Source organism: Tinamus guttatus, unplaced genomic scaffold, assembly GCF_059628265.1.
Source record: "Tinamus guttatus ecotype Peru unplaced genomic scaffold, ASM5962826v1 Tinamus_guttatus_pri_ptg000327l, whole genome shotgun sequence".
NCBI classification, from domain to species: domain Eukaryota; kingdom Metazoa; phylum Chordata; class Aves; order Tinamiformes; family Tinamidae; genus Tinamus; species Tinamus guttatus.
The window spans coordinates 3,916,043-4,204,400 of record NW_028288861.1 but is presented as its reverse complement, the minus strand read 5'-3'; the positions used below and the strand labels follow the sequence as shown (position 1 = coordinate 4,204,400).

At 36.4% G+C, this 288,358-nt stretch overlaps 1 protein-coding gene across 1 annotated transcript; it reads left to right on the top strand.

Moving 5' to 3' along the window:
• Positions 1-119,824: 119,824 nt before the first annotated feature.
• Positions 119,825-233,950, top strand: PRKD1 (protein kinase D1). The gene is made up of 18 exons (XM_088529200.1): positions 119,825-120,119; positions 180,543-180,681; positions 192,254-192,385; positions 193,064-193,224; positions 203,992-204,202; positions 206,096-206,173; positions 209,847-210,051; positions 212,218-212,341; positions 213,451-213,528; positions 214,009-214,288; positions 216,578-216,630; positions 217,786-217,858; positions 218,376-218,482; positions 219,655-219,816; positions 221,103-221,201; positions 222,382-222,649; positions 231,318-231,403; positions 233,426-233,950. The coding sequence occupies exons 1-18, from the start codon at positions 119,928-119,930 to the stop codon at positions 233,642-233,644; spliced, it is 2,667 nt and encodes an 888-aa protein (XP_088385326.1). The 5' UTR covers positions 119,825-119,927; the 3' UTR covers positions 233,645-233,950.
• The last annotated feature ends 54,408 nt before the right edge of the window (positions 233,951-288,358 follow it).

Here is a 288,358-nt window from a genome sequence, read left to right as displayed (position 1 = left end):
ATGGGTTACTGATGCCATCCACCAGTTAACTGTATTCCATGCCCTCAGCCCTATCGAGCATGACAGTCTGCTATTTCAGTCAGTTACTCCATTGGTTTAAGCAGCCAAGTCCTAGCAGAGGATCTAGAATGAGAGAGCCAACTTGATTCCTGAAGATCTAATTTACTTGAATGGCAAGCACCATAAAGTGTAACAGAAATCGTTGTGCTATAAACACAGAAATTGTTCCATAAAACACAGTTGAAGATGAGTCTCTCAGATTTGGGACTCAAATTGGAAGACAGATTTCCCTTTACTGTCTGCCTGTCTCAGCTTCCCACTTCACCACACATTGAACAATGAACAAAAAATAAAGTCTGAAAAATGCTCATTAAGGAAGTATTGTGCATCCTCTGCAGGGAAGGTGACAAGGGTCCTGTGAAAAACAGTGTTTGTGGTACTTTAATTAAACATTGTATTATAATGGTATGTAAGAAAGATAGTGAAGAATTAAGTTTGTGAAGGCACCTTTAAATCATCCCCATCGAAAGCTTTGAATGCTTGAATCTTCAAATTTTTAATGTAATTTTTATAGCTTAGTATAAAGGGGTATTCATTTACAAGACAATATATGGTGTAAAGTTGCTTTAAAAAGCAGAGTTCTATTTTGAGTTAAAATACATGTTTTGCATAATTGTATATGTATTCTGTTGTTTGTATACTGTTAGATTTAGTAAGATTGGCAAGCATCAATAACAAAGAGATTTTGTTTCCTAAAGGCTCTGAGTTTTAGAGGCTTTTAGAATGCCAGGAAAACCACACGCACTGTGGCTGCTTCCAGCTTAATTTCCTGAATATCTATTGCAGCTCATCTTTCTGCCCTCTTTTAAGCTGTCAACACATGTGATACCTGACCTACTTTTGGGAACTTTCCATGACACAGAACCCTTTAAATCTCACAAAATAATTAAAAGCTCAAACTCTAATATAATCACAAAAATAAAAGAAATGTCAATAAAATAAATTATTCTAATCTCTTCTGGCTTTGAAAAGGAGCTGCAGACTGGGGCAAGAAATAGCATTGGTCTGCACAAAACCATCTGTTCAGCATTCACATTACTTGGCATTTATTATGTGTACACTACTGCAGATGCACTGACCTGGAGGTTTGTGTATAGCACAGGGAAATGAAAAAAATGAAATATCTCTACAGAGAAGCAATTATAGGGCAACTGGAATATTACATGCAACGCTAGCTGCTTGCTTGTATTGTTAACACAATGACTGGAATGTGATAATTTAGCAGTACTTAAAAATTATAATAGAGAAAATGACTCATCCACATATGCCAGTGATATTAGCACTATTGCTGATTGCATGTAAAGGAGCAATAACTCAAATAGTTTGAGAATAATTGGTCTTTCATTTCAGGTGTTCCAGATGTTGCTTATTGTTTAATTTCCACAAATACGCTTGCTTAATTTTAGGCATATTCTCTGACAGTTTATACAAGTATTCTATATTAAATTGTAAACAGGTATTTGATCCACTAATGACCTGGGTAAATAGTAGAATATTGAATATATGCACTTCTTATTTATACTGGACAAAACTGAATTGATGCATCACGTTGTATGATGCATTAAAGGGATAATTACATAGCGTGAAAGGACTGACCATATATTTGAATAAAGAACAATCACTCTTATTTGTCAGGACACATATTTAAAATAAAGGTGTATCAATTCTACCAGAATTAGCCCATCTTTAACTCAGAAAACAAAATACCCTAATGAATAAATGTATCAAATTTGGGATGTTTGGGATTTCTTGCACTCTCTGTCAAGCATCTGTTACTAGCCATTACAGGAAACAGGATACTGAACCAGATGGACCATCAGTCTGTTTTTAGGAAATTGGTATCTGATGCCATACCAACACTCCAAGTAAGTATACCAGCACAAATTTACCCACAAGGCCCAAAAGGGTTATAACAAAACATAATTCAATCAAACTGAAGTATGTACTTAACATCCAGAAGAGAATGGAGGCACAGAGTCAGTTCTAAAGGCAGACAGAAAACGAGAAATAAAAGCTTGCATACAGGGTAGTTTTTTTCTCGGTTGTTGCCAAATGAATTGTACCTCTACTACAAAAGAAAGATATGAAAACAATTACTTGAAATGTCTTTTTTTTTGAAGAAATAACAGCCCAGATTAAAATTTAGCTTTGTTTCCATAGTCTTGCAATGTTTATGAGAAAAATTCTGCAGAATTGAGCTTTACTCATACCAGACATGATCTCTGTGTGGTTCTTCAGGTGAAATCTTGGCCATTTGAGGCCTAAGTTATTCAGTTTATTGCAAGACTGATATCGTAAAATAAATAATGTAGACAAATTAAAATAAAAATGTAGAAAAGTGCATATGATTTAGGAGGAGAATATCTCATACGACTTGGACTATTAGTGCCCTGAGTCTCCCTTTTTAGGAGTTTTAGGTCTCTGCACTCAAGGTCAACTTGCTTGTATAACTGTTAGGACAGAAAAGCTGTGAGGAGGCCCCCTGCCAAACCTGTACTCCTCCTTTCTTCAGGAGATGCTTTTAAAGGGAGGCTTGCGCTCCTGGTCCCCACTTGAACTCTGCAGTGGTGCTGCAGCCATTGCTCTGCCTGTCCAGGTACCCCACTGAGCCAGATCATGAACTTTGTCTGACTTCTTAGCTTGACCTCAGAACTGTCTCCCCACTGTGGACTTGTCTGGAGATCACAGGACTCGGTGACAGTAACCACTGACTTGGTTACTGCCTTTTGACCTGATCACGACCCTTGCTGACTCTTTTCCCACCTTGACCTTGAACCTGCTTCATCACCAAAGACTTAACTGGTGTTTTGACCCTTGTCTGACCCTGATTACCATCACCAGACCTGCTCTGCTCGGGTACTATGGGGCTGGACTCTTGCCAGCATGGCTGCTGCCTGCCTTATCATTATGTGCTGTTCCTGGCTCCCCTTCCCTGCAAGGCAGCCTGCTCTTGCTGGTCCCGGACATGGACTCTCTATAACAAACACCTCAATGGAATCCAGAGAGATGGAACCAATGTTAAATTTAATTGAAGCCTGATCCTTCACCTGGAATGGATAGAATCTCCTAGACAACTGGACAAAGAGGAAAGTGTAATCTATGAACAGTATATTGTTATATGTGGGGACAGCTTTTGCAGAGAAACTGAAGCTCACTCTATTCACAGTGCTCTAGCCAGATGTGAGCCTCCTACTATCAAAAAGCTATGCAGCCACATTGCTTCAGCCCTGTGTTCGAGCCAAAAAGCTCAAAGTGAAGTGCACTTCCTTCAGCACGGTGCCATGCTAAGACATATAGACTCATAGGAGACAAGAGAAAGATGTGACCTCTCTGCAAAAGAATATGTAAACATGCAAAAATCTTGAACCACAGGCTTAAATCTGATGAAGCAGTGAAAACTCTGGTTACAAATTCTACAGAGACACTGTTTTCTGCCAATAGGATTTAGCTTTCACTGGCTTGTGTTCAGCTTCAGCTACCTGTTTGGTTTTCGTTTGAACCCTGGATCATGCAGGGGTCAGGGAGCACACGTGATGTGACATGCTGCAAGCAAAGCTGTATGTCATTTCCATGTCAAGCTTCTTTGCACCTAATGCCTACATGACTGTTTTGACAGTCCTGGGGAAAGAACTGATCCCTGTGAGACTCCACAGGAAAAAGCGTGAGACAGAATTTCATGTTACTGGAGAAATTCTAGGGAAACAAGCATGTTAGTGACACTATTAGTGGAGGATATGAAGTTTACGCCTGAAAAACCTTTTGAAAAATAAAAGTAGTGTTTTTTTTTCCTGAAGTTTCCATAAAAGAACCTCAAATTTGATCTGAATACCACCACGAATCTTGCCATCAGCTGATTTCTAATCTTTTAAAAACAAACTGGATCACACAATAACTACTTTCAATAAAATACATCTAATCTCTAATGTAATTTTTATGCACCTCCTCATCATAACCAGTAATTCATTATCAGAACATTGCTAACATCTGCCTAGATGTCAGGTTCTCCATAATTTCTAAACCACACATTTTATTGTATTAGCTTGAATTTCAAAATTGTATTAAGATAAATGGCAATCTAAAGAAGCCCTGCAGATACTGGTGTGTAAATGACCTGCTTTTCTAAACATGCCTTTTTCTTAACTTATGGCACTCATCCTGGATTTTTGAATGAATTCAGTAATTTACTATATTGTTTAGCTGATAATGAACCTTTCATTCATCTTTCAAGGATAAAGTTATACTATTCAATGCATCTATTACAGTTACAGCTGATTATTGATATCAAGTTAATATTCACAGACAGAAGTCTTGAAATATGATCCCATAGGAATGCAAGCTATGGTAAGTTCATTTTCCTTAGATTTGCCATTTTCCAAATACTAATTGAAGTCCATGGCATTTATTGCAAGACATTCTTTTGGGTATATTTCAGAAAAATGGGATATTTATTTACCTTGTGTTGTTTTCCTAGGCCCCAAATTTTCTCCATTCTTTCCCTTTGATGATCTTCTATCATCTATCAATGATTTTATGTATATATATATAGCTAATTATGCAATTAGAATCTTCCATGCTGGGAAAAAAACAAAAGTATGCTATAATGTATCTCTTTGTGGTGTTCACCACCTAAAGTGAAGAGTTTTCTGTTTTGGTATTTTCTGAGGATCAGTCCGAATTGCTGAGTTTCCTTCTCTTAGAAAGCAGAATTGAAGAAACAAGTCTCTGAATATTCTGACTATCAGTAATACTGATTGATGAAAATTTAGTCTAAAATTTCCATCAGTTTAGACTATCCAGTATCTGGCTTTTGATTGCCACTCTGCCCCTTCAGTTAAGAGTACTATGGAATTTCCCTACTCTACTTGCCTGGCCAGCATGATTATAGATGTGGCATATGTTATAATCCATCTTGGTCCAGCATATAAATAAACAAATAAATAAATAATCACTTTTTAGTAATTCTGTCTTTGTGTTCCCAGAGAGAAAGAAATTCCTGATTTCTCTTCACTGAATCTTAAAGAAATTGACATAGATTTCCTATCTGCCCGTTATTTGCTGCCTTTGCTTTTGGGTTTCAAGGAATAATGATCTCTCCATAAACACCATGATAAGAAAGTAAAGATTTTTCTGCTCAAAAACCCTTTCCGCATATGGTAGAAGGACAATGATTAGTCTGTCTTATAGCAGCTTATCACAATATTCCAGATGCTGCAGGAAGTGAGAGTCACAGAGCTCATTTCTAATATTCTTTCAAGTCAGGTAGTACCAAGAGCAGGGTGCTCTGCAAGGAAAGCAAAGCCAGGTGATCTGGGTGAGCACAAGGCAGGCACAGAGCTGTAACCTCAGCAACAAGGTGTGTATTACTTTAGGACCCGAGCAAAAAGTGCGGACCAGGTGTGGTGGTAGTAACCAGGGCCAGCCAGCAGCTGAGTGGCTGGTAAACAAGCCCATGATCATGAGGCAAGTCTGAGCTCAAGCCAGGAAATGAAGCTAGAATCATCGAAGTACATGACTTACCGGTAAGAGCTGAGGCAGGGAGCAAGGGCAAAGGGCCTAAGTGGGGAGGAAGGCCCCCAGTGGGGCTTCTTGCAACTTTCTCATGCTGTTCTTCCCACAGTAGTCTTGCACATGGCTATACAGCTGCATGGCATCAGATCTCACCACGAAGCCAGGAAGCTAAGTCCTTTGTGGGGTGGGGGATGGAGAGATTGCAGAGCCTTTTGGTGCACACAGTGTCCTGATGTTTCAAGATGGCAGGCTAACTCTTTGTCCTCACCAGTTCTCTGAAGGGTCAGCTATTTTTCCCTTGTTTTGCTATTTCTGTAATTTTCTTCCAAATCAATCCTCTGGCCTATCCTAATCAATTCTACAATCCTATGACAAGCTGTAAACACTCCTGGAAACAGTTATCATGCCTGATCTTCTTTCTCCCTTCCTATCCTAAAGGGGCATGAAGAATGAAAAGACTTCTGACTTGGAAAACATACTTGCCAACTGAATGTTGAGTACAGTCTTTTTACTCTACAGTAACCATTGTTTTTGAACAATGTTTCCTAAAGGAGATTATTATTTTGAAGTGTATTTCAAGTTGAATCAGATAAATTGGAGCTATTTTTAAGAAAACTATTCCAGAAGCCAATCTATTTGAAAATACTTCTGGCTAATTACATTAAATCAAACAATCATTACGGAATGATGATATCAATAAAAATATTTCTAAACAAAATTATAACCTTGCTATTGCTTAAAGAAGCAGATGCTCTTCCTACAAGTTCATGATATTTTTAGAAGCACAAAGGGAGGATTTTCTTGTTTGTTTACTGAGAGATAAAAGTGGTAGGCTTGTCACAATGAACAGAAGTACAGTGGGTAGGTTTGTATTCCATGACAACTGTGGCATCTGTGATTTTACACAGTGTTTTGGATAGCTCTGCATATAGACAAGTCAGTCTATAGATTTTATTTTTAAGCAGTTAAAAATTCTGTGTGTAGATTTGGCAAATTTTTCTTTTTTTTCCCCCTTGTAGGGTGTTAAATCAGATAGGCAGCAATGAAAAGAGAAAACACTGATATCGGTAACACCTTATTTTCATGGTGAAAAACTGAATCTGAATATATCCTGAAAAAGAACTTTTTTTTGTAGATTATCACTTCCTATCAAGTAAGGCTAAATTTCTATTGACAAACACTATACTTCTTGTGCTGTATTAGACTGAACAGTCATAATATAAGAGGGTCTATTTGCCTTATCTTCTGTGAATATAGATCTAGTTCATACATGGACTTCTAGTGTCCTTTAATTGACATCTGAGTTTAAATTTAACTGCCAGAAATCATCCCACTCATTGAATAAAATCAGCAGTGCTGCAAAAAACTGTGACCTCAGATCCTAAGTCATACGGAAATTGCCTTGGACTGTGGTTACTCATGTAAAAAATACAGCAGAAATGATTGAACTGATCACTGGCATGTACTGAGCTTAGAGATACTTCTGCATACAGATGCCTACTGAACCCTGTACTACTTTCAACAGTGGTTGTTTTTTTGCCATACTATACCTTCATCTTTACTCCTTAGATAAATAATAAAAAAGGATGAATCTGAGTAAATTTTATGACCTGAAACAAACTTCCTTTCTTATAATAAGGGAATAAAAATAAATTAATAAGTGATTTTGAAAATAAGTGATATGAACATGAAGATATGAACATGAAGATTTCAGATCTTTCTCGTACCCTCTACAGAAAAGCACAACTAAGGAGAGAGAGGAAAAAACCCCAACATTTAAAACCAAAGACCTTCCGAAAAAAAAAAATCACAGAAAACATAAAATATTTCTCAGATACAAAATAGATAATATTTCTACTGCAGCAAGAATCACATATCTGTAGACTACCAAGTACCTTTTGGAAATAAAATGGCTTAATATTGAATTATACATGAAACCTCTACTAATAAAAAGTAGTATTTTACATGCAAAATTGATGGTAAAGGAAAATAAAAGCATAGCCGTAGAAGTTAGAGGAGATGCAATTCAAAGAACATATCAATTATCTGTGTACAGTATCACTTTATACCTGAAATTTACTATGTACAGCTGCAGCATTTCATTCATCCAGTACTAATATGTACCAATTATCTCCATAGAGTTCAGCATGATCATCAGTAAAATGAGAGCTAAACCAAAGCAATATTGCCAAAGAAAATATAAAACAAACATTCTCTAGACTATACTTTCATAAAAATTGGCATAACGATAATAAATTGTGTGCATTATTTTTATTGAATGTGATGGTGTTTCTCTGCATTAGCAGGCACGTTTCCTAAAAGCAGGAAAAGGAAAAATGCTAATGTAACTGAAAAGGAGCTCCTCTCTGCAAAGTGGTTTGTGAACTGCTCAGGAGTTCTGTGAAGCTGTAATTTCATCCCTACATGTGACTGAATCATTTTTGGCTCTCCGTGTTCCTGTCAGTTTAAGATTGAGGTTTTGACACAATTTCAGTTTAAGATTTGGACTTCTGAAAGGCCTCCTCCAATGTAACTCAATTTCAACAAAAATTATTACAGTCTTCTTAGGTTTTTGGAATATATTATTGCATTTTTGAATCATCGCACTGGCACATGAACATGCAGTGCAGTTAACCCTGCCTTTTAAAGACAGTCACATCATATCAGCTGATATCAGGCAGTCAAATATTTTCCAAATTTGTTCACTGAAAAATAAATTGTTCATTATTGAATGTATAAAAATTGAAAATAATAGTAATAAAAAACAAAATCACATTCTTTTGGATTTCCTGGGACATTTACTTCTGAAAATATTATTTTTCTGAATATTTTTCACATTAAGCACTTCAATTTTACAATAAACTGAACTTAGTAGATTATATGGATTTGAAATCCATTTATATCTGATCTTTAAGACTACACAATGCTCAATGATGTTTTTTTGGTCATGTTTATTATTCTCGCCCTATTCTGTTGCCACCTTTACTGACTGTGGAGTCTGTAGCATCCCCTCACTTCTGCTGTTACCCAAAGCTCTTTTGTCTTGGAAACTCCTGAGAGCTTGAAAATTCCCTACAAAATCGAATATTCAGAAGCCTGAAATTACACAAGGCATGGCACTGGACATAACTTTGAGCAACTTACCCACTTTCTTTCGAAATCTGCTACTTCATTTTTTTTTTTTTTACAAAAATAGAGGTTTGACAGTACTCAATAAGTATTGACTTATTTTCTTCATAAAGTACTATTTTTGAGCAAGACAGGCCTATGAACCAAAGTTCATTGCATATCAAGTGGAAAATCTTAAGTAAGTACAGCAATCCTAGTGCACAGCTAAAAGGAGCTATAGTGTCTTACTTGGTCTTCGAAGGAAACAAAAACTATTTGTTAGAGACAAAAAAGTTCTTTTTTATGGACCCACTAAATCTTCAGGCTGTGCTTCCAATTTTGTCACTTGTTACAGTATTTGGAAAGTCTAAGAAGGACACTGTTAAACTTAGCTACAATACTGCTGTTTCTGATGACAGAGAATAAAGGCTGCTCTATCTGGTCCCATCCAAGACTTTCTGATGGCTTGAAGCATCAACCAATGTTGCATGGACCCAAGGGAATATCGGCAAATAATGTGAATTCAGCATTGTTTTTTTCTTTTCCTTAACATAACCCACACAAAAGTATTCAGTTCAAAATCAAGCTCCAGGTTTGAATACAATCTTAAATATTTCTAGGCTGCCATAATTGCATGCCCGAATGGGGCAAGAAATTGTCAGTGATGAGCAACCCAGTGAGAGAAACACACAGATTGTTGCAGGATGAAAGCACTCAGAAAAGATTTGCTGAAATTGTTTGCTTTGTGGCAATAGCTATAACAATGTGGGAGGTACTCATTTTCCAATTTAAATGATATTTTGTACTTAATGAGACATTCATTCAAGGAATTTAATGAATTTCAAGTGCTTCTTTTTTAGGATGCGTTTTATTTAACAAACATAAAACTAAACAACTTTGTTTATTTTTAAATATTGATGCTGTCACTATTACCACAAAACACTGAGTAAGAATTCACACATAGACAGTGATATCTGAATGTGTCAGTTTAGTATCAAAACAACTACTGTGAGAAGTATCACAGTTTGTCAGGTTAAAGGGAAAGATGTAAGAAAAATTGCCTAATGGTCTAAATACAGGCCTTGGAGCAAGGAATTGCATCTTAGCTGCAATCACAGACTCAGTGATCTCAGGGGGCTCACTGCTTCCCTCTTCTTTGCTTTCCCATGACTATAAAAGACTAATACTTCCTACTAGACCATACGGTTGTGCACACAGTTTTGTGAGTAACACTGATCCTGTGACTACACACTCTGGGCCTGTGGCTTGCCAAGCAATACAGAGCAGCAGGTTATCTAGAAACCAAACAACAACTACTTTAAGAGCTTTTGGAACAATAGTAGAAAAAACCTCATTAAGATATATTAGTCTGTCAACATCCTTAGATGCAGTAGAGAGAAAGACAGTGTTAAAGCAACTACCCTGAACCTTCAGTTGCTGGAATAGTTAAATTGTCTTTAAAATTTAAGGAGTAATAAAGCACAAATATTCTTACAGACTTAGTTTCCTTCTGCAAATTAAATTCTTCTGTTTCCCATTACCCCACATGACAGCAGATCCTACCTCACTCTTCAAAGCCCAAGGGAAATTTTTATTTTTATTTGTATGAATCCCTGAATGAATTTGAAATAGATAATCTTATTCCAGTTTCCTCTTTTCCCATGCCTTGCTGCTCTGCTATAACTTTTTTTTGACTCTTGCACCCCAACCCTGCAGAGCAAAGCAAAGCCATACGCTGCTTTTGGAGAGAGTCATGTGAGGAGCAGTGGGGCTGGTCTGTTAGGTGCAATGAGGGTTGAGCCCTTAGCAGGTAGTTTCTCTGCTCACATGTTGACAGGGTAGTATGAGCTAGATGGGAAAGACCATCAAAATAAATATGTTATTCATTATAATGGAAACAAGTTAAATAGATCTGTTCCTCTTATCTAATCTTTTTATTCTTATTAGCATTTGGAGTACACCTATCGCCCTAATACCTAAATATAGAACTGATACCTGCACAGAATGTACTCTGTAATCGGCCTTCTGTCATTACTTAATTTAGCTCCTTAATTAGTGCTATTTCTCCCAGGTTTTGCATCTAGCAGATAAAGTAGCACTGACTGAAAATTTACACAAACTTCCTGCTAAAATCATTTGAACTTTACTTTCAATGTTATTGGAATGATCTCTCCAGAAGAATAAGTTGTTTTACGTATATTAGATAGACTTTTTTGTTTGTTTCCTGTTCATAACATTTCCATACTCTTGGTATAAAGCAACCTGTACATAAAATAACATGCTGCAAATTCTTGCTTCAGGAATATCATGAGGTAATATGAGGCTTAAAATCAGTTCCTACCATAATTGATAATACCTCTTTTGTCATGTGTTTTGGCAGCATCATTTTTTTCTGGCTACTATAATAATTTGGCTAGTAATTTTGCATGCAAACTTTTTTGAGTAACTAGAAGTAGCTCAAGGAAAGTTGCTGTGCATACAAAACCTATCGCAATATCTTACTGTATTGCTTTTGTCATTCAGTCAAAAATTCAAAAGTTTGTCTCAATTTCTTCATGGAAAATTCATTCTTGTTATTGCTCATAAAGTAGCAATTGAATGATTCTTAATGTTTTTCTCTCTCATCACTGATAAACTGAAACCAGTACAAATTACGGTCACGTCTATTACAGCAGTTTTGTTTATACTACTAGAGAATTTGACATTGTAAGTTAGTTTTCCCCCTCTTCCAGGAAGGGCATACACAGAACAACAAACTGTTGGAGCGATTCAGGTCCTACAGCTATGAAACATGGGAAAGAGAAAATTCATATGACCAAAAACTTCAAAGACACCTCATAGGATTTTGGCTTAAATACCTATATAACTTCTTCTGTAAGAGCAGATTAGTCTGTTACATCTGTTCTGCTGCTCAGAGTAGATATGGGAACATTCTTGGAATTGGAACAGAATAGGTGTTAGAAATAGAATAGTCCAATATTACTTCTTCTTTTTAGAACATTTCAAAGAGGACTGTGTACTAAAATGTTGAATATAGGGATGTTAAGGAAATACTTCCACTGACTCATCAGTTAGTGTACTGCTTGCCATATGAGCTCCTGTTGTCTGTTAAGCCTACTTGCGAGATAGCTTTAGAAACCAAATTAGAAAGTTCTTTCCACTTTATTACCACAAGATTTGATCCTGACATCTACTTACCAGATGCTGGGCATGGATGTTCTGATTTCCTGACCTTTCTTCTGTTGCCTGTAGAGGTTCTGTAGATGCTCCTACTTTCTTAAATTTTTCAATTTCAGTAAAAATAGTTGTCTGCTGAAAAAAGTTCAGTGGATAGGGCATTTGTCAGCCTCTGAGACAATCAAGAACCCATTCTCCATGCTGCTAAAAAGACTGTGTGTCAGTGCTAAATTCAAAAGAGGGTACAGGTCCAGCCTTATGTGTTCAAGTTACTTGCAGAATTCAGTGTTACCAGCTCTAATTAACTGCATGTGAGTGATAAGGGCATCATTAGGAGGGGAACTAGTACCACGGTGGAGTGAGAATCTTCAGCCGTTTCCTGAATTTTAGGCAGACTTGTGAGAAAATCCTGAGAAGCTTCATGTAACATTTGCTTGTTTAGGGACATTTCATGATGAAAATGTTGAGGATCAGGTGAGAACTACAGCAATCTAACTTTACGTTTAGATGCCTAAAGATTGCTTGTATTTAGTCTGTCCATTCCTCATATCCTCTTCCTAAAAATGATGCAGATATTTTTGATTCTTTCACTTCTTCACATCTGAGGACCTGCAGAAGAAAACATTTAGATATGTATTCTCCTCCACCCAATTTTATTTCATTTTCATTTGAAGATTTTCCATCCTCAAATTGATACTTAATCTATAACTACTTTTTTATGAAATTCCTTTTTCCTTTTCAGCCTTTCATATCCACATGCAATTATTTTTATAACTAAATCCCTCTTCTTTTAACTGCTTCCTCAGTGAAAACTATAAATCTTATTCACCTCTCAGAAATTGCATCTCTCTGGACATTTATTTATTTACTTTTGTGAATTTAGGCTTTTGGTTCACTGTCTATCTTATTTACCACCTTATCATTACTCCTTAGGACAAAGTGTAATGGACCAAAACAAAGCTTCAAATTTTAATTTTGAGATTCAATATATCTCTATTTACTCCAGTTTGGAGCCCTTAAGTTTTTGATTGTTGCAAGATAGGAAACATTTGCTCCAATTCCCCAGTTTAAACAGACAAGGATGTAACTCAGGATGTAACTCAATGAAAAACAAATATTTGCCACAGATTTTCTAAACAACCGATCTTGAGTAGGGTCCATCATAGTGAGGTTTTTTGGTTTCAAGCCTCAAGAACAGACAGCATTTCCTGAGTGCTCATTCTGAAATTTTCCAAATGTCCTGTAGGGTACAAAGCAAATGAAGCACTACTGAATATAGACAGAAACTAACATAGAAAGTAATTAATCTATACACTAAACTCTTCATTTTAACATTTAAATATAAGAGATGAGTATTGCTAAGTATTTGAGTGGCACAACTACAAGTAAGTGGCAATGATAACAGCAAGCTTTTGTTACCCTGCATATACTGGACTATTTTAATACCACATATCTGTGATAATCTTAATATCAGACACAAAATACAAAGAGAAGATCAAACACTTTGAACTCTCCAAAATTTTTGAGTCAGCATTGAGTTAGAAAGTTTGTTTTCCAGATGTAATTCATATCAAAGTACAAAGAAGATGAAAGAAAGGAGCAGAGAATTAAACACCCCCATTTTCATTCTGGTGTATTTACTGGAGGCTTTTGGAGAGCAACCATCATTTTCAAATTGGTTTATTTTTATGAAGCCTCCCTTGAATCACAATTGAGGCAAAAATAAAGCATAAAACATAGTCTGACCACATGGTATATTTGTTTTCATCCAAAGACCATTTAATGCCACTGAATCCTTACACCTTGGGTATAGAAAATGTCTGTACAGAAGGGGTATGTATATTTGTGTAAAAGCTCAGCTGTAGTCTCTGTTACTATTTCTCTTGAATAAACTGTTATTATTGTAACATATGGCAGCAAGAGCAACATATTTGAGATGAAAATACTAAGGGGGACTTCTCAATTTGAAAATATTAGTGCTGTTATGTTATATTTCTAAACCTGAGCAAATGTTATATTTAGACCTAAGACACAACAGGGTATGAATTATTGCACACTAATTCACACCTAATGTGTTGCTGTGAATGAGGCTAAAGTCTGAGTGCAATCAACTCAGCTCCATCAGTACAACATTAATTCACACACTAGAAGATATTATTGCACTTATACAAATATTATTTCAAAAGGTCACAGATTCTAAAAATAAACAGTAATATAAGAAGGGTCAAGTTTCAAGAAGAATTATTATCCACCACCAGTCTGCTCAGTATCTTTTAAAAATAATTATATATATCACAAAGAATTTGCATGTGGAAAAGACAAGACTAAGCAAATTTCTGATTGCAGTAATAAACCAGCCTAAGTCTAACAAATATGGAGTTCATAGTCACACTCAGAAAATGAAAAAAAGCTAAAGGATAAGTCTACGGCTTACGTTGTCTTCAGCTTACTGCAGATTGACGCACCGCCATAATTAAAACAGAATTGGTATCCATGAAGGACACTGGGGTTATGAGTTTCCTGGGGCTGGAGAGGTTGTCTTGTCTTTCTTGCTCTGCTAAGTCCCAGGAGCAACAGTGCTGATGGAAACAGCATCTGATGATCTGCTCATTAAAATAGCATTACACTTCTATATGTTTTCAGTGCAGATGAACATAAATTTCAAGGCTAATCTAAAAACCCTTGAATTTTGAATGTTTCATTCTGAACTGAAATGATTCACTGTGACCATCTAATTTTCACTAACAAATCTGTTCCTACTGAGAACTGTTTGACAACTTTTTCTTGCACTGCAATTTTATTCAGAATATTGGGGAGATTCCATATTTTAACTGAATGTGGGAGAGAAATTGTAAATGTTAAGCAGTTTTTATAACAGAAGTTGATCTATCAACTGATCTATCTATCAGTACCAAAACCCACACTGGGTCTTCTCCTTGACCATTCATACTTGGTCATAATGTAAGAATGTAAGTGATTAATAATTTAAGAAAAACACTCTTTTAAGAGCAAGCAGTAGTGGTAGAAAATTATGATAATCAATCAGAATGCTTTTGTGATAGGTGTTCTGTACTCCTATTTGTGAAATCAAAGTTTTTAGACTGACATATAGTGTGACAGAGAAACCAGTTATCCTGCCAAGTTTAAATACATCTCAGGTAAACCCTACCTCACTCAATTCTTTCTCAAGAATGTTGCATATGCTATTTAATTGGTAGGAAAATCCTAGAAACAAAGTATAGACAACATATTCTTGGAATTACATTAACAAAAATGATCCTCTTGCTGACAAGAGAAGAGAAATGTCAGAAGATGGCAGAGCTGTGCCACATGAGTCAAAGGGCTGAAATGCTATCTAGGGGCCCATGGTGAGTTAATATCAGGTCTCTTCAAAGATGAAAAATAATAATTAAACACTGCTTGTCAATTAATGCCAACTTAAAGAAAGGTCCTACACTTAGATTAAGTGAGGAGATTGGGTTGCTTGAAAACAGCAAGAAAGGAGGAAGAAAAGGTCTGTGGAATAATGAAAGATGTAAGGTAAAAAGGGAAAATAATTAAACACACATGCACTTATGCAGAGTTGGAGCACTCATATTTCTAATTAGAATTTCAGTGCAGGAGCCCAATTTAACCTTAGGGAGTCTTTATAGTCATGTCAGTGTTGTGCATAGCACTCAATCTAGTGCTGATATACCAGGTTGAATATTCATATTACATTTAGCAGAATGCTATTATTTATACATATAACATACATTTCACTCTTAAGGACAAGGTATTGAATTGCTATAGTACCAGCTTGTGAAAGTGTGGTTTACTGTGAAGCTGAAAACTGACAGTTGATTGCTTCTTTGCATTCTTAATCCATTAATGAGTACATGCAATGGTTTCCTAAATTGCTTAAATTGACAGTGACCTCATATTTTGGATTTATTATAGTATATTGGTATCACTTTGGAGGAAAGCGTTTGTCAGTATATAACATTCAACAGAAAAAAAAGGCATAAAACTCTCAAGCAATTAATAGGTGCAGAATGCGCCAAAGCGGAATAGCTATAAATGTAGTTCAGTAACTGTGCTCCTCAGCATGTTCCAATCTCTGATGAAATCTATGAATTCCAGGAGAGCTGTTCTCTTTCGTTTGAATCCTATCTCCCACCTAAACAGATGTGTCTCAGCTTGAAAGAGCAGTCAGTACAGCAGGAAGTTAAGTTAGACAAACTAGAAGATTCTGAAAAATAATCTATTCCACCTAACATTTCCTCAGAAGCTCCATGATAAAACTTTCATTAACAGTATCCTCTTAGATACTCAATTCTCATTCCCTAAAATTCAAGTTTTCTTACAATAGTTGAGAGGAATTGAAAATGTTTGAATATAACTGAAAATGTACATTTTACAAATAGTATTTAGGTTTTATCTCCAGTTAGATTAAAAACAACCTTGTATCTCTTATGTAGTCTACATAATATCTGCAAAGCATTCCTTTTCAGCGAAACCCCTCCAGTTACTTAAACTATTTAGGCAAACCTTAGTGAAACGTCATGGATGGCAGGTAAGGAGTTGATAAAAGGATTAAATTCCATCCCCCCCACCAACAAGGCTGAATATGATTCTGCTCATGTGATGCAATAACAGCTCACAGGCTGCCCTGTCCCCTGAACAGCTGGGTCTGATCCTCAGATTAATGTGCTTAAAATACTAAAATCTTTAATCGGGAGTGACAACCCCTCTTAGGTATATCCCATAGTGCTGCTGACCAATACCTTTCATGAAAAAATACTTGCAAAGGCTCAAACAAATCGGGAAAAGTAACCAGCAAAATTCTTATTATCTGTGAATTTTATAAAAATATTTGGTTTGCAGTTTCATATATCTTTATTCTTGAAGATGAATTTTTTTTAAATTCCACTTCTTTAAGCCCCCAAATGTTTACATGGTTCTTGCATGCTAACATCTGCTAGGCCTTTTTTTTCGCTCAAGAGGAGTAATTCATGCCTCTTGAGTTTGCACACGTTTCCCATATGTCTAGAAAATTATATGCTCTCACTCTTTTCTTGTCACAGTTTTTCATTCTCCATACATTTATCGAGAAAGAAAAACTGCAAACGCACTTTATCTTCACAAGTTTTTCACCAATCACTTTACATTTTGGATCCCTATACATTTACAAGAGTGTTTCCATGGAAACCAGAAAGTAATTCTCTCTGGAATATTCTTTACCAGTGTAGACAAGTAAAAATGCAACTATTATTTCAGCAGAAAACTTCACCGGTTCAATTCTAGTCGAGATTTTTAAGACCGTGTTGTGACTGTTGTGTCAGTGGATTCGTGAGAAAACTACGGAGCTCCTCTGACAACCATGAGGAAAAATTCAGAGACCGGCATGCGCTCTGCTTGGAGTAAAGAACAGCCATGCCATGACCAGCAGGATGGTGGTAACTTCACAACCTCCAATGCTCTAGTTTGGACTATATACATTTATTTTTTGGAGGAAGTGATATCTTTTAATTAGCTACATGACTTACCTACACTGGAGCAAGGTAAAAGTTACTGTGTAGCTTGTTTGAAAGGAGAAGTTTTAGTGAACTCATGAGGGCCTCTTTACTGCTGAGAAATGAAGGCTGTAAGACATACTCGTGTACTTGGAACTTCCAAGTTCCATGCACTCAGCAAGCTACATATATTTTCTCTCTGATTTTCCAGACACTTATTTACAGAGAAATTTTAGGCAAACTGCCTGCTTGTGTCCCCAGGATTAAGAACTGTACAAGTGTAAGCTGAATCTTCCCACACTTTCTCTCCAGAAATGATACACCCTTGTTACTCTTCACATCTTCCCTCTCCTCTGTGGAACATGTATCTGTCAACATTACTATGTTTTTGTCAAATCAGTATATGAAAACAAGTATCATCCCAATATCTAACTACAGTAATCACTCTTCAAGCCTTTTCATTATCTGCTTCTAAGTAATGAGACTATGACAGTAAACAGTGAGTCACTGGCACTATCTTAGCTGAATACCAACATGTGCTATATATGCACATCTGACTGGTATCAAATTATTAACAGAATGCACCACCTTCCTCCTTCTCAGCATCACTTTTTTGTTGATGTTCTTAAAAAACAACAGGCAAGCTGAAATGGAATTATGACATTGCCATAGGAATTTAATCTTCAGTTTCCGAACACTACACAGTGTATCCCGCTGCTTTTAGAGACTAGAGCTAGTGACACTAACTGTGCTACAATGTCCTTTAAAAAGTGACTGGTCTGCTTAAATAATTGTTAGCTATTTATTAACTTCTCTCTCTTACTCCAGAAATGGCTTCAGCATAGACTTGCTGTCAAGGACACATATATACTTCACTTCTCATCCTTAGAATCAAAGATCTCATTCTGGAAGACCATCTAAATCTAGAGCCATGATAGAACGGTAATGTGCTAATATGATATTCAACAATTCAACAAGGCCAAGTTCAACAATTCAACAAGGCCAAGTGCAAGGTTCTGCACCTGGGGAGGAATAACCCCAGACACCAGTACAGGCTGGGGACTGACCTTCTGGAGAGCAGCTCTGCAGAGAAGGACCTGGGTGTCATGGTGGACGACAAGTTGACCATGACCATGTGCCCTCGTGGCCAAGAAGGCCAATGGGTTCCTGGGGTGCGTTAAGAAGAGCGTCTCCAGCAGGCCGAGGGAGGTGATCCTGCCCCTCTACCCAGCCCTGGTGAGGCCGCATCTGGAGTATTGTGTCCAGTTCTGGGCCCCCCAGTACAAGAGGGATGTGGAGCTGCTGGAGAGAGTCCAGCGCAGGGCTACAAGGATGATCAGGGGCCTGAAACATCTCCCCTATGAGGAGAGGCTGAGGGAGCTGGGCCTGTTCAGCCTGGAGAAGAGAAGGCTGAGAGGGGATCTGATCAGTGTCTATAAGTACCTCAAGGGAGGCAGTGAGGAGGATGGTGCTGGCCTCTTTTCGGTGGTGGCTACCGACAGAACTAGAGGTAATGGTCACAAACTGAAATGCCAAAAGTTCCACAGGAACTTAAGGAAAAATTTCTTAACAGTGAGGGTGACAGAGCCCTGGAACAGGCTGCCCAGAGAGGTTGTGGAGTCTCCTTCTCTGGAGATCTTCCAAACCCGCTTGGACACAGTCCTGTGCCACGTGCTCTAGGTGACCCTGTGTGTGCAGGGGGGCTGGACTAGATGGCCTCTAGAGGTCCCTTCCAACCTTAAGCGTTCTATGATTCTATTCTATGATTCTATTCTATATTGTAACCATAATGGGGACATTATAAAAGCAATATAAATGTAGTCCAGTTTAAAGGCTCCTGAAAAGCCTCTTCCTCTACATTATCCTTTTTTTTTTTTTTTTTCCCTAACAAATCTATGATTTCTCAGCTTGCAATGAGTCATGTCATTTAATTGAATGTGTCATATCCAACTATGGTATGATGAGAAACAACATAACAAAAAGTGACAAATTTAACATGTCAAGAATGAAACACTACAGTGGCAAAACACTAGTTTTCAGCAATTGGGTACATAACATTTTTAAAGGGGACAACCTAACAGTATAGCTATCGTATAATAATCACAACTCCTAACATAAAGAATTATTTGATTTTCAATGTTTCATGTTTTCAAATGTCCCAATAAAGATTATCCTTAGGTATCCAGTTTAAAGATGTATTTTTGCCTCAGTTAATGCTGAAATTCTCATGAAAATTAAAGTGACTTTAAAATACAGACAGTCATTGTAATCTGTTAAAATTGGGAAAGTGTCTTTAATCAATAATTGCAATTTACATTACAGAAATGGAGAACTGCTCAGAAGAATGATTCCACTTATTCAAATTTGCAGTGTCTGATAATGGCATATAATTGCTTTGTTATTTCAGGTAAAAGCTATTATTTTGGGAAATGTAACAAGATTCTTATTACTAGCAAAATTCCTGGAAAAACAAGAGAAGAAATATTTTGAAGTTCATCAGTAGACTGCAGTTAGAGATCATGAATTTAGACAAGAAGTGACAGGGCAAAAGTACCAGTCTGAGAGACAAGGGGCAGGGAAAAGGGCTAAACTGTGAAGGACTAAAACTGGCTAGAAACAATTAGTCACTGGCTCACTCTAGAAAAAACTAATTTTGTAAAGTCCCAAAATTTTGGCTTAAATTTCATTTTTATTTATTATTTTTACAGTGAAAATAATATTTAGTATATGCATTACAATTATTGCTGCTATGCCAAGTCATACTATGATATAATGGAAATTACTATGTGTTGTACTTTAAAATGATTAGGGATGGTTTACAGTGATCTGAGCAAACCTTTTCTGGATCAGAATATCTCCTGCTTGTTTTTTCTTTCTGAAAGAAGTTTCATTTATTACTCTCAAAGTGACAAAAATAACTCACTTTTTGCTATTGAAAAATTAATTCTTATGAAGTCCCTACCGAATGGAATGAAATATTCACTCGGTGATCTACAAATACTCTATATCATAGTTATTGCTCTTATACATGGAAGCTTCAAATCATAGACTTCCTGTAAATACAATTTTCATCCCTAGGAGGGCCATCATTGTCTTGATAGGCCGAATGTTTAGAGCTGTTTCCTAGAAGACAAATACTATATCCCGAACAGTATAGTTTGTATCAGTTATCGTTTTGGAAACATTATCAGAACCACCCCAGTATCAGAACAGAATCACTTTCAGAACAGTATCAGTTACCATTCTGGAAAAAGCTACTGAAGAGTGCCAGTGGACCTACAGAGCTTATGCTTTCGGCCTCCCTCTCCTGGACAACCACTAGTAACAAGGTGATAGCAGTTGTGGTTGCCATTAGCAAAGAGGCCTGGTGAGTCCAAGAATTACGTGAAAATGCACAAAAATCCTCAGCTTTTCAATATGCCCAAATATAAAGCATCTCGCTAAGGTTTGCCTTCCTAAGGCCTGTGATCAAGGGAGATTAGACAGAAGAGAAACATGTAGGAGTGCACCAAGCTCGCTGGCACATCCTAGAATATCTCTGAGCAGCTTGCTATACAGAAGTACCAGCTGTGCAGCTATGAGTGTTTTCAGCAGATGAATGAAGGGGGAAAAACATCCTCACTAAACAGTGAGAAAGATATCCCGTACAACCAAGGGCAGCTCATCTTAGGATGAGATAATGTAAGATAAGAAGCACCCTTAGGAGTGTAGACACGCATGGGTCAGGGACGTCCTTGATGCTGTCTTATTATTCAAAGGGGATGGGGGGGATGGGTCAGAGGCCTGTCGTATTTAACCTGCTCTAGGAAGTGTTCATATTGCATGTGCAGATAACTTACTAATTTTCCAAATTCCAACTCCAAGAATGATACTGTATAATACTATATAATAATAATAATACTGTATAATAATAATAATGTATAATAACACTGACAAGTTGAAGGACCTACCTTTTTACACAATTTTGCCTGTGCTGGGTCCAGTGTTTCATTTTACAATTTTGGAAAGGTATTTGCTTTCTTAAAATGTTAATATTTCATGTTTTCTCCTGGGGTACAAGATAAAATACTTCCTGTTTTGTGTTACCCACTCCTTCCTGCTATTATACACTAAGAAATATGAAAGCTTTCTTATTACTTCACATGCCAGCGTTATCAGTAATTGCTCCCACATTTTCAGAAACATCTATCTTTTACAACCGGACTGTCACACTTCCATGCAGCAATATTACTGTTGGCCAAAAGGCATTCAGGTCCTTTTTCCTTCAGTTTGAATTTATGTAACTAGATCATAATTTAGGATGAGAACTTCCTAGAATGAAAATCCAACTCTGTTCTGCCAGTCTGTGAGCAATGTTTAGGTCTAAAAGCGATGTTCCATTTAGCTGACATATTTGTCAAGTACTGCATAGCGCCTGCCACAGATGGGGAACTGCTGTGGCAACAGCTCTTACCAGCTACAGCTTTTGGTCTCTGCTTCCTCACCGTCACTGCCAGGATTCCCTCTGCTGACTTACTGCAGTTGTGTTGTTACTGCTTTTCAGACTCTGCGTTTGGAGCAAGAGCAAGATCAGAGCATGTATCGAGCTTTCTTCTTGAGAAAAGGTCTAGCATGTGTTGTCAGTATCTGTTCACTTCTCTCAAGTTTTCCAAAGAATTGTGGTTAGTTCTTCTCTATCTATCCATAGTGTCCTTGAGCTGCCAAGAAGTCCTTGGCAATCGCCCAGAAATATGCTTCCACAAGTTCTTCTAAGATGCTCAGAGCAGATCTGTCTACCTAGAGCAAAATATCAGGGCATGAGCTAAAACTGTACGAGTAATGTGGAAACGGTGTGCAACTGGCTCCTACGTATGGGAGAACATCACTGTTAAAAGCTGTAAAATGCAAGTCCAAGACATCTTAGCTTTTGGTCAGATTTATTTGGGAATATTTCATGACTTTGCCAAAGTTGTGCTGCTATCCAGGAAAGAATAAAAAAAATCACTTGGCGTGGACAAGAATAGAAATAGGAGTGTGGTTCTCCGAGCTAGTGAAATGCTGCTGTGGTAACAAAGTACCCGGGATTCTGGCCACAAACACTTAGGTCTCTAAAGGGGAGTTAGCAGATTACTTAAATTAATTTTGAAATGTAAAGTTTTTAAAAGTTTTGTTATTAGTGGAGACATCATAAGGAAACTTAATTCAATATCAGGTATCAGAAGAATAAACATTCCAAAAATGATGTATATTTCACAAAAGGTTTTCATTAAAAGGTATCCAGACATTTCTCACTGTCTCAGTTTTAAAATTCAGTGCAGATTATGGGAGTATAAAGCCATGAAATGGCCAGTTCCTTGCTGGGATTTTTGCATAGAGCTGTAGAATGCTCTTAATGGTTCTTGAAAAGAAAAAAATGAAGCGCTTTCAAGAGGTTTATAAGGACACTTGTTAGAAGGGCTAATTTATCATTATCTTTTCCTGTCCTGTCTTTTCCATGTGGACGGCAAGAGATCACAGAATGAGGTAAGATCTGACAAATAATACCACAGTATTGCATCAAAACCTGCTTGTTCTTTATATTCTCTCAGCCCCGTCAGTGAAAGTAAAGCAGTAATCACTAGAATTTCTCAGTTTAACCCAGTCATGAGAGATTCAGGGAGAGCACGGAATACATTTGCTGAGCCAAATCTCTTCTAAAGGCAAATTTTGTGTAGATAAGGGAGGCATAATCAGACTGCTGTATCTGTGCCCACGAAATCATCTTAAGACTGATAAATTAGAATACTTAATCACAGACTTATCAGAAATATCTATAAATGTAAAGTTACTTAGAAGAAGAAATAATGTTTCTTATAAATGGTGGTTGTTGTCTTGGTATTGAAATGCTATAAAACGTACAAATTCTCCTTAGACTCTCTTGAGAGAAGACTAGATTACTGAAGAAAATCAAAATGAACCTTAGCCATCTTAAATGTGCAAGCACTTTTGATTTATATACTTATTTATTCTTTGGTAACAAATTTGTAAAATGAGGACATAATGTGATGTTTACGACCAGTTAAAATATTCCTATTTTTGTCTAGGTTGATTTTGAGACACATAGTTATATGCACACTGTCACACTAAAAAGGAAATCAGTATTAATGATTAGTTAATGATTAAGGACTAACGATTAGTTAAACCATCAATGTATAATGGATGAGATATTGGCATTATGTCCAGTTCTTTGAGGTTCTAAAGATTAGACAGCACAGATCTATATGCCTGCTATGTCTTACATTCTTAGGCAATGTTTAGAAAAAGCGGAAGCTCTTATGGAATGGTAGTTCCAGACAGGTTATTTATTTATTTATTTATTTTATAGTTACAGGAATGCTCTTAAATAAAAAATTAATATACAAAACTTTGAACTGATTTTCTTCTGAGGTTTCCTCAGAGTGATTTAAACAACCGGGCTTGTTCTGACAAAATGCTTGAACTGGCCAAAAATAAAAAGAGTGGGACACTCAGTTCTCAGTTAAACTGAGAACTCAGTTCTGTGTTAAAGCTTTATGACATGGCACACTGTCTTTTTAAGTTGTTTTGCTTTCATCTTTATGCCATGAATTTTTTTTTGTATTCTTGCATCAGCTATTTGAACACATTCAGATAGTTCTAGGGTAGCTTGTGACTGATTTATGGTAGAGAAAAAGCCAGAAAATGCCAGCCAGAGATATTCTGTTTGCAGATACAAATGTGTATTTTCCTTGTTTTTTTCTTTTTATAGCTTGCATTAACTGTGAAACAATAACATGTATTTATGCATGTGAGCATTCTTACTAAATATGCACACATGCATAACGTGTGCATTTTTACTAAATATGTGTCAAATTAAAGCTTTATTTTCATAAACTCAATATAATCTACTCCTGTAAGAACTAAAGTGCTTTCCATTTGCTGTTTCAACTGGACTGCCTAAACAGTGTTTTATGATTATATAAACCTTGAACTTTTCTTTTTGAGTCATGCACATCTTTTTGAATCACTCACTGTAACTAACTCATGCAAAGGAAGTAACAGCTTGCTACTCGTATGAGTCAGAATCTAAATACAGCTATTTAAAAATCATTTGGAAGCTGTATTATTAGCTAATTAGCATAACTCAGTTTTAGAGAAGATATACAATCTAACGTGTTTCACTGCATCAATTCATAAACAAAAACTGCAATTAGTTATTATTTCTTATGCATTAGTATTACCACTGAGATTCTCTAGTACAGCCACGACTACCTACAACACAGTCTTGAGATCTAAACTGGTATGCTGCAATTGGGGCATATCTTTCATTTTTAACATATTACATTCCAACATTTCCTATAATTCATATGGATGATAACTGAAAGTAAATCACCAGTATGTTCCACAATGATAAGCCAGACAATAAATAAAGGAGAAAAATACCCAGGTACCAATGGGATAACATGTCTTATATGACATATATGACTTTCATCACCTCTCAGTTCTGGCCTTTGAGGGACTCTATGGAATCTCTTCCAGCCATAAGCTGGAAAACTGATATATTTGATACCAAATATATTTTCTCTTTCATGGTGCAAATAAAAGTATTTATTGATATTGAGAACAACTACACTTACTTTGTGTTCAGCTTAGAAGTCTGTTGCTTTGGTTTTCACACTTGAAGAAAGTTTTCTGTTTGAAAGCATGTTCATATAAGCATTCTTTCAACAATGCTACAATTTATTAAACTAAAAGGCATTTTACTAAAATAAAAGTTATTACTTGTAAATGGGAATCTTATGTGATTTAGATACTATTAACATTGCCAAACTTAGGTACCTGAAATCATCTAATTTAGGAAGCCAGTCTCCATGAATTTCCTTGTATAGTCAATGGAGAGTGCTTGGCCTCTGCAAGAATTCTTGACAGTGCCTAAGTTTAGAGTCTTTCTCAGTATTAAATTTGGAAAGAATTTCTCTCTACATTCTCCATGGAGACATCAAGGAGACTGCCCTACTAAAGGAGGAACTGTAAGTAGTGATTTTGGCATCAAATAGTATGGCCCACTTGCCCTCTTCCAGCTAAGTATATTCCTTAGCACTACGTTGTGGGAAAATCTCAGGCAGGGGCAATTTCTAATAATTGGCTTCATGTCACTCCTGTCTGCAACCACATCTTGGAAGAGGGTATTTGTGCCACAATTACACTCCATTGCCAGGGCATAGCTGGAACTGCTACTACTGCAGTAGCCTCTCGGGGTTCGTTACCTCCTGAGGTCAGGAAAAGCAATCTCCAGCCTCTCTGATTTGTGACCCAAGCCAGACTAGCATTGGCCCTATGGCTCTGTGTCTGTCTCATAGAGAGGCCTGTTTCTGTGTGACTACTCTCACCCTTCAGACGCTGTGTTCACTGAACTAGAGACCAGGGTCTCTAGATCAAAGTGAAGCCTTAGTGGCAGAGGGGCTGCTTTTTCAAAAACTGAGACACTAAGGTAAGAACTCCTGTTAATGTTTAAAAATTCATTCAATAAGACCTCAATTATTGTCCAGTGGAAGCCAAGTTATTTTCCACAGAGCCCTCTATCTATATGTGGTTAATGTGGTTAAGGATTTTCAAATATAGCTGGTCTCGAAGTTATTGAATCTCAGTTGACAATGACTGTTGCTTTTTGAAGATATACAAGGCTACAATTTTTTTTTACAAATGGTAACCAGTAAGAATTACAGCAATAAAAGGAATTAATAGAAATTTTGACTAAAATTATCTCTAATCTGGAAGAACTGAAGCAGTTTTGAAATTAAGGCAAGCACAAACCCTGACAAGATAATGGAACAGATGATCCTTGCCACCTGTGTGACAGGAGACAGGGGTTGCAAGGCTGAAAACACTGATACTTGATACTTAAGTATGTTTTCTAATGTGTTTGATTTCCTTTTCTGTGTTCATAAACGTTTCATTATAGAAATAGCAGAATACTTAATTTAGGACTGGGAAAGTAAGATGCAATGATGACAACCTACAAAATAATAACTAGGTTCAATCTGGCTTTTATGGGTCATAAGTAGCATGGGTGACTAACTGGTTATGGCTTTGTTGTTTCAAGCTTTGTTTATGCACTGCAGCAGGTGATTGCCATATTAAAATTTCAGTTTATTTTGAAGGGCTATCACGGAGAAGGAAAAAGCAGCAGAAATTTGGCGGTCACTGGGAAGGTGATTTCTGTGGAGATGTTCTGCAGAATCTTGCATCTCTTGGTACTCAGGAAGAAAGTTAAAATTCAGAAGCAGTTTGTTTAGCTTGTGGATTAACTCACTTGAAATCCTTCCACCAGCCTCATTCTAACTACTATCTCTGATAAGATTGAAAACTATTCTTTCAATTAACTTATGTGAGGGGTCTCAAGTTTGTTACCCAGGCTGTTTAGATGAGGAAATCCTTCTATATTCCTCTGCCAACATGGCCAAGGAACCAGCTCGTTCCTTCTAATCCAGGCATACGCAAAGGGGAGGGGGCTATTGGGAGAAGTCTGTATACACTTTCCTGATTATTCAAGAACAGTCATTTCTGGCAACTTCTAAGAGAGTAACTCCTTCACACTCCCAGCTGGCAACATTAGCAACTGCAGAGGCGGAAGGAAACTCAAAAGAATTTTTTTTTTTTTTTCAGTGGAGAAGCACCAAACCTGACATTTTTGAGGAAATGTTGTTAGCTCAAGCCTCTGATCTCAAATCTGTAGTGTTTGGGACTGTATCCAATGTTCCAAAATGAACATCCCTACCATACCTCTTCTAATTTCTCAGGGTGATCATCTGAAAAGGTAAGGGATTTTAATTATAGTTTAAAAATAAGGTATTTCAAGAAAGGAAATCTCACTGAACAATAATAGAGGCTCGGAAATGTTATTCTCTTACATATGAAGCTACAAAACTTGCTGCAGAAAATGATCCCACCATGGAAAATGATGGAAATCGTCGCTTAAGTTTAGGTTGCTTAAGTTTAGGATTTTGATGGCAAGGAGAATATAAATATTATTAAAGCCTCTATTAACTACATGCTTCTGTCTAGAAAATAACCTTAATTATCTCTGCAAATACCCAATATTTATTCCTCTCTGCTCTCTCAAGTCCAGAGTTGTTCACGGAAATCACTTCAAATGCAATTAAAATTTTGCAAAATAAATTCCCAGTGTACTAATAACTCTTATTTTTTAATGTAAGATTTTGTATGAGAGCTTTCCAGAGTTTTTAGTGACATTGGACATGTTACATTATGAACACCAATGCTTTGACAAGAAGATGAAAGCAATATCAAGTAATTATCCCTAAATTCACAAACAACTTTGTATATATTTATAATACTTGCTACCATGCATACGTAATTACACATACAGACATTGCATCTGAACCTGGAAGTGCAATGCAAGCAATAGATAAGATCTCCTCAATGGAGAGTATAATGGAGAGTGGAAAAATGAATGCAGCCTGAAGAAAAAATCGCACTACTTTAATTTTGTGTAAGATATAAATTGGGATTTAGACTATGCTCTACACATTGATGCATGATAGTCTGAACCCTAAGTTTTAAGATTTAATTTTCTGTTGCTCTTAATGAATATTACAACAGCAACTGCCCCCTGTGGCTTGGTATAAAAAGCAGTGTATATACCTACTACAACATTTGCAGACCTCCTCAGTTTTGTGTTTTTAATGTGAAGAAAAACTGTACGAGTAACAAAGGAAAAATGTCATGGTAACTAAAACATTTCCTATACATGTATTTTAGAGGGAAGCTAAATCAAAGGTCTTCAAAGAATTACTAGGGTTCTTTCTAGGAGGTTATTGACAAATATGTAGTTTGTCTTCTGAGTTTGTGCCTCTTTCACAGATTGGTGTATTTGTGATCCCACAGGCAGGAATAAGTGTCTGTAATTCATTTCTCCTTGTTAACTAGTGTGCTTTTGTGTGTGGGATGATTGACAGCAAACTCGGCTTAGTCCCAACGGATGAGCTTGTTAGCAAAACCCTAGCATCCTATCTCTAATAAAGCATATCAGCAGTACATTTTGTCCTATCTATTAGCCTCTCTGTTTCTTTTTTGTGAAAAGCTGAGTGTCCCTTTGAAGCAATGACAAATAAACCCCTGAACTGAAGTGCTAGGCTGCCTTATGGACAGCTGGATAGTAAATGTCACACCGTGTATAGAATGCCTATTATCAGAGTGAGCCATTTGTTCCATTCCTTTCAGTATCTTAATGTAATACAAAATTGCTAAATCAAGCCCCATGTCTGTGACAGAACATAATTAATGAGAAAGCAGGAGCCAATTCAACACTCTTTATTGGGACCTAATTGGCTCAGGCAACAGAGTTGTCACTCAACAAGAGACTTCCTTTAAAGCAATTTTGTTCTTGGTTGTATTACAGAGCCTATTAAATTGTCCCCTCCTTGATCAGACAAAGAAGTATCTGCATGCAATAATTAGCTTTTCCAAGGGGATTTTTTTTAACTCTTTCAATAATAGCACATTTTCAAGCACTGCTGGAGGAAACAGACAGCCCAGGGAGATGTACAGCCTCTGGACTGAATAATTGTAGCACATGCATTTTGGGAAAGCCTATGAGGAGCATACCAAAGCTACAGCTAGTGCATAATATAGTGACCTGACTTCAGAGAGGCTGGAGGTCAAGCTGGGCATCGAATATTTGCACTCTTTTTGCCAATAATTCAGTTATTGGAGCCACCGAAGATGTAGAAATACGGATTGTTTAACTTGGTGTGGCCCTCCTGCCAAAATATTAAGGACCACCATGAAGAATGAGCTATTCACCAGTGTCAGGATCTGGAACTTTCAATACCGAGATTAGCAGCAGAGCATTCTCAGTAGCACTCAGGACCCTGGAACCCTTTTCCTTTGATTTCCAACACATTTTCATGAAGTATGTGCTTTTCTTGATCAGTAGATTGTTAGTGGAGGGTAAGCCAGTAAGAGATCTCCACAGGTAACAAGAAAACTGAATTTTTTTTTTGCAAGAAAGAGAGCAAACTTTGCATTTTGATGTTATGTAATACGTAAATCATACATAAACAAGAAAGAAGCCTAGAACCTCGTTCCCTGACCTGTTTCCCTACGAGGTAGGTCTTTTACCTAGTGGTATTGTACCAAGTGGTGAAAGCCAATTTATTTAAAAACAAAATACACCACTTGTCCTTCTGAAGGTCAGAGAAACAAAGATGTTCAGATGCATTCACAAATGTCCATAGTGAGCAATATTTAACTTACTTTCCAGCAAAATTCAGCTACAGCTACAAGCCTCATATAGACTTATTTGAAAGACAGCAAATAAAATTGAGAGACTCCTGAATCAGGTGAATATCTCCATGTTTGGCAAGACTTCTTATCAAAAGTTGAATTTTTCATGTCTGTTTTGTCTAAAATTAAAGCTAGTACTGGAAGACTAGACCCACATTTTACTCAAAAGAGTGACATATTTCCTCTATTACCATTTTATGATATTTGTATAAAACTCAGACAACTCCATGTGTCTGCTGAAACTGGTTTGGGAAATACAGAAATTAACTTCATTTGTTTATTTTTCATAATCAGATATTACTTAATATTGCTGTCTTAGTGGCTATTCCTTGAGAATCATAAGAGGTTAATACACTTGATGTTTAATAGTAGATTTTACTGCTTCCCTTCTGTCTCTTCCAAAGACTAGAATGATGTGATTAATATTATGGGCAATGTGGTATAACTTAAATCATTATGTTTTTTCGGGGCTAGAAATTTCAGGAATTTCAATGGAACGAAGGGGACACAACTAAAAAGAGAAGGAAAATGCTGCATTTTTTACAGATAAGTGTTTAATGGGAGGACTGACTCTTGACATATGCTATACTGCAGTTCCATTCAGGGTCTGTGATGAGCACATTTTGATTCGTGCATCTGACCTACCTTCTTAGTGGTACAAGTTACTCATACATGCCTACAAACGATAGCATTTTTAACCTCCATCCTCCCGAACCCTCAGCTAGAACTGAATGCATAAACAAATTACAAATCCATTTTTAAGAGTATAATAAAGTGCATGACTATATTTTAAATGAAAATTTTAATCAACAGTGCCCTTCCTCAGGAGACTCATGAACACTGTGAGGGCATATATTACCAACACAGTTTTGTTAGCTTATTCTAGTAACAATAATAATGATTACAAAAACTGCCAGAATCTAATTTTCTTTAATTAACCATTTGCCATCATTATTATAAAACTAAAACTGTATGTTTTCATTAACATTGTATGGTCTGGAATTCTGAAGAATTTTAGAAGAGTAGTCATGGCACAGGTGTCTACTGCAAAGATGAGAAGATTTTTCACACTTGAAAGGTCAGATTAAAATGTTAACAAAATAAACATTTAAACTGAAATATTCCACAGATTTTTACCAAGCAAATGTTATGTGGAAAAATAGCCATTGAAAAGATATTTTAGGGCATTCAAAACAGCCCTGATTTAAATGTTTTATCAGATAAAACAGATCTCTGATATCTCAATTTTCATCCAAAAAAAACCTACTTGAATTCCTAACTGAATTGCCAAACTTCTGTGGTTTTGGCCCTCATAACTCTGTAACATGAGTTAGGAGCCATGCTGTCTGAATTTAACACAAGACCAAAAGGCTGTTTCTCCTGTTTGTTTCAGAAAACCTTGGACTCCGGGTATTAGTAACAGCCTCCTGACAACACATAGAGAAGTTACATATCCTCACGTGTCTATGCTTGCTGATGACATAAAACTGGGATCTAATCAAGAGAGAACAATGACATCACTTGGCTGTATGTTACGAACAGAATTGGAGCATGTGAGTCTGATATATAAAGTTACTAACCCTTGAGTAGCACTCTAAATTAGTTACGGATAATGTCTGTTCAATGCATAAGGACAACATCTTGCATCTAGCATGAGCAACATCTTGCCTTAGTTGACAGGGATTAGAAGCGAGACAATAATTAGACACCTGTCTTCGTGTACTACACAAACAAACAATGTTATTATCAAGCAGGAAGAACACTGCTTAGGTCTCTAGGTTCTTCCTTTTCACATATGCCAGAACTTCACATCAGATACCTCAGTAGGGCCTGATTTATGTAGCTCTTTGCCCTGTTTTCTTGTTTTCATAAGTGTCACTGATAAACAAAGTATTGTTATTATTAGTAAATCTAGCAAAAAAAAAAAAAGTCTGACTTTGAAGGAAATGAAGGAAAAACTTCCTTCATTACTTGTGTGCAATATTACCCTGTAGTAGAACCCCACAGTTTTTATCCTACAAAAACAATGGCAATTTGTTTATCATGCCTGTTTTTTTAATATTATGAAAATATCCCTTTTTTCATGTAAATACTGTCTGCTTTCTTCATCTCACATACTAATTCAACAATATGGGACCTATTAGCTTGGTCTCCAGTAGCATAATTTTATGTAGGTCACTTTATTTCAGAAACAAAAATACTGGACACTACAAGCAGTCTTGAATTTCTAGGCATTTACTCTGAGGGAGGCTGCAACCTCTGAATCTGTCATGTAACCAGACTTTCCTTCAGCACAAAGTACGATTAAAAGTAATAACACATGTCATACCACTGTGGCAATGCCAACACAGAGGATGCATTTCTACAGAACAGATGGTACTTGCAATGCTAAGAACTCTATTCTCTTCATTTTACCTCATTGTTGCTTGGCTTCTGTGCCTTCTCACACACGTCACACATTTGAAAGTGTGCACAACGTCCTCTTTCGAAAGGGCTTGTGCATGTGAACTCGTACAAACAGGATCAGAGTGCGGATCCACTTATTTAGAGCATAATTCAAAACGGACAGAGTTAAAAACAAAGAATACCATCTGATCAGGAGACTCCTACAACTATTATTTCAGAAACTGAGGAATCATTTTGGGAAGTTGGAAAAAGTGGTATTCATTTAATGTAATTCAATAACTAGCAGCAAGATGCCAGACCAAGGTTATCTATAAAGAATCAGAAGAAAACATATCATATATTAAATAATCAACACAGTAGCAGCTGAATTTTCTTCACAGATCTGTAAAACCCACATATCCCAGGTTACATGGATTTTGTGGACCACAAACTGAAACAGGAAAGCTGCAATGTGTATGGAAGGGGGCAAGCTCTCATAGTTACTGAGAGGACAATAGCTCAGTACAAATCTAGGTCCTGCTCTAATAGATACTATTCAGCCAGATTTTTTTTTTCTGTACTGCACAAGAAGTTCGTGACAGTAATGCTCTCATATGCAGAGTACTCTCATATAGTATGAGAACAAGGGGGAGTTTAAACTACTTCAGTTACCAACCAGACATTATCTGTAATGAACATGCAAAAACAAATCTATTAAGGAATAAATCCATATACAACATAATAATAAAAGATGGCTTCTCTCTAGTCAGGAGAAGGGTGAATAATGGCACTGCAAGCCAGTTTACACATGCCTTTGGCAGCCTGAAAGGACACATGCAGAACTGGGCAAAATTAGCTGCCATGGTTTAGCTGTGTGTTATCTGAAAAATTCTGACAGGCTGCTCAACCGCTCTCTGCGGCTGCCTGTGGGATCCCCTGGACTGATACATAGATGGATAACATTCAGCATGAAAAATGCAGGCATATCCAACATCTACATTTTAATGTCATCTGCAACATTCTCTTGTGAAGCAGGATTTCTGCAATCAGTCTAGTATAAAAAGATCTGTTATCATAAATTGGTCAGTGTGTTACATGCCTGCCTGCCTCTGTGGCTGGATAGAGAAGGCTGTTACTTGCATGGTATGTGATACTGTTTTCAAAATGACTGATAAAGCATGGTAACTGCCAAATTCTATAATCAATTTCCTTCGTTTTTATTTCTGTTCATTATCTTTGTTTTCTTTCTCTCTGATTCATATTCTAAGGTAGAAAACTCCTTGTTACAAATTGCTAGTCTTCACTGGATTATGTCTGGAATTTGGACAATGAGTGGAGAAGAAATTGCCCTTTGTTATCTACTCAATTAGGGGATCTTGTTAACAGTTGTGAACTTCACTGCTCTGGATACGGAATGCTGACAAAGTAGAGATTTGTATGAATATTTCAGAGAAGAAGAATCACTTTTCCTTGTTAGTCAACGATTAATTGTCCAAAACTAGAGATTGCTAGTCCTTGGAATAATTCAGAGTTTTCATTAAAGCATCAGTAATATTTTAAACTTACTTCAGTGTAGCTCTATGTTGAAATTATATATTCTGAGTTACGGCCCCTGTAAACGAAATGCATTTTGTTATGCTCTCTCAGTTGTCCTTCCTACCAGGACACCTTTAACGGACCCTGCTTTGACCTACAGCCAGATACATCAGATAAGCGGTGAGCCCTTCTTTGTCATACCTTTGCTGCTAACGTGCGGGACAAAACAGTTTTCATCTGAAGGAATAAGAACAAAACCCATCCAAAAGTGGCTCAGGGCTTGACTATGGTTTAAAGTTCTTCAGATAACTCTCCTTAAAGGGTGCAAAATGACTTAAGCAATGTACCCCTTTAAGACCTTTGGAAACAGGGTTCATAGTATGATAAACCTGACAGTCACTGTTTATTCAGGGCACACAGAGCCAACAGTTGACTACTACTTTTTGTAACAAGGAATATGAGAAAAACTGATACCTCTCCAAAAGACAAGTATTTGGAAACATCAATCTTGATGAGAAAGGAATTGTGTCGATACTAATAAGTATATGATAGTGTATCTGTTCACATATAACCTAAAGAACAGACAACTATTATTGAAGAAAAATAGTCAAATGCCAAAGATTTATAAAAGTAAAATGGCCCTGAGGCAAAAGTAAGAGTGGAAGCTTATCTGAATAGAGCAAAAAGACTGGAAAAAGACTGAGAAACACAAGCAGAGAAACAGACTCTAGTGACTTGATTCCTTCTGTGTTCGCAGAAATTACATTTGGTGAGTTATTAAAAATAACAAACAGGCTATCAAATTATTTTCTCTCCTCTAATGGAAATAATTCAAAGCTTTCTGACTGATTATTAGTTAATATCAAAATGAAGCAATTGCTATTAGATTCCTTTGTGTGGTTCCAGAGAAGCCATACATGAAACCATACTGAAAACAGCTTGGGGATAGAGCCTCAGCTGGAGCAAATCACACTTACTTCGATATTTAAAAAGGATTATTGATATATTAGTATGGAAAAATACATAACACTAATAATCCTAAGCCTCACCATATGATATTTGTTCATGCAGATTTAATAAAGTGTATGTAAAACCGCAGGCCATAAGCCAAAATAGTCACTAGGCTTTGTGGATTTAGGAGTCATTATCAGAATGATTCACATGCTGCAGAGGACAGAGTAAAGTATTTCCTGTAACCACTGATTACTGGCTAGAAAAGAACTCTGAGGGCATATTTTTAGAGGGTTTGACCTGTCTTTCTTGGAACTTACACTAAAAAAATTCTTACTTCTTGAGTAAAGAGGAATTCTCAGAAGAAAGAAGAAATATATGCCTTTGTAGAAATCAAATTAAAATATCTTTAATCACACTGATAATTTTATTCTGATATGTGGAAATGTGGTGCCTACAAAGCTACCATGATATACATGGTTATGAATTTCATTATTTTGAATTCATGACTGCTGAGGTTTATTAAGGTCATATATTTTTAAATTTAATAGACGATCATTTTGACTGAAGTTAACTATATCTAGTGTGCTAAATAAATGCCAAGATGCTACCAAATAGTGAGCTTTTCATTCAGCTCTAGCCCTTTTTGGGAGACTTCACTTGTATCTGAATTCACTTGCTTTTGAATATTGTAAATAATATACTTAAGGGATTTCAGCTTCAGGAGAAACCTGCAAAAATTGAGTCTAAGGCTTGACATTTCCATAATAACATATTTTAGATTTGTTTTCATCAAGAAACTTAAAGGCTCTTCTGTAATGAAGATTGTGGAGAGACAAAGGATTTTTTTGTGTAAAATTTTGTGCATTTCTTCCTCAGTTCTCTTGACTGTTTTCGTAGGCATTAGAAACAGGGTAGCAGCCCTTTTCAGCATCTGATACCAAAACTGGAATATGGCCACACAACTTCCAAGTGAGACTTTGGGAGATATTTGCCAATGGCAGCTCCTGAGACATCAGTCCAGTCTTCCTCATATCACTAATTTACCACAGCCAACAGTAGTAACAAGTAAACCAGCAGCCAAGAGGGAAGGGAGGTTAGCTGCTGAGACCACAAATACTCTCCTCTTAAAATTAATTAACGTGCTGACTTAACTTTGTTTTTAGGCTCCGGAAAGCCCCAATACACAATTTTTAATGAGTCTTTCAAATTCAGATTGGGGTTGCTTACAATGTGCCACATTTTCAGAAAATTCTGAAATCAGGCCCCTTAATTGCGTTTGCTAGCTGCAGATTCAATAAAGGGACCGACAGAAGAACTACCAAAGCTGTAACCCAAACTGCAGGCCTTCCGCATCGTGATTCTGCTTTCACAGTCTCTGAGTCCTTTCACTTCCTCCATTTTCATAGTCATGTTAGTGTTTTACCTGCCCCTGCTGTGAACCACGTTTTTTTGTTCTGTGTATTACCTGCTTTATTTCTATATTTCCTACTATGAAATGTGATGGCATTTCTAAACTTTGCAAACAAAAATGAAATAGGAAGTCCTATCTTTCAATTTTAATAGTAAAAACTTTAAGAGATGATAAAGGAAGTATTTTCATTACTGTTTTCACAGTGCAAGACAAATTGTCATTGGAACACTGTCCTTTTTACTGATGCATTTTGACGGGAGAACAGCCACAAAACAGCAACATCCATACTGTCTGAACTTGGAGAAAAGTATTCAATACATTTCTGCTAGTCCATAATAGCAGTATCACTTTCTAGAAAGGTTTCTGCTGGGCTGAGTTGCAGGGCTGAAAATGGGCTGTGTCTTATTCGGTTCTAGTCACCAGCATAGTCTTAACTACATACATAATTACATTTATTTGGAGGTGATTAAACATATGATCTTTACTTCCAAAATCTTTTCCATAGCAAAACTCTTTTTCAAAGCCACAACCAGTTCCTGACTCTCTTTCATGTCTGGTTTCTCAAATCTGTCATAGTCGCCACAGTACATTCAGGAATGCAATATTAGTAGTTTATCTGTGAATTATTATACACAACTGGAACTAACAGGTTCTGAGAGATACCATGCTTTATAATTTAGCACTTTGGTTTCAAAAAGAAAACAAATACTAAAATTTGGCCTTTCTGAAAGTTGATATTTAGAAAACAGGGGTCCACCAAAGCGTCTGAGGCCAAAAACTCTTTCAATAACACAAACTGGAGATTATATGTGATATAGTTCAAATTAAGTGAACTACATATCAGTGAGGAGAAGCAGACCGATCATTTTCTGTCAAGAAAAATTAGCAGTAATCTATACATCAGCTTTCACTGTGCTCATTAAAAAAAAAGATTTTATATACATGAGCTCAAATTTGGATGTGAATTTTGCCAGAATTGTACTGAACTTCTCTGCAGAATAAATCTAGATTTTTAACTGTGTTGGAGAATACTAGGTGGGCACTGTGTACTGTATACAAACAAGCTCTGGGTTGTTAGAAAATATACATTTGTAATTGGAGGTTTTTGGAAAATGAAAACCATATTCTTCAAAAAACAGAAACCAAACCTGCAGTTTGAGAGGCTGAGTCATCTCAGTAAGATACTCTTGAATTTGAATGTTAAAACGGAACCATAAGCACTTTTTAAAGCAGAAAGGAAAAATTCCTCTGTAGAGCATACTTTTTTTTAAAAAAAATCAAGCTGTCACTTAATTAGGTTAATTTAGAATTTAGCAATACATGAGGCTTGTATGGAAAATGCTAATAAAAGTAAATAAATGGTCCCATGTCATCTAATTGCTTTTACTACTACACTCCAGTAAAATGCTATCCTTATGGTAACGTGTCAGCTGTTTATACTGAGAGGAGCTAGAAGTAACTTGTTGCTGGGAGTATTAGGTAACTCCTCATTTACACAAATGAAATAAGCACGGAGAGCACAATCAAGCCTCTGTTTCTATGAATGTTTACCCACATGTAAACAAATATTTGATTTAGCTATATTTGCATTCCTGTTAGGTGAATTTTCTGTGAATATGTAGGTATTCAAGATTTACTGAACAAAAATCTCTTGAGAAAGCTTGTATCCAAAAAGAACTTTATCATTAACTCACTCTACAGTCAAGTGCACAAGACAGAAATCAGCAAAATATTTGATCTTATCCTTACAGCACTGTAAGATTACAGAATGTTATGCTCAGTCAGAAGACAAGAAAGATTACACTGACAAATTGGTGCAAAACAGCTGACCTGGCGTAGCAATCATGAACTAGGAGGAAATCCTTCACAGGAGGATTAAATTTATCATTGAATATTTTATATTATACTGATACTAAATATCACCTAAAATCTGAGCACAGAACAAGAATAAATGCTACATAAGCTCTTGATCCTTATAGAGAGCTTCTATAGAGACTATTTTCTCATAAGATGTGAGAGAAGATGTCATAAGAATCATGCATGCTCAGAACCATGAAATAATGCAGGTTGGAAGGCACTTCTGGAGGCCACCTGGCCCTACATCCTGCTCAAAGAAGAAGCCTTGAAGCCAACCCAACTTCTAAGTAACACATCCAGTGGAGTTTTTTAATATATCCAAGAATGGACATCCCTCCTCTGGCAAGTGTCCATCCAAGTTCTCGCGATTCTGATATGGCAGTTTGGCAGCTGTTTGCATGAAGAGTAATATGTAGAAATATTGAAACATATTCAGCTTTTCAGCTCAGTAAAAAGAAAGAAAATATTAAAAAAAAAAAAGAAAAAAGATGGTTCGGGGACTGCTTAGCTCTCTGGGACCAAAACCTGCATTTCTTACAAGTTATCATTTTAGAATCTGTAATCTATCCTAATGCATAGAAGATATGAATAAAATAGTTTTTGGAAACACAAAATAGAAATAATGATAAAAAATAAACTATGGTTGCTATGGCTTTCAAGCCATGTCGTATCAGGAATAGTGGTTCTTTGGTAAAATACCCATTAGGGAATCTGAAATGAGAAGACAGACTCCTTGAAAAGCACAGATTTTATCCATTCAAATTTTGCCTTACGTGTTTTATTCTCTATTCTACAGTTAATTTACATGAAAATCATATATTGGCCTTTTGCCCTTTCACTAGACCTTCTGTAAAAAGAGCTGTAACTACTTACCACCTGTGTAATACTTAATAGATGTACTCTCACAACAGAAAATTGTGCCAAAAATTTGAAAATTATGCAGTATAAACACAAAGTCAGTATTTATCTTCTTCATATTCGCTACAAATGTCTCAATGGAAGGCCTCCTACCACAAAACTACACTGAAAATGAATTCAGGCGCTATATACAGGTGTGGTAATTTCTCTTTTCCAGCCCTGGAAGGAGGCCTCTTCAGTATTGCAGGTCCGTAGGAGAAATACCAAACCGATGTTTCTGGAACTCCGCTGTGTTCCAGTAATGATATACATTGTATACATGATTTATATGGAAAACTGTACTAATACATTGCAAATATCTGTCTTAGCACTTGATAGTCTAAGACTCCTCTCCACAAGCCCTTTATAGAAAATATCCAATAATTTAAAATCGCACTGTGCCAGTATTGCCAACAAGTTAAATATCTTCGGTTTCAATTTTAAAAGTGTTGGTGACAGATTCCGAGTCATTTCTGCATAGCAGTAGAAAGAAAAGGAAAGGGAAATGAAGCAGAGATATAAACAGAAAATTCAGGAGGACCTATAGTGAAATTACTGGTTACTACTCTCAGACACCCTGTGATACTAGAATGTAAAACATCCCTTCACAGCAGGGGCAATTGAGTCAGATGAAACTGTGACTTAACAGCTATGGTCAAAACTTAGAATCAGATGAAAGTAACTCGAGGACAAAGTTAGAGGTTGCTACTACTGGCAATGGAGTGCAAAGCAGTGGCAAAGTTTAAGTTACTCCAGATTGTTGTTTTTAACCAGAAAAATAATTAAAAAGCCAAACAGAATTAATGTATTAGAAGAAAGAAAGGAAGTGTCTTACCACCAAAAAAATTCCTTCACAGCAAACTGTGAACAAATGAATTTGCCAAAATATAGTATAGCATGCAAACAAGATAAACCCAGAGCACATCTCACATGTGCACAAAACCATAAACCTCCAACAATGTTCTTACTGCTGTTTCTGTGTGTGCTTGTAAAGGGCATGTTTCTGTGATGAAAGAATGTGATTCTTAGTTCTTTATATTATATAAAAAAAAATTAGTTCATTTATTAAACCGCCTGCTAACCTATCATCAGCACGATCAGGCTCATTATACTAAGGACTGAATTTTAACATTGCTAAAATGTTATTTTTGTCTCTTCACAAGAGTCAAAGTGAAAAATGGTAGCCTAGATTTCCAGTGGAAATCTCACAGTAATACTGCCCTTATGTCCCTTCCCACTCCCAAAAACCAACACGATACAGGAACAAGCATTTTTCCTTCATTTACAAATTCTGTAGTATTTGAAAGTTAACAGACTATGATCTCATAACTCAGAGATGACTCAGAATCAAGCTGACATATTGTCGCATTGGTTAAGCCAATGTTTGAGGGAACAGAATTACAGAAATGCACATCCTTTAGACCCTGTTAGCCCTTGCTAGACAGTGAGTCCAGTGCCTGCACGACACTGTGCTGAAGCCTGGGACAGCCTATGCCTCATACAAGCAAAGAAAGCATTAAAGGGAATCTGAGCATCAAAATGACATCACCTAGTGCCTAGAGAAGGCACAACTCCAAAACAGTGTGTGAGGAGGGAAGTCGTCTCCAGAGGGAAAGAAAAAAGACAAGAACACAAAATGGCAAGGAAACAGAAATTAAATTCAGTAACGAGAAGGTTTTAGTGGCTTCGTTTATCATAACTTGTTGAAAGATATTGCTACCTTAGAAGAAGTGAGATGTTAAAGGAATTGGACTGAGAGGCCAAGTGCATGACTTTTTGGAGTATATATTTTTCAGAACAAAACCAAATAAGCTTACTCCAACAGTAAGCTTATTAGTGTCAAGCCTGAGTATTTGGTGGTAAATGAGATTTTGCAAAGATGCAGGGGGCAGTATTTTCAAAATGAATAACATCATTACCTAAAAATAATTGTAACTGTTCTTTCTCCTTAAGAGTTATCAGTAGCTGGGATCAAGGAATGCAATTGGGCTACAGTAATGTCCTCTATTCCAATTTCATGCCATGGGATATTTAAACAAAAGGGGAACAAGAGATAATGATAGATTCAGACTCTTTCAAAGGTACTAATACGCAGGTGTTTATACCATAAAATCACTACTCAGCATAACTCACTACCATAAACTCAGGAGCAAGTAACAAGAATAGCGCAAGCAGCACTGAGAAGCACGGACAGGACTGAGGGAGTCTACCTGCAAGTGATTTCAGACAGTGCTCTTCTGCAATTTCCTATCACAAAATCTCATGCAAATATCTACCACAAAGGAAATCCCATAAATCTCTGTATGCACACCAGCAAAACAAATGTGCCAATCTACTAACTATCAGAATGGCTAATCCTGATTAACAAAGGTTTTTTTCCAATCATTTTGGAAAGAAGAAAGCCTATCACCAAACTTCTAGGTAACGCTGGTTTATAAGCTAAACTAAATGGAAGGCTTTTTCTCTGGAAACCCTTTATATTACTGGCATTGTAAGAGCTTCATGTTTGGCAGAACAATCATTTTCCCCCTTGATCCTTCGTTCTGGGATCTGTAAGACCCTGCAATTTTCAGATAGCAATGGCAGAAGATCAAGGTTATTACTATTTTTTTAAGATAGCACTTTTTAACAAAATGAGAGAAGCACAGAAACAGCCAGGCAGCAGTTGCACATGTGGCATTCATGTTTTGCAATAATTTCAGTCTGAATCCTGCCAATATCACTTCATCTCAAGCCACTTGCTGGGACGCTGAGCACATCCATCCTCTCCTGTAGGCTTTATTTCTACCCAACAAAGAGACTATGCTTGGCTCCAGAAACTGTTGGTCTTCAGTTTCATGGGCACAAAAACAACTCAAAATCTAGTATGAATAGTGAATAGAAAAAAAAATGTTAGCAGTCTGTAGCAGGAACAGCATCATGGAGGGTCTTTCCTTTAGAAGAGAGCTGCGTTGTAGAAATGGTCCCTGGCAGAAACAGAACTTTTTTGATCAATCCTAATCTTTTTCAAGTGCTTATCATATATTTGGGTATCATTTACCATTTTACATAATTTCACAGGCTATCAGCAGTGCCATAATTATCAATATCAAACATTTATGGAAAGCAAGGTATTATTGCTGAGTAGGAAATGACACTGCTTCGGAGAAGGAACTACTGGTGTACTTTAAAAAGCCATGTGGTATAAAGAAATATAGATTTTCTAAAAATGATTGTACAACAAAAATGTAATTACTAGAAAGAAATTAGAGAACACAAAATATTTTGCGTAACATTTAAAATATACCTTTTACTTTATGTTTTATATGACACAGAGATCATGCAAAATAGTGCTGTTACTAGCATTGCTGCTAGTACTATTGTTGCTGTTACAACATATTTTGTGATACGGAATGTACAGGGTCTCACCACACAGAGTATTCAAAAGCTGGTGCTATAAGTCAATCATACACAGAGTCCGTCCGTCTTCCTTTTTCTTTTTTACTGATGTCACATACAATTTGAAGGTCATTGTCAGATTATGCTACAGGCATCTCTCCCAGTTCTTACGGCACACAGAGATCAGTATGTGGTGAGGTAAATACCTTTTGGAGCGTTTCTCCAGGGCAGATCGGAACAGCAGAGGCCTCTGTCAGGGCCGGAGTGCCCTACTAGGCTTTCATGGCCCTGGCAAGTCTCACCCACACCCACTGCCCATGGACCAAGGGGCTACATGAATACTCCGCCCTGAGCATTCGCTCCTTGCCTGAGCTGTGTGGTAGGAGTGTTGCTCTTCAGCCACAGCCACAGCCGTGCCTGTGCCTCGCCATGGGCCACTGATCTGAACCCGTGGCCCGACTCGCCCCACAGACCTTGGACATGCCTCGTCACTCCACTCCCACCTCGTGATCACGGCTCTAGCTACTGCTTTAGCCTGCCCTGCTTGCATTGCTTAGGCACTGTGGGGCTGGGCTCTGCCTGGAGAGGCCCCTGCTCTGCTGCCCCTGTTACTCTGCAAACAGCCCTTGTGCTCCCTGATGGCCTCGCTGCTCTTGTATCTTAGATGCGGTTAGGAAGAGATAGCACCTAAATTTCCTCCTTAGTTACTCCAGCTCATATTTCAAAGAGCTCTTTTGTTTGGCATAACTTATCAATACCAGTAACAAGATTGAGGATATCCTAGCATTTTTGTATGCAAAAGAAGAATGTGTTTTATTACAAGCAGCACCTTCAAAAAGTGAGGATGAAAAGTAAGGAAGATGTGCTCATCTGTGACTATGGTCAGAAGTATGTTCTGAAGCATAAGACCCCCCCCCCCCCCCAGAAAATGGATACAGAGAGACCTATTCTTTTAAGCAGAATGAAGCCTAAAAAGTGCAGTTGTAGTAGTTTGAGGATTCCTAGATCTTTAGAAAGAAAAAAATACTACCTGCTCCTCTAATAAATATAAGGAGCTTCCTCACAGAAACAAGAATTTCATCCATCCAATGTGAAATCTTCATAAAAGTTCTAAAGAAAAAAATTGACTTTACAAGGAGTTGCTTACAAGAGAAAGCTCAGGAAGAGGCAATATTATTCGATTTTAAGAGAAGCTTGTCTTCAGTTTAATTACACTTAAACCTTCACTGTGTTCCCAAGAGGAATATCTAGCAGAAAAACATTTCAAAATGAGAAGTCATGATATGTAGTAGTCTATGTCTACAGAACACATGATGCAGCTCATCTTATGGTCAGACTGTGCTTTGAAACGTTCTAGAAAGAATCACTTCAAGCCTCAGTATTGCATCTTTACATGTATTCAGCATACAGCAAGTTGGGAATGACGAACTTGATGTGCTTACAAGCTAGCACAGCAACAGCTATCCCAAGTATAACTCTGAGTGCAATCTGAATGCAAGTGATTAGGATAACCTCCTGCACTGTAAAAATGAAAAGGTTACATACTTGTTAAATTCATTATGAGGTCTACAATTAATATACCATCAAGCATACATTTCATCGATGTGCTTGTCCTTCTACAGAGGAAATCTTTGTAGGAAGACCCTGACAACATGCTTCTTGCAGAAGTGAAAAATCAAATTCCATCAAAAATCTGATACCTCTTTGGTGTCCAGTGATATAATGCAGCACGCCCTATAGAATAAAGGGCCAGCACCTTCTGTTTTCTCTGATTCTTTGAACTGCACATAGATACTTATGTATCTCAGTACTGTACTTACTACATCATATATATTTATATACACATAAAATACATACAGTCAAATATTTAAGAAAAGTGTGCAAACCTAAAGTGAAAAAAAAACCCACACCTGGCAAAGACACAGATATATTATTTTTCATATATAAAGAGGGTTTCTTTCTTTTACACTAATTTTCATGATCTGCTTGACTGATTATAGAAGCTTTTACTGATGTAAATGTGCATACTTTGTATGCAGACACAAAGCACTTGGATCCTAGTTAAATTACACTCCTCCTAGCTCTTACATTTCCTTCCATGCCTCACATTACCTCAAGATACCGTGTAGTTGAAAATGAACTGAATTGTCTTAGGAGTAAAGGAACACTGGATTTCTGGACCAAGACAAAACCCTCAAAGAGAGCATATTTCAAAATAAGAGGAGATTTAAAGGAAGAGTTTAATAAAGAATGTAAAATAAATTCCAAATCACCCAGTCAGCAGTCTTCTTTTATTGTATCACTGTCAAGATGTTTGGTTTGGGTATTTATTCTATGGTGTTTGGCCAGGTCCATTTCCATGTAAAACAGGAAATAAAAATGGCACACAATCTTAAAAAACACAGCTCAAGAAGATGTGGCTTTTCAAAACATGAAGGAAGAGAGCTTTCTTCTTCTGCCAGCACAGCCATTAAGAGGCATTTTTACTCCCTTTTTGGCAGAAATTAGAAGATATAGTTATCAGATAAGGATACATAAAAAATAATACATTATCCTTCATTTTAAGTTGATAACACTCCTGCAGTTTATGATGCACAAATTATAGGGAAGATTTATATATAGTCAATTCTATCTGTAAGCACTGAATATGATGATTCCTCTATTTAGAATTCCTGAGTCACTCAAGTAGACATATTTGATAGCAACGTGATCTAATTGTTTTACTGCTAAACCTGAAGCTGTTGCTATTAGGAGCAAATTAGCAAGGAACCTTTGGATAATTCTACCACTCAAATCAAAGGCTCAGTCAATTAGCCATGTTAATAAATAACAGTTCCCTAAAAAGAAGACAGAAGAAAAAAAGACTAACAAATGTCCAAAAACCCCTGTAAGATGAAAAATTAAACAATTTGCCAAAGGTCAGGAAGGAAGCCAGAATCTAAATTAGAATAAGGATTTGTTTTTTCTGCTCCTTCATCTTTAATAGGCATACTTTAAAGGTAAGTAAAAATCTATCACTTTAACACTGTCATCTTGATCACAAGCCATAGCATCAGAGCAATGGATATGTTTTGGCTGCAGGTAATCAGAGTGTTTGGAACATAGCAAATAGCATTCGTGAGAAGCAACCACGATGTGACTGGAGGCTTTTGGGGACTTTTTTTTTTATCCTTTGACTGGTTTCAAATATGTACAGAAGTGAGAATGAGTGTACTGCACAGTGGTGGTTGACTTCTCCATGATATTAGGGATTTCCTAAGTGGAAAATACGTATTCCACTATCACCCACATGCACAGATAGTCAGTCTATCTGTCTCCTGCCTTATTTTGCCTAAGCAGCTCTGTCCATTTATTTCCTGTATTGTGCTGCAGGTTTTTGATCCAGCCCAACTGACAGGCTGATAACGGAGCAAACTGACTGTACAATTCCCACAGCTCTGGTGCATGCTTGTATTCCAAATATGGACTTGGGGAGATAGGATGCTCTATATATGTTTGCTTGTACTAATTCTGTAGGGAAAGATATGTAGAATGAATAACTTGAAATAACACACCAACCTTTGTAATGCGTATTAAAAAAAGAGAAAGGAGTTGACAATACAGGACCTTACATTTTGGAACTGAATTCACATCTCTATCACATGCAGAGAAGAAACACCTTGAGCTCAAGAGGCTACTGTGTTGCTGGGGAATAATATGTTTCACACTTACATTTTTAAAACTATTAAAATACTGACTTAACTGGCAAAAATACTACCCAGTCCTACCTTTCGGGAAAATAGAACCTTTTAAATACAGATTCAACTGGAAAAATTCATGTAGTGATTTCTGATATGAATACTGGCAGTATATAGGAAATTAACTATTAACCTGATGACTTAATTCTGTTTCTATTAAAGTAAACAGCAAAACTCTTACTGCCTAAACTAGAAACTGAACTGGACTCACAATATGCTAAGGCAGCAGCACTATGCTATATAAATTAGAATGCTGCTCTCATTGATGCATATCCTGATGATAATACCTGATCATAATTCATACTTTAATATTGTTTTTACATAAATTCAAATAAAACAAAATATTAAAAAAAATCTCTGACTTAGAATGGTCTTTGAATGTGAGTGTGTAACTATTAACTATTCAACCTCTCTTACCAAATCTAAGTGCCCAGTCTTTGGTCAAAATAGTTCTGCAAATATAGAATAACATTCATAATGTATGTTACACTTACACTGCAGCATAAATAAGATATATCAAAATATTTTAAATTAAAATTCCAATTTTATATACCTTTATCAGAGCTAGTTTAAATAGAACTGCTTTAAATTTATGAAGGGCTACTTATAAGAAAGTCTGTGAATAGACTCTGTGAAAAGATCAATTTATGATATTTTGTATTACACATTCTACAGTTTCTTTATTTTTTGCTCACTTGATTGTGCTGTGAAAAAATCATGAATATTTAACTATTTAATGAAATGCAAAATTTTCATTACCATTTTATTGAAAACTTGACATCTTAAAATACCATACATACCATTAGTATTCTAGTGCATTGTCACCTTATTGAAAAATGCTGCTAAAAAACAATACCACCATTCAGAGAAAAAAAAATTGTCCGCCCAAGGCTATTAACTATAGTTCTACACATACATTAGTGACAAATAAGTGAAGCAGCCAATGCTCACAAAAGATGTCACTAAAATGCTAGGAAACAACTGTAACCATAGAAACCATCTCACACTGCAATCTGAACATCTTTTGTCAGTGTTTGACTAGAAATGAGATGCTTAAAATCATTAGGCTATCAAAAAATCTGAAGTCTCTTCATTGAAATTTACATATTTAAATATTTTGAAACCTGCAAAAACTTCAACATGATACTTTCATAAAATATTATTTCAGCTCCTAGCCCTCAACTATCACTTTAGATATAACAACAAGAATTACACAGACAATTACTGCCTCTCCGAAAATCTCCTGCTCTGGACCCTTTCTTTAGTGTACGTATACTGGAAGAATAACCTAAACATAAAGAAAACTGGGCTGAGGAGTGAGGAGAATGTACCCGATTCTCCTTAGTCCCAAATACCCACAGACTTGCCATTCACCTCGGCTTGCTGCCTTTTTTTTCCTTTTTAATACGTTCAGATTCACCACTCACTCTCCTGACAGGAGCAGAAGGATCGTAAACCTTTGCGACATTATGGATGATACTGTCTATAGACAGTAAGATACCTAAATGAGAAAATTTCTCAACTCATTTAGAAAAGCGTGAGAGCTTTTGAAGATTTAATTCCTCTCCCACTTCTGATATTAGTCAGCTGCTTATTACCTACAGTCCCTTAAAGATAAGGCCTATGAAACTTCCGGCCTGTACATTAATAGTAGCCTAGTCTTTCCATACATCAGTGTCTTGGAGGACTTTAATTTCTATGACAGTGATTGATGCTGTTCTGTAGGACTGAAGAAATAGTTAGGAACATAACCTCAATTCTTTTTGTACTGGGAATTTGTATTGCAGTAAACACTGTCAGCCAGAAAGTTTGGTATAGGATGGCAATCGAGATTGTAGCTAATTTTATATAATAAATTTTCACAGTTCAAAGGGCAGCTAATAATTTTGTTGGCATTTGCAGGGAAGACTACTTATATTTAAAAGAAACAGAACTTTAATGAAACTTGAAAATATTGGAGACGGTTTTAGTTGTTTCTGCCAAGTTGACAACATTACAAAGTCCTTTCAAAGGTTGCCATCTCTACACATTTTTTGCCTAGAGAAGCAGTACTGTGCACTTCTGCTGTGTTAAAAGTGCATTGATTTTCCATTTGTTTTTAAGAACAATCTAATAACTAAGTTAATAATTAGTCTTCACTTACGTTAAGTGACTGATCTTTTCTTCAGCCTACTGACAGGAATTGAAATCAGTGGAGCAACTTAGTGCAAACTGGCAGTGACTCTATATATGAAATTTTGAATGCAGAGAACTCAGATCTTCCCAAAACACAAAGCTTTAATCCAAAAAAAGAATTTGCAGGCAAGTCCATAAACAGATACTGACAAAACCATGTAGAGACATACAGAGTGACACTCCTACAGCAACTGTGGACGCTGGAGAGCAGAAAGAGGATGGGCTGTAGGAAGCAACGAGGCTTGCATGCTTACAGTGAGTAGCATCTTCTCTTGGTAATGCTGGAGAGGAAATACTCTTCTGGATGGCCAAACGTACTGACCCCAGCAGGGCATGTCTTGAGTATGCACCTTTTTTAATAAGTTGGAGGTCTCCTCTTTTGGCTTTTAAGACCAAATGCAAAATCCATTTACTTATTAAGTATTATTTACTTATTAAGTATGGGTTAGAGTGAACATTAGCCTGAGTTTCATAGGTCATATGAATTACATAATGAAACATTTCATGTAAAGATTAATGCCAACTTGACAGTTATATTAGGCATACAATAGCATTTCAAATATTTTGCGTGGATTCAAACTGTTCTATGTTTTGGACTTCACATTTGATACTCTCGTATCATTAAAAGACATTTCTGCCAGCCACACTGACATGAACCATGTTTTCTGGTCTTTGTCAGTGGGCCTGTCTTCACATTTAGGTTCATCACATCAGTCACACTTGTAGACACAGCTGTTAGGAAACCAGAAGAACGCAAGTACCCCTTGTTTTCTGTGATAGGAAACTTATAGAAACTACCTCGTGTATGGTTTAAGTTGCTACAATTTCTCTGCATGTCAGTCTTTTTAATTGCTGCTACTGCTCTGATCCATTCCACTACAGTCACACTTAAAAAAATATTTTGCTTTACTAGGATAGAACATGATGAATCAGACACTGCAAACATTTCAGATATGTACTCATGTATCTCCTGAAACAAGGGGAGAGGACTTGGGTAAAATCTGAGCGCAACTAAGAATATTATAAAAATGCTACATTTGCCTTCAGCAGATTTACATCTACCCATGCCAAATAATGAGTTGGATCTGTATTATTTCTTGTAATCTATTAAGTAGATATCTGCTATTAGACTAATTCAGTTTATTGCCACTTCATCCTTTGTGTGGGACTTCACTAAATAACTAAACCAGAAAAAAATGTTGAATAGCCTACACATGTTTTGGCTAAGTCTGTAACAAACTCTATGGCCAATCATCCAGAATTATATAGTCAACTGATTATCCAATATGTGTTCAGTAAGTTAAGCAGAAAATAATAACAAAAAATCCTTTATTTTTAAAATCAATCAGGTAAAATAAATGATCTCATTCCCACAATTAGTGAATAAATGATGCACCTTTTTATGCAGAACAATATTATTAATGCCAAGTCAATTCTGAAGATATGTAGGGCTCTGATTTTGCATCTATAAATGTGAAGTACTACACCTAAGTGAAGTATTATCATTAGATACAGTGCAGCATAATATCTGTGCCAAGACAGAAATGGTGTTTAGAAAATGAAAACCATCAGAAAACACATTTTTCCCTTCTGAACTTTAATAACACATGATTAGCTAATAGTTTAGGATGCATATCATATCATCCATATAGCTTGTTCTGTGCAAAAATAGCATATGTTACAGAGCAAACAAACTCCACACAGTGCACAAAATAAAACAAATTGCCATTTTTACCAGACAGTTCTTGAAACATATACAGTGAATTGCAGACAGTGGACTGAGGGGAGCTTCACAACACTGAATACTCAGCTTTCAAGCTCAAGAATATGAGAATATTTATTGTTTTTATTGCTGACACCCAACTTTCCACGGCTGGATTAAGCAAGCACAGAAACCATAATCGTAGCCTTCATTTACAAAATTATCTTGTAATTATGGTGATTGAAAAAAAAGAAATTTAAGATTTACACTTCTATTTAAACTTTAACATATAGTTACAGTAACTCTACTAACATGAAATAATTTTAAAAAGACCATGCTTAATCATTTTGCATAAACAAAGGAATATCCTGATCACCTTAATGGTTGCAATTTCTGATTTGAAACCTCAAGTGGTTTTTGCCTTCATGCTCTTTCAAATAACTTTACACCCAGATTTTTTAGTCCCTGAGCCTTGTTGGTGTCAACCTTACATAGGTTAAAGTATTTATATAATAATTCAGTATTTTAAATCCTTTCCCCAAACCAGTTCTGTAGGCAGAACGCTGATACTTGTGCTTGTAGTTTTGTAAAGAGAGAGACGGAACTTTCACCGTGAATCACAAGGCTGCCTGCACGATCATCTGAGTTGCTAAGATCAACAGATTTGAACTAAGTATGTGAAAATGATATTCCACAGTTCAGCAAACATTCTTAATACATGGAAAATATTCAGCATTTTATTCCTAATGACATGGGATTGCCTTCTGATATCAAAGTTGCATTCAGTACACCACGAGGTAGGCAAAGGTATTTAAGCGTGTCCATAAATATTAACTATAATGTTATTTCTGTCCAAGATCATGTTTATTTCCAAGCACAACAGTGGATTCAAATACTGATCACAAATATAAGATACTGAAAAATGGGTTAATAATGGGTAAAATACTGAAAAATGGGTCACCTTCATTTTTAATTTAAGTTTTTTTTCATTAAATTTTTGATCACATATAATAAGATTAAAAGATTCCTTCTAGAATGAAGTTGATTTTGCTGTGACAGATTACAATTTCTTCCAAAAAGCAAAAAAAAGTCTTGATCCACTTTAAGTATCAATATTTCTGGTTCTGTGGCAAAGCAGCAGCAGGCCTATCTCTTACATAAGCAGTGGCTACATCTCTATCGGTTATCTAAGCAATGAAGTGCTGGAGCTCTGGCATGGCCAGGTGCTCATACACACAGTCTAAATGTTGGTCAATTTTTGGCCTGGGTCAGCTACCATCCTCCTTGTCAAGGGCAGGCATAGTCCAGGGGATGGCATTTCCTAGGAACTGTTCTTGGAGGTTTCTATAGGAACAGTACAGAAAAGATCACAGAATCACAGGATCACAGAATCACAGAATGGTTGAAGTTAGGAGGTACCTCTAGAGATCATCTAGTCCAACCCCCCTGCTCCAGCAGGGTCACCTAGAACACATGGCACAGGGCGGCATCCAGGCGGGTTTTGAAGATCTCCAGAGAAGGAGACTCCATAGCCTCTCTGGGCTGTTCCAGGGCTCTGTCACGCTCACAGGAAAGAAGTTCTTCCTCACATGGAGATGGAACTTCTTGTGTTTCAACTTGTACCCATGAGCCCTTGTCCTGTCACTGGCCACCACCAAGAAGAGTTTGGCCCCATCCTCCCTACATTCTGGCCCTCAGGTACTTATACATGCATACAAGATCACCTGCTATCTAACCAGTAGCCTGCTAGAAATGCCCACCCTCTCTTTTCTGCCAACTTTCATGAACTGCTATTGCCCTGAGTAGCTAAAAAAAGGACCTCATGCCTCAACCAAAACAAAAACACCAGGATATCTGGATATAAAGGTAATGGTTTAGGTGTTCCACAGATAGGTACCCTCAGGGTTTATGTGACTTTGTGTGCATTCAGAGGAATTTATGAAATGTAGATTATTCAGGGGTAATAGAGCATGAGAAGGGTTTCTGAAGTTTTCTGTGATGCTTGAGTACTGGACCTGATGTTTTAATACATGCGGGGAGTTTCACCCTAAACATTTATACTATCAGCATAATTCAAAGAACCTCTTGGCTAGATGCCAGAAAGCTCTCAGCATTTCTTCAGCATTTTCAAAAACAGTGAGGCATAATGACAAACAGCACTGCAAATGCTGTTTCAAAGTCTGAGAGAGACCTGCAAATTGCACTAAAAACTGTTTTCAGAATATGCTTAAATTCATTACTCGGCTATCAGTGCTCTAAAAACGACCCTACTGTCACTGGTTTAAAAAGCAGTTTCTGAAATTGAAATCTAATTCCATCATTCAGGGACAGATTGTTCTAAGAAGCTGGCGTACAGCAACATCAGCATGAATTTCAAAAACTTGCATGGAGCTATAAATATAATGTGCAATATTTTGCAATATCTAATGTGTTTTGGTCTAATGTTGAACATGCCCCATTGTTAAAACCAGCTGTGTTCTTTCACTTTTCATTTCTATAAAGCCATGATAAAGGCTGTCAAAGCAAACCCTGCAGCACCAGCCTTTCTTGATAGAAGTTCTGTGTACACAGTACATAGTAATCTCAAGATGGAACTTTGTTTCAAACCAGAACAAAAATCTTCAGCTAATTATAAGTGAACTATATTAAGCACAAAAGGCAATTTCAATTTATACTGAACAAAGTTACATTTTACTCTTTTTTTTCAAAGAACATTTATCACGGTTGCTGAAACTAATTGAAAATTCATTTTGCTTAATTTTCTAAGGTTATTTCTTTTATTGCTTTTAAGTACCCTGTGTATTACTGTAACAGCTAAATCTCCCCAGAAGAAGAAGATTAGTGGGACTTTTTTTTTCTTTGTTAATTTGTATTTAAAGCTTTAGAATAAGAAATGAATCATTCTTTTCATTCCTTACTTCACATTAGTGCAGCAATCACTAAACTAACGCTCTTATTATGAACACATTCAAAGCACTTGGAGGAAAATTGCCAACAGAAGTACGCCATAAAAATAGGTCTGCTGTTTAAACAGAAGAGGATTAAAAATAAAATTGTAGCTTATAGGTGACCTGTTAACAGAAAAAGAAATCAAGTTTTATGCATTTTTGTTTGTTTTGACTTTTCTGCATATGGCTTAAAGAAAATCTGAGAAGTGATTTTGTTCTTTTTTATTCTCCAAGTTATCTTTTTAGCTATTCTTTATAGAAAATCTTTGTAGTTATCTCTTCTCCTTTTCCTCAAAGCTTTATGACCAGTGGATAATTTAAGCCTCCCTTTCATGATTAGTTACAGGACGTGACCGGACCCAGGCAAAGACCTAAGCGTGAAACTGTCCTAGATGTGTCACCTCAGCTCTGCCTCCTTGAGAACCTTTAAGTGGCCATTTGTTGTCTCAAAGAAATGAACAAAATGTTATTCAGCCCAGATTTAGAGCTTCTAGGAATAATCACACCAACAATAAGACAGGTACCCACATGGGAGGGGTACTTAGCTGACTCAACACAGCGGGGTTAGAAGCAGGACCCCACTACGCATGTGGTCTGCACCACAGTGTAGATCTGGCTGTAGATCAGCCGACAAACTGAATGGGCTAGTTAGCAATGCCTTACAGATACTGCAAGACTGGCATGTAGCTTTCTCCTAGGACACAAAAACTCACTTTCTGGTTATCCTAGCTAAAATACTGCACGGTGTGGCCACAACTCACAGTATGAGTAGTTTTCTTCTAGTCCCTTAAAAGCAGGTCTTCTAGTCCCTTAAGACTAGGACTGCTTTATAATCCCTTGCTGTGGGTACCTGCAATGCAAGAGAAACCTTTCTGCAGCCCTGTTGATGGGTAATTCGAAGGCGCAGACATTTTCTCCTGACTCTTGGATCAAAGGAAAATTTGGAAAGAAGCTTTCTGGACACTAGTAAGGAAAGAAGCAAACAAACAAACAAACAAAAAGAAGTATGGATCATGCATGCAACCCAGGGCAGGTAGGGTCCGGCTCCTCAAATGCAATGGCTACCAGTCTTTATCAGTGTTTGAACAGTTATCAGTCTTCTTTAGTCATGTTATATATTTAGTTGTAAAACAAACAGAACAATGTCATCTTTATCAAGGGATGTTGAGGGCAAACTCTAGATCTGAGACGTATGGAATTCAGACCCACTATGCAATGGTGAATTAAAGATATGAATCTGAGGTTAACTTTAGAACAGTCTACAGCACACTTACTAATACCTGTTCCAGCAGGCTGTGCAGAAAGCAGCATCCTATCAGACAGGACCTTAAATCGATATTATAATGGCATATGCTGTTAGAGTTCTGAATACATTTTCCCCAGTCTAGGAGATGCTTTGCCAACTTTAGGAAATTATCTGGCTGAGTTGTTCAAGGTCAGTTTTCTTCCTGGTAGAAGCTGTTCTGAAGAAACAGCTTCTGGTGAAGCCTCAGCCAAGGCCTGGCGCTCCCAACTTGGGAGCTGCTTTCGATCTGAAGCGCCTCTGTTTTGCACTGAGCTGCACTGCAGCGGTGCTGCAGCAACGCTGATGCCTGGCCAGGCACCGCGCGACCCAGACAGTGACCCTGCCCTGCAGATGGATTTGCTGCCCGAGCTGCCTTGTCGCTGTGGTCTTGCCTGGTGGTCACTGCACTGTATCTGATTCTGGTCATTATCTCTGTACCTAACTGTGACTCTGAATTGCTGCTCTAACTTCCTGAATTGACTTGGATGAGCTTCATTGCTACAGATTTGTTTGTTGATTAGGACTCTCAGTTGAACATGGCTGCCATCATCAGACTTGCTCTGCTTGCCTTGCTCAGCCACTGTGGGACCGGGAGGACACTTGCTCTGCCTTTTGTTATCACACTCAACGTTCAGATCCTCTTTCCTTGGGAGCAGCCAGGCATTGCTGCTCCCTAACAGGTTAAATCCAGCTGCTATTGGGCTTTGGACTGCATTTAGCAGAAAGTTGAGAGGAACAGTAAGAGAGGAACAATTATAAGTAAAGAAAAGTTATCTGATAAGGACTCTGGGAATCAACATGCAGTACCTGAACTGGGCTGTCCTTATAAGGAGTGAGTCAATAGTCAATTTATCATACTTTTTGCTGTATTTTTAGAGATCTTTTCAAATATTGTGAATAGACATGAATATCATTTTACAACGAGGTTGGAAAGTGAGGGCCAACAGAAAAGTTCTTGATCTGTTCAAAAGTCAACTCAGGATTCACAAATTTCTCAAGATTGTATGAGCCTGCTACATAAACTTGCGTATTTCAAATCAGAGGCTAGCTTAGGTGAATCCAGCCTCTGGCAGAGTTACATAATCTTAGAGCCATAATTTTGGAAGCAGGAGTGGACAGAAAAGTAGTAATCAGGTTCTTCTGCAGCCTTCTACTGTGTAATAGTCCTAGGACATTTTGTAACATTAACAGTGACCACTGCATTTGAAAAGGGTTTTTACTATGTCAGCGTGATGAATCTGCAGTACAGGACTCCTTCCCCTTCCAAAGAGTTTCACTTTGACATTCATGCTTAAGTAAGGAAGAAATATAGCTCGTTCTCTTGCTTATATCAAGAACAGAGCATTTCATTTCTGTAAGTATTTTGAATAGTGATGTGTCTATAGATGTCCAGGACAAAGTAAGCACAAACATTCCTGAGCCTATATCTTCTGGACGTTCTTGATACTGAAATTGTAATTGCTACAAAATGACCACTGTTCTGAAGTTTAACAGTACTGCTCCTGTCATTTTGTTGTATTAGCAAAAGTGATGCACAGAATCATCCATGTGAGACAAACTGTCTTTGCAAATTTCCATTTTTCTGCCTTGATCTATTGGTCTATCCGGTTGCCTCTTTGCTTCAAGTCTTCCTGAATCACTGGGCAAAACTAAGTAAAACTCTTCTGAAATAAATGTCTTTACCACGCTTAAATACATTCCTTTATTTATCTTCAAAATGATTCTAAGTTTTGACTCAGTAAGTTACGATACAGAAGCCATGTTTATTCTAACTTAGCACTAACTGGACAATTAATCATTAGCTAAATTAACATTAATTATCCATGTAGAAGATAAAGGTGCAACCACTCAAGCCCAACCTTGGACATTTCATGCAAATTTTCTATTTGCAGTTCTAGAGTTGCTCCATGAAAACTCTCTGTGATTGAATCTCTCTATATGACTGGTTGCAGCAAATCAGGTAGAGGGAAATATTTTTTGGTAGGTGCTTGCGTGCCAAGAAAACAGTTTTCCACAAAGGTTTTATTCACGGAATAGAGGATTATTTTTCCATAGTGCTTTCTTTAGTCACACTTGACAGAAAAAGCCATTTATAAATAGAATGGTATAAATATTTTTTTTTCATTTTCACTTTAGCAGTCAAATTCAGAAAAAAGCATGTAACTTGTCATTGCAGTAAAAAACAAAACAGGAAAATAGTCTCAAAAGAATGTTTGATTTCTTCATGGAATTTCTTTTATCCTTTTTGAAATCAAATTTAGCCTCAAAATGTTCCAGTCCCAAAATAATAGTGATTTTTAAATCTTCTTCAGTTTACTGAAAATGGAATTTTATACTCTAGGTTCTTTACATGTTTTTGGAAAATGTAACTATTGTTAATGTTTTCATAGCTTCCTAAGAAAAAATTTACCAAGAAGGTAAAAAATAATCATTTTCGACAGGAAAGATGCTTTACCTTTAACTGTGGATGCACTAATATTGCCATATGATAGATACACAGAAAAATGCAAATTTCTTGTATATTCCTTCACTTGAGAGAAAATACACATTTCATTTTCCTCTCCAGCTGTTTCACGTCTGTTCATGTCTTCTTTGGATATAGAGGGAAAATATCATAACTGTAGCTTCCCATTATATGTAATCTAATTTGAGCATGGTGACACATTTTATTAAGACTCCTAAATGATTGCTTAGATCTTAAAAGACATTTATATTTTTATTTAATCTGTAGAAGTCATAAATGCTAATCATCAATTCATACACCTAGTCTTCAGGCTTGGTAATGCATGTCATCTTTATATGAAAATTGCTCTATCAAATACTCCATTGCATCTTTATAGATAGTTCTAAAAGGGATGGCATTTAAGCCATATGGGTCATCTCTACCACTTTTTGAATGTAAAAGGCACCACTTTGCTATTGGAGACATAGCAAGAAAAATATATTACTAGTAAAGTTATGGTTCATGATTCAATAAGACTGCTTAAAGCTGGACATGCAATTGTCCACCCAGGTGAGAGAGCTCACATTAAAAGATGCTTCACAGAACTAATATGCACAGATGAATCTTTGACAAGAAAGGAAGCACAAAAACCCAGTATCAGTTCTGTGAAGACAAACATGCAAGGAGGAGAAAAAAAAAAGAGAAAAGAAAAGAAAAGAAAAGAAAAGAAAAGAAAAGAAAAGAAAAGAAAAGAAAAGAAAAGAAAAGAAAAGAAAAGAAAAGAAAAGAAAAGAAAAGAAAAGAAAAGAAAAGAAAAGAAAAGAAAAGAAAAGAAAAGAAACATGCCATCCATTCCAGTTTTGGCAATAGCCTTCTGTTTGTCCTCGCAGTCACCAATTTAGATGATGATCTTTGGCTTTCAATGTATATAACAAGTGGCTTGTACACATATGGAAAATACCCATTCTGTTTCCAAATGAATCAAATATATCCTCAGTGGATCAGATTTATCACACATGCACACTAAGTCCACCTATGTTTGTGCAGAACTTTTCCTAGGATGTTCCAGACATACTGTGCATTCACAAAACAGCTCCGCATATGTGCATACACATGATTCTGACTTAATATTCTTGAATCCACTAATTTTGAAGAACAGACTCATAGCCTGATCAGTTTGCTACCACAGCCTGAAGCTGCTACGCAGCACTGTCAACTAGAGGAAATCTAGATACACTCTTTCTCTTCAGTTTGTTATCTTGTGCACCACTGCAGCCACTGAATTTGTGCAGAGCAGTGCGGAATCAAAATACCCTCCCACTCATTTCTCATTTTAATCTCTACCAGCTCTAATACATTGCACATTAAGATTCATTATGTGAATGCCTCCTGTGATGCCAAGACAAAAGCACAAGCAGCACCACAGTTTCTCTGCAATTGATTATGTCTCTCAAAAATTACATTTGTCATAGGAAAACTTAAAGAGAGGTTGTGAGGAGCAAAACTGAGTATGTGGAAAACAGTATTCTCTCAGGTTCCAGTAAACTTCCAAGATTAAGACAATTTTCTGCTATGCCAATGGGACAGAGGGTCCTATAATAATCCACAGTTGAGCATTTCATTAGTGAGGAACTCAAAAATTAAGAGGCTGTATATCTCAAAAGTTCTAACTTCTGGAAGTGGAAGATATGAAGAGCAATTCTTCTCTTGTGCTGCCACTTGCAGGGTCTTTAGTCAGCAAACTGGTATGAACTTGAACAACCATAGTGTGCAGGCCACAATACAGCTAGACGGGAGATAGAATCCATGGTAAGGTAGCTAATGAGCCAAAAGAGGAGAGAAAACATTTATCCTGAGAAAAGTTTCTTGACAACATGATACAGTGGAGTCATTTCCTTAGGCTAATGATGGAAATGACATCAAAAGAGATTTTATACACTAAACTTGACAAAAAGAAATGTGCTCCAGGAAAAATCCCACACACTTCTTATGTCAAAGAAATCTGCTGAACACATTTCTATTTTTTATACTATAGTTTTGTATCAGCTTATACTATACATTTTTTTTAAAAAAAAGTATTTTATCTATAGAGGTTGAATGAAAATTATTTTATTAATGGTACAAGTTTTGTATACATACTTGATCCTCTATTTAATCAATTTTTTTCTTCTCTTTCAAACTGGAGTTCTCTATTTCTGATTCCTGTTAAATTTACCGTTTCAACACACACACAAAAAATTCTATGTTCACCTTTATTACTTGAATCTAATGTCTGAAATCTATTATAATCTGTTAAACTGCTATAATTAATAACAGCTACTTGGTGTAAAGCTTTCTTTCCCAAATAATATTCAGAGTCAATTAAAAGGAAGATCAAAGATATTACGGAACATGTGACTTGCCACTACCAAGAGGAATTATGAGGATTCAGACTGTGCTGAAAGGCATTACTACATACTGCCAGAACCAGTATCATTCTTGAATGGTTGGCTTGCTTCTTCACCCTCTTTGCTGCTTTTCATGTATATTCTTACTTGTTTGTGATTGAAAGAATCTTTTGTGTTCTATTGGAATTAAAATCTTCAGGTCTTTATGACTATCAAGTTATGGAAAGATTTATGAGACTAACTCTACAATTCATCGGTAGACTATGTACTGGAATCATAGTTCAGGAGTTCCGATGATGTCAGTAAACTGAGTTTTAAGAAAATTCCTATGGTTTCCAAATGGTGGACACCAAAAAAGATGGATGAACAAGAGTTGAAAGAATTGAACGGAGTATTTTTAAGGCATATTGCTTGTCTTTGTTCAACACTGTGGTTTCAAAGAATGTTGATCACTGGAAAATATCCATTACAGAGCTGTTCATAAAAATTAAAAGCTTTTCATTTTGCAGCGTAATATTACAGAAGCAAAATGACATTTTTTCATATTTAAAAGAAGATAAGCATGCTGAATATCAAACAATCTCTAGAGAAGCAAGAGCTCTTCTCAGAAATACATTTGAGACAAAGATGAAGTGCATATTTTTAGAACTTCACTGTATAGAAAACCAGCTACAGTAGTTTTTACTGGCATGATGATGCCTGACACTACCGGGCTTTCTTTTGGTAGATAAAGGGAAGAATTATGTCCTCATGATCCTATGAGCCCATTGCGCATTACAGTAGCTTGTGTAGTTTAGAGATTTTCACCAAGAAATTGACTTACTGTGTTTATGGTAGACAGAAGGTATAATGGAAGGGAGCAACATGGGGCTCTTCCTGCATATGAGTAATCTGCATCCTGTGAATCAGATTTATGTTTGTGTTGGTTTCTAAAAGGCTTTTTATTTTTCATCTTTTGCCAGGGGATAGCAAAGTATGGGATCCAATCCTTCTTTATGAACACAGAGTATCAAACACAGAGAAACTAAGTTAGGGCTGCTACTTAGCAATAACAATGACTTAAACCTGACATTTAGTTCAGATTGCAGATTGAATTTGTATTCATTGAGCAATTTGGGCCTAAGTATTGTTCTTATAAAAGTGATTAATATAAGAATCTTAGAAAAGTGACTATTTATTGTTAAAAAGTAATAGTAACCATATTTTATCTCAAAGGGTTATTAGAGAAGTGAAGAAATAAATATTGGACGAGATGGGGAAAGCAACACAAGAAAGAATCTTCTCAGAGAAGCTGAATGTCTACCTGGCAGTTAAATCTGGCCTGAACAACTGTCTGGTTATGCTATAGTGACACCTAAGACTCAGGACTAACAAGGAGTTCCTTCCACCTTCATCCACTGGGAGAATTGTTGCTTATGATAGAAGTTCTGGAGAATGCACATGGACCTTTTTTCCCTCAAAGAAGAGCACTGTACAGATGACCTGTTTGCTGCCGGCAGCCTCCTCCTGGGGAAGGCAATGCGAGGCAAGGCGAGGCAAGGCAAGGCAAGGCGAGGCGAGGCGAGGCGAGGCGAGGCAAGGCAAGGCAAGGCAAGGCAAGGCAAGGCAAGGGCGCGCCGAGGCGGCGGCGAGGCGGGAGGCTCCGTGCGCTCCCGGCTCCACTAGGTGTCAGTGCAGGACACGGAGAGCGGCGGGGCGCGGCGGCCCGCGGGAGCGCGCACAGCTCCAAGGCGGCCCTGCCGCTCTGCGTGCGAAGCTGCCAGAGCGGTTTGCACATTACAAATACCTATCGGCAAGCTAAATTTGAGGAATAAGGTTGCTAACAAACAGCGCGTCGGGCTGCTCTCTGAAAAATGAGCTGGAACAAAGTGCGTTCAGCCTCGGTTACTACCTGGGAGGGACTACAGGGCCTTGAAAAGAATGATTTACTTGACAGGAACAGTGAGCCTGAGATTAAAACAAACTCATTTGCAACAATTTGCTATTTGTCAGCTACAGAGGTACTAAATAACCCAAGCTGACTCAGTTTTGCCATTAATATAGAATGTGTTAATTTTCCAGAGAATCAGGAAAAGCACCAGAATATCACGGAATCACAGAATGGTTAAGGTTGGAAGGGGAAGGGAAGAGATCTAGAGCATATTTACTATGGACAAACATAATTACCTCTTTATTTGGAACTAGATAATAATAATAATAATAAACTTTCAAAATATGAAATATGCTAAAAGCTCACAGAATATGCTAGTTGAAATACTGGAATGTGTTTGGGTTGGAGAAAATATGAGAGCCTTATGTTCACAGAATTTTTTGCTTTATGGAGCATTTGTGACTTGCTCACGGTTTTTAAGACCTATTTACTTAGGAATGATCAAATGAAGACTATCAACTACTATTCATACATATTTTATTTTTCCACTCTGTATTCAGAGCTTCCAAACTGGTCATTCAGATGGGATGATTTGCCTCAGTCGTTTGCAAATATGATCAGAGAGTTTTGCATTCATAACTTGTTCATGAAAATACACATTCATTATTTAAGCAGCTGTATTCTTTCAGAAGTTATTTAAATAATTATTTTAGTAGCACTCTGCACTTTTATTGTTCTAAGTACAACATTTATTGAATAGTGCTTGAATAAAAACGTCAAATGTAGAAGTTGTAATGTTCACACAATTATTTCTGTTGTATCCTTTCACAAAGTTATGGTACATTTGTGGAACATGGATATGTTTGGGAAATGGATGGAAAAGGAATATAAAAAAATATATGAGCACTGCATGTATGTGGAGAAATAAACAGAAAACCAGCAACATTATATGTGAGGGAAAGGGAAACCAAAGCTGTTTTTCCTGGGTAAATATCTGAGGAGCAGCTGAACCCTACTTACACATTTACCTGCTCAAATAAAGTCCTGGAGTAAAAGTAACCAGTAACTGCAGGACATTATAACCCATTCAAGCAGAGAAGGATCTGCAAAATGTACTCCAATACGTGTATGTGAAAGAAGGATGTCGTGGCTATTTAATACTATCGTGTGTTCACCAGGAGAACAGTAACTGAGAAACGCATATCTTAGAAGTGAAATGCAAGAGACTGACTGAATTTACCTTTGAATTTGCCTCTCGAGGAGATGAAAAAGAAATACACAGAGGAATCATAATTCAAAGGTGCAAGAGAAATAGCCAGGTATCTTTCAAAACAAATTGTGGAGAACACCAAAGCTGGTCCTCACAGAACATTGTGTGCGGACATGAAAAGCAAAAAGGGGATCTTTTGAGTCAATGAAGGTCTTAGAGAGGTTAAATTAAAAAGAAATTCAGCCAGATAATAGTCAAATTATCAGTATGGAAAGCTGGCAGATCCTTAGAAAACCTGTGATTGTTCTTGAAACCACTCTGCTAGGTGAATTTGGACAAGTCACAAAAAGAAAGGAAGTTATGATTTCAATAGCAACTATCTTTGCAATAGTGAATAGTAAATACAATCTCTCCCTTTCCCCATTATATTTTGAAAAATAACTTTAGTATAAAGACAATGCAAACCTAAATAACATTTAAGTGATTGCCTGTAAAAATCTAGTATTTTGCTCCCATATGTAAATGCAAATAAAAAAGGAATGCTAAGTGAGGGGAGCATAGCATTTAACATTTTTGTAAAAACAATTCGTCTAATATTCTACCTATAAATGCACATAGCACTCATTAAAATTAATAGGAGTTGCACATTCATACTGAAGAGAAAAAAACCATAGTGCTTAAAGCATTTAAGCTGACTCCTTATAGGAATTTTCTAAAAGCATTTAAGCTGACTCCTTATAGGAATTTTCTAAAGAGAAAGAACATATATATATGCTATAGGCCTAATAGGAAAGCTGACATTATCAGATGTAACAGAAAAGTGCCAGACTACATTTTAACTCTGAATTAGTGTTTAATTAACTGTCCAAAACTAAAGCAGGAGTTTCAGATGTCTTCATTAACATTTTGTAGCAGCTGGGATAGTACTTCACAGCTGAATGTAGATTCATGCTAAAGTTGATGTACTGAATTTTTTTTTTTAAGAGTGAGCCCTAAATGAGACAGACATTTCCAGCCTTTCTAAAATGCCTGCTGAATATTTTTAGTGACAACAAAATACAGCATGTGGTGCAAAGTTACAGCGGAACAGGGCCTTTCACAAGGAGAGGTGTTCTCCATCTGAAAGACCATGAAAAACCATTTGGAGGGCAAGGCAACATGCGTTGGTGGGTATACTGGTAAGCCAAGTTGTTACCTGGCATTCAGATTCTTAATTTTAAGAAGTCTTTACATGAAATTGTGGACAAAATTGAGAAAATGAGTATAATTATTTATAACCAGAAATGTGGTCGGTAAAATGAGAACCTTAAGTTCCAAAATAATATGAAAAGAGAGTAGAAGAGCAGAAGACAGAGAAGTACATCCAAAAGCAAACAAACAAACTCATCTCACAAAACAAGGTGATCCACCTTTCCTACAAAGAAGGCTGAATTCCAGGATGGCATTCCCCCATGGGCTAAGTGGTTTCAATATAACTGTTTCTGCCATGCATGGGCAAAGTAGGAAGCATTAGGCTGTTGGTGTTTATTCAGTATTTCACCTGTTTCTTAGTACCTCAGAATCAAAGATAGAAATCACATGGTATCATCCTTGTTCTTAACTCCTGTTTTAAGAAAGCAAATGAAGAATATTACCACCTCAGGAGAGGGAATACACATTCCAGTTTATGTAATTCATTTATTTTTTGTTACTAGTTTTTATGATTACAAATTTCCAAATGAATGCAATATTCCATGCTGCAGATGAACAAGAACCCTCTTGAATCTCTGAATATGGGTCAATTGCAGATGACCCACCTCCATTGATACTGCACACTGAGATATTGAAATTCCCGCTCAAACGGGAGAAAAAACAAGGTATCAAAACCTGTGGACTCTTCCTTGCCATATTGTACAACAACTGGCAACTGTATGAAGTGGGTGCAGTATCCTAGGTTGTTACATGTTACTGGTGAAACAGGAAGCAAAAGCTGGAGTATATTATAGGAGTTGGAGCAGAGGTGCTGAAATAAAGAACAGACAAAAGTCTCTCAAAGAGGCTTTGGGAAGGTTGGGAGAGAAACTGCACGGAGCTGTTGTTTTCCTTATATTTCCAGCTAATTTGTACTTTCAAGCAGCTAAGCAGGTTTGCAAGGCTTACACTTCCCATATTATGTGCCATTTAACTTTAAAATTAAAGCTTTCTAAAGATGCTTGGATGACAGGAAATGAAGACATTTTCACCTGCTTTACACAGGCCAATTAACAATGTTAGAATTGTAATTCAATTTGCAGTGACTTAAAAATGTATTTCTCCTTTCAGATACCAAAGCAACTTAGTAACAGGGTGGAATTTTAAAGTTTCTCAAGGTATTTAAGAATATACTTCTAACTTCTTCAGAGAAAGGATGGCAGTGTCTTTAAAGGCTGAGAAAATGGCTCAGAGCTGACTTAGGAAAAGGAAAAAAAAGTCAAATGAAAGCCAAACTTCCTGCAGCATATTTCTGTTTCTCCATAAACATACCCTCAAGTAACTACTGAGTTGAACACTACTAAGTATCAGAGAGCTGATGGGATAGATGGGGCCATGTGCCCAATACCCTGTGATGCCCTTGCCCCCACTTCATACAGTTGCCAGTTGTTGTACAATATGGCAAGGAAGAGTCCACAGGTTTTGATACTTTGTGCAGATTTGTTTTTCTGTTTTTAGAAAAATGAATCTCATCTAGTAAGCTAAACAGCTGATTTTCTCCATCATCACTTCTTCCATGGTTTAGTTGTATCTGCAACATCTGAGTTTCGACAAAACCTCTATATTCAACAGCCTATATGCTTATGCATGACATTATACTATGTTATACACAAAACCTGTTATTCTTATTTTCTCTGGCAGCAACTCAAGTTCAGCATAAGTTTCTTTCCACACGAACAGGACATCGTGCAGTGCTATAGTATTTTACACTTTTTTTTTCATGTGTTAGTGAACTTCACTATGTTAACAACCAAGAAAGATGATCCGGATGTGTGTGAGATCACTCACAAACAATATGGAAAGGCACTTCATATTATAGTTTGATATGAGTTACACTTGAGCTAAACTTAAGAAACTTATTGTTCTACTGGTTTCTTGGTTTCAACCAAGAAAATTGTCTAAATATGTGTGAAGCTACTTCCTCATAAACCCTTGGCCAGCATAAAAATGTTTAAAGAAGATTTAAGCCTTGTCCTGGTGTTCAGTGGAACAGCAGGAGAAATACTGTAGGAGTGTGTAATCATCCAGTTTTACTCCACTCTAATACCGCCTGACTTTTGCTGACTCTCAGACAACTCAGCAAATATCCATGTTGGCTGTCTGCAGAGCTAGTTACTGAGATTATTACTCTATTATTTAACTATACCAAAACTCAGGACTTTAAGATCATAGAATCATACAAGGAGGTTGCCTACCAAGCACAAAAGGTTCTTTCATTGCCATTATTCATCTGCAGCAATGCTAGACAAGTCTTCTGAGAGAACAGACTCAGCTGGATGAATTAAGCAAAGCATCTGATACAGTATTGAACAGAAAATTATAAAGTGTATATTATGACAGAACCCGGAGATCTGTTTGGAAAACAGTATATGACTTTTTGGCCTAGCACAAGTTCTTCTCATTCTCACTAGTCCCAAGTTCTCATTGCCCTATCCATTATTTGCATAGAAATGTTTTAGACAGAAGTAATTTTTCCTGGAATGAATAATGTTCTTCCTATTTCTGGATGTGTGTGCAAAGTCATATGAGAAAATCACCTCTAAGTGAAAGCTGCTAAGCAGAGGTAATTAATTACATTCATCAGGTGGTGAAGAAAATAATGTCACATTCTCTGTCCCCATTCTCTCATCTCTTGCTGTGTTTGTGATAAACAACTAAACTTCTGACAACCCGTGTTTACAAGGCATCCTTATGCCTAATAACAGTCTTAAAAAAACAACATAGCATCTTGTTGAGTTAGATAATTACGTTTTAATGAATTATAGCAAATGAAATTCGAGCTTATTGGACTACTCACATAAAAAAAGCACAACATGATATTCACTTTGGATTACTCTGTTACCTTGATTTATATAGCAAAAAAGTGAGCATGACTGTAAGGCGCAGCCATTACATGTTGTCAATTATATCAAGTACAGCATATATATAATTTTCTCATGTCACACCAGCCTGTTATAATGTAACATTTTCAGTCTAGAGCAGAGAAGGCTTAACACTGCACCTACCTTATCTCTCCAGCACATCAGATGAATTATGTATTTCATTACTGATTTACATCTATACTAGCTTAGTGATTTCCACTATGAACATGATCAGGAAAAACTAATCTAAATTTGAAAAAGACTGTCTACACTACAAATACAGCAAAGATACATAAACAGTGTTATGTGAAGATGTTAATAAAATATTTGTAGTGCTTCACACAGTGTCACCTATAGACAAAAAAATTCTTGTTGCTTCTACAATAACAACACAATACAGCCTTAATTAAAGCATCATCTGACTTTATTTTTAATGCTATAGTTGCAAAATCCTACTGAAGAAAAAGGGTGATTACAGATGGGTTGCCAGTCCTGACAATGAAATATTGCTGCTACTCCTATTTGTCACATTTGGTGCTTTTTTTTTTTTTTTTTTCCTCCCTGCTTTAGTAGGTACAAGGAATAAGAGTTTTTATCACATTTCATTCTTGCAGTCCCTGATGAAATTCCATCCATAAATTTGCACAGCATACAGAAAATATCGAGCCATCAGCACTTCATATCATACATGCATGGGAAGAATATAACATACCAGTGGAGAGGAATTGTTCATAAATCAGTGACATAGGTGATAAAACAAGGAATTTTCCTAACAGTTAAAATATAGTATTGTCAATTTGGCATACTGGATTTTTGCACTATTACATAAATAGTTCATGGAATAGTTAATGGAATTAAAGGAGTGTCAAGGCTTGAATGAAGTTCCTTTTTCCATTGTTACCAGCAGAAGGGATACCTCCCCCAACAGTTGCCAGCATAAATAGGATTAAAAAAGACAGAGATCACATCAGACAGTGTATGTGCCTACAAACAAGTAGCAAAAGAACATTAACACGACCCATTCCCCAAAACTGAACATCAAAGTCACCTGATATAGTACTTCCTCCTTTTTCAAAGGCTTCTTGTGTAGTGTAAAGTGTAAAGATCAAAACAATAGCTGTATTTTCACACAACGAACCACCATTTTTTTTTCAGATTATTTCCAAAACAATAATTCAAGCTGAATTAATCATATTTCGTAATGATATGATACATATTTCCACTTTATCTCATTAAAATACTTATTCTAAACCCATCGTTCTGCTTTCTCGCTACTTCTGAGTCTCACTTCCACAGAAATAGTGATAATTTTATCAATGATTTCTGTAGTTAAGTGACTAGATTTTAAATGAGACATTGGAAACAGCACCCAGGAGGCACATCTAGTGCACAGTGCATGATCTGACATGCGGTCTGGGCTGGATCATGCGACAGGTTCGACCTTGTCCTGACAAGTCATGAGCTTTGAACATGGAATCACATTCTAGCCTAGGATGCAGCTCACCTTCCTTACAAGGCTCTGGTATTAGGTGACAAAGCTATTCGTTAGAAAGAGTAACAGGGAAAATCCTGTGTCACAGATGAAAGGTGCATGTAGCAGAAATGTACAAGTTAGGGTAAAATTCTCATAGGATCCCAGGATGCTAAAATGCGGGTCTAAATGCCAAGGCTGTCAGAGACAACTTGAGATTTGTCAGCTTTGTTCTGTCTCATTTTTGAGGCTCTTGTATTTAAGTTGGAATGGATACCTTCAGTGCATTATATTGGGAAGCCCCATTGTTTTTTTTATTTCCTGTGTTATAGCAGTTGTGATTTTCTTGATTATCTCCTAAGCAAGCCTCTGAATTTTAGTTTAGGGCTTCAACTTTTGCTCTTATCAGCTCTGAGAGAAGAGAACTTAGTGATAACAGTTTAAAAAAATCTATTTTAAGATGTCAGGATTCTTGGTGTGACAGATCTGATTTTTTTTTTTTGCAGAAATTTCCCTGAACACATACATATTTATTTCCCTGAACATTTCAACTCAGTGAAATTGATCTTGTTCGTGAATCTTCAGTACTCCATATTTTTTCCAATTCTGTTTTAAAAGCAATTTGTGATTTGCATATACATCTTAAAAAATTGTTAGTTCTCATATTTTTGTTCCCTACCTCAGTTGTACTCTGACCCTTGGATGTTAGTGCATTTCAGTGTTTCTCTGCCCCTATGCAGCTTGCAAACATTTTAAGGAAAGCAGTCCTGATGAGAGAAGCTCATCCAGTACACTGGCAAATGTCAAGTATTTATAACGAACAACTCAACGTCTTTGCTCCCTGACTTTAATTTGTATCAGAATTAGATCCTGGTTTATAAGCACTCTGGAGAAAAGAAAAAACAACAACAACGACGACGACAAAAAAAGCAGCATATGCCAATCTCCGAGCCTGACAGAATGCTGCTCTTGACGCTTACAGTGGCAGAACTCATTCTGCTTTGGGCTGTGTATTTTACACCTCTTCTTTTTTGTTATTGTTTTTGTTGTTTCTTTTGACATTTAGAAAGATCTACTATTTTCATATTTTAACATTAACATTAAAGGCCTCTCCTAATTTCTTATTTAATGATTGTCACCTTGCTAAATACTCTTTTAGGCTTTTATTTGAGGTCTAGTTAGCAAGGGCAGCTGTCAGTTACACGTGAACAGCTTCAGTCTTGCAGTGTGCAATAGGAAGCACCACATAAATTAGCTGTGCATCAATAAATGGTCACTTACAAAAAAATCACTGAAAACCTACAGTCTACTTTGTCACTTTATAATTAAGCACTTACCTAACACTTACGGTTACTAAACATATAAGGTTAACAGCTCCCAGAGAATTCTCAGACTGAAAGAATTATCCTTGCCAGAAATGAATGCAAACTAAAGGAATGCCTTCGAGAGACAGGAGACTGTTAATGCAGCTCCGGCTTGGTTTTGCCCCGGCGTACCTTCGGGATGCTGTTTTGGGGCCACAGAACCAGCTTGGAGCAGTAGGCTGCTCTCCACCCTCTCATGACCTTTTGCAAATCACAGAGCTTCAGAAACTCCAGGTTTTCAGTTTTGGTCACATCCTAGTTCAAGCAGGAGTTTCTTTGCTCAGAGCATGCCAGATTCTTTAGCCCTCCAAAACAGAGCTGTCGAGCCATCCATCTTAACCTTCACATGAACAGAAATAGCACCTGATTTTCTTAGCTAATCAACATTCTTCCCATTCCCCAGCAATATTGCTAACACTGATAAATGGCATTGCTATATTTATACTGTTTTTATTTGTCTTGGAGGATCATCAGTAAATAATCATATGATTACTAGATCTATCAATTGTGCATTATTGGTACTGCACACAAACGTTCCACTGAAAGTTAATGCAAATCCACATCCTTATTCTTCATCTCTTTTAGAACTCACAGCACTTGAAGTATCCTGTTGTTCATGCCAGGGCTATGTTCTTTTTTTGTATTAGGTGTGATTTATACATTATTTGCAATGAAATTAAAATTCTGTATTTCTTTTTAAAGACACTTCTAATATGCAAAAAACTTTCCTTCTTTTTCATGATGATGCTACCTTTCCCTTCTCGGAAAAAAAGGTCTTGGCACTGTGCTAAGGCTATTCAAAATACCTGTGTTTGAAATCAATTTGGAAATACGTTTTAGATATATCGATTTTCAATTTGTGTCGAAACTTAAGGGTTTAAAGATACGAATTAAACCCTTTTATTTGAAATTCTAGCGCAGTTCTTCACCAAAGTTGCTCTGAAAGTGCCTCACAGTCTCATTCTATTCTAGAAGAGCTGCTTCCCAGCTGAATGTCAGCAAGGGATTTGCTCTGATACTGTTTCAAAAAGAGCTCCCACATTTTCAAGCTTGTTATGGAGAAATTTCCTACCATACATTCAAAAAGAAACCACAGGTAGCATTTTGACATGGAAGGTATTCCTAGGTTACATCATTCCTTCTTCCTTAGAAGAATATTAGTCCTTTTTAGAAGTATGAATATCCCATCAGGATGAAAAAGTAATGAGGTCTTTCTAAATTAATCAGTCCTGCCAGGACTAAAATATCCCACCAGGACTAAAAATATCCACAGTAAATTTGCTATTTCTATAAAATCTCTGTAGAAGCAGTTCCCAAAATATGGTGTGTAACAACACAAAGCACACATTTTTCCCAAAGCAGGAGGAAAAACTGATCAAGCTCAAAGATCAAGTGGCTGCAACTACTGATGGTGTCACGTGTAAGCACGCGCACACACACACACATACACACACACAGAGCAAAAGCTTAAAATACTGCTCTGAAGTCTTTCCATTAACAATCTACCAGATTCATTACCTTGAAAAATGTTGTATTTTAAATATGAGACCATTTAGTTATTGACATAAAGTGCCAAATGAGTAACAAATGTATGAATGGGAAACTAACTGGCAATTTAGTAGAGCTCAATGATTTCTTCAGAAATTTGATAAATCTAAAGGAACTTTTCCAAAGTTTACTAAGAATATTTAATGGACACTCAACAAAAAATATTTTCCTAAGGAGGTACCACACTTCGCTCTCCAGCACCTCCCCTGCTGCACATCAGAAAAAAATGACCACATGAATTTGCTCCAGGCATTTGCATGGACAAATCAAGATGTCGAGGTGGTATCATTTCAAACAGTCATTATTCTGACAGGCTTAACTGTACTTACAGTAATCGGCCCTGAAAGTGTAGAAGCCTGAAACTGACTTGGTTGCATTTGTTTTAGCACTTAAACTGTGTATTAATTAATGATGTGACCTCTGAACACATAAAGCAGCTAACAAGCAGACTTAAAGCATCTGCTCATCAGCACTACCTTTACTTTCTACTTCCAAAATATTTCCGAGCACATTTCAATGACTTCTTGGGTGCTGAACTCTTTGTTTTTATCCCTGGAACATATAACGCATAATCAGCAGCTTCTGCCATTGATGTCAAATTCTTTGAGTTTGTAATTGTGAAGTCTTCGACACTAGTGTAAACCCATCTGGATTGAGAAGCAATAATGCTTGCAGGAACAAGTCACTGCAGGTGTACTTTATCCCAAACAGTCAAGGATTCCTTTGCATCTTCTCTTCTGCCCACACTTGCCTTGGATCATGTCTTCTACACCAGAGAGATTTTAGAATTGTTACTCTTTTTTTGTCCTTGTCTTTGCAGTTTAAGTTTTCAAACTGAAACATGGGTAAGAAGGAAAGAGAGAAAGAGGGAAAGAGAGAGAAAGAAAGAGAGCAAGAGAGCAAGAGAGCAAGAGAAAGAGAGAGAGAGAGAGAGAGAGAAAGGAAGAAAGAAAGGAAGAAAGGAAGGAAGGAAGGAAGGAAGGAAGGAAGGAAGGAAGGAAGGAAGGAAGGAAGGAAGGAAGGAAGGAAGGAAGGAAGGAAGGAAGGAAGGAAGGAAGGAAGGAAGGAAGGAAGGAAGGAAGGAAGGAAGGAAGGAAGGAAGGAAGGAAGGAAGGAAGGAAGGAAGGAAGGAAGAAAGAGACCATTGATAGTTTGTTCTATAGATATTTTAAAATATTCTTTAAACAATATTGACACTTATTATTTCTCAGAGTTACCTAATTGAATGGAGTTAATTTTATTTAAGTCACTCAGAGAGCCAGCTGAACTTTTAAGGCAGTTTGGTGTGATTTCTTAGAGAAAAACTGAGAATATTATTCAATTTCCAGGTTGCTTTTACTACTTTCTCCTGAGACATTTCAGACTGAAACAAAGCAATGTCAAAGCAATGCCAGACTGATCTCAGTCATATTCACCTGATTATGCTGGATCCTAAAGAAAAATGGAGTGTTCATGGAACGTGGAAGAAGAGTATGGAATCCAATTCAGCTTTTGCAGTTTTACAAATGTTTTCGGTCATTTTAAGAAAAATCTAGATTTTTAATGGTGAAAGACATGCTTTCCATAATACAAAAATTAATTTAGGTCAAACTGTGCTTTCTATCTGAAAGCAATGTGAAAGGAAAAATTTCAAGCAGACATTTCTGACAACCTCACTAATTACTTCTTCTGTCCTGTTTTTTGATCTTAAAGTCCCAGAAAACACCTTGCTCTGAGGTGGTTATATTTTTATTTCAATTACATTTGTAGAGTAAATTGACAAAAAGTAGGTTGACATTTTTCTTTACTGCATTATATTTAAAAACTGACTCAAACCCTTTTGGAAGGGGAAGCCTTCAGAAATACCAAGATTTAACCAACAGGCTGGTGATGCTACTCCCACGACCTGAACCGTATTAGCATCACCAATTATTTTACTGAAGAAAGAGAACTAGAAAGATCACTCAGGACAGATTAAACAAAAAAATCCTCCCAAAACAGATTTCTTATTTGGTCCCTACACAGAGGACTTTGTGAAAATCCGCTATGAAAAAAGTCATTTCTGAATACTCTTACTTAGCTTCTACTTCCTGATGTATTTTCCAGATTTTCCACCAGAAGCCCCCCCCCTTTTTTTTTTTTTATCAGACAAGATATAACCATCCCTTTTACGAAGCAACCAAAGTGTTTCCATCTGCATTGAGAGCTGCACCTGAACTCTGTGGTGGAGGTTTCATCCTGCCAACATTTACATGCTGATTACTCCTATAAAACTTGAGAGTCATTTCCCCAGCAGCACCTGGATTAATTGCAGAGTGCCTAGCAAATGAAACATGAAGGTGCTGTTAAGTCTGCCAGTCACTGCACAGCTAAGAATTCTGCAGAAATAACACGAAACATCAGACGATGACTGAGGCCCTGGTTTTGTATCACTCTTCTTTTGTTTGTTGCTGCATTTAATAAAAAAAAAACAAAAGAAAATTAAAGTGACATCCATTACAGACTCTCTTCCTTTCAGCCATTAAAATTAGGCTTTAATTATATTTAAAAAAAAATCAGTGTAAAGGATGCTAAACCCAAAAGGCTTGTTATTGAAATAGTTGAACGTTTATTGGTTTACTTTAACTTTACACTGACATTCAGATCAGCAGCCTAATGATTGTGCTTCAGTTTATGTGTTAAAAAGCAGGTAGCTGAAAACATAATGCATTTTTTAAAAACAGGGCAAAAATTCTTTTTGTATAAAACAAAAATCCTAATTGCATAAAGAATTATGGAACGTAGGCTTGATTTTATGATACAACCCCCCTCAAAAAAAAAAGGCAATGCGAGCATTATAGTAGCTTTTGCTCATCATCTGAGAGATATAAATGCTTTTGGAAGCATTTGTAAGTAGTCCCTACTTTCCTCTACGCCAACAGTTTCCTTTCTCAAAGGAGACAAAAAAAAAAAAAAAGCCACTTGATCAGTTTAAGATGTTAGTGGTTTCTGACAGATTTTAGGAAGAAACATGTCTAACAAGTCCAGGACAATCACCTGAACAGAGGTGTTTGGGCATATATATATCTTTTTCTCATCAGAAAACTGTGATTTATTGAAAATAAAAAGACTGTAACAAAATGCCACATGTCCTAAATGTCCTTTCTCCTTTTGCTATCAGTTTTCATACCACACCTAAAACACTCCTGATGCCCAACAGTCACATTCCCTACTTAGGAGCATCCAAAGGAGGATAAATCTGTAGCCACTCCTATAGAGAAACATCTGTCTTTCTAGGCAGTTCCTACTTCCCAGCAGAACAGAGGAAAGGTCACTGATCCTGCAGTTCAGGACACTTCAGGGAATGCCACGCACCACAGTTCTGGAGCTAGTTTTCCAAAACCAGAACTGCAGTTCCCCGGTGGCTCGTGGCAGCCCCTGCTTCCTCGTGGTGCAGCCCTTACGCTCCCTTGTCCTGGGCCCAGCAGAACCAGGAACGAGGCAGCCAGACGTTTGTGACGACAGAGCTGCATTAACGGCGCTTGTGTTGCGTGAAGCTCTACAAAACCTCTCTCACACATGAAAAGGGTGTTTATGTTCACAGCCATATATGTTGCTTTAGAGACTTCCTAGAAATGTTAACTGCTAATTTTTATTCTGCTACCTTGTTATTTAAAACAAACTTAAAGTTTATGAAGTATATTTTAGCTTAGGTGTTGCCTCTTCAAGATATGCCTTTTTAAGTTTCTGAGATAAACAGTATCTTTAAGCTTGCTATTTATTTTCTATCTGAATTTTTATCTCTCAGCAACACCAGTTGCCTGTGCAAAAAAAAAGGTTATAATTACGTATTTTGGCCAAACACTTCTGAGCAAGACAGGCACTAAACAGAACAAAATCTGAACTCCACTGCATGAGGAGAGCAGAAGCACAAGCTGTCTCCATATAAACTCTACGGCAACCATTTCTGTTGAGAAAGAATCGCAAAATAGAGGAGGATGAACCCAAACCAACAGGAGACATAAAACTGGAATGACTGTGTCCACAGGTGTTTACAACTTTGTATATGTGTAAGTCTGGAAGCAAGACAAGTGATGTTCATGCTTTTAGTTCCATCCTGCTGAGTCTAAAGCACACTCTCGTACCCAAAAACTCACCTGCAGGCCACTAGATAAAGGCTGTATTTGGTGCACAGGTTTGTGCCTTTGAGAACCTTGCTAAGGAAAGGACTAGTAGGAACACTGCAGTAAGTTCTATTTCCTCCGGTATTCATTTAAAATTATAGGCCAGGAGCAACCCTTACATGACTAATTTCTCCTGCTGTCTTCAATCTACTAAATCCAATTCATGTTTAAATCCTTACATACAGTACCTAACTGAAGTTTACTACTAGAACAAGAGATGAGAATGAATAACAAGGTGTCTATTTCTTTAAGCCCATTAAGTATGATATTTATGTATTTATGTTATCTGATTTAAGAAGTTGTTGTACATGGATTGCACTCCTTCTGACAGCCAATCATTCACAGATTTTTATTCTATTTTTAGCACCTCCATCTTCCAAAAAACAATCTCTCAATTAACTGCTTCAACATGATTATGAAATTCCTAACCTGATAATACTAAGAAGCACAACATTTGGTGAAGATATTTTGATACGAACGGAGCTGGTAGCAGTAAAACAGCAATAATTGCTGGCTCATTTACGGACTATTTAGCTCGTGCAGTGAACCAGATGAGAACAGCTAATGAGCACAGCTTCTTACTGTAATTAGTAGAACAGTAGTGGCTCACAGATGATTTACAGTTTGCAAGTCTGTGTATTTACTGAAAAGCTTCTGTCCTCTGAAGAGTTGTGGCCATAAGATGACTTGAGGGTGCCATGCTTTCCTCTAGCAAACCCTAAGACTGTTTTATAACAAACTCGGAACTGATGTAAATCAAATAGGTATAAAACATGGCAGGCTTATATATACTCTCTCTTCACTTGTATCCTAGGTGATCAGAACCAGGTAATATGTTTTCTTTCATTTCTGTTGTCACAGAAGTAAATAATGATTAAAAAAAGAGGTATAATTCTTGCTTACTAACACAGTAAAGGGAGTTCTCTGTTGTGGAGAACCATAGTTCAAAGAACAGAAACATGAATTTTTTAGAGCTGCAATTCAAACTGTCATATTAATTCAAATTAAGGGATAGAGGAATAGGTAATGTAGAATGTCTGCAGAAGAGTATGTGGTCAAAATTCGCACCAGCATGAAATCGATATTTATGGTACGCCTGAAAATAAAGCAAATGCCCATCTTTCTAAAAGGTTTACTTCTCTTCCTTTCCTCAGTTCATGCTCAGGTATAGACTACTTATAAATAAGACTGAATCAAAATGTCAGACTACACCTAAATGGTATTTACCAAGTCTATGAAGAAATATTAAATACTGCAATCCTTAAATGTTCAGCTCAGGGTTATAGATTCACCAAGCTTAGCCAGAACAGAGATAAAGCTCTAGAAACTTGAGATTAATCTGCACTATAACTGTTACCCATCTGAAGTGATTCTGTTCTGGAGGAACAACACTAAGAGGTTACTGAACCTGTGAAACTTCTCAGGCATAGTAAAACCACAGAAGAGACCTCCTTTACCTCAGCGCTCTACACTTGAAATGACAACTCCTTAGAGTAACCACAAATAATGTGTCTAAGAAATAACTCTACATTATGAATGGTATCAACAGCACTCAATATGAACTTTTTTCATTATAGAAAAGCATAATTTCTGGGTAAAACATACCTCTGCTTCAAAACACATTCAAGGCAATCAAGTTACTACAAATTTATTGGATAATTTCTGAGAAAGCAGAAGTGACAGCACTTAGATTCAGAAATATCACCAAAAGAACAGTGATTTAATCATTGGACACTTTAACTACCATCAGCACAATAAACCTAACAAGTAACACTTCTTATACATCTGAAAAGTAAAAGCATGAAATGTTTCCCTTCTGAGGGGAGAGCAGCATATACTTCTTCCAGATCTTTTAGGAGTTATGCTAACTGCACTATCAGATAACGCTACCATTACTTTCTCATTACAGATACCTCAAAACCAAAAAACTTTGCTTTAGAAATTCCATTTTGTAATCGACATTACATTATTAAATAAAAATATTTAATATCAATATTAAGCTATTTATGAGAATTCTATATTTAATTCTGTTGCAAACAAAGAATAATTATCTAACAAAGATCTGACTGGTTCTTTTAATGAAAAACTCCAAATTAAATTAACAATACCTAATTAAAAGTCAACCAGCTAGTTATAAGACAATGCACAAAACAAACTCAGCAAAACTATTACAAAATCCTAGATAGAAATTGAAAGTTTTTTGTTTTGGTTTGGTTTGGTTTTTTTTTGCACTGCACATTTCCTACCTTCTGTCTTTCACTGTATTTTTGTGTTTTCATTGCATTATATGCTGGAGGTAAATTCTGAAGCATGATAAAATTTCATCTAAATGCAACAACTGCAACTCTTTTCAAAACAGTAAGTTGGAAGCAATGATATCTGCAAGGTTCACTCAGACTAGGAAGACATTATCTATGCCCAAATATGCCATTACAAATCTGCTCCAAATGATTAGTGCATGTCCATTTTAGTTGAAATAGTTTTCAACAAATTTAGTAACTATTCAATGAACAGAAGTTGAATAGTTCAGGCAGTGTAAAAAAAAGGATTTAACTACAGTATGACAGAGACTTTTCCTATATTTTGATAATCTTTCACTGTTTTTATTTTCTTACCTATAGCCCTCATCCCCACTGCTCTCATTTTTACATCTTCTAATATGAGAAATGGCGTATTTTCTTATTTGCACAATTATCTCCTATTGCTATTTGGAAACTCTTGTGACTGTTTGTATAATGAAAAAATCTCTGTCACAGACAAAACTCAGAAACCCCGCTTTTAGCTGCTGAAACCAATCATTTCCATCACAAACACTATCGAAAATTTTAGCTATGGAGAGTGACTAGCTTCTCATGTCAAACCTAGTGTACTCAGATGCATTGATTATGTGCTTAAAGGTAAACGAGGGAGAGCAGCAATTTTGTATGAAAGCTGCACAGAAGCTGTTTCCTGTTTACCAGCAAGAAACCGATCTTTTCTGGGTTTGTTTTGTCAATTTTCCTTTCCTGTCATGAGTGCAAATTTACCTTCAGGAGTGTGATGAAACTGTCCAATAAGAATGCACCTAGAAAAGTCCTCCTTATATATTCAACCTTCACAAACTTTTATACGCAGAGTTTTGATGAAGGGAGATTTTCACAGATTTAGCCACAGGCTAGGCTACATTCACGTGCACATTGTGAAAGTGCATGTCTTTCAAAGCACTACCTGCCACTCTTCCCCATGATGAAAGTTTCATAAATTTAGAAGAAACTTACAACAGGATATTTCATTGGAAAGTTAAGTACTTTTACTGAACATCCAACACTGCTATTGTATACATTTTTTTGAAGTGTACAGTTACTCAAAAGAAAAAATGATATTGTAATTACTACTACTCTGAAGCATATTTTATAAATGAACCTTGAAACTTAGTCCTACTCACAGCTGCCACAGAACAAGTGGTGGTCAGAGGTGAGTAATGCAATGCACTTCAATCGTATGAGAAAAATAATATGTTTTATTGATATGGAGAGTGCTTTCAACAAGATTCAATGGTAAGGTCACTGTTATTTACTGCACAGAGGACAAGCACCTACTAAATTACCATGGAGACCATCCTGTTGAGTCAGGAGGTTCAGAATGGTCCCCCTTGCTTTCCAAAGGAGTCTGGATCCAATATTAGTGCCAGACTTGGTCAACCCTTATCGCTAAGAGTCCGTGCTCACAGAAGTAAAATGACTTTGAAATAAAGTGTAATCTATTACAAATGAAGAAATGTTTTTCCCTGGAACTGCTGATCTTATAAACAAAGATAAGTTAAAAATATTCTGGCTTTTGTCCTTTTTATTCACTGGCCCCTCTTTTACAGTTTTTTTTTTGGATCCTTTTACACTGTTACTAACATCTTTATAACCTTTCGATACTGGTAAGTTTGCACACCTGTAAATGACAAACCACACCACAACAACAAACTGCTTAGCACTCCCCTGATCAGCAAGGAGTTCCTGAAGAAGGGAAGTCTGGTAATATTTGTCTTTACCTTCTTGCTTTTCCCCAGTAATCCATTTACAGCTGCTTCCATTTTATTCCCATCTCAACTATATGGCTGTGGACTACCACTTTTTTCTGACTTATTTGGAATAAAAGAAGTTATTAATACACAGAATGGAATCTTTGGTTAAAGTTGCACTATGAGAACTTAGTTACACATAACATTTTTAAGAATGAGACATTTAAAGCTTTGATACTCAATATAATACTGAACACCACTTTTACATGTTTGTAAAATATGTTTACTAAAGACAATTAACAATTACACTTGTTCTTCTGTATTCTGATTACTTTAGAGCTTGAATTTTCCTGTTTTTACAAGTACCTGGACTTTTTTAGGGGTCTCTCTCTCATGATGTCTCATAAATTCCATGGTCCTTCTATCACATATCATCATAATCATATATCTTAGAAGAGGTGAGTACGTATAATTTCCAGCCAGAAAGGCCATGCCACCATTGAGAGGGAGTAGGACAGGCTGGAGAGATGGACAGAGGGGAACCTCATCATGTTGAACCAAGGCAAGTAGTCCTTGGTCAAGTGATCAACCAAGTCCTGCACCTAGGGAGGAATAACCCCAGGCACCAACACAGGTTGGAGGCTGAGCTGCTGGAGAGCAGCTCTGCAGAGAAGGACCTGAGAGGGTCCAGGTGAACAACAGTTTCAACACAACAAGTCAGCAGTGTGCAAAGAAGACCAAGTAGTATCCTGGGGTGCATTAAAAGAGTTGTCGCAGCCTGAGGGATCCTTTCCCTCTATTCAGCCCTGGTAAGGCCATATCTGGAGTACTGTGTCCAGTTCTGCACTCCCCAGTACATGAGGGACAGCGATAGGACAAGAGGCAACAGCCACAAACTTAAACACAGGAAGTTCCACCTGAATTTGAGGAAAAACATCTTGACTGTGAGAGTGACAGAGCCCTGAAATAGGCTGTCCAGAGAGGTCGCAGAGTCTCCTTCTCTAGAGATACTCAAATTTCGCCTGAGACCCTGTGCCATGTGCTCTAGGTGTCCTTGCCTGTGCAGGGAGGGTTGGACTCAACCATTCTGTGATTGTGTAGGCTAAATCTATTTGATATGTTTATTGGGAATAAAATGCACAATGATAAAAAAATCAGAAAACGAGACAGCATAACATATGGCACTACTGAAGGACCAGAGTTCTCTAGCTATGAGATATCAAACAGCTATTATGATTCCTCATTAGTTCTTCCTCTAGCAAACTTTCACTGAAAAGTAGGAAATGACCCAAAACAAGGAGTTTGCACAAGTAAGAAAGGACTAAGTGAAAACTGAGTAGATAACTACTCTATTATTATTCTCATGCAATAAAAAGAAAAGATGTTTGTATGTGTGTTATTCAGAAAAGAGAATCTGGCCAGAGAAAAAAACTAAGTGCAACAAGACTTCAGTTCCACAACAACGTTTGCTTTTAGACACTCAAGCATCACTACCAGAAGTCAGGCAAATTCTATACTCTTACTTAGTTTATTCCTTCAGCCTCTTTGCATTTTACAAATATATCAATTTTCCTTCTGTTTGGTCCAAAAATAAATTCTGAAGTCCATGACTGTGGACAAAGGTTCACAATGCTGCAGTATAACTGCTCTCTTCCTTTTCTTATTTCATAGCCATTTCTGTTCTCCTCCTTTTGCTGTTACTGACCTTTTTTACTAACAGACGGCCTCAGTGTTCCAATGACTACATCTGCTACCAGAACATGGTTACTGCCTTACTCTTACTTGTATTCATGGTTGTGAAAGACAATTTTCATAAACTTTGAAAAATGGCAAATATATAATGTAACTGTAACTGCATGTTATCCTTTTTGGTTCAGGTATAAGAGAAGTAGTCATAATCAAGAAAATCTAAATGTTCAGTGGTTCTCTACCAGGACTGCTGAAGATTTCCATGAAGCCTTCAGTTAGAATCTGCTAGTTTTTATTAGTGTGAGAGACTGCACACTATTATTAATTGGATCAGCTTTGATTATATGTTATGGATCAACAGCTAACTTTGGAAAGTAAACTTTGAATACCGGACAAAGTGAAGAATTTCTCTACTTGGATCACAGATGTGCCTGTATACACCTATATATGCTGTAGGAGTCAGTTTAATAAATACTATAAATCTTATGCAAATACTAGAATTGAAATTCGAGTAGAGTATTTTTTTTTTCTTCTTGGATACCTATTCTATCATTTGGACAATACTGCTATCAAGACTTTGCAGCTAGGTCCTTTTCAGAAAAGAAATATGCGGATGACTATATGACATTGAAAAATATATATATTTTTATAACTGTGTCAATAGCTGCACTTGCTGAGATGGAGGTAATCTCCTCAAAAAAAGAAAAAAAAAAAAAAAAAAAAAAAAGCTTGCCAACACTTGGATTTTTAATCTAAACTGGGATATTGCCAAACCATAAAATGAGTGACTCTGGTTTTCTTTCTTGGGTGGAAACAAAAGCAAAAGAAGCTGGCAGAACTTTAAGCGGCAGCTTTTGTGCCTCAAGTTGCAAAATAACATGCATAATGATTTCACAAATGTCACACAGTATGATCTTGGAGCATACATCAGTATATCCGACTTAAAGTCACATATGCACAGGAAAACAAATAATAAATAACGAGATCTTGAAGCCAGACTGTCACTGAGGTTGCAATTGTGTGTGTATCCTTTTTTGCTTCAGTGACTCCTTCCTTTTAGCCTGAGACACAAACAGAACAAACAATTAGTGGAATAATTGATGAGCTGTACCTTCAAAGCTTGTGGTGACCAAGGTAATACTTTATAAGTCTAATAATGAGAACTCCTTGCTTTGTGATTAGCATGTTTCCTGCTGTTCACCAATGATGCTTGAGAGGTGCATCTGTATCAGACAAAAGATTATTTTTCTGCCCTTTTAGGTTAGTGAACCTCTAATTAAGTGATCTTTCGTCTCTTGATGTTTTTAGAGTCCAGTTACACTTGCTTATGGAAATGCTGAAATGACTACAATACAGTATGTTTTCTGGATCCTAATGTTGCTTTCTGATACAGCTGAGTTGTAGCTGATCATGTTATCTAAAATAATGCTGTAGGTATTAAAAGTTCTCCTAATTTTATGTATCTTTTCTTTCATTCCTTGAGTTACTAAGTATTGAGGTTTCTTTTGAGCCAGGTTTTATAACACATTATCCATAACTAGTACAGCAAACCTCTATTTATGATGAGAAAGAGAAAGCCTTATCACTGAATCACAGAACGATCGAAGTCGAAGGGACATCTGGAGATCACCAATTACTCTGCTCAAGCAGAGTCACATAGAGCTTGCTGCACAGAATCAAGTCATCAAGTCAGGTTTTGAATATGTCCAGAGAAGAAGACTCCACAACTGCGCTGGGCAACCTGTGCTCTGTCACCCTCATAGTCAAGAAATTTTTTCTCAAATTCAGGTAGAACTTACTTTTCTTCAGTTTGTGGCTCTTGCCTCTTGTCCTGTCATTGGGCACCACTGAAAATAGTTAGGCCCTATCCTCTTGACACCCTCCCTGAAGACATATTTATGTATTGATAAGAACCCCACTCAGTCTTCTCTTCTCTAGGCTAAACAGGCCCAGCTCTCTCAGCTTTTCTTTATAGGGGAGATGCTCTATTCCCTTCATCATCTTCACTGCCCTACACCGGACTCACAGAGTGGAGGGGGGGCGTCACCTCCCTCAAGCTGCTGGAAACACTCCTTTCAATGTATCCCAGGATATCACTGGTCTTCCTGGCCACACGGGCATATCACTGTCCACCAGGACTCTTAGTTCCTTCTCCACAGCAGTGCTTGCTAGTCGATCAGCTCCCAGACTGTACTGGTGCCTAGGGGTGATTCCTGCCTCGGTGCATAACCCTGCACTTGTCTTGGTTGGGCATAGGGTTCTTTTCCGCCCATCTCTTTTATTACTCTCCACCCAGCTTTTACCACTTCTCCGCCCACCTCTTTTACCAGGGACCAGCCTGTCCTGGTCCCTCTGAATCTGCACAGCCTGCTGATGGATGAGTTGTTCCTAATAGTTTTGTATCATCAGCAAATTTTCTGAGTGTGCATTCTGTTCCTTCATCCAGGTCACTGATGAGTAAACTGAGCAATACTGAACTCAGCACTGACCCCTGGGGTGGCTAACTAGACTCTGCTACTGACCACAACCCTCTGATCTGCCATTCAGCCCACTTTCGATTCACCTCGCTCATGTAGCCCGCTCTCCCGAGCTCACCTATGAGATGTTATGGAAAGGCTTGCTGAAGTCAAGGTAGGCAACATCCACTGCTCTTTCCTTATCCCAGGCAGTCATTCCATCATAGAAGGCTTATTTTTTTTAAAGCCTGCAAAAATCAGATATCAGCACTTTTAGGATAGGGTTCTCACCAAAAAGTTTTAAGGTAGGATAAAAATAAGATAAAAGCAAGAAAAAAATCTTTTTTTTTTAAATAGTAGTCAAATTTCCTCATTGAATCCAAGTAAATTCTAAAGGGAATGCTTTATATTTAATCAAAACCATCTACACTTTCATAGTTCTATATATTTAGAAAGACAGTAGAAAATGTGAAAGACAAGAATTTGACATCTTGGAGTGCACCACTTTCAGTTCTGCAGAATTTCATCCTCATAGAAAATGTCATAGCTTTAAAATATCCTATGTACATGCTAACACTGTCAATTAAAATATTTACAGCTCTTTTAGCACCTGTGTCATTTTGTTTTGTGATATTCAGCTGGAAAAACAAAGCATTGACTTTAAAAAAAATACTAAATATTTTTCAAAACAAATATTCCCTGAGAGATATGCTTTCCTGAGTATCCTTATTGTACTAAACAGAACAACCTACAAACACATTATTCTACACACCTAGCTTCAGCATTTTTAAGAGAGGTGGCCATCTCAAACAACTGCTATTGATACTCTTATCATGGAGTATTATTTACACATAAACACACAAACACACAAGTACAAACTAAATAGATACACTCACAGTTAATAGACTTATTAATAATATATATATGCACCCACTAATGTATTTATAATACCAAAAAAGTGGTCTTTCTTTAAGGGAAAATCAGAAATTGTGTTCTTTCTTTTGAGTTTTTCTTAAATATACAGATGAAAGTTTAAGATCTTAAAAATTTAGTTTTGGAAATAAAGTAGATTTGGGGGTGAAGCCTACACAGTCAGCTGCATAATCTATGTATTTTTATACAACATTTGTAATTGAGGTCACACAGAGATAATCTTCCCAATGAAGTGAATTCGGAATACAGAATAATTTAGTAAGCTATAAATCACTTATTATCAAAGATATAATGAAAAATAAATAAATAAAAGTAGTAGTAGAAACTGTCCCATTTCCATCCCATTTCTGAGGTAACTCTTGAACAAAATCAACTGTTTTAATATCAGATCTGCATGTCTCATTCCCATTTTAAACTGAAAGTAGAGGAATATAGGCTAGGTCTGTAAAGAAATAGCTTCTCAGTAATTAACCCCAACTATGTAGTCATCAGTTGCTTTAAGGAGAGAGAGAGGGGAAAAAATATATAAAAAAAACTCAACTCGGAATATCTGCAGGGCCATCCAGACTGGAAGAATATGTCTTATGGCTCAAAAGTAAACTATAAGTGTGAAAATGACAAAAGATAACATCCCAAGCTTTCACGTAGCTATAAGATTATCACAAAAGGTACGCAAACTATGGTCTAGTTACAGGATTAAGGACATCTATGGTTTCCACATAAGGTAAAAAAAAAATACTCTGAGACACTACTTATTTTTAATTATAAAATATATATCTATTCATGCAAAAAAAGAAACACTGTTCCATATTGGGAAAAGCAGAAAACTATGATCAGTAGAGAACCTTGTGGCAGTGTATTTTCAGGGAGCATCTTTTAGGGCTCTGTTTGTGAATGTACTTAAGAAAGTTCTTCCTAAGCAGTACTGACCGCTTCTTACAATGCATTCATTTCACTTCAGTTAAACTAACAGCACTACATTTGTTTCTAACAGAATAAAGCAAACATGGAGAGGAACTCACAGTAAACATTTATGTTATGTGACAAAGAGAAACACACTTGACTGCATAAGAATCACAGCTTCCTGGGCAATGCGAAAAAAAAAAAACAAAACAACAACAACAATAAAAAACCCCCCACACACATTTACCTCATTCAGTTTTACAGTCAAAAACAAGCAGTGAATTGGACCCTGAAAGCAAGCTCAGGTCAAAGCAAGAGCCCAAAATTGTATACAATAAATGCTTGTCCTCTTCCCCTATACCTGTATTTAATTCTTCTCTGTATAATAAATACTACACACACATTAGTAGCAGAAGCTGAGGTGAAGTTAAAGGAACAGCCAATTAAATGTCAGCCACTACAACTAAGTCTGAATTTACTTGTAGTGTGTTTCTAGCATCTTTCTTTCAATTCCATTTTTCCATAATGACATGGAATTGTAAAATTTCAATCCCAGTTACTCTGTTTTAACCCACCTTTGAGCAATACTAAAAGCAACTCTTTGATTCAAAACTGGAAGTTAAATTTAAATAGATTAAATCCAGCCAAAATCTCTAAAAAAGTTTAGCTACAGGTGGTAACAGACATAAACAACTGTTATATCCCTACAAGGACAAAAAGATAGCCAGTGTTATTTAATCTATTAAAAAAATAAAAGTGTGAAAGATTCAAATTCAAGTACACAAGTTGCATACAACTGTACACTGTAATGCTGCATATATATTAGCTGTGGTATGGAGAACAGTGGTAAAACAAATAACTCAGCTTTCTGGGCAACACAGGTCGTGCTTTTACCCACAATTTGTAGTAGTAGCAAACACAGAACACCCAGTCTATATAGCTTCACATGAATCCTTGCGCTTACTCATAAAAACATACACTCATTATTAAGCTTGTAATGCATTTAGTTTAGTCTCAGAAGGTTTTGTTTCAGCAGAAGCACTTCAGTCTCATAATTTTGCAAGTTTTCTGACAATTCTGTCTATTCTTTCCATTTTGTAAGCCTTGCACAGGAGAAAAAAAAGATGACAAAAGGAAACGGAACAGATGTCAGGATATGACATTTTAAATGCTAAGAACTTTCTTAAGTACAGGAGTTTGGACAAAAGCTTCCTAATGCTACTTCAAGGCCAAAGTAAGATTTCGTACTATTCCATTGTCTGGGTTAAAGTATCCTTGAAACCCATTGGGGCTAAAGCATCTTAAACTGATTGAACTTGAACCTACTCTATTAACCTTTGACAAGAGAGAATATTCAATTGAATGGAGGTAATTTTATTGTGCTTGCTGCACAGTTACAGAAGAGCACTCAAAAAAGAAAAAAGACGGCAAACTAACTATAGCATGCAATAATAACTTTTTGTTACAAGAATTCTAGCTTCCTTAGATTTTCTAGCTCCTAAGATTTTCACATTTCATATATTTAAGAATACAATATACTTCTGTATTTTTACCGCTTTCTGGAGATTTTCCCTTAAAAACATCTTTAGACAAAAGTAAGAGTAAAATAAAAGACCAGTGAAAGTTGGCTGCAGAATGAACATGATTTACTAGGCCCTGAATTCTTATACACGGATGCTTTATGTAATTGAAGTATTTTTGGTATGTATTTAACCTGTGTAGCAAAACTCTGTACCACTGTCTACATCTTCCGTGAAAATGTTAACCTTCCTGCAATGCATATAAAACACTAAAAGACAACACAGAAGGCAACTGAGCTGTTCTGTCACCTGCTCGACCCAATAACCAGAAGTTACAAAGCCCTACTACCTGCTTACACTGCTTTTAAATGATTCCTGAGCCAGCAGACAATATTTAGTGTTCCCATCCGGGGCCTGGCTAAGCCACTAGTGCTGTTTAAGTGGAATGAGAGCAGAAGTCAAACTGGCCAGAAATGATGCAGGACCTTGAATTTTAGTAGTTTGCTTCCTGCTGATAAATATAATGCACTAATGGGAACACTATTTGCAATCCTCATTCTGCAAGCTAGCAGGTCTTCCCATGTATATGAGTATGTTCATTACTATCTTCCTGATTACATTTTTCTTTACTGAGATGGCAGAATCTTTATATTACTGGTTCTTTGCTAAACCTTTTCTCTGCTACTCATGAGCGCCTCCTTCCTAAAGGCAAGAAGCAATGAGCAACAGACATCTAGTCTTCATTATGTGGAAAAAGATTCATGCTCCTACCAGACAAAATATGGCAATCAGCCCCTACTTATCCTGAAGAAGAATCAGGGCTATTGTATAAAAATAACTGGAGAATTAATCTAAAATTATGAGGGTCTTATGGGGGGGGGAGGAAGAGGAGAATAGAAGAAAAAAAAAAACAGTTTACATCAACTGTAAGTCCTAAGAGGAAGAAACTTTTCAAACAATAAGTACTGGTGCAAAAAAAAATTATTACAATTATTTACTCAAGTCTCAAAGAGGGCTAAGTTATTTGCATTTTACAACCTGCAGTTACAATAGGAAACCTAATCCAAAGTTCCCCTCACGAGTTATTCCTAATTTTAACCTCTGAATCAGTAAGCACACACGGACACGAGGGCCGCTGGTTACTGGAAACTAGCATGGTTTCATGCCTCAATTTTGATGGAAGCTTCACATTTTACCAGCCAATCCAATGTGATGGCTACTAACTCTGAATGACTGAAAAGCAACAGACACTCATTCAGTACCAGTCTCCTGCTAAGGATCCAAGAAACTTTAAAGTAAGTTCAAAGGAGAAATGTGGTATAAATCAACTAAGAAAAAACAAAAACACCAAACCAGCCTACTTTTTTGTTATTATTTATTTATTCATTTTCTGAAGAAAATCACAATAGTGTTGAAAGCTTAATCTCTTCAGTAAAAATGCCTTTAAAACTTGCTGAACAGCAAGCAGTACCTACCTGACGTTCAGTTCCCGCCTTGTGCTCTGGCGGCTCCCCTGGAAGCTTCTGGAAAGATGGCGCCGTCGCACAATGGCAGCAGCCTCCACCTCGCCAGGACACCAAGGGCAGGAGAGCAGGTCTGTGCTGCTGTTAGTTTTTGTGTTACATCCTCTCTCTATGGCCACCCACCAGGCTTTCAGTCTCAAAAGCGTCTTTTCATATCCTAATAAAGCAGAATTCTTCTAGATTCCAAACTGATTTCACTAAATGCCTGACAGAAGATCCCGAGGATTGAGTGCCATCACAAGCTGTGCAAACGGGATCCAAATGGTGCTTTCCTCTGAAGGAAATGAATATTATACCATGCACACAACCTTTGTCATAAGTAATAGCTTATTAAGCAAATGCTAAATAGAACTTTGACCATATATCAGTAGTTTCCTACTTTCAGGGTCTTTTTCAAATAGTAGGGATAGATACGTGATTTTGTTCACACTGTTTAAAAGGCTTCAGGACTTACTTTAACTTGGGGGATGGGGAGGGGAGGGAAAAGGGGAGACTAAGGCAGGAAAGGGGTCATGACACTGTCCAAATTTCTCCTCTCTGCAATAATCATTAGTGTGACAATTTCTCATTAGATGCTTCTCAGCTAACTGTCAAAACGTGCAGGCACTGTAGCCAAAGTGTGCATGAAGTATGACTCCTTCTGAGGTATAGACTGCTTTTTTAGCAGAAATTAGAGCTTTGGTTTGATGTGGAACATATATAGAAGATGTTAGGTTAGAGTTTTTTGAGCTTCATTTGAATTATACATTATTTGCTCATACTTCATTTGAAACTAATCAATAAAAATTACTGCCAAATAATTTTCAGTTATGGTAAAGCAAATTAGTTTAGTCAGAAGTTGTTAGAAACAGATACAGTTTGTAGTTCATGTCATATGTAGGTCATATTCTTGTGCCTGCTGTTTTGCAGGAGGTGGTGTCTTCAACACAATAGTAATTTAAATTTGTTGCTGTTTGGAAACAAAAAAAAAAATGAATTGAAATTTGAAGCAAAGACTCAAATTTCCTGGTCAAACCTTTGTCATCCACCCACCCCCACAAAACACCCTAAATATAAAAGAGGAGACACTCCCTCTCACCCCACCTTGTTTTTTAAGCTTTCTTTAGTTCTGCTCAAAAGAGGATGTAATGTGGCAGCATGTTTCTCTGGAACATCCATTCAAATGAATGGAATTCCAAGATGTGACAGGTCTGTTCAGGATGCACAGGATAAAAGCATTTGATTAATACATGTGCTACATCTTTCAACATAGAAGCAATTAATAGTATTAGCATTTAAGTAATCATAATTAGAGTTCAAAGAACACCACGTTAAGATGTATGGGGGTGAGGTAAGACCTCTTGCAGTGCTATTGTTTCAGTTAGATTAGGACAAGAATGCTATATTTTTCGGAGGGGGATAGTTGAGTTCCCTGTGATCTGGGGATGAATGTAGGTTTGCTTTCAGTGCATTGCGAAATGCTTTAGGGTATTAATTGTGGAAAACAGCCTAGTGGTGAAGGAAGTTATCAAAGTTTATTTCTTGTTGTTATTGTTTTTCAGTCCCTTTGTCACATGTCACATTCAAGATCCCTGCAAGAAAAGCAGTCCTTTTAGAACTTTCTACTTTCTCTATTTCTTTTTCTTTTCTTTGTTTCTTTTGCTTTATATTTTCTCTATTCTTCCACTTTTGTTTCTTTCCTCATTTAATCCTTCCCTGTATATTTTGGTCAACGAAAAAGTCTTAATATTGTACAAGAGCTTCACCATTTTTTCTTCTATGCTACATATACTAGAAAACAAACAAAAACACACACATACACAAAAATTACTTTCCTAAGATAGTGAATTACTGTTGCTAAAAGAACATCATCAGGCTTTAGTTCTAAATATCAAAATGAGATTAATGACAGATGGGAATCTACAGTGCAGTTGCTTGTGGTATGTCTGCAAAACCAGTTTTCATTATTTCATACTTTGTTTTGAAAGAAACTTTCAAAGTATGAACAAAAACAGTTAGAAACTTTTTTTTTTTAAAGTTTAAACTCTATGAAACCTGAATATACCATTGGGTCCATAATTAACTTTAAGAACCAAATACTGTCTTGTAAGCTGGATTTCTGATCTCTCTCTGTTGAAAGCTAGAGCCAGAAATATAATATGATTTACATGGTCAGCGATAGTTCAAATTCCTTGTTTTACTGCTTTCATGTCGAATATATAACACCCCTATTTTTTCTGAAAAGTTGATGCCTTCCATCAGAAGTGGGCCTGCACTCCACTGCAAGCCCTGTCAAGGGCTCAGAATCCTCTAGGGACAGAGGTCACGTGCGAGCCTAACTGGCAGGCTGAAAGAAGGCCGATCCTCAGGGCCGCTTTTCATAGTGTAAGACTCAAAGGCATCCATGTCGCTGAGGCCTACTGTGGCATCTGCATTTTGAATCAGTCCTCAAGAGAGCCTTTATGCCATGTAGAGATGCAGAAACACAGAGCCACTCAGGCCGTTTTCATATGTATTTCCTTCTTTTTCTCTGCATTCTGTGCAGTTGAGGCAGATAGTGACTGTTTCTCCAACCTTGTCCCTGTTGTCTCAGTCCTTCCTAGCCTGGATGAGAAAGACTTCTGTCATCAGGTCACCCATGGTCTTACAGTGTGTGGCCCGCTAATGCAAGATTCTACATTTTATAATAAAAGTCAGCCTTAAGACAGCTATATCTGATGCCTTTCCACTGTCAGTAAGTATGGGGTTAAAACAAATATGCCAGTTCTTGTTAGTGTTTTGTGATATGTGATATGCCTGCACTGCTATTCAGAAAGCAATCTGTGGGACATACAAGAGTGCTCTAAACCCAACGCCAAGTAAACTTTGCAAATTTATAATAACACTGTACGCCCAGATGGATCTATTCCTTTCCAGATTTTGAGAAGAATTGCTAAAGAAGAATTCTGTACAAAATGACTTAATGGCTACTGGTGAATGCATGGATTTAAATTAGAAAACAGAACCTTGAGATCAGCACTTGCTTTTCTTTTTGGCTTTGCTGTCTCCTGTAAACTGGACTGCAGGAGAGAAGACTTATAGCAAGAACTGACGTGATTAAGAGGGAAAGAAAGAGTCAACCTGTCTCCTTTAGTAAACTGCTAAAATTTCTTCCTTGCTCAGGCTGCCAGAGTTTTGTTCTTGTAGCATTATGTTAGGAATGGGCATATGAGCTTAATACCCTTGGAGAGCTCACAAGATCTGAAAGGGTCTTTTAAGTAGAGAAGGCCAGAGTTAGCATGATTTATATTCTTGCTGCATATTGTGGGGTTAGGCATATTAACATCTATGCAATATGAACAATAGTGGATTAGGACCCTGGCATTAAACAGGGATTGTGCCAATGTGGCAGTACAAACATCGCTTTTGAGTCTGCAGTTTTCAGCAATGTTCCACATAGTTCTTCTCTTCCCATCTTGTCCAAACCAGCTTCTCTTGGCTTGAAGCCATTTTTCCATGATAATGTCAATGGCTTTAGCAATGCTAAACAGGCTGTGCCTGTTATCTTCACATCTTTTTTTTTTTTTTTTTCTAGTTTCTTCATTGTTACAGCTGCTCAGCCAAACCGTCAACAATTTATTTCCCACAAACTGAATTGAGCCAATAACATTGTAATACAGTGTAAATAGAGTAGCAATTGATTCCAATTAGGCAAAAGTTTCAGTGTTTCCAGGCTTGCAGCCAGTTTGTGGTTTATGAAATTTAACTAAGTTACAGAGCTTAATCAGCTTGTCACTAAAAAAAATTCTAGCCAAAAAAAAAAAGTAAAATAAAAGAGAAGGAGGAGCATAAGGAATGATTAATAAGATCTTAATGATGATTTAATGATGATTTTTACATGAATACTTGGTCATTGACAGTACGAAACCATAAAATAAGAACTCAACAGCTCTTCAGGTGGACAGAGAGTTATAATGTTCACCAGTGGGCATAAAAAGGTCCCAAAGAGGTCTGCTGTGCCTGTTTGATCCACAGCTATTTCAAGGCTGAAAAAAGAAGCAGGTGCTCATACAGGTATGATAAGAGGGAATCTGTGATTTTTGAAAGCTATAACAAATCCTTTAAATGCCCCCCAAAACAAGAAGTTGTTGCACTGATCATACAATCCCTGAACAAAATGCAAGAATCTTGCCGTATTAGAATCAACATGGGTGCGTATATTTAAATGGAAGCTTAGCAATAATGAAGTATGGAGAATGAAATGGTACACTGATGATACACTTGAAGAAACATATTCTAAAGTTTAAATAACCCTGACTTTTTTTTTCCAGATTATAAGACAGACAAAACTGTTAACATAATAGATTTATAACAATTAGAAACTTAGTTCATAGAAACTTCATTGTGATATCTTTTGTAATAGAGAGAAAGTGCTCTTCTATCACAGCCATTTCCCCAAATGCTGGCCCTGAAAATTTTTACAGAGAGTTACAGGGCAAGCTGTTCAAAGCTTAAAAGGATTGCACACAAATTTTGATTCTGAAATGGAACTAGACAGCTACAGTGACAATTAAAGACATTTGTAAAACACAGACGCCAAAGGTTTGGTGTCTATTTGGCTCAAATGTTGGTTGGACGTTCACTTGGCAGTCAGAAGATCTGTCAGGTCTGTCCTGTACATATGCAGCCTGCTTTCATTTATGTTGTTCCATGTCCCCAGAGAACACACGCTCACCTGATTATAGGGCATTCTGTGTCAAAGTACTTGTATAGATCCAAAAAGGAGGAAAAAGGAGAGGAAATGCGAAGATTGATATAATCTAGTGGTCCAGGTGTTCACAATGCCATGAAAAGTCAAGTGTGAATCCTTGTAAAGCCGCAAAGAGAAAACAGGAATGACTGCAAGAGCGTTATCTAAGAATGACCTGACAATGTGTCCGTGTTCCTGAGACTTGCTCTCAAATTATTCTTCCAATGAATGGAGTGGAGAGGATGGCAGAATGGAGATTTAAAAACAATCTTCCTAAATTGTTGGTATAATACAATGGATGCTTGTGTTTCCTTTTTCAGAAAATAAAGGTTTGATCTAATCACCTCACGCCAGAACAGAATTCGCATAGAATAAAATATGTACATTCTATATGCCTCATAATGTCTTTGTGGCAGCTAAGATAAGGTCCCAATTAAAATATGGCTTTTTTGAATCCAGTTCAACCAAGTAACAGGGTACTGGAAAGCTATTGGCTTCAGTTGCCTGTGTACTTCACTAGTATTGTCTTAAGTCTAATTTTCACAGATACATCTTCAAACAACTTCTAGTGGATTCTGAAGGTGTTCAGCAGTGCCAAAAGTTAGGATTAAATCTACAGGGGAAGAAATGAGAAAAACAAATGTGTTATGATGCTAAAGACATAACAGAATGAAAAATAGCAAGAAAAATATTTCTGTTATTGAAAACAAATCATGGTAATCTGGGGCAGTATTTGTAATATAGCTTGGTGAGGGTCTTATCCTCAAAAATATAATTTTGAATTACCATAAAAGTGTTTGTAAATTTATCAGATTAGCTGAAATAAATGTTCCCTTTAGATTCATACGACCGATTTTCTATTTCTTTTATTTAACAACGTGTTATATGGGGAAAAAGGGTCAAATTTCCTTTGAATGAAGAGTTCATCCTAGAGTCCTGGAGGTAAGAATGACACCATCAGCACCCTCCCTCAGTATCAAATTCATGTTTATGCCTTTAGCTAAAATGGGTAGTCTCCCAGGCAGAAAGCAGCATCAAGACGGTTGCTGGCTTGGACTGAGTAGCATGAGAGGCAAATCCCGGGTTCAGAGACCAATTTTATGCTGAAGGAGTGACAAATATTACAGTCTCTTAGCAGGTACAAACAGTATATTCATTTTTTTGTTCAGCCTTTACTCAAATCCACAATGGAGTAACAATGGGTTTAAGCTAACTTAATGCTTCTTTTATTCTTAGAAGAGAAGCTGTTGGCATATATTACTACAGTTTAGGAGCAGCTCTAATTTGCACTCAGCTGCACTTGCTACAGGAAACCTTTGGGCACAAAGAAACAACAACAGACTACATTTTAGCCCTTTTCCCATGACATTTACTTGCTTTTTGTTCACTACAGTAGAATATAATACTTGAAATATAGAACAAGTACTCTCCAACATGTTTGTGTTTTAGCTGTATAGCTGTCTCATTACACTGAAATAACAGAAGACTTTCACTATCAACAGAGATTTGAACTTCTTTTATGCAAATTTTCTCTATCTAAATCTACAGATTTGATATGAAAGAACATGGAAGAAAGGAGACTAGGCTTGTAAGAAGTACTGCTATGAATTATTAGTGTCTTCATCTCACTGAGAGACCCTGTTGACAAAGGTACTGTAAAATTGCCACGTTCAATAGGAAGCTGTACAGAAATCTTTCTAAATTATTGTAATGCAGTTATTTATCTAGTTCAAACTCGATGCCTGAGATAAGACTTGATTAATTAAGAGCTTTCTGATTCTTCCATTAAAGACCCTATAAAAGTGCTACTAAAAGAAAGCTCATGTCTGTGCTTATATAAAGTTTCTTTCTATGAATTGCTCTGAATGCCTTCAAATGTGCATCAGCAGTTTTGTGAATGCACTTTTCTGAGTACATGGTATAAATGCAAAAAGAACAGCTGTTAAATCTCTCAACAACATCTGTAACATTTCTTTTAAACACTGGAAAACCTGTTTTCTTTCATGACTAACTTTACATCTTGTTCGGTAATACTGGGTAATACTACAAAAAATAGTCCAGCTTTTGTGGAATTCTTTGTTTTCAGTAGTTATTCTCTTTCCATTTTAATTGAGAAGTTTTTGTCTGCCTTTTTTTTTTCTGTAATAACATGAACAGCGATAGCAGTGACACACACACAATTTTATTTTGCAAGAAAGTTAAAAACATACTTCAAATGTATGATTAGTCTTGTTTAGTGTTACACATGAGCATAATTATTCCAAATATTCCAGAAAGAACTGGATTACTAGTGAACGTATGGAAATAATAAGGTGATATCCGTGTGTTAATGCTACGTCTAGTAATGCTTTAGGTAAAATTACTGTTTATTTCCAAACAAAAAAACTTGTACAATGAAAAATAGAAAATTAGAGTCCTTTTTTGGCACAGTAAGTCAACACGAGAGTCAATAGCTTTGTTCTTCATTTATCAAGATCTACCTCTCAGCAGTGAATTATGAGACAATATAATAACTCTACATCAATCTGTCTTTACTTTTATACAAACTGAGTTTTACTGTGTCAGTGCTGTCAACACTGCTGAATATTAATGTGAATAAAGTTAATTGCTGGGTGGATAAAGGTCTGATGCAGTCAAAGTGAAAAGGAAGCACCTAACAGAAATCTGTCATTTATGACAAGCTGTAATTTATTTCTACTTCATGATATGTACTGACAGGTTTCAAATCTTACTCTGGTCTTTACCATAAATTGCAATTATTATAATTCACAGTGACATTTGACCCAGAGGTTGTGACCTACTCCTCCACATATAAAAGACTTCACATCTCTGGAAATTCCTTTGCAAACTCCAGGCTATATTTCTCATTTTAAATCCAATTGTTTGGACTCTACACTGAATATGGAGAGTAAATTTTATGACTTGCACTGCTTAGAAAAGAAAAAGCATATTATATTAGTTAAAACATGAAGTGTTTATGACAGAATATTTACAGATATTTATAGACTAAAATTACAATTAAATTTCAGTATTACTGTACAAAAATTAGTAAGCTTTACAATATTAGGCACTGGAGACATATTAGCCTCATGAATTTAGCTGAGTATTTTTTATAATGAATCATCTATTGTTTTAATAAGTGTTGAATTGGTACCATCAATAATGTAACTTTCCTGAATCATTTGTTTATTCCCCATATTTTTGCTCATCTGTTATCCAGTATACTTTATAAGTAAATTGTTCATGACTATTCTATTTTTGGACTCTTGCCAAATTCCCATTCTGACTGAATTTCTGGTGCATATCTCTAGCTCTACTAATCTAATGTTGAACTCTGGGTTTGTTATAAGACTTGCTACTTCTTAACTTTCATAAATACAATCTCAACATATAAAAATTTCTCTTAAAAGTTATATCAATTTAGAAAATATCACAAAGATTTTAAAGCTCATTAGATGACACAGACAATATGAGTAAAATATATTCTCTACTTCTAAAATGTCAAACTTTTCAAGACATTTAAATTCTTCAGAATAATCTGTAAAAATCACAGAAATTCTACTACTGTATGTAATTATATTTTATATTAAATTAGGACTCATCAAATTAAAATGTTTTTGATTTAATTTACTAAAGCTATTATTTTTATGGAATTGTAAAAAAATTATTGCTAAAATAAATAAGTACTACGCATTAGCATTATTTTTTTCCTGGTAATATTTCCCCTTAGAAAAAAAAAATGGACCACTCATGTCTTATTGTTATTTACCCTTTACATTCGAAATGCAGGCAGGCCTTCTACAACTTATTTTGATGTCTGTCTCTCCTGATGTCTGGTGATTTATGACTGCTGCTGAATAGAGTTCTAACTGACTGCTTTATTTGTCTTGGCTCTACCTTCTGCATGTATGGCTGTATGGACTTCTCAGGCCCATAGTTTGTCACTAAGCAACCATCAGTGTTCTTCCCTTTATGAAGTACCTTCTTTAGCTAAACATAATTATCTACATTTCCTCCAAACTTCCAAATTCCCATCGTCTTCTATAAGATCACAATTAACATTCTCCTCCTGCTTTTCTGCACAACTGAGTTAACAGTCTTAGAGATAATGTGTAGAGAATTGGAAAGAGAAGAAAGAAAACAAATACCCTAGTATGTCATTTGGAATAGCATACAGATACCTGCTTCTCTCTATAGAGGGTATTTTCGATTGCTTCTAAATGAACAACATGCTTTTCTGATAAACCAGTAAGAAGACTTCTGTGATATAATAGCAGAGAAATCATACAGGAAGCATAAGGTTAAGATGAGAAATATAGATGGTTTTTATTAGCAAGAATTTGAGCTTCATGCAGATACTTATCTTCATGGAGCACAGACTTGGAAGTTAATACTATTACCAAAGGAGTGCATAAGCTGGCAAAGAATGGAAAAAATATGAATGGAAAAAACAGGGTGTCTTCAGAGAGTGGAATGTGGACAATATCATGTACTAACGATGTGGGCTGAATATAGTGAAGAAGTTTTGATGGAACATATGCAGAAATACAGAATAGTTCACAGCTGCTTTAGATATCGTAAGACTTGTGGAATAATGGGGAGGAAATACTCATATCGTAAGACTTGTGGAAGAATGGGGAGGAAAAAACCCTAAAATGCATTATCATAAAGCTGGTGTTTTTGCCAGTCTTAAAATGGTTATTAGGCAGTACTCTTTCCATCATCCATTGCCTGTATAGATGTTCATTCTTCATTGATAAAAGCACTATGAAAAATAAATATTTTAAATGTTTAAATGTTATAAAGCTTTTAAAATATATATGAAAATATTTTTTTGATTTGTTTTTTTCCAGTCACATGATAAAAGCTACTAAGCAGCTTTTAACAAAAATACAACATTCTGCTGAAATTTATACTGCCTTTGTGGCAAACTCTTCTGTATATTTCTCCCAGAATTTTGTTTGAAAACTGACTGAAACTGTCTTGCGACAAAAGGCAATGGAATGCTTATCCCACATATTCTTTTTCTAAGTGGTGCCAGAACTATTAAGATAGATAGACAAAGTACATCTTGAAGATGTTCAAGGTTTACACTATTATTTGTAGACTTAGACAAGAAAAACAATAAGATATAATAGGAGTAAATATTGTAATAAAGACATCAGGAAAAATCTATATCTAAAAACTCAGATTCACTATGGTAGATGAACTACTTAGAATAATCAGGTATTTCGAGAAAGATTCTACATTTCGTTTTTAAAATATCCTCATTATATGCCATACAATCCATCTACATGCTTACAAAATGGACACGAAGTACTGACTTGGATAGCAATGTGAGGCAACTTATATCTAAAGGCACTTCTTGCTTCTTTAGGCTTTTTTTCTTGCAAGACTTTCCTCTTTGCTGTACTCGAGAGAGCTATATAAGCTGAGATTTTTTTTTGTAGGAGGCATCTCCTTCAACCTGAAGTGCTGAGTTTGCATTAAAGTATTGAAAAGTGGAAAATCTTCACAGAATGAAAAAGTAATCTTAAATTCAGTCTCTGGTCTCCTGAAAGATACCGTACTTGCAATTTATACCTCTAGGAAACCTCAAGTGCAAGTTATATTGTATCCTTTCTAACATATAATTTCAAGCATCCAACGTCACAAGACAAAGTTTAGCTACATGACTGAGCCTGTGTTTCCACAACCCTTTGTGAATTATTAGTGTAACCATTCCCTATGGATAAGAAGCAAATGAAGGACCACATCATGAATATATTTTACAAGTTCCTTCATTCTAAATTAATTAATTTAAACATGTATATAGGTTCAGATGTTCAGATTATGTATATTCAAATTACAGGTCCCTGAAGTACTTAGCTGAAAGTATAAAAACACCTTATTCTAGTTTAATAATTAATATGATTCAGAAACAGTTAGATAGGGACTTGTTATAAAACTTTGCCTATTAGAAGTCATTATAAAGTTAAGTGTATGGAACTCATGATCTTAGTCCACTGGCTACTGAGCACATGCCTGAAAAAAAATGGTGATAAATTGTATGTTAGTTGGAGCAATAGGTATGTGGAGGTTTGGACACATGCTCAGTGTAATCTATCCTTTGCCCTACTTGTTGGCCATTCCAACTGCGGAGATGAAACATGTTTATTGTAGTAAGTTAAAAACATCCCTCTCTTTGGCCCTGAAAAGAGTGTCATTGTGTGTAATAAATCCTATCATCAATAACTTCTTTTATTCAGAATTTCTAAACACTTAAGAAATTAAGCAAACCTCCAGTACTTGTCCATGGGATCAGATTTACTATACACAAACATCTTATAAATCTGCTAAAGGCAGCAAAATCCAGGCAGCAAAGCTTTTTTTTCCCCTAGACATATGCTATGCTTTTAATAAGGACCTAGCTTTTTTTCAGACCTATCTTTTTGTTAAGGCAGAACTGAAAGCAAAGGCCTTGAAAGTAGTTAGAAAAACAGTGTAATCACTAAGATACCATTATCCTGTCTCTTGTAGCTTTTATATTTGAGCTCTGCAAAGCTGGGGACAGCAAATTACTCATTTGATACCTGAGCTGCATAAAGAAGATTGAAATCTGGGCTATTAATGATCTTTTCACAGTGTTTGGGAGACTCTCTGTAAGAGCTCATGTGTAGCGCAGATGCTGGCTGTCTACATTATTTCTAGGCACACAACAAAATACAGAGGTGGAAAGTGTCATTTATCCTAGACAGGCTAATGCTGAAAGAAATCTTATTTCTGTGTGAAAGCAGTCCTAAAGAAGGAAATGGTTTTCTAGAAGACCAGATGCAACCTGGAGAAAAATATGATGTCCTTTTCCTGTATTTTTTTTGTAATAAGTTACCCACATTACTAGGTACCTTAAATGAATAATCATCAAAAATAAGTAATTGAAATTTTGGCTAATTAATGTGACAGTTAATTAGACTATAGAGAGATAAACTATTTATTCAAAACAAAATTGTCCAAGCAGTAATTTTATGCCTATTCTTTTCAAAATACATTTGAGTTAAATAAAATCTATTGACAAAAGTGCATCATTTTTTTATTTGACTAAAATCACAAAGCAGATTTTTAAAATTTGGGTGCCATTCCTAGATAGAAATTCTTACCACAAATTTTTCCAATAACTCTTGGGGGAATAGGAAAAATATCACCAGGTTTAATGATAAAATGCTGGTGCAAGAAAGATGAACCATTTTGCCCAAAGCCTCACAAGTGTAGGAGATCTGGAAACTCAGATTGGGCATACAGGCTTCATGCTGTAATCAAAACATAGCCGTCTTCTGTCTTCTCACTTCTCTCCTTATGCCCCCCATTTAAACGCAGCTGCTGCAGAGTACCACTGCTAGTTCCAAAGATAGTTTATAGTTTCATTTATTTTTCTAGATCCATTATCTGAGTTGGTGAAATGTGCATGGAAATAATGTCATTGCTTTCCCGTTTTTATCGTGTTGTAAATGGTACATACCAGCAAGAAGTGCAGGCCTCAGCAGGAGTGGCCCCGAAGGCCAAAGGCAAATAAAAGTTTGCATGCATTAAGTTAATGGAACTTTGTTTTGTTTTGTTTCTGGTCTGATTTTAATAAATCTAGCTGGTAGGACCATATCATTCTTGGGAACGTTTCAAATAATAGAACTCCATGAAGAAAATATTATTTAGACCTTTATGGGGCAAATTGATGGCAGAACCTTAAAGTAAAATTTGGAGAGAATCAGTTAGGTACAGACTGTGGTGAAATATTTCCTATCAGGTAGCAGAAGATGAACATCTGTGGAGAAGCCAGCACCACCAGGAAAGAGGCAGAAGTTTGTCTCTGGAACTGTCTAAAAGAGCAATTCTGGTGCGGAAATATAGAATGAGCATATGTCCGCTCCACATGGATGTTAAACTTTGGATGACATTTTCCTTAAAAAAGAAAATAATCTTCTAATATTTCTTCTTTTTCTGTGGACTATATGCTACAATATTTGTAATAATTTGCAAATCATCCTTCAGGCACCACTTAACCTATCTAAATGCAGAAAAGTGAATCTGGAATACTATCAAAACACATATTGAATCAGAAAGACCGCTCAGCTTCAACAGCAATATGAGACGCCTGTTCTTTATGGTGCCTGCGAAATGTTTAATTTAAACTGTTAATGGTGAACTATGTCTGGCCTAGAGCTATGCAGATTTAGTTTCAAAAATCCATTAACAAAAACCCCACTACCTCCCTTCATTTTTTGATTTTCCAAAACCAGAGAAAGAGAAGAAAAAGCACTCTCTAGAAAGCACAAGGATTATTAATGTAAAATTCTTTTTCCAGAATGAGAATGAGAAGTAATTTTTAGTAAAGCCTAAAGTATTGTAACTTTTGCACTTCCCACCTTCAAAGTACTTCCTAGAATAGAATATTTTTCAGCACAATTTACCGGATTTTGGGATTTATAGAATTAAATAATTATATGTATGCATCATAGGAAAATTTTACACTTGACCCTTAAAGCTATTTTGTCTTTGCTACAGCATAATGATTACATATCATGTCAAGTGTCATGTTTGTTTTGCATGACTCTCACAAAAGACAGTAGTTAGAATTAAGGGACCCTAGATAACTAGGATGTGGGCATGGCTAGAGGAATTAGAATAGTCAACAAGGAAGTGTCAGAAGTCTGGGAATATATTCGGCAAAATTTAGGCTAGAATTCAAGATGAACAGTTGTGAACTTTAAATAGCTCCCAAAATGCAAAGGTCACAGTGAAAAAGTGTCTTAGAAGGGATGTTCCTCACATCGAGCTGTTTTAAAGATTGACTATTTAGAGCATGACTTTGATTGGGTAAATTCAGATGTCTTTGAAAAAGTACACAAAGTTAAAAAAAAAAAAGGAAAAAAAAGAAAAAGAAAAGAGATGTATAGCATACAGAGAAAGGTAAAATTTTACAGTTCGTACTGAAAAGTCTGGAGGCTTTGGGGCTGCTTGTTTGGAAAATGGGAGCTACATCATAGTTGGAGCTCAGTTGGAGCTAGAGATTTTCAGGAGAGCATTATATGAAGTGTTTATTAAACAGCCATCTTAGGTATTTAGGTTTTTTTAGACAACTAGTGTGTTTTGCTAGCTTTGTGCTGGCAATCTTTTGTGTGAGGATTCCAAGATTCAGTATGAGTCCCAACTCCATCTCTCATATTTAATATTTGTTATTATTTTACATATTTTATTAATAAATGGCATTGCTAAAATATACTTATCACTCCTATGAGTAAAACCTAGTTTAATAAGCAAATAAACATTGCTCAATTTAAAGTTGTCAATAAAACTCCATTCCATGACAAGAAAAAAAAATCTTTTTCTCCATGCTTTTGGAAGTTTCAGAAATGTTGTATTTTAAGATTTGAGATTTGATCATCTAGAAAGGTGGGGAAATGCTAATGAAATTTTAAGTTGAACATTAGAGTATCCAGATATTATGTAGCTTTCTCTAATAAACCAACATACATACAGCCCAAACAAAAGGCAAAAGGCCAAGATCATCTTTGCCTAAAGTATTTATACTTTCCACAGAAAATTCCACTTTGGCCAGGGTTGCTTGTTTTTGACATGCAGATTTCAAAAGGATTCCCAGACCAATCTAGGAACCAAGAAATTAAATATGACAGCGAGAAAATGAATTTCACTGCATAATCATCTTTCCTCTACTAAAGTGGTAAAATTATGCCCTAATAAACTATAATAAACAAGTAGGGAAGAAGAAAATTGTAATTTCTTGCACATCAATAGTTCTACAAAAGGAATAACAATTTTGTTTATAAATTACTCAGACATTATGTAATAATCAGAGTGTAATTAGGGAAAGGTTGCTTAATAAATAGCATCCAATAAGCTACTAATAAAACTTTCTCAAGGCTGAAAATATTTATTTCCATGACAGTCTCTTAGGAATTCAGCTGTACTTTCTTGATGACAAGGAAGGACTTTCTTTTTCTATTAGTGCTGTCTTGGTTTGGATAACAGTAGATTTTTAAAGGACAAATAATACACATTAAATTCTTTCTATTTTTTTCCACAGTTTGCTGAATTATTTATCAAAGAATCTCAGTTAAACTTTTCATGTAATATACAGATAAGACACAGATAAGTTTCTCATTTCAAAATAGATTCTATTGGATCACACTGAAATTTAGGAATTCACATTACATTGTAGCTGTAACTAATCAGTAAATTTTATATTTTTGTTGCTAAGTATTTTGAGATTACTATAATAAACCAAGTTATAGATAAATCAGACTGCCCAAAATACAGTTGCGACATAATACTGATAGATCCATTTAGTTTGTGTGATTTTGTCTGGTTTTAAATCAGGTTAAGTGACTATACTGTAATAGAGTTACTGAGGTTTATAATACCAGAACTGGATTTCAAGAAGAGATTAAAAAAAGCAAGTCCTGACTGTACCGGCATTTTCCATTTTCCACTACCTGCAAAATGCTCCCTCACACAAAAATAAGAAAGAACCTATATATGCTTTTTATAAAACACTGTAACTTTTCTTTTCCAGAACAATACATAAATTAGTATCTGAAAATGTATTTGTACATGCACAGTTCAAATCCTACTGCAGCTGCCAGTTGGATTAATCCAAAGAAATCTGCAGAAATGCAGAATGGAGCAGAATAGGGCAGGTGTATTTCTTATATTTGATTCTTAATACTTTTTTTAGTTCTCACTGAGGGTTAATTAAAAATCTGTGACACTTCCAGTGTTAAAAATCAATGAATGAAATTGAAAGATTGTCATTAGGTAATAGAGTAACAAAGGAAGTAATTCAGGTTAAGCTACATTCCAAAAGTATCGCAGGTAAAAATCAAACAACAAAAGAGTTGGATAATAAATTAGGGGTCTGGCTAAATGTTTATCATACAACTAGAATGCACCATCCTTGTACTTCCAGTAGATGGCAGGTATTTCAAACTACTGAGCCTGCTCTCACTGATTTTCTTAGGAGCTTGCAATGGACTCATCAGTATTTAATGTCATAAATGCTAGTTTATCCTGACTGAAGTTTGTGAGTTCATGATATTACCTCTCTGTTTTAGAAATGGGAAAATTGAGATGCTCTGAGATTAAATTCAAAAGTTTTTACTAATTTGCATTGAACTTGCCTGTGTCATGGTTAGCACTATGGCATTCTAAATATGCAATACTATGTATTTACAAATATGTAAATGTGAAACTTTTAATAGTTTCCATTACAGTTAAGAATGCACAAGTTTAATACAGAAAATGAGAATTTCACAATTTGTGACAACTTCTGGGATGGATATTTCAATTAAAAAAAACTTACATCACAGAGGAACTACCATGTAAGGGCATGACAGTTAAACAAAATTATACAAACTTCATCAGTCTTCATCATGAAGCCATATCTTGAGTTCTTTCTGGTCTTCCTGCCTTATTCCAAGGCAGGAAGACCAGATCTTTCTGGTCTTCCTGCCTTATTCCAAGGCAGGAAGACCAGATAGCCCCTACTTTCCAGTCTGTTGCAGTATCCATGCTCCGTTCAGTCACAGCGCCAGAGAGAGTGGGTGGAGTCATCCTACCACTGTGTTTACCTTTTGTGATTTCTCTGCTTAAACACACTTTATGAATATTAATTATTCTACTCATTTCCCATCTGGCAGCCCACATCCCCCAAGCACCTCTCATTAAATTCCAGATGGTTTAAATTTGGCCTTAGTTAACCTTTCTGTCCTGTAACTAAAATCAGTGCCCATTAGTTTTCCATTTTGTTTTCCTCCGACCAAACCTCCTCCCTGTCTGCTTATTTCATCGTAGGTGCCAGATTATTTCATTTCTCCCTCCCCTCTCCAAGACAGGTCATGTCTTTCTAGTTGCCATCCCTGCTCTGACTTTCCCCACAAACACTACAATCAGCTCCCGTTCCAATCTACCAGCTATCCATTGTCCAGCTTCAGTGTTTCACAGTTTACACAACTGACTCCCATCTGCCTTCATTAGCTCTCCTCAGCTGAAGTGCCATGATCAATCATTTCTCCTGTCACTCTCCATCAGCCAGTTTTAAAACTTGAAAGAGGAATTTGATTTTTCTGCATTGTCTGGAAAATCACAAAGGGATGTCATGCCATGTCACGAAAAAATTGCAATATGGAATGGTAACGAATACATGATTATCTATTTCGTTCTACAGTCCGGTGCCTAATACTGAGTTCATCCCCAAATGGAAAAGTTCATACAAGGAAGTCTGACTTTTGTCAGGTACTCTAAGGTTTGTTTGCTCATTAGCTCTGTGAGGACGGGAAATATCCACTCTTGTAATAAAATGTGTGAGAGATTCAAGTTATGGTGCAGCCAGCATAGAACGTTATGAAGCATCGACTGAGTACATACAGCCTGAAGTGTTCCAAAGGCCTGTTACTTGAACAAAATTTGGTATTTTCAGGAAACGAGAAGACGTCAATAGGAAAAATAAATAAATAAATAAATAAATCCCTGCTAAACCTCGTTCCCTGATTATAAATATGGGAATAGTATTTTTTTTGATGAAAAGCACAAGAGAACTCTTTACATCATAATTTATTTTCCTCGGCTTCATTCCGGGAAGCCATGCAATTAATTTTGGTTGAATTAAAATAAAAATAATCTTATGCAGATGCCAAACATTAAGTATTTCAGCCAAATGCTTTAAATTCAACAGAGTTGTGAACAACAGAAAACAGAAAACTAACCGTAATAAAAGGCAGGAAATTTTAATGCTAGGTGATGATACCAGGTCTGCATTTGATATTTATTTATACAAAGCACATGTGGTAGCAATAGCCATATGGAAAAAAAAAAAAGATACTTTTCCTATCATTTCCAGTGATGCATTTTCATTTCGCCTATTTCCGTTATTAGTATATGTGATATTACTCCACTTTGACCATCGTACTAACAGCTTGGAACATGAGGACTGGTTTGACTGAGTCGGAAGAGGAATTTCTATTGAAGCCAACTATTTATTTAGTGCAATCTTATTTATTTATCCAAAAGTACAAAGTCCTTTGCTAAATATAGCAGGAATAAAATAGAAGATATTATCTTTGTATGTGTTGCCATGCCTCAGTTAGCAATCAGAACAAAAAATTGCTGCAAGCTTTATTCTGATGATCCTACTCCTAGTGTTTCTTTGGAATTCTGTAGCGTTTTGTTCTCTGTTGTACTTTCTGCGGCTTCCCTCTCACATGCATAGATATAACATACCATACATTCACCCACCATAAGATGCATTTATTTGATAAAATTGGGAGTTTTCCAGTAATTGTAAACATATTAAATATATATATGCATTAATTATAGATAGACTTTAGCCGGTCTCTAGCCAATCACTACTTTTTACCGTAGAAATAAGAAATATGCCACTAATAAATAAATAGCTAAAGCATTAGTGCTAATATGGCTAATACTTCAGCAGTTTTGTAAGTCAAACTTTTTTTTCAGAATTAAATGACAGAGTTTGCAGAAATCATTAAAATTCTAGCCATACAGTTTTTGCTTAAATAGTTTGCTTCATATGCCATTATGCGAAATAACAAAATGGCACTTACATACAAATGGGAAAAGGACAATTATCTTCTTAGATAAAGAATGCTTAATGCTGATGAGCAAACCTGATATTTCATTAGGACTGAGTAACACGATTAACCTCAGCTGTCTTATATAATTTTGGTCACTTCTTTTGATATGGGAAAGGTAATCTCTCCCTGACAATACAGAAAAAAAAAAAAAAAAAAAGGTTATTGGAAGCATCGAGGAAGTAGGCCAGAATAAATGATGATCACTACTTAATGTTATTGCAATACTTTGTCACCCTGATTCAATCCAGAGTCTAGAATCTATTCCCTGTGAATATATTACTGTTAAAAAAAGACATGGAAGAGATAATGGAGTTTTGACATGGCACTTTGTACTCAGTTTATTTCACAAGTGTTGAAGGCTGGTTGAGAAAGTGGAAATTTAAAAAAGATTTTCTCACATGCTCCAAATATGTCACCCGGATCTAGAACTAAAAACTCTCAATGAGTATTTATGGATAGTACTCTACAATAACTTCTTTTACACTTCTCTTGCATCATGGTATTAGCGTCTGTATCTTGAACACTCTTCCTTTATTTGATACGATACTGCGAAATGTTCTGCAGGAATTTATTTCCATAGCATGTTATTATTCCTTTTTTGCAACATTACCACACAGCAGGACCACAACATAAAATGTCTTCAGAAGGATTTTCGTAAGAAACATATCCTCAAGGTATGCTTCAAAGTATATACAGTGGCAAATTCTAAGAAAAATTTCAGAGTAAAACATGACAGAGAATAATGCAAAGGAGATGGACAGAATTATCTGAATTCAAATTAATTTATTAAATATCCTGTGTACTGCAGATTCAGTGTAGATCTCCAGCTAAATGGAATCATCAATAAAAAAGGTATTGGATTATATTAAACTTCATTCTAGTAACAAAATATTCCTGCAAAATGGAAAGAAAACCAAAATAAGATAGAAATTACCTTTTTGTGCAGGTTGTGTAGCTACAATAAATTACATTGAAAATGTGACCTGTATTACAAGCAATCTAGGAAAAAAAAAAAAAAAAAAAAAAACAGAAAAAATCTCAAAAACAAAAGCCCAAGCCCCTAAATCATGGTTGTCAGTATTTTGAATCTGTTTACTGAAAAGCCACACAAACAGTTGTACTACCTCCTTTCCTCTGGCACATTTAGTTCATTCTTCTTGTGTTTTGTCACCAGCTGAGCATAATAATAGCATTTGATTTTGCTTCAGAACAAGATTTGTTTCAACTGAAATGCTCCAGGCTGCTACATATGTGTAGGGTAAACAAGGCCTGGCCTACTCAGTTTTCATCCTTGCTCAGTGACAAATGCAAACAAAGAATATCAGCACCTCTGGTGTCTCTGCCCAGCTACAACTGTAAAGCGGCCCTGGTCTTCTTGTTTACTTGTAGATGTCAAAAGCAAGTTTCCTGTTCTCTGGATGCTTAAGCCAAAAATCTAATCGTAAACACATGTATGAAAGTGGGAGCCATTAGTCGTAGGAAATTAAGTCATGAACTATGGGGAAAAAAATGTTTGAAGTAGAGGTTTACTGGAATTTTCAAATACATTATTTGAAATACAGCAGCTAGCTTGCTCTGAAATCAAGAGTGTGACTACACTGACACAATGGTTTTGGAAACACTACTGTCAAAACTTTTTTAAAGCATGAAATCTGGCACAAATTAGCCAAATAATCAAAGCTGGGTATAGAACTGGAGAAACGTGGTTACTTCAGATCCCCAGTATAGCCAATTAAAAGAGATGAACAGTTTCAGAGGAGATTTGGTTCACACAAAACATGGAGATGTCTCTCTCACGCTCGACTTTGTAAGGAACCTCAAACGAAACATTTGTAGGGACCTCTACTAAGTAGTAGACCCAAAGGACAAGAGATTTGTTACTTCTAAGAGTCGAGAAATTTCAGGCTGCAGGATATAAAGTCCTTCAACATCAATGTGGACCAGCTACAGAATTTCTGATGAATTGTCAGCAGCACTAGAACACATCATTATCTACAGGGAGGGTTTATGATACAAAAATTTAAACAAGACAAAATAGCTTAATTTGCCAGGACTCAGCCACTTGGGATCTTATTAAACAGATTGTTTCTGAAGTTACAATCTTATTTAAAGTAAAAAATATAATTTAAAATAAAAAAGAAAAAGGAGAAAAGAAAAAAATTTCTTGGTATTATAGAGACTGGAGTTTTAAATGCAGGCATCAAATGAGAACACATTTTCTCATTGAAAGGTTGAAAGGTTTCAGTGCTCTTTCATATGAAAGAAAGAAATCTTTGAAAATAGAATAAAGAAAGGGGTATCCATTTTATATGATGACATAATAATCAGCAAGGATGATCTCGGGTGTGCATTTATTTTCTTCATACTTGCCTTAATCATCACAACACCATGGACACATTATTGTAACATAGGCCTAGATGGACATTCAAGCAAGTGACCCATGTTGTTGTGAAAAATGCATTGCATATACATGGCTCTGCTTACAAAATAAAGTTAGAGAGAGTACCGTGCTTGAAATGCTAGATTCCAGCTGATGGTAGGTAAGCCATAAGACTCTGACAGAAACCTGGAATCTGCAGGTTTTGCACATAAAGCAGTCTATTACATTTGTCTTCTCCTTGTTATGATTTATTTAATTCTCATTTTTTCCAGGATAGCTAATATCCAGTTGTCATATCTTATCTTAAAATAAGTCCATTTCTTATCTTAAAATCCATTATCCATTTCTTATCTTAATCTTAATCTTCTTCTTATCCATTTCTTATCTTAAAATAAGTCCTGTGTTGATCGAAGTCTGAAGTGTCAGAGACTGGGAATGTGACATGGTTGGATATTTCTAACAAAATGATTTGTCAGTCCATATGAATCAGGGATGATACTACGCAGATTTTATTTAGGTTTCAGATCTTGTGCAGGTCACAAGTCATATTTTTGGTTGGACTGTAAACAGAAGGAATCTTAAGAAGATTTCTGAGGCAAAGCATCCTATATATCAAACTTTTTCAAGAAACATGATGGATATTCCTGTAGGTCCAGTGAAAGCTTTGAAAACATATTTGCCAAGTGTTCGTATCCCCTCCCTATTGCTAATAGCAATCCATGGGAGGATGCTCCTGAACATCACGGGCTTCCTGTCCAGCCAAATATGTGTTATGTTATTCCTGAAAGGAACAAGGGAAGCAATCTCAGACAAGGGCAGGCTCAGACTCTTGCAATGAAACACTTCAGTTACAACAGCTGAACTCCATTCCAAGCAGAATAAACTTTTGACAAAGAGATCTGACGGAAATGTTGAACATCAATCTTAATGAATGGTATACTGGGTAAATGCTCTAAGTGATCTTATTTCAAGAAGCACTTTGTGAGTGTTAACTACAGAAATCAGAACTTAATCCAGCTTCTTACTATGTATTCAACATAAAGATTTAATTTGATCTAGTGTTATGGATGAAAATTTAAATATGCCAGAGTCAGGAAATTCAAAATGCAGGTTCTCACAGCCACTGGCATTGAGCCCCTTTGCAGAGATGTAAAATATTCTTAGAACAATGCTGTGAGTAATGCCTATGTGGCTATAATGGAGCTAAGTGACAGTTACTGTGAAAAACATAAAATTCAACTTCCTGACTGTTCACATCCTCTTGAATTAACGTAAATATTTGCAATGAATGTAATACTTGGCATTCCACATTGAATTGTTTTGGCTTTTGTAAAAACAGATGATTTTTCACTGGAAAGCATGTACGTAATCTAGCAACTACCGATTCCATTTAATGAAGTGATATATTTTAAATATACTTCAAATTTTTAAATATACTAACAGCTGATATTTCAGTTTATGATTTGCCTGTTTTGTCTATTGCAAAATGTCTAGGAAAACTATGCGCAAAACACTGAAAGCCCTGAGCGGCACTGGTTGAAATTAGAAAAAAATATTTTCAGGCCATTTGCTCCTCTGTGTCCCCTTCATGATCCTCAAAGTGGCCAACAAGCTTTTTATTTGCTCATGCTGACATACAGTATTACTGAGTGCAGAATCACATGATTTATGAAACTTAACTGAATGTATTTGACTATTCTGGTGAACGCAGAAAAGGAAGCTTATGATGAGTAACAGCTGCAAGAGCCTACAAAGCATATAGATCAATCACCCTAATATTAAAAATGTGAATCTTTGGAGTGCTGATAAATATAATTAACTATTTCCTAGACTGCATCACCTGAGACAGGTCAAAGTAATACAGACCAGCTGTTCTATGATCCCCTGACCCCAACTGTCATTACTGCAATTAATGTGAACAAGACAAACAGGACCACCTAGGATTTTAATGGGTTAAGCTTTACATAAATTCCTGCTCTTCACTAGAATTTCAAGGACTTTCACATCTCAGCATTTTAAAGAGAAGATATAAAATCACATAAAATTCAAGTAAATTCAATTTGCAAAATATTTGGAACACTTTTATCTAGATACTTATAAAGAACTATCCCTAATGACGGGTGCTCAGGTCTGAATTGAAAGATGCATTTGGAGTTTTCACCACCCAATGGACATGAATGCTCCCACAGGGCAGAGGACAAAGCCCTTCTGCCTTGGCAGGAGGCAGGTTGGAGGGGGGCAAGTGATTATTTTGCTAGTTTGACATTTGTGACACCTGGATTTAATTCCTGGCTCACCCACAGAGTAGTGTGGTGCATAATTGATGAGAATCTATCCCAGCTGTAAAGCGCAGTGGTATAAAATTAAGGTTTGAATGACTTAACGTGGATACTAGGAACAGGCTGACTGCACAGTATAAAGCTTGGATTTAGGCTAGTTTAAATCAAGGCTGGATATCTTTGTTTTCACCGAGTTTCATGAATTAGAGATGTACTTCATTCTACATTGCTGAGTAGGGACATAATAGTTTTGTTCTGTTTTGTGAAGTTGTTGTAAAATATACTTCAGAACAGTAAGCTAGTCAGATAGCTTGATGTAAACCCTAATATATATATATATATGTATATTATATATATATATATCTAAGATAAATTGTTACTATAATATTTGCAAGGTACCTGGTGAAGTCCACTGACCTGAGTGCTTAGCAAAGATCTGTGTTCAAAGTTAAAAAGCATGAAGAAAAATGTTCTTTTTTTCTAGCAGAATTAGAATAGGATCCTTACCCTGAGGCATAACTACACTGTGAAAATAATGCAGTGGCAAAGGGAAAAATAACATAAATATATATCACACAAGATGGAATAAATCCCAGAGACACGTTATCTAGCCCCATCACAGAAAATCTTGAATCTGTGTGTTCAGATTATCTCAATTAGATACTTAGAGTCCTTTTGAAAGAGAAAAAAAAAAAAAAAAAACAGTTCCAGCTGTACATTTCAGTTGTAGCAGCAGTTGCTGAATTATGCAGAGATGTGCAGGAAGTGGCTTTTCTTTACAAGTTTTGGAGCAGCTATATTGTTGAAGCTATATTGTTTTACATTAATGCATCACAAAAGTTATTGAAAAATATCATTAGTGATGATCAGAAATACAGGAAAAAAAGCTAAGTTTGTCCTGATGTTGTCTGCTTGCAAATTGGCTATAGTTTGTGAGTTGAAACACTCTTTCAAATCATATTTTCTTGTTTCAGCACAGCAGACCTCTATCTACCATAGCAACATTTCTGTGGAGCTGCAGAGTTCAGTCATGGTTTTGGTATTAGGGATGTATACTTACATTCATACTCTTGTTCATCCAATTGCATTGTCATTATTAAGTGATTTTTTTTTCAATTTTTAGGTGAATAACAAGAATTTATTTAAAGTGTACAAAACCAATTCATAATCAGGCTAAAAAAATGAACAGAGTGAAATGTGAAACCTTAAACTGAAACATTTAGCTACCTTTTCTTCATGTCTAATGTCTTAGTGCACAACTGTACTGAACTGAACTACTGAAAGAAGGAAGAGAGCAGCCTGGATCAGGGGTCAGAACTTCCTCATCATTCCTTCTGCACTCTTCTGCCTTGGTATGGAGCAGAGTCTCACCAAAGAAAACCTCTTTTTTGTCTTATCTGTTGAATCTCCAGTTGAAGATGGAGCTACTACAGCAACTGTTATAGGACGAACAATAGACCCTTCAAGGATAAATTCCATACTCAGAAAGATACTTTGGACTTGATTCATCCCAGGCAGAAGAAGCAAATTTCTTGCAAGTTTTTCTTTAAGGCCAAACACATATCTCAAAGCCAAATAGACACAGGGGTCAGTGCATGCAAAGACATCTCTGCAGCTTAGTATATATTTTACATCCTAGCAATGGCCACTCTTTTTCTGCTTTTCTCTATCTCTGTGGGTGCAGCCTGGCTCTCTGTAGCCCTATTACCCCATTCAGGAAAGGTAAAGTCATTTGGGAAAAAATAAAGGAAAGGAGTGAGGCTGAGTGAATACAAGACTGTGTTGGAACTGGTCACTGATGGACACCTGATGTTGGAGAGATGAGATGGCATCAGGTGCACAAAGTTTGTCATGGCCCCACGCTGCAGTTAGTCAATGTCATTTCGGGATAGGGTGGTAACTGTTGCCATTCAGCCATTATTGATTGGTTTTAGAACAGAGCAGTCATTCTTCTGACAGGGAAAGGTGCAGCTATCTGAAGATACCCTTTGAAATCTATCTTATTCCTGCTTTAGATGTCAAATAAAAGTACCTCTCAGACTGTGAATTCAGCTTGAGCACTCTGCTCTACCTTATTTTAAGAGTATATGGAAAAAAAAATCTATAACCTCTAGAATCTGCTTTCTATCCTTCTTTTGGTGGGAGTTGTGATCCTGGAAGCATTGGCAACTCTTGTTATATTGTACCGGGCGCTTATTCTACAACTGGTTCATTGTGCTCCACATGAGAATTCAGTAAAGTTCTTTGCTAGTCCTGTTAGCTATGCAAAATGAATTAGAGCATTGGGCTCTGTATTTTGCATATTAAGCATTCCTTTTCGTTTTTAAGAGGCAAAATGAGTAACAGGTGGGCTACAAGGATGTTGGAGATTGATACATAGAAGACACTCTTAAATGGTATATTTTTCTGTCCCAGTTTAAGAAACACTATTCTTAAGATTCTTAAGAATAGATTTTATAGACCTGTAGAAAAGAAATTTCAGACACAAATGTATTACTGTCTTACATTACAGACACGGAATATTACCCTGATACTTTCATGTTGAACCAAAAATTGTGTAAAATGTACATCTTCCAAAAAATCATCCACTCTTGTTTGGAAGACATCAATATAAGAATTCCTCCACTTCCTTTGAGAAGTTCCAAGATAATGAATAAAAAAGCGTGCCTTATTTCTGTGTCTTTGGTTTCAACTTTCAAGGTTTTTTATTTTGTCTTTTTAAAAAAAAAAAAAATCTTCATGATTTTACCAGAACTAGGATCAGGTTACTTATGATTTTGAGAATGTTCTTCTATCTCTCTGTCCATCTAGCTAATCTCACTGATCTATTATATTATCTTCTTATCCCTAAAAGACATTATACTTATGAAGTTATTTTAGAGTTCTCTTCACATGCTTCACTGTTTCAAGATCCATTAAATTTAATCAAAATTGAGTACAGTTAATCTCTTAGAAATGTCTTCCTACTGCATTTTACAATTTCCTTGTTTATATAGCCAAGAATGACAATTTTGCAGCATTGCACGGAACTTCATGTTGAGATGTTTATGCACTATGACAAGGAAAATATACACTTTTTTTTCCACTTGTAATTAAGCTTAAATTGTGTCTTAAATGAAAAGGAAGTAACTTTACATTCAGTATTCAGCAATGAAGTCTTTTGTGTGTGCAGTTATTTTTTCTATCTTGGAGTGAGGCACAGGAACAAAGCTTTTGTTTCCAATGTGTATTTAGTCCAATAAGGTTATCCTATTTAAACATATGATGCAATCTGTATAAAAGTGAACTTTTATAAGTTATTTACAAGACTTGTATGGAACAATCTGTATTGTTCACATGGTATATAGTAGAGTATGTGGTTATATGGTTTAGCTGACTTTCATGTTCTGCATGTAAAAATGAAATGATTTATTTCTTAATGAAAATTACCCACTGAAAAACTGTAAGATAAAGATAAGATTGCAAGGAAATGTAGATGAAAGGAAAATACGGTTAGATGAATTGAAAATACAGTTATAAATATCTTAAAATCTAAACTGTTGGAATATTAAGGCTGAATTAAAAATCCAAATATTAGAAAAAAATATAATTAAGCAATTCCAGTACTCCCTACAATGAAGTAAAGAGGGAAAGCATGTGATGGGTGAGCTTTTTTTTATGCTTGTTGTACCTTAAAATGTAATGCTTTGCATTCATAACTAGCTCATACAAACACTTCCTACGTGAACACCTTTCAAAGTAAGAAGACACTTTTATTGTCTGGAATCACTTTTAATTAGTTTTTAAAAGTATGATACTGTATTGAATGAGTGCTAGAAAAGAATCCAAACAGGATACTCCTGTAGGTTATTTCTAATGATGCAGACATAATTTGTAAACTAGCTATTTTAATATTAAAACATAATTTTAAGGTAGATTTACTATCATTAATATAAACAAGATAAGCCTAGACAAACCTAATAAAAAATTGGACTAGAGGGGCAGGGTCAGGCAGGTGAGTCACTGCTGTCCCTTGCTCTCCTGGGCTGTCCGTGGGAAAGAGTGAAGAAGGGCAAACAAAACTTCTCTGAGATTAGCCTAGGTGATTTCTGGAGCCAACACGTAGCAGCAATATCTGTTGGTGAGATCCTCTGCAAGGAAGACAAGAGGGAGCTCATTCCCAGGTTGGGAATGCTGCTCTGGCCTGAGAGGAGGCAGGGGGAGATACAGCACATCAGGGGCCGTGAACGGGCACCATGTCACAGGACAGCTCAGGCTGGAAGTGGCTCGAGGGGGTCTCTAATCCAACTTTGTGCCCAAAGCTGGGCTAGCTGTGAGGTGAGGTCAGACTGCTTGGGTCCTGAACACCTAGGGCTCTGCTACCAGTATCTCCCAAGCGTACCCAGAGCAGTAGGTGCAAAAGACCCAGAAGGAGCCATTCTCTTTCGGCTGATGCTTAGGCTAAATGTAAATCACTGCAGTCACTGCAGGTGGCAACAGTGGCAAGGAGCCCAACAGCGTCCTCTCTCATTGCACGTCTCATATGGCAGGTTAGGAGTGTGCTCCACAGTGGGCTAGGTGCATATACAAAGAGGTTATGGGAGAGGCTGTCTGGGCATTGAGAAGAGTCTCCGTAAAAAAAAAAAATACTGTTGTCATACAAACAGCTGCAGGAGAGCCACATCTTAGTGCTATCCTCACTGTGAAAGGGGCCTAAGCAGTGCTATGTCAGCTGTGACCAAGTATGTAGAAAAAAGACTGGCATATAAGGTAAAGGAGAGACAACAGGGTTGGGAAAAGCCTGCCCTGCCACTGCAGCTCTAAGTGGGCCAGCAGTGGCCTAGGTCACACTAAAAGGAGAGGGACATGAAGTACTGCAGGATGGTGAGATTTGGTGATGGTGCACAGATTGCACAGCACACATCATGGGCAGGAGGGCTCCCAGAAAGGGTCGTGAAACAGACTTAGAAAAGTAACAGGGGCCCAAGGTGATGACCATTTGATTATCAAATCTTACAAGTATGTAGACTTCAGAAGTAAGTAATTAAAGGGTCTTTTTTTTTTTTTCCTTTGCCTGTGTGTCTGAGCCAAACAGATTGGTGAATGTGGTTGAGCGGATGTATTTATCAGGGTATGTTAGTAAAACTGACACTACATAAAGAAACAGATGGTGTAGGTGGTAAGATAGTGAAAACACATTGACCTGCTGCAGTTCCTAGCCACAGCATAGTCATTTCAGTTGAACCAACAGGGGTCAGATGGAGTATGTCTTAAAATCTCCTTACTGTCATGAGAATCCTACAGTAGGAAACCCTTTCTCCTGTTTCTTCTCCTTTTCCATGAATCTCCTCTCTTTCCCTTTTTACCACACTCTCTCCTGTGGGTACCCTGGGATCCGCTGCAGCATTCCCTTCCTTCACTTTTTATTCCCCCATATGAAATACTCGATTCTCCCATATTGTTAATTCCAACTCTAGCTTTTCATTTTTGTGAGGTGGAATGAAAGCAGCAGCAATGACCAACTCACATAAATTGGAAAAAAAAAAAAAAAAAGACAATCTGGGTAAGAAAACAGCTTGATCCCCTGTTCTTATGGGCAGTGTCTCTTATCTCATTAAATCGCTATAACTGGAGAAACTCATTAAGGAGAAAGGAAAGGTGTTTGCTGATTGTCTTGCCTCTACTGTCTCAAAAAATCCGATTATTACCAAGTCTGTCCACAGTCTAAGTATTCATACCACAATCATTAAGAACTTACCATAATTTTACCATAGTTTATTCAAATTATATTGTACACCACATTCTGTGAATAAAAACTTAAAATCACATTGAAGTATGGCAAAACTAGTCATAGTGGTACAAACCACTGCCTGATGAGACCAGATTACATCTTTTTAAACACCACATGCAGAAAGACATTTCAGAAACATGTAGCTGATAGCTAAATCTGTAGCAGTTTTAAAATTGCCTGTAAACCTGTGTCCTTCCCATACCGTCAGACATTAGTTATATCACATATGAGACTGCCATCCTTAATTATCCTTGACTACTCTATGCCCTCTACTGTGACATGTCTCATAAACTGTGGTGACAACTGATGATGGATAGTTAGCACTTTACACCTCTTCCTTTAGGCCATATCTGCTCAAAGGACTAATATGACATCTATTCTTGGAGGTCACTGTTATGCATAAATTACTATATACGTATCTGAATCTTCATGGGCAGTTAGCAATCTAAGTCCCAGCATCAGAGCCTGGATTACATATTGAAACACTAAAGAATTTCAGATGGGATTACAAGGACTCCTGGACAGCAGCCACAAAAATATTAGTGTTAAGAATGAATATAACAGGTCCCTGAAGCGTAAAAGAAAAGTTTGTAAATAGGTAATGTTTGTATGTGTTAATAAATTAGCAGTACTTTAAAGTCAATTTACCATATTTTTCAAGAACTATGCCATAATAAAAACTGCATTTAAGTGTAACTGATTTTCAGTAAAATATGTATTTTGCTAACTGAATTATCAACCTAGTTAAGAAGAAAAAGATTGAAATGTACCAAGTACACTAGCTGCTTCTTGAAAATTATCCTCAGCGAGATTGTTAAAATAATTTTTGAAGAAGAAACAAGTATTTTACATTATTACAAAGTCTGACTATCAGGTCTAGAAATTTCAGGTCATTACAACCCAAAAATCTGTAGAATTGCATTTCAGTGATATTTGGAAGATTGTTTAGTGAAATAGTGTTATATAAGTGATAAAAAGTGTGCTTCACACTGAATACTCTATTCAGAAATCATCTGGGAAGTAGCACTGCTGAATAAATTGTGTGCTCTTGTCTTCCTTTATGGTACAATAGCTGCCTCATTTGCAGTATCTTCAGAACTGAAGTACCTCTGAAATTGCACTTTTAAGTAGCAATGACTGCCTAGTTCTAGAAGTACTGTTCTCCCGCCAGCACCAGGCAGCTAGTGAGGACAGTTTGCACAAACATGCACAAGCAGTGCCAAGATACTCAGGATAACTGGGATGCATCAGTTATTCTGTCATCAAGCCATAACATACATTTTCCAAAACATGCTTTGGGATAACTGGAGCCTGTCTTGGCCTAGAAATTTTCAAGTATACTTAGGTGATTTGGGATCCCTCCAATATTTTCTTTTTAGGAATGCTGAAACAACCATTACATCTTAAATATCATAATTGTATGTGGATCTGTGAGTGCCCAATGACCTTATGAGCTATATAATTGAATTTCACGTAGATAAGAAAAACAAGGATACATTGGTGTCAATCTTGCGAATGTGTAGCAATTTCCTGGCGCATGTGAGCTCTGTTGCTGATGACCGACCCACTCTGGCTACTGCATCTCCCCTGATTATTTTAGAGTGTCAGAAAAGCTGTAACATGGTAGCTAAGGACATGGCTGCTATCATTTTCTGCTCTTCCCCTTGAAAACCAAACTTTCATGTTGTGAAATGCTAAGTTACGTGGTCCCATAATTAAATATGGCAAGGGCAGGAAATGGGGACAGTACCCTCGAAGCCACATCTGCTTTTCTCCCTCTGAGCTACGGAGGGGGGACGCTCTGAAAGTGTCTGGTGACACTTGGCTGTGTTAGGGGTTCACCCCATCAATGAGGCAGCGCTGCAGGCTCTTCTGCTGTGTTTCTGCCAGCAACTCAGATGTGGATGGGTTTGAAACCACAGCATCCAGAAAATCCTACTTCCAGCTGCGTGAGGCCCTGGCCTTACATTGCATTTGTACTTGTGAGAGCCATTCAGGGACGGCACTTTGACTTCTTTCTGCCATAGATTCATATACAGGTAGGTCCACAGTCCTGCCATGCTCCCTGCTGTACAGAATAGCTGGCTAAGCCACAAGCTAATGAGAAGCCTTTGGAAGTTAGAAGGCCTCAAAAGTTTTAGGTCTGGGAGCATGAATGTACATACACCAAAAAGCCTGAGCACCAAAATAACCAGGACACACAGAACTGTTCGGGAACAGCCCTCACAATGGTAATCAGTATAGCTGGGGTACAGTACTGATGCCAGTATTAATGCCTAAGGAAACAGTGTAGATGACAGCAACAAGAGGTATGATTTTCAACAGCAAAACTAAGGGCATGGCTGAAAATGTTTAGTATTCCTAGCGTGATAAGAAAATATACTAAGTAAGCACCTCCATTTAGTGTGCTGAGATTTCATCTGACTTGGCATACTGCAGAAGATAGTGATTAAACATAGCAATTAAAAAAAAGAGCTGAAGAATAAACTGGTTCCAAAACTATATGGAGGTGCAAATGCCAGGTATGAAACAAGAAGACCGTAGTAAGTTGTGATCTCATAAAACAGATGATCTCAGTGAAACAATATTGTAATTATGCATTTTGTCAAAAAAAAAAAGTACTTAGTAAAAACAAAACAAAACAGTAAATGTGTGGGATCAGCCTCTACCTACAAACATGCATTTGCAACCCTCATCCTTATCGGTGCTGTATGAATAACTCAAGAATTACTCCTTTGATATCCAAGGCATTCACAGTTCCTTTTCCCAATGATTTAACAGATTTCCAGTTGTCACCTGTCATAACAGTGTTTGTGAGTATGGACAGAACTTGCACTGCTTTGACCCTAGACGCTGGGAAGATCATCCTGGGTTCAGGTGGCAGGGAGCCCCTTCTCAGCACACACTACACGAGAGAATGGGCACTGCCTGGAAAAAATACAGGTGCAAGTTCTCTTGCAGCCCGGGGCTCCCGGAGGAGGTGCCGGGCGAGAAGAAGGTGCCAGGGACGGGCAGAAGCCCCTGCTCCCACGTGGATCTCCCAGCCTCGCACGGGATGAGCTGCTGCCACCCAGCCTTGAGGAGCCCGTGGTGAGGGAAAACCCCCAGCTCCCTCAGGCTCTGCCTCCATCTGCGGCCAGGCAGGGCAAGGCAGCTCTGCAGGTACCACACAGCGCAGGGTGACGGGAGGCGGTGCCGCCGCTGGCCCGAACAACCTCTTCCCTCGCGGGCGCCGGCGAAACGGGAGGCGGCGGCGCGACCGGCGGCCGGGGGGCCATTTCAGCGCCGAGAGCGGCCGCCGCTGCCCGCCGGGTCGCGGCCGCCGCGTGGCGCCGCTGGAGCGGAGCGGGGCGGTGCTGCCCGTCGAGGGCCCGGCCCGTCCCGGCCCGGCCCGGCTCGGCTCGGCTCGTCCCGGCGGAGGGCGCGGCCCGTCCCGCCCCCGCGCACAGCGCCAGCCGCCGCAGCGGCGGCACCAGCTCGGCGGCGCTGGGCCAGGCTCCCCCCCTCGCTGCGCGCCTCTCTCGCCGCCTTTTCCTGTCTGCATCCTGCGCGCTCCTCCGCCCCCCCCTCGCCATTTTCACCGGGAGCTGCTCGGCGGGACTTCCCTGAAACTTCGCGGGCAGCTCGCCCGGTGCCGCCGCCAACTTGTGAGCGCGCTGCCCGCGCCCCGCTCGCTCCGTGGCCCGCGGCGGCCCCGGCGGGAAGCTCCCCATGAGCACCACACCGCTGCTCCGGCCGCCCAGCCCGCTGCCGCCGCCGGCGGGGACGGCTCCCGGCGGCGGCGTCGCCTTCCACCTCCAGATCGGGCTGAGCCGGGAGCCGGTGCTGCTGCTGCAGGACTCCTCGGGGGACCTGAGCCTCGCCCACGTCCGGGAAATGGCTTGTTCCATTGTCGACCAGAAGGTAGGAGAGAAACCCCCCGTGCCGAGGCCCGCCGGCACCGCCGCCGCCTCCGAACTTTCCTCTCCCCGGCTCCGGGTCTCGGGGGACCGGCCGCAACTTCGCCTTGGCCCCGGCCGTCCTCCCCTCGCCCTCCCCTTCCCCTGCACTCGCCGCCGCCCGGTGCCGGGATGCTGCCGGCGGAACTCGCGCTTTGTTTTGCTGGCCAGGGGCGCGACTAGCTCCGTCGGTAGAGAGCTGCTATTAAAAACAGCCCCCGGCCGGCTCTCTCTGCCCGCTGCTTAGTGCTTCGGGCGGGGGTGGTAGTGGTGATGGGGTGAAACCTGTCAGCTGCGATGGCAGCGCGGCGCCACGGGGCACTTTGGCACTTTGGCACTTTGTGTGTCGTCCCAGCCGCTGCCGGAGAAGTTTCCGCTAAGAAGAAGAAGAGGGAAAAAGGAAAAAAAGATCCCAACAAACACCGCCGAGGGCTCCGCGCCCTTTGCCTCTCCTCCGCGGGCAGCGCGGGGCCCCGCGGAGCGCCCCGGCCCGGGCGGCGATGCCCTCGCTGCTCCCCCGGCGGCGAGAGGCGGGTGCCCGGGGCCGCCCCTGGGCGCAGCCGCCCGCGCTGCGCTGCGCTGCGCGCTCTCCCCGCGTGTCGCGTGGGCAAGTTCGCCGCCCCGCGCGTGCTGGGCCGGGGAGCCGCGTAAAAGTATCGTCGAGGGTTTAAGGGCTGAAAAGAAGCGCTGCCAGGTACTCAGGGTGGTTAGGATGGGCGGGGGGGTGGATATGTAACTGCTTGTTTTCACTGAGGTAAGATAATTTCATACTTGATAGTTTTGCTGTAGAGTACTTTGTTTTCTTGCAACTAATACCATGTTTTCAAATTGGTATGAAATATGTATCTTTATTTTAAATTCTGTAGTTTTCTTAGTTTAAGAAAGAGTTGCTTGGCTTCATTAAGTTAAGTTCATGAAGTCAACATGCCCTCTGTTTAACACTACCGAATTTGCTTTCAAAGCTAGGCTAAAACTTCTTGAAGTCATACACAGGTTCAATAGTTTTAATAAGTATGGAAGTTGTTTATATGTATAGTTCATAATGGTTATCTGTAAGCTTATTTATATAACCATTTATAAGTTATTATCCTAGCAATAATGTAAATATGCAAGACTGTTGCATTCATTGTTTATATTTTTGTATGTAAGCAGCATATACATTTAATGGGTTTATAGTATACCCCAATCTAATTTTTCCTATTTCCTAGCAATTTTCTAATTTCCTAACAATGTATCATTGTCTAAAAAGAAGTAGAAGTGTTGCCTTGTTGTCCAAGAATCGGACTTAACTGACCGAGTCGAAACTGGCATAAAAAAATTGAACAACTTAATTTGTTGTAGTTTACCGACCGACTTATTTTGAAAGGTTTAGGTGCTTTTCTACACAGTGTGCTTGAATGAGGAGCTCTATTTTAGTCACAGTCTGTCACAGCCCAAATTACTGCTTTTTCCAAGGCCTTTTGGGAAGAAAGTGGTTCAAGAAAAGGGAAAATAGAAAGAAAGATGGGTTTATTTTCCCAAATCGTGCCCTATTTATAGATTAATTTGTATGTTGTTAATCCTGAGAAATCTTGTTGTAAACTTAAATCTCTAAGTGTTTGTGTGTGTGTGTGTGTGCGAGTGTGTGTGTGTATAGATATATAATTTCACCAATGTGCATCATTTCACTGCACATAAGTTTGTTTGCATGTGCAGAGTCACCCTATGTATTGGCAGAGATCTTTTTTAAAAATTACATGGCTATCTAGCGTTATCATGAGAGAACTCTTTTTATGTATTATGGATAAATAATTTCAGGAAAAGAGAAAAGCAACTACCGATTAGTCTTGATATTATGAGAAACACTGCTTTTACCATCTCAGTTAAGGAAGATTCTCTACAGTAGTATGATTTTTTTTTTTTTTAAACAAAATGATCATTGCAATGGTGAGGTAGATGGTACTTTATGAGTAAGTTTTGTTCCCACATCACTCTTTGGTCTGAATTGTGTAAGTAGTAAAGATAAGGTGTAATTTTGTTATTTTCTTTAGCAGTTCAAGTGTTAAAATCACCTATGTCTTTACTATGGTACTGTTAACATGGTGAGCAAGAGGGTTGCTTAAACACTTATTTTTAGGTTTGTGCTGATTGATTTTCAGTATCATTTTCAGATGATCTCTTTATAGAGCGCCTAACTGATGGTAATGTGTTTTTGTATACCTCAGTATATATGCCTGGGTGTATGATATTTATGGCCCTTATTTTGCACAGATTTATAAACCAACTTAGTGTTGCACAAAATTTGAACTAACCTTCTTACAATGTGCAGACTAGAGCACGTATGGGCCTGAGCAGGATGCTACTAGTTCTTATTTGTGTAGATGTGATATGTATTCAGGTATATGTAATATGAGTGCACATATGTAAAATCTATTTCTAGCTATAATGTAAAATATTTACGTATATTTTAGATTCTATAAAGCCCATTAATATAAATATAAAGTCAAGTTTTTTTGATTTTGGAAGAGAGCCTAGTTACAGTAATAATATGTTTTTGGCATATATAACTTATACTACATGAAAAATGGAATGAGCAAAGAGTGTGTCTTTATCCATTGTCAAAGAAAAGTGTTCTTTCATAATATCACCCTGAGATAGCTCTATGGGAAATTTCTTAGAAAGTCTGGAGATGAAACGGAACATGTCAGTGTTGGGCATAAATTCAAACACATAGAATCTGTTAAGAACTGTTCTGAGGTTGCCTGAATCTGTTTTGCTTGAGTTTGAGTTTGGTGTGCCTTTGTTAGAAGCAGCGACAGGAATACCTAAGGTTGTTCATGTGGGGTAGCTTGTTCTTCATCTGGAATGGAATTTTAGCATTTACGTTATAATGTAGAATGAGCGTCGGCTGCAAAACGCGTGTCAGTGTGTGACTTGCAGACACTTTCACAAGAGGAGTGGGAGAGTATCGTAAAATGCAGTCTTTGTTTTCTGAAGATAAATAGTCAGAATTATTGCCCTTTATGGAAAACTGCACAAAATGCATCCACTTTTGTAGCGTGAAAATAAAATGCAAAGCACACTAAGTAAAAAGCTGTATTTTGGTAACCAAAAGGCTCAGATTACCAAGACGTTTTTAATTTTACATTTTGAGAAGTTTTAATCCAAATATATTCAATTTTAATATGAAGACAAAAAATGTCATTTACATTTTCTGGTTTGTTGAAACTGCTTTTCAGAGTTAGCATCTCACATGTGATGTGCTGGGGAATGGTATTGACACTGTCAAGTTTTGCAAACTGACTCAAACCAATTCATCATGAAGTTATTTGACATGAGAATATGGATTTTGTAAAACAACCCTCACTTAAGGTCAGACATTGCCTAGGCCTTCATCATTTGAAGGCAAAGAAATTACCAGCAGTAAGACCATAGTCTCAAACTACGTTTTTAAACAAAAACAGATGAAGTAACATTTGATCCTCACTGACTTATCTTCCAACATAAGGAAGGGGCATCAGGTTGCCCTCTAAACATAGTGTTGTAGGTGGTTCCCAGTTTGGCTAGTGCTGGAATTTCATAGTCAAAAATTTTACAATAATAAGAAATAAAGTTAGGTCTTCCAAGAATGGCGAAGGATGACAAACAAAAAAAAAGTTTGATTTAAGTGGGATACTACATCTGGGAACCTGTGTCCAGATTCATTGGAGTTCTGTTATTCAGTTCTAACTGTAAGGGAATTGTCACAGATCAATCCAAGGGGCTGTTAAAGTATCCCTGTATGTAACTTCCCCCCCAAGAACTGAACTAAACATGCATAGGAGCAGGTACACTCATCTGCGTGTGTTCCTGGCTGTCTTCAGTAAATGAAAACTAACTCATTCTTAAATAAATAAATCAGGAAATGAAAAAATAAGGGCTTTATTCTGTTTTCTGAGGCTGGAATCTCTGTACCTGAAGTATTGGTGGAGAATGAAGCTTTCTGAAGGTTTGGGATGAAAATATGCTTAATTTTTTTTTCTCCAGGGTTTTAAACAACCACAGATAACATATGGGGTTTGTTTATTGGAAGAGATAAATACTCTCCTAAAATAAACAATAGACTGGTGGTAATGAAATCCTCTCCTTGAGGGAAAATAGTTTACTAAAAAGAAAGATTTTGTGTCCCTCAGAATACAAAAATAAAATGAGAGAGCATTTTGGCCCATTTTGAGTGAAACTTTTACCTTCAATTTAACACATAGATGTAGAAGTTTCATATATTCAGTACATATTTGACCATAGTCACCTCCTTCGTATGTTCTGGAAAAAATAGTAGAGATGTGCTGTTCATTGGCGAAAACTACATTCTTTAATTTGCAAACTGGTGTACACTGGTAGCAAAATGTTCAACTTTTTCATTCCATGAAATTAATCTTTCTTTGATATAATTACCCTGTCTTTATGTGTTGTGAAAATACAAAGCTCTTACATTTCATTTCAGGAATGTGGGGGTGTCTTGTCACTAGGTATGTAAATACATTTGAAATTGAGAGGGTTTTTTGTGTGTGTTTTTTTTTTTTTTTTTTTTTTGTAATCTCACTTAGATACTCAAGTGAGACTTTTGATGATTACCATTTAATCTTTTATTGACTTTACGCTTGCTGATCTCCACCCTGGAAACTGTAAGTCAGTGTATGTAACATTAGTTTGTAGGTTAAATCAAGTTATTTTAGAGACTGTGTGAGAAAACACTAGAAAAGCTTGACTTGGATGAAGTGGAGTCTGTTTGAAGAAATTGTTGGACTCTTAAAAAAAGCTGAGCTTGTTATCTATCATATCAGTGATTCAGATGGAGAAAACTAATCCAATGCAATGTTTTTATCTAGAGCATTTGAAAAATCTCTTCCAGAGATTAAAGGCTATCAAATGAATTCTCAACAGAATAAGAAATAAAATGGAGCTTTGACTAGATGACCTGCTGTAACCAAAGCAGTTGACATTTTCGACTTGAAAGGAATTACAAAGGAGTCTTGTGTTGCTCTTGCGCTAATCCTATCGCTGCTTCTCCAAGAACACCTGTAATGTCCATAATGATTTAAAGACATTTAAGATGAATAAGGCCCTCTCATGCACAAGATATATTGCCAGAGCATGGCCGGCATTTGTAAAGCTGCCACGCTTTCCAGACAGAGGTGCCTGTGTGAGCATGGGATTGGGATGTGCTCTGTGGATGTGACGTGCCCCGGATTGGGCACCTGTGGGGCACAAACTTGCTGGGCACGAGCGAATGGGCCCCATAGAGGTACCATGAGCTTGGTGCACCCTGTGGTGCAGTGGGTTTCCTGCTCACATGCCAGTGATTTATGAAAGGATTCTGTAATGAGCATGGTAACACCAGGAGGTGTCTAATATTTGTGTGGTTTTGTGCAGACTTCGCCCACATTTGCCCACATAGTCTGCATTTTTCAGTGATTTCTAGAAGATCCCCATGAAAAAATCCACAGGGAAAAAAAGATCTGTGTATGGAGAAACCTCTCTGTATGGTTAACGTGTGTGTTATACTCTGGTTATTGCAAGGAAACAAGCAGATCTCTTAAGGACTGTATATTGTTACTTTTTTAATTGTTTTTTTCTTGTATATGAAATTGTTTTCATTTTTAAAGTTTGCCAAATGTCCTTTTTTATTTTTTAAAATGATGCTTATTGATGGTACACCAGACAAGAATAAGTGTATATCAGTGGATATTCCTTAAGATACGGCTAAATGACATTAAAAAAATATATGTATAATATATATGTAATCTTGCTGTATATGCATGTCATTGTTGAGTCGCTGCAAGCTTTGGACTTGTGTTTGGCCCTTGCTGCTTGAAGGAGAACGTCTGCTTCAAATTTTCTCCTGGAGCTATAATACACTCCTCATATTACATCAAATTGTCTGTTTTGGGATAGACCTGAAATCTGCCTTAGGGTGTGTTCACATAACATGTTTGTTTCACTTTCAGTGTCAAACTCCAGTGTCTCTTACGCAGGGTTGTTTGTCGAGGGTATGTTAGAAAAGTCACTTGATTTTTGTTACTGTCTCATTAACTCTTTAAAAAAAAAAAGTATTATGTAAGAATAAACAAACTACTCTCCTTTCTCCAGAGATGTCTTTTTGCTCCTTCTTCGGCAGTGATTTTGCTTTCCCTACCTCTTCTGCTCGTCGTGCTTTACCACTTTGTGAGCGGAGCTCCTCGTGCAGTGGCCATGGCTGCTCGGCGAGGGGAAGCCCCAAGGAAGAGGCTGGAATGCCCCGTGTGAACTTCCCAGCGCTCTGCCCGCCCGCCGCCTTTGTTTACATTCTTCTGGCTTCTGGAGCCCCCTTGAATTTCCAGGGTTTTGCAAGCCAGCATAGATTTCTTTCACAGGCTTTCAATTTTACTTCCTGCCACAAGATTTCTAGTAGTGCAGAATTCTCTTTTGCTTTTTGATTTCTTTTTCTTAAATATTTTCATTCATGTAATGAACTAAAACGGTGATGTCAGTCTTCATGTTTACTTTAAAAACCCTGTGTTTAGGATTAAGATAACTTGTATACGTCCGTCTCTTAACTTTTTAAGACCTGAAATGTGAACTTGAATTGAGCTACTTCAAAAAGCAGACTTTTGCTTTTGAATTCTCTTGGAGTTTTATTTGCTAGAGAAACTTTTTTTTGAAATTAGAGATGTAATGCAGTGTATCACACTACAATCTAAAGGTAGTAGAGAGGATATCTTGGAATGATAAATACATATACCAAGAAGTTAGACATAAGTTTCAGCAGATATCACAGTTTCTCACTTTCCCTTCCTCCATGTATTTGTGGCTTTCTTCTTCTTCCTTGAAATTCTCTTCTTCAGCTAAAGAAAACTTGGTCATGGTTCAGCTTTCACTTCTTGCACTATGTAAAATGCATATTGGCATTGGGATAGCATCTCTCCAAGCCACTGTCTGCTCTCTATGCCTGCAGCCGATACCAGCTCAGAAACAGAGTAATGACATTAAAGCTAGAACACAGGTGGTTATTTTAATACATACATATACATATATATATATGTGTGTGTGTGTGTGTGTGTGTATATATATAAAAGTAAGAAAGAAAAAATGTAGCAAATGTGGAAGTACTGTATCTGACCTGGATCTGGGATGCTTTCCGAAAGAAGGAAAGATGCATTTAGAGACCTTTATTAGTGGCTGGCATAAAATGTCCTTTCCAACCTCTTTTCAAGTACAGGATGTGTGAATAGGGCGCTCATAGATTGCAACTGGCCTTGCTTTGCATCTGTCCTGTACTCTTCAAAAGCAGCATATCTGACCATGCCCTGTGCACACTGAAAGCCCATTCTATTTCTTATTAAGTTGTAAAACAAGTTGATGTTAGCATCTTGACAAGACACAGCTGTTTCTAGGAGCACCGTTATGACAGTAAGACAGTTTGTTTAAGATATTTATCCTTAAAACTGGCAAATTTAATGGTCATAGTTTTGCCTTTTTGATCACCTAATAATTTTTTTTACCTACAGATGGAAGCTGTTAATGCATCTGGACCTTACCTGGTAAATGTATACCATGGGCTCACTCTTTGTGGTTCCATAAAGCATGTAACCTGTGTCCTTCTGTAGCTTATGGATGCGAGGCTGGGGTCTGTGTTCAAACTGAGACAGTCCTGAGAGGCCCTTAAGCCTTTGTACCTCAAAGGGATGTTCGTGTTTTCTAAACTCTTTACACTGGGTTTTGATCTGTGTAATGAGTGTCTGTGGGGTGAAAGAAATATAACCCACTGCTAAGGGGGCCAATATGGGTCGTTATTGCCACTGCTGTCAGTGGCAATAGTGCTATATCTAGCTGTAATAACACTTGCATTTTGCTCTGGAGTTCAGTCATGCACTGTGTCTGTGTGAAGGGTTGTGTTACAGGTTCACTATCTATTTACATTATACGACTCTGGGTGTGCAGCTCATACTACTCACTGTTCTGAGGGCTGATCCTACCTGTTTGAGGGCTTCGAAATGTCCCCCCTCCCCAATCAAATAGCAAAATGGGAAATCCCTCCACTGACAGTATAAAACAAAGCCTTTCAGATATTTGCAGTGTGTGTGAACTTACGTATTTGTTCTGGTAGGTTTGTTATATCTATCCGTAAAAAGAAAGGATACAGCAAAATATGTAGAACGTGGGTAAAAGTATATCTAGTTCTAAAACTGCACAGTTTCCACTGTAATTTTTTTGCAGAGAGAAATTTTTACAGAGAAATCTTGCACAAAAAAATAGAATAAATAATTTTTGAATTTGAAACCGTCTGATAAATAGTTTGTGTGTGTCTTGTGGGCAGTGGGATTAAAGGAGGGTATCTCTTGATAATGGGTTATGCATTTTTATCCTAATTTCCTAAGATGAAGCTTTCTTCTCTGTCTATATGTCATTGTTCTCGTATAAGATATTATCTGCATGTATTTTTACTATGTCTGCTAGCCTGTTTGTCACAACAAATTCAGGGGGTCTGAGTTGCATTCTGATGGTGCCTTGATCTCTGTCCACACATACTTGGCTGTTATAACTTCTACATGTAAACTAAGAATTTTAAGGGGAGCTACAAAGGTGATACAGTTAAACTCTTCTATGCCGTGGCAGATCGTAGACCAAGGGACGGATGCTACCAAATACCGCTTGGGAGGTTCAGACTGGACAGTAGGAAGAAGTTTTCCAGGAGAGTAGTGCGGTGTTAAGACAGATACCCAAAGAGATTGTGGAACCTTCATCAGTTATGTTGGGTTTGGGTAAACAAAAGCTACCCCTGAACCAGGGCTAGCAACATGAGAAGTCAGACTAGTTTGCAGAGGTTCCAGCATTTCTGTGAGTTTAAAAATGATGAATTGCATATACTCAAAATAATGTTCAGAATGAAGTAGCAGCATCCCACTCAGAAAATACATCTAAAACTTCTTAAGGATTTGACCCAGCCTACATAGGGAGTTAATCAATCTATGGGATTTATTTATGCTTGTATTGTAACTATCTCTGCTTGGGATATATGAAGATTAAAAGCATAATTTATTTATACTTGTAAGAGACAAAAACAGGTGATAAGTATCTTTGAGAATGTGGCCATTAAGGAGGTGTTATATTAGTCAACATGATAAAATCACTTGATATGTTTGAAGAGGGAAACAGAGCAAGGAGAGCAGTTTTGTCTGGTGAAATATTCTTACAAAAGGCAAGCTTAAAGATTATTTTTTTAAAAGTGCTTTTGAATCTTTCTATTTAGGGGCATACATTTGTTGTGTTACTGCTGAGTATTTGTGTTATGCTATGGCTTTACTAAATGCCCAGTTGTATACAGGAAAGAAGTTCTTGCCTTCAATAGTTTCCAGTTGATTAATGCAACACATTTTGGAGCACATAAACTGCTGTTTTAATGTTGATATATCACCTTATCAGCAGTATGTTTGAAGAGGTGTGATGAGAAGTTCATTTGAGGCACTATATAGTCATGATAAAAATAGCACAAATGTTTTTCACGGAAAACTTTGTTTAGTAAAAGTCCCCAGCACTTTTGATATGAAATGGAAGTTTCAAATGTTAATGGATTAGAAATAAGAAATATGCTAGTAGCAGTAATGGCATGGGCTTGTTGGGATGGTTAAGGGTCAGCCTGTGCAGAGATGAAAAGGAGTGGTGATGAAATGTAAAAGGATCTTTGCAGCAGATGGAGTTAGAATAATGTGTGCTCTTTCAAGGAAGGAAGAGAATATTGTGCTTGAGAAGGGAACTGATGAGGGCATGCTTGATTTATCCCTCCTGACAGGGAGGACATGTGTGTGTTAGATGTTCCACAGGAAAAAGATGAATTATTTAGACCCCACCTAGTAGAGTTTAGAGACAAGGCCAAGGTGAAGGCAGTGCTAAGGTTACTGAGTACTTTAAGGAGGTGCTTTGTTGCATTATTGTGGGTTTTATTTTTTTTTCCTTCCACATAAGCTCACTTTTCCTGTGCTTCTTAACAGGCTGTTATCGCATATTCACACTACCTAATTTTAGGCACCTTAAGTTAAGGCACCACCAGTCCTGGACTGATTGAAGGCAGCTGTTGAACAAACCAAGCAAATACTTAGTCAGACTAAGTCTGAGCTAAAATTTGGTTACCGAGTGTTCAACATATATTACCAGGCCATGTCTTCAAAGATAGCACAGTTATATACAACAGATTAAAATTAAGAATATTAACACCATTTGTTAACAAGGACTGTATAAGTCATATAGTGTTTCTTATTGTGATCATATAGTTTTGTTAAATATTGATTTACCGAGAAGGAAATACTTTCAGCTATTACAAAAGGAAAAACAATTTTTGATAGTCTTACTGATGGTCTGGCAAGATTCAATTTTCTTTGAGTGTATAACCTAGCTAAGAGAACCATAAGGATTGAATTTAAAGACTGATAAGCAAAACAAGATGCCCCTGGAAAACACTTGAAAGAAGAGAGATCATCAGGAGTTTACTTAAAATACTGGATGTGTCTCGCCCATTGCTGACGAGAGAATATGCATTTTTTTTCCTTTGATTTAGGAAGCATTTTTTCCTTTTAAGAAAACAGTACTTGAATAATAATGCCACCATTTATTTTCTCTATTTAGCAGTAGGAAATAGAGAGAGGTTCTGAAAACAACCAAAATTATTATGTAACCAGAGACGCTCCACAAAGGGCAAGTCAAAGCTTAATTTCTGTTTACTGAATGAGTGCAAAAAGTCTATCACTGCTGTGGCTTGATTGTTTCTCCTTTCCTTTCCCAATGCATTTGAATCAAAAAATGAATGTTGAGAGTGTAACTTACCATGTTGATGTCATATTTACATAAGTAGACACATAGACACAATAGGACAGGAGTTTTTTTTAAATGACACCGAATTTCATGATAATTACAGTTATATTTCTAAAGATTAAGACCTACACCTACCACAGTTAATGAAAGATAGATCCTGCTATTTGATTCCAAAGTTTACATGCAATTCTTTATGGATTAGATGATCAGCCAGCCCTGCAACAAGTTAAAAATACCTGAAGCTTTAGAAAAATCTGCATTGCTATTCTCTTTCTGAAGAAGTGTAACAAATTAGATGTTTATGTAAATGTAGGATTTTAAGAAAACTTTTATTTTCTCTACACATGCAATATTTTGTCTATATTAAGGAAATGGTCCAAATATTCCCATTTTCTATGCTACAGCTGGGTCTGTATCTGTTATTATTTCTTCTGGTACGAAGACGTTGCTACTGTTACCAGTATATTGTTCATTTTTTTCCAGTTTGTAACTCTTTAGTATTCTGCACGTTAGTAAAACCCAGACAGATACACTGTGGAGAGGCCTGCTTTCTTAATCATACTGTGATAAGATAGAAAATTGTAACTAAAATGACAATGGAAAGCATATGTTAACAAAGTAGATTTTTCTTATCCCTTTGAAGAAAAAGAAAAATGAATTATTTCTTATACTGAGGAGGCATAGGTACAGTGTTACTGTTACTTCTGAGCCCCTTTTTCTTGTGGACATGTTTGTACGTGCATATACAATTTTGCGACTCAAGTGTTTTTTCTTTTTTTTTTTTTCTTTTTTTTTTTCTTTTTTATAGATGTTTTAGCACCTAATCAAGTTTTACTTTTTATGTAAATACAGTTTCATCTGATGTTACATTTTCTTTGTATAGACTGTTTTCTAATTCTTCATTTTGGTTTCTGATTTCAGGGAGAGTTTTTTCAGAGTTTTATTCAGCTGTTCGTGTATTGGAAGTTTTATAGCTTTCATATTTTAAAGAAACAAGAAATAGCTCTCATTATCACAGCACAATGTCATTGAAATTTTTGTATTGAGAAATGCAGAAGGGTCAGGATAATTAGAAACATAGGTGGCCTCTGCCTCCTTTCCTTTTTGTTCTTTGTTCTGTGAAATGTTCTTGTTTTAAAGCATATGACGGGGAATATTTTATTGAAGGCTTCATAGCCCAGAGGTTGTTTGGTTCATTAATACAAGGAGTCGTGAGTTCTCCCAGTTGTGAGAAAAATGCACTGGAAGATGAGCTTGATTATTATTTGGTTAAATGGATGTGAGTCATTGTGCATCCCTATATTCTCCTTTGTCTTCTGATTTGCCTTAGAAGACAACATTTAAGGAGCTTCTGCAGTTATATGTCAATTCCTGAATATAACTAAACTACTAGTGAACTTTCTTAATTTAGGTATTTATTCTGTTTCCTGTGTCAACGCACAGAACCTCTGAATTCTCAGAATGTGGCCTAGGACACTTCCAGGCACGTCCTTGGTGACTGAGCCATTCCAGCTAGAGTCTTTCTTGCATGAGCAACATCACCTTTCTCGTCCCTTCTCATGACAGCCTGAAGTGTTGGTATCTCTTTGTGCTGTTCCAATGATTAGTTCTTTAGACAGAACACAATTTGTGCTCCAAAACGCCCCCACCAAACAGCGAAACCAAATCCCTCAAAGTATTGTTGTCTTTGAGATGCACAACAGCAAATTTGAATGAAGCTACTATCTGTGTATCTAAACGTGACTTTTCACAGAACCAGAAATAAACAAAACCGACATTTTAAAATATTTTTTTCTGCATGCATGTATACAATCTCTCTCCTGCTCTAGAAAGATATGTTTTTTTAATATGGATTTGTAAAATTGTAGCTACATGTTGTTTTTCTAAATTTCTTCCAAACAATGAATTACATTGAAAAAAAAAGTTAGAGAACTGTTAATAATCTTTAAGCTAGGTTGCTTTTTGCATTTACATTGTGGAATTAATTATCTCTTAGCACTTGGAAAGGGGACATTTAGGTAATGGGAAAGCAGGCAGACTTAGGGCTGCGACTCTGAAAATGGAAGCTTCCAGTATTTTACAGAACACACTGTCAGGCAGAAGGATGTTCATAACGAAACGTCCGTTTCTGTTCTTTCAATTTTATGTCAAAACATTGTGGCAACTTGTGCTTTTTAAAAATCACGCAACAATGAGTAGATGAAAGACAACTCCTACAAGTAAATATTTTTCTAGAAAGTAAATACTGCAGGTTGTCATAATTGAGATTTATTGGGAAGGCTGGAAAATAAATGCAGGGCCAGCTAATGAAAAAATACCATCAGACTTATCTGTGTACATATATTTTTGTTTGGAATCCTGATAAGGACAAAAACATTGTCTGAAATATTGGCTGGAGTAGTTTTACCTACTGTGTGACACTTGCATTGATAATGAAACATGAAATTGGTGTTTGATCTCTTAAATATCTCTGTAGGTAGTTAATGTGTGACATTTCAGAATAGTCAATCCAAATTACTATTAACAATGCTTACTAAAGCATTTGATTGGGGTAAAAATATTGCATAATTAAAGATGTGCAAATACATCTCGTCAAATTCCTAAACAAAATTATCAATAACTTCCTGCTGTTCTCCTCAGTGAGGCACTAGCTGTGCTCTCTCAGTTGTTCTTTCTAATAAGTTGTTAGCTAAGTGCACATAGAAAATATTCTGGAGTACTTTGAAAGTGTTTAACTTAGAACCGACGTTATTAGTAAAAGATACATTCGAATCTATTTCCTCTATGTTAGACTTGGACTCTTCAGCTTCACATGGAGGTGAGTGCTAGGACTGCATCCTGACTTTTTCTTTTCTTTTTTTCTTTTTTTTTTTCATTTGGGCTTTTGTATTTAAAAAACCTCAATGAAATAGTTTTTAAAACTTGGGCATTCAGAATGAAACACGCTTGTGGAAGAAAATAGTTTGGTTAGTAGAATGATAGACATGAGCTCACAGAAATATCTGTTCTTTTCAAAGTATGAGTTTCCACATGAATATACTTTTGTTTTGGATGCTCATGTATGCTGATTTCCACCATAGCAACTGTCAAATGGAAATGTTCTTCTAGGGTGAGAGATAAAAAGGAGAAATTCACAGTGATGTATGGAATTGAACATTCTTTAATATTAAATAGAAAATCAGTTTTGATCATGAAAAAAATCCAACTCTGAACATTAAACACCTCATGCAAAAGGAAAAGCACTTTTTTTGTTTTGATTTTGAAATATTAAAACTTACGACCCAAACAAAATTTTACTGTGTCCTTCTCAGTGTTAAAACAAATACTTTCACAGTGTTAAAACAAATGAATGACTAGGTAACTTTGTGTGTGTGTGTGTGTGTTGTCTGTGAATGAGTTCTATGAATCTTCAAAAGGGGATTAGAATAAGAGACTTCATACAAGCTATACACTAATATATAAAACGCAATTCATTTGTATTATGTAAAGCATAAGCAATATCTTATGCTTTAGCAGAAAATCTTAGATAACAAAGTCTTAGATGTGTGAGAATCTACAAATATAATAAAAAAATGCTTTAGAAGCAAAACTTTTTGCTCACTGGTCTGTGCAAAGAAAGAACTAGGAGTTTTTCCCAACATCAGAAATGTGAAGCACTTTAATTATAGATGCAGTCTTTTTCACTGATAGTGTAGGTAGAATGTTACTTTATCCTTTTCACTTGCAAACAGATGTTCATGACAAAAAAAAAAAATTGGCTCATGTGCTGAATAACCAACATATTTTACAATGTCAGTGGGCCCTGCTACCCCACTGCTATCTCCACCCAAAGGATTCCCCAACCAACAAAATGCAGAAAATGGTAAAACTGAATGAACTGACTTTTGTAATACTCTAAGTTGGTATGGGATACTTCATAGACTTCTAAAAATATCTGTTTCCATATAAAACTCTCAACTATAACTTGGTTTTGCCAGTCTGCCATTGAGTACGGGATTAAGAGCCTTGTTAAAAGGCCTTTATGAATATGATTCTGGATAACATAATGGTTGCCCTGCAGACATGAGTCTGCATCTATTTCTTCAGTGATTTTTATAGAGGTGATGTTGTGAGGTGTCAGGAAATGGTTCTTAGAGAAGCGGTATCAGTTTTCCTACCATTATTCTTATCTTTTCAAAGCTTCTTTGTTCATTCATATTCAGCATATCATCCCTGACTCACTCTCTCTGAGCAAGTGCTACTTAACCTTTTTTTCTTCATGCTTGTTTTTCCCATACTGTGTCCCCAGTAAAGTATGTCTCCACGAATCTCCAGTTAAACTGTAAAACTTCACCTGGTTTTGAAGGCACTTCTCCATTTTTTTTTTCAATATGATTTTGAGTTCTAACCTTGCCTCTCAATACACTTTCTGGCAGTGCTTCATATCTCCTGTCTCTGCTTCATATAAACTTAGTGAGTTTTTCCCCAATATACGCTGCAGATGGTAAATGAAAGCATTGGGCCAAGTGCTTGCCATGTGGGACCTCCTCTTCTCAGCCTCCTTCAGCATGCTTACTTTGCTTTCTCACCGATCTAGTTACTCTTGGAGTCTGGCTAGTCAATCAGTTGTGGGTCCATTTTATGACAATTTCAGCTAATTGTAGTTTGTCATATTTGCCTATAAGAAATGCCATATCAACACAACATCAAAAGATGTGTCAGAATTAAAATGCAGGGAATATGTTGGTTCTCCATTAGCTCTACTGCTCATGTCATCCTATCAAATAAATGATTTAGATTGGGCTTGCAAAATTTGTTCCTGACACGTGTAGATTGTTTGCTCCCTAACTCCTTGCTGTCTTCTAGGTGCATGTAATTAAGAACCATCCATTAGGATGCTGAGCAGTCTGCAGTTCCTTGGCTCCTGTCTTTTAGTCTGATTCTTCCATTTGATAGGCTTTGTTTCATTCCAGTTCTCCCTTTACAGCCTTCATCAATGAGTTTCAAAGGCAATTGCCGAGGGTATTAAAATTGCTGTGGATTGCTTTTAAATATGCCAGATGAAATTCTTCAGGGTCAGCCTCTTTTGAGGAAGACTGCTTTGCATGAGTACTCTCAGATTTCTTCTTTTCCAGTCATCTTTGCTGGTGATTTTCGTTTTAACAAGGTCTGATGCAGAAAGGCATAGGAAGTTTAACTTTTTTGATATCTCTGATCTCTCCACAGAGTCGCCTGTCTACTCTTCCCTTGTATTTCTCTAAGTAAAGCAATATGCAGATTATTACTGTTATTACTTGCTGATACTTTTTGCTAATGCAATCTCTTTTGCCTTGTTTTGCCTAGCCTTATATACTTACAGGCCTTATATACTTACAAGCATTGCTTTGTATTCAGCCTTCTTAAGTATACGAGCTTTCCATGTTCAGAATGTTTTATTCTAGTGTTTGAGGTCAATCAAAAACATACTATTTAGCCAGTTCAATTACTTAGTCCTTTTACTGTGTTCTTGTGCCTGTTTTGTTATTTGTTTAATGGAACTGCAGGTTTGGGTTCCTTGCTTAACCACAGAAGTTTTCACAAGTCTGTCTCATTAATGTACTGTTTTCCATACTTATTTATTATGCTTGCAAAAGCAATTTTAATTTTATAAGCAGTCTTTTCAGAGACTTGTATACCCAGAAAAATGGCCAACAGAGTAAAAAGAGCAATAAGATACTGTTATTTACCGATAGAGCCTTTACAAAAACATACTCTATCTACAGAGTTCTGGATTTAGCTTCTTGATTTGTTAGAGGCACATCCATTCTATATGATTATAGTGCACAGACACCAAATGCTGTGTTTGAAAAAGCTGTCTTGTTTTAGTCTGCCTTGTTTTATGATAACAAGTGTTTATCACTTTTTTCTTGATTTAATAACTATCTAAAAAACAAGGAAGAGAGATAAAGGCAGAAAATCTACCAAATCTCACTTATTTAAAAAAAGAAAAAAAAAAAGTAAACTCTCTATGTGTATGTTGAGGTATATCAATGTTAAGGAAAGCCTTCTGTTCTACTGTTAAATTTGTGTGATTTCTTAGAATTAAGTCATATCTGTAGAAAAGGTGGTGTCCATTTCCTGAAAAATCTGCGTCTCAACTGGTGATTGTTCTCTGGTCTTTTGTCTTTGTGTAAACATTCTAGGCACCACTGAGCTGTAGTCTGAACACTTTTTTTTTATTTGTTTCCTATTAGTGTAAATTAGTATAAGTGGTCTTCATCCTAGGTGCAGGACTAGGATGGATAATAAGATCTGGTGCATTCAGACCAGTAAAGCTATAGGCAGTAATTGGATGGCAAAAAAAAAAAAAAAAAAAAGTTCTTTGGAGGCTTTCTTGACTACCTGTGTTACTAAAATTGAACAGCAGATTGGCTACTGTTGTCCAGATTTTTAGTTAATAGTCAACTAATGTTTGTAAAATACAAGATGAAAAAGCCATGAATGAATGTATGGAAGTTCATCTTTGGGAGAAAAAAAATCAGGCATGGTTGAATTTTTGTTTACAAGAAGTATGGCACTTCTGTTTTTCACACAATCCATTTGGTGCCAGTTTTTAGCACAGCCAGGTAGGTGAGCCAATAATGCTACAAAGAATAGCTACAGCTAGAAGTTGAAGGAAGAGGCACATGATTTGGAAGGGATTATTTGTCTTTCTGGGTATTTGTTTTCTTCTGACAGGGATTTTTTACCTTAAAAAAGAGGGGGGGGGAGGGGGAAAGTAAACCTCTCTTTCTAGCACTTTACCTGTATTTATTTTCACTTTCCTGCTTCCTTGTGTGCAGAGTTGCTTATGTCCTGGAGTTTCAGACTCTGTTTATCTTCCACCTACTGCTTGCTGAAACTACATTCATGTGCCTCAGCTGTCTTTGCTTCTGTCAAATACATAACTAATGACAAAATGGTGCTTTAAAAATTAATCAGACTGTTTCTGGGGGAATGAGTGATCTGCATGTAATCACTTCATCCAGAGAGGAGAAAAATATTCAACATGTAAATGAAGAATATACAAAAAAAAAAAGCATAAGACTGAGAAATGTCTATATTTGTTTTATTTTGTTAAAAGTTTTCTTATGGTTCATTAATTCATTCTCCATAGCATTTTTAAAATGGTTCACTTAAACTTAATCACTAACCTGAAGACATCTTGGGTATAGTCATGATAAAACACTCAAATATGTGTTTAAATTCATCTGTTCATATAATCACAGAATCACAGAACGGTTGAGGTTGGAAGGGACCTCTAGAGATCATCTAGTCCAATGCCCCTGCTCCAGCAGGGACACCCAGAGCACGGGGCACAGGGCGGCATCTAGGCGGATTTTGAAGAATATGCAGAGGTATTGTGTCAAAAGATGACTGCAACAGCAAATTTGACCAAGAGGCAGCAAATATGTACAGTGAACTTAAATATTCAGGTAGGTAGCATCACAAATTTCAAGTTAAGTTTTCTCCCATTTTCTACTTTTCTTGTGTAAAGATTTTTAAATTATTGTATACTTTCCTTGTTTAGCTTACTCCTAGGAGGAAGTAAATGAGTAGTCTATCGTGCATGATTTTTAATGCTGAGTATATGTTAAAAATTTCGTGTCACAAACTATCACTGTGGTTTAACCGATCCTTTTCTGAAGAAAAATAAAAAAGCTACATAATTTGTTGCAATGATAATATTTCTACATTTATTGACCGGAAAAGAGTGTAAACGATTTAAGAAAAACAGCAGTGTAATGAAGAAGTGTGAAGAAGATTATATGAACTTTTTATTAACATGAGTTTTCACTACTTGAAACTCCTATAGCCATGATTTAGGAGGTGAGGTGACCCTTCCTACCCAAAATCAGACAGTGTAAATCAATTTTGGTAACCTGTCAGTTTCTGAAGCACCTGAAGCTGGCATAGAGATTTCAGCTAATCAATAATGATCCTTGTAGGAACTGTCAATAAACAAGAGGATGGTTGTGGAACAAAACCTACTCAGCTTGACATCTGTGTCCTAAAATTGCCAAATGTGCCTTTCTGTGGTCCTAAGTGGTCTCACCTATCAGACAACATTCAGAGAAGTGGAGACATGCTTTTTAGCTATTTTTTTAATGAAGCTTTTCATGTTGAGTAAGGCTTGTTGGTTTAGAGTATAAAATTAAAGCCTCTTTCATGTCATTTGCTATAAAGTCTTTTGAACAAAATTCAGATACTCTGGAGTTGTCTTCAAATCTAGCTTTTTATTTTTGTGATATTAGTATGCATGAATGCCTGTGAAACAGAGCTGCAGCTGAAGGGGTGTGCTTTTGCTCATCATACACTAAACCTAATTTGGTCTGTCTTTGTCTCATGAAATGTGGAGAGAATCTGAAATATGGTTCTAATCATTTCTGATTGCACCCATTTTTTTTTCCTCTCCAATTATAAAAAAGAATTACAATTTGCTGTGACTTTCTTGGAGTAATAGTGAAATGGAAGCTGTCATGAAAGCTAAAAATCAGTCAGTTGAGTAAGCAATGACCAATACATTTGGAAAAGGTGACTTACAGAAAAACGTAGGGAGTTAGAAAAGAAATGCATAATAATATATTTATATTTTGGGAATATTTCTTTTTACCACTGAGATTAAGGGCTTTTTCTCCTTTTCTTTTCTTTTCTTTTCTTTTCTTTTCTTTTCTTTTCTTTTCTTTTCTTTTCTTTTCTTTTCTTTTCTTTTCTTTTCTTTTCTTTTCTTTTCTTTTCTTTTCTTTTCTTTTCTTTTCTTTTCTTTTCTTTTCTTTTCTTTTCTTTAACTAGAGAAATATAGTTATAACATAGATGTAGAATTTTGGGGCATATTGGTTTCCCAAGACTGTAAACTTTATGAAGAAGTGGCTTCTGAAAGATATCTGCAATAAAATTAAATATTCAACGTACTCCATCAATTTAGGCCAAGAGACGTAACAAAATCCAGACTGAGAAAAGGAACAAAATGTATCAATCACACTTTTATTTTTTAACTGTTTCTTAAGAGGGCATAATTTATAAACAAGTCTAAATATTAAGCTTCATGAAATGTACAAAATCTAATGAAGCTCAGAAATAGTATGCTTATAAAGGTGCAAGAAAATCCTACACACTCTTTTAGTTCAGATTTCTCAAAAATTATGTTGTGTTTTTTTAACTTTGTTCCCTTCCTCCAGAGGGAACAAATTCAGTGTAGGCTGAATTAGAAAATGCTGCACTTCTGTTTTGGTTAGAGTTTGAAACTGTAAAACTTTCTAGGGTTTGACTGCAAGTCTTAAGAATAGAATTATTTTGAAAACAGTTTTGCTGCTTCTAAATAAGTCAACTTTTTAAAGTTAATTAACGAAATGCTCTTTGTAGCTGGAATGGCTTTTCCTCACTTCTCCTAGGATGAGGAACTTACCATATTCTTTAAATAGTTAAGCAACAGCAAAATATCTCCAAGACTCGAGAAGTCAAGAAGGCAAACTTTTTAATTTGCCACGCGCTTCTGAAGTTAGGCTTTTCTGTATTTGTTTTTCCATCAACTGGATATTGTGTTTGCACATGCATGCTTCTTGCATAGCTCCCTGAATGCCAGCCAGGACTGGAGGGCACTTCAGATTGTGTATCCACAAAAGGAATCTGTTTCCTGGGGAACCTGATGTTTTTAATTTTACTGCCTTTAGCAGTATTTCCAAGGAACTCCAGCAGTTCTTTCCAAGCTGTAGAAAGTACTTAGGCAATCAGTTTTAAGAGGCACAAGCAACCTGAGAGTCAATCTTTGCTAGTCACTGGATGTGCTAACATAGCCTAAGGGACGACCAGTGGCAGAAACTAGTTTTCAGAGAGGCAGGGTTCTCCACTAATCAAACCTCTCCTTCCCCTAGCACATGATAAGCGATCAGGGTTTTCCCAGGGAAACCAAGGGAACAAGGACACAGCGGAATTTACTGACTCCAAAGTGAAGCTTAGGGTCTGAAAAGGTCTGGGCAACCCATTGCTTCTAGAGAAAAATCTTTTTAACCTAAGGGTGAGAAGTTCTGTAAAATGTACAAATTGAGATTGACCTTGACAAGAGTAGAAACCACCATTAGGGTGGAGCCACAAAACTGGCAATTTATGATTTTCTGTACAACCTCAGCGTCTGGAACCACTTAAATATTGTGCCCTTACTTACTTGCAGTGGTAGAGCAGGAAAGAGTTGTTTATACAGCTCACCCCACAACTACCTTGATGTGGTACAGCTTAGTAGATCAAAAGCAGTGGGCCTGTGCTATTTGTTGGGCTGGTAAGGGAGGCATTGCCTGTTTCTTGTCCTCTGAATAAGAGGTGAGCAAAAATGCCATTGGAAGGAACAGAGTAGGAAATACCCCAGCACTAAACCGAAACGAATCACAGCTTGAACCCAGCATAAAAATGTTTTTAAACTTTTTTAATCTGCAGTTGTGGTAATTCATTGGGATTGAATAGTGAATGATGCTGTAGCCAACATGAAATCATCTTGTTGCAAGTTTTGAAATATCTGTCCTGAATGAGACAAGAACCTGGAGGGAATGAAAGTGCAGAAAAAAGAAGTAATAAGAGTTCAATGTCATTTTGGTAGTAGTATTCATCCCTACAGCTGCTGCTAAATTCCTTTATGGTGCAAGTCAAATAATACTGAAATATTAGGGAAAAGTTATTTTCTGCATATTTTTCAGCCTCAAACCATGAGAGATGATTTGCAGAAGTGTAGGAAGTAGAAGTTTGTAGAAGTGCAGCTGCACTAAATGCTGCATTTTGAATGAACTGAGCACCGTGTAACAAACAAGCAGATTTATTTTGGGTGCAAAAAAGGTGGGAAAGGGAGGAAAGTGCTGTGACTTTTATCTCTTTGATTAGGAGTCATTGCCACTTCCTGCTAGAGTGTAACCTGCAGTGCTGTGAAAAGCTTTTTCTCATGCAGTTCATGCTGCAGCTCCAATCACAACCTTCCTTTATGTCTTTGGCTATAGAAGATGTGCCGCCTTCGTTTTCGAGTTTGAGTTATATGTAAGTGGCCCTGAGAAGTACTTTGGAAGCCCTTGCCTGCCCGCGCCAAGCAAATCCCTGTAAATTCTAATTGGGCACAGACAACAAGTACCCGCTTAATCACCCCTTGACTCATTCCTGGTAGTTTGACAGAATTAATACTATATTTTACTTCATGTGGAAGTTTCTTTATTGTAATATTTTTGTAATGTTTGGGATACCATAACAAAGAGCATCATAAAAAAGCTAGTGATAAAGTTTCAAGTTCGTTTTTTTTTTTTTTTTTTTTTAAAAAGGGCATTTTAAAATGTTCCAGGCTGTATATGAACAACCTAAAGAAAACAAACTATTGAGTCCCAAGCCAGGAGTGGTGAAGGGATCAGAAGACTATCACTATTAGACTCATGCAAAGCAATTGAAGTAGGATTGCAAAGACTTCTTTAATTTTGACATCATTGAAATTTCATATCTCTGACTTTGCAAACTTGAAAAACTTTAGTGTATGCTTATGACTATCATGTTCTAGGTTAAAAATATACAAAGGGAATGGAAACTATTTGTACCAGTGTCATTGTGCTCTATCACTATCTTGGAAACCTTAAGTCTTTATTACAGCTTTGCCAGTTGAACTAACAAAACAGATAAATGTTTAATGTTTCTGCTTTCATCTTGTAGCTTGTTATGTCACAAAATTCAGTGATGAAATACTACCGTATATTTAGAAAATATCTATAAACACTTTACATTTTCAAATACTCTTGGTTAGTGCTAAAGTATTATTAAATATTTTTGCCAGCCTGGTTTTAGTTAGGCGGCTAATGTGATCAAAGTAAGTCTTCCTGTTTCTGTTTTCTCGGGTCCTTTGTTGAACAGTGTGGCCAGAGAAAATCACTGCTAGAGCAAAGAATTCCCTTTTAGGTCGTATGGCTCTTATGAGTTATACTCTCATATTAATCAGATTCATAATCAAAAATTGTTCTAATTCGAATCCAAATTAAAAAAAATATTGTATGCTGTAGATTTAACAGTACTAATATCTTAATCAAATCCATTTTATATATGAGAACAAATTATATATGGTAACTAATGCTAATGAGCTGCCTGGTAAATTGAATTCAACCCCAGAATCTTGCATGAAGTCTATTCGTCACCCTGCCAGTCCACTGAGTTAGAACTTAATGGTGCAATTAACTTTCCTTCCTCTAGGCAACTAAATGTGCTCTCCATTCTGCAAATATTTGCAGGCCTTGAAGTTCCTTTTATTTGGATCCCCTAAGGCAAGTACAGGGCCTGTACAGGGCAGAAAGTTTGAAAAATCACGCGCTCCATAAGGAGCATGAAACGTGCATGACATTCTTCTACTTAAAACACCTGCAAAATGAATTCCTTTCTCTCTAGTTGCTACGATTTCTTTCTGTTAAATGCTGGGGGTGAAAAGTAGATTGAAGTGGTGAGAGCATTTGTAAGCATGGTCCTGAACAACTGGAGTCAGGCCTATGATTTTTCTAGGCCAGTCTTCCTGACTAGCAGAGTAGTAGGAGATGCTCTTTGGGGACATAACTCAAGCCTGGCCACTATTATGAGAGTTTATTCCCCCCATATTCCAAATCAGTGATTAGAGATTTTGGAGGACATATACCTGCTTACTCACTGTAGGATCTGTTTTGAACCTTTCTCCATAGACTTGTCTATCCCTCTTTGATTCAGTTGGTACTTTCTGCTTCCACAATCTTCTGCCACAAATTCCAGGGGAATAGTGTCTTCATATCTGCTGTGTAAGAAACTGTTTGCTTTTATCTGTTGCATCTCCTGCAGCTTTCAGTGAGTATCCTCTAACATGAATTTTACGGGATGCCTTTCCTTCTTACATGCCTTTCCTTCCCCCTTCATAATTTTGTAAACTTCAACTTTACCCCTTCTCCTGCCCCCTCAGTCTATCTCCTCCTCAAATTTCAGAAACCAGGCTTCTTAGGAACCTGTTCCATCCCTGTAGTGATTTTAGCAGTCCTTCTCTGTATTTTTTCTAGCAGTGTTGGATTAGCTGATGTTGTGGAGACTAAAATGACAATGCTCAAAGATGTCGGTGAACCAGGGTAGCAAAGCAATATCCAATTTGTAGATTTTAGCACCCTTCCTGGTGATGGCCAATACTTTGTAGGCTTTTTTTGGCTGTTCTTGCTGCACTTCAACCAGAGGTTTCAGTTGGAATATGCTAAGAGTAGAGTGTGTAACCTCCTCTGAAAACCAGGAAATTTGTCTCAGGTCTTTCAGTCATCTACTGAACCTACTGAATTCTGGGATTTTGGCAAAAGATTGTGGTACTATGGATCTGAATGAAGTGAGTGGTGAACAGGAGCAAACAAAGATGATCATGTGTAGCTGAGTATTAGGTATCACTTACTTCAACTATACTTAGGCTGATTTTGTATGAACTAAATGGAGGACGGTCATATAATCAAGCATGGTTAACTCAGTTTTGTTACTGTAACTGATCCCTGAGTGACTTTTCAGTCCATATCTACTGCAAAGTAAAACGTGTTGTTTGAACCATAATGTAAATTCATCATTTGCATACAGTAAAAAAATTAAAGTGAATATTCTATTTGATTATATTTCAGTCAAAAATTCATTTTGACTTGGGTTCTTTGGGCCTGAATTGAGAATACAGTATCCAGATTTTCCAGAAATTTTGTTAGCAGGCTTGAAATACTCTCTACTTGGAAGCCTCCTGTGTATTTACTATAACAGTTACTTATGAACAGATCAGAAGAGTCTTCATAATATTTTTGGCTACCTGCGAGTACCTGTTATATAAGAAAGGAACATTTTCCAATTCACTGCTTAGAACTTGACTTCTTGTAATGACTGAGATTATTTTAATGTATTGAACTCAGTAGTATGTTCTTTCTTTCACTCTAGTATTTCCTCTGGTTGATCCAGTGAAGATGTTTGTGGGTCTTGCAGAAAAAAGTAAATTTATTAGTATATGTAAATGACATAAGTTGCTGAGCAGGAAAAAATTTGAGATGCAACAGCGATTTACAGTGTGGTTTTATATCCTACTGAGTTTCTATGTAGCCGCATTTTTCCCTCTCACGTATCAGCAAAGGGAGTAATTTGGGCAGTTCCAGTTGTTTCAGAGGAGGAAAGACAGAATGGGTAATGTCTGCTGCAGTCATGGCCTTCGGAGGCCACAGAGGATATTGCCTACCCCTGAGGCGACTAGGATGGCAGGCACTGTTGAGGGCTTCATTGAAAATGGAAATGGGCACATGGCCAAGGGAGAATTTTTAGGCACTGCTTTCTATCCCTCTCCTCAAAAATACCACCAATATCCTCTCTTACCAGACTGACTACTCAGTACCTTGGGCATTACAAACATGGAACCACAGCTCAAAAAGACACTCTGGTCAGTTCTGTTTGTTTGTTTTGTTGTTTTTAGCTGTTTAAATACTATGCATATGAAAAAAGCTGTAAGAAAAATGGAAATAGACCATACAAATTTTCAGTATCATGAAATATAAACCATTTCTAAAAACAAACACTATTTTGAACCCCAATGCATAGTTAGAGGCTCAGTCTATACAAATAGTGAGCCATACTTTTTTTGTGTGTAGATTATATTCTTACTTAAGATATTTAATGTAGAATTAGTGTTCTTTGGTGATATTTCCTTTTTAAAATTGCTGTACACTGTGAAAAGTTCTTAGGCAGTTTCCTCAACTCTTTTCCAAAGAGCTCATTTTAATGTAAAGGGAACATCCACACACTTGTTCTGTGTGTGCGGATAATGTGTTTGAGATTGTGTCTAAAACCTGTAAAAATTTTAAAACACAAGCCATTCTTTCCTCCCTCCTTGATCCCTGTTGCTTGACATGTTGCTGTATATCGAAATGACCTTTTATATATGGACTGTGGTGTGCAATGCAGTGTGAAAGTGATGACTCTGGGCTTCTTACAAGGTTTTGCCTTTGTTGTGGAAGTTTTGTTCTTTGACGCTTTTGTACAAGTGGGCGGTTCATTACATTGCTCTGCTTTTTTTCTCGACTTAAGAAAAAGAGCTAAAGATACTTATTGTCCTTTTTAAGACTGGGTGTTTCAAAGTCAGTGGGGAGAAAAAAGGCCTGTGTAAGTACAGACAGTGTTACCGATGATAGCAATATTTAGTTATATCTTAACTCTCTTAAAACTTTATTTCCTTTCAGAATGAGTAAGTGATTAATAAAGCGGCTGGGAAGAACTAGTGCCATGAGTGCAAAGCCTATTGATAGGAAACACAGCTTTTAAAAATGTGCACTTAATCACTGCTATAGGAGTCAAGATAGTGTACTATGGTGTGCTCATCAGGAAAATAAACTTATTTTGAATTTCAGTTCAAATTGGCTGCCAAATAAAAGAGGGACTACTGTCTATTTTAACATTTCTGTGCTATAAAAATGAAGCAAAATGTCTTTTTAGACTTTAGAATGCTAATGGGTGTTTATGCGTTGTTGTACATCTATTGTTATTACAGTTTTTATACCTGACACTTTGTATTTGCACGTCTTTCAGTGAGCACATTTACTGTTTATGTAAATTCTATCTGGGGCCAATGTCACCATTTCTGCTAATTCCATATGGTGCATTGCTAAGCAACATGTGTATGAAAGACAGTGTTGTTTTCATTTTATCTCTGCTTCCTTTTCTCCCTCCAGCCTCTTCTCCCTGGTCCACAGAGTGACACGTTTAGATGAGCATTAGTTTTCACAGTCAAATGACATGTTTAGTATGGACAATATAAATGACGGAGGATTCAGGAGGTAGTAAAGATTTTGGATGATGTTCTTCAATTTTATCACTTAAATATTGTTGACATTCAGAATAATTCTAGGGGTTTTTTTTTAGTCATTTTTTTTTTGTCTTTTGAAAGCAATGGATAATTGCTATGTTTTTGTATCTCCTGGGCCACATTATTCCTTGGAAAATAGATCTGAAATACTGTTTTTCAGATATGTGTGCACACACACACACAATGGGAATTTATGAAAAGTGTCGCTTGTTTATTCACATATATTAAGGCAAATTCTGGTGAAGGTGTTTAGGTGAGAGGATGACAAAAGGGTGAGGGACTAAAAGGACAGTGCCCATGCCAGCCACTGCACCATCTTTGCTACATGACATGGGAGATGTTCTGCTGCTGTGAAACCCTCTCTTTCTAATGTCACTGTGGTTATATCCTCCCAGGGTCTATGTTGACTGTTCTGCATGTGAATGATAATATAGCAAACGCATCTTATTCCCTGGGGATGTGTGTCTTAATTAGATAACGTGTTTAAAACCCATAACTATATTTAGGAAATTACAGTCCTAGTCTCTTAATGAATTTAAACAAAGACATTACTGTAGTAATGCAGTAAATGGTCTGTTGACTTCCTTAAGCTTAAATACTTGCCACAAATGTGCAAAATGTAATTTCTGGTTAAGCTATGTGAGTAAAATGAAAGTATTATTTTGGTGTATAGGTAATCACATTAATGGGCACAGAAAACTTCGGAAACAGCTGTAATAGTCAATAAAATTTGTGTGGAAAACTGAAGTACAAGGCTTTTTTTTTGTCCCCCCCCCCGCAAAAAACCTATCAATAATGCCAAAACTCAGGAGGAGGTATGTATGCGTATTCAGTGTCATTTTACCCATTTATATTTTATTCTTTAACAATTAGATCTTGTTTTTCAATATTATTTTTAGTTTTTGTGCAGTGCAAATTACCTTTATCCTCTGTCAAGAGGTTTTCCTGGAAGTATCACTGCTGGTTTTATATGTTGTGGTGGTCCCACTCCTCCTTACATTTTCGCAAAGTTCTGTGTGTTGTCCTGCTGTGTAGACCTTTGGCTTCCCTGTTCTTTCTATTAGTTGCCCAAGTAGAAAGCTGAATTGGAGAAATTTGGGATAGGAATTGTTACTTCTCCTGTTAAATTTGGACTTGAAACTGTTGAGCACACAGTTTACTTGCAAAGTTATTGCATTTTAAATTTGTTACTGAATATCTGAATTGCTTTATCAGCTGCTTTAGGACTTAATTATGAAAATTAAAGGTGTTTTGCAGACCTCAATTTTTTGTACATTTTTAACATACTAATTTGCAACTAATATATTGCCAATAGTAATCTGTAATAAAGTCTATTTCATTTTCTCTTCTTCTGCCCATGTAAGTAGACAGGTGGTAGCCTCAATCATATGTTGCCTTTTTCTTTTTCCTCTTTCTCCATTTTTAAGGAGAAAAAGAATGTTTTTCCCACAATGTTTGATTGCAGAAAGGTGAACTCCATTATTTTCCTTGTTTGATATTCATCATTTTGCATATTAATGTTTTCAATGGAAACTAAATATGCTAATTGCGCAGCTTCTTAGCAGATTTCTTAATCATGAAGATATTCGTATATTTAAACAAATGTTGCTATAGTTTACATTTTTTAAGTATACAAATATCTTCAGTTTTCTGCTTTACTTAGAAAGAAGCTTCCAAAACTTGTGATGTTAAGCAAAATGTTAATTCTCTCAGGTGGAATAACTGAATAACGCTATTTCTTAAGTAGAATCATGCTCCTAAGGGTAATCCCGCACGCAGGGAATCGTTGTTGTAACCCGTCGACTGTCCCATTTCATAGAATCATAGAATCATAGAATCATAGAATGCTTAGGGTTGGAAGGGACCTCTAGAGGTCATCTAGTCCAACCCCCCTGCACACGCAGGGTCACCTAGAGCACGTGGCACAGGACTGCATCCAAGTATGGTGAGAATAAACTGCAGCCTCTTTGCAGAGGTAGTAGATAGTTCAGTACCTGGAACACTGCAGAAGCGGGTTAAATCAGAAATAATGATGGATAATAGTGTTATTGCTGACTTTCAAGGCCCATTATCCTCTAGTCTCTGAAGAAACTGTCTATGAAGCAGGAACTTATTCCAATTTCCTGCTGTTTAGTGATTGGTGGTGCTCTTTGGAGAACTGCCTTGGCTCTTAACTACCTGAGCTCCTGTTTACTCCCCAAGAGTTTAGAGAAAACAAAGGCTTGTCTGTCATCCAGGAAAATTTTGTGGGAATAGTGTTTTATGAGGGAAGGCAGCTGAGACTCCAAACGGTAGATTTTTTTTCTTTATATTTCTGTAAAGGGTGTACAAATATATGTATGTATGTATGTGTGTGTGTAGATACAAATACGTGCATATATATATATGCATAGATGTGCACATACTTTTTTTGATTTCTTACCTGTTGATCAAGTGTTTTTTGGTTTTCTTTTTGAAATTATCAGAAGACTTTGTTATTGTTCTGATGTCTGGCTCAGGAGCATTATAAGAAACAGAATATAATGAGCTGCTGCTGCAGAAATGTAATGACAGGTTATCCAGAAATTAAAAGATTGGTGGTTTGTGTTCATTGGCCCCTCCATCCTTTTAACCCTGGTCTATGAAATCAGTCAAGCAAACTTTCAATGAGCAAGTCAGTGACCCTTAAAATATACTTGCTATATGTTATTATTATTACTGTTATTATTAAAAGAATTAGAAGCTTGACTCTAGGCTAATAACTGGAAATTAATATTTTAGTACTCCTCAAAAGGCATCTAATTCAAATGTCACAGAGGGACATTGTTGAGTCAGACTGATGTTTTATAATCTCTTGGAGCTAAATTAATATTTAAAAATCATACTTAAAAAGTAGCTTTTAAGAGGAATAATTTAAAATTTCCGTACTTTAATTTGATGAGGCAAATGCCCTTTCCCAGACCAGATTTCAGTTAATACTAACAAAAATCGACTCTTTTTAAAAAACACATTCAGCAGAAATAAGTACAATTTGGGACATATTATATATGGTTTAAAGCCAATTCTATGAATAGATCTAAGATTGATTTTATTCTCTAATCATATGTTTAGAGGATTGACTATTTAGTAGATTTTTAGCTTTCCAGATGCTCAAACAATGCACTTTAAGTACAGTTTCCATAGATTATCCCTAGAATGCTGTAGATTAGCTATTTTAAGATTTGAATTAGGAATAAAATCTGTAGAAAAAGCAACAGCAGTTGCAAATCTGTGTTATATCAATTAGCTCATTTAGAATGCACTTGCAAGTGGGGGAGACAAAGTATGAAATGTCTGCATTAAACACTGTTACTTCATTAATAATTTTATATATGTGTATGTGTGAGAGAGTATCTATAAATAAAAGCTTTATGTGAATCCTGTCAACAAAGAGTATGTGCAGCAGAAGCCTTTTTTGGGAGGGTAAAACAAAGTGTTTTCACCAAAGACTCATTAGCAAATTTTGGACAATAATGCATATAGTTAAGTTTTAAGTAGAACTGCTTTCTGGTTTTGTTTAGATACTCAAAAACTTAATTTTGGCAGATAGGTTGTTCTATTGGCAGTTGGAAGAGTGTTTTTGATTTGCTTTAATTTAGTAATTGCAACTCTGAGATTTTTTGTTGAATTGTTTGTAATGTGCAATTGTTAATCTTTATTTTAAAGATAAAATATGTTTATTTTAATTTCAATTGCTGTCTTAACATGCTTTTCTTATGTTGCAAACTGTGCTTAGGGCATCTATATCTTATTGCATTGCTTGCTTTAGCTAACTTAAAGCACACCAAGTTCTAAGTTTAGTGCTTTTCTTTTTATAATGTATAGATTGAAGAAGTACTACAGTTTGTTAAATGAAATCTAAACGGTTCTAAACACGGGTGCAGGCTAACCAAATGCAACTTTTTTTTGTCTTGCGTCTGCGTATCTAGCAGTCCAAAATGATACTGACCTTACTTTCATTGTGGGGTCTATCTATACTGCAGTTGCCTGTGTTGCAAAATATTTTAAAATGTTTAAATATTTTAAATATTTGCTCATATTTGAAAATCATATTCCAGGATGTAGCCTGTAAGGAGCAAATTAAAAATGGATGTGAAGGTACATTGTTAGCTCAATTATTGAAACAAGTTGCCTAAACTAATCTTTCAGGTCCTATTGTATAGCGATGGGAGGTGGAGAGGCTTAAGCAGCTGCAATTTGGAGTGCTTAAACTAGTGTTTGCTCTGAAGGGTTTCAAAAGTCCTGGCTTGTCCTGAGCTGAGGGGCATCTGGTTGCTGTAAGGAGTGCCAGAATCCATATCCCCTCTACTGTTTCACATAGCACCCTGGATTTGACCACATAATGCAGGAAAATCATGTGGCAAACAAAAGATTCTTGACAGTAAAATCACCAACAGGTGAATGTGGGAACTCTTTGAGCATTTTATAGCCAGCTTCAAAAGCCCCTACTCTGGTGGGAAGCACCTACCCTCAGGTAACTGGTGAGTTACCTGCAACTGGCAGTCGCGGAGCGAGTTCTCCGTGCTGTTTGCAGGGAGAATTGAATGCACTTGAATGGACTCTGCCCTGTGCAGGGCATAAAAACTGCCTGAGAACCTGCCTGCTCCTGACTCCTTAGCAAACCTTGAACAACGTTGTCCTGAGGTAGCTTCTCTGTTTACTGGCCGTGGCTTCCAGTCCTTCAGCAAACCATTTTGGGGTTATATTTTTATCGTAGCAGGAAAACTCTGATAATTATACCAAACTTGTCAGGACATTTACATTTGTCAGGACATGAGCATGCTGCCCATTCTCTCTTTCAAGATATGAAGTTTGCATTATGGAATGGTAGCATCTATTTTCTGTAAACGGGTTTTTTTTTCTTCCATCTACTCTTCATATATTGACAGTGGATGAGTTAATGTGACTTCCAGATCTTATTTTGTAACTCAACGATAAGGCTGTTTATAAAAGTGTAAATAATGCAGAATATATGTATGAGGATCATTTACAATTCAGGATACCTGTCAGTAGAAGTTCCATCACCAAGGGAGAAGAATTTTTTCTTATTTTTTTTTTAAATATTACCTGGGATTAACCACTTGTCTGCCACTGCTTTTCTGCATAATACCTTTTTAAAATTTTATCTTGCTCCACTGATAAAGACAATATGAAAAAATGCTTTAGATTTTCATTTAATTTGAGGTGTATCACTGATCATATAGTTTCAAAAGCATTACCAATTGTTTTTTAGCCTTATTGTAATCATTTGTGTATTTGTTTTATTTTTCATAGAATCATAGAATGTTTAAGGTTGGAAGGGACCTCTAGAGATCATCTAGTCCAACCCCCCTGCACACGCAGGGTCACCTAGAGCACGTGGCACAGGACTGTGTCCAAGCGGGTTTGGAAGATCTCCGGAGAAGGAGACTCCACAACCTCTCTGGGCAGCCTGTATTTTCAGTTTCAAATGACTACATTTTTTATGAGTATGACTTTGTTAGTACTGTTTTTGACTAATTAGTACTATTAAAATCTTTGCCTGTATTGGTTTGTTAGAAGGATTGTCACATGAGTATGTGGTGCACTGCAAAATACTGGGGAAAAAAAATAAAGTCGCCAAACAAAAATGATGAGCAGGAGATCTTATTTATTCCATCTTAGATTATATATCATCAGTCTTCTGAAAATTAAGATTCTGTATCCAGCATTTCTGTGGCTGCACATACTGGAACTGATGATTTAGGTTGACAATATAAACCTGATACACTATAAGTCAACTGTCTCAAGTCGTAGCAGTTAAAGGTTTCTCACGGCTAAAGCTGCACATCCAGCAGTTTTACGAGTTAAATACACAGAGGAATTGGAGGCAATGAAGCATCAGTGGATCCTTAATACCCGCCCAAAGAATATTTCGAATTGAATTGATTGTGCTCTTTTTTTCCAACTCTCATGTTTCTCATATGGAAACACTTTTTGCTCTCTATTGTTTGCTTAGAATAACACTGCAACCACTGCCTGTGAATTTACCCCCATTCTTGTTGCAGATAACTCACTTAAAATGCACATGGATTGATTAAACTCCTGAAGTGCCTTGAGCGCTGACTTCCAACTGTGCGTGTTCTGATTGCTGCGTGCAGGCTGTGCTGGGAAGCTCGCGCAGGGAAAACCGTGAGAAATTCAGCTTTGCACCACTCAGTATTAACCTTGTAACAAAACTCCTAGTAGAAATGTGCTCGGTCGTTTTGGGTTTGAATGGGCTTTTAGAGTAAAAGAAGTAACTGGAATTATTGTGTAGTTAATGGTGCAAACGTTCAGTTTTCATATAGTGTCTATATAAACAATTAATAACTGTGTAACTAATCATGCTAACTGTAGAGGTAATATACTGAGTCCCATTGCCATTTATTTTTTCTTAGGTTTTGCCTACTCAGGATTTTTTTTTTTAATAAGCTAACACATTATGGTATCATTTTCTTGACTACATGATCTCATTTGCACTCTTATTTGTTTACTAAAGGTTTATCAACATTAAAGCAATTTCTAAAGGAGAGGGATTAGCTGTTTCTAAAATCCCCACATAGATTAGCCCATTTTCCTTTCAAAGTGCAAGCTACGAGACTTGCATGTAAGCTGGACAGGCGTCTATCAGTAAGCAATACCAAATCATATCCTTAAAATGAAAAGGATTATAAGACTTTGCAAATAAAGCCACTGTGTTCATTGTTGAAGTTAATAAATTTGATGCATTGATGCTGCTGGGGTCCATAATTTTTTGTCAAAAAAACTCTGTCTTATTACCCAAGTACTTCCTCCCGAAAGCTGGATCACTTACTGTAGTGACCTGGGAAAGCGGCTGTGAGGAATACGCACCATGAGCTAGGTGTTCCAGGCGCGGAGGCAGAGAGGCATCATTCTTTGAATATAAAAAGGATGAGGTTCACTGAGTTGATTTTGAACACTGGTTCACAGTTGCTGATTACAGGTATCACCATTTTGTATAAATATGGCTGATGATACTAAATTGGTGAGAGTTGTTCATTTATTCTAAAATATGTTTCTTTTAGTTTGTATTTATGGATGTAGGTTTGCTTTTGGTTCAGACTTTTCTAGTTTCTTATTTTCATAGCGTGTGCATATTTCAGAATTGCACTGTAAAATGAGGCATTCTGTGCAAGCTGAATAGACATTTTTTTCTGTAAGAAAATCTAGCTATTGGCTTGAGCCATCCTTTTGAAATGTGAAAGATTTCTTACCAAAGTTGGGTTCAATTTTCCATTTAAGTAAGATTTACAATACTATTTCTGCATGAATAATAAATTTACAGAATAATAAATTTAATAAATTTGAGGACTATTTCATGACTTTTTTCAGTTATATATGTTGTTTAATATTGAAGGTAAAATGATTCAAATTAGTGTTACATCCAGTTCAAGAAATGTTTGTCAACCATTTGCTAGCAAATGGCTGGCAGTATAGTTAAGCTTTTATAGTTAAGCTATATCTTCTTGAATTCTTAATGAAATAAGATTGCAGATTGAGTTATTCATGACAACAAACTCCTAAAATGTTTTCCATCATATTCAAAGTTACTTTAAATTTTTGGATCTAAAATGTGAGGCTATCAGGGCTTCAATAGAATTGCTTGCAGTTTCCTGATTAGCGGATAAGCCTTTTAAGGATCAGCCTTTACCATCATTTCAAAGGCCTGAAAACTACAGTGTGTCATTCAGAGATGGCTCTGATTTCACTAGAGCTTTGCTATCATACCTTTCAACTTTCAAGCCTGCCAGTGTGTGTGATAGAAGCCATCAAAATGTGTGAAAAATGACCCAAAAGCAGAACTGTTATTTGCAGTTATCAATACAAACTGTTATTGTGCCATAATTGACAGATGGTTTTTCACTCTAATATCTGTTTTTAAGGATATTTTTACACAGTGATTTTTTTTTTTTTAAGCCAGGAATTATACCATGCTCAACCAAAAGGGCTTATGTTGTAGAATAACCATGGGAATTTACTAATAGACTGAATAGACTAAAACTCCTGCCTTGAGTTGGGGAGCGCAAGGATAAAAGTGTTTCTCATGCTCTAGGAAACTCTCCTGATGAGTAGCTGTTGGCTGTTTTAGTGTGAAACCTTTTTTTTTTTTTTTTTTTTTTTTGGCAAAACTGTGAGAAGTTTTTTCCGCTACTGAAAGGGAAGGATATATTTGAAATTTGTAAAGCTGGACAGAATTTAAAGTGATTTCTCTCTAATTTCATTGGTGAGCATATTTAGCTAAAGCCTCTAGTTAAAGTAGCATGACCCAGTCCTTCCCACCTGACCAGCCATTCCCCTGTACTGAATTAATGTTGAGGGTAACTGCAGCTCTGCCTGAACACTGATATTAAAGTTAATGTATTCTTAGAAAGTACGTGTTTTTATACAGGTGGTGTTTGGCTTTCCACATGTGTAAAACTTCAAGAATAAATTTAGATTGATGTTTAACTTATACCTGATTTCCTCAGAACATTAAACCCTGTTAACTAAACCCCTAATTAACTAAATTAGATTTTCGTAGTTGAAAATGAACAGTTCCTTGCCTCAGACCTGGAGTATCCTGTGGCACAGACGTTTGTGACACAGAAAGGGCTGCAGCTAATGGGAGGGTTTACTTCAAGCTAGGCTCATTCTGAGTACAGTGTTAAAAACTCTAGTTAATTCTGTGTCACAGAAAGTTGTGACTTTCAGTGTGCTTCCTGGACAGTCTAGCAGAGAATCTCCCTTCTGATTTGTGCCTTAACTTTTGTTGGATGAGAAGAAAACAGAAGCAACAGAACAAGGTCTCTGTAATTCGTTATTGCCATTTATTTTCTTCTTGTCTTAATGATGGCAGGAATCTCCCTAGAGAAGAATTTAAGTGGTTGGCTGGTAGCATCTTCAGTCCAACTACAGGCAGAGCTTCCTTCCAGAGCTGGTTCTGGGAGGTGGGAATACAGGAAGCAACACGGACCAAAAGTGCTGGTGGGAGTAAGGAGCTATGATAATAAATGCTTTGATTTTTGTTTGGAGGTATATTAGGTGTTGGAAGAAACAGAAATGTGTGGGGTAAAAAGAGGCAGACTATTCAGGAGTGCTGACTTCTTCCCCTCTCCTTCTATATCCCACATAATGACAACTCTTTTTTTTTTTTTTAACCTAATCTGGCCTTGGATAATTGCTGGTTTAAAGCCGGTCTCTATGTATGTGTGTATATATAGATCCTCCTCTGTTCCAGTGCCACTCTTTCTGGACTCTGGAAAGCATAGGACACTAATTTCTGAATACATTCATCCATCTGTCCATATCCCAGATCTGCAGATTTGCTCATTCACAGTGAAGTTTGGAGAACTTCCTCAGCTAAAAGGAGAGTGAATCAGTGCTAACTGCATGAAGCATGTTTGTAGCATGCACCTTTGAGCTGCAATTGGAAACTGTTACATGCAACTCTACTTGAGCCACTAAAGAAGTATTACTTGTAGCGGTCACGGTAGATGGCATTTTTCCTTATCTGTTGCTAAAATTATTTCTGTCATATCCTTAACTACAGTCTGAAATGATCTAGAATTTATCTGATTGCAAGAGTAATCTCACATTCAGCTGCAGACTACCACTGTGATTTAAATGAAAGGAGGAAAATATACACAATAAGCTTGCTTAGGATCCTAACATCACTTTGTGGCATTTCTTGCTTACATTTCTGTTTCTTTTTTTTTTTTTTCCTCCCCTTATTTGCATACCTGGAAGGGAACTACTGGAATAATTTTACAGGGATTAAAAAAAGTCTAAAAGCAAAACCCAAATATATTTCCACTTTTATATAACTTAAGACTGAATATGATGAAGAGCAACATCTAACCTTTGATTTGAATGTTTACCTGCTGAGAACTTCAGCATTGAGTACTATGTGGTCCTTCTTACCATTTGCTGTTGTGGAGTCATTCCATATAATTTATTTATTAAAGGCCCTGTATTTAATCTGACAGTGTTTGCAATCTGCCAGAGTGTAAAACTGTCACAAGATACATTTATAGCAGAGTCTGCCTAGCTGTACAGGAGGTGAAAATAAGTCAGTATAAACCTATGTCAGTGAAGATGAGATTTTGTGTACAAAACCTGGCAAAACAGTTTATCAAATTCAGGGCAATCCTTGTTGCCAGTTGAGAAACGGGAAATTTTATGAGGAAACAAATGACAAAATTCTGAATCAGTTTATTATAGGATGAAGTACAGGCACTCATCCTATAACCACTCATGAATTCAAAACTTACAGTAAATTGATATTAATCATTGGTCAGAAAAAGCTGAGATATTGACATTCTCCTTCACATGCATTTCATTTTTCATGGTGGATTCTGCCTTTCTTCAAAGCTTTAATTTTATTCAAATGTGGATATCTCCAGATAATTGTTAATATAATAATTGATAATTGTACATGATAAAAATCCAAAACATGTTAAAATTTCAGTTTGAGCTAAAGTATCAAAAACAAAAAAGCAAACATATCCCCAAAACACAGAAACCTAAATGTCATTTTCATATTTCATGGCACTTTCAAAATGTTTGTGATTTTCACTTGCTTCATTTTATTTTTCTTCTAATCTCTCATCATGTACAGTAATGAGTTACTTAATTCACCATGCAGATTTTGAAAAATACTAAGGTGATAAGGATTTTGCATTTTATATTAAGTGTCTATTTTAAACAAGAAAAGTAAAAACATCTGAAGGAAAAGCAATGTTGTGCCCTTTTTGGCAACAGAGGAGTTAAAGTAAAGGTGATTTCATTGTAAATGTATTTTTGGGGCCTGAGTGGTTCACGCAGGAATAGATAAAATGAAAGTCCAAATGTTCTTTAGAAAATGCAAAAGCAGTTCAGCTTGCATTTTCCCAAATGTAGCATTTAAGAAGGCAATAACCACAAGACTAATTTTTAATTACAACAAATACGCCTTTTGGGATAAGTTTTCAGAGCAGTGCAGTATTTCAGCTTTCAGTCTGGCTTTATTGGAATTATGGGACTGGAGAATACGTAGTTTGATGTATAATCGCAGATGGTGTCAATACTGTTAAAGCTCAAAGTAATCACACAGCGTGTAGAGAATGTAACATCTTAGTGGAATACAGCACCTTCTTTTGCAGTGATACAGTTAGTAAATTCATAACTAGCATTCCAAGCTCTTTATTTTTCCATATGTTCACAAAATTTTGAATGAGATCAGGTTCCAGCTTTGAGCTGCATTTCCCGACACGTTAAGTTATACAGTGTTATCTCTGATAAATATAAAAGACAATGTAGGAAAAAGAAAAGAGCATACGTTTTCCTGCAGTAGAATATCTAAAATCCACTTTTGGGTTAAAATAACCAAATCTTTTGGGTTAAAATATGCAAGTTACTTTGACATTAGTGGATCCAGGTTTTTTCAGGATTTTTATTTTTTGTTCTTTATCACTTGGGAGGAACAAGTGCAACTTCCATATACTTGCATAACTAGTTGCATTGAGCAAGTGGGAACTGATGTGAAGTGGTAGATTAAAGCTGTGAGTATTGACACTTGTAATATGGTGTTTTTTTGGGAGGGGGCAGAAACTGAGAATAAGGAAGGTATTTTGCATAGGAAATGTCATCTGAGTAAGTTAAAAACATGACATTAAAACTTTCAACCTGACTCAACAAGAAACTACAAAAAATACAAATGCTTGCAGTAAAGTTAATGGACTGTGGTCTAAAGGGTGGAGAAGAAAGGATAGAAAACAGCACGGTGGGGTGTGAGGCTAGCATGACAGTGTACTGTTATTTCTGTTATTTTGCTCACTCTTGGTGACTTTACACTATGGCTCAGATGGATTGACCTTGAGCTAAATTTCTTGACACTCATTCAAGTGGAGTGTGGTGGCTACGATCTATTCGGTGAATCGGCTCAGAACACAGCGTGCAGTGAAGAACTAGGCTTTATACATTGGTGACAGTCCCATGTATGGGATGTAGCTCTTCCTCTTTGGAGTCATTTGAGATCCTTTCCCAGCTTCCTTAGATTAGTTGCAACCTACAGGATCTTATCATTCCGGGGCAATTGTTCATGATCTATAGTTTACAAGAAACATATTGCTCATGATTTGGCTCCAGGGCAAAGCAAGCTTCTTCCATTACATGCTAAATCACACAACTGTGCTATGTCTCCTATGTTGTTGCCTGTGGTTCAGCAAAGGTGGAACAGCCATCTCTAAGGCTTAGTGCTTCTTTTATATGCTTGTGTTTGGAAAGCAAACCCTTTAGTATTATTTTATCTCCTCCTGAAATATTTGTATCATCCCTGATATTCATACTAGAGGAAGCTATCATTAAGATAACTAAAACCTCTGGAAAGTAAGAATGAAGCATTATGGTGTCAATCACCCTAGCATATACTTTCCTCAGAGAAATTGCAGAAATTCTTGGCAGAACAATTAATCAAGGAGCAAAGTAGTAGAAATCCTGGTGGACCCTAGTTGGGAGGAAGATGTGTGGCGTGATTCAATATATAAGCTATCAATGCTGCTCTGGTAAATGATGTTACACTGCACCATGTTATATTAAATTAGCTAGGAGCAGCTCTACGTAGTTGCTAAAGCAAAGATTAAAAAGGTTAGAAAAAGCTAAGGCTAATAAAAAGGAAAACGTTGGGGAAGGGTGGAGGTAGTGGCTTGACGTTGCAGTCTACAGTGATTATAAAATAGGGGAGAGGAGTTGCAGGTTTCTCCTTACATTCCTAAAATTTTCTTGAACATTGTGCAATAAAATGATTAGGATATTAACATGCAAGATATTTGTGACTTCTCTCTCTGATAGCATTATCAAATAACCTGCAAATGTTGCCCTGCATGGCCATAAATTTGCTGTAGATGTGGAAGTATCGCTTGGGAATTGTCTAGCATCATATTAAATTTTTAAATATAAACTTTTTGACAGTTTCAACTAACACAATTGTATTTTCTTGTGACTATGTATAGCTGGTTTTGCTAAAATAGGATTGTGAATTTGTGCAAAAGAAATACATGTCAGACAACTCAAACCTTTGAAAACCAGGAGATGAAGAGTTAACTTACGTGCCCACACAAGACAGGGTCAAACTGTTAGTTTACCCAAATAGCTTTATTTGGAGAATTGAAATAAATGTGCTCTATATTGTAATGAGAATTTATGTAAATTTGTTCCAGACTCACTAATTAAGTACCACTTCAATTAATGATTGTTTTATGCTAAAAGCATATTTATTCTTTTTTTCTTTTTGTTGTTGCTGGGGAGTCCAACATGAATATTTATTAAAAGTTTATGAAGTTACTTAACATTTTCCACAGTGCTCCTTCATTAAATGTATTTTTACAATTTGTTTTTTCTCATATTGATTCTAGAGCAGAAATGCAAGATAAATTGTTGTTATTTATGATACTAAGGTCATCTGAGTAAACACTATAAAACTTGGGCCCCTGAGAAAACCAGGAGTTGTGTTTTTGAGATTTTGAGACTGGTTTGAGACTGTTTGTTGCAGAGACTTCAGCAAGGTTTTGACACAGCCTAGCACAGGTAATTCTGTCTCTAAGCTCAGGATAATGGCGTTAAATGGAGAATCTTTTGTGTATTTGTGGTCGGGTTATCCTCATGATAATATATATATTTATTTTTAAGATGCCTTAAGTTCTAGTTTTCCTAAAACTCATTGCTGATATTTACTGTCTTCTGCTAGTTAGATTGCTAGATACTGTGTCAGCAGACTGTTTTCTGCAATGACTTGTATTGATTATGTTCATTGCTCCTGGCTTGTTGCTGTAGTAACTTGGTCCTGAGGAGAAGGAGACAAGAGCAATGAGGACTTTGCATAACAGTGCTTCCAAGGTTGGTTATTTTTTCCTGATGTTGCCCAACTATGTGGCAGTACCAGTGCAGGATGGCTGTTCGTTCAACTGCTCTGCTGATGTGCTAGGGAATCATGTTAGTTTAGAGGGAAAGGGAAATTTAACTGCATAAAAATTCAAGGTCAACATTTAAGTTTTTATTTTAACTTATATTCAATGCTACTTTGCCTCCTGCATGTTTAAAGACTGAAGTTTCCTTGGGGAGGAATTTCTGATTAGGTATTAGGTTATGAAGATTTAGTAAGCAAGTGTACCACTAAATCAGAAAGCAATTAAAAGATATGTGATATTACGGGAATCTAGTTTAAAAAATGAATATGAAATTCAGTTAAAATCGAATATTATTCATTAGCAACCTGTGTATTTCCAAGTTAAGTCTTGTTTTTGCAAACATATACACCAAAGGTGGTTATGCTGCTCATCAACCCTCATTTGAAACAAAATTGTTTTATATTAGTGTAACTTGAGTGCTTTTGGTTAAAACTGGTAAACACTTGGGAGATATTTATTGAAATAATTAAAACTGCATGAGCAGATGTAATCACTCACATGCAAAGAATGCAGAAAGAAGAGGGCGTTAATCAGAAAAACGTCCTTAGCATTCAGATAGATGATGGGAAGTTTTAACACCAACTAGAGAGACCTTGAGAGACCACAAGAATAAGTACTGTCAGATTAGGAGTGTGTAAAACTTAAAGCAGGAAGTAGTGACAGTGCGGAGCACCACCGAAGATCTAGAGGGCAACATTAGTTGTGATGCTTTATTGAAAATAAATACTTGAGATGGAACCTGTGTTGGAGAGAGAAATATTAGCAAAGGAGAGAAATATTAGTAATAAGTTTGTGAGCCCCTGTGAGAAAGACAGGTAGGCACAGCTTGTGCAGTGCTGAGGATTGTGTTCCTGTATCATCACAGATGCAGCAATACCTTCTTTTTTCCTTCTTCTTGCCAGCAGCTCTTTTTGTGAGATACTGTGTACAAAAAAAACCTTACTTGGAGATGTAACTTTGACAGAAGTAGCTTGTTATTTTAGAAAAAAGAAATCTAATAGTAATGATGAGAATACAGATAGCTATCATAGGAAGAAAGTATGAAAAATTCTAAGGTCAATAGGAGAAAAATAAAAATGGATAATCAAAATATAAACATACTTGTTAATCAGTGAGGTTTTTTAGTTTTATTTTTTGTATTATTTGGAATTGCTTAAAATATTGTATTTACTACGTGCATTCAAGTATTTGCGCGTTAACAATAAAACAGCATAAAACTTGTTATCGGGGTTCGGGTGTTGGAAATCTTTGAATTATTTTAATCTATACAAGTTTTGGTTGTATTTTCTAGGTTTAGTTATTCTTTTCTTTGAGTAATACTAGAAAAACACTAGCCTGTCTTCCGCTTTTCTAACTCATCCATTCCTAGAATACTTGCAGCCACCAATAGCTACTGAAACTTGTATAAAGGATACCTTTGCCTAATTAGTCTGGTGTGCTAGGATTACACTGCTGATTGAGGGGAAAAAAAGGCTTTTGATGCTCAGGACATACTTGCTCTCTTATACTGGGTAGAGATGTCTAAAGAAGTAACTAATGTGTAGAAGAATAAGTCTAAAACAAATGTAACAGGTAAAGAACAGTAATGACCCAAGAAATGCGTTTTGAATCCGAACTGCCATCAGTGGCTCCTGGTAGTGTAACTGTGAAAATAAATTCCCCTTTTTTGCTCTCGGGCCTTGCAAAGAACCGTGGCTATTTTGAAGACCGCCTAAAATGCCCCTCTCTTCTTAAGAGGTGGAAGAGATTAAAGTAGCTGATCTGAGGAATGAGACCTACATGATTTCCCATTGTAGTTCTGGGATGAAAGGTCAAAAAACTGTGTGCAATGAAATTGTGCTCTGTTCTCATCTCACCAGTTGTTGACTGGCATAGGCTGAACTTGCAGTTCTTGTTATTTAAGTTCATTGTCCTTCTCCCCCTCATTTTTCTCCCTGTAATCATAGTCGTGAAGGTTAAAGAAAAAAAAATAGAATCAAGTTGGAAAAAAATAATCTATCTGATAGGTTTGTTATTTTTACCATTAGGGAAATTCACTTGCCGAGCTGATGCTCTCTACTGAGCCCACTATCAAAAAGTGCATTGTATGCTAGCTTACAGGCATAACTTGGGTTTTTCCGTATAGAAATGATTATGTATTAAAAGACCTGCTGTTTAGATATTGTGATTTAATTTCATTTAATTTGAATTGCTTTGCCATATGCATTTTTATTTATTTCTAAAGCTCTAGGGAAGGCATTTACAGAAAACAGGTCTGACGCATGGCAATTTATTTAGCCACAGTGGTTGAGAGACATGGGGCTCTGTGGTTTAGTGGGTTCTTGTATCTTTGTGCAGACCCACACTCTGGAGGGAAGAGGGAAAATTTTAAAGATGCATTTGTTTCCTGATGATTATGTTTTTATACAAAATGCACTTGATAAGTTTTTTTTGAATTTATTTACTTCTTGCTATTCTGAAATTTTCTTAAAGAACATATTTCAGAGTTGACTGCTGCATTTGAAATACAGGATTGGATGTCTCTCTGAAATGCCATTCTGTTTAGAAAGAACACCTACCATTTAAACAAAATTATAGTGCTCTGGAAGAAAAAAAAAGTCTTTTGTCACTGCTGTATATTTATGCATATTTTAACCAGAATAATTTTTTTTTTCAGTTTGGCAGAAGTAATCACTGGCAGATTTTAATTTTTTTTCTTTTTTTTTTTTTAATAAGAATGTGAAGACTTTTATTACTATTTGAAAATTCCTCCTAGCAGCATAGTTCTTTCTTTCTTTTTCTTTCAGCTTTTTAATGAATACAGCCGAGTTTCATGCAGGATCAGATGATTCCATCATTTTGACTGTGTGTGCTTTTTGGTGAAATCAAGTGCTTTTCTTGTAAAGCCAACTATAATTTAATTCAAGGGGTAGGGAAGGAAGAGAGTTTTCTGAAGTGGGAAAGTTGGCATGAAGTGTTTGGTCTATATACCCACTAGGCAGATCAAGGGAGTCTGCATTCGCACAGACTTTTTTTCTGGAGCAACTAATGCAGGGTCGTGGTTCAAATCTTTGATGGCTGTAATAGCTTTAGATCAAAAAAGAACAGGTCTATATTTCAGACCTGTTTCAGAGATTTAACACGATATAGGCAAGTTTGCAAGTTGGAATGGTTTTGACTGATGTTGAAGAAACAGTGCTTGCATTGTGGATGCTCTGCAGTTTTCAGTGTTTTTCGTTCTTCCTTATACTAAAATAAAAAATGGAATTGTTGCAAAGAAACTTTTTAGAATATCCGTCCATTAGTTGTTTTAGGAAGCTGAACTCAGAATCTCTACCTTTTATTTCTGTATTTTTTGCTGCACCATGTGAAATAAATCTTTCTTTAGGTTTTTATGAACTGTAGCATTTTGTGAATTTTGCAAATTTTTGGCTTTCTGAAGAAGGTTATCTGCACAGACTTTTGTAGGCTGATAAACAGCAGTTTGTGCTGCAAACTGGTTTGTGGTTGTGGGCTAAGATTATCTCGAGTCTCTAATCAGATACTTCCAAAGAAGGACCAGTGGGCAGGAACCTCAGAAGCCAATAAGCACCAATTCAGCCTTGCACATAATTTCAACGTGCACCTGCTTGTGGAGATGAAATCCACATCTGTGCATGCAAAATTATTTCTGGTCCCAGTAATTTGTTCTATATAGAGATTTGACTTTCTATAATAATACATGTTATTTTAACGTCAATAAGCTTTCTTTTGGATACTCTTTTTTCTCCTCTCTCTTTCTCTCTCATTTTACTGAGTTTACCTTTGAATAAATAAAAATTTTTCTATGCATATAAGAGAGAAATAGTGATTCTGGTAAAACACTTGGTAAGGAAAATATGGTTGATTGCACAAAACAGAACTTCTGCTTGCATTCATCCTGTTAACAAACTGTCATATATTTGTTTCTTTCTCTTATTATTATTTAGTACATCGTACTGTGAGATTACAAATGGTCTACATGACAATAAGGAACTAAGAGAATCTAGTTTTTCAAAACCAGCTTTGACAACATGCATAAGAACACTTACCAGATGCTTTTGAAAATCATGGCCTTGGGCATTTTACCCTGTTGCAAATTCCAGTGTTGGCCTGTCAGTGCATTACATGAAATTTCAACTGCTTATTTACCTGGTTGAAGGACAGCAATTAACAATCAACACAGTTAAAGGTACTTTGTATGAAGTAAATACTAGGTGACATAGCCCATGGAATGTACTTTGGTGACTGATTTAAGCTTCTGAAATGTCATGTATTATTAAGAAAGTCCTTTGTGTGGCCAGTTCAAGATAGCTTGCTGGATCACTGTACTTATTTAAAGTTTATTTAAAGGACAAGTGATTATTTCAAATGTTTATAATTTCATTCTCTTATGCAGCTGTGCGCTCACCACTTTTAGAGGCAAGAAATAATTGAGTTGAAATTACCTGCTGGTGGTATGTAATTAGTTGAATAAAAGTTTTTGTTGCTGTGAGGGGAAAAAAGGGAAACTGTTCAAGATGCAGAAACATACTATTCTAAAGTATTTTGATAAACACTGCAGGGGGAAAAAAAAAATATTTCCTCTCTTGAGTTGCACAGAATCCCATATCTTTTCAACACATCCATCCAAGTTGTCATAGCTTAGTACTGTATAGTGAGAATACTGCCACTTGTAGAAACTCAAAACACATGTTTGGAAAGTACCTAGGAATATTTATTTTTTATGATTGCAGTGACCTCCTCAGTGCTGGAAGAGTGGGTGAAAATGCTGAGAGCTGCGTAGGGTTGAGAGCGGCAGGCAGCGAGCGGGCAGGGCGGGCGCTGCAGAGGATGTTTCTTTAGGAGCAGTTTCGGTGTCCAGCAACAGCCTTGGGCAATGGTGAGCGAGTCGCACACACGCAGCGGCAGGAGAGAAGCACCCGGCTGTGGCTGCGCTCTGGAGCCTGGCATCTCCCCCGAATACCGTGCTGGCCAAGACCGTGCTGCCTGGGGGAGGCACAGATATGCTGTGACTTTCTGCAGCAGTCAAGAAAAATGATTTTGGTCAAAGCTAAGTCTATATCAGCCACCCTTGTTTTTGAACAGCAACAACAAAAAAAGATTTGCTGATTTTTATTGCTTGTCCCATTACTTCTCTTTTTCTTTTGCTGTGTAAGAAAAGATAGGGAAAAAATGAGAGTTTGAAAGGTCAGTCAACAAAACTGTCTTGATTTTCTGTCTTAGAAAACCTGACTGTTTTAACAAGGAGCAAACATTCAAACATCTTTACAGAGTTATTGCATTTTAAAATGTGGTGCATGAGGATGTCCCTTGTGGCTCCTTTTACTGGAAATTACAGTCCAATATTTTTCCTACAGATTAGTAGGCCCACGCAGCCTACCTGTCAGATGTTTCTGCCTCCTCTGACTGTGAACCTTACTGCATGCCATCTTGCTTCTGATGCAGTATTATTGGGAAAAAAAAACAAAACAAGGACTGAGAAAAGTAGGTTCTGTGTATTGGTAATATCCGAGGTCTTGTTCTCCCAGCTGCTGGTAATGCAATCTCCTCCTCCCCGCAGCCTTCTAGTTGCTAGGATCTTCTTGTATTAAGTGTCTGGTTCTTCACCCCCAGCTGGCTGGGTGCCACCTGGCTGAGACTTCAAGCAGAAGAGATATTTACAATGACTCATTTGTTATTAGAGCTTAGAAAGGTCTCTTTACATAGGACAAGAAGGTCTGAAAAGTTTTCTTAGTTTTCTTGGCGTAATGTGACAGCTGCCTTTCCCTGGCAGGAACAAAATTTGGAATTTGCTCAAATGCGCAGTGCTCTTCAAAATATTGTGGTTTGTGCAAAAGACTTTAGCTCCTTTATAAACGGCAAGAAGCCATAATTTCTTTATTATAAGCAATATATTTTTAATTTGGGGATATCCATGAAATTGCAGAGTAGCTACAAGGAGTTGATTTACTTTTTTGTTCCTGATATCAATTTCCTTTTTGCAGCATTTACAAATTAAAGGTTCCAAATTTAATCACAAAAATTCACAATCTTATATCTTTATTTGCTCCAATCCTCTCTTAAGAAAAAAAAAAAAAGGCTCTAAAAAGCATCTTTTCTAAAAGGCCAGATTCTATTATGCATCACAGTTCTACAACTTCAAATTATAACAGTGCAGAATGAATTAGAAGCGTTTAAAAACAATTAAAAAACCCTCTGGCTGATGCTGGTTTTGCAGTGCAGAAGCCAGCACTTGCAACAAAATATTCAGGGACATGATTAAGTGAGTCCCTATTCACCAAAGCACTTCCATTTGTTTAACACCAGGAGAGTTTCAACCCCATCAAAAAACAATGGGAGACTTATTTAACGGCCAAGACTAGAGGGTCAGAGCCATGAGAAAGGTTGAGACAGTTACTGACTCAGAGAAGCAATCCTGTGCCACACGATCCCGTTATTTGCGAGGCGATGAGATATAATTCCTCTAAAATTCTGTATTAGGAAAATTACCTACTGAAGTATTGGAAGGTAGCAGGTAGCTGAAGACAGGTGAGCTACTCGGCCTGTGCGGAAATTTGGGTATGATGATGTCGTTCATTTCATCTCTTACAGAAATGATTTCTAAGATACACATCCCAGAAGCATTTAATTCTAAGGCAACTTTTGCCTTCGTGTTTAAAAATATTCTTGAGGCAGATAGGTCCGACTGAAATTAAACTGTCAAATAATGTGTCAGTAGTAACAGGATGGGGGTGGACATGTATTCACCCATACTGAGATGCAGAAACCTCCTTTGTGAAATGTGGCATGTGTGTAATGTTGTGGAGGAGTGCTGCATAACAGTTCAGAAAACAGAGAAGTATTTATCCCGTTTACTTACAATGGGAGTTTTAGATTTTTGGCAGGAATGAATGTGACTCTTGGAAAGGTACAAACTGTAGGAATGTGTGTTACACAGCCTATTTTTCTTGTTCTGAAATGATTTATTTTTATTTTTTATGTCCTTCAGAAAAATCATGGATGGAAAGGCCCCAAAGGTCTTCCTTTTGCTCCAAGTCAGCATCAGCTTTGTCTGCCCTTCTGGTTTGTCTAACTTGTTCTGAAAACTGAGATACTACAGCCTTATTACTAGTTTTCAAATATCCCTAATCCTTACTGTTTATCTTAAATACCCTTTATTGTACTAAAACCCCTTAATGCTTGTTCTGTATGAAGATGGGTAAGAGTATATTCCTTCCTCCAAAGATAAACTTTTGATATATTTTAGAAAACTAAAGACTGTCACTGATTCCTTTCAACTGCCGTCTTTCTTCTAAGCACTGTTTAGCTTTTTTGATCTTCTTTTTTATGCCACGTTTTATAGACCTCTCCTGGTCCTGGTTTTAGACCGTCTCTGATGGGCATCCAAAATTACTCTGATTCTGGTCAGAGTAGAGGCCTTACAAATGCCAAAACGACTGCCAGGAGTATGTCAGGTGTCTGATATATTAGAAGATACCTGTTTGGTAGTCATATGATTTAAAACAAAGGAAAACAGAAAACAAAACTCTGATGAGTGTCACAAGAAAGCTGTTGGCATGACCATGAAAGTAGTCGTACAGAGCATATCACATTACAGTGATCTAGCCTGTGTGGGGTTTTTTGTTTTGTTTTGGTGTAACAAAAGACACAGGAGTTGCCTCAATTAATTCATTAATTCCTTTTTGAACAGAGCATCTCTTAAGGAAACAAAAATACAGGCATCTAATAATGTGAAACTGGTACTACCAAAAAAAAAAAAAAAAAAAACCCTACAATTTACATTGCCTTAGCTGTCAGAAACTGGAACTTGCTGTTCCTTTGTCTGCAAGATAGATGAATCAATAGATAATCAGATTTCACTTTCTCATACTGATGCTTATCAAAAATGATCAAATCACATCCTGACCTTCCTTTAGAATTGTTTAATCTCCTGCTGCCACTTACAGGACAGCACGTCGTTCAGTTCCTTAATTATTATATCATTCTTCCCTGAATCCTTTCTCTGGTGTATTAGCTTTTTGAATTTTAAATACGAGCTATAAACACAAGCTTCCAGTTGCAGTTGCAGCAGTGCCAAAAGCAGAGGTTAATAAATCCATAAAATCCATACTCTTCTCAGCTTATGGTGTAAGCACATCACTGACGGTGAGTGCTCATCTCCTTAGCTACTACATCAGCTAAATTTTATTGCTTTTGAGAACAGAGTCCCTGCTCTAGCAGAACAGTTTGCATCCCAGGTTTCCCAGGTCTGCCCTAATGCTAATAAATACTAATACTAATAAATAATAGTGGGTTTTTTTAGAGCTTTTAAGTTTCTGCTTGTCTTTATCAACTTTCTGTTTTGAACATTATATGTCCGTATATACTATATATACACTTTGAATCTTTTTTTTCCAACCTGGCAGTTTTTCTATGGTTTTAAGCATTTATTTTATGAAATGCATAAAATATAAATTAACCTTAAGATTTATTCATTTGCATCTCTTTAAATGATTTTCATGGTTTGCCCTGTAGTTGTTTACAATTCTGCAAAAATGTTCCTATATTCACAGAAAATGCAAACGCATGTTTAATCTTTATGCCTAAGCATCGTAAGAGATTTTCCTTGTAATGCACATATGATAGAAGAGGACCATCATGTATGCAGCTTGAAACACAGAAGTTACAACTACTTTTGCTTAGAAAAGCTATTGCTCTTAAGAGGTGTTTGAAGAAAGAGATCTTAGCTTAGGCCTATGCTCTCAGGGGGATTTCTTTTTTTCTCTTTTATTTGTGTTTGTTTTTTTTTTCCCTCTCTTCATTGTGTGTTTTCTGTAACTAGGTCACGGAGACAGAAAGAACTAATGATCCCCTGTATCTTTCTATAGTTAGTGTTTCTTTAAAAATCTTGTCCTAGTCTAATGCTTAAGATACTCTTTGGAGATTGCACAGTCTGACCTTGAAGCTATCTGGTAGGAGGCCCCTTCCTGCGTGACTTGTTATCTGTGGCTTTATCTGTATTTCTACTCTCACTATATGAAAGCAGTCTTTCTTAATGTTAAAAAACAACATCTTGCCATCATCATCTTCCAAGAGATGCTTGAGAAACCAAGTTTAGACTGTGAATTCCCAACCTCATGCAATAATGCCTTTCTCAGATCTGTAAAGAAAAGCTAAATATGCGTAAGAAAAATGTTAGGAGTCCTTTCCGTCTTTGGTATTCTTTATTGACTCTTCTGGACAGTTACTTTTTTTTGGGGGGGCGGGGCAGGGAAGGGAGGGAGGAGCACTTTTTGGATAGGAAATTAGTGTACAAAACACAGTATTATGAGTTCTTATTTCAAATTACTCTCCTGACTCCCCTGCAGGGACTTCCTTTCTGTGTGCACATGAGGAACTGATATCTACCATAAGTAACTCCAGCTTTTTTTTCCTATTTGTTATATTTATTATAGAGATTTTATATATGTGCGTGTGTGGGGGTGTATGTCTAAAAAGCTCAGTAATCCTCTTAGCGTTGTCTCTTCCTCCTTTATTTAATAAGAATCCTAGTTATTAATAAATAGAAATAAAATAGACAACTGAACGACAACTAGTAGTTAATATTAAAATATGAATCAACAGGCTTATTAGGCTTAGAAAGACATTGATATTTCTATTAACTTCACCAGAAGAGAGCTCTTTACAAGTATTTTTCAAATGGTTCCTACTGTTTTTCCTGTGTAGATTAGTAGGATTTAGATTTGTGTACAGATTTAACAGATTCTACATTTAAGGAATATAGTTTTTACGTGAAGAATGACTGAAAATAAATAATTTTCAAAATCTCTCTAAACCCTTTACTCAAAAGATAGGTGAATTCTGCTTTTCAGGAAAAACTCACACATTTTTGTGTTCATTAGAAGAATAGTCTTGTTTAGGGCCATTTTATTTTCTGTTTCTGTACAATAAAGTTGCTAACTTCTCTCTCAGCAATTATCTAGAGTCTTCAAGACCTATGTCTTGAAGGAGATAGAAGGTGTTTGTGGAAGCGGAGTTATAAAAAGCGAGATTGAGCTTAGATCTCTCTTTTTTGGTATTTAAATCGAGTCACATTTCTGTTTTTTAATTACTTTCTTTAAAAAATCTAGTTTAAAAAAAGACATGCTTAGCCTCAGGAGACTCAGCTGCAAATACAGAAGTCAGTTTTTAAAACATACCTTACACTTGAACAGTTTTATTTTGACAGTTTACATTCTCGAACAGCCTAATGAGGATTTTCTCTGTTTTTGTCCAGCAGCTTTGGCTGAATGTAAGCAGTTTATTAGCAGGGCAATTTGTGACAAGATCAGAGGTATCTGTGCTGTGTCTGGTTGTGGAATGAAATCTGTGACTAACTAAGACTCCCAGATTGGTGTAACACGCAGAGATAGCTAAAACACATCTGGTGACAGAGACTCTTACAGGAAGCTGAAGTCTTTCTTAAAATAATGTATGGAAGTGATTCCTAAATTGTTTTCTTTATAAATGAGGAGTTTGTTTTTCCAGGTGTAGTATACGTAGTATATGGCAGAGCTTTAGTAAAACCGTAGCATAAGGAGCAATGTGTACTTGTGAGCAAGGAACCTATTAGTCACTGTCTTAAATCTCCCCTCTATTTTTTTTTTTTTTGATTAAAGAAGCTAGAACAAATATTTTTGTTAGTGATTCGTCACCCTCCTGCTTACTGCCTTAAAGGAAGGAAAATTTCTGCTTAGGTTCTCGGCCTCCTTAGTGGGAGCATCCTCTGCCTGCTGTTCCTGAGGCAGCTGCACAAGCGGATGCCTGTCACTGGTGCTGCCCTGGACACGCTTTTCTCCCAAACAGCTTACAGAAGGCCCCATAATTTGGTATTTGGGTGAGCAGTGTTGAACTGTAGACTGAACTTGTGCGGGTGCCTTTCCGCTGTGGTCCCATGTCACTTTGGACAGAGAGCCCTGGCAGTGATGGCCGTGGGCTAGCACACCTCGCTCCTGGACGCTAGGTACATCCAAGGTAGAGAGGGTGCCAACCTTGCCGCTCTCCTCAGGCTCTGTCTGCTGAATGGAGCCTGAAGAGGGAGAATATTACAATATGTCTTCCACTTATGCTTTCACTACTGGTTAAAAGTGCCAATATGTACACGTAAGCAATTGTAATTCTGCTTATACTGAAAAAATATCAAGCATTTGCTAATTTAGAAGTATTAGGTGATCCTTTCCAATTTAATTGTTTAATAAAATGGGAGATTTTTAACCTTAAGTCCAGTTATATAGCATTATAAATTGAAAAGGTAGCACATATATATATAATTTACAAAATATAAAGTTTAAGAACAATTAAAAATGTAAACTACCAAATAACTTAGTTGACCATTTTAAATTCGCCTTAATATGATGTCTTTCTAATGCAAGTCGACCAGTCTGCTCTTTATAAACGTTCACAAGATAGCATGTATTTCTTAAGGAGTTTTGACTGAGATTGCCAAAGCAATAAATGAAAAATAGTCTATGAGAATAATGTAGAACTTTGTCAAGGGCTGCGTTATTTCAAAATTTCTTCTTAATGGGATAGAGGGAGGAGGTTGCCTAAGGCAGAGCATCACATACTATAGTACATACAGATGACATGAAAGACGGGGAAAGAATCAATAAAAAGAGCTAAGGACGGAGCTTCCCAAGCATTGGTTATAATAATGTTTGAATGTCCCTTCCCCTGTCCTTTCAATGAAAAACAAATGTAGTCTTTTTAATTGAAATGGAGAAAATAAGATAATAGTGTCTTGTTGTAGTACAAATAGAGTTACTTCAATTATGTTAACAGTGTCTTTCTTTTGGGGAAAAGTCTTATTATTTATTTGCGTGAAAGAATGAGAGAAAACGTAGCCTGCACCTTTCTTAAACTCATTAAAGCAGCACTGCTAAGAATCTGGCTGTGCAGAGTACCTCTGATTTTACTAAAGTTTTCAGTAGTTACACTAGTAAAAGCTAGCATCCATTTTGAGCCATGTTTGTGATGTGTCCGCGCTGCTTTCTGTTTCCTGTCGGGCAAAAGAATCCAGCTCTGGAAAAATGCCCTTAGTATAATTAAGAAGCCCTCATTTTGAGCATGTGCCCATGTCTTTTGTTGCTTGACTATGGGAGAACTGGGATTTTATAACGTTTGTATACCAGTGGCTGAAGTAAGGCAGTATGCATTCAGTGTGTTTGGCAGTGAGCAACTGGAGAGCCCGCAGGCACACACTGCACAGGGAGGCCTAGGTAGCAAGAGCGCGGCCTTGTTTACGCCGCAAAGGAAGTGACTCCTTCCCTGCACCGTCCCAAGGAACAACCTGTGCCGAGAGGCACTCGACAGGGTTGCTCTGAGGTTGGGCTCTGCAAAATAACCATGCCAGCAGGCCACTCAAACAGATGTTTCTGTGGAGGAGCTCAGCTGTACTTTTCCTCTGTGGTTGTTATTGTGGGCCATTCCATAGCTGGGACCTGCAAAAAATAAATAAATTCTAGTTTTGTGGCTGTTCAAGTAAATATGTGCAGGCAGAGTACTTTGTTCTTGATCCATGAGATATGAAGCAATCTGATTTACCAACCACGGCAGTAAACAGAATTGGGAAAAGTTATTATGTGCATATTTGTGGTCTAAATAATTATTGTTTACAGTATGTAATAATACAAATTTTGCTCCTTCCTGAAGTCTCACTTGGAAAGGCTTATTAAATGCTATGCTATAGCTATCTAATTGTGCTTTATAGAACATATAATTAGTTAACGATTGTAGTAGGAAAGGAGTAAAAAGAAGAATAAAAATCTGTGTAATAAAATCAGCATTATATAGGGAATGATGCTGGCCTTATTAAAGCATTTAGCGAAGCAGCTTATTGAATGTTGAAATGTTACACATGTTTGAAGTTGTATCTACGCTCTCATCTTATTTTATTTACTAGTTTAGACTCAGGCATTTGCCTGAAATCATACAGGCTTTTTAGTTGTTTAATTGCATGCTTCGTGGTCTGTTTTGGACCAAGCCAAATGACACCCTTGCAGACCATGCTCAGGCAATGTCTGGGGCCTGGAGTGTGTCAGCGACTGCTTAAATAGGCAGTGGGAATATAGACATCTTGTTTCTGGGGCAAAGAATTGAGCCGTAGGACAGTGAGCCACTTGGTGCCACTAAGCCTCATGTCTGGAGAGATGTTCCCAGCTTGTTTCGTAGAGACAACGTTTAAAACATCTCTTTTTCACTTAGCTAAAACTTCTAATACTTTCTTCAGGAAAGCACTGGCAAAAAGAAAGCAAGGAGCCATACTGCTGTTCCCGTCCAAAACTTTATTCTTTGGAAACATGGCTCCTCACGGTATCCTTAAGGATCACCTTTAATGTCTTTTTCCATTTTTTGTTTATGCAAGCCTTTCCTGCACATCTGTTCTAAGTGTATTTTCCTTGCTCTGTTCACTCGTCTTCTGCTGCTTCCAGAACAATTCTAGGTTTCTTCTCTTGCTGCTTTTCCTTTCCAGTGTGAGCCCTTCTTTGTTCTTCAGTCATTTGTTGGACTTTCTGTATGTGTGACAAGTAGGCTTGGCCTAGGACCTTCCTGTGCATGTCTACTGCGACACAAGCAGTGTCAGGATGGTTGAGTGACTGTTCAGCTTACATGGGACTTGCTTTTTTTTTTGGCACAACTGACTGTCCGTGGAAAAGGACAAAAAAAGAAGGAAAGAAAAGCAGTGGACAGGTATTGCCTATCCTTGTTATTTGGCTACCTGCCATCTCCATCTCTCCCTTGGTTGCTGCTGCAGTCCCACTGCTATATCCCTGTTGCACGACCAGAGTGCGAACTCTGCTTCTACTCCAGATTTGTGCTAAATTGTAGGAATTAGTGGTACACATGAAGAAAGTCTTGGCATTAAATACTACTTCTGAAGCTTTTTATAGCAAAACTGCAGAGCCTTCTGCAGAGTATTTTATTTGTGCCTGAAGGAAGGACTATTGTTTTGATTAGAACTTTGCATTGAGGAAATAGGGCCTTTTAAAAATCTCTCATAATACTGATTCTGAAGATAGCAGTGGCTGCAGTCGACAAGATGTAGTCAGTCCTCTGCCAAAAATTCTTGGTGCTTTTCAGTATCATGAATTAGCTGTGTTGTAACCTCTGCAGAGAAAGGAAATCCTGACATCTAAAAATAAAATGCATTGTTATTTTAAGAATGTATGTTTCAATTTGATTAATATTGTTTCAAGAGTTTCATACATTTATCTTTATTTAAGACAGTTGAATCAAAGTAAAACTTTGTTTGATTTTTTTGTGCGTGTTTTTGTGTCTTTTTTTTTTTTTTTAAGTGTCAACAAACATTGTGTGATTCAACTTCTCCACATGCTGCGAAGACATTGTTTAGTCCAAGTCCTTATGTGTTCTGGATTGTTATCTCTGTGCTCTGGAAAAACTTCCGGAATGTTTTATCAAGGTCCTTGCTGCTGTTTAGTATTCAATATTCAAGAACAAGGCTTGCAAAATTGTAACTAATTTAGATGGAAAAAATAGCTATTTAGTTAAAAAGATATGGTTCAATTTAAGGACAATGTTTTAAAAAATGATCAAAGGTGATGTTGAAAATGGGAAGTATCTTTAGAAGAAATGCTCAAAAATGAGAAGTACTAACATATATTTATATATATACAGAACAAAGAGGATCTTTCAGAGTGTCTCAATTGTTTTGCACCCCTAGCAATGAGAGGGCATCTACCTAGTCTGTTACAACCATGTGATAATTTAAGTATTTTGAAAGGAGTATTTTTGCTAAATTATCACAAAAGCATGACTTTCTGCTATTGGTTTACATTAGTATTTACACTGGAAGCAGCATCAGCGTTTATAATACATGTTTTCCAGATTCTCCAGGGAACGTCCTTTCTCTGAAAGAAATTTGCTTCTCAGCAGTTTTTTTTTCAATTGAGATATCTACTGTGATAATCTCCCAAATATATAATTATTACACCAAACTGATAAGAGAAGTGTACTTATATTAGACAGTCTCAACTTTCCTTTTGATTAATTGTTTTAGAAATTGTACTTCGCTAAAGCAAAGAGGAAGACTGAATTTTTTCTTCTGTTCAAATAATTATGTATATGACTAAAACTATTGCAAATTTCCCAGTTCATATCGGAAACATGTACTATCATACTAATTTTTAGATATACCAGATCTTTTAAAGTTCTGTAGTAAATACTGCATACTGCATTTACTGCAAATGGTAAGAAAACCATTTGATGGCCAGAACTGGAAAGAGATTTAAACAGAATCTATTTTTCATTATTTTGTGATTAGAATAATCAATAAGATAGCACAATTGTAAAATGCTGTATAGCTTGACATGGGACTTTATGTATATGGACATGCCTTGTTGAAAGTATTGATTAATACAGTGGCTACTGGGAGAATAAATGAATTACTGAAAGGTTCTTGTTATTAATATTTAATATGAGTCTGCAAGATTTTTTTAATGTCATTGAAGTCTTTTTAACTGAATATTCAGAATTTGCATAGTCATTTGGCTTTTAGGTAGTTATTGATGAAGACTTTCATTTTTTTTTCTTTAGATATCTACATTTGCTAAGGGTAAAAGTATTTGAATTATTCCTTTTATTGTGATATCTGCTGAGCCTCTTCTTGCCCTGTGCTTATGTATAATCTACTGCCTTTCCAGAGCACCCACAAACTGGTCAATACAAGATTACTGTTTGAGATCCTGACCAGGATTTTTTTGTCTGAAAAAGCTATTTGGCTTTTTTGAAGTACAATTGTTGGAGAAAAGCTAACTGATATTTTAGAGGAAAGAAAAAAAAAAAAAAAAAAAAAGGCACCTCACTTTAATCTGCTTGCAGATGACTTCAAGTGCTCATGTTGTTTCCTGTTTCTACCACAAAAGCTGCTGCAATATGATCCAAAACATGTCTTAAATAAATGTGCAGTCAGTAATTTAAGTAATTTTAAGGATCAGTGTTTGGAATAAAATCTGTTCTGTTTCTCTCAGATATACATATTTAATGTAGTAACTTTGCAGTACATTCAAGGAGGAGTTATTGACATAATGTGAGACAAGCATCAGTGAAGTGTAAAGAGTGAGAATGATGAAAAACGATGTTTAAGTCTCTTTTTTTTAGAAATAAACCTCTCTAATATAATCACATCTATTGAACCACATTCCTTAAATTCACTAACAAATTACTACAACATTATCTTCTTTTAAAACTTTTTTTAGAAGTTACTATAAAGAGATGCACAATTCTACTATGCCCATTTCATTTCTTGCGGAGATATAATTTGTAAAAGTAGTAGTAAAGTAGTATTCATTGCCTATGAATGATAACTGCAGCTATATTCTATGGATATTAATCATTCAAAAGCTAATAAACTAACAGAATTAGAGTATCCATAATCAAACAACAAAATGAGTTATATTCATAATTTTAATCATTATCAGCAAAAGTAATTGAAATCCAACTCGTTAATAGGGTTTTTTTCCATTTTAAAATTGACAAATAATAAGTGACTTAGTGATCCAGAACGCTGTATTCTCAGATTTTTTTAAATGTTAAACAACCACTGTCTTCCATCCATGAATGCTTCTTTTTAAACAAAGATAATGTTTAAGTTAGTTTTCCTTCTGAAACTCTCTGAAATCAACTGGACTCTACTGCAGCACAAGTTTTCATGTGTATGAGTGCTCTTTTAAACTAATGCCTGAAATCTGTTATCATGTAGATTTATATGCATGTGCTTTATATAAAAGTAGTCACATTGATCAGTCATCACGGTATAAGTCAATTCAAAGCAGAATTCAGGTCTTCCTCGAAGTTCTAGGCCAGGTGAACAAAGTGCTTATTTACTGTCAGGATTTTGTCTTTTCATTGGAGTGATGGATTGGAGTTCATTTTTTAAATGTTACTATCAGTATTACTAAAAAAATATATATACTTATGCCATACTTCGGCAATCTGTAAGAACTGTTAAATAGTGTCATCCCTGCAAAGCTTTTTTTGTATCTAGCATAATTCCCTGTCATATACTCCTTTTTTGCTTTACATTTAGTGATCCTTATTTTATGTCCCATGGAGAGGAGAAACAGATTATTTCTTGCTATTTGCACCAGTCTACGATAGGGACTCTGTGTATCTAGGCTAAATCTTACTTTCTGTGATTAAAATGTTTTCTAATACTTCTAATAAACTTATACTTCTCTGAAGAGTTGACCTCTCTTGTTAAGTAACAAACTTGAAAGTGTACCTTTGGAAAAGAGAAATAAGACTCCTAAATGTTTCACTATTATTTGCATGCAAGATATTGTCTCCAGTGGTAATTCCATTCCATTTTTTAGATGGTAACTAGAAGAATAATAGTGCTTTCTTTTGATTTTTTTTTTGAAAAATTTTCATTAAAATACACATTTTCCAAAATCTTAGTGTTTAATTTGAATCAATTTTTCTGCAGTCTTGGGTGTCTTCAGGAATCTTTCCTTAAAATGAATATTTTTGTGTGTGTTTTTAAATGTCTTAAAGCATGTTGTACAATATTTCTTCCTTCTTATTTGGGAAATCATAAATAAATAACATCTAAATTGGGGTTAGACTTGTATTAAGATAGATATTTTATAAATTATGAAACTAGAAAACAGCATTGTTTGTAGAGGATTAAAAAATGCATTAAGTATCTAATTAGTCTCATTAAAAAAGAACATGTACTCTTCTGCTGATGTGTTTGTTCAAACAGTGCACAACTTTCATTAATAATTTAAGACCCGTGATCCCTTGGTTGGCAGTGTTGTCACATGAATGTACCTGATCAGCCATTTATTCTCATGTGCTGTCATGGGAGTCTTTTTCACTAATTCTTTTATGCTGTTTGCTCTTCTCCTCCAAAAGCTCTCTTTTTAAACTGTATGTGTTTGCAATAAGTCTTTCTGATTTTTCTAAATTTCCAAATACAGTTTTAGTACATTCACTCATGAATCTACATATCATTTACAATTTTTTTGCAGAAAGTTTTTTTTGTGGTCTTGAAAAAACAAAACAAAAGACAGCATCCCTTAACCACCTTGTTTCTTGAAAGATTTTACAGTACCTAAAATTATTCTTCAGTGTAAAATTAGCCTACATGTAATTAGCTTATAGGTAGTTTGACATATATATATTTCTTTTTGTCTTGTAGTTGGCAAAAATAAGTGCTATTTTTTTATGTTTTAGTACTAAGCAATGTGGCTGCTTTTTGTTTACTTTTGTTTGTGCATGTCAACATTACTGTTGGCAGGAATAAGCTTAGCTGAGGGAATATCTTTGCCACAGTTGCAACAGTTGGTCCTTACACAATGTTTTATTTGGAGAATCACACTATCAAAATGGCTTTCTTGGCATGAGAATAGTGTATCTGGGGAGAACTAACTTGAACCCGGAAGATAATTCTTATATATAATTTACCAAAATATTTTGGAATTGAGTTTATCTGTGCAAAATATAATGGATTTATTACATGTGTTCGTATAAACGTATAGTTTGAAGTATCGTTTTATATAGAAAATGATTTTTTTACGTAGAAAAAGTAGAGATAATTTGAAAACTGCGAGTTGAGTGAGAATAAAAAGGAAGACTAAACGAACAATTTAAGTCATAATGAACTTGGAGGAATATGCCTGAAATCTGGTGGAATCCAGTGTATTCAGTTCCTCTACCTCTATTTTGAAAGTTACCTTTAGTTTTTCATTGCTTCTGCGTGAGCGCATTCGCTTGGGTGCCTGCAGTGTAGCTCTTGGTGCTTGTACCACCCGCTTTTCCATCTCCCAGGCTATCCTGGTATCTGTCTCACTGAGGAGGCTATTGCAGTTCAGGTTACCTCTCCACTAGAAAGCTTTGAATCTGTCCCACTACAGCTTAAAGTAAAGCAAATTTCTTTAAAATTTCGAGCAACTCTTTCAAATCTGTGGCATGAATGTAGCTTATTCTTGAACAAGAAAAGTGCTTTTGGCTCTAGTATGAGTAGTTTATTACTTCAGTGAGATTTCAAACCTTTGTACCCTCCAAAATCAAGCCTCTTTGGCATTATTTGGCATTATTTGGCTTATCTTGGAGTTTTAGCTCTGAATATATATGGTATCTTAAGTATGTAATACTTGAAATATTTATCCTCATGCTTGTGACTATACAGAAAAAAATGTCATCTAGATTATTTTGCCTTTGCTCAGGTAACTGTCCCATCTACAAGAACATTCTTTAGGAATTTTGTTTTCTCCCTTAGGTGAAAATGACTTTTTTTACAATATGCCTAGGAGCTGATTCAACTATACTCATATAGAAATTACTCATATGTCTTCTGGACTGCAGGGCTGTGTATATATATATATATATATATATATATATAAAATATATACACAGAATCATAGGTTAATGTAGGTTAAAGGGAACGTCCAAAGGTCATATAGTCTAATCCCCTCTCCAAGCAGGTCAAGTTAGATCAGGTAGCCCAGGAACTTGTCTTTAAAAAAGTATTAGCAGTGATTAAGAAAATGCACATATTTCACTCTGATCTCGTTATTATTCAGAGGAATAAAGGAACAAAGGCAAAAGAGCTTACCTGAGAGGGTGAAAAAAGCCATTTCCAGAATACTTTCATATATACATTTATAACTATACTGTCATATATAGAAAAATATTTATCTTGGTACATTATAGGTTAGTTCTGATGTCAGGAATTGTCTAATCTCCCAGAATATTGATTATATTAATTGTATTTTACATTATGTATTTTACTGTATAGTAAACTTTTATGGTTTTATATTTGCAGTTTCCTGAATGCGGTTTCTATGGAATGTATGACAAAATTCTGCTCTTTCGCCATGACCCTACCTCTGAAAACATTCTCCAGTTGGTAAAATCAGCTACAGATATCCAGGAAGGAGACTTAGTCGAAGTTGTCCTGTCAGGTAAATAAAAAGAAAAAAAAAGTCTGTCATGCTTTTACAACTGCAAACATCCATCATATATTGTCACACTTAGACTCCAAGGAAATGGAATATTTGCTTGTATGGATTTATATTGGGTCAAAATCTTTCTCAGATATCTAAGTGGCATATAGTATTTCAGTTGGTAGTTTATACTTCTGTTTATCTGTGTGGTCAGTTCATAATAGCTATGGAGAAATCATCAAAGCAATTTTTGTAAACAGTGACCTGGCTACTTGTAGAGTATTTATTTACTTATTATATATTTTTTTATTAATATTTTTGATGGTCTGTATCAGAAGTGTACTCTGACTCCATTAAAAAGATAGCAAATTATTTACTTTTAAGATTATGGCTTAGATGATTATTCAGAGTTTATTATTATTTTATTTAATTATATCACCACTGCTCACCACAAAATCTTCCTATGAAACTCTGGCTACAAGTGACTTAATGTTCCAAGCTCCTGTAACAAGCAGAAACTCTCCTTGCCAAGAAGCCTGGTGGGTTTTTTTTTTTCTTTTCTTTTTTTTTTTTTTTAAGTTAATTGTACCACTTTTAGAGAGGAAGTCACTTAAATTTTATGCCTACCAGTTATGTCACTGATCCTGCAAGGATTTCAGGATGTCATTATAGAAGAGCTCCTACAAGTTATCAGAACTTCTTGAAAAAATGACAATTCTTTAAAGCTTCCACAAAACCTGAATATTTTAGGTGCCAAAGATTTCAGAGCAAGTTACAGTTTGTAAATAGAAGAAGGGCCATTTAAATTATGCAGTCCTTGACAGGGCTTATGAATACTGGTAATGGATGTAAGAAACAATCCCAATAGTATGAACAATCAGAAAAACATTTTTGTAAGGTTTATTTGAAAATCATTTCTGTTTTCTTATGCCTTCTGTTCTTTGATTCTCATAGAAAATATAATGCATCTTTGAATGCTGTTCTAGAAATTTGAACAGGCATTTATTTTCAGGTACTCTGTCTTTTCTTGCATGTAAAAATTGTACAGTTCTTATATCAAAAAAAGTAGAAAGTTGTAGGTTTGACCATTTTTATGTCAAAAAGGGAATACACAAAAATAGAGTTTTTAAAAAAATAAGAATATGTCTTCTGGGCGAATCACAAATATAATCACATGAAAGAATCACCTTCCTAAAATATTACATCTTATATCTTTATTCATATTAAAGAACAGAAGGTTATCCACATTTTAGCCTTGAAGGCAAAAAGTTCCTATTGCTTATTGCGCTCATAAGGTATTGGGGAAAAAACATATTTTAAGACAGCCCCTCTAACAGACTAATGAACTTCTTTTATAACGAAGCTTCTTCCATGTCTTTCTTCTTCCATGCTTTTCTCAAATTATAGCAGATGATACAGTTCCAAGTGGCTATAGACTTTAGCTGACAGGCTATACAAATCAATCTTTTTTTTCTTTCTTTCTTCCTTTTCTTTTTTTCTCCAATAAATTTTTGCCTAAAATACAGGACCATAGGTGTTCTTGCATAATATTTAATAATTTGGAGGTACCTTGAAAACTTGCATGATGTGGTAGGGAGACACCTTCTGAAAAAGAGAGTTTGGCCTTGGGAACTACCAGGGAAGATACTGAGAAATCAGCCTTTTAGGAAGGATCAAAAGTATGAAGTATATACCCAGTTTAATTGGAACTGATTAAAGTATTTTATTTCTACTTACATTCCAAATATCTGGTGCATTATGCAGTAGGATTTTTATGGAGTGATGTGCATCTGTCTGCTGACTGGTCCACAGAAGATAAATACTGACTATTGCAATTAGCGAATGGAATTGTATTTCAGTGCCCCTTTAGGTACTAGTATTTTAGAAGTGCAATGTTAGACGTTATTATCAGAATGGAAGAAAAAGTGTATGTTGAGATTCACATGCAGTCATCTGTATGTTAAAAGGCATTCATTATCAGCATTACTAGACCTCCTAAGTAGTTTTTTTTCCTTCTTTTTTAACTTTCCATACAGTTCAGTTTCTTTTGCTTTACGTAGTTTTTAGTACTCCCCGTTTTAGTACTTTCTTTCAGATTTCAGTTGACTGGTTAGGACTTTGATAGTATTTGAATAGGTGATGTGATGAGATACGACTCAAGAATGTGTGTCAGGTTTTACTTCAAACCACAGGCTCCTTTGAACACACTCGGCCCATCAGGCTACACTCCTGCCCATTCATTGAACAATATTGTGTTGTTACTCTCTTAGTTGCGCATTTTCTATTTCATTTTCTTCTTCAATACATTAGAAAAGTGTGTCTGGTCTCCTGATGGAAGAAATACATCAGTCTGTTCTCTGTTGGTGGTATTTTTGCTGGGGGAATCTCCACTAGTGAGTTCACTGAACCCAGCATTTGCTTAACTGTTGAATTGTGTTTCAGATTGAAAGAAGATTGAATCTTTGGGGAAAGGATTTTATGGAGGTGTATGTGTAGAAAAGTTTCCTTTTGACTAGAATACTCTTGAAAACTAGTCGTCAGACCAAACCAGGAAGCAAGACACAGAAGTTGCAGTTGAAGATATGATCAAAGGTGGCTGTAAATGAGCAGTCATTCATTCTTAGGTATGGAAAGGAAGAGAAACCAAAGCTGTTAGCTTTATAGGCCTCTTTCGGTGCAACCCACTCTTCCTGTCTGCTCAAGAAAAGGAAGTAAATTTTATGCAAGATGATCTTAAGCTGAAAAACGTTCTTCAGTCTTAATATGATTCAGTAGTATTTACTACAAGCTTGAACTGGATCAATAAAAAGATATCTTTCAGGTCCACTGATAAAATGAAAGATGGAAAATGTGAATCACCAGAACAACAAAGTAAACTTTGCAGTAGATTGAATATGCTGTCTTTGGTACATTATTTTGAGCAGCCTTTGCAGATATTTATTTCAACTGCCATTTGTTAATGCTAGCATAGAGATATAATCTTAACTGTAAGTAGTTATACTCCTTCATATCTTTTTTTTCTGGAGAAGCTACATAGTTAAAAAATTGCATCATGATTTTACATTAAGCTATGACATTAGATTATGACTGTAGATAAGTTAACCTTTTACTAAAATTAAGGTTGCAGTTCATTCTCTGAAGTTGTTATTATGAGCTGTTTGCAGATCTAGCCTTTGCCAATTCTTCATCTGTGTGTTTGAGGCCATTTTCAGATGTGCCTTTTTTTCTCTCCTATTAAAGAGAAGCACAAACTGTATAGGAGAATTTGACAAATGACAAAAGTGCTGTGGTCCTGGACTTCTCTGCTCTGGATCTTTTTGAATGCTCTTTTCTCCAGGCTTACAAGGAAACAAGTACTTCAGAAGCCTGCAGACTTTTATTCTTGCCTACACAGTTTGTCCTAAAATAAAACTTCACAAAGGTTTATTAAAAACTGCTGTGTAAATATACCTAGTCTTTTCATTTTATGTGGAGCAGAAAACAATTTTATATTTACAGTTTTAATATGAGTTTGCTTATAAAAAGTCCGACAATTTTTACTCAGCAAAATTACATTTGGCTCTAAGAGATCTTTGCCAGCCACTGGAAAGCAGACGATGAATATTAGCATCTTGTAAGAATTAGTGGAATATGCTTCATCTGCCTGTTGTGCGGAGTCATGCTCAACTTGGCAACGTTCCCGAGGCAAGAAAATTAAAAGCAGCTACTTTACTTTCCCTTGCTGAGTTGATGACGACTAGAATTGACCCATTGCTTATGTTATGAAACTGTTTTTGTTTTATTATTATATGGACAATATACCATCTGATCACTAGTCTGCGATGTCTTTTTTGGATTCAGTACAGTTAATACTACCTTCTATGCAATAAACTACATTGAGATGAGTAAAAGCTGTGCATAACTGTGTAGTGAACACCACATTTAAACAGGTAGCTGGGTTGTAATGGTAGCTTGATTGCCAGCTCCTCCAGGTAAGTATTATCATATTGTATCTTTGAAGAGCAATATATAGTAGAGTGGGTCACTTTGCTGTGTTGTGACTGAAAAGCATGTGTCTCGGTATCTTGCTTGCTACTTTAAGGTCCTGTTTTACCCAGTATCTTTGAGAAATACAGCCATCTTTTCTCTATCCTATCCAACATGTCATCTTTTGTAAGTATTCTTCTTGTATGTTGCTTTAATCTCCCCAGATCTCATCATTTTTTTGGAACTCTTAACAATTTCCTACTCACATCAAGCATTTATGAGTCCATGTAAAGAATAGTTGGTAGCTATAAGCAATGCTATTTTGCATTTCCCCAAAAAAATGAAACTGGGGAAATTTCCTGAGATGGAATTCCCATATTTCTCTGGGAAACTTTATTCAATCATGATGAAAGACAGAATTCTGAGCCTATGAAATTTTGGTCTGATTCAATCATTCTTATCACTTTTGTATTCTTACTGCATGAAAATGAGCAGAAATATTTTTCAAGTTATATCAGTTTAACAGTAGTAACCTCTCTACTTGGGAATTTACTGTGTTGTTATGATTAAGGCAGAATGAACAATTACATGATTTTTGGTTGCTGTACGTCAAGATGTATATAGCAATCTAGAAAGGATGGCATTCATTATAGATAATATTTTAGGAGGATGCCTATTAATTGTAAAGGAACTGTAATTCTGTGAGCTCATTTAACGTTATATAATGATTATATTGCCCATTCAACCTCTGTACTTAAAAATCTTATTTTCCTCAAAATATCTTATTCCCACTTGAATCAAGCAATACATGTTTCCTTTTGTTATTCCTTTTTACGCTGCTTTCTCAATATGATATACACCACATTTACTCTTTAAAGTTTCAGGTGTTGTCATTTTGACTGAGTCTAGCACAACCCTTTTAGTAACAGGAGCTCAATAAATTATTCATGTGTTATACTTCAGCAGCCCCATGTTCAGCCAACTATCTCAAAAGCTTTGAGGTAATGAATCAAACTTGGAGTCTGTGGTACACAATGTCCTCTGATATATTTCTACAGTTGTATATTCTACAGATATTTCTGCAGCTAGGCTTTTAATTTGATGGTATCATCTGATTAGCATTTTGAACCAACTTGAAGTGCTCTGTGCTGTATGAAACTTGTTTATAAATTAACTCACAGGATATCACACATGTCTTTGTGGAGCATTTGAGATTTTCTGAAAAGTAGAATAGCGAAGTCCTATAGTTTTACCTAAAAGTGTATATCAGAAAAAAAATCTCCACCTCTTTAAAATTTGTAAAACATTTTTGGGGGTGTTTGATGAAAAAATATTCAATTAAATTCAATTAAATTTTCTTTTCTTTCTCTTTTCTTATTTTTCCAAGATGTTTTTGCAACTAACATTGTAATAATAAAACTGCCAAGCCTTTAGGAGATCTCTTTTCCTCTTCAGACTATAACTTCTTTCTTCACATGACTCCCTCTTCCACTTAATTTTTACTAGCTACATTTAATAGGGAACATGCCTTTTCTAGGCAAAGAGCAAGCTCTTTGATTTAGCTGATAAATTACTTGATATATTTGTTTGACAAAGTTATTTTGACCAATACATGCTTGGCCAAGCATTTTATTGGAATATTTGTTAATCCACAGTAGGAAACCTTGAATGGAGAATAGTTCTGGATGATTCAGAGGGAAGCATAATGAAGAACAAAAGGTTACACCTGTGGAATAACTTGCCCATTGAAAGAGCTGTGTTGTTAACCTGTCTGTTAACAGCCTATTTTAAACTGTGTAGATAAATGACAGGAAAATTCTACTGTTTGGAAAATCTCTGTTTTATCATCTGATTGAATTTGTAACACCTTACTATTAGCTGGCTTCAAACCAAATGAATTATGGTTTATTTTGAAAAAATATATATATATATATATGTTTCAAAATCCCCATTAAACTTGCTGATTTTAATTTCATTAGATGACTGCTGGCCTTGTTAACTTAAGAGGGCAAATAGGAATACCCAGTCTAATTTTTATTTACACTAAATATATTTGAGACCATTTGGGCTAAGATACACAACTACTTTTAGGAAGTGCTTGCAGACTTCCTAAAGCTGTAGCTGAAGCAGGTTTGAGCACAAACAAGCAAATCCCTTCCCTGGAGGAACATAACAATTTGCAGAGGAAACTAAGAAGGAAGAGAATCAGGAACTGCTGCAGGTTGTAATTCCCTATTTTTTGTATCTAGGCGGTAGTGTGACTCAAGCCTGGAGATTCTGTGATTCTGACTGTGAAATCTGGCTTACTCTGGCTTGAGATTTTTGTTGTTGTTTTTGTTGTTAACTTAGTTAAGGAAGAACTTTTACCAAAAACGGGTGGGGAAACATTGCCTGCCTCTCCCTGTCTCTCCTTTTCATGCTGGTGTGTTGGTGCAGAAGCTGTAGAAAGAGGTTATGTTTGTGTCCTAGTTTGTCTTTTTGGCTTCCCCTCTCCTCAAATCCGGTACACTCTTCTTACTCATTTCCTCTCCAAAAGAAACAATTCCAAGCTTTCAACCTCTCCTTATATGGAAGCCTCTTCCATGCCACCAGTAATTTTTCTCATCTCTAGTTGTTCTTTATTACTGTGCCTCTTTTTAACTTGGTTTGACAGAAGCTGAACACAACATGACAAGTTGGGACTACTGGCATCACTATTTCTTCATATTATTTCCATCCCATTTGTTCATGTGCATGGGTGAAATGTTGGGTGAGGTTATTAAGCAAAACTTCAACTGTTATGTTCAGTGGAGTCGTAACATTTAACATTTTGCTTGTGTTTTTTTCCACCTTCAGATCTACTTGGTCAAACACTGGTGATTTCTCTGTTATATCAATCTTTATTGCTGTATTATGTTTAAAAAATAAAAATTTTATAGCAATAATTCATTTATTTGTTTCAGTTTATGCCATCTTATGCTATTCATGTGCAAATTGTCATTTTACTTTGCAATGTTGGGTTCTGTTCTCCATTTTCTAATCTTATTTTAGAACAGATTAAACTGGGTCTTAAAATACACAGTGGTTATATGCAGTTTTGCTTCTTTTCCTTGTCTGTGATGGTCCAGCATCAAAGATTTGAGACCAGCAGGAAGATTATGTATATGTAAGAGGTATTATCCAGGCAGCCATTAAAACATGTTCTCAAATTAGGACTGTTAGGTACATGCTTATGTGGTTTTTTTTTTTTTTTTTTTTTTTTTTTTCAAATGAACTGTGGAATACCTCTTTTAATATCATGTAGAAAAGTGTGTGCATGTGTGTATGTATATATGTATATAAAATATGCTTATGAATTCTTATTTTGAAACAGGTCAAAACAGTTAAAAATCATTTACATTAAAGGGTACTAAAGAGACTATTTATTGTATATAGGGCTTTATTAGCATTTCTGGTAGAAGATTTTACTTTTTATTCCATGATATTTCTACTCTTATCCATCAGCATTATCCACCATGTAACAACTGTTTTCTCTACTTTTTATGGAACAAATTTGCGGGAGTTATACACTTGCTATTAATTCTCCTGGGGAACATCATCTTTCTGAGATGCATATTTCTGGCTGCGAGCAGGTTGTCTATCATCTGATTTTTAAGAAGCCTTGGAGAAAACCTCTGAGTTACAAAACAGAAGAAAAAAGGTGTAGGAAGACCTGTGGTGTTTACTTCATGATATTAATTTAGATCAATATGAACACAGAAAAGGAGAAAGGCTGGATTCTTTATTTTATCTTACACTTATTCTTTATAGTCTGGGTTGATTTTGAACACTGCTTAAGTGGCTTCAGTAAACTTGAGCGTTATTTCATTTTGTTTTCCCATGCTAAATTATTATCTCTAAAGTGTAATTTTATGATTAACCAAACCTGAACGCATGAACTAACATATTGCTGAATTTTCCCCAGGGTGAAAAACAGGTAAATTGGTAATGAAGCTGTGCAAAGATTTCAGATGAATGAAATGAATGTACTGTGCTCTACACTTAGTGGATTTAAACTTGTCTAATCATTCTTAGATTAGTAGAAGCATATTAAAAATGAACTTTAGAAGTACAGAAGGTAAAGATGAATCAAGCACATTGACTCCTAAATATTAATCTCTTATTAAAACTCCCCATTAATTAAACCTAAGATAACATTGGGCAAAGGATTCCAAAATGTTTTCCAGCTTCTGAGTTAAAACTCAGCTTAAAGCTTAAATCCCACATTGTAGGTAAGATGGTATCAACAACCCGTAGTGGATGGGCACATGAGAGTTTATTTACGAGCTAGCAGGCTTAGTGCTTTTCCCTGGTTGATGATCTGACGCCTGCCCAGCTGCTCCCCATCTCCAGGAGCTCCCACCTCCCGGCTCTCTCCTCCACGCAGGGGCTCCACCACCTGCTCTCCAGACACCTTCCTCTTTTCGAGACCCCTGGGGAGCCCTTAGGTTTGGCCCTCCCTGCTTTCCTCCAAATCCCCAGACTCCTCCTCTTAGGCAGTCGTTGTGCTGAAGTGCAACGCCTGACCAGCCTCCGAAGGTGCTGGTGGGTGGTTGCGTCTCTGCCCTTGGATGACTCAGGAGGTGCCACTTCTGTTTGGCTGGGTGTGAGCAAAGCTCACAGCAGCCCGTACCGGTTTTGCAAGCAAGCAGCAGGCTTCTGCTTGAGCAGTTCACAAGTTCAGTTTAGATATTCACTCCCTTCCACGTACACATAATTACCTTACACCTGTTAGCATTCATAATTTAAGCTGTTTGTCAACTGGGGACAAAGCAATCATAAAAAAGAAGAAAAAATTCATTGAAAATGAAGGATGCTCCTGCAGGGAAAATTTAGAGTGCTGAACTATTCATGTAAATGTGTAGAAGATTCATTAGATACAAATTTTCCTTATCTCAAAGCAGAGCAAATAAGATTTAAAGAAACAAGACAAGTGTTTTTAATGCTGTGTTTGTCTTGCTTTTAGAAAGTCATAATTTCTATGCGCATATAATTTCTATTATGTATATATATACACACACATATGTATATATACACTCATACATTGTAAGACATTTCAATGGAAAAAGTAAAATCTGTACAATTGCACGTGTATGCATATAATCCCTGCTGCAAGAACTTCAAATTCACTGTTTCAGGTAGTTCGATTTTAGCCTCCTTATAACTTCATTAATGCTATTACTGCTAAAATCGTGGTATTTATTTAATATCCTATTTGTTTGTAATGCAAATTAAAGACAAGATTTAATAAGTGATTTCTAATGCATTGTTTTACCTTATGTAGTAGAAACAATTGCTCTTACGGGAGCATGAATCACGATAACCCATTAAATAACTTGCAGGGCAACCAGATGGTTCAATGACAGCATTAATGGAAAAGATGTCAATTATTCCTCTGCCATTTGGGGTGAGGGGGAGGAGGGAAGAGGAACAGTGCAACAAAAGCTGGGCTGAGAGAGTGCTCAACAACAAAACACCTCCCAGCTTCAGATGAAATTGAATTTAGGACGCAGGAAGAGAGCCAAAGGCTCAAATCCCTAAGGCAAAAATGCTTATGATGCAAAACCACTTCAGATTTGTTTCCACAAAGATACTGATACTTACCTTTTTTTTTTTTAATGATCCTTAATATAAAGATATATTAAGTTATTGTAAATCCATTATCTAAATTAAGTTAAAGTTAATGCTGTTTTTAAGTTTAGTTTTTTTATTGCACTGTCTCCTCTATTTGAAATTACCCAGTATATCCATACAAAACTCACCAGTTTTCAAATGGAGTAAACATTCTTTTTTTTTGTAAAAAGAATTCAAAATACATGTAGAGGTAAGTCTTTGAGAAAATAGGAAAGAAATGCCTGTTTAAATCTTTTGCTAGGTTGTATGTATTTTACCATATAGCTCTTTTAAGGCTTGCTTTGATTATTTGTATACTACAAAAACAACCTCAGAAGTGGATTTTTGAGGAGCAAGCTTGTTTTTTTTTTTCTTTTTTTTTTTTTTTTAATAAAATAGCAGTATCTGCTATAAAAATTCCTGGCTGTAGTATCTGAGAGTTTTCTAATATTTTCTTTTCTTCTCCCTTGAGGGGAAACACATGCTGAGCATCTTGTTTTAGTATGATTTTATTTTGTTTCTGTGTTTGCTATGTGCAAATTTAAACCAGAGAGGCAAGAACAAAGCACTGCACCTTGCATTTGTGTTGGATGCTAATGGGGCAGCTTGTTCCAGTTTTGCTGCTTGTCCTTAAGAAAGTTGTCTCCTAGATCCACAGCCACGTCTTATAGATAATTTTGTTGCATATAGATGTAGAGGACACTGCACTGTTGAATGCAGTCCTTCCTATAGCTTAAAGGTGCATGTTCTGAGAACAGGCTGGAATCAGAAATCTTCAATGGAAATGCTGGGCTCTGAACTTAATTTGTAACTCTGAAAGAAATGGCTATGGAGTAGAAAGCTTGGCGGTGTGTTCATAGCAGCCTGTATTGCTAAAGAGATCTGTTGTAGCATGCAGTATGGCTAAATTTCCCCGAATCCTTCAGACATGTCTAGATATATCGCAGTATAGACCAGGGGAGAGGAGAGGAAGATGTGAACAATTGCCCCCAAAATGATACTTGGTAATCTCTAGAGAACAGGCGATGACAGAAAACAACCTTTTTAGTTGCCTCTGTATGAGACCATATGGAGAATCCAGGCTCCTAAGCTATGGACTGAGCAGTGTAAATGTTTGTGTATAGTTTCCATACACACAGATTACAGTATGGCTGTAAACTCTTGAAAATGCTTTCTTTGCCCATCTCCAGTCCCTCATTTGGTTTAGATCCACTATGATTTTCATCCAGAATTTGATCTCATCCAGTGGCAGGACAAGCACCGGAGGAGTGCTATTCATCAAATAACATTTATTTTATAGTTTACAGCAGTGCCAAAGTAGCTTGCAAGAGATAGCTCTTGCAACTGTTTCAATAGTTGCAAGCACATATCACAAATGTCTGGTGTGTAATAACAGGCCTTCTTTTCACACAGTTGTTAGTGTTTTAAGAAGACTTTAGGAAGTGTCTGTATACAGAGGCAGCTCGTGCCATGGTCTTCTCTGGCACTTCTCTAGGGCCAGACAGTTTCTGTGTTTGTGTCTGTGTACATTTGTGCACAGTGTCAGTCCGAGAGGGATGCTGTCTTTGAATACGTTTCAGACGCTATCTGATTAATAGCATGTGATGTAAATGACAAACTTATGCATGAATTATGAGCAAAGACATCAGCTGGTCAGGACAGAGTACATCATTCATAAGGCATCAGGAGATTAGTAGCTTTGTTTTGAATTTATTTAAAAGAAAATTATGCAAGTGTGCTGCAAGTTTTTAAAGGCAGCTTACTTTTTTCTAATGGTCTTGCAGTGTTTTATGTTTAATATGTAATGCAACATATACACAGTTTAAAGTTCATTGTGTCTTTTTACAGCGTATTCTACTTGAATAAAGAAGAAAGTTGTAATAATAATTAGCATAGGGTGTTTTGTTTAGTTTTGTGATCACATAACACAAAAATGAAGGCTATTCCCTATATTACTGATTTTCTTCACTTTGGAATGGTCTTGTTGTTGTAGCTTCTGCTACGTTTGAAGACTTTCAAATCCGGCCACATGCTCTTTTTGTTCATTCTTACCGGGCACCAGCTTTTTGTGACCACTGTGGAGAAATGCTGTGGGGACTGGTGCGGCAAGGCCTCAAATGTGAAGGTAAGTGGCAGTGAGATGAACTGTCAAGCTCAGGAAGAGCCCGGACTCTTCCATTTATGTAGGTTGTCTCTGATTCTGCTTTTAAATTTCTTGGGCATGACTTTTCCATAGGTAATAGTAAGAACTAACTAAATAACTAATTGGGTAAAGATTCAACTGCTCTGAGTTATTGCTCCGTAACTTGAAGTCTAAAAAAAGATAACCTTTCCTTAAAAATACATACAGGCTATCTGAGCTTTATTTATGCTTCTCTTACCTGAGACTATTTTCTATATCTAATTTTATATCAGTTTTAGTTAATTAAACTGAAATAGCAATAGGAGATTGTACTAGAGATCTTCTTTTCTCCCTTGGCCCTGCCAGACTGTGTCCATTTTCAGTGTCAGGCTTCTCTTTTACCACCCCCATACTGTCCACAGGACTGTTTTAGGATTTTAGAACACAGATTTTTGGAGAATCAAAGAATAAACTCTGGATACAGGTACTAACATTATTTTCCTATTATTTTCCTAAAAATCTGTAGAACTTGGGAGCTAAGCAACAAAGTTGAGGGGAAAATTTCAGCAAAAGTAAAGGTGTCATTTTTGTTCACTGGAAAAATATTCTTTTCCCCTTTTTTTTTTTTTTTCCTCCTCTGTAGTAAACTGTAATCAGATGGTTTTAAATTTCTCTTTTCAGGATGTGGTCTAAATTACCATAAGAGATGTGCTTTTAAAATCCCTAACAACTGCAGTGGTGTACGTAAAAGGCGCCTGTCGAATGTCTCCTTAACAGGACTCAGCAGCATTCGGACAGTTTCTGCAGAGCCTTCGCCTAGCACGTCAGAGGAAGCTCTTCTGGTATGAAAATCTCTGTTACTAAGGCAGTGGATGTTGCTGTTGAGAGTCAATGACATTTAATGCTATAGGAGCTGATTTTGCTTGTTACAGACTACAGATGAGGCTGGGATGTAAATTATTAAGCTTTGAACCATGATATGGTTCATTATTTTAAGTCCATTTATTTAGAGTATTTTTAGAGAATGTTTTGGGTTCTTTGCATTCAGAAGGAAGGATGAGGAATCTCCACTAACTGACCTTTGTGGCAAATGTTGTATATATGTTAGTTATGTGTATGTCTGTATATATGTGTGCATATGTAGAGATACAGAGTGTACGCATCTGTGCATATATCATATACTTGTATGTACTCTTAAGTAGCCTATGCAGTTTTCCATCCTGAAAACAATCTGAGAACACTGCTTATTAACTGGAATAAGTTAGATATTTATGGACTTTTTAATCTTCTAATCTTTGAAATATTTGTTCTTCATGGCGATAATATACTTGAATAGTTAAGAATTTATGCTGTGTGTACGGAAATGAATACACCCCTAAGTGAAATTTTTGAAAACTTCAAGGTACAGAAGAGAGGAAAAATTTTATAACCGTACACAATAATTATCCTGTTTTCCTCTCAATTAGAATATTACACTTATTAAACTTGACATACTAAAAGGACAGTACTGCAAATGATGCAGACCTGGTGTCACATGCAGTACCATCTATGAACCATAATTATGTACTTATGCTACTGATTATCATTAACCTAAAGCTACTTGGAAATTAAGGTTAACATTATGAATCTGTATTTTTAATTGAAAAGCTGCATAAAAGGAGTGCTTAAGTTGTGCAAAAAGCATAGCAGTAAATCTTCAGAGATTATTCATAATTCACAGAAGCTTATTTTGCAAAGACTGATACAAAACCAGGCCAATACAAAACAAAATTATGAGGAGGCCTGGCTGTCGTTCGGAATTGTTTCTGACATTGTGGTTAAAAGTACCACATGAGAGAGCCTTAACATACTCTGTATTAAATGGGCACAGCATCCTGTACAGTTTCAAGATAACAAAAAAATCTGAGTTTGAAAACCTTTTTAACTTTAGAAATCTACTGATAGCTTATATATTCTTTATATTAAATACATGTTTTGCAAAGGGACATATTTTGAGGTGGCTTTTACATTTAATAAAATTACCATTGCAAGTTTACCATCGAAATTACCATGGAAGAAATATAGTAAGCTTCATACATACTGCAGACAGTGCTTCTCTAAGAAGTCACAACCGTCACTGTACCCGAGCTGATGACAGAGAGTCTCAGGCATGTGCGCTTGCGCACGCACACGCAGTAGTGCACATGCGCATGCTCGCAGAGAAAGCAACTTTGTTTACAGAAAGCCCCAGGCTTAAGCCTTGAAAAGTTAAACAGATAGCTTTCAGATTTCACCTTTCTTTCTGGAAATCCTGATATCATTTACCAATTTTTCAGAAGTGATCTCAGATATGGCTTGTACCTGTTTTCTTTTTATTTTGTTTGTTTGTCTTCTTGCATTGACTAGTTTTCTTTTTTTTCTTTTTTTTTCTCCTCCTTTTTTCTTTTTAAGTGTGTGTATGCTTTGTCAGGTCTCATATATCAAATCTGTCCTTTGGACTCCATTCTTCTGCAGTGCTCCCAGGCTAAGTTTTATTGCAGTTCATACTGTGCTATCAATCAGAGCATGCACTTTGGAATGTGTTTCAGTCTTCTAGCGCCTGTGTGAATACACCGAGAGACATCATCCTTGTCCACCAAACTGCATCACTCATTGTTATTGTTTTTATTGGCATGGCACTTTCCTGAGTCACTGATAACAGAGCATAACTGCTGTGTGGGGTCACCGAATTAAATCGAAGATCTGCCACTTATTCAAATATGACTAACACAATGTTGTTTTTAGCTCTATTTACTCTGTAGAGTCAGAGCATTTGAGAAATAATGAATTCCTGCAGACTTTTCATAGCTGGCATTGTTAACAGAGTTATGGTTTTGTGGTCGTTATTGTTGACCTTGTGTGAACCAGAAAGAAGCTACCTTTTGCTTGCAGTGTTAAATTTGGCCTGCATGTCTGGCTGCTGGAAAAAGAGAGTATCTTTCTACTTTGAACTCGCAGCATTTGAGAGAGGGCAATGTGGAATCCTGAAAATGGTACTTTAGTTGTCCTTTCACAGGGAACTGCCACATACAGACATAGCTTCAGTTAGGTATAAATATGTCTGCATTAGTCAATAAAGTATTTCATTTGAGCTGAAAATTGACTGGAGGCTGTGTTAAAGGCAGCTATAAAACCTTTAAGACCCAAAGAAAAAAATATATTTTTCCCCTTCTTAACTGTTAGTAGTATAGAATTCATCCAAGAAAAATGCTAAAGGTATGAAATACTAGGTGCATGCCAGGTAATCCAAATTTCTACCTTTCGTAGCTCAAATGCAGTTCTTTTACATTCTGTAACATAGAATGAATTTATGAAATAATAGCTCATTCATGCTTGCTCCTAAAGTAACATTATTTTCTGTCTTTTTTTTTCTTATTTCTTTGTTCTTTTTCTTCTTTCCAACTTCCTGTCTCAGTCTCCTCTCAGTCCTGGCTATGAGGTATGTACTAAATTTACTGTCCATCGTATTGTGAAGAACATCCTGTTCCGTTGATTCTCATTTAGCTTCAATGTGAAAAAAAAGCAGGAATTTATTTGGATTCGTATTTTATGACCTTCAGAACTCAAGGGCATGTGTTTTATTTTTCCTTTAGAAAGAGTATATCTGGTGTATAACTCCAAATAAAGTCCAGATTTCAAAATGAAGGTCATAATTCTGCCTACATTAAACAGAAAAATTAGCTGAAGTCGCTTAAATTAAAAATGTGTTGATACAGAAGTGGCACTTTAATTTCTTAGGCATGGTAGGTATCATTGCTCTGACCGTTGTCCTTTTTTATTGGTGCTTGCACACCAATAAAATGGAGAATTTCAATTTCACTTTCAGAACACTGGGAATTTACTGAAGTACGACAGAATATAAACATTTTCTGTTGTTGAACAAGTTCTGACCTTTCAGCACTCTCTAGCGATAAATTTATGTCATAATGCAGTGAGTAGTTATTTTTAAAAATACAGTTGAATTCAATAAAATCAGTCAAGGATTCTGTAATTCATTCAAAGCAAAAAAAAATAGTGTATAGCCAAGTTATAACTATAAAAAGTAACAAATCTATCTTAAAGAGAAAAAAGTATTTCTGTTTTTTTTATATATATATAAGGGATACTAGGATGAAGGTAGTATCCTCTTTGAGCTATATATAAAAGGTGACTGAAATAATTATTTTGAGTTAAAAGGTATATATGTGAGAAAGTATTAGATATTATATTAACTTTTCAGCTAATCCAAGAAGTTAGCAAGAAGATGGTAAACAACTCAAACTTTTCCTGCAGTTCTGTATGTGTCGTGTGGTGAGTGTGTGTGTGTGGTAAATGCAGCTTTCCCTGAAAAGTTTTATTGGTATTTGATTTTTCAGCTTGGAAGAGAAGAGATGCTTGTCCTCAAATAATTACCAAGTGTACTTAGATTTTCTATTATATTCATAAGACAGACATTCGAATCATGGGATAGCTCTGAACTATTACAGACCTTCCCTTTCTCCCCTGCTGGCACGTCACCAGTTGCTTTGAATCTAGGTGTAGATCTAGCTGTTGAATACACTAAGTGCTCTAAGCCCCAAAGAGTCAAAAAGGATCTAGAACCCACTTCTTCTAGATGTCACGTCACTGGCTTCCAGTCCTTTACATAAGTCTCCACAGCTTCAGCTGAGATGCTCTGGTGCTGTGGCGGTAAGAATTCTTTAGAATGCTATGCCTAAGTAAACATACACTCAAAGCTCTGTTCATAGTTTGCGAGTACTAACACGAACGTTTGCACGTATCTTAAAAAAAAAAAAAAAAAAAAAAAAAACCATTTTATTTTCCCTGCCTCTCTGAAATATCCTTCCTGTTGGCATTGGGTCTTCTGAAATGGTAAAAGAACCTTATGTTTGTATTCTGAGTAGGCCTTCAATAAGCCTTCAAAGCAATCTATTTTCTATACGTCTTCAGGGATGCTTTCCCTTTTAACACATAACTTTAATTTTCTGCCCTGATAAAATCCTAATGCTTTATCTGTCCATTACAAGTTTTTTTCTTTTTAAATTATTTTTGAAACTAGTGGCTCTTCATTATGCAAAAACAGCTGCTGATTATCCCTGGTTTGTGTAGGATGCTGTGGTGATAATGCTAGTTAGATGGGACACATTTACACAGACAATGAAAGAAAAGGGTAATATTCATACTTGATAGGGTGAACCAGAATTCTATGATGATTTCTTGAAGTGTTTTATCTTGTATTATATCCTAGCTATGCCACTATTGTATCATGACGTACCTATTTATGCAGTAGGCACAACTGAGCTGCTGAGTCTTGCATATAGTGTGGCCATGCTAGTAGTGCAAGATACTTATATTAAAATTATTCATTACTTAAAATTATTATACTTAAAATTATGAACCACACTATGAAAGATGAAAGTAAACCTAATATTGCTGAAAAAATGTGTCTGCGAGATGCAGAAAAAAGGCTTCATTCAACATAAGCCCTAATTTGCCTGCAGTCACTAGCAGCTACTTTGCCAACAAAGTGCTTTTGTTCTGGGAAATCCCTGACTCTGTCTGAGAAGTTAATGCAGTCACATAGCTATTCCTGAAAGCCAGTAATTGTTTCTTGTTACTTTGCAAACTAAAGCAGGTTACAGGCAGAGCATTCAAACCACTGTTTGCTGGCATTGATGCCTGAGCAGGAGGTGCAAGGTACATAATAATTTCCATCTGTGGATAGTTTAATGTTACCAGATTGTGCTTAAGTCAGTTCTTTGAAGTGCTCATTTAAGCGTTTTTTCAGACCATAGCTATCTTTACTATGGTGCTTGCAGGATTAAATCCTACACTTCTCTTAAAGAGAAGAGTGTAGGAAGCCTCAAAAGACAACATATTTGATTCAGTTTTAAGTGTGGTATTTCACTATATTTAATTGAAAATTTGTTTCCCTGCCTACATTAAGTTACACTTACATCATTTAGTTTGTAAAAGAAAGCTAACATTTACATTGCGTAAAAAAATGTGGTAGTTCCTGTGGTAACATAAATACATAGCACCTCATTTGACAGTAGGTTCCTGTGCCAAAAAAAAGCTTACCTGATCCTAAGGCTTTATTATCTGCCGTCAGGATAGGAAAGAAATACTTGATACAACATGTATGCAATACTGAAAATGAAACATCATGTGGCTAGATTTTTTAGAAAAGATATGTACCACATTATTCTCAGTTTTCCAGGTAAATAAACTAACTCTTCAAAAATGTAGGCATACCTGTGTAGATTCTGACTGGGTAATTCAGTGTAGTGTACAGGATAATTTCACAATGTATTTTATATATTCAGCCTGCAAAAGATCAACGCTTCTCTGTGAAGAATTTTGGAAAAAATATATAGGAGACTATAGAATAGACTATAGTACAGTGTGTACTATTTTGGGTGAAATTGACTAGTTTGAATGGTTTTCTGGAAGTATAATTTGAAATAAAATGATCAAATATCAAAAATAAAGTTTTTCTTTTCTGGCTTCTCTAGAACACAAAGCTTTCCAGTAACATTTATCAGGATCCCTTGGAGACTTTCAGTAGGATTATTGAAACCTATAAAATGAGTCAGAGAAACAGCAGTCTGTTTTATATTTTAGGCTAATCTGTGTGGTTGGATTGGATGGCTGTTCCTGTCTTTGATCCCAAAAGACCAGTTCTCCATCCAGTCAGTATATATTGCTTCCCTTTAGTCCCTTCCGCAGCGAAGTGTCTTTTCTTTCTGAGCCTGGGAAGGATGGAAGTGGTCGTGCTGGAAGACAATCAACCTCACCCAGGCAAGAGAACAGATGAATCAATCCATTGGCAGAGAATGAGTGTTTATTCAAGTTTCTTAATTCTGTGTTGTGAAGAGGAGGATTTGGGCAATGTAAAAAAGGCAAGAAGGATCTCCCGCTGAGGGATTTTCACCTTTGGATAGTGACCATTTGGAGGACTGTCTCTTGCACAGACAAGATTCTGTACAATGGCTTTGGGCTTCTGCCTTGCTAGAGGCAAGTAGGTGTCTTCTGGGGTGGATTTAGCAAAGTCCATGAAAATAAACACAGAGAAGCTTTGATGCATTCCTACCAATGGAGAAAATTACACAAGAATCAGCTAATAAAAGCAAGAGATAAGAAGAATGGCTTGTGCTGGAGAAATGTTTGGCACCTCTCCCTTCTTGGAAGAAAAAAAGATTTTTCAAAAAAGTTTTCAAAAAAAAGTAAGCCAAAACTGTAGTTTATTTGATATTTTCATTACACAAGGCATGACTGACTTGAAATCTCTGGGTGTGAGCAGTTTCGCTGGCTTGGTTGGACACCCATGCAGTTAAGTATCTGCACATGCTTTGTGTTTGTTAGTCACTTATATTATATATATAATATTATTATATATTCTGATCTGTTAAAATGTAGAATACCTTGCTAGGATGATTGTTGTAAAGGACTGTTTAGTGTTTGGAGCAGTGCAGGCTGCGAGTTTCCATGGTGTAATCCAATTAAGCAATCATTTCCTGGGAAGCTTCCAGAGTTGCTGACTCAGTGGTCTGGCTGACTACCAGGAAAAACTAATCTATCTTTCTAACAAACTAGGCACACCAGCTGAAGAATGAGGTGCTTTGTGGAAGAGATTCTTGCTTTTATAGTGAAAATAGGATAATTTCCTTTTTTTTTCCAAGACTTCAAATTGTGACAGGCAATTGCTAATCTTCATCAACAGAAAGATTCCTTTTCCCTTATGGCCAAGAATAAAATACTGTTGGTAGGAAAGAACGGCCCTTGATATTTTGGCTCTGTGGGAGCCCTCTCCAAAGAAGACTGCTCACCTCCCTGTTGTGTTCTTATCTGCCTTACACTGGAAGTGCTGGAAATTAAAAGTTGAGTGATATTGACAGGTAGGAATTTTGTGTAGGAGGAGAAGGTCATCAACATGGAGGAAGTTAATCCTCCTCTTAATCAGTCTACCATTGGTGGGGTGGCCGCGCTGGCTGCTGCTGCCATGGTGGTTGTCACCCAGCTTACCTTCCCTTATTACTTATTGGAATGAGGAAAGCGGATAGTAACATTGCCCCAGGACAGAGGAGGGGAAGATTGGAAGCCCATCACGTGAGGCCTGGGCATGCAGGAAGGGAGAGCAGATAGAGTGCCATCTTTTCCCATGTTAGAAAGACATCAAATTTACTACTTGATCTGAAGACAGTGTAAATTGAGAATTGCTAGTGTGAGGCACAGTATGCTATCTTGCTAATCTGCAGTCCAGAGATTGCAAAATGACAGCAGAAAAGCTGAAATACACTTTTTTTTCTGTAAATAGGACTGCAAATAGAAAAAGCTGATAGTGATGTTCTACAAACATTCTTAGTCCTCCCCGTTTTTTTCACTTATTTGGAGGTAAAGGTGGTGAATTATTGAGCTTATTATGCATTCTCTGTATATTATTTTTAACAAAAATGTCAGCAGCATTTTGAATATTAAAATCATACTAATAAAATTAAGGTAGGACCAGTCTAGATTGGCTTTTTACATTAGGCCTTCCAATAGCCTATCTTTGTTCTGTATCCACTACAGCTTGAACTGTAGAAAACACGTAAATTACTAGCAAAAATGTATTTAATCACCTAATCCCTTACATTTCACAGCAGCCATATGAAGTAAATCTCAAAAATTACAAGCTGTGCTGTGACTGGCAGACATTTACAAGAAACACAAGTTTAATAACCAAAAGTACAAAAGCTCTATAAAGATAACTTGAGATTTGACCAAGGCTGATGCCCTGATGCATGACGGCTGCAGAGCTCCCTTTCAGTAGAGATTCGTCCTCAATCAGAGTCAATATATAGTGCACAGAATTCACTTTTTGTCCTACTGACCTTTTCTCAGAACAATCTGAAAGCATATAGTAGCCCATCAAAACTGAAAACCTTTCCATTGATCTGAAAAAGTAAACAAATATAGTAGATAGTTTGTCCCAACCCCATACTCCTAAATGAGATTTGATCAACCCTCTCGGCAGCCCATCTCAGTGTTCAGAGCAACTGCTGTAGGGAGGCCTCTTGCTCTGTCTGTATCATAAAAGGGCCTAAGAAGAGACTCGATACATGTGAGCAACATTACTGAAGCTCACAAACCTGCAAAACATTCAGTAAGGAAAACTGCCAAACTTCTTGTTAAAATTCTTTGAGCATGAGGTAAGCAGATATAAGTTATTTGGACTTCTGTAAAGCTTTTAGTACTATTTAGTTGCCCAAGTAAGTATTGATTTGGTAATAATTTGGAAAACAAGGGCAAAGAATGGCAAAACAAAGTAGATTCACTTTAGGTGATGTCAGGCAGGGCTCTAAGAGGCACCATGATTCATTCATGCTTTAGACAAGAGTAAGCTTATCAAGAGAGAGCTCTAGCTGCAGTGACATAATGAAAATAAACTGAGTGTATCTGTTTCCGCTTAGAGATGCTTACTTTGTCCCATCTGTTCTTTTCGATTAAAGTACATTTTGAAAGAGCAGTGTCACTACTGTGGCACTATGTGAAAAGTCCCCAAATGTCCGTTTTCAAGATGAAAATAGCAATGTATTGCAACTAATACCTTAGAGATGACAGATTAGAGTTAACCCTTTAAAGAATTGCTGTCTTCAAAAAAAATCTATATCAAAATGCAATATGTCATGTAGAACTGTTTTTGTCCTCTGCCACAGCAGTAGATTTAGAGCTAAATACCTGACTGTAGTACAGGGCTGACAGATGAATAACTGGTGTAAAGTGTTGCATTAATTTTCAAGTAGCATCAATCTGTACCAAAGATGTCCCTATTCTCCCTGCGAGTGGAAACTAAAAGGACCAAGCCAGTTTTTCTGCCTCTTTTTCCAAGCTTTTTCTCTTCTGCAAGTATTGGGTTATGCTGGTTCTGTCTGACCCTGTTTACAGGGAGTTTGCCCAAGTTGAGTTTGTGCTGTGTATGTTGGCCCTTTCTTCCGTTCTCACTGGGCTTCCACCTGCCTGTTAATGTTGGCTTCAAGAGACTTAATACATCTGCCTTGGAATTATTAAGCAAGTAATGTTACCAATTGAAAGATACCAAATAAGTATAGTCCTAAAATGAAATTTGTTTTTTTGTTCATTCGCTTGTTTTTCCAAATGTGTAGCTGCTTTACAGAGCATAAAAACAGAAAGTAAACACTTAATATCAAAGTATTTACCTGTACCTTTTCCAGTATTATTTGTGATAAAGAAAAGACAGAAGGTTTCTTTCTTTTTTTTCTCACTTTTTTCCATCTAATTCGTTTATGGTGATCATCCATAACTAGATATTCACATGTACATTGCACATTTCTCCTTGCTTTGGCAGGAGTGCATTTATACAATAAATAAACATGTGATGTGATTGTTGTCAATTAGCTCTAATGTTCAGCAAACCTAGCATGTATGCTTCTTTGGAAAGACAGATAGTTTTGCAGTATAATCAAAAGAAAATTTTGCTGTTCACAGTAAGAAAAATAAATGGTTTTCAGAAGAAAGATTTATATTTTTGTTTGGCAGATACATTGAGAAGGTAAAGCCTAGAATTACTTAATTTCTTTTGCCATCAAAGTGACTTTCAAATGTTTATAGAAGCATGCAGCAATGCATTTTAAATTTTTGGTAACCAGGAAATAATAATAATCATCTCCGATGGAGATTTTACTGCATCATTAGTTTGAAACAAAGCAGCTTATCAATTTCAGCCAGTCTAAAGCTTCAACTTTGCTAGAGAATGAATAAATCATTTTCTAGCCCTTACTTACCAGGTCTTATCCAAATGATAGACAACATGCTGAGTTTTAAATGATCAAGCTGCATCTTGTCACTTATTTTCTCCTTTACATTTTAACTATGGATGTAGTCGGTTGTCTCTCAAGGACAGGTCTTAACATGAGACATTTTTCTCGATCAGTCATTTTCTGCTGTAATTATCCTATTCACACTGGAATTAATTTAGCCAACAAATAATGTAACTCATTTATTTTAGGAATTCTTTTGTTTCCATACCTTAGAGTGAGTTTCTCACTCCTTACGTGCTTATACATACATATTAAAATATCTATTCTGGTCTATCATTATACGTAGTGATAGTAAAAATTATAAATAAAGGTGATTAATTGAAAATACTAATATGTTTTCTGTCAAAATATTTCATCTATGTAGATCAATGCAGTAACTTTCCTTTTAATGTTTGCACAAAAACTGCTGCCTTTTGAAGTAAGGGATAAAACAGAATAAAAGATGAAAAAGAAGGCTTACATGTTTTTATTGGAAAGCAAAATTCTTTGGAGTAATTTTTTAGTGAATATTTTCATTTTGCTCACAAATGTATTTTTACATGAAAAACTGTTTCACCCATCCATATTCAAATGTATGATATGAGTGTTGGCAGAGATATCATTTGATGCCATTCCAATTTTTCAAAAGCAGTCTTGGAGAGGGATACGTTGCTGTTCTATTGGTGTTCAGGAGCACCTACATTAGTGTTTATGACAGATGATTTACTGTTCTTGAAGCAAGTATGTGTGAAAATTATATTCTTTTAAAAACGAATAAGCCATAATTATCGATTTTTTAAATGTGTTTTGCAGCAAAAGACACCATCAGAATCATTCACTGGTCGAGAGAAGAGATCAAACTCACAGTCCTACATTGGACGACCTATTCAGCTTGACAAGATCTTACTTTCCAAGGTTAAAGTGCCTCACACATTTGTCATCCACTCTTACACACGCCCAACAGTTTGCCAGTATTGTAAGAAGCTTCTCAAAGGACTTTTTAGACAGGGTTTGCAGTGCAAAGGTAAGTGTGATAAATAGTGCCCTGAATGACACTTTACAACCTGAAATAAATTAGAATTTAATGAAATAGTTTTTCACAGGCTATATCTTCATTATCCATACTTGATGATTTACATAAAACCATAAGTCTATTTTAAGAATAATGTATGTTAAAATCATTTCTTTCTTGGTGCCTTGATTAGCAGTTCTTACTCATGTTAGCAATTTGCAGGAGTCTAATAGTAACCTTCCTAAAAGCTATATATATTAAAACTAGTAACTTAGCATTTAAATGGTTACTGTGTAATATTGCTCAAGATTTCTTCACTGAACTGTCTTGGTGTAGACTTACAAACTATTTACATTGGATTAACCTGGGATTCAAATTACAATTGTGGCTCTCCGGAAGCTGGCTGCATGACTATTTTTACCCAGGTCTACCTTTGAGGTAGTATATATCTTAATTTAGGGCTAAATTACCTTATATGTGGCACTAGGCAAGAACATTCACACAGGCAGTTATGGCAGAATAGCTGGTAAAAAGTATTCTTAATCTTCCTTGTCTCCTGTCCACAAACTCTTACACTTGAAATGAAGCAAGCACATGACTTTCAGTAACTCAGGGTTTTGAGGGTGAGACATAATGGAAATAAAAAAGGAGCTTATATGAGAATATAAAAAGATATTTCGCCATATCTTACTCATGGTGTCTTAAGCCTCAAGTATTTATACCTAAGCATAGCTTAGACTATTGGTTCACTACTGGTCATCTAGAATGTGTAAAAATACGAAGTGTTGTCTATGCTAAGATGTTAGCGGATATTGGCCAACAGGTCCTTAAAAACACCTTTGATTAAAATACATATAGCTTTCATAAAATTCTTCAGTGTATATACACTGTGTATAAGTTAACCAGTATATATTTATGAGTGCAGCTGCCTTAAACTAATACGCTGCAAAAATTCAAGATTGAGTTAATTTAACCCAGTAATGTGATTCTTATGTGATTTAACTAAAGCAAGTACTGAATAAAGGCCTCATTTGTTTAAGTTCACTTTGAATTTCAGTGACATTAACAAATATTAACCAGATTTAAAAAAATATTTACCTGGATTTGGCACTGCTTGCTTGTGTTTTGAATCAATCTAAAGTTAAATAATTATGAGTTATGGATGTAGACATCCTTAGGAGAGTCTATCTTTCCTGACCCTTTGCATTCCCAGCTGTGTTAATATATCACTGCTCTTAGCTGAAGCAAAGTATGTTCCGGAAGTCAAAAGAAAACAGTTTAAACGACATCTTAAAAAGTGCTATTTACAGAAATGCAAAGAGGGAAAGACAGAGTGAAGTAAACTACCTGGACAACAGAGAGAAAGAGTATTGAAGGAGTCCTGCACTAAATCCAACCTAAAACACCAAATTAAGAATATGTAGTGATACAAAGAACAAGTGTCTTCTTGTTTGTAATTGTTCTCTGGGTGTCTGCTGCTTCAGTTTTCAGTCCTCAATATTTGATGTGTAGTCAGGTTTTCAAGCTGTAGTGGATATTCTGCAGCCTGATCTGATTCTCTAACTGGAAAAACAAGGCTGGCCTTTTAGCCAAGCGCAGAGATCTCCAGATTGCTCCCCTAGATGATTCTAGCATTCCCAGCTCCTCCAGCTAAAGCCTCCACCCAGTTGCTGTAAGTAAGTAATGCTTTCCTTTCCCCTCGGGGAAGCTGCTGGTGTGTTTATCCTGCAAGTTCCACTGGCAAGTGGCCTGCAGCCAGGCCAATGCTCACTGGACACATCAAGTTGACTTTGTATTAGCAAAATGATAGGGCTTGACATTTATAGTCTGGATAGCGGGAAAAATACAATTATGCCACAGAAAAAAAGGAGAAAATAATTTTACTGCGTTACTTTTTCTTACCAGACTGTAGGTTCAATTGTCACAAACGCTGTGCTCCTAAAGTGCCAAATAACTGCCTGGGGGAAGTTGCCATTAATGGAGGTGAGTTGCTTTAACAATTATTTCTGTCATTGTTTAAGCCACCAGTTAAGTAAAAGAGAAATGTAATACTGCGATGTTGACAAAGATATGTTTTTCCATTACTTGGGAGTGGCTTTTCCTCTGTGATATTTCTATTGTATATTGAAGATGAAGTGTGGGAGGAACTGCATTAATGGTTCATATATCATTTTCTCAGAACATGTGTCTTCAAAATACATAGCACTGAAAGACAGGCTCAGCTGTGCCATATAGGCAGAGCAGGTAGGTGATTTCAGCAAGAAAAAGGTCTGGGTGAATGTGGGCTTGTAGAATGCCAAAACAACCCCAAAAGCCACAGGCTTTAGATGTTGGCATTCACCTGTCAGATACAAACACAATACGGTTTTTTAATCTGGGAAGGGAAAAATTATTTGTTTTAGGACAATCTTCCTGAGATAAAATGTATACCTGGAAGAACTGGAAAAGCCCTCCAGGAAAAAATTCCACCCCTTCCTTTTGGCATGAAAGTAGTATCAGTTGCCAGAAATGAAAGCTTGAATATCTGCCGGTTTTCCCGTGCATGTGGTGTCGATTTTATGTCAAGTATGGGAATGTATGAGTAGGCTTGACAGAAGGTACTAGAGAAAAAAAGAGTTGTTGTAGACGAGTTGTTGATTGCCTTGAAAATGTCACTTTTATATGTGATAAGGGAATGAAAAATGTCGTAACTTGTTCAATAGCTAATGGATATGACAATATTAAGTTGTCAACCTGAACTGCTTATGACATTAATAAAGTATTAATCACAGCTTTATTAGATAGTCTTTTTAAAACTTAAAATCAATAATTACTTTATTAAACAGAGGTCAAGAATTTTGAAAATTAGGAATGTTAACTAATTATCTTTTTAGCAATGTAACTGTATTAGTTCAAAGATTTATGTTAATGTCACATTTTTAAAAAAGTCTTTACACCACTTATGCCTTACTTTACCATTAACTGTTGTACAATATATTTATTTCTTTAGGATTACAAGTACCGATATTTATGCAAGGAAGAATATGGCTTGATTCTCATGTCCAAGATCTAAAAATATGCTAGGATATATTAATTTAATTGATAGCGGTGTAGAGTTGTCCTTGTAGGAATCCTGAGTATGTCTGAGAAGCAAAAATCCTTTTTATGCAGTTACATTTTCTATCCCACCTCTACTTTTTGACATTGCAAATAGTTGTAAGCGTAAAGAACTGAAGAGTTGGAGAAAGTCATGAAGTCTGCCTATAAATTATAGGATGTGGCATACTTCTTATGGCATTATTCTTAGGTTCAGACTGAGAGAGCAGTGCATAAGAGGCTTGATCAAAAGGAGAAAAATGTTAAGAGAAAAGAGCAAGACAATCATTATTTCTGGACAGCTGGACTAAAAGAACAAAATTTACATTTCTTTCTGAATCACTCCTTCCAGTTCCTTCTTTCCATCTCAGACAGCTGCAGTTCATCTTTTCGACACCCTGCCCCCTTTCCTCTCCTCCTTTCCCCCAAAAGTAACTTGCCATTTCTGCTGACTTGCCTCCTACACATGAATCTGATGCTGGGCTGGTGAGGAGTAATGGCTTGTCTGTGGGAAGAGCTGAGCGAGGAAAGCTTGTGCAAAGCCACTTGTGGTGAGAACACTGATTCCAGGCAGGATTCTAGAATGTGATAAGTTTCCTCTGGTGCAGCTCCCTAGACTCCAAGGCCCTTGGAGGAGGCCTAGGCCCTTGGAACTCTCCCTCTTACAATTTATAGTATTTGGCTTTTCCCCAGTATCTAGTGAGTTTTCTACCACCAAATTATACCCCTAGTAGAACTTGTTACTGCTTGTCCTACACGAGTGATGTAGGGCCCTTAGAATTAACATAGGCAGTTGCATCCGGCTATCCTATTTTTATTTTGACAGAAATTTAGTTCACAGTATTTTCCATGTTAATAAATAAAATACAATATCTGCCACCCTGTCCATCTGCTCTGTGATACATCTTCCCCAAAATAGTAACTGCAGGCAGAACTGAAGCAACGACATCCCAAGTATGGTCTCATTAATAAACACATTAAACACTAAATGCGGGAGGTTATTTTTAACTGGTTGTGGGTTTATTATAAATAACAATAAAAAACATGTTGTAGAAAAGAGAGACCTGCACAGTAAATGACATTCATGACTGGTAGGCTCCTTCTGCTAGAAAGCAAGTATAATTTGTCTCTGTCATACATCAATAACTTATATCCAAACATTTTACTCTACATGGAAACAAATCTTTCAGCTGTGCACTTCCAATTCTAGGCAAATGGCATCTATTCTAAGCTTTCTGCTGTCAGCCAGTTCAATGTGCTTTTTCATCTGGGGCATTCTCCCCTCTGACTGGCAGGAACCTTCCACACAATTAGAGGCGAGTGTCTCAGTGAGAAAGAACATTAGGTGTCTTCCATGGGATTTTACCTTGCTTCAAATTGCTGCCCCAGGCTCCCTGCTTAGCTCCTGAGGCAGGGCAAGTATCCTAGAAAAGTTAATGCTGTCTTTCCCATCTGACAGCATTGATGATATTGATATGTCAGTCACAGCCTGTATAATGGCAGGTTGAGTTTAAACAAAAAAGTGTTTTGATTTTTTTTCATAATGCAAATCCTTAGCTTAATAGCTTTAAAACTCTCTCTTCCTTTTTGCTTTCCAGATAAATCTCTTCACAAGTAGAAATACAGTAGAAGTTATTCCTTACTTTGATCTTGCTTGGGTATCTCTAATCCTGAGAATGGATTGTTCAACATTATTTAAATTTAAGCAATATATTATTAAATTTAACATTGGAAGTTATTGTTAATGCTATGCCAGAATCATAGTTTATGTCTAGAAGTTATTCTTATTTTACAAAAAGCAAAATTAATGCAGCATTTTCCTCATTCTCTGGGCTTATGAGCGGGCAGTTTAATCTAAGAGAATGGGAGGTAAATTTTATGTCTTCCATTCATCTCCATTTATTTTTTATTTTTTTTGTAATTCCATTGCCAGACTAAGTGAAATCTTAATGTTTTTCTCTTTGCTATGTTACACTGGAGGTTTTGATGTTTATCTAATGTTTCCTTAATAAGGATAGAGAATCTTATCACAATATATTAGAGTTGTATTAGAGAACACTGGTGCAAAGGAAATAGCCTTTTTTTCCCCAAAAAAATATATTTTGCATTATGAGTCTTGGGAATTTTTTCAATAAATCACATTTGTGTCATCATCATAATACAAAATTCCTAGTTTTGAAATTACTGATGTACTAGCATTGATTTGCAGCTGTAGCCTGCCAACAGCATCAAGCCTGTACACAACATCCAAGCTGTATAGAAAATCTGCCAGAAGATGTAAAAAATAAAGCCTATAGAGAGTTTGAATAGAAGTCCATGCATAAGAAATTCTGCCTTGACTTTGGCAGTTTTTAATAGAAAATTGTATTTCTGAAAATATTTGTTTGATGAGTTTCCAGCTTTCTGTAATGATTTTCCCAGTGGCCAGTGTAGGACTATGTTTTACCAGTTTAAACTGAGTGGAGACAAACCAGAGAATAGAGTTCAGGAGAGAACATAAATTTTCCTTAAGCCCCAAATGTGGTAGGACTTAGTGATTATTGCATGTTTCCAGATAATAACTTCAGAAATAATGTTCCAGATCTCCTTAGTCCTGGGGCTGAGTCTGATGTGGTCATGGAAGAAGGGAGTGATGACAATGACAGTGAAAGAAACAGTGGTTTTATAGATGACATGGAAGAATCTATAGCTCATGATTCTGAGATATCAATGACGGGATGCCACAGTGACAATGGGGAAATGCAGGATCCTGATGCAGATCATGATGAGTCTAACAGGATGATCAGGTGAGCTGGGAAGCATAATTTCCGTCTTCTTTTATGTTTCTTAGTATCATGACTCAGGCTCAAGTAGAAATCTACTTGGGCCCATTCCTCACTCCTTTTTGTTGCAGAGATGAGTGATGTGTAATGGTCCTGAAACAGGAATGCAACTGCTTTTCTGAATATATGTGTTAGGATTTTAAGAGAAACTTAAATATTATTGTCAAGTTGAAATAGCACCCAAAAACTGATGTGTAAGTGATTGTCACAGATCTACTTTGTTATGAAAATCATGTTGTGAAACTTCTTTTTGCAAGTGAAAAATGGAGAACTTTTTTTTTTTCATTTTTCCCAAGCATTTTTCCCTTGTTAAGAAGTGCAATTTGGGTTTGAAGGAAAATAGTAGCATTATTTTTAATCCATTTTCGTTAAAAAATGAACAGTGAGAATGTTCAAGTTTGAATAAAATATCATATGGGAAAGGTTTCTTGCATCCACAGTGAAATCCTAGTTGAAAAATGTAAACAGCAAGTGAACAAGCATCAACAACAAAAAGCCAAAACCATATATCAGCATGATCATTTATCCTGACAGCTTTGTGACAGCAGTATTCAGTTTTCTTTAAAAAAAGAGGAGATCTTTGGAATAGCTACTTGTCTACCAGTTACTCTACTCACCTAGGATATGGCTGAGTGGCAGAGCTTTAAATCTGAGCCTTCAGAGTGTCTCTCCAAGAAGTTGCTGGTTATTCTGGTGTTATAATATCTTTAAAAATATATTTTAACAGTATTGGAATGTCGGTAATGTGAAACATGAACAGTTTTTCAATTCTCAGAATTTCACAGGCTAGGACAATTCTTTAGGGACTGGGACTACTCAGGAGTGACCATATACCGCAAAATGCGATGCAAGAAAATGGTCAAAGTGCTATTGCGCTGCAAATTGGGACAGCTTGTTTAATGGAAAAAAAATGCATAAGCAATTGCGATATCTGATCTAGGCATATTGTTTGTAGTTTTTTTTATACCTATAGCAAGAAGGAAAGTTTGAAAACCAGATGTAGTAATTTCAAGCAAATTACAAAAGTTTTTATGAGATTCTGTGAAGGACACTCTTAGCATTTTGATTTGAAAATGCCAGTTCTTAAAAAGTTGCTCACTTCCAGGTTGCACTGCTGTGAATGAGGGCTATCTGCAGACATTCACAGTCAAGAACAGATGTGGACATTTAAGATATTATGGTTCTCCTGCTGGTGGTTCTTGCCTTTCTTTGCTTTGGTTTTTGTACCAATAGCTTTGCCAGCAGAGCTGAATTCATGAGTCTCTCTGTGCTCTGCTTTCATGTCAAATGCAGTAACTCAGTTTAAAGTTCTGCCAAAAATAACTACATGTGGAAGCAGATCATGAGTCCATATTTCATTACACAGAATGTGTTAACTCCAGTAGTAAGGGAAATGGAGAGGTGGGCTTGGTTGCTTGTTAAACTTCTCCAGCTAGATAGTCCACATTTTATACTGTCAAGTTCCCATGTCCTTCTAGGTTACTGTTTGTCAAATGAGTAGTGGAAATCTTCAGTGTGTGGACTCCAGAGTACGAGACAAAGAATTTAGGTCCTTTACTTTGAGGATAAAATGTTTTTGCTTAAAGCTGTTTCACTGAGAGGTTCCAGTGGCCTCCCTGCCATACTTTGCAAATGCACACACACACATGCAGCTTTTACTACTCTGAAAACTGTATTTGAACTTCAAGAAAGATAACAGAATGGCCAGTAATGTTTACTGTGGTTGTAAGAGATTCAAGATTGAGTACTATTCTGAATCATGCAGAGATTGAGCTAAATCTCCCACATCCTACCTTAAGCACCTAGGCATTTGCTCATTTTATTCACTCCTCTTTAGGGGTATTTGTGCACGTGTAAGGCTTTAGAAGGTGTCTGACATCCTGCAGCATTGATTTTTTTTTTCCTTTTTTCCTTTCCTTTTCAAAGATACTTGGAAAGACAAACAAAGTAGTGTCTAGTCCAGGTCTGTTAGTGAGTACAAGTTGAAACATGGCTATTGTGTACATACATATATATACACACACACATATATATACGTATATATGCCTATATATATCTCTCTCTCATTTTGAAAGAATTTTCTGTCCAACATTATGTTATCTTAAAAACCTTTACTGATTTATTTTTAAGCCCTTCAACCAGCAACAATATTCCATTAATGAGAGTGGTACAATCTGTGAAGCACACGAAAAGGAGAAGCAGCACAGTAATGAAGGAGGGCTGGATGGTTCACTATACAAGCAAGGACACACTGGTGAGAAATGTTAAGGAAGATCCGTCTATATATACCTCCTATATAATAGTACAGAATTCTAATAATACTAATATTTTCAAACCCTAATAATACTCAGATAAAGTCACTCCTATAAGGTGTTTATTTGCAGTATTTGTGCATCGTGAAGTTCTGACTCTTGATATAGTTGAGACCAACACTGCTAGAAATAAATACTCACTTTTCCCTACATAGAGACAGTTACAGCCAAACATCCCCAAATGTCCAAAAATGTCAGTTCTATTGTCATAAGCAGCCAAATGTGAAGACATTTGGATGAAAGTAAAACATACTATTAACACCTCAGGGGTTCTGGAAAGTAGGCTTACCTTCCATCTGCAATTTCCTAGGTATCTGACTGTTAGGTGAATTGAGACTTCTATAAAACGTACTTGGTACAGAAAAATCATTTTTCATTCAGAGCTGCTAAAACAAGAATAAGAGCTTCAGTTTGTGGCATTCTGAAGTGAGCCAGGGTCTTAAAACTTGCACAAAAAGAAAGTTGAATTATTTTAGCAGCACACCTGTAGCAAACTGCTGAGTGTAACATAGACTTCAAAGTAACATTTAAATCATAGAATCATAGAATGCTTAAGGTCGGAAGGGACCTCTAGAGGTCATCTAGTCCAACCCCCCTGCACACACAGGGTCACCTAGAGCACGTGGCACAGGACTGCGTCCAAGCGGGTTTGGAAGATCTCCAGAGAAGGAGACTCCACAACCTCTCTGGGCAGCCTGTTCCAGGGCTCTGTCACCCTCACTGTTAAGATTTTTTTCCTTAAGTTCCTGGGGAACTTTTGGTGTTTCAGTTTGTGGCCATTATCTCTAGTTCTATCAGTGGCCACCAATGAAAAGAGGCCAGCACCATCCTCCTCCTTTCAAACTTGAATAATTTGAACACATCTAGGTTCTATAAGCCCCTATAAATTTTAAACACAAATATAGATCACTCCTAAAAATTTTGCAATAAAAGGGGAAACTTTATCCTCCACAATTCAACCTTTTAAATTTAAATGAAGGTTTTTGGAATGAGCATTTCATCAATTTACTTCAAAAGTGTTAGAAAGTTTATTTATTATTGTTTATTGCAGAGGAAGAGACATTACTGGAGACTAGACAGCAAATGCATTACACTTTTTCAAAATGATACTGGAAGCAAATATTATAAGGTAAGGAATATTTTTTCCATCTCTTCTTCTACAAGTAGCATATAACAACTGGAGTGAATTGCTATGTTAATAAAAGAAGCATGCAAGCAGTGTAACTTTGATCTATGTTTGTTTTCATTATTTAACCTACATATGCTTTGTCTTCGCAACAAAACCTCAGATCAGAAGTTAATGTGTCAGCAAACAGTGAGATGGTGTGGAAATGGAGTGTTTCTCATGACACCTCAGTCTTCGATAAGTTTAATAATTAAAGTTCTGAAACTTTTGGTATTTTACCATCAACAGACTTCTGCTATGAACTTTCATGTTACAGGAGCCTTTTGATCATACAAGATGCATGTGGTTAAAAGTAACAGCTAAATTATAACTTAGTTAAAACTCATATATGCATTTTATATGTGTGTATATATATATATGTGTGTGTGTATACATACATAAGTTGATAATCTACACAGAATATAAATCATCTTTTCATTTCAGGAAATTCCATTGTCTGAAATTTTGTCTCTGGACCCTGCAAAAACTTTCACTTTACTGCCTCAGGGAGCCAGTCCTCACTGTTTTGAAATAAGCACAGCAAATATAATCTATTATGTTGGAGAAAACATAGAAAACCTTGCAAGTGTTCCACTAAATAACAGTGTTCTCACTAGTGGTATTGGCACAGATGTGGCAAGAATGTGGGAGATGGCAATACAGCATGCTTTGATGCCTGTCATCCCTAAAGGGGCATCAACTGGATCAGGACCAAATGTACACAGTAAGTTTATTCATTTCTTTTATTTCCAATAAATATAGTTATAGAACAAATGACTATATTGCTGAAGGTTCTCCGTGTTTGGAAAGGAAGTACTGCATAGCTAATAAAGGCTATTCCATCATGGCCTATGACCTATCCATGTATTGTTTTAGAAGTTGCAGTTTATTTCCAGTTGATGCTAAGGAATCTGGATAAATACACAACATGCAGGGTTTTTTAGCAAGCATGTAGTTGTTCTGTATGTAAGACATCTGCATCCTCTTTGTGTTGTTGACATGAACGGCCTTCTTATGTGTAGGCATGAAGTTTTCTGAGCTCTGGTTAGGAATTGATAGATTTTTTTTTTCCCCCTCATGCCTACAATTTATGTTTCTTTCTGTCTACAGAAGCAGCTGTTCACTCTTTTTGGTGACCACAGCATAGGTGAAATGCCCCCTTTCATCACATTTGGCTGTTTGACTGACATAAACATTGTCCTATACTGAGATGCAATGAGTTCAAGTGTGAAGGACAGCAGAAGAGGCAGTTATCACCCAGTGATAATGGTAGAATGTATCTTAGCCTCACATTTACATACATTTGGGTAATTCTCCACCAAAGCTGACAGGTTATGTAAAACAAATACAAATCCCATTTAAATTTAGCTCTGGTACTGATAACAAAGTAGCTGCAGCAGCAGAGAGCAAAAAACCCACATAATAAAACAGGTACACTTTGTGTAGCTCACCAGCACCAGACATGGGCCTCTGTTGCTGCTCTGCAACTTACATCCAGTTGAGGCAGTGTAAGGCAAATCTGGACATGTCTACACAGGCTGGATTAGACCTTCTGTTCCAATGTGTACCCGAGGTACCACTTGACAAGTGGATGATACTAATGCAGTGTGAAATGCTAGTGAAAGCAAGAACTTTGGAAACCAAGCAATAAAACAGACAGCATGTTTCTGTGGGCAAAACAGCTCAGAATATATCAGTGCGGTCCTTTGCTTTTGCTAGACTGAGTTCCTACATTAAAAAAAAGGTCACATTCTGGCCGTCATTTCAATCAAATTAGTTTTCTGCTGCTTCTAGTCTGAGCTCAGCATAGCTGGCCGAGAAGGCTTGACTGGCAATGACAGATGACAGCTGTCTTCACTGTCTTCTCTGCCTCTTGGGAAGTTTGAAAATTTTCTCTGTAAGTTAGTAGTCATCTTCGGGTGTTTTTATTTTTTTTTGAGTGAAGCTAAGTATGGCAACTTACTGTCTTCCACTCAAAACATAAGATACATTTTTTTGTCCTTGCTTTCTCTCATTTACACACAAAGTATCATACACATATGAATCAGCAATGATGAAAAGCCTCTGCCAAACTGGAACACTACCTTCCCAAAAGAGCTTGTTCCTAGGAAGAAAAACGGAGGAAATAAGCCGCATACAGGGTCAAAGTTACTCGTGGTGCTTGGTGCACTGGTGGACAGTTTTCAGTGCATAACAGTTTCTACAGTAGAGGGCTGATGGGGCTGAAATCCGTATTGAGCAAATGAAAATTCAGCACTAAAGTAAGTTTCAGTCAGTGGTAGGAGATGTAGACAGAAATGCTCTGAACAACCATCCTTTCTTCCCTAAAATGACATATTTGTGTAAATGCAGTTAGCAATAAATATAATCTCCAATTTTACTGAGGCTATTATTTGTTAACCTTAACAGGTTTCCAGTTTGAAAAGATTATGGAAAAGTCCTGGGCTCTGAATTCATAGAAGTTTGTTCTGCTTTCTGTTGTATTAAAGTGCAAGATTTTTCTATCCATTGGGTGTCTTAATAATGATCCTTAACCCAGTTGAAATGTGCCTTTTTAACAATAAACGCATCAATATGAATAACCACTGGCCTTTTTCTGAAAGCTAACTAGCATTAAATACATTGTATGTGACATTGCAAATCAATACTAAATAAGTACAATTCACCCTAGTTGCACTCATACTACTTGTGTAAGGGGTTTAAAGCTCAAAAATAGAACAACAAAAAAGTAATAATAAGCTTCTAAATGGGAATTATGAGATTACTCTATTTAAAAAATAAGTACTGAAATGTATAAGCTTCTTTCCTGTAGCTTGGAAAAGTCTATTGTTCAAATCACCTATTTTGGGACTGGTGCAATTTTGTATTGGCTGGGAGATGAACAAGATGACCTAATTGGTTCAGTTTCTAGGGTTGTCAGTAGATATTGATGTGATGTAAATGTCATTTCCTATTACTACATGTTTGAACTAAAAGCACAGCTGTTTGAAGTATATTTTACTTTCTTCCCCAGGGGATATATCCATCAGTATTTCAGTGTCAAACTGCCAAGTTCAAGAAAATGTGGTGAGTGTTCTGTGAATGCTAGACATGATATGATTAAGCTTGCAAAGTCATTGATCTGTTTTGGAAAATGAAATGTTAGAGAGAAGTTCCTATCAGCCATTTTTCACTTACACTGTAGAAATAGAATCAATTAACTTTTGAGAAAAGTCATCTTCCTGTAATTCTTGTGCTTCAAGGAAAAGGTGTAATTTAGGTAACTCAGCTTAACTGAGAATTTAACTACCTATCCTGTCGCTTACTGACTATCAGAAAGAAGAATGGGCTGTATAGCTTATTAGTTCATGGAATTTCAGTCAGATGAATATAGTAAGACAAATAACAAGCCTTGGTAAATATAGCTTTTCCTTTCGTAGCTGAGAGATTAGACATTCTTCATTGTACATCCTTCCCAAAAGATGAAACTTCATCTGAAGAAGGATATGTATAAGTTGCTACACATATAGAAAAAGGTTTTCGGACTCTCTTTCACTAGGAATTTTGGTTATGGGGCATCTGGTCAAGGAGAATTATGTTTTCCTTACTCATAGGCAGAAGAAATCAGGACTGTTTGCAGCAAAGTAAAGTTCTGGTATTTGCCAGAAAAGAAAGGAAAGAATTACCTGGAAGTGTCCTTTTATATTCTAAGGAAAAGCAAGAACAATCTTTATCATCAACTCTTTCGTTCTTTTGCTCTTCTTTTTATATGCTGCTCTTTAAATATCAGGAAAATGGAACTGAATTCAAAACCTGGAGGTTATCTAGGATTTTTATAAAGACAGTTTTAACTCTTGGTTTTTCTCTTTCCATAAAACCAAGGATTTTTATGAAAATCCTGCTAGATCAAGGATCCTCAGCTGGGTCCTCTGGGTAGAGTGTTGCTAACAGGATCCCTTCTGTTTCCATATGTACATTGGTTTTAAGATTTGATGAAGATTAATTATAATGTAGCCCATGGCAGACTACTTGCCTGTAAGATGGCAATGGCTGAAACTTAGCTGAAGATTCTCCTTTCTGCATTTTTCTTCCCTGCCTTATAAGAAAACTCACATGAATGCTTTTGGTATTTTGAAATGTCCAGAAGTAAACGTATGCTAGTTCCCATTAGAAAAATCAAATGAAATAAAAATCTTGCTACCCTATTTCAGAGCTTAATAATCATTATGTTTACATAAACAGGACATTAGCAGTGTGTACCAAATCTTCCCAGATGAGGTGTTGGGATCAGGACAGTTTGGAATTGTTTACGGAGGTAAGACTTTGTTTCATTGTACAGCTATGCTTGAGACAGAAAACCTTTGAATTATGAAAATATTTGGACTCTGAATTGATTTGTTACAGAAATTAGTTGCCAATTGTTTCGTATATACAGCATTCTTTAACCAAATAGGCCTCTGACCAACCAGCTGCAAAGAGTATGGTTTAAGAACAGGGTTTAAGAACTGACTATGAGAAAGTCAGTTTTGCACGTCATACATTCACTTTAATGTATATAGCTTAACTGCAAAGCTGACTTGCTAGTGCATAGGCTGGTTTATGTGCTTAAACAGATTTTTTAAGTGGTTATAGAACATAAGAAAAGTTACCTTGTCAAGGGGAAGAAAGTACAGAAATGAGAGAAAACTTTTAATGTTGGTTTAACTGGTTACAAACCTGCTCGGGGAATTACTTGACTGCGGTCATTTGTACAACGCAGCCAGAGTGGAAAGCTTTTCAGAATTATTCGTGTTAATTGATAGAAGCTCTCTTTTTATTATTTATTAATGTAGGAAAGCATCGCAAAACAGGAAGAGATGTTGCCATTAAAATAATTGACAAACTAAGGTTTCCAACCAAACAGGAAAGCCAACTTCGTAATGAGGTTGCAATTCTACAGGTATTTTCTTTTGCCTTTTTACTATATTAACTCAATTTGTACAGTACTGTAAACTCAAATGATATGATGTTTGCTGTCAATCTATTTGTTAAATTCTCTAAAAATTCTCTAGATGTTTGTGTGAAATGCAATTGTTTAAAGAGACAGGAAATTTTGCAAAAATAGTCAAGGGCAAATTTACTAGGAATGTGTTAAATATCACAGTTGTTTATTACTGTGAGCCAATATCCTTTTTAGTCAATAGCCTCTTTATAGGTATGTAGTACTTCTGTGCCCATTCTCCAGTACTGCTAGATAGAAGGTCTGACATGAGATCTTGAACTTACATTGTCTTCTTTCTGGCACACATTCTGGCACACACCACTGTGTATGTCAGAAATGCCAAGCACAATGTTGGTCGTCCTTAAACTTATTTCTTAATTTTACTTTCTCTCTTCCATACTGAGGTTTCCTTATTTTAAAAGAGGTTAAGCTATTGGTGTTACATTCTCCAGGACACTTGGTGTGATGGTGTTTTTCCTGACTTGGTTCCTAATGTATCAAAAAAACCTTAAAAATAGGTACAAAGCATTTTGCAGGAGTATAGAGTTCCATATGACCTTCATTTAAAGGAATCAGATCACAACAATAACAGGCTTTAAAATAGAAAGAATCCTTGGCAATATGTCTTCAGACTAACATGATTTCTTAATTTCTGTACTATTCACCAACATTTGAATCAACGTGTTATAAAATCCAGATAACACAGTACCTACTTGAAGGTAGCACCTTGAGAATTTGCATAATAACTAAATATATTATTTGTGTTATATATATCTTTTTTAAAATTAAAACCATACCTATGATGCAATATGTTAAGAGTTGTAGGTATTTTATTTTTAACCATTCTGATGTCATGTTAGGAATTACAATCTTTGTAATTTTAGGCACTGGGCATAATAATGAAAGTGTATTTTTATTAAACTCATTTGGAGTTCAGCCACACTCTTATAAGGCTACTATCTCTAGAAATTTCATGCATGGTACCTACGGACAAGGCACGCTTTAAATGCTGAAGGACTGGACTGTTGTCCTTTGTTGGGGGAAGGATCTGAAGATTGGCTGGTTAATGATAAAACTTATTAATCATGTTTGGAAATCTGTTTTATGTCTTTAACATATATCTTTAATAGAATCTTCATCACCTTGGGGTTGTAAATCTGGAGTGCATGTTTGAGACACCAGAAAGAGTGTTTGTTGTTATGGAAAAACTCCATGGAGACATGTTGGAGATGATCTTATCAAGTGAAAAAGGCAGATTGCCAGAGAGAATAACGAAGTTCCTAATTACTCAGGTAAGAAAACAATTATAGACTGAGATAGAAGTTTAAGGTATTATCACTGTTGCTTATGTTTTGCCATAATTTACCCATCTGATTTGTGAAAGCTTGAGTTACAATACTAGCGATTATACAGACATCTTCATGTGCATTATCTGATGGGTAGATTAGGAGGAACTAGAACAGAATAAATGAGGAATTGTCTGATTGCTGAGTGTAAGGGCCATCAAGACACATTTCCCATTATGCATGAAGAAGTAAGCACAAGAAACGGATGCATCTCACAAATAGCACCCCTGTTGAAGCCTTATATAAGATGATAAAAAATTTGAACCCTGTACCTCACTATTGTAGTTCATACCATACACTTACTCGGTGTAGCTTTTCTGTACTGAGATTGGATCTCAGCACTGTATCTGATTGAAATGAGTCTGTTTTCCTGCATGGCTTCAGTTAACAACGTGGTATGTTTTCTGGGAGGGTGGTTCTTTTTGTCCTTCCTGTTGCCATGTTCTTTGTCTGCCTATAATAGAGGTATAAAATTAGACATGCAGGTGACTAGATGGGCTCCTGAGCATTACAGCAGCCTCTATTGTGTGTTAAGGCAAGAAAAAGGAGGAGGAACAATAGTGCTACAGGGGACGTTTATTAAGGAGATGGAATGAAGACGCTTCCCCAGCTTTCAAGTGCTAAACTGCCATCAGCTTTGGAATCTGTTTTCTTGCTTTCCCAGCTTCATTCAGCCTTCTGACCATTGCCTCTTTTGATAGAGTGGAAAATTCTGTCAGCCCCAGACCAGACATGAGAAATAGCAGAATTAAAACCACAGGAATAGGATGAATGCATTTTAGACAAAATGGAGTAAAAATATACATGCTTTCCCTTTTCAAGAAATTGTTTAAATTTGCTTGTATACTATTTCAGTGGAAATTTTTGAGTTCATAATTTAGATCTGGACGGGCATTTTGCAAATGAAATATTTATAAAACCCAACATTTCACACTAAAAGAGGGAACAGGTATGTAGAATTAAGTTTTTTTTTAAAAAAAAATCTGTTTAGAATGTAGATTCTATGGAGAGAGAGCAGTCTTGTTTTGTACTGTGAAACCAGAAAATCTGAAGCACAGCATATAACTGCAAGCATCGTCTATGTTTTTTATTGCATTGAAGACATTGTTTTAAAAGATACACTCCTGTTGTTTTTCTACAACTGTGCTTGATCCTCTGATCACTGAATAATATATATACAGAGAACATTTATCATTTAAAACTGAATATCCTCCTGATTTGTTTCTTCACAGATCCTTGTTGCTTTAAGGCATCTTCATTTCAAAAATATTGTTCATTGTGACCTGAAACCAGAGAATGTATTGTTGGCATCAGCTGACCCTTTCCCACAGGCAAGTAGAAAATGTCCTCTGATAAGATAAGTTTTTCAACTTAATGTGTTACCACCAGTGGTTATTTTGTGAACACAATTAAAAGTTAATAGTGATCTGTTTTCATCTGCCACCAAAACTACAGAGAATTATTAGCTATTTAGGACAAATCTGATTCTATATTCAAAAAAAGTTCAAAAGATAACATTTTTAAAAATTATTCTTTTGTCTTTATTCTAAAATCAGCTAGATTTTCAAGTGTGATATAACCACTAGTGTATTGGCCCAAGATGTTTGTAATTTGATCACTATTGCAGCACAACTTATTTTTCTAGTTTATTTGGTCCAGATAACTGACAATTTGCATGCAGGCTCAGAAAAGAAGCAGTGTTCTATAAAAAGTGAGGTTACAGCTTACTGAAAAGAGATGCTTCTTTAATCTTGTGAATTTAAATACCAGGCAAATCATAGAATCTATAAATATACTTTCTAGATTGTTGTTGTACTGCTTGTGTTCTAAATCAATTTCTGCTACCTTTTACTTATCTGTTGTTAAGGTTTCCTCCAATTGCCTATATTCAAAGAAGTACTGGTGATACTGTTGACACTTAAAATTTTGTAAATAGTATCAATAACTAAAAAGGAAGAAGCTGCAGTGAAATCTGAAGTGAGAATTTTTCAACAGCTAAATCTGACACTCTGGAAAAAGCAAAGAATTTTGTAAAAAGTGAGGGTCTAAATGTATCTCAAAGTGGCAGTTCAAGAATAAGTTTTATCATTTTGCTTAATATAAGAAAAAAACAGGCATAGGTTAAAGTTTTGATTTGCCATGTTTTTATGCTACGAGTAAGTGTTATTACTTTGTATTGTTACTTGCAGCGGCAGGTTAAGCTGTTAGAATCAAAAGAAATGCAGTTTTGGAAGGGACCTAAGATGTCCTGGATAGCTTATTTATGGAATGAAGAAATACAGGAAATGGAATAGACTTGTGTAATCTTGTGTAAAAATTCATTGGAATCATGAGGCTCTACGCAGGAAGAGTTAAAAATAATAATAAAATAAAAGAGAAATGCCCATGAATAAACAGTAGAGATGGATCTCTCAACTAAATCATGACTAAATTAACTATGTAATTTATCTATGTAACCATGTACCTGATAATAAAAATATCTGAATTACCATAGCACTTTGCTTCAAACAGGTAAAACTCTGTGATTTTGGCTTTGCTCGAATCATCGGAGAGAAATCCTTTAGGCGTTCAGTTGTAGGAACACCAGCTTACCTTGCTCCAGAAGTACTGAGAAACAAAGGCTATAACAGATCTCTGGATATGTGGTCTGTGGGTGTCATCATTTATGTAAGCCTCAGTGGTACCTTTCCATTCAATGAAGATGAAGATATTCATGACCAAATTCAGAATGCTGCCTTCATGTATCCACCTAATCCATGGAAGGAAATTTCTCCTGAAGGTAAAATCTACTTGTGGCTGCTTTTTCTATATGTGCTAAAAAGTATAGTTGTATTGGCTTTGGTATTTAATTTTTCCCGTACATATCAGTGAAGAAAAGACTTGAAATTTCAAGATACTGTAATAATCATTTTCTGTTCTTTATTATTAATTACTTTAGACATTTCCTTGCATTTGGCAGCGTCTCCTAGCCTAGGATCTCTCTAGGACGTGCTGCAAGTGCAGCTGTTCTTGCATATATTTACTTCCATACCTCTTCTTTCAGCCCGAGTGTCTCTACTCTTTTTTTTTTTCCACATTTCCACTTGTTTCAATAATCTAAATGATGCTGCAAAAAAGAGGTGATGTCTCAAGAACAGTGAAAGTGGTGTAGAATGGACTTTGTGGGAGAGGACTGAAGACAGAGAGAACCAGTGAGATTTTTGAACCTAGCATTCCGATCCATAGTATCAGAGAATTTTGATAATGAAAGATCAATGTGAATAATTCACTATGAAGATCTTTAAAAGACGATAATCGAGTTCTATTCTTTACTAGACACAATTAAGTAGGACATTTTAAAATGATATTAGGACTCATTTCACCAGAATTTCCCTGAATCTATCAAACATTTTCAGACCTTTTTTCTTTTTGAAGTTTTTTTTAATGTGTTCCTTATGTTCTTAACATTTTGCAAGGTTGCTTTATAACTCTTAAAACAGACAGATCATTATAAACATTAGATTCTTTCTTTTCTTCTAATATTTTAATACAACTTGATGTGTATTAAAACTTCGATTTTATGATTTCTGTTGTTTACGGTGCAATTACAGCAGACCAGTTTATCTGGGCAAAAGATGATTAATGGTAGCTTAAAAGAGTGTGCCTGCTGCTCGCTTTAATATAATCATGTGATATTTTCAGTCGACAAATGACTACTTTGTCTGCTATTTTAATCTCGGCAGCTGGTAAATTTCAATATAATTTCTTAAAAATAATTAAAAAGATATAATTCTACAGAAGCAGACGCCAAAAACCTCATGAACCTCCCTATACTTCTGCTATGAAAGCCTACAGGATCTGTTGTCAGCTATGCTTTATCTGGTAATCAATACAAATGGTAATCAATACAAAAGAAGCTGCAGGAAATTGTCTGGCACAAGCTTCAACTATGGAAGACAGCAGATCAATTTCTACCTTCAGCTGTGAAGATTCAATAGAGCACCTATAGAAAACTCAACTGCCAGGTTGTTACCTATCCTTTCTAGAGTCAAATCCTCATTAAGAGGAATTCTCTATTCTTCATTAAGAGTCAATGGATCTGAGGCTCCAAGCATAGACAAGAAAGGAAGAACACTCTTTAAAGAATTAATATGTTAAAATTTACCTAGAAAGACCCAGAAAATAATTTTTACAGGGTGCAATAGATTTTTCTTAAACTAATTCATGGAATTCTTACTACAGAAATAATTCTCCCAACAGGACATTTTTATCATTAACTAGTTCTTCCATTCAAGAAGACTGGAATGTGTGATGGGATGCGATAATGCAGTATAATCCAGCAAGGTCTTCATAAACAAACATTGATCAACCCCAGAGAGACATAGATTTTTTTTTTAAAGAGGCAATATTCATGGGTATAAAATTCAAAGAAAGTTATTTATGTTATTTTTACTTGTAAGGAGGAAAAAAATAGAAGTTTCAGCAATTAGATCCAGTATTTGCAAAACTAGTGCAAATATTTAATATAACTATAAATATTAATTAATATCAGTATAATTATAGCATATAATTATATATTAATTAATACTTAATAGAAACTCAAAGTAGACAGCTACAATCCTCATAGAAGCCTACAACCCAAATATTGCTGTATTGCTGCAGCATAAGAAAATTGAAACCAAAACTGATTAGACAAGTGTCCTTGTCACAGATGATGGAAATGCAAAATAAGAAACATTTTCACTGCAGGGCAAAAAAATCTTTCTAAAATATGGTGCTGTGTGAATTTGAAAAATTTTGTCAAAAGTTTGCCATAAATATTCTATTTTTTTTCTCCTTTACTAAACACATTTTCCCCATATGCCCAAGCATTCTTTAGCAATAGATTCTCTAAAACGTAAATTACGGCTAGATTTAAATAAAAAGTGATAGCTATATCCAGAAATAATGTTTATGTGTCTCAGTAATGGCAAGCAGAAACAGAGAAATTGGAGAACTAGGCTACCATCTAGAAGAATTATTATTAATTCTGATTTATACATGCCAATAAAAGTGCTCAGATTCTCTAAACATGTAAGATTCAATAGGCATCGCTGTTTTCTTTTTACTGCTAAAATACAGTAGTATTGGTTACTATGAATGTTCATAATATGGTAATTTTAGAAGCACTATTACAGAACTGTGAGGAATTACGTATGAAGTTAATCAGAAAAAATAATATTGGTATGTATTCAGACCTCTTATTATATGTATCAACAATCCTACTTCATGCTCAAAGCAACTAATAGCATATAAGAAACAAGAGATATGGGCTTTGCTTTGGAACTGTAAAGGGCTAGGGTCCTGAACAAAATTGGTACATCTAAGCTACTTGATAAAACAGTCACTTGTTTGCTTGAAATTCTCAGTAGCTACTTTCAGTAAAAACACAAGGGCTCCAAAAGTTTTTTTTTTTAATCTTGTTATGCCATTTTCAGTTTAGAATAAGAGAAATAATCTTCAGTAAGTGTATTGCCAATATCTGTGACACAGGAATATTTGTTAAAGGGCATGTTACTGGTCAAAGAGCTAGTGAGCACAGCAGTAGGAATTTGGGCACGCATATTGCAAAAGTAATCGCTGAGGAAAGTAAAGCAATGTTCAGAGCTTTTGTTTACTTCTTACGATTATTACTGTGGCTCCAAGAGCCAAAGAGCCAAAATAGATGTGAAACTTGTATTTGGGTTGTTTCGATACTCTCTCCAGAATATTACTCATCTAAAAAGTTCAAGAATGGCTACACTAACTGCCACGTTTGCTTAGATTGTTTTATTTGCTTATATTTTTCTTCTAATCAGAGAGGAAATTAAAAACTTGGTTTCTTTCTACAAAAAAAATGCTTTTCATTGGATTTAACACATTGTGCACAAATTAGATTGAGTGATTTGTGTTTATCACCATTTTAGTTATAGTAAAAATCAAAGACTTACAAGAATTTCAGTGGCTTGATTATATAAAAAAAATACTTCTTAAATTTCAAAATCTCAGAGCAAAAGTGTGGGAAAAGTATATTTTGGAGGACAGTTGTGCCATGAATGTAGCAGTGTTTTAGTTATTTTTTCTTGAAAACTACTTTTTATGTACGTACTACAATTGTCAGATTAACATTTTCTAGCAGTGTTTTAAGTGAAACTGATCTACAATCACAACCCAAGAAAGAAGGCAGCATCCATATGCGATGATATGTATGAATGTCTAACTTCTTACAATGACTATGAACGGTACTGGCTTCTGTCACTCACAAATGTGGCCTAGTCTTTGCCTTTGGCTCTTTTCTCTCCATAATGCCTCTGTCTGATATCTTAACATGTGGACCAAATTCCAATTTCTAATTTATCTCTCCCTGCTGAGACATTCTGGCATGATGTTTTGGTGTAATGTTTTTTCTGTCCGACATCTCCTCCCATTAAAAGGTTAACCTATGAAAGCTAAGACTTCTCAACCTCTGTAGCTCTGACAGTTTGATTTTTCCCTACTGTTCAGGGTTTTCAGAACGCTACACAAACATCACATTTCAAGCTCAGACCTCAAGTATAAAGTCCCTTATCTCACTTCATCAGTTCCTTATCTTTATTTTAAGGCAAAACTGAGCAAGTCTCCTGTAAAATTCACCAAATAATTTTTATAAGCAAACAGCTGCACTTTCCTGGCCTCTTTTTGCAACACACTCTCTCTCTCTCTCTCCTTTTGTGAGAATGCTCCCAAAAAGCTGAGCATTTGTAGCAGTTCTGAGCTGCTTGGGCCTATGTTATGCTATATCATGCTTTAGCATATTCAGTATGTGTTTCTTCTATGGAATTTTCATAAGTCATTGTATGCATATTTTTTTTGTTGATTAGTTTGAATAGCTACCAACAGAGCTATTATTGCTACCCTGTTAAACTATGCGATGTGCTCAGTGTTCATTAGGTACTTCATACCATCTTCCAGATTAAGTAATTTGGGAGAAATTATGCAATTTCTCCGTGTGTTAAATTTGATCATGTGTGCCTGTTACACTGTCAGGAATAAATAGTGCAGCTGCTTTCAAGCCAGTATTTTTATAGACCTGTTCCAGCATAATGTGAATAGAAACAGTTTCATGCATTAATGAGAAAGTCACCTGAATGACCCTGAATTACCAGGAGGTCAAGTACACGTTAGAGCCTAGAGATGCTCTCCATCCCAGTAAATCTTTAACAAGCTGCTTAAACTAAGGTCACGCCTATGGTTAGACGTGTTTGCTAGTATGGAAGAGTATTAGTAAATGTCTCCTGTAGAGCTGCTACTTCTACTTGCCAGAGATTTATTTTGATAGTATAGCTGACTCCATTTCATTGAAAAACATAAGCCCTGTCGGCCAAATATTATTTTTTACTAGACTTGCTGCATGTACACCAGAACTTTTGTGAACAAAACTGTTTTGCCCAGCAATAGGAATGTATGTGTGTAGAAGTCATACCACTGACCAACAGAGCTACACTTGAAGGAATCTAGGACCTCAGGCATAAGTTTTACATTGACAGCATCAGTTAATGACAGCTTTAAGAGTATGTGATATTACAGGTGTCCTTTAAAAGTTACAGACTAAGTATGAATTTAGTGTTAATTTAGCATTTCTTAATATTCTTAGGGTGATTTCTTCTTTATAGCCTATGGAAGGCTAAAACTTATTTGGTAGGACTAAATGAAGTAGTACATAATAGTTCTTGCATACTTCTGTGTTAATGTGTGGGTTACATTCTAATTGATTTAAACTGATCGTTCCTATAAAGATTGTAATTGTCATGTGTTAGTTTCTTTATGTGTGTAGATTGTTACTGTCTTTAATACAATTAATTGTCATAATGAAATGCCATTAAGCAGTTAGAAACATGAACCATGCAAATAAAAAGCATTCTTTCTTTAAAAAATTAAAATAAAAGTCTCTATATAGCTTTTTAAGGTTGCATTTGATTCTCCCCCCTTGGGGAGAGTCACTGAAAGATCATTTATATAAATGACCATCAGTCAGTGACCATATAAATCTGGAAGTCAGGAGGAACTGTTGGCTAGTCAGTGTTCCTTAACAAAGTCTGCAATTCACAGAACTTGGTAAGATACAAAAGACAGAACAGCCAGGATCTTTCCTCATTTCCTTTAAATGATCCCATGGACCCTATTAGTGTCTGAACCTCTTTGTTAAGTTCCAAATTTTCTCGTTAACGGAATATCTTAGATTCCTAAGCAAATCCTTTAATCCTTCAGTTTCAGCTATTAAACCTACATGTAATGAACTCCCTTGATTCTGCTTTCTGTTACACAACAATCATGTTGCCAATATATATCACCCACATCTTGACTTCTAAATGATATTTGAAACTTTTATGCTTAAGAAGGAGGTTTTGCTTAGCTTGAATGGTTGCATGTACCTTGAAGGTACAAGGCTGGAAAAAGGCAAATGGCTCTGTGAACTATGACTTGCATATGCATAGACAGGGAGTTCCTGAAGCACTGTGGTATGCCTCTTGCAGGCCTCTCCTCTTGCTCATTTTCAAAGCTTAGCCATCATCTTGGCATTCATCTCGATGGTAAATGATTTTCATGACTCTTTAGGAATTCTCTATGTTTACTAAGGATACTGAAAACACGCTAAAAAAAAAAGAAAAGAAAAGCAAACAGGAAGATCAGTTTAAGATCTCTTACAAAGTATACAAAGCACAGGCCACAGGTCATGCTTTTGAAAAGAGGTGATATCTGCAATAAGAAAACATATAAAGCATGCTACCATCAAAGTTGAGAAATATCTTATGATCCCCTCAATCGTTATTCATTGACCAGATACCTTTTTGCCCGAAAGTCAAAATACTTCATCAAAGCATTGCAACATGGTCTGCTATACTTTATCACTTCTCAAACATGGGTGCATGGCCATATCTGCTTCCAGTGTGTTGGACAGAAGTACTTCAGATGCATAATAGAAATACAGTGAGTACTGTATTCTGTCTTTTGGAGACTATGGCAGCAAGAATTTTCCATAGGAGCTTGGCAGTAGCAGAGGCAAATCTCAGGCAATGCATATGTGTATCAGGACAGTTGTCCACTAAAAATCTGTTCCCAGTACAATCAACTCTTCATCAAGTCCTTGACACATTTGCCAAATTGAGATTCATAGAAATTGAGGAACAATGATCTCTATAAAACTGAAGGCATTAGATTTAATGCAATCTCTATTAAAATCACATTCAGCAGTGGCTGAAAAGACAAAGTCTTGCCATAATTTATGCAGAGTTTAAGGGTAGGATGAGAACATTGCAGGATATACTGATACTGGCCGATTCGTAGGCTTACTAGCATGGATAAGGACCATGTTGCTCTAAAGAACAGTTCCCCTGTTCTTCTAAACATCAAATAAAAACAACCACCATGACTTTAGCCCACGTTCTGTCAGAAGTCATGCTATAACTAGACCTTCTAAATTGAAGAAAGGGCATCATTTTCCAAACTTCATCACAACAATGTTACAATTCAGTTGGCCATCTAAACTCTAAATGCAAGACAAGATAGAAACCATAGAATACCGACTAACTTTCCTGCCCCTTCCTCATAGGTTACGGATCAAGATTTTCCTTTGCCACTGAAGGGAAGTGGGGGATGGGAGCGGGTAAGAGAGATTAAACCTACTGTTTTGAGAAATCAATGAGCTTTTTGGCATGCTGTCATCTATCCACAGTGCTATGATCCCACACCCACTTTTGGTTTTGAGCGCAAACAAAATAGACATGAGTTAGAGAATTTAACATGAATTATACCTTATGCTAAAAGAAACAGTGGCTCAAAGTCTATTTGTCTGCAACAGAGAAAGTGAGATTACAGCCATCTGCTCCAGAAAAAAAGTGTGTTTCAGAACCTCTGACAATCCCTCCTTTGTCAAAAAGTCCTCGTCAAAAGCCCTGAGATCTGTTTTACCTCATTTCCACAGTCTCTTGGATTTCCAAGATGAAGTTCAGGTAGTCAGGGCTACTTTAATGATAGTCCATTATTGCTAAGGATAGTTTTGTCTGTCAGGCTTACTGCAAACGACCAGACAGATTGCCACATACATTCCAATTTTCCTGGGTGTTGTTCTGAGAGCTATAGTCAGGGCTACACCCAGACCACAGTCTGGTTACCTCCACACGCCAAGGCTCTTAGGCGGTACAAGCAATCTACCCCCAGAATAGGAATGCATATATATTAAAAAAAAAAAGAGTATTTGGCAAATGGGGATGGAAGGTGAGAAGGATGTTAAGGAAAAAGATAAAAGCTTTTTCATCTTGCTGCATAAATTTCAACATCCTATGTTTCCCAGTTTAAAGAATCTTGTCCTCCTGGCTGCTGTTAAGGTGGAGTTACTATTTATTATCACTAGATAATAAATAATCGTCAGCAACATCAATCTTGCAGATTCCAGAGCCAGTTTTCTTCAATGATCCCATGTAGCCCTACGGTTCACAATGTCCCCTGCTTACATGTTACTTGCAAGACAGTCTTTTCCAGTCACTGTGATACAGAGAGAGAAGCAGAGATATAAACTATCATACTTGGAACAGTATACAAGGCAAAGCATATTATGATAAAGTGGCACAGTTACAGTGAAACTGAAATTTCTTGCAACCTGTCAATTATTATATAACAAGCTTCTCCAGAGCACATGGCAAACTTTAAGCACCACCTAGACTAGAGTTTAACCTTTCATTTTAACCTTATAGATATATAGATATTGATAAACATATATATATACATACACATATATATATATGTATAATGGCTTTAGCAGGTACATTCAAAGCCCAGCAATCTCATCTGAAAGATTTTTCCAAATGGATCACAATGAACTGCAGTGCTCATTGACTGATGAGCCTCTTCCTTCAGGCACTGCAGCACACATTACCATAACCTCTGTGAATCATCCATCTGCATCAGAAACATAACCATTCAGCAGCTTGTAAAGAAGCCAAGCCACCCTCTGGCATTTATGAAACACCAGACTGCTGAGTAGCAGGTAGAGGTGATGCTTAGTTCAGAAGAGCAGCGTTGCAAACTTTCCTTACAAACCCTGATTTTCCAGCTCTATCTGGGAAGCTGCTGCGGTCAGTCATCTAAAAGTGACGGTAATGATCTCCTAGAAATATATACGTACATACCCTATGCTATGAAACCCAAAGGATATTGTAGTCCTCACCTACTCCTTTTATTTGTGAGTCAGCTGAGTGAGATTTGTCTCCAGTGTTCACTGCATGCCTGCAAACAACCACAAGGGTCCAGGATGTACAGCCAGCAGGCAGCTTTGATTAAAACATATGAGGAAGGGGAGCATGGGCACCCTCAGCAACATCTGCATTGACTGCAGATTTTGTATTTCTATGCATATGTTGTAGTTGAAACAAATATATTTTTAACCAACATGTTCCAATATTATTTCTTTTCAGCTATTGATCTCATAAATAATTTGTTGCAAGTGAAAATGAGAAAGCGCTACAGTGTGGACAAAACATTAAGCCATCCATGGTTACAGGTATTGCTACAAATTCCATGTTTTTTTCTTCTTTATTTAGGCTCAAAACATATATAAAACATCTATTTGCCTTTAAGTACAGACTTAACCTCATCCTCCTTTACCAATTTACCTGTAAGTTCTGATTAACTTCTTAAGTACCAGATTCCAATACTAATCTCTTCTTTTCAAAATACCCTAGAAAAATGTTACATCTCATTAGTTCATTGAGAATATATGTCCTCATATTAAAAAAAAAGGCTTTGCAGTCAGTTGACTTATATGTTCTGACTGTCTGAATTCTTCTCTGATTTGCTTCTTATCACAACTAATCAAGGGGCTACCACTTCATAATCATAGTCACTAGTAGTTCCTACTAGTGAAGTGGTGTCTTTCCAGGAAGGAAGAGAGAGCAGGCTGTGGGGTTGGTATTAAGGGATAGCTCAGTGCATCCATTTTTAGTCCTAAACTTAAAGAATATTTAAGTTTCCATCTCAGCATTTTCATCACTGACTCTTCTTACATTCTTATAGTTAAGACATAAGCTTCAACACTCATCCTTCCTGCACACACTCCACCACGGTGTCTAAATACCTCCCAAAGTAATCTTTCTTTCCAGGTGCCCAACACCAACAGTTACTCTTGGCAATTTTCTCCTACTCAAATGAAAAATTATATAAAAAAAATAGTAGTTATGGACTGTGACATTATGTGTTTTTTTTTTAAACATGTCTGTAGGATAACCAAAGCCAGTGATGACTGAATGCAGTGATGACTGCATTTTCTATCTGTTGAAAAGACATATTTACACTAAATTTTAAGCTAAACTTATAGTTTATTTCTCTCCTTTTAGCAATTATTTTCAGGGGAGCATTTGTAGATGTCCTTTTAGAAGAAATGGAGTAGAAAACAGCCCCAGGGATGTTTCTACTGGGGTTTCTGCTTGCTTTCTTATTCCCATTTTTTTCTGACTGTCTAGTCTTTCCTCATCAAATGTTTGTTCTCTCACCCCTGGCAACCAGAATATACTTTTTAAGCCAGTGGGGAGCGGAGAGGTGAGCTGGGCTAAGGCTGCAGTGTGGAGGCTGGGTTGGAGGTCTCACAGCTGAGCAAGGATAGCAGTGGAGCAGGGCAGTGCGAGGCAGGGATGATTTCTGGCAGGATCACTGTGCAGGTAGTGGACCTGCAGATGTGAGATGGCAAGAATGAAGATTGCTATGCATTTAAAGTGTGCAGATGTTCTGGTGCTCGGGCCAGGTGGCCAGCATTTTTCTTCAGTTCACAAATGAGAAGGTGGAAGAGCAAAAAGGAAATGCAATACAGGGCTGTGAGTAGAGGCTGGGCTGGATGGGGCTGGGCCTGGCTTTATCAGAACTATGATTTCATCATTATTTGGGGCGAAAACAGGTAGGGAAGCTTATTATACTTGAGATCTACCTCAGACAGATCAGAAGCTGCAAGGCATTACAGGCTAAACCGCATGGGAACAAGCACGATTTCCACCTTTACTGATGAGTGTCCCAACAGAAATCCAAAGCAGCTTTGATGTGTAGCTGTATGAGCACACCAGTACTTGCTAAAAGATGAAAAAGAAGATTTTTGTTATTCTAGCCCAAGCTGAATTCATATCTAGCACCATCATATGAAGATGGAGCAACTGGCTTGACTGTGTGATATAGATTACTGGAACATAAATGTATGATTTCAAGAAAGAAGTTTCTTTTTATTCTGGCTAGCATGAGACCATTTTTTTTAATGACTTATGCCTCATTTAGATGTCATAAAAATCCACAGACTACCAATACATTCTACAAAACAACCTATAACATCTCCGTATTATAGTTAATGACAGTTCAACAAAATTAATTTATCAAACAATCTTCTAAAGATAAAATCTGTCTCTCTGAGCAAATTTTGGAGCACTAGAAAAGCATGACCTTAATATTATCAGCCAAGCTGATAGCACTTTTCAGATAACTGGGAGTAGAAGTGCATGTCATTTATTTTAGAAATGTTAAAACTAATGATGTTATTTTATTTCAGGACTATCAAACCTGGTTAGATTTAAGGGAACTTGAATGTAAAATAGGGGAACGTTACATCACCCATGAAAGCGATGATTCCCGATGGGAGCAGTATTCAGGAGAACATGGATTGCAGTACCCAGCACACCTTATCAATCCAAGTGCTAACCATAATGAAAACACCACACTAGAGGAAACTGAAATGAAAGCCCTCAGTGAGCGTGTCAGCATCCTTTAAGTTGCATCCCCTATAATCTGTCAAAACACTGTGGAATTAATAAATACATACGGTCAGGTTTAACGTTTGCCTTGCAGAACTGCCATTATTTTCTGTCAGATGGGAACAAAGCTGTTATGCTGTTACACTGTTGATGTATCTGAGTTGCCAAGACAAATCAACAGAAACATTTTTGTGTGACCAACTGTGTTGTATTTACAAAAGTTCCCAGAAACACTAAACTTGTTATTGTGAATGATTCATGTTGTATTTAATGCATTAAAACCTGTCTCCACTGTGCCTTTGCAAACTAGTGTTTTTCTTACTTGAGCCTCATTTTGGTAAGAGAAAACTTTCCCATGAAGACCTGGGGGTTTTTTGTTTGTTGGGGTTGTTTAGTTTTTTTTTGTTGGTGGTGTTTTTTTTGATGCATCATTAGTATTGTAATTGTAAGCAAACTCTTGAAGAGTAGATTATTACTGCTGTTCTGTGAACAACTTCTACCATTTGGATAAAAGCTTTATTTAGTGTGGGGAAAAAAAAGAAAAATACAAAAACAAAGCATAAAATAAATTGTACAGCACTGTACAGTTTTAAATCAGATAACCTGTGTGTATGTGATTTTATGTATGGCTATATACACTTACATACACATGGACATACACAGCACAACTTGCTCTTAAGCCTAAATGCCTTAGTAATGTAAACTGCAGCATGTCAGTTGTATTTCTCTTTTTCTTAAAACTTCTCCTATAATATGAATATTCTCTAATATGTACATTCAGAAATAAATAACATGTTGCCTTTGTGTATGTTTTCAATAATAAAAGTCTTGTTAAAATAGATTCTTTTGGTCAATCTTTCTTTTTAAAATATCCCTAGAATGGGATCAGAAGTACCTGGAGAGAGTTCATCATCAGGAAGTCTGCGTGGAGGTAGGTAGGAAAAATCAGCTAACATGTACCTGCAAAGCACATTTTGGAAGAACCCCCTTGGACTCATTTTGTATCATAAGTTTGATCAGATGTGAAACACATTTCGGGGTGAAGTGGGATTGATTTTGCACCAGTAAAATTATTAGGAACTTTGATTTTAGTGAAATGTGCCAATTTGCTTTTCTGAGTCCTATTGAACCAACAAGGTAATATGGCTTCCTCTCCATCTTCCCCTGAAAACTTTTAAGATTAATTGCCATTTCTAATAATTAGTAGGTGTCCCAGCTCTAACCCTTTTAGCTTTAACTATGAGAGAGATTCAGGCTGCAATTCAAATCAGGTGCCACAATAACTCACTGACAAGGTGAGGATGACTCTACATGACTAAGTATCTTTGAAATACCAGCTGATAATCAGGTATGGAAGAGAAAGGTGTAGACAAGAGAGATAAGAGGAAAAAAGAAAAAAAAAAAGCCAGATCGTAGTGATGCAGAGTTAATATTAGAGCTAAAAAATAATACTATAAACTTCTACTAATCAAATCTTGGCTTTATGTTAGAATCTGTACATTACATTTCTTCAGATAAATCCATACTTTAGTCCAAGAAGAGCTTTGTCCATAAGGACCTTTATGCCAGATATATAACATAACCAAAGCCAGGAGAATTTTTCCTACATTCTTTGGATCTCTAGTGCACGGATAAAATGTACTATAGATGAAACGAAGAAATAGCACCTCTATTCAAGCAGGAATTACATATCATAGAAAATTAAAAGTCTTGTGAAAAATGCCTATAGATCTCTGCCTCTTCACTCCCTCTTTTCCCCTACTCCTATTTTCAGGAAAGGAGGATACTGCCTTAGCTCAAAAACCCTTTTTGCACTTCAACAGGACCCTCAAAGAAGCTCTCTGAAAACACTGGCCTTGTAATGTGCTTTGAAACAAGTCTGACACAACAGAGTTCAAGCACACTGAATTTTCTGCCATGCTGTAATGCTTCCTTACAGCACTAAATTTTTGGTCACTATATACAGAGAGAGAGACATAAATATATCTATATATTTTCCTCTGATGCTACCCTGGACCCCTATTTTCTGTCAATGAGGGTGTGGAGAGGCAAAATATCAACTTACAGGAACCATACAGAATGGAAGCTATTCCTTAAACATCCAACCCAAGATCAATCTAATCCCAGTTCTGCTTTCTAAGACTGCCTGCATGTTCCTCATCATTTCGTTCATTCTTCCTTTCCAGCAACTAGTAGTTTTGCCTGTGTAGGGCATATGCTTTCCATTTTACTGAAGAGGAAGGAGAAGGAAAAAAATTAAAAGAAAAAAACTTAGGAAGACAGAGCCCTGGCTTACAAGTCCAGCTCTTTAGCTTTCTACACTAAAATCTGCACAGTTATTCCTCAATAGAAGCAAAATCTCTAACAAGTGGAAGAAAACCTGTTGGTGCAGGTTTGCTCATGCAGATTTGTGGTCTTTCCTGGTTTAATCACCAACTGACCTCAACCCTAACCACTCACTTCCCCTTTGAGATAATTTTGGAAGGTAATTTTGGAAGTTTGTGGCTTTGCAACATTATACAGCTGGCAGAAATGGCCAGCTGTGCACTTCCGCATGGCATGATGCACAACCACCTCCCTGCCGGACTTGTATCCGTACACCAGGTGAGACTGTCCTGCAGAGCTGTCAGAGTCCACAGCCAGCAAGGAGGCCTCTCACCAGCCTGATCAATGCCATTTCTTGGACAGGCCTTAAAACACCACAGGTATAAATGTGGCACACGACAACACAGAATCATAGAATCATAGAATGTTTTAGGTTGGAAGGGACCTCTAGAGGTCATCTAGTCCAACCCCCCTGCACACGCAGGGTCACCTAGAGCACGTGGCACAGGACTGCGTCCAAGCGGGTTTTGAAGATCTCCAGAGAAGGAGACTCTGCAACCTATAGAGGAATATTTTGGTTCTATTTCAGTCTGTCTTCTGTATAATGAGGTGTGTTGTTATTAATTTGGTACCAAACATCTGTAGTTGATTCACCTCGATCTGTTAACCACTGTGAAAAAATTACCCAGAAAATGACAAAATAGCCTCCTAGCCAGAACCAAAATAACCTGTTTAAATTAAACCAACATATAGATCCTGATTTTGAAATATCAGGCATAATTGTCCATCGCTTTTTTCTACTCAGCCACACCCAGCTGTAAAATAAACTTAAAAATAGACTTAGACTGATGATCAAATTTCTGTCAGTTAAAGCTATATGTGTGTATGTTTAAAAGCATGCCTATTAAAGCCAAGGATTCATGAGTATGATAATGCTTATGATAATGATTATATAGTGTTCTTTAAAAACTGTGGGAGTCAAGGCACATTAACTAACTTTTAGAAAAGGAAGTAGAGGAAAAATTATCAGACTTGTATAGACTTTGGTCAACTGCTGGTATCACAAAATTGACTTATTTTGTTGTCTCATTATTCTGAGATGAGGAGTAACAGACCTCTGCTCTTAGGAAGATCAGTTTGAGTGACTCAGGATATTTTATGGCTTATTTCTAGTTGCAGATAACAGAGCAGCCCCTGAGCAGAGTTAGTCTTGAACAACACACATTCTCCAAAATGTGGAGCAAAGTACTGATGCTCTGCTCTCAAGCACAGACATTAGTCAGGAGATTAAAACAGAACACAAACTATTTGCAGCTTGAAACAGCTTCCCTAAGGTTTGGGTGACAAAACTAAAAACAACCCAACTTCCCATAGACTTACGCACTTATCATCACCTGCTGATCTCTGCCATAACAGTGCTGAGCATACACAGGAGTTTGCAAACTACAGTCTGTATGGCTAAGTATATATTTTGTCTCATGTAGCATTAATGATAAAGTATTTACCAGTAGAGCAAAACCAAGAACATAAATAAATTCTCCTTCTCAGACACTTTCAGACTAGCTACTAAGCATGATTTCAAAGGAACTCTTGCTTTATTAGTAGGGGCATATGATGCTTTTCCCCCCTTCTCTTTTTTGAAGAATGAAGCTTGCCAAAAATTTTAAGGAACTTATTGTCCAAATATTTCTTGCTTTTCATAAAAGAATCTGACATTTGCCAATATACTTTTTTCCCTGCTGCTGTTCAAAAGTGTTGCACTGAAATCTGAACTGTTTGCAGTTCAGCCAGACAGATGAATTCACTGATTCCTAACTCAAAGCCTAAATGGAAATTTACTGTTCCAGATATATCAGCATCAAAGTACAAATCTGAAGCACTAAAGCAAATCTGGGATTGCAATGTCCTAAGTGATTTTTCCCCTCTGCTCGTCTTGCTCAGGGAAAAGGAATAGTAGGCTGCTTATAGTAATGTTTCCAAGGCTTTTAGATTTTCCATTAAATCAACAGTTCCTGCTCATGCATCATGGATGCAAAATACTAGGATAGGTACGCTGCATAAGTATTAACTTCAGGCTCAACTGATGGTATTTCTTTTTCTGTTGTGCTACTGCATATCATATGCATATAAAGCACACTTATATGCATGAACATACACCTGTAGAAGTGTGGGGCACAACAAAGTAACCAACATCACATGGAAATTAGAATTTTTGATTTATAGTTAGTTACTGTTCGCACTTTGAGATCCTCTCTGTCTAGAACTTAACAGATAAGGTGAGCAAGGAGTATGCACCTACTCAATTAGTACAACCAAACTAACTGATAGCAGCTTAACACATCTGAACATCCATCCATCCATCCATCCATCCCTTCACATTGCAGGAGAGAGGGAATTTCTTGTTAATGGCTCCTGTCTCCTGTTTTCTCAGGTACTGAATCAAATATCTGTTCTGAAGCATAGCAGGAGCCCCTCACAACTGGATATTTTGTCCTCTTTTCTTCTTCTCTCCTCCTTCCCCTCGATACCTCATTGCCCAAAAGCTTTCCTCATATCTCATTGCTCCAGTAGTTAGAAAATTATAAACCCTAAATCCATAACCAGAAAACATCCATCTAATTTTTGTGTCAACAACAGCTTGTTCATTTGTTTATCTGAGAGGTTAAAAAGGCAATCTGCTTGCTCTTTCCTCAGCTCACTCATTCCTAGGCACTGAAGTGAGTGACTAACATGCTGTAATCAGACATGCATGGGCCTGTGAGATCTGCTATGTACTGAATCGTTGCTTAGCTCAGGACAAGAACAGGGAACATACGTTGCAGGAAGTGTAAACTATTCTGATAGCTTCCTGGGCAAGTCTACAGACTTGAACATCTACTGTTTACAAATAATAATTTGAGAAAAATCTACTTACATTTTAGACTGAAAGTTGCTATTTTGAAATATGCCAGGAAATGAAATGTTTTACTTGGGAATCCAAGCTCTGAAGTCCTACACATCAGGGCTCCAAGCTCTGTGGCTGAGAACCTGTAAGCCCTGAGGCCGCACACTGCAGAAGTCTGCCAGGCACAACGCCAGCAAGTGCAGCTACCAGGGAAACAAGCAGGAGGAAAACGTGCCTTTAAGGCAAATACCAAAATCTGCATGCAGGTGTGTGGTGCCAAAAGGTTGACAAAATTGGCAGATGCTGCAAACATATTTCTAGGCAGACAAATTGCAATTTTCCAATATGAATTTATGATGTATTTGCCAGATATAATTCAAATAGTTTCCAGTATGACTAGTGGCTTAGAGGCAATGACCTCTTACACTTAAATGGGCACTAATTTTTCAAAAAGTCCTGGTACTTACTCTTTAAAAAGCAAGTAGTTCAGTTTGGTTCTGCTTTTGCTTTGGGCATTCAAAAGCAGGAGTTAATTTTGAGCAGTTAGGTCACTACATTTAATAAGTGGAAAGTGCACTGACACATTCTTAAGAAAAAAAAATAAAAATTGACTTAAGGGATATGGCTTACATATACTAAACAAACAGCTGCAGCAGTTTAAGATGATATTGTCCTAGCCCCCAGCTGTTTGTTACCAGCCTCGTAACAGAGAGAAAATACAACATTTCACGTTTTGCAGCTCACAGTCAAAAGCTTCTTAGCACAGTTCTTATATTCATCAAAAGTTTAAGCTAATTTGCCTGACTGTGAATTAGAGCTGTGATGCTCTGTTCTGCCAACTCTGCCACATGAGCTGCAACACTTGGAAAAGGGGGCAGGATGGAGAAGAAGGGTGGTGACATATTAAATTACATGTCACTAGATTTGCCAGCAGTCATGTATCTGGGTCCTGAATCGAATTTTCCAAAGTGAACTAGGAGTTTGCAAGCCTGAATCTCTGAGAGTTTCTAGGAGTCTCAGGCACCCTCTGATCTCCTCTGATTTCCTCTGATATAGGATATAAGGTTGCTGGTGAATAGCAAAGGGCTGCCCAAATCCCTGCCCTGATCATGGCACCATGCCTCTACATTGGCTTGCTAGAGATGATCACTACAGCTGTTAAGAATAGATATCTTCATAAAAGCAGTAATTAAAAAGTGTGGTTAAAAACCTATGCTTATGCAAAATGTATGGTATATCCACAGGCATTTTTCTGTTATCTGTCAAGCAGAAGTATGTAAGAAAGCACTCACAGTCAAGTAAAATCATTGCAGAGGTGGTAAAAGGTTAGCGCAGGCATTTGGCTCATGATCCAGGACGGGAAGAGCAGAAACTGGCAAAATGAGAACTAGAACAACTAGAAGAACATAATGACTGCAACCTTTCCTAAGAAAAGAAGGAGCTGTTATAGGGAGCACTTTATCTTCCTGAACTCAACTTTACGGTAATTCTAATTGGAAGCTTTGCACATCAAAGTTGCAGAGAAAGGGCTAGTGACTTCCTCATACTCACTGCAGCCTGAAAATAGCCTCCCTTAGTATGCGTATGCATGTGTATGCATATACACTAATGGAAAATTGGAAGAGTTCTTATTAAATAATCAAAGCTTCATTAAAAAGTGTTAGAATTTTAGAAATATCCCTTTTTATTATCAGAACACAGTAAAACGTTAAGAAAAAATTCACAGACTACTGATTTTCAAGGTCACAACATTTCAGGAAAGTTAGGAACTTGTAAGGATAGAATGATGAATCCATAAGTAGCAAATGAAAAGAGCACACAACAAAACTGTTGGCTTTCCTGAATGCTGCTCCCTTTTCTGCCACTACTAGGCTCTGTAATCCTTTGAAATTCTCTAAAAACATAAAAATATCAGTCATCTCTTTGTGAGAATATAGACTAATATCACTGTTTCTGCTTCACACCTATAGTAACCTAGGTTTAAGTAAGTGAACTGGCTTGCTTAAAACAAGGTCATATAAAAATAGCCTAAAAAATGTTTCATGGTACAAGAGCACCTTCACAGCCAAACATTACCCTGACTTATATCTTAGTTTTTTTACAGAATTAATGACATTTGGAAAATGCAACATTCAAAAATATGCAGGAATGTACAATATTCTCAGTCAGCCCCTCATTATGTTTCTATATTTAGCTGTATTTGTAGATGGCAAACTGACAAAGAAAGTAAATGAATGACTTGGGAGCAGAGAGGCAGGAATTAGGATCTCAAAACAAGAAACGGCAGAGATATGGGTGATCATTTCTCACCCTTGCAAACAAACTTGGATGCACCCAAAGAATGTGCTGCCTTTGACGAGATGTTCTGCAGAAGGTGCAGGTTATACTGTGTGCAGGAAGTGAGGAATTATAATCCATTTACAAATAAATGTTTTCACAAGCAAACACAAGCAAAATGTCCAGCACTTACTTAAGGACCAGATTTTTCTGACTTCCAGCTGCTACAGTCACAATTGGCACACAGGTGATGGTGTCCCCACCATCATGCCCAGCATGATAGATGCTGAGCAAAGGCACAGTCCTTGGAGTCCTTGGACACCAAATATTCACAACAGACCCATGGGTTTCAGTCTTCATTTTACACAATACTTTTACCTTGTCGATAAAAAAAAAACTACCACAAAATTTGGTAGGATACAGTTTCATAGCATATTGACTGAAATCACACTTGTAGATTTCCTTATACTATGCAAAATGTGAAATACCTCTCAGTCAGCATGCAGAAATACTTTTGCAGTTCAATGGAATAAAGCCACACACAGAGACCAGCTTATCCCTGATGGGTGATAAAATCTAAATCTTCCTTGGTAGTACAGGAAAAAAAAAATGTGACCGTGTCATTTACTCTTTTGATCAAGGAGTTAGAGGTGTCAGTGATGGCACTAGATCTCTCACTTCTCCTGTTTATTGTTTTCTAGCCAGTCTGATCTTTCCTCTCCTTGGAAGTTGAAGCAGGACAGCTTGGTGTAAGGGGACACTTCACGTCCTTCTTCTAAAAGCCTCAGGAACTTTTACACTTGTTCTACTCCCTCCATCCACCACATGCACCAAATGTTCACAGTTACATTTCATAACCCCCCATGGATTCCAGATGTATGTACTTCAGATCTTCTATTTGATTTTGCTTGAAAGAGGACCCAGACAGCTTTTAGACAGAAGGAAGAAGGTGCCTATAGGCTCTCTCACTGTTATGGCAGGTAGGCCAGGAATATAATGTCCTTTGGCTGTGAGAAAGGAGATAGAGTAGGAAGACCGAGTGACGCAGAAGGCATAGGACTAGTAACAAATATACTGTAGTATCATTGATGTTTAATAACTATCCCAGGTATTTAAAATCATGGTCCTACTGTGGCATGCACAATCCAAATGCTCCCTGTCCATAAACTGTTTTCTTTTTCGTTAACTTATTTATATATTCATGGCCCTAAGGATGACAATTATTAATTTCCATGTCATTTACTACTCCAGTCCAATATTCTCCAATATTTGTGCTCTTTTGTTGCCTAAAGTTTAACTTTAACCAGAAAAAAAAAATATCAGAACAGACTCTAGAGTAGACAGAGCAATTTGGGAATAAAAGTTTATTATATCTTACAGAGTTTAATCCCTTCATGTATAGAAATAGACATAAAAGTATGACTGGATCCAATCTATACCAATTATATTGTTTAATTATAATCTTTATAAGTAGTACAACCTCACTGCTCAAAGAGAGGCCTTAGCCTCCCTTTTCAAATCACTTTGCCAACTAGCTGTCATCATTTTATGATGTGGATAATTGTTCATTGGCCTGAAACCACCAAAGCCAGAGCCAAGCTAGTAACTACTACCATCCTAGATTGGACTCAAACCAGTGATCAAAGACAAAAATGTCACGGTATTGCCAATTTTCTGAGCCATCCAATAACTAGACCTTGTGCTTTCTGATTTGCATGACAACTGTGAAATAAGGGGCTGTCTGATTTTATTCCTCTCTCCATTTCTTTTCATACTTCTGCTTTTGTAGAGGATACTTATTAACAACTTCTGATTTCCAATTCAATGCAGACTTTATTATAAACTGTAATATTCAATAAGGAATCATCCTTACGGAAAATTGAAATGCTGAAGTTCTATAGGACATCTCTCAATAGAGATACAGCTTTTGTTCTTACAGTCATTTTAGGCTTCCTGTTAAGCAGCTCTCACGCAGTTCGTAGCCCTTTGGTTATTAAAGAAATAGTTGTGTGTATTTGTGTACCTTGCCACCTACTGGCCATCTTAGATATATGCATTAATGTTTTAACAGAAATGAAAAACACTGCCTGAGGCTTTCCTCAAAATTAATCAGTGTTCACTCTGCTTTTTCAAAGCCACTTACCAAAAGGCATACGCTAAATATGTAATATGCCGGTTCTTATGGCATTTTCTATTTGACAATACAATCATTCATGACAAGACAGATAGCCAAGACTCCTGCGGTCTGATTTTAGAATTTGTTTCACAGTTTTCTCTGCTGCTGCTAATTATTCTGTGTTTTAGAACAATAAGGTTCCCCTCTGCCTTCAATTACCATAACAAAGCAATAACTTCTTTTTAAATATAGAAGCAGATGCCCACCAGCTAGGAATCAATACACTACTTCTGGCAGCTTCTCCTCTGCAGAGTTCACAGTGCACTGCTGCCAAACTCCTCACAGACAGCCAAGCCCAGACAATCCTGCTGCACTGCTGCACTGCTGGAAAGAATGCCTCACTTCTTTTAGCTCAAAAACATTAGCCAACAAGACAATAGTAATACATAGAACTCAAATACATTCCCCAAAATGATTAACGATTTAATTGCTAATTAACTTATTGTGCAAAGAAGCTATCTGAAGTAGAAGGGTTAGCTCGCATACAAGTCTTTAAACAAGTTGAACACAAGACCCTGAAAGTTCTTCGGAAAAGTTGGTCAAAGAAAAATCATAGTCATAAGTATAACATTGAAGACTAACCATGGCTTTATTATATCCACAAAAGCCAGATATTTTTATATCTAGATTTACATCATTTCCCTCTGAAACCATAGATAGCCTGGCAGAAAAGCAAGTTAAAAACCAGAGCTAAATCGTGATAAAGCACATCCGAGGGTGCAAAAAGAAAGGTAAGATGTAATACCACCTAAACATTGGATGAACTGATTACTACTCCTAGGCTCCCTCTCTCTTGCTTCTTTCATACATTTTGATAACCCTCAAGCTGTTCACACTACTGTTTTGCTTTCAAGCCTTTGTCTCTGTCCCCTGATTAATTTATTCTGAAAACCTTGACAGTTTACTCTGTTATTTCCCATCTTTACTCTAACGTCTTCCTAACGCTGCTGTTAGAGTCTACTTTCAGCTACATCTTTGAACAAACAGGAAGATACTATACGCAACTGTGTAGCTCGTGTACCCACCATTAGAAACTGCAAAATAAATATCCTGCCATTTAAAGAATGGCAGTAGATGTGCAGGTCAACCTGAGCTGCACCTGTGTATCTGTATCCCCTTATGGATCCCTCTTTGCTGATTTTAATTTGAATTCACTTGAAATAGATTTTGTATCTCTGAAGAAAATTTCTAGCCTTCAGAGGTGGCTTCAGGCCAGGTACCTAGCACTGCAGTCCACACATACCATATGAGGTCATATTTTCCTTACTTCCCTCACTACCACTTTAGCTTGTTGGTACTCCACTTGCTAACACACCTAGTGTCTCTCTGTGCAACATCTTCTTATGTGATTGGCTGAATTCTATAAAACTGGTCATGGAAGAAGCGGCTTCTTTGTGTATTTATTTAATAAGAGCTATTTCTGACAAAGCTTTTCTGCTACAAGTCCTTTGAATTTGCCAAAGCCAAACAGCTGTAGTACCAAAGTAAGTGGTCAGTTTGGTACCGGATCACCTCTGCATCCCCTTCATCACTTTTGCTGGGAAGACCAAGCAGCAACACAGCAGCAAGATGGGTGAGGAAAAATATTAACATAGGTGGTAAATGAACATACAAAATTGTTTTCCTGTAAACAAAAGAGACACTCTTTGGAAAAGACAGTACTGTCGGCCAATTTAACTTTGGGGTATGATAACATTGTTCAAATGCAGAATAGCATAAGCTCTCTGCTAGTTTCCAAGTATAGCAATGGGAAGAAAACCAAGCATTGCATCAAAATGCACTTTCCAGCAGCAAAGTTAGTAGCAGATGGGATGCACGACCAACCCTGCCTGCAGAAGAAGATGTATTTATCTTCACAGAAGCCTTATGAAGGACAAACTACTGCCACTTCAGTTATAAATTCACTCTGTTGAAAAAGGAATGGAAATATAACCTAATTAAGCACTTATTTCACAATAACAACAGAGTTACTGGCAGAGACAGAACCGAAACAGAAATAGAAGTCCAGAAAATGAATTTGCAACATTTTTGCCACAGGCCAGACCTTCACTAAAATAGAAGGCTACTAAGCCTTTCGTATAAGTAGGAGAGATTATCAGCTAATTTCAGGGAAGCGTTTTCTTCCTTGGTGTAATATCAATTAACTAAGAAGTGCATCACGTTAATGTTTTACTCTTTCCACTCGGATGTCTTAACAGCCAACAGTACTTTATTCTCAGGTCTTTGGCTAAGTTGAGCCTTCTAATGCTCAGAACGTGGCATTCAAACATTACTAGTTCTATTCACAATCTGCAAATAGATTTCTTACTGACTTAGACATACCAGCAGGCTCTTCAGGATGCAATGCCTTTGTTCATATGTCAGGCATTCGTGAACCCATGCTGAGCTGGAGCTCACTTTTCCCAAAATGTGACAGTTTAGGATCTGCAATGGTATACACATCCAGCACTATCTTTGACTTACTTGGTTTTATATTCCTAATTAAATACGAAAGCAAGAAATGAAAACAATCTGGAGGAGAAAAAGTAAGCACTTCTTAAAAAAAGCAGTGGATCTACACTCTGCAAATTATTTTCTAAACTGCTGCAGCATTGCTTAATAAGAGTTGATTTCCTATTTGAAAATGCTTTATTAAATAATAAAAATAAAGTTAGCAAACAAAGCAATCTAAATCAGTTTTGTTTACCTCTCTTCAGTCTTATGGTATTAAAATAGAAAGTGTAAGCATCTAACAAGATATTGGGGGCAAAGATAAGCTTAGCAAATTGCCACCAGGAGATGGCACCATTAACAAAATAATTTCAGTGCCACATACCAGTTCCTCTCAACCATCTGTAGGTCTGAAAGCTTTGACAATTCCAGGTGTCGTCCGGGCCAGACCCAGTGAATCATTTATCCAAGCCATCCTCACATGTGAGTGATCCAAGGCATGGCAAAAGGACTGCTGTGTGACTCATTTTCTGGAGTTGTCAGATCAGGACTTGCACTAACATATCAAATACAGGAACAGAGTAATAGTTAATAGTTACTGGCTGTTATCTTCCTCCCTAGTAAATACATATCAATTTCAGAAAGGAACTGAGGAATTTTCTTTTTTTAGTCTTACTTTGCCATATAAATGCCGTAACTAAGTTCCACAAAGAATTGAATGCAAATTCTCAGAGAGCTATGTTGTAAAATGGGTTAGATGTGATTAAATTGAAAGAAAAAAAAATCTAAGTACTCAAGCATTCCTCTCAGGAATTCCAAGGTCTGACATTCTTTGTCACAGTGCCAGCATGTCCAAAAAAAAAAAAAAAAAAAAAAAGGCATTAAAATATGTTATTTTTACAAGCCTATAGAGACTCCAGCTTAAAATAACAGGAACTTTAAAAATTTGAGACCTTACCCTCTCTTCCTCAGAGAACATCCTTGGGGTAAAATCAGTCCCATGGAAGGTGAAGGAAGGATTTGGGTTGATTACAATAATGTCAGAATTTCACCTGCGGACTGTAGATGAAATGGAGCTTTGCACTCACATAGTTTGCAGGATCGGATCCCTTGTGTGACAGGAAGCAAAATATTTGCCATGTGTTTCATTTCAGTTTCAAGCACTTCAGTTTTTGAATCCTCTCAGTTAAGTAATTGATGTTTGAATGCCCTGTCCCCTGCTTGGTATTTTAAAATAAACCTTGCTATAGCACAGATTATGAATCAAAACAGCTGCTGTAGCTGAAAGTGTACTTAAACAGCAAGATGGCTCTTTGTGAATCATGGTAACGAGTCTCATATATATTGCTTCAGCACCCGGGGAGCTAAATCTCAGGTATTTTGGTTTAGAGAATTCATTATATACATTTAGTACTTACAGATTTTTTTTTTGGTCTCTCCCTTTGCACCACTTCCTGCCAAAAAAAAAAAAAAAAAGAACAAATAAAACCCATGTTATTGATATCTGTTGATAAGCTTGCATTTCTTATATGGCACAGCTTTGCAAATAAATCTTTCATCTTTTGCAAGTGCAACGAGGTAACAGTTGAAAATAGGTTTTTACAGGAACTGCAGGAAGCTGTGTGCAAAACAACCAAATTCTGCTACACAAGCCTCTCTAACACCTAACCTAAACTAAGAGTTTTGCATTTGCCCATTGGGATCATGGTGAGCTTTTAGAGGGCTTAACAAAGAAAAGAAAGGAAAAAGGGGACTCAGATAATTCTTGTTGGGTTAGGACAGGGATTGGATACGTGTATTATTGTAAACAAACCAGAGTGTAAAAAGTGCAGGAGATGCTCAGTCTGTGCTAAAAAGATGTGAAGAGAATGCTGTTGTAAGCTAGATTGTACAAAATTTTGTTGAAGCAAACTAGTGTTAGTGCATGTAGGATCAAGGTATAAAACTTTCATTCCTCTACCAAAGTAAAAAACGAGCAAACAAAAACAAAAAAATGCCCAAAACCAGAAATAAGAGCAGCTATTGCTTAAAACATGAAAAACCAATCAGAAAGGGAAATGTATGGGCACAGTAGTTGTTAAACAAAAACACAAGGGACTTTAAAGTCCTATTGTTTTGTGGGCAGAAGCCACTGTGTATCAAACAAAGGCAGGAAGATAGAAGTTTTGTCTTAGCAAGAACAAATTGGGGTTGCTTAAGGCAAACTGCTGTAAAGAAGATCAGGGTTCGAGGGGCAAGATTGCAACATTTTACTTATCATCATAGAAACTGCCTAAATGAAGTAGAAGTAGTGTAATACTTTGAAGAGGGAAGATAAAGGGGAAAGTTAGTAATTGGAAAAAACAATGGAATAAATGGAATTGTGAACAAAGAAGTTTTCACCCCTTTTTTGCCTACTGTGAAAAAGGTATACAAAGAATGTGTATGACGTTTGTAACCAAACAGGACTCAGAATCCATTTCTTATTCCAACCAGGAGAAACACGCTGGATCTTGCACACTGCCTATCTGGATCACAGGTAAATATTATAGCAATGATCAAGCTTTCTACTCTGGAATGATTGCTACAGAAATTTTCCTGATCTTGGCTAACTTTCAGTCTTGCTGCTATAAATTAGCAAAGCTTGTGTCCAGCATGGCCTTCCAGAAGCTATCGTTAGTGCAGAACTTAGCTTACTGCACACAGATATGACTCATGATGCCATAGAGCTCTAAGTCTCTACATCCATTTCTGCTTGCAGTTCAAACTGCAGGGAATTAGATTTAGAGACAAAGTGGTGATTTGAGAGACTATGCTTTTCTCTTTAATTCCTCTTGTCTATGACTTTAATAGAATTGTTCTTCAAGCATTATCTCCATTTGAACTACTGCAGATGGGTGACAAGCTATGCCCAGGTGACAGCAGGATCAGTTTAGCCACGTATCGCTACTGGCCATTCATCTAGTTGTCAGGAGGGAATCCGGCCACTGAATGCCTCCACGTTTGGAGTCTCTGAATCCAAAGGGAAGCTGGAGCACTGCCCTTTAACCTCCCGGCCTCTTGGCTTACTCTGGGACTCCCTCATAAGAGCTGAACCTTGCTGTCCAACTTCCTATCCCAGCAGTTCGTCCAGACTCCCATTGTCACTTAAACGCCTAAAATCTCACTAAAGAGTGAGCCTGCTGCTTTACAATTTAACCCTTAAAGAGGCAGATCAGTGATGGGACCAAAAGTTTTGTTCTAGCTTTTTTAAGCTAGGGTTGCTTTTTACTTAACAAAACAAAGGATGCAACAACTCACTAAGGTGGCTCTCCACTGCCCGGGAAAACTGTAAATTTCAATGCCAGCAGTCCCTGGAAATAAAAGCCAAGGGATGCAAGACGGTTGGGCAAAAGACAGTAGGAAAATATGGATTAGACTTATAGTCATGGTAGATGGCATGAATAAATATAAAGTTTGCACCCCAGAAACTCCTCATCAGTATAGTCACACATTGACTGTGTTTCTCCATGGAAAATTCCCTCCAAATAGCTTCTAATTTTAACTGTGCAAATCAAACTAAATATTTTGTAACACATCTAAAGACAAGCTAGAAGAGCTGGAAACAACATGGAGAAACTACTTGGAAAAAGACTTCATAGAAAGTTCTGTGTTGTCCCGGGTTAGGAAGGAAATGGAAGGGAAATAGTAGGATGGAAGTGAGGGCACAGGGTGGTAGATTCTGACTGATACAGTTGCCACAGATATGGAAAATTATGGACAAGGTTGAGGCTTACAGAGGGACTTTCTTTTTTTTTTTTTTTTAAAAAAAAAAAAGGCAGGAGAAATCATAGAGAGTTTTTCCAATCTCTTACATGGGATAGACAGCAGAATCTCAGACTAGTTATCTTCCCTATCAAATCCACAATCTCCTGATTGAATATTGTAGAAAGAGCTCAAATCTTTAAACAAATGCTTCAAACAGTATGGGATTTATGCTGTACCTAGAAATTCTTCCTTAGTGATTTAGAGCTCTTGGTATTAACCATGTGTACCCTTTGCTGTGCTCCAGTTTCCAACTGCAGAATCTCGCCATGCTAAAAAGCCACCTTCTGTCAGAAAGCCCCGAGCCCTGGGCTCATGGGGCCAAGGCATCAGTCACAGATGCTGTTCCCAGTAAGTCTGTGAGAGGGTGGTCATCTATTTCTGCCCTATAGGACAAATCTGTTCCACAAACAACTTCATGTACAAACTTACCTCTGATACATGTCTTCAGTCATTGTGTTCCTGTTTCCGACTTCCTTGGAGGAAGGAATGTAAAAGGTCAACATGGTGGAGAGACATCCCAACTCTGCTGAGCCTTGTGCCCACAGAGAGGTACAACTATTTCCTCCCACACCCTTCTATCAAGCATCACTCACATGCAAGAGTTTACACACTGTGAAAGTCATCAAATAATTTTTGGTTTATTTATTTATTTATTTAGTTAGTTAGTTAGCATTGGACTGTTTTTCACTTAGTTCTTATTCTTTGTTGTCCTGACCAAGACCTGATTTAGTGACCATTACAATAGACAGAAAAAAAAAGTCATCAACAGTAAATGGAAGTAAAAATCTTGGAGATATTTCAACAATGTTAAGCTTATTGGAGACAAGCTTTGACACGTATTTCACTGTAGTCCAGACACTTATCAGCAAAACTAATATTCTCTCTCTACTGATTTTATTAAGTTGTCACATATATTGGTGCTCCTCCTTGCTTATATTCTCATGTCGGTTTTAATATGGATTGCAAGTTTTTAGGTCCATCTGCCTGTACAAGGTCACAAACATACATAGACACTCCTGAAAATACCAGAATTAATGTGTGGGAAGACTTTCCTCCTTCCTTCCTGCCCAGTTCACTGAGAAGCTGTCTAGTATATGAGAAAGCTGAAAATAACAGAGCCTAGATACTCTGGAATCACAGGCGAAAATTCTGCAAAATTCACTCAACTCTTCACCCTCCTAAAGTACCTAATTTAAGTAAGCATGGAACTCCAGGATAAAAACTTGAAAGATGAGCAGGTGCCAGCTCCAAGTTAAAATATCTCCTCATTTAGCCACAGAAAAAGATTTTGTGCTAGTGGTCCTGAACAAAATGTCCCTTCCAAGTTTCACATTTTTGCATTCAGTATTAATGGCCCTTTCTCCATGTAGGAACTCCATTTGAATATAGCTCTACACAACTGTAAAATAAAGCTGGTGAAATATTTTCCAGCCAGCCATATATTCAGCATAATATTTTTAAGTATTAAGTGTCCCTTCCAGAAAAAAAATAGAACTTAACACATAAGATTTCTAAGAGAGAAAAATCAGTTTGTTTTTTGATGAAAAAATACTGAGACTTAAAAACCAACAGCTTCTGATAAGCAGTACTGCATGCTGGCTTTAGGCTGGCATAGATTTTGTCTGTTTGCTTTAATCATTGCAGGTAAGCCAGGTTACTCAAAATGATAGCATTAAGAAAGGTATAGTTGTGTGCAATGGGGGTGACAGGATGCACCTTTATAGCCAGTGCCTCAGCAGGGAAAATGAAATGTCCACTATCACCCAAGTTTATTCTTAAGATAAAGTTAGAAATGAGAAAATAAAAATCCTTGAAGCCATTAGGTCCAAATTACTAGTATTATTGACCTCTCAGAGAAACTTCAGATAAACTGAGATTTGAATAGCTTGCAAAGAAGTAATGCATTATTGTTTTTGCGAGGTTCCACATCTGTGCTTTCTTTTCAAAATACAGAGAAGCACAGAAAACATAAGTCAAGCCACTGGGAAAAATGTTCTTCTAAACCTGTATTGAGTTACCAAAGCAATGAAAAAAAATATAACTGATTACTAATGAAATTGCCAAACTGTACCTTGCATTTCATATCTATCTGTTAACTGTAGCAAATTGGTGAGTTCTCTGTTTCCTTTATTCCTTCCTTCAGGCTCTAGAGCTTTTAAGTCCTTTCTAAACCACAAGGAAAGAAAATGTACGTCACTTCCACACTACGTAATTGTCAAAATAGGAAGAGATATTTGGAATTTAGTCATCTCTTGGTGATGGCAGGTTCTCAAAAGTGAAAAGGTACGGATTAAAAAGGAGGAAGTAAATCTGATGCTATGGTGGCCATTCTTCTGGGAAGAGGTTGAGAGGAACTTTTATCTGTAACGGAAGAAAAGGTCATGGACTTAGGAGCAATCAATGGGACTGAATAATGGTATTATTAAAGAGATGTTAAAAGGGAAGGGAAAGAAAGGGAAATGAAGGGTGTTTCTTCATAGCTTCAAGACCTAATTATCTGCTTATTCATTAAAAACTTGTGTTGTTATTTATTATTCATATTACAGTGGTCTTCTACTCCACTAGTTAAGGATCAAACCATAAATATGATATGCTAACAGATACATGATCTGCTAAGCTCAGGGAAACTGGACAACAAAAAAAGACTGTCCTTCTCTGCAAGAGTTTGGAAGCTGCATAATTAGATAAATAAAATAGTATTTTAAGTTTCCTTCATATATTTTCTTTATGATTATAACACATTGTATGCAGCTACACCACATAAGGGGCTATGGTCTGATTCTTCTCATTGCCCTTATTCCAGAGGTTTTATAGAAACTGGCGGAATTTGTGCACTGCATAAATAAGTAACAAACTTTCACACCATCACACCGCCATTGCTACAAAATGTTTTTGCTACATTATCCTAAGAACTAAAATTGAAGCAAGCCAATAAAACTCATTAAAGACCACAATTTGGTCATTAGCATATCTGAAATTTGTTCTTCTTTGTACTAGCATCTCCAAAGCTGGGCTGCTGTGTAGCAAAGAGCACCTGTCAAAACAAAAGAAGAGCTTCACGCCTCACAAGTTTAAGCCCCAGGTAAGAAACTTAGCCTTGTAGATAGGCCCGAAAAAAAGATGGTGCAACCTGAAACGAGAGAGACTTGTAAGAGAGAAAATGAGGTCCCTCTGGGTGCCAATAGGCTTTTGTTTGCCACGATTAAATCCTCTTTGTTTCATTACAAACGTCAGTGCAAAAAACAAACAGTCCCATCAAGATAAAGAGCTCGCAATACATCTTTCCCTCTCCTTACCTCGCCAGCACAATTGCCACTTCTTTCGTGGACAAGCTTAAAAGAGCTGACTTGGCTCAGATAAAATTGATGAGACCTCTGAGCAGGTGTACAAGGCAGGTTTCGGCTTTGAAAAAAGTGTGAAGCACTTATGTCAATGGCCTGATCAGATGATAAGCACACTGGCTTCCTTGGCTCCCTAATTAATTTTCTCTCTTGAAGGGGGTGTCTGGAAGCCTAGTTGAAGGCTTAAAGCCTTAATACCGATGGAGATTCACTGACATTATGCTTTTTTCTGAGGAAGGAGCCATTTCTAGAGTCATGAGCCTCACCAGTATCCAGTCTGAACCAAGTGTTTGTTTCTGCAATTGTTTTAAGCATTATTGTTAATCCAACATAGAGCTCCTTTGTCTAAACAAAACAGCTACTGGCAGCATAGGGACTAGACCGAGCTGGCGGGAGGCAGAGTCAGACAGACACACATTTTAATTATCTCTTTGAATCAGAAACATAATCTGAAGGCATTTATTACTACCTACTGTATTGTAATGTAATTACAAAACACTGTACGATTTCTTCACAAACACTGGTTTCTCCCCATAGAAATCCAGTATAGCCCAATGAGGTAGTGACCATATAAGTAATGACACACTCTGCACACAACCAAAATCATAAACAGCCCTTGCTATTTTACTTTTATCAAAGTGTCAGGCTTTAGCAGAGTCACTGTTCAAAGGTGATGTGCCTCCCATAGCGTCAAGATGCAAAGGTGAATGACAAAAATGCGTGCTGCTTTAGCACAGGCTGGATGTGAAAGAAGAGCGAGCTAACATGCAATTTATGCTTAAGGCAATTATCCTTGCTTTTCATAAAGGTAAACGAGTTAATAAAGCTTCCTCTTTCCTCCCCAGTTTATGATCTATGCCTGGTATAGATGAACTATCTCTGGTTGGGAAAATTATATACAGGACAAGCATCATTGCTGAGTTAGGATAGAACTAATTGCAGTAACAGTTTGTGTTATTGCAGTTAAACTGATACTCAGCTTAGGTATCCTCGATGAGGTGAGATAAGGGTTCACTCAGGTGCGGATACACAATACAGTTGGAAAAAGAGACGCTAGGCTAGTCTGATAATTACACTTTTTGTTGATGACTTCCTCTCAATGAAAGAATAGGATTCCACAAACAAAGTATGCTTTACCATGTTTATTTACACACAGAGAGACACACACACACCTGGGTGTGAACAGCCCGCGCTTTTTGACTTCCTAGCCTTTGCCATAAGCACTGCTGTGTTACTATTCGCTAAAAGCCCTCGGGAGAGGAGAAGGATTGGGTTTGGCTCTTAATGCAAATTCCTTACCTGGTAGATGCAGAAACCTCACCAACTATGTTGAAAACAGGAGAGGAATATACAGCACAATTAAAAAAGAAAAAAGAAAAAAAAAAGAAAAAAAGGAAAAAAAAGAAATATTAAGAATGGAAGCAAGAAGGAACAAAAAGCTGAGACAGAATAAGGAAATAAAATCTTCTGAAGAAAATATAGCAAAGCCAGTTTGAAAAAAACCTGTCCAATGTTAAGATGTTCAAGTCCCTAATTGATGAATTTGTATATTTAATGGCCCATAGACTTTTTTAATTAAGATTGTCTCAAACCCCAAGCTCTGTATGACAATCTTAAACTTCCAAACCACCTAAACATATGTGGTTTAAAGTAAAATATCATCGAGAACACGACTGTAGTAATCTGCCTTATGTTCTATAATGTTGCAGTACAGTAGGGCTCACGTACGGTTCACTTCTGAAATGAGAAATCCACTGGAATTCAGTAGTAACACTACTGGAATCATGTTGAATCCATACAGATATGCCACATTTTTGTCCTTACTCTAAGACCAAAAGATGGATTTTGTAACATGCAAAAGATGGGTTTTATCACATGGTTTGTGACACAAAATGGTTGAGATTTCAGATCTCAACTCCAGTAAAACATTGTCCCAGTCTTGCACAATTCAAATTTCAACCATGCAGTGCCTTGGACAGCAGATAACCACTTATGACCAGGCCTCTGAGTGCATCACTACAGATAACAGTACTGAAGTGAAGCAAATGCAGCTGAGGTGTGAAATAGCAGTATTTATTATTATTATTTCAGTAATTATTTCACTTTGAAAGGAAGTTTAGTTTCTTGGGTAAGCAGAATATAAATAACTCTTCAGTAATCCCTTCTTATAGCACTTACTGTACTGCTATCCTGCCACAGATAGATACTTTTAAATTTGTAGACATTAGATAATAATGGTAACATCCTTCAGTGGTTAAAAACAGTAATAAATTTTGCAGATCAGGAAACTGACAATAGTATGGCAGTCCTTATCAAACAAGCCCTAGGAAAGTCTGATGCACTATTTTGTCCCCATAAGCTGATGCAACTGCTTGGAGTATCTATTTCTTTTGCATGTTCCCAAATGGCCAACAAAACTGTGTGGTTCATTTTACAATTCCTAATTGTTTCACTGCACTCACTGAAGGGATAGTCCATTTATAAGAGAAACAAACACTTTGTTCCCGTAATGTTCCTTGCAAGATATTCTAGAGTAAAGGAAGCTTCTATAAAAAAAAAGACTGAAAATGACTTTAAAGCTGATAAGAATGCCAATCATTTTAAAGTAAAAAAAAAAAAAAAAAAAAAAAAAAGTATCTCAATATTTGTATTTATAACCAGAAAAAGTTTTTTGGAGAGGAAAGACACAGAAAAGGGCACTGTATTAGCTAAATATTGTACCTTACAACATCAGTCATTTCCTACTCAATAATACTGAAAGGATCTAATTTATAAGTTTTTCCATTTCCCTGTTATGCTGGTTTGTAAGTTCTGACATTGCTACTGGTATGTTAATGAGAAGCTAGTGTTCCATTAAGAGTAAACCATATGCTCTACCGCATACTGTGAAAGAGAAAGCATATAATGTGACTGTTGCCTTAGTAACACATTAATTCATTTTGTCAGTGTTGGCACAGATCATTTCATTTATAAGAAAACAAGTATAATAGTTTACCACATCTATAATATTTACAGTGTTTCTGTTACAAAACAGTGACAAAATGAGTTTAAAAAATAGAGTTAGGATAGTATTATTAAAATATGGAATTTGTGGTAAAAAATGTTCCCATACACATTAAGAATAAGATTGGTTCAATTTTTCTTTTCACATTTTAACACCAAACTGTCTGCTTTTTTGCATATTTGTATTCCACTAATAATATGCATAAAAATATAGTCCATGAAAAAAACACAAGTACTTTAGCAGTTTTTAATGACTGCTAAACAAAATATTTCATACAACAGTTTTGTTAAATTACAACCATTATGACCTAATCGTATGTTAGTGCGTTACTCATAACAAAGCTAAACATTTATCTAGTTTTATCTGTTGTTCCAGATGTGTCTTAGTATTTTAACGCTGCTAAAATACCAAAATTAAAGTATTTTGTTCTCTGAAGTAAGTAGATATCTTAAATTTCATTCATACAAAAAGTCAGTATATATATTAAATAAATGTATATTATATGCTTTAGACAGAAATGATACCTAATATGAATTGAGATACTGCAAAGATTTGATAAGGAAAAGTGGATAAGTGGGAAAGGTAATTCCTGTTACTAAAGCCTGCACCTGCAGAATGGTATCAATCCTAATTATTCTCAGGGCATTCCGCATCTGTATATGCATGTTATTAACAAACATTTTACATCAGTAATGCATATCTATCACTTTATACCAAAATAAACAACATCACATTTTAGGTGTAACTATTATGGAAAAAACATTTCCTAGTACAGCTACTCTCTTTTGCACACATCCTAAACAAGCAATTAAAAGTTTTTAGCAATACTTATATCTCCTTAACTATTTGGGCAAAAACAGATATTCTGTAAAGGTTCAGTATGATTTGTTCATACAGTATGAATAGCGGGCCAGAAATATAAAGAATCTTTATATAATTCCACTTAGATTATCCTCGACAAATCAGTAATATTATGTTTCTCTTTCTAAGGGAATTTGACGTGACTTTTGGAGCTTTATAATATAACTCAGGAAAAGCTATTATTAAAATTTTTAAAAAGTCTTATGAATAACAACTTCTGCAAAGAAAATTAAAACAAAAATTATTTCAAGAAAAAACATAATGGGTTGCCTCTGGAACACAACCACACGCAACAGAGTGGGTCACAGAAATCAACACTGAAATCTATATTTTTAAGTTTTTGTAGCTATTTAATTTCTTATTTTAGCTTTTTTTAACTGAAGAATAAAAATAAATCTGTAAAGTTTGGAAAAAGCCTCCTTTCAGCTGTAGGCACTGCAGCTCATGAAATGCATTTGCCATCTGTATAACTGAGTTCCATTTCTGCACTGAGATGTTAATATATTTAGCTTAATATTGTGCAATTAGAAGACTAATTAATACAGTTACTCATATTGGATTGATCTCAAATAATGTGAGCAGTACATTTAATAATCTTTCTTTATAGCTAATAAAATACATCTGTCCTGTATGTGATGTACTATACATACAGTCCTGCATTATTGGTAATTTTAGATTTTCTATCTGTTTTTCTAGCACCAATATTTGGTTAACTATAATTCAGAATATATTTTGCTGAGGAAGTTGAAGTCTTTGTTTTCTTAGCTTCCTAAACGTAACCCCACACTGCAAGGTGGATATCCTACTAAGGTCACATGGAAGTCTTGACAACTTCACGTTTTAGAAACCGTATTTAAGAATGAAAACTAAGAAAAAGAAAGGTAGTGAACCTGAGGGATACATAACTTTTATGTGAGCTATTCATCTTCATTTGACAATGTAGAGTCCCCAGCCTTTTTCTTACACATTAAAATCAGCCACATGACATCACCAGTCTAAAAGACAGAAGTCACAAGTGAAAATCTCTCTATCCATATACAGAAACAGAAAAAGATGAAATGAGAAAAAAGGAGGAGTAGTGACTTACAGAGTAAGTAAGGAGTACTTTGTCTGCTGAGTAATGGGGAGCTCTGTTACTTTTTTGATGGCACTGGGACTCTGAACTTCAGAAAACTGGCTCTGACAGTTCTGTGCTGGTATCCGAGAGGTTACTGAAGTTAAGTTAAAGTAGACAAAATCAAGACATTGTTGAAATAGTTATCATGTTTTTCTTTTGACCTGTGCATTCAGAATATTTTCATTATCAAATATTGCCTTCTCAATTGTTATGGAGTTAAATAGCAGGTGATTTGAAAACAGATCATAGAATAACAAACTAACAAGCGAACATAAACCTGTAAGAAGTCAGTATACTCAGGAAAGGCAGATAATAGCCTAAATCACATGAACAGAAGTTTACTAATTGTAGCAGATCACCACTAACAAATCTTTGTAGATTGGCTGCTATTTCATTGGAAATCATAGTTTTATCTTCACTGTTATTACTATGATTCACTTTGTATTCAAAGTTATTCAAAGTACAAAAATCTTTCTGAAGATAAACACTGCTTTTGCAAAAGTTGCTACTGAATTATAAGAACAATATAAGTTTAGGTACCTATAATACCAGATGTTTGATGCTACCTCTTTTATAGAAGCTTTTGAGAATGCACTTTCAACAAGCAAACAAGTTAGTATCTTAGAAGTTAGCATATATCAAACAAATGGTAGGTGCTCGTATGACTACAGACCAGAAGTGGATTTGGTCTGATCCCTGATCTCTGAGCATACATGGGCATCAAAAGTTTGGGGAATTCGTCTGGAGATCCCATTTTTCTTACCATTCCTCTGGTCCTAAAAAGGGCAATTGAGAACAGTTTAAGAGTTCCACTGCTGTGAAGGCAGTCTGAAACAGCTAGCACGATGAGTAGACAGGCTGAAACATTCCCTTTTGTCGAGGTGCTTTTGATAAAATTATTCAGTGGATCTCCATTAAAAATTAGCTGAGTAGCCCTGTCTGGGCACTTATGAATATCCATGTCACGGAATTTTAATTTCACATTTTTATTTAGTCAGTAGCAAGTATTATTTTGGCCAAAGATAGAACACAGGACAAGTTTAGAGTGGTGCCATAAGGTTTACATACTAGCCTATATTTAAGTGGGTGCACCTGGGTGTTCTTCCTCTCCCCACTTCATAATGACATGTTGCTTCTTAAACGCGTTGACTGCTGAGCAACACAGTCACTTAGACTACACGTTCTACTAGTTCTCTGCTTATCTTCCTTTAGACTATCTGGATCTGCTACTATATCATATACTTGATCTATATGTGTATAAAAGAACTGAGATCTTGTTTCATCATTCCTGACTGGAGAGAAGGAACAAAGAACCAACCTTCCTATCAGCTTCCCAGGGGAACCTCTAAAGTTCTTTCATCTCTAGTAAGCAACCTGAATTCTGGTGGATGCTAAAGGGTGGTGAAACTCAGACGAATAATTTAAATCTCTTGAAAACTAAGGTACGACTGACTATCCATTAATTAGTCCCCTCATTGCTTGATGCATACCAACCTACATTCACCGTAGCTTCTTTGCTCCAATGTGGGCCTCTTCATAATATGCCACCTCACATATGAATCATAGTACCTACAAACACAGCAGATTTCTTTATTTTTACTGGTTTACCACTGTTCCTGCCAGATAGAGAACCAGGTGCAGAGGCTACTATAACAGTAAGACTTTGTCTCTTAAGGGAACTCATTTGTTTTCAATCTGCCTCTACCGCTTCTTTGTCTAGAGCTCAATTATGAAACAAATTAGACAGCTTAAGAAATATAATTAATAAAGGAAATAAAGGAAAAAGAATCTTAAGCACAACGTACAATACTAGAATATTTAACAGGATTGTCCCCTAGTCAATGGCAAATGTCTAGCCTGTGACAAGTCTTGCAATATGTCCATGGTAGCATATAAACACAGTACAGCTAGTCATATCTGGCATACACGCATTTTAACTTGCCTCTGACAGCCAGCTAACCAGAAGCTTGTTTAGATTTAGGGGGTGGTGGTGATGAATCTTTGGCAGTTGTAGAAATAGTAGCCTAACAACTTGTAATACATATAATTACACTCCATATCCCCTGGTCAGCATATCTTCTGATATGTAAATTAGATGGAGCAAGCAGATGTATAACCTAGGAAGCATTCCAGATTCATCTTGATAAAAGTATGGTATTCATACAAGGCAGGATTCCTTTGTCTATAACAATGCCACAAGCAACACCAAAAATACATTCCATTTAAAAATAAAGCTATTGACCACTTCCAGGGGCTACAGTCTGCAGGGAACACTTTCATCCCATCTGCCATATCTAATAAACAATGTTATTTATCTGCATGTGCTGACATCACACTAAGGTGGATATGTGATAAAAACATGGGAAAAGATAACAGACACTGTAAACATAAAGAATTGCAAGTATGAAAAAATGTGAATTTAACTAAAAAGTGAGAAACTGAGGGAAGAAGAAAAAGATGATAGTGTTGTAAATCATGGCTACAGTAGCTACTTTTATGTGCATTGAGAAGACTTTGAGATCTTTCTCACCCTGCCTATCTCTACTTACTCATTATAATTAACTCCTCGCCAGTCATGAAATCCCTTTACATTCATAAGTCTCTGAGACTAGATGATATGGAAACTCCTGAAACAACTATTTTTTTTGTCCCAGATACCTTACTTCATTCTACAAGAAAAGTCATGGGGCACTTACAATATTAATATATGATTTTTCAAACAATACTAGTGTTTATTGAGACCTTCTGATAATCTAGCCAATTTCTCAGCTGGTGAAAATGAACATAAAATATCTATGTATGTGAACCACTTCCAGTAAGGCACAGCAATTATTTTTTGGAGAGCTGTTGTAGGAACCTATGATGCCATTTTGTCTCTGTGCTTATATTTGGGGAGGTTAAAGAGTTGCCTTGCCATATTTGGTTTCATGAACACTGAGTATAGAAAATCTGCTTGTAATTTAGGAAACTTGATGATTTGGCATATTGTCACATGCAGCACAAATCAAACTAGGCTTTTTTTTTTAGTAAGATAGAAGTTGTTGACACAGTTTGGATGTCTTTATCAAGACACGATGTTTGATATATAAAGAGCATTAACAGCATATTTTCTTTGTTTAACAATGTAGTTGAGATAATGTAGCAAATCAAATCAGTACTCAATGTGCATGTTGCATGCTGTTATTCTCTAGATATATTATCAGGGCATTATAAAAGATGGGCATTTCTTTGTTAACTCACAGAAAAACAACAATACTTTTTTCCTCTTGGCCAGATTCCCTAAATAGAATTGGAATGGGAGAGTTGTGAATTTCTATTTACTTATTTATTTATTGTTTCACAGTAGCTTGTGTTATTGCAGTGAGTTTAAGCGTGACTATCGCAAATTCGAGTTTATCTTTCAATACAGAAATTTTGGATCAGCGCAATCACTACAAAATAATTCACTGAACTCATTGCTGATATGTTTGCAGATGCTTTCCTGCTATCTTATTTTAGTCTCAGTAAAATTAACATCCTTTCGTATGGTTTTAAATTGCCAGTCCAATGGCCCCATGAATGTTCGGTATGGTAAACAGAACTTGCTTTATTTTGTATTAGGGCATGCACGGTTTAGTTAGAATATTTCTATGATCAGTGTGAAACATTTGCATATTTATTGGCCCAGTCCAACTTCCACTGAACTTTCCAAGACCTATGAGTACTGAGGCAGAAACTTTAATTCTTTGCCATTAAATCATCAGGTTCAGTTCAGTGGGTAATAACTTATTTTGCTACACTTACCTTTCCAAATTCTAGCTGTCTTAACTACTGGCATCTTTGATCCATTGCATTCAGTCCATGCATTTTCATGCTTTTTAAATGGGATGGTATCTTGACCTCTCAGAAATTTTACTAGAATAGACTGGGACAACATGTCCCCTAAAGGAACCATTCTGAGGAATGTTTCTGGCCATGTGAGCAAATGAAAGGAGCTGTACTGTATATTTATGAATTGGAGAGTTTTCTATTTATTCTGCAGTAGTTTTTTCAGTTTAAAACTCCAAGAATAAGGAATCAAATCTTAAAAGTGAAATGTGCAAACTTTTCTATTAAATAATATTTATATTCAATTTTTAAAAGTCCAATAGATCAGGTAAACACTGCCATACGAATAAAGCATAACTTAAGTACTGTTTACTGTACACAGATAATGAAATGGCAGCGATTTAGTACCTTTGTCACAACATAAAGAACTATATATACTCTGAAATTTATTATTCACAGAAAGAATGATTAGACTGTAATCTATGCAGATCTAGTTGACCTAGAATTTTAAGGAAAGTCATCTTCTCTTCAATTTACTCATCTGCCCTCCCTTATATAAGGCTTTTTGTAGTTCCACTTGGATTGATTTTTATTTTATGAACAATTTTGGTGATTTCTACATCATTAGTATTGCTTTCCCTCTGGTCTGTTAATTGCTCTTAAAACAATTTAGAGTTATCTGCCATTTATATTTTATAATAGAATTTTAAGGCCCACCTAATTAACAGTTGGATATATTCAGTGTGTTTCCCCTAAAACCTTAAGTCCAAGAAACAAAACAAAACAGACCCCATGCTTAAAAGCAACCTGCTAATCCTAGGTGTTTGATCGCTAAAGTTTCTGTTTGTTTATTTTCTGTTGTGAGTTCCACTTCTGTTGGCTGAACCACTGTACTGGGTATTGAAAAAAGCAAAATCAAAGGGAAAAGTGCTTGCATTTTTGGAGATAGTCACCAGAGGGCATTTATGGACTAACTGAAGATATCTTTCTGCATTCACCGTGGAAACACTGAGAAATATTCTAAATTATACTATATTGATACCAGAACCAAATCACTGAAAAAAAAAAAAAGGAATTTTGATTTAAATTAGAATTTTATTTAAGAAGATCAGGAGAGAGATGACCAATGTTTTCTGGCTTCTCTGGAAACAATCCACCGTATTACATATTTCAGATACCATGAACTTTCATACCACCACAGGAAAACAAAAATAATTAAAAAAAAGAAAAAAAAGAAAGCAAAGTAAACAGTGTTGTGCTTTCCCCAGCATTCTATATATTATAATGTATAAAACGGAGGAAGAAGCTAGTTATTTTTAAGACTGCTGTTGTTGAATAAAAGGACTTCTTTTTTTTAATGTGATTTCATCTTCTGTGCTGGAAGACATACTAATTGAAATTAAATTATTGATTATTGATTATTAACTACCTCTCAATAGCTATACTGCTAAAATAATAAAAGAATACCCTTTCCAAAAGAGTTTGGAAAACTGATTGGAAATCAGGTAGTAAAAGCTGATATGACATTGCAATGGTCAGGCTAGGTCCATAAATATATATTTACTTAAATAAACATAAAACCAAAATTAAACAATTTTGATTATAGTCTTCTGTGGATTTTCAAGATATTTCTAGATTTCATGTGCAGCAAAGTTTCTGGATGAAATGCCATTTTTAGAAATGTCTTCTTAATCAAGAAGAATGTCTCTTGGCCATTATCTCCCAAACACAGAACCTGCCAGCATGAACTTCAGAGAATTTAACAGAAATCCTGAGAACTATTGTATTAGATAAGACAAAAATACAGTAAACCCTATGTTTAATAGTAATGACTAAGTACTGCGGTGGCCTAATTCTACATTAGACAATCAAACATTTTAGTTTTTGATAATGGAGATAAGCAGAAGGAAAATGTATGGTGAAAAACGTTTGCAAAAATAAGAGAAAATACTTAGAGATGAGTTAAATGCAAATGTTCTCTTTGGGTGGATAATGGAAACATGGGTGGAAATGTCCTCTTTGAGTGAGTCAGATGAAGTTAGCAGGATTCACAGACTACCATTTTAGAAAACGACAATGTTTAATTTCATATCAGTGTTCTAGGTTTAATACTCAACTTTTTTTACTGTAGAGATCACAGACATTGGTAATAATGCACCTAAAGCCAAAAACTCCTTGAAATACATACTTTATACATAGTAAGAACTAAATCGTGCTTTCTTTTTTTTTAATATGGGTATATTACATGTTCCTTTTTCTCCAGATTTATTTTTCCTTTGAAAAAGCCTTTTTTTTTATTGCTAAGAAGAATTTTCATATGTATTTATAAGCCAAAGCTTAGAAATTGTAATCCTCCTGAAATTCAAAAATTTTCATAACCTTCCATTTGTTTTGTATTTCCAGGGCACAGTTATGCTACAAGAATCCAGTACCATCTCTCATTTCTATCTTTCTTCTCTTGTGAGTGGATAAAAGTATTTCTTCAAATATTCTACAACGGTTAAATTTATTTTGACTTATTTAATGTTGATCCTAAAGTTCTAATTCAAGAGAAATAAAAATAAGTATATTAACTGTGTAGTACAAATCACAATGATCGAAAATCATAAACACACAATCCTCTCCTAATTAGAGCAGCAGCTTTTATCTGAATGCCTCCTCAAACAAACGGAGGTTTAACGCACCTACATTTAGGTAGGGTTAATGCCTTGAAGTTCAGAAGGATCATTTTCTGTTAGAGCATTGCATGCAATATCCTTCTGAATAAGGGACTACTATTGCCAATGCACTGCTTTTCTCTTCAACTCTGCAGGTTCAGATGTCTTCAGCTATTGTTGCAAGGTAACAAAAGGAGAGGGAAGTAGCTACCTTGGAGGTTTTGTCAAAGATAGCTAAGGGCCAAATCATCCAGTGTTGTATTTAAACTACAACCCTGAATTACACAGTAAAATGATACCTCCTGTATTGTACAAAACAACCCAATTTAGTGACTGTTAAAACTGCATTACTGTTAGCAGAAAATAGATGCCGATTTCTGAAGTGTCTTCTCGATACCATACATTTCATTGAGATTTTACTTGATCTATATTTAAAGTACTCTTATTCAAAGTATTCTTAAAGACTGGGGCTTTAATACTGAAACTATTTTAAACATATAAAAAATTAAACAAAAAAGACATGGTAGAATTGAGCTTTTATTTCTTTGGCCACATAGCCTTCAGAGCTGTGAATTACATCTTAATCTCCTATTTTGTTCTCTGAATGCTGTGTGATGCCTCATGGAAATGGACATTATATATGCCAGCTGTTTAAAAGTAAGTACCTCAGGAATACCATAGATGTGTGTGTATATATATATATATATATATGTCTATACACATACACACATATGTGTAAACAATTGCCTCTATATATGGGCATAATTTTCATCTGGTATTTTTTCTTTTCTTTTTCACTGTGTAAATCTAAGAGTTAGATCAAGTTAATCTTAAATGAGGAGAATAAAATTATTTTTGTATATTTTTTAATAATATTTATATTCTTTATAAATGACTTAAAATTGATTTAATTATCATAGGTTTAGAACAGTAATGCCACGAGGAGCTAAAAACATTCTTAAAGGACCTTAAAGACACGCAATCTTCAGCTATACCACCTCATAAAAAAATTAATGTATTACCATGTGAAAAAGAAACTTAGTCAAAAAACTGTTTTTCCTGAGAAGAACATGGGATAGCTAAGTTTTTCAAAGCTGCCTTATTTTTTCCCCCTACAATATGCCTACATGCCTGCTTATAAGCATTATTTCTGCTCTGCTATCCTCTTTCCTTCCTTTCTCATTGCAACTGTCCATGAAACTAGGGCAAGAACAGAGCGAAGTTGTCCAAAGAGGGGCAGGCTACATAGTTCAAAAAAAAAAAAAAAAAAAAAAAAAAAAAAAGTGAAGTCTGGAGAGGTGCTTGGAAGAGAAAAAGAGAAATGCAAATAGATTCAGAAAGGAGAGAAAGGAGAGAGTGAGAAAACAGAATTCAGATTGTGGGAGACAGGGACAGTGAATGAGCTCAAATGAGAATGAGACAGAAGGGAAAGGAAAGAAGAATGTAGAGGAAGAAATGAAGGACCAAGAGCTCCTAGGGCTCCCCATAACAAATAAGGGACACAAGAGCACTGTAGATTTTCCCTAAACAGCTGCACTTGCACAAAACAATCGTTATATTCATTTTCCTGTAGAAATGTATCAGGTTATATGGACAATCTGAGATGACCTAAACTTTTGATTAACTTAACTGGAGAGGCTTGAATATAAGAAAACCAATACAAAAAGTATGACATTGCAAAAAGAAGAACAGAACGACCTGTGCTAAAAACAAACCGTTAAACTAGTGGGAAATTAGTAGTTTTTCCAAGAAGCAGTGTAGGGATTAATATTACTTAGTATTTTCATTAGTAACATCAAAAAAAGTTTGCATTTGAAATTTGCTAATGATAAAAAGCTGAGAGGCATAATCAAAATATCACAGAGAAAGACATTATGATACTGGGGACAGAAATTAAAGAGATGAAATGCCCAACATCTTTTGCACTTTTTAGTCTAATAGAAAATTAGACTTTCCTTCCAACCTTGACTTTGCCTGAGGAATATTTATTTGGAAAAAATAAAGGATGAGAAAAATTTGTTTGATTTAATTAATTTCTGTTAACCCTAGATTAATCAAGGTATTTCCAGGAGAGCTATGCAAATGCTGATGCCACTGAATGAGAAACTGGTAGTATTATTTTACTACTGAGTATAGTTGCGGTCATTTGTAATCCCTGACAAAAAAAACGTATCCTGAAACGACTGAAAAGAGGAGCTAGGATGACTGGGGTGGATCTTACAGGAGAAGATTAGTAGAGATTGCCATGGTTTGTTCAGTTAGTTTGTTCAGATGAAGGTGAAGTTCAGATAGATGTCTGAATCATTTCAGGAGCATGTGTAAAGATCCAGAATAACTTGCCTGCAGTGCAGTGGTGGCTTAAGGTACTTAACTGGTTTTAAGGGCCAGATAAATTTACATTTATGTTTATAAACGCTCGTCTTTGCAGCAGGGTATTGGACTCAGTGATCTTGAGGGCCCTTTCAGGAAAAACAGTATTGATAGAATGTGAACTATGGTAGTAATGGAAACAGCACCTGTAACACCTCAGCTAAATATAATTTGTTCTTTATGTGTTTATTAGATGAAAAAATGTATGGAATTACACAGCACGACTAAAACACTTTCGAAGATAAGAAATAGCTCTTTCTCTCTTGTAAACTCTTTGCCTAGAGGAAACTGTAACTCCCGTAAGTGGTCATTTGTTTCCAGCAAAACGTACTCTAGTCTCCATGCTTTTTCTGTTCTGTTGTTAATATTAGAGAGCTGCAGTGGAGTAAGAAGAATTTCACTGTAAGAAGTGCTAAATTCTAATTTTAAGCTATTTTTACTGAAATAAATATTTTAAAATAGTGAAAAGTATGAACAGAAATAAATTTTTGAGGCTATAATTTATGAATTCATAGCTGGCATATTGATAGGTAAAGACTAATGATGCTATGTATGACAGATCTCCCATCTTTAAAGGAAAGAAACACTTTTTGGTACCTCTCTGCTGGACAAAGGCAGTGAGAAAACATTAGAAACATCTGAGATTGAAGTGTGGATATGAGCAAGCGAAAGTAAAAAATTAAAAGGTAATATAAACAGAATTTAAGAATTCAAATAAAGTTGAGTGGGCTGATTTGTTTTGCAGGGATTATTATCACACATTCCTAAAACAACTCATAAACACATACACTTTTTTTCCGAAGTGATGAAAAACCGTATCTAATTTCATAAGGGTATTAATGGACAATCAGATTACTTTTCATGAGTGCAGTTCCAGAGACTGTTATCAAGCACCCTTTTTACTCTGGATTCTCTCATGGTGAGTTGCAATGAGAGTGGAGAAATACCAACCATTCTGACATCTCTGCTTCTTCCAATAAAACCCTCTAATGATGAGACAGCCTAAGAAACTATTATCCCTATTTGCCTGCTCTGCTCCTCTGCTAGAGATTGATCTTCCATCGTGGAGGCTGTTGAGCAAAAGGGAGTTGTGCATTTCGCATCCAGGTAGACTTACTAAACAGCCATCAATGCAGCAAGCTATGGAGAGTATGAAATAGGTACTGGGCATACCTATGGACTTTTCTCTTTCTAACAAGATATTTAGAATTGGACTGCAACAACAGAACACACAACACCAGAACTTTTGTGAGTGCACTCAGATTTATGATATATAGAGCACACACCTTCACTTCTCATCATCACTTTCCCAATGAACATAGAGATAAAAATATTCACCTATGGCATACAAATTCTAGTAAGCAAAAACTTCTTAGCCTCCACTGTCCATTTATTTCATTATTGGTTTTTAAAGTCAGAAGTGAAAATATGGGTAAAAAAGGACATATTTTTCAAGTTTCTGTGAATAATTAGATCATGAATAATGAAATTTCACTACTTTGGAAACATCATTTTCTTGTTCTAAATCAACAGTAGATTAGAAATTAGGCATTTTTCTGTTGTTGAAAACAAATAAGCAAAGCCTTCTTGATGAATACTTTCCCCAGTTCTACTGTGCTAGGAGCAGTGCTGGATGTTTGAAGCATTTGTGTTATAAAATAATATTACTTCAAGTTTCAAGGCTGCAATGATAATTAATATTTTCTATCAGTTCTTGATATTCATTACAAGTACCAATAACATTTGTGACATTGTTGAAAAATCCTACTCTGAATGCTGCTGAGATAGATAAGTTGCTTGATTTTGGATCAGAGTGCAGTATCATTTACATCTGAATTTACTGGTCACCATTTTTTTTCCTGGCTTCTCCATCAAATGATGCTCTGTAGAGACTTTTTTGGGACCCAAATGTTAGTTATCCATTGGTATGTGCTGTACAAATTTAGTAACATGATGAATGGTATTTTAAGCATAAACATTTAAAACATATCTGCTCTGTGTTTAAATGTCAGAACAAAGCATACTACAGGAAAAACACCTACAAATGCAAAAAAGAAATAAACCCACAAAATACGGGTTAAAAATTTCCATATTTGATCTGGGTAGCAAATTATAGAGAGAGAGCAAAACCCCCCTACGCATAACCATAGCTGCCAATTCTGGATCTTCCAAAAAGCAAGGGCAGGATACCAAGTACATGCTTCTGCCTCGTGCCAAGCAAGCATCTATGAAAATGTCACCTTTATGCAAGTGAAACACAAAATGAGTAGAATTTGCCCTTAAATCTGAGGGGAAAAATGTTCTGAAAATAAACAAAATGCTTTTTACTGCTAATTAAAACATGAATCAATAAATATTTTCAAAGTTAGATAATGCTGTTCCTCTCAAGCTGAGCACCAATCTGCTGGGCTCCAGCCAGGAGAGAATCTTTTCTAGCATAGTTACAAACAACTGATGAGTGGAGTGGAAAACAGAAACATGAATACAACTTTCACAGTAATTTAAACAGAGCTGAATAACTTATATCAGTTAAGAGTCCTTTACCCTTTCCACCTCTTTTTATAGTGGTCAGTACATTGCTGGTGGGATAATGAGCTACAAGGAACAGTCAAATTACTGGAATTAAGATGTCAGCTTCAAAATAAACACCAGTTGGTGCAACAAAGCCTGCAGCTAGGATTAAGTCAGGACCAGGAAGACATTTAAAACCAAATTGAAGTAGCATTACTGTTTATGAACAGAGCACATGCTATGGCATCCTATTTTCTTGCTCACTGACCAAATGGCTGTAACTGCATATCTGAAAGTGATTGCTTAAACTAAGCAGGGAATATGCTCAGGCTGCAATCCTTACTTTTGGTGCTGAATCAGACCCCATTCTCATTTCTTGTCTTATTGGGCGTGAAATCTTTTGCGTTTCCCACAGTTCTTCACAAATGAGTGTATGATTGGGGAAACTGAGCCCCAGATGCTATCATACACTCTTGTTGCTTTGTACATTAATTATGGGATAACATTCAGAGCAAAGAAGGTGTGGTAAGGGGCACTAAGGGTCACTTGAACTGAATTGCCATAAGTGACAGCAATGCTTCGTCTTGGGCGGTATTTGTTGGACTGCTGATCCTTCCAGATGCTTCAGAAATTACAAAGAAGATTGATATAAGACAATGATTGCAAAAATATATTGAAAAGTGGCTACCAAGATTTCAGAGTTGAATCCATGATCCTTACAAATAACTCAGGAGTGAAGCCGTGGCATATCTTGTGAACAAGTTTACACAGAACATGCATGGACACAAATGTAAAGCAATGGGTTTCTTTGTTCTCTTTCTCACACCTATTCTAAGCAAAGCAGACAAATAAAAAATGTACAAAAATACACAAACTAAATGCTCAAAAGAAACTCAAAAGAATAGAAAGCTTCTCTAAAACTGAACTGCGGGAATATTCAAGGAACCATATACTGCACAATTAAATCCATTTGTCTCTGCTTCTCTCATAAAGCCTTTAAAAAAATAGTTGATGCCGTCCTGATAGTTACTAAGTCCTTTAAGTTGTTTTTTAACATTTTTCTTCGGGAGTCTTTGAAAATGCTGAAGATCCTAATCAAAAGAACGTAAACCATCTTACGTGCAGAAAGAGTACTGTAAAACTGAAAGGGCCTGTATGTCCAGAATGTAATATTCCTAAAAGCTACCAATTGCAATTGAGCATTTACAATATAATACCTCAGGAATCAAATATCTCTGCAACACAATTGTTGTGGTCATGCTTTCCCAGTAGCCTTCACACAGTTTAAAATATGACTACATATCAAAAACTCCAGAGTTAAGTAAGTGGTTTTGATTTAAATGCAGATTCTGTGATTTGCAGGTCCTGCTTTTTAATATGTAGTCTCAGATAGTATTAGATATGAGATCTGAGATGTTAGGTATTAGATCTGCTTGTACTCTTCTCTATCCCTTTTCTCTCCCTGCTCCCCCCAACCTTGCCTCTACACCACAAAAGCTTATTCCATACCACTTATTCTGGACACATTTATCACATTATATTTTATGTCCATTAGGGTTTAGACTAATCAACCTCAAGTAGTGGACACATTGCACTAAATTTCCAAACAAAATATTCAGCAGAGCAGCATGTTTGCATTATAGCTCAATCAGTCCTTAGAGTCACTGCTTCTACAACAGCCTGATGTACGTTTTAAGACTACCTACAGCACTTTAAAGTTACTCAGTGGTTTGCAGCGTTAACAGCAGAGTTATTCCCAATTGTTAGACACAGCATGAACAGATTCACTCTCTTTCAGAGATGCTACATAGATTTCTGCTCAGCACTGAAATTCTCAGAGTACAAACTCAGTTCAGCAGAGGATTTATCTATCCCATGGCTGCATCTGATCTCTGCTTTTTCTTAGAGATTCTGTTCTGGACTCTTTTCACTGCCTTCCAGCCTCCTCCTGTGTCACCCTGTCCTGGCTGTTTCAGTTTTGCTTGTCCACAGCTCTGCAACTCCTCTGCGTGTAGTGTGTGCCAAGAACTAATCTCTTTTGCTATCTCCTACTGTCTAGCTACTAACTACAGTGTAAGACCACAGGCCTGAATGGCATGGGGATGCCTTCCTCTGACAAGTTAAAAGGAAGAAGTGTCCAGAACATATTCGCTATCTGTGAGTATTCTCTATTCGAGTGAAAAGTCAAGTCATGCTGTATAAGGTTGAAATTCAGTATATCATGGGCATATTGAATTCATGGAATTGTTTTGGATACAGCATACCAGAACATTAATCCTGCAATAATAGGAATTCTGAAAAGCCACTGCAGCTGCTGCATGGTAGTAGCAGTAGGCTGAAGAAGAAATATGTATTAGAAGGATATATTAGAAGGCGCACTACCGCACTTAGGGCTGCCTTCCTTCAAAAATACCGGATTGTACACTTCCTTGTTACTCTTTTTTGTTTAAGCACAATAGCACAGGCATATAGAGAAATAAGATAACTGCTCACTGATCTTATTCATTACTCTGATGTGAAATACCCTGTTGCATACAAGAACACAGACCAGAACACAATGTATTACATCACTTCCTATGTAGCCTGCAGGGAATGCTCTGTAATTTCCATACGATCATTCTTTATTTAACAGTCATATTTTATATTCCAACTTTGTTTTCTTTTATGTGTTGTTTAATCTTTATTTTATACCCTTCAAATCAGGACAAACAGAGAATGAAATCTGGTCTGGTGGGTAAAATAAAAGCTGGAAGTGGGGGATCAGACCTATTTTCTTGCTATATAGAATCTTCATACGTGACTTTAGACAAGTAAAAAGAAAAGAAATAGTCCTTTCCTGATGCAAGGGAATATGCTATAAAGAAGAGTAAATGGAATATTTCAAAACATTTACGCTAGTGTAATAGGTCATATATGTTTTTCACAGAATAACATCCTCGAGTTTATAAAGGGAATATACATTTGAAGTGAAATTCTCAAAATGCTTATACTAATATAGCTTGAGCAAAGTTAATTCAGTCCTTTTATGCATGTATCAAGATACTGTTTCTTTACTTGATCCCATCTATTTTTGTGCAATCTCTGCTTCTTTTAATGAATTATTAGTCATGCAGTATTTGACTACTTATTCCATGTGAGATCTCAGTCTTTTTTTGAGTTTTCACCGCAGTATTGCAGATTTCTTCTTCGGTATTTCAGTACTCTTACTGTGCTAGCTGAACGCTATAAAAATAATAAACTTATCTTTACAAGTTCTGTGAAGATATGTGATATTTTTCCTGCTTATGGCTACCTAGCATACAGAGAGATTATCAGTTTAACTGAAAAAAGATATGGCTACTCCAGAAGAAATAGAATAGTGAAGGACTGTATAGTGCATATATACAGAAATATGAATTGTAGTATTTTAGGAAATACCCTATATTTGGTCATACCCTATATATTGATTTGAACTGAGAAAACAAAAAATTCATATTTAGAACAGTTTTTAATTTAAAAAAGGAATATCAGATCTATAAGCAGTCTTCTGGAACTATAGACTTGATAAGACAAGTCACCTCGATAACTACTCTTTGTGTGGAGTAACCTTGTGAGGCGGGGTTTAAGACACATATTTCATACCCGCCTTTTAATTGAAAGCCTCCCTGGACTGCTGTTTTCTATTCTGTTTCTAGAGTATAATAATACTACTACTATTGCCAGTATCTTCATCCTGACCCTCTTCCCCACTGTTGATATCTTTCATCAGCTCCTGCTACTTTACTCATCCTCTGGGATTTATTCCTGTCCACGGCATATAGCAGTGCAAACACTTACTTCAGTCAAGCCATATCAAACTCCACTGCCATTGTCAGGGAGCCAAAGGCGACCATGCTTTGAAAACTGGATGCTCAAACTTCCTTCAGTTGCAGCAGCAAGGAAGACTTGCAGTGGTGGCTTTCCAAACTGCAGACGGCCCATTCAGAGACAAGACTTCTGATCACATGTGAACTGAGATATTTTTTCAAAGTCTTGTAACTAAACTCAGCCTAGGAAAGTTCCAGCGTGGAATTAAATGTCAGTAACTTTTGACAGGACCATGAGCTTCTCTGCTGAAGTCACTGGCGAATCTGAACAAATGAAGCAGAATAACTTTTTAACATAGTCAGAACAGTAGTTGTTTGTTTGTCCTAACACTGATTTCAGGATCTACAGAAATTCAACTAGTTAAGGTATTAACCAAGACATACTCATATCATGTTTTACTGAGACAAACTAGCAGGCTACTGAAATTCAGTAAAATTTAGAAATCATTTATTTTAAAAAGGATAAAATAATACTTAATGCAAATTTTTCTTTATGGCTGATTTTATATCAAGTTGCACCCAACTACAAAAGAGTTTTCAAAGAAATCTATTAATTAGTTGTTAATTTAAAATGACCTTGGACATTAATCCCTTAACCTCCCTTGGTATCTTTCTGACAACCCCCTAATCTCTTTCTTCAAATTGTTGGTTAGAAAGTGCACCACTAAATCAGCCTGTCATCAATTTTGTCTCTCACCACAGTGATTCAAAGAGTTGCATCAACTAGATCATTTAAAGAAACCACATCTTTTTACAAGAACAGCTGCTGCTATAATTTATAATGTATAACATAATCTCACATTCAAATTTGACAGAGTTTGGTAATGTCTTCCAATAATAAGCTGTGAGAGATTCTGTCCTGGGATGCTGGAAACAAAGCAACAACAAATTATTAAGAGATCATAATCACCAATATAACGTGAAAAGGGAAAATAATCACTTCTAATATCAAAAAAATATGATGTCGTGCAGACTCTTTTTTAAACTGCCTGTTTCAATTTTAAGTATGTTCTGGTTTCTCAGGACATAATTTCCTGAGATTAGTGAATATGAATGAAAGTGCTAAGTGCTGACAATCTGAATTCTCACTTCCCTTAACACTCAAGTGCTAAATATTGCCCAAACTTTTGCTAAAATGTTAAGTATCTATCTTTTTTTACTACTAAATTATCATCAATCTGAACATCTAGCAGCTACAGCTACAGTACAGTAGGAAGAGTTTTCAAACTCCTGGTGTACAGGAGAGGTAAATTCCACATCATGGTGGGAAAAAAAATGCAGTTTTCTTGACAGAGGAAATTGCTCTACTTGAGAAAGAGAGCAAGAGAGTCGCTACTAGGATTATGGATTGATAAAGTGTATCCTTGCAGATTTTTTTTTGAAAAAGTCTCAGGAGCAAAAGCATCTCCATGGACAGATTCAAAGTTTTTTGACCAAGTTAGGCACCTCCGTGTCTAAAATTAACTGTCAACTAAAACTTCAAGTCTACATATTGGTGTATAGCTATTGAAAAAAATAAAAACTGAAAATGGCATGGTGTAAAGACAAGATGGATAAAGACTCAACCTGCACTTAGAAAACTGCTATTGGTATTATCTGGCCACCAAAATATTGATTGTCATTATGCAATTGCCCTGGAACTGGTGCTCCTCATCCCTTCCTGTGAGCAGGCTGGGATGGAAAGTCACTTTTGATGCACATGAGCAGTAATGAAGGGGAGGAAAGGAGTTGGCAGAAAGCAGGTTCACATTTTTTTTAATGGAAAAGTTATCCACTCAGCAACAAAGGTGGTGAAGTTCCCAGTTTGAAAGTACTTTACAATCAGAGGCCTCATCAAGAGAGTCATTTTCAAAAAAGCACCACATTCCCTCATTGCAAATGAATAAAAAGCTGAGAAAACAAGCAGAGAATAAAGCTATTCTCAGCCTGGGGCTGGCTCTGTAGTGTGGCCTAAATCAATCCCCAACCTTTTTTTATGCAGAGTGCACTTACATGCTGATGTGATGGCACAGTTTTGTACAAGAGGTCCCAGGTTTGGTAACTCAAAGTGACTTAGACAGGTTCTTAAAATGCTTTAAAGGAGAAGGCATGGTGTCTGTAATAAATAGACTGTAATTATAAAATGGTATTTGCTCCCATTAGAAACTGAATATTATTGCATTGATTTCAAAGGAGTTATCATCTTATAGAATCTCTGGATTTTTACTCATGACTATCTTTACAGCACAAAATATTATAAAAGTAAACTGTGCTTTACCAATGCATCATATTGTACAATATTCATTTTCAGGGACTTGGTATCTTTACTATGCACTGACAATAACTTAGTACAATAATAAATGCAATAAAATTATAAAAAGTGTGCAATGTCGAGCTACTAAGTTTTGATTCTTTTAATTTGCTTCTTCCTGCTTGAGTCCTTCAGGCCTTACAGCTCTTCACCAAAACACTTTTTTTAAATGACAGTTTAGAGTCTCTCATTTAAATGTCTCCAAAATTATGCTTGAAGAAAAACACAAAATATTGCAAAGACTGTGACAAAATGGAAAAAGTGTCATCACAACTTTATGGATATATTTTAATTTGCATTTCTCCAACTCATTTTGAAAGAAAGTTATCTTTTTAAAATACAAAATAGATGGCAAAAGCCCTAAATATGAAGCAGGTAGCATTCACATTCAAGGAAGCTTGTGGATACCCTGAGTTACCAGTTTACATCTTCTGTTTCTTCATATAATGATCCCTCAAAGGTAACAATAAAACAGTAAGAAGGACTAGTAAAATTTTATTTGACAGGATGTGAGAATTTATCCTATCTCACCAATATCGTTAAGTTTTCCTTCTAACATGCATGCAGAAGATTGACTTAGCAATTAAGAGAGGGGAAATCTAACAAAACCTTTTCACATATCCTTCAAGATACGGATGCATTTTTTAAATATGTCGATACTGTATCATGACATGATACATATGGTCCTCCTTTCTCATGATTTTGAGGATGTATAGGCCAGGATAAGACAAACATTGTACACCACTGCATTTGCTCTTCATGATATATGAAATATCTAGAAATGCAGATGCTCAAGAATGGGCAGAGATTGTGTTCCCTTAGCTAGAAGAGACTAATGTACCACGAAAAAGAAAAAAAAAAAGAAAAAAGAAAAACTTGTTTATGTGCTCATGCATTTCTGCTAATAGGACTAAAAGAAGTATATATTTTTTGAGCATTTCAAGATGAGCTGCTGCAAATGCTCACATAGCGAATATAGATAACTCCTCTGTAAGACCCAAACATTAACCAGAATATCGGAGGTTTCTTCTTCCCTGCCATGTGTCATCTGAATTTGGCAGTATGTCTCCATACTTGTGGATACACTAAAGCGTACTCTCAAAAACAACATCTTAAGGTAACTGCTTGGCACAGGTGAGGACTTTACACACTACCTGCAAAAGTGTTTCCTAAATAGAACTGTTATAGCAGGCAATGCAAAACATAAATTACAGGAAAGAAACTCATGAAAATATATGATGTTATGTAAATTTATACTAACAATTTTATATTTAGTTCAGTGGAATAAACAGTTCAGAAAAGAGACTGTTTCATGAAGTTGCCCAAACTGAGAAGATTAGTGCACTTTTTAGTTTTGTATTGAATGACATGTCTTCTTTTATGGCAAATATCTCACTTATTATGATGCAAACTGACAAATATTTGTTCTGTGTGAGTCTGGTGAGTCATTTAAGTGAATTCTGTCTCAATGAGGAAGCTCATTCTCAAGACCAATCCAGACTCTTAAGCAAATTTTGAAGAATGGTTGACTAACTACTAACTAATTATTTCTAAATGTCATAGAAGAAGCTGCTACATCTATACAGAAAGAATTCACATTTAAAAAAAAATATAAACCAAGTGAATCCCAGGTAATTTCTTTTTGCACTTTTATGACTCAAAATGAACAAATTAGATACATTGCAAACTTACAGAAATCTGTGCTGCAACAAGTTTCATATCAGCTTAATATGTCTTTCCTAAGAAGAAGCTATTGTGCTAAGTGAATTTATGCAAGACCTAGATATTACAAAGGGTAAGTGGTATGATTTTCTTTGTGGGTGATATAATCAAGCAAATGAGAAAGCTCATTTGAGAAATTAACTCTACTTTAGTTTAATGTGTTTATTTCCAAGAGACTTGTTTCTTTATATTGTTGTTAATGCACTTAGGTCCCATGGGAAATGTGCTTTTCCGGTCATAAATGAAAGATTTGGCCATAAGCTCTAGGAAAGGGCTTAAAGGTTTCTTCCTCAAGGGAAAGCTGAAATCTGTGTTAATCATCTATGAAAGTCACATAACTAAACTTCTTGTTAGTGTTAGATAATTATTGTGGATCTTTTTCCTTCATTTGTCTACTTGCAAACACATATGATATAGAACACGCTGAAAAAAAAAAGCTTCTAATCATTCAGAATCAAGATTTCTCTGTGTTTTGACATGAGAAATAGGCTTTAATTTTACATCAGAAAACATTTATTAATATTCTCGGACTGCATTCTGCTGTATCATATGTGGCTATTAAGTACTACTAGTAGTATAATATCGTTGTTGCATTTAGCATTACCAGACCCTCTAGAAAACAAAAGAGAAAAAAAGAATTTACTACTGAACCTACATGCCATTTTCAGAATTATTTTTTGAAGTTCTTCATGTACATAGAAGAAGGCATAAAAACAGTAAATTTCAATTCTGATTTGCATTTCTGTTAATCTAAACTTTTACTCCGTTGAAACATAATTTAACTAAGACTGAGAAAGATGCAGTGAAGGTCTGTGGCTTGAAGATCACAATCTGGAGCTCTTTGTCTCCCTGTTATGGTTGGGTTACAAAATCCTACTGCCTTTGCAACTCTCTGGATATCCACTCCCTTAAGTTCATGTACTTCAATGGTTTGAGCTACCAGGTGCTGAAACTGCAGCAACTTTCTCAAATCCCTGAGGCATTCGCCTCCCACTTTTAGGCACTTGAACGGATATTCCAGATGACTATTTCTTTCTATCTAAACTTTCTACTCGGGAAGAGATTTTTCTTTCAATCACGCTAGTTAAAATATAAATTTCTCATCTGACTCTAATTTAGAACAATAGAAATATCTGATTATGTCACTTCCAATATGTCTTTCTCAGCTGCAGAATATTTAAGGTGATAATACTCATGTCAATTTTGTGTTAATAAATCAATATTTTATATAGTATATATTTTATACATGAAGCATTTTATGCAAAATAAATATTTAAAAAAAAAAAACAGCCAGGAACTATGAACACATGCAACTTGGATAACATGAAATCACTTGTTATTTTTTTCAAAAACATGATATTAAATGTGTAGTAGTACCTATTTACATATTTACAATTCTACTAAACCAGAAAAGTTACCAACATCATTTGGTTCCAATTTTCTCATAAAAAAACTGATGCTGAAAACTGAAAACATATTTCAATTTTAATAAAACTTACTGGTCTATGAAAAACTGTTCTATGAAACAAAATCAAATACTTCACGATAATACCACGTTGATGTCTAACCTGGGTGCTAGTGGAGGAGATACAAATGAAGTGATGTCATGTGCCTGGAATTTTACCTTTATGTGAATCTTCAGATATTGTTTATTGATGGGATAATATTTATTGGTCAGTGACCCAATGTTATGCTGCAATTTTTGAATAGTTGAACATTGGTTGAGTTTCTCCAAGGTAAAATAGTTAAGGCTAACATGTCATCATTCCTTTATAAAAATATGCAATGTATGTCCACCTCTTATATGAGTTCCCTGTGACACACTCCAAGAAACTACCACATCTTCAGTACCAATATCTATGCTAGTTTAGCAGTAACATCAGAAGGTTCATCAGCTCTTCTCACATTTTCACCAAACCTGAAATATCTCCTAATCGTCCTATCAGTCTTTCTGGCTTATTGTGGATTAATTTTTGCTATTTTGCTCAGGTTAGCTCCCCTCTACAAGAACCGGTCCAAGTCAGAAGGCCACTGTTTTACTTTTCTGGACAATCAGTCTTAAAAAAAAGAGAAGAGACTTCTTGGTGCGCAGAAGATGCGTTCATAGGTTAATCAAAGTCCCTTTAAATTCCAGTTCTTTGGGTTCTGGATGGGAAAACCAAATTCTAGCATACTATTTTAAGTTGTTATTATTACTGCAGCCAAACTTAGATCAAGCTCCATTGTGCTAAGCAACGAAAAAACAACAAACATTTCTGCCTCAAAAAATCTATAGCTTCATCAAGCATAAAGAGGTAATGCTTGGAAGTACCATATCCAGTTACAAATTGGGAATTGAATTACATCAAGTGTTTTAGCTCCAGGTCAAAGTACTGAAGGCAAGTACACTCTCACATGCATTCTCTCTCACACACACAAACATACATATGTACATACTTATACATACATGTGTATATTACACATACACATGCATACACACATATACATATAATTTTAGATGCATGAATGTCCTTTGAAAGGAAATTCACAAATATGACTAATTCAGAATATACTAAGCAGGGTGGGCAGCAAACATGAAAGTGAACTGGCTAGCAGGTTGCCATAACTGATTAAACTGGCCATAATGTAGCACTGGAAGGAAAAGAGTAAATTATATTTTTTTCTTTCACATTTATGTATTTCTCTGAGGTCTTGACCTAAGTGACCATGAAAGATGAAGACTTACAGTTCATACTCTCAATTTTGACACTCTTAAATCAGCCCCTTCTGTACAGGTTCATCTTTCTATGCCTCCAAAATCCTTATTATATAATATTTTAATAGTTAGTATATTTAACCAGGAGATAGATCTTATAAGTTCTAGGCTCTCCTTACCCTGATAATTTTTAAAAGTCATCTAGCACCAAAGCAGTCGCAGAAAGGATACATCTTACTCCCCACCTCTTCAGGTTAGGACATTGAACAGCAAAGAGTTCAGAGAAAAAGAAAGCAGCATTAACTCACAGCCCTGTGATGGAGATTTTCTAATGGAAGAATCTGGGTCTTCTGAACTCAGTCCTAATTTCAAAAGGCTGAACATTTTCTCAGGCATAGATAGTTCTAATATTCTCATTCACAGGGCACATAACTGATTCTTTCCTGCCATTATTACGTTAGCTTGTACGGATATTGTTCTATTGTTCTAAGGATTTTGGGGAGTACTTCCCCAAATCCTTTAGAATAATCCCCAAATTTATTCTGTTAATTATATAAAAGGAGTGTTCCTGTTTGAGCATGAACGTGAATTTTACCACTGGGTGAGAAAGCACAATGGTTTTTCCCTGCTCGTCAGTTTATATTAATTTCTATGAGCTTATATGAGTTCAAGCATGTTTTCAAGCAAGAGCTTGTTACTTTTAAATTTTAATATGAAACTTGAGATTCTTGTCTGCCAGTTCCAAAGAACAGTTCTCTTTTAATTCCAATGAACACGCTGAAGGAGGCCTTCGTAAATGAGTGGGGTAACATTTACAGAACACCATTTGTGCATTCGGCAACAGTCCTCACACTGTCTGTTTAACGGAATTGGCCTTCACTTCTGTTTCGGAATGTGATGAATGGCATCATTCAATAATATATGTTTGTCAAGTTGCAATCTTGCGCAGTGTTAAGCACAGTGTTAAGTAAGGTCAAGCCTGCATATAAAATATATTTTCTAATAAAAAGACAGAAAATGACAGGAAAAAAATGTTGTAGCTGTCTGTGTCATTGAATTTACTGAGAGGACATTAATTATTGGCAATTTTGTTTCACATTGGGTTTACTGTGCACCAACTGGATGGAATTGCGTCCTGGAATCTAAATTAAAAAAAGAAAAATCAGTGCCTATACTCTTACTTTTCTTACAAAATCCTTCACTGCTAATAAAAATGGACCCTCATTAACACGCGAGTAGGAAGGTAATTGCTATTTATTCACATGTATTAAGCAATAAAAATGCAGGACACATATGCACAAATGCATACTGGAGATGAAGAATTCCTCCTGGAATTACAAAATGGCTGTGAGACTGTAACTCCTCAGTGCTAACCCCTCAGTAATTTTAGTAGTTCTTTCTTCCTAAAAAGCATATTGATAATCCATACACTTTTGAACAACTCCATGATGAATCTTTCTCCAACAATACTTAAATAAGATTGTGGTCTTCCTTATTGAGTAGTAAGCATCCATCAATACTAATCATATTTGTTTAAGGTACATTCAAGGTAAACCAGAGAAAATAAGAAAGACAATTAATGGCATATTGAATAGATCAAACTTTATTTGTATTAAATCTACTCTCCCAAGAAGCATTTTCTACTAATGCTGTTTTCTGCAAGTGATAGAAGTTTGAACCTTGGTGTAGCAGATAAGTCATTGATCTGTCGTCAGACTTTTCCCTACCTCCCACAGTATTGCGCTTCAAAAGTTTGTTTGGAAATGAAACCAAATTCTATGTTTCCTCTACAGATGGTTGACCTCTTTCAGTTAGTGGCTGCATTACTCATTTAAACAATTATACAGGTCAGAATGGTGTAATCTAAATTATTTAGTCTCTGGGTGTTTTTCAGACACCACTGACAGACCGAGAGGATCCAGCTGCTGGTTGTACCTGGATTTGAACTCCACAAGATAACCGAGCTTTAGCTAAGAGTTTCAGTCACCATCCATCGCTCTATCTGCAAGAGCACATACCACAACACTGCGAGCTCCTCCTTAGGGAACCAAAGGCTGGTACGTATCAAAATGTGCAAACAGACAGACTAATCGTTTTTTGACAAAACACTCATGATAGTTTTCACTTGTTGTGGAATAAAAATACCTGGATGTTCCTTCGTCATGCAAAATATCTTAAAAATACCTTTTTTGTTTGTCCCCCACAGGGAGCAATTCAAGTCTACCAAACAGACTAGCAAAATATTATGATAACCTTTTCTATCCTAATTTGTACTGGAGGCTGTGTGTGTGCTAGGATCAACATTAATTACTGTATAACATTTCAGCTGTGTAGTTCATAGAAATGTCAGGGAGTTAGCTGAAGGGGCTGCAGGGTCCTGATAGCAGCGGGGGGTAAGTGGCCTCAGCCATTGTGCAGCCTGCGGCTGACGGGAATTTGCAAAAATAGAATCCATAACTGAGGTGTTAAAGCTAACTAACCCCAATACAAAGTTATGTTTCGCCAGGGAAACCATCACCTACATAAAGTGCTCCCCAGCAATTACTTGCATTTTCTACAAAAATTTAAGTTAATAAAGTCTGAGTTCCAACAGTTAGCAAAACAGACTGTAATAATGATTCTACATAATAAGGGATCTACTCTGTTAAAGTTAATATATCAGTTTGAATTAATGCATTTTAAATTCAGATTCTTTTTGCAGCTTGAATCCAAACTAATTACAGGTTTTAAATTGTCACTAGCAGGAGCTCAGCCAAGGCATATTTCCTCTCTTCTTTAGTTGCACCCTGAGAATTCATGAATCAATTTTTTTCTGGGTCATGACTTTGCCCTGCCAGGAGCAGAGAAAACCCTTCAGTGTGAAGAAAATTTAATGGCAGAGATCCCAGTACAGGCAGAATTTGCACGCAAATGGCTATGAAGTAAATGGCAGAGGAACTTTCCAATGCCTGAGAAAGAAACCTTAAAATCATTTGTATTAATCCCAACAGCAATGAATTAAGCAAATAGTTTTAAGCACAGCAGTATCCATGTCTGTCATGGCAATTTCGGATTGTTGGACAATTTGGGAAAGGGTTGCTTTTGCAAGCCTTTTCTTTAAACAGTAGAGGTCACCTTAGTACAAGTCTCCTCTTTCTTAAAAAAAAAAAAGCCCACAACAATAGTAAAAATGCTTTTTCTAGCCAGTTCTGACAAACTATGTTTTTCAAAACTACTCCCAACTTCCTTCTGACATTTTCTATAAATTAGAAAAAAATATATATGTATATGTATGTATATAACACATATATATATATGTGTGTGTGTGTGTGTGTGCGTACAGAGAGAGAGAGAGAGCTCGTTTGGCTTCACTCTATTTCTCTATAGGGATATTCAGTAGGGAAAGAGGATTTTTAGAAATCAGTTTACAGGTTTAATCAGTGATTTATACAAATAATTCACTTTGATATCTGAAAATTAATTTGTTTAATCTTTATCATTATATAAATATCTGTCACACTTGGACTTTTTTGTATGTAGGTATCTTTTATATTTACCATGGAGAAAAATGTGACAAAGTAATTTATTTCTTGGGAGGAAATTCTCAGACATAAATTGCACCTATCAAAATTCACTCATCTTCATTTAAAAAAAGCATTCAGAAGCCTGACAAATCAACAAAAGATACAGTAAATTAGCATAAAATATATCCAGCTTAATACAAATTGACAAAGCTTTTTCTGCAGTATTTGTTTTCATGACATGGCTACCTTTTATCAGCATTGTACCTAACATCACCTTGGAAACTGCTTTCTGGAAAGCTTTACCAGACCCTGAGAATGAAAGTAGCAAGTTATTTGATAAACACTTAGAAGACTCTATGCATAGTGAAGGAATTTTTGTAATAATTTATGACCTATCAGAAATGGATGCTTTGCTAAAATCTGGCTGTTTTAAGTGCTTATACATTTCCAAAGGTATTATGAAAAATGCTGTACAGAAGCTTGCCTCACATGTAAATATATTGTTTAATATTTAAAGAGTTTACATTATCAGATTCTGACTTGAAAAGGTGTAAAAGGACTGTTTAGGCAATCTTTTCCTCCAAATGGGGTTTTTAAAGGAGACATAGTAAAAGTCTGAGTTAATATCTTAAAATGGTTTTCTTCATACATTGTCACTTCAGAAATGAAATGCCTGGGACATTTTTGAATGCTATTTTTTTTCTAAACCGCTCGATTAGATTTCCTGTTTGAGTGATTTGTGACGAAAACATTTTTATAGATACATATTTTTTTCTGATTACCAAACTGCATTAGACACAAACGTCTCCTTGAAACTAGTTTACAGTTTAGAAACAGGTCTAATAGCAGGTGAACGCCGAAAAATATGCAAACAAAATGGCAGACATGAATGACTTCATTTAAGGCATAATTGCTTCTCATCAACCCAAGAAATCATGCAGAAACAGTCCCTGTTTCAGACAGCCGGGAAGAGCCTAGAGAAATCACTCAGGCATGGGCTCTAAATGGAAGGTCCACTCCTGGGTCTCGGCCAGACAACCGCTCCATACACAGATCCAAGCCTAGGGACAATAGTCCTTAGAATCACAGTTCATCATAACAGATAATTATACAGCAAGTAAAACAATAAGGTATTTTGGCCTTTGAATATATAGACTAATTGTGGACTATGGAGTTCTGCCTGGGAGGCGTAAAACACACCCCTCCATGAGTCACTTTATTGTGGTGGGGAGTGGCATAAATTTGGTGGAAAGGGACTTTAGGAACTGGTGAGTTCCATATGTTGTTTTTTTCTGTACGTCTCGGGCACGTAGCCAGAGCTTCCACGCACTCAGCTAGAAGCTTTTTTTGAAAAAAATTTCTTCCTTGCTGGCTGTTTAAATGTTTTAAGGAACAATTTTTTTTAAAGCAAAGTCAGTAACCACAATTATTTTCCTCTTTTAACCATAATAATGTTTCAACCGGCATAAGGTGGAAAGAATTATACTAGTCTTTTCAAATGGAAAATATGTTCAGATTATACATGCTTTTTCATATCGATGAATTCATACCATTGGGCCAAAATATTCCCTGAAATTATTGCATGCTATTTGTTTTCTGGGTTGTTTGTGGAGACAAAAAAAAAAAAAAAAAAGGAGGGGGGGGAAAGGAAATACATGTAATTCAAGCCTGAACAGCTTTTGAATCATTTTGAACCCGTCTTCCTACTTTATGCTCAGCCAGTTCTTTTTCTTTTATTTAAAAAGATGACAAGCAAGCAAACTCTTTTATAGCAAATACAAGTGTTAGTTCTTGGATGCCAAGCGGAGAGTGCAAATGCATAAGGCGGCTGACCCCCTGCCCTAGGAAACAAGCACCCTATCTCTGCAATTTGTGCAGCCCCACTGCCAGCCAATTAACTCGAAGTTGAGTTTTGACTCAAACTCATGACCCTTCAATCCACACAGTCATGTGTTACATCTGGTATCATTGAATCAGCCCTTACATTTTGGCTTTTTTTTTTTTTTTTTAAAGTCCACTTCTTTCTGCCAATTTTTTTTTTCTTTGCTAACTACTAATGATGATTCAAGAAGCTTTGTACACTATCTGCATATTTGTTTGTTTTTGACTACAGCTCCCTTGGAAAAAATCTGGCATACATTTTTCTTTTCTAAGAATACCATTCAATCCTGCATTTCATGATACCCTTTTTTCCTCTTCTGTACTATAATGGTGACCATTACATCATGTACCCTGAGGGCTGTGCTTAAAAAGAGAAAGGATGGTGAAATTAGCAAAAATAAAAGGAACTCCCTGACTTGAATTCACAAAATGTGCTTGTTTTTGTTAAACAAAACAAAATCTGCAGTGACGGTAGCAAGTTCAATAACGTGTAGTGCATACGTTTTCTTTCAGCTACAAAGCACCTTCCTTAAGAAATGCTTTAAAAATACTGAATGTAAACTCCTGAAGATATTAAGTAGTACTCCCAAAGCTGTGAGTACATTTCTTGACTTATTTTTAGTGTTTTTCATCAGAGCACAATTTATTATTCTCAACTTGTTTTCAATTCAGTTATTTGCAAAATTCTCTTCTAAAAATTCTAATGAAATGAAGAGAGGCATTCGATTTCTTTCATTTTTTTCAGATACCAGAGCAGAAGAATTAGAGTTGAAAATACTCCATGCTAGACACTTTTATTCAGTGTACTGTTTTTCTAACAGTACTGTTTTTCTAACAATCAGAATTTCGAACAATTGCAGAAGTACCGCAAATGGCAGCTACTGTTGATAAAGCTAGATAATTCCAATGGTGAACATGTAATCAGGCTTTCAGGTTTTAAACATTCTTTTTTTTTCTCGTCATGCCTGCACTGGATTTTCTCACTCAGTTATTGTGCGTGCACTGCTTCATCCTTATGTCAGTATCTTTTCATGTAAGTCTTCTATTTGCCTTTTGAAACTAGATGAATGTATACACACACACACATACATAAATACATGTACGTATATGTTTGTGTGCATCCAAAATCAATTGAAAAAATAATATTCTGACACTGATACAAAAGTTGTTCTTGCTGCAGTAAAAGTAGTCATATTTCAAATGTTATTTGCATTTATAAAAAATATTTTTGTGACTATTGTATATAGGTACGATAATGTAATTGTATCATACATAATAGTCTTTTAGCCATCAGTGAAAAAGAAATGATACATTATTATTGAATGATGTGATATTTAAATACAAAAGCAGTCGAGTGCCCTATCAGTTTCCTCTTAATATTTTGCTGGTATGAATGTTTTTCTGACTTCTAAATCACACATTTGCTAAAATGAGCTCTGCTAGATATCAGTTTGAACACAGGCACAATGTGTCTCAGTCAGATTCATAAAACAGATAGCTGAACTAGAGTTTGACTTTTGACATCAACAATCTGACTTCAATATTTCTCCACAAAAAGACTTCTGACTCTCATTGCTGTTTAAATGTGATGGATAGCTTTTCAGCTGCTGACAGCAATGAATATAATAAATGTAATCATCCACACTGGGGGCTGAATATTTCTATTTTTTAAGTTTTCCATCTCGTGCCTTAGAAATGACAAAGTAACACCTGCAGTATTACAGTAACTCCTTTCTTACAAAACTGAAATACAAAAATATTATTATAAGTTGTCTATGTATTAGTCCTTCAGTGCTAAATAATCTTTTAATTACCTACTTTTTTTTTTTTAATCTAAGAAACACTTGCAGAAATAGAGCTTAATTTGAATGCTGTTCACTTCTCTGATCATCTGGGTTTTCATTGTCATTGCTTCATAATAATTTAATGTCATATATAATGACATAAAACCAGGGAAAATCAAAGAAGCTGCCAATCTGAACTGATCTAAGCTTTCATGAGTATAAGCACAGAAAAGCTTGATTTGTTTGTGCCAACAACATTCACCATGGTCTGTATCTAACTGGGCTAGTATTTTCTTGCTGTTTCATTTTGAAATAGTCTTTCAGCATACAGCGTACAGCTTAATCAGAGTGTTTTATCTACCACAATTAACAAAATGAGTGAATGTATATATTGGCAATACATAAAAAAGTATTAAAATGATGTTTACCATTTAGTTAGCTAAACATTTTACCATCCTACTTTTTCATTTTGCTTCATGTTTAAGCAATTATTATTATGTTTGTGACTAAAAGTGTATAGCTGGACCACATGCACATTTCAGTGCTAAATTTCCATTAAGTGACATTACAGAGAAACATCTTTCCTTAGTGCAAACTTACTTGGAAACACGCAAAACTGCAGTTTGTGTTTTCCCCAGTCTCTGAAAGCAGTGACTTCTCTTATTTTACATCTAATTAAAAGTTTATGGAGATGCAATGGATTTTTGTGCAAATTAGAATTAATTAGAGTTATTAAGAAGCCACGAAAAGAAGGATTTGAGAAATAGTGAGAAATATTATTTAAACCCTAATGGAATTCAGTGAAACCCACAGGTCTATTACAGGCCCCTGATTTGCCAGGATCACTGCAGGGAATCTAACATTAATAAGCACACTGGTAATTAAATCATTTGTTACTTTGTCTGTAATGTTGTAATGTTTCACTGATACTCTGTCAGAGCTCTTTGTGCAGATCAGAGCTAATCAAAGGTAATCAATTTTCAGCATTTGAGAAATCTGTAAATGATTATACATTCATCAGATCATTTAGTGGAGTGCAAGGAAAGTGCAATGCAATTAATCTTCCTGCATGAGGAGGAATTACCACCACAGAATTCAACAGTTATAATTAATTTCATTGTCTTGCTGTGAATTTTGATTGCTTTTCTTTGGACTGTATAGTACAAATGATGATTCATTGCAAAGTATTTGCAAAGCAAACACACCAGTGTGCTATGCAAATTAAAGTAGCTGTATAACAGATAGGTTTCAAACTTCCTATTTACTCAGGGTTGTTGAGTACTAATTTGCCAAATAATTGCTTGTTAACTTTATACTCTCTTCCTCTGAATATTGAGATTGGTAACCAATATAAATAGAAAGCACATGCTGTTTGATATCTTATGGTTGGTATTCAAAATACTAGTTAGCTAATACTAATACCTAAACTTGCACTCAACTAGAAAAAGCATAATTTGCAACATAT

Bases quoted from the DNA above. Each gene is read 5' to 3' on its own strand.
- PRKD1 (XM_088529200.1), top strand. From the start codon at position 119,928: ATGAGCACCACACCGCTGCTCCGGCCGCCCAGCCCGCTGCCGCCGCCG. The intron at 192,386-193,063 runs GTAAGTGGCAGT...TTCTCTTTTCAG, and splicing joins GCAAGGCCTCAAATGTGAAG to GATGTGGTCTAAATTACCAT. The intron at 214,289-216,577 runs GTAAGTTTATTC...TTTCTTCCCCAG, and splicing joins ATCAGGACCAAATGTACACA to GGGATATATCCATCAGTATT.